This window comes from Phocoena sinus, chromosome 1 (assembly GCF_008692025.1).
Source record: "Phocoena sinus isolate mPhoSin1 chromosome 1, mPhoSin1.pri, whole genome shotgun sequence".
Classification (NCBI taxonomy): domain Eukaryota; kingdom Metazoa; phylum Chordata; class Mammalia; order Artiodactyla; family Phocoenidae; genus Phocoena; species Phocoena sinus.
This window is the reverse complement of record NC_045763.1, coordinates 81,956,025-82,199,316: the sequence shown is the minus strand read 5'-3', so window position 1 is coordinate 82,199,316 and position 243,292 is coordinate 81,956,025. Positions and strand designations below refer to the sequence as shown.

The window sequence follows — 243,292 nt, the reverse complement described above, 5'->3', positions numbered from 1 at the left end:
TGGGCCTGCAAGTTATATAGTCAGTCCTGCCCATTATACCAAAGAAACCCTATACTTTCTCACCTCACTACCATGCCATACTATTTACTTCCATCTGAAACAACCACCCTGATCTCTGCCTGCCAAAATTCTACTTACCTTTTAAATACTCACTTTATTTACATCACACTCAAAATGATAAATTACATGCAAATTAAGACCACAAGGAGATATCATTTTGTACACATGACAGCCTTCTTAATTAGGGTTCTGGGATATGAAGCTCTAATGCCCTAAGACAGGGGTCAGCAAGCTTTTTTGTAAAAGGCTGGAGAGTAAATATTTTAGACTTTGTGGGCCATACAGTCTCTGTTGCAGTGACTCAACTCTGCAATTGTAGTGTGAAAGCAGCTACAGATAATAAGTAAACAAATGAACATGGCTGTATTTCTTAAAACTTTATTTATGGACACTAAGATATAAATTTAATATAATGTTCATGTGTCACAAGTATTATTTTTCTTTGATTTTTTTCCAGTCACTTGAACCAGAACTATTCTTGGCTCCAAGTGTGGAGGGCCAGATTTGGCTCATGGGCCGTAGTTTGCCAAGCCCTCCCTAAGACATCCATGATATGACTTTACTTTTCTTCTGTACATCTAGAATGGTACTAGTCATCTACCAACTTTGGTAGAATTGAGAAAATAATCACTCAAACCATGTTCTACAGGTTTAATTCTCTCATAGAACTCCTGTTGAGAATGGCTGCATTAGAATGACAAAACTTAGAATTAAAAAAAAAAACTGGTAAGGATATGAAGCAACAAGGACTCTTATACATGGGTAGAGTGCAAATTGATATGACCATTTTGGAAGATGATTAGGCATTATTGGGGTAGATAATCTGTGAGGGGCCTTTAGCGTCTGCATGTTTTTGCTGGGTATGTAAATATAAGCCCCTGATTACTCTTTATCCGGGCCATTTTTCACTTGCAATAAACATTGAGGAATGAGGCAAGCAGGCTTGTTACTACTAATTAACAAGTGTTCTTCCCTTCAGTGTTTCTCTCTGTTAACACAACCAATTGAATGTACATTCACCTAGGTTTACTTATGTTATTCCCACACCCCTGCGGAATTTGGGGGCCAGAGGAACGAACAAGAACCTGAAACTTTGGTTACTGCTTTTGCCACAAAATTTTAAAAATCTTTTGTTTCTAATCCAGGCATCTTTTATCTTCTGCCAGCATTAATAAAACGGTAATAGGTTAGCTTGTTACGTTGCAAGTAGAGTAAAAAGACCTTTCACAGTTCTTGACAGGCATTATCTATTAAAGTTGAAAGTACACATAAATTATAACCCAGCAATTCCAATCCTAAATATATACTCAAAAGAAATGCATGCAATGTGTACTAGGAGACTTGTATAAGAATGTTCATAGAAGCATTTTTTTTTTACTTTATTCCTCATACTTTTGTTTACATTTTCTTTTTTTTAAATAAATTTATTTATCTTATTTATTTATTTTTGGCTTCGCTGGGTCTTTGTTGCTGTGCATGGGCTTTCTCTAGTTGCAGCGAGCAGGGCCTACTCCTTGTTGTGGTGCATGGGCTTCACATTGCAGTGTAATGCAATGTGCAGTGGAATGTGAAGTAGAATCTCAAGTTTTCTGTAAATCTAAAACTGTTCTAAAAAATAAAGTTTATTTTTAAAAAAATCCTACCTCTCCTTCAAGGCCCATTAGAAATTCTGCCTCCTGCAAGAAACTATCTCTGTCTCCCTCAAACTAAATGAGACCTCTCCTTCCTCAGAATCCACCTTACAACACCTGTTAAGTACTTCTCATATTTTGCCCCATAAAATTATTTATAAACGTAGTTCATTTCCCCTAGATCATAATCTCCTTAATGTCAACCAAATTTATAATCTCCATGTTACTTAATACAAAATTAGTTTAAAGCAAAATTTAGAAACCAACTAATCCAAGTGAAAGTAACTTTCAGTGATGGTGAGCTAATATTTCCTAAGGCAATTTTATTCTCCTTTTGAACAATTCTAATAATTAGAAAGTTCTCCCTGCTGGGTTGAAACCAGCTGCTCTATAATTTCCTCATTCATTGCATGAATGAATGAATGACAAGTTAATAGCTCTATGAGAGCAGAGACACCTGTTTTATCCAATACTGTACCTCCAACACCTGGCACAAAGTAGATACTCAAACTTTGTTTATGAATGAGTAAATGGCTGTCTGGGGGAACGACTGAAATTTTTATTTCCTCCCATACAACTTAATTTACTGTCTAGCTAATAACAATCCACCTGATAATACATCCACAAAACATACAAGCAAACGTCATTTTATTTTGCTTCCCTTTATTGTGATTTGCAGATATTGTGGTTTTTGTTTGTTTTGATTTTTTTTGACAAATTGAAGGTTTGTGGCAACCCTACCTTGTCAGACTATGATTAGCTTTTTTCTTTTTTATAAATATATTTTATTTATTTATTTTTGGCTGCCTTGGGTCTTCGTTACTGCACACGGGCTTTCGCTAGCTGCGGTGAGTGGGGACTACTCTTCGTTGTGGTGCATGGTCTTCTCATTGCGGTGGTTTATCTTGTTGTGGATCATGGGCTCTAGGCTCACGGGCTTCAGTAGTTGTGGCATGCGGGCTCGGTAGTTGTGGCACACAGGCTTAGTTGCTCCGCAGCATGTGGGAATTTTCCTGGACCAGGGCTCAAACCCGTGTCCCCTGCACTGGCAGGAGGATTCTTAACCACTGCGCCACCAGGGAAGCCCAGACTATGATTACCTTTTGAAAAACTACTTTAAAATGAAAGTACATACATTATTTTTTTAGATACAAAATGCTACTGCACACTTAACAGACTACAGTATAGTATGAAATAACTTTAATATGCACCAGGAAACAAAAAAACTTCATGTAACTCGCTTTATTGCTAAGGCCTGGAACCAAACCCTGCAATATCTCCAAGGCATACCTGTACAGTCATTTAAATCCTCACACCCCTCTATACAGGTTTAATAAACAATTTTAACTAATTTAGAGGTTAACTAATTTTATGCACTAATAAGTGAGAAAGGAATTGGGATCGCAGACCCCCAGAAGCGTACTATTAACGACTGAGAACGCGTCAGATAAACAGGGCTGAGGCAGCAAGGTTCCCTCAATCTCTCTGGGGAAACGCTCTTAGACTAGCAACCAAGCCCGACTCATCGCTGATTGTGAGCCACTCACCACACCTCCAGGTGGCACGTTCCCTCATCTGCAAATCAGGTTGGACCCAATGGCCTCTTAACGCCTTTGCCAGGTCCAAGGCCCTAATATTCTGGGCTTCCGTCATTACGGTTTTGTCTTTCCCAAGTTTTCAAATTTAAATAAATTTAACATTGCACAACAACCTCCTGTACATCGCTAACCCGCTCAGTCTCCTCCGTCATCAAGTGGAAGTCTGGCCTACAGTGGTTTTCACGGCCTCTTCGATTCTTTTTTTTTTTTTTTTTTTGCGGTACGCGGGCCTCTCGTGGCCTCTCCCGTTGCGGAGCACAGGCTCCGGACGCGCAGGCTCAGCAGCCATGGCTCACGGGCCCAGCTGCTCCGCGGCACGTGGGTTCCTCCCGGACCGGGTCACGAATCCTTGTACCCTGCATCGGCAGGCGGACTCTCAACCACTGCGCCACCAGGGAAGCCCCTCTTCGATTCTTTTTAGGACTTTCTCCCGCTCTCGGGAGTGGGAGGAGGGAAGAGGTTACGAACACCGCCCGAAGTCAAATATAAATTCGAGGGGTGGAAGACAGAGCTTCGGAAAAGGAGGCAGTTCTACAATCCTACATGAAAAACCCAAGAAAACCCCTTTCCTCACGATTCCCAAAGGAAGAAAAGGCTGGGGAGGATCCTTTCTCACCCGCCAAAGCCCTGAGGTAAAGATCTGATCTCGGCACGTGTGAGGAAAAACCACACTGGAAAAGAACCAAGAATGAAAAACGCGAAGAACCACGTTCTCAGCAGCCTCATCCCCAAGCCTGCAAACACACCTGATCAGCACGGCGTCCAGGACAGCTCCGCTGCTCCCACACTTCCAGAGCCTTCCGCGAGAAACTCCACGGGCGGAGCAGGAAGCCCAGGCGTGTTCTCTGCGCTCGGCTGCCTCAGCCCTCTCTGCTCGCAGGGCTTCTGCGCAGCCGCAGACCCCGTGAACCACGGCCCGGCGTGCCCCGCTCTTTAGAGCGTAAAATTTGCTCCAACCGGTAAGAGATTAAGAAAAACCGAGGGATTTTTCATGTTAGATTGAGTTGCCTGCAGTTGATTTTTCACAATTTTCTTAAATTTAGGCTCAATTCTTGTAGTACCACTGGGAACGTAAAATCAAGGTGACCTCTGGTTTATCCAAATTATGGTAAAAATACATTTTCATTAATGGCCGTAAATGTAACTTATAGAGGCCTTTGTATTTCCTCTTGGGACTCCATTTTTTTCAGACCTAACTGAAGCTCAGCAAGTTATTAGGCACTGGTGCTCACAATTGTAAAAATTCAAAAGTAAAGAAAAAGAAAAGCCACCATTTGCCTAGAGCCTAATGGCTAGAATGCAAAACTATTTGTGTCTTACTTTATAAAATATGGGGGGGAGTGCTCCAGGAAAAAGTCCTTTGGTGCACACTTGTAATGTGGATTAATTATTACGAGGTAGCCCTTTTGTAAGTGTGGAGTTTCCTATAACTGATATTATAATTCGGTGCCCTCTTTTGCTGCCTCTGGACCGTTTGTTAAGGCATGGCAAAACTTATTACAAGAGTCAGGACCTGGCTGGAGCCACACCTTCTGGGTTTGAGAGCTCAAGGAATTGAGTCAGCAGCTGGTGTGGGCTGGAGGACTCTCCTTGGAAGGTCCTCACGTTTCAGAGCAGGCTAATAGCAAAGAGGTAGGGGAGACATCCAAGATTAAGCATCGGAGGGTCTCCGTGGGCTGAGTGCAGGACAGCAGTTCCCTCTCCAACTGTGATACTACAAGGAGACTTGGCTGGGTTGAGAGCAGAGACTCCAGTTGTGGTAGGGAACCTGGCAAGTGCAAAGAAGGGTCCATTCTGGGGAGGGTACTGAAGTTCTGGGCAACTCACCAGAATAGGGAGGGAAAGGAAAACTAATCTTATTGAGAACCTACTCTGTACCAGGTACTATACCAGCTGCTTTACATACATGATTCTGTTAATATTCTCCATAGATGCTGTAAAATTTATGTTATTCTCATTTTAAAAATGAGAAAACTGGAGCTCATAGAGATTAAGTTATTGGGCCTGATGATATAGCTAGTGAGAAAAGGGCTGGGCTTCAAACCTAAGTTGTCTAGGCCACATCCCTACCTCTGCAGCTTTTTCTTAAAAGCCAGTTAGGCTTTTTAAAATTTCCACCATGCCGCAGAAATTGCTCTTGTCAAGGTCCTTGCTAAATTCAGCAGTTTCAATACTAATTTTACTTGGTCAATCAGTATCATTTGTTGCAGTTGATCACTTCCTCCTCTTGGAAAGACGTTCTCCTTTGGCTTTCCCACACCATGCTCTCATGGTTTTCCTCTAACCTCACAGGCTACTTTGCAACATCCGTTACTGTTTTTCCCTCAATTCCCAACCTCTTGGAAGCACCCCAAGTGCAATCCTTGGACCTCTTTTCTTATCTGGCTATATGGTTGACCCTTGAACTGCATGGGTCCATTTATACATGAACTTTTTTCAATAAATATACTGGAAATCTTTTTGGAGATTTGTGACAATTTGAAGAAACTCACAAACCGTTAGCCTAGAAATATTGAAAAAATTAAGAAAAAATTAGGCATGTCATGAATGCATAAAATATATGTAAATATTAGTCTATCTTTACATAGACATGAGTGATATTTAATGTAAAATTAATAGTGTTAGTTTTCTTACTGTTCTATAACTTTGCTTTCAGAGTTATATTACTGTACAGTATGCCTCTTTCTCATAGCTGGAGAAACTGCATATCAGCCTATTATCACAGTAAGTGTGTCTTTTTAAGTAACAATGTTTCCAGTATTGTATTATGAATATGACTGCAATAATGTATGCCATAAAAATTTTTTAATGATTCATTCATTAGTGTATAGGCTAGGTTACTGTGAAGCAATTGTATCAAAAACATTAGGCTACCATAGAACAATCATATTGCTGCTTCTTTACCAATGCATGAATTGTTATACTTGTAAATAAAAATTAATTTATTTTTCACATTATCTTTTCAGTTTTGATGTCTAGTGTTAGTAATACTACAACATCCACAGTGTTTTGTATCATGTAAGACAATATTGATGTAGGTACTGACAGGTGACTCATCTTGTAAACAGATGATGGAAACTTACTGTATCAATAAATACTGTACAGTACTGTAAATGTGTTTTCTCATGATTTTCTAAATAATATTTTCTCTAGCTTACTTTATTGTAAGAATACAATATATTATATAAAATATATGTTAATCGACTGTTCATGTTACTGGTAAGGCTTCCTGTCAACAGTAGGCTATTAGTAGTTAAGTTTTGGGGGAGTCAAAAGTTATGCACAGATTTTTTTTTCTTTACTATATTTTATATATATATATTTAATATCTTTATTGGAGATAAAGATATTTCTTTACAATGGTGTGTTAGTTTCTGCTTTATAACAAAGTGAATCAGCTACACATATACATATATCCCATTATCTCCTCCCTCTTGAGTCTCCCTATACACAGATTTTTGACTGTGCCTCTAACCCCTGCGTTGTTCAAGGGTCAACTGTATTCACTCTTGTGGTGATCTCATGAACTCATGGCTTTAGATGTAATCTGTATGCTGACAAATCCCAAATTTCTATCTCCAGACTTAACTTTTCTCCTGAACTCCAGATTGGTATATACAACTGCCTATTTAATATTTCCACTAACAGACATCTCAAATTTCACATGGCAAGACAACTTTTAATTTCCACCCTGCAAAGCTGTACCACCCAGAGTCTTCCCCATCTCTGTTAATAACTCACATTTTTCCTATTGTTAGATTTAAATACCTTGCCTCTCATTTACCCCATCTCACACATCAGGAAATCTTGTTGCCTGTACCTTCAAAATATATCCAGAGCCTGACCACTTCCCTTGTCTTAACCACTATCAACTCTCACCTGGATTATTGCATTAGCCTCTTAACAGGTCTCCTTGTTTATGTATGCCTTGCTCCCTAAAGTATTTTTCAACATAGCAACCAGGGTAATCCTCTTAAAACAGAAGATGGATTTTGTCTCCTCTCTGCTTAAAACCCTCTAATGGCTCTCAGCTTTCTCAGAATTAAAGCTAAAGTCCTTATGATGACCTACAAGGCCCTATGTGATCCAGTTTCCCTATTACCTAGCCAACCTTTTCTACTACTCTCTGTCACCTGCTTCTACTGTTCCAGCTACATTGGCCCCCTTCCTGCTTCTCATACCTGCCAGGCATGCTCCTGCCTCAAGGCTTTTGCATCAGCTTTTCTGTCTGAAGTGCTCTCCCCTGAGATATATTCATAACTCACTCTCTCTCCTCCTCAAATATTAGCTGTCATCTTTCCAGTAAAGCCCACCCACCCTGACTTCCTCATTTAAAATTGGAACCATTCTTGATCTCTCTTAGCCTGCTCTATGTCTTTTTAATAGCATTTGTCACCTTCTAACATACTATATAATGTGTGTACTTATTATGTTTATTGTTTATAGCTGTTCTCCTCTCACTGGGATGTAAACTCCACAAGAGCAGGAATTTTTGTCTCTTTTGTTCGCTGATGAATCTCTTTCACCTAGAACAATGTCTGGTACCTATTAAGCACTAACAAATATAGTCAAATACTGAAGTATCATTCACTCTCACTTATAAAGTTCCTTCAGGCTTATGTCTCAATGATAACATATCAGACTTCATTGAATGTTAGTAGCCATGAGATGAATAGTACCAATGGAGGCCTCTATTTTTATTAAAATTCTTACCCTTATTACTTTTAGGCTTGAACTAATTTATTTCAAGCTTTGGTCTTCTGGGTTAGGGCTAACTAATTTGTCTGAGAGATATTTGCTGGAAATAAAAGTTCAACAGTTAATCCTGATAATGAGTTTTTATTCAGGAGGCTTATGTATTACCACAATTCATCCATTTATGGAACAGATAAAGCTGTTTAAGTTGTGCTTTTAAGGGTTTCTACAAGATTCAGACCCAAATATATTGAAACTGAATACACAAATATATTTGGCAACTCTATAACAGCCCAGCTCCCTGATTCCCTACTCCCTACAATGCCTACAAAGAAATATGTTCAATTTACATTTCTGTTTAGTGTCAGAACATTCCTAATTCACCAGCTGTGAGAAAGTTACGATGAAAAATTAATTTAATAAATTATTGATTCCTGGATTGAAAATGTAAAATTCAACTTGAAAGCATAGAATCAATAAGAAATAGATATTTCATAAACCTTGCAATGCCATACTTCCACATTAGTTGCAGAGTGACAACCTGTTATGAGACTGCAAAAATATGTTTTTTGTGAGATGCCTCCGTTTCAGAAGCAACAACGAAGCCTTGAATCTACTTAGTGGCTTGAACACTTGGATAGATCTAAAATAATTAATGTATTTCAGTATTTTTTCCCTTTTAGTCAATTGCAAATGTTGAACAATCATTTTCCTTCGAGGCTCCACTGCACGTTCTTTATGTTATCTGCTTCATTCTTGATGTTCCAATCTTGATGTTGTAGCCCATCAAAAGGACACACGCACACACACACACACACACACACACACACACACACACAGAATTATAGAGGAAGTTGGATGAAAGAAAAGTGGCTGTTTTCAAATAGCCCTTCACCAGTTTTTTTGATATGAAAAACTGACACAGTACTATATTCTCAGACCCTGACCAGGTATAATTCTTATTTTTAAATCATTGGATTTAGACAATTTATTGTTTTGGAAACAACAGGATCAATTTAATTAAACCATCGGATGTTTTAAAAACATCCAAAGCTTTTCTGTTTCTAAATAGGTTTGAGTATGAATTTATATGACTTAGATAATAAAAGCAAACATTCAGTTCTCTACTTACGCACTGAGAAAAAATTTTGCACTCTCTCACCTCACTGGTCCTATTTGTCCTCTTTGACCTAAATCTCTCCTGGTTCTCAGCTGTCTCTCGTGGTAATCACTTGTGCTGCTGTTGGTCTAATGTGCTTATTGAGCACAGCTGTAATTCAGTGATGACTTCCTCAAGGTTTAGATATTTCGACAGATTATTTTTAGCCTCAGTCCAGTCATAACGTAAAAACAACTAAGATGAAAACTGAACACACCAGCAAACAAGTAAGTCTGACAACTTAAAAATCCATAAATTTATTTTATTTATTTATTTTTTATTGGGAATTTACCGGGAATTTAAAGTCTTGTTTTATAGTATTGTGGATTAGTGAATTTTTTCTATTTTTTTAAAATTTTCTCCAAATTTTTTGTCAGTGAGCCCATAGCTGATAATGAATATTAAAACAAACAAACAAAAACCAATGTAGAACAAAAATAAGTACCCACCCAAGGGCAACAACAACAAAAAATCAAGACTTAATTTGACTATAATCTGTAAGGTTAAAAGAATGGAAAGAGAATATAACTAAATTTGGTCAAATAAATAAATCATCCTTCTAGTAAATATGTATGTTTCATCTGAAAGAATGAAAGAAAATGCATATAATACCATCTTATTTTTTGTTTTTTTTTGTACAGCAGGTTCTTATTAGTCACCCATTTTATACACATCAGTGTATACATGTCAATCCAAATCTCCCAATTCATCACACCCCCACCCCCACCCCCCGCTCTTTCCCCCCTTGGTGTCCATACGTTTGTTCTCTACATCTGTATCTCTATTTCTGCCCTGCAAACCGGTTCATCTGTACCATTTTTCTAGGTTCCACATACATGCATTAATATGCGATATTTGTTTTTCTCTTTCTGACTTACTTCACTCTGTATGACAGTCTCAAGGTCAATCCACGTCTCTAGAAATGACCCAATTTCGTTCCTTTTTATGGCTGAGTAATATTCCATTGTATATATGTACCACATCTTCTTTATCCATTCGTCTGTCACTGGGCATGTAGGTTGCATCCATGACCTGTAGTAAATAGTGCTACAATGAACATTGGGGTGCATGTGTCTTTTTGAATTATGGGTATAATTTGAATTTCTCTGAGTATATGCCCAGTAGTGGGATTGCTGGGTCATATGGTAATTCTATTTTTAGTTTTTTAAGAAACATCCATACTGTTCTACATAGTGGCTGTATCAATTTATACTCCCACCAACAGTGCAAGAGGGTTCCCTTTTCTCCACACCCTCTCAAGCATTTGTTGTTTGTAGATTTTCTGATGATGCCCATTCTAACTGGTGTGAGGTGATACCTCATTGTAGTTTTGATTTGCATTTCTCTAATAATTAGTGATGTTGATCAGCTTTTCATGTGCTTCTTGGCCATCTGTATGTCTTCTTTGGAGAAATGCCTATTTAGGTCTTCTGCCCATTTTTGGATTGGGTTGTTTGTTTTTTTAATATTGAGCTGCATGAGTTGTTTATATATTTTGAAGATTAATCCATTGTCCACTGATTCGTTTGCAAATATTTTCTCCCATTCTCAGGGTTGTCTTTTCATCTTCTTTATGGTTTCCTTTGCTGTGGAAAAGCTTTTAAGTTTCATTAGGTCCCGTTTGTTTATTTTTGATTTTATTTCCATTACTCTAGGAGGTGGATCAAAAAAGATCTTGCTGTGATTTATGTCAAAGAGTGTTCTTCCTATGTTTTCCTCCAAGAGTTTTATAGTGTCCGGTCTTACATTTAGGTCTCTAATCCATTTTGAGTTTATTTTTATGTATGGTGTTAGGGAGTGTTCTAATTTCATTCTTTTACATGTAGCTGTCCAGTTTTCCCAGCACCACTTATTGAAGAGACTGTCTTTTCTCCATTGTATATCCTTGCCTCCTTTGTCATAGATTAGTTGACCATAGGTGCGTGGGTTTATCTCTGGGCTTTCTATCTTGTTCCATTGATCTATGTTTCTGTTTTTGTGCCAGTACCATATTTTCTTGATTACCGTAGCTTTGTAGTATAGTCTGAAGTCAGGGAGTCTGATTCCTGCAGCTCCGTTTTTTTCCCTCAGGACTGCTTTGGCTATTCGGGGTCTTTTGTGTCTCCATACAAATTTTAAGATTTTTTGTTCTAGTTCCGTAAAAAATGTCATTGGTCCACTGGAGACACGATTTGTAAGAGATGATGGATTGCAGGAACATGTACATAACACCGCAGACAAACACCAAAAGGGCACCGCCATTGTGTACCATGGGGACAGCTAACTCCTGGAAATTGGCTACAATGCCCATTCCAATGCATCCCACCAATCCTAGAACTAATGACACCAAGTTAAAAACAAGAGTGCTGAAATAGCTGGTTTGGTTTTGCTTCTCTACTATTTTATATCTTGTGTACATCGTGGCTGCACCAAGAAATGCAGAGAAGTTTATCATAAATCCAAAAATACCACTCTCTGGAGGTGTTGTTCCTGTATCACTGATGTAGGGGAGGAAGGGGTTGACGTGCCCAGAGAGCACGGCGACCACGTAGGAGATGATGAAGGCGGCGGATGACCAGGTCACCAGGAGGAAGGGGATGAAGGCCATTCCCCTCAGGAAGCACAGCATCGCACCGCCACCAGGAGGGCACTGTGCTCTGTGGGGCCGGAACGGGGGGCTGCTCTGCGCTGCTGGGAGGTGGGGGCTGTGCACGTGCCGACCTGCAGTGCGGCGGCCATGGCGCGCACAGCCACGGGCGGCCAGGCGGGAGGCTCTGCGACAGTGGGGCAGGCCCGGCCCTTGAGCTCTGTTCATTAATTTTGTATCCTGCAACTTTACCAAATTCATTGATTCGCTCTAGTAGTTTTCTGTTGGCATCTTTAGGACTCTCTATGTATAGTATCATGTCATCTGCAAACAGTGACAGTTTTACTTCTTTTCCAACTTGTATTCCTTTTAGTTCTTTTTCTTCTCTGATTGCCGTGGCTAGGACTTCCAAAACTGTGTTGAATAATAGTGGTGAGAGTGGACATCCTTGTCTTGTTCCCGATCTTAGAGGAAATGCCTTCAGTTTTTCTCCAATGAGAATGATGTTTGCTGTGGGCTTGTCATATATGGCCTTTATTATGTTGAGGAAGGTTCCCTCTATGCCCACTTTCTGGAGAGTTTTTATCATAAATGGGTGTTGAATTTTGTCAAAAGCTTTTTCTGCATCTATTGAGATGATCATATGGTTTTTCTTCTTCACTTTGTTAATATGGTGTATCACATTGATTGATTTGCGTATATTGAAGAATCCTTGCATCCCTGGGATAAATCCCACTTGATCATGGTGTATGATCCTTTTAATGTTTTGTTGTTGGATTCTGTTTGCTAGTATTTTGTTGAGGATTTTTGCTTCTATATTCATCAGTGATATTGGTCTGTCATTTTCTCTTTTCGTAGTGTCTTTGTCTGGTTTTGGTATCAGGGTGATGGTGGCCTTATAGAATGGGTTTGGGAGTGTTCCTTCCTCTGCAATTTTTTGGAAGAGTTTGAGAAGGACGGGTGTTAGCTCTTGTCTGAATGTTTGGTAGAATTCACCTGTGAAGCCATCTGGTCCTGGACTTTTGTTTGTTGGAAGATTTTTAATCACAGTTTCAATTTCATTACTTGTGATTGGTCTGTTCATCTTTTCTGTTTCTTCCTGGTTCAGTCTTCGAAGGTTATACCTTTCTAAGAATTTGTCCATTTCTTCCAGGTTGTCCATTTTATTGGCATAGAGTTGCTTGTAGTAGTCTCTTAGGATGCTTTGTATTTCTGTGGTGTCTGTTGTATCTTCTCCTTTTTCATTTCTAATTTTATTGATTTGAGTCCTCTCCCTCTTTTTCTTGATGAGTCTGGCTAATGGTTTATCAATTTTGTTTATCTTCTCAAAGAAGCAGCTTTTAGTTTTATTGATCTTTGCTATTGTTTTCTTTGTTTCTATTTCATTTATTTCTGCTCTGGTCTTCATGATTTCTTTCCTTCTGCTAACTTTGGGCGTTTTTTGTTATTCTTTCTCTAGTTCCTTTAGGTGTGAGGTTAGATTGTTTATTTGAGATTTTTATTGTTTCTTGAGGTAGGCTTGTATAGCTATAAACTTCCCTCTTAGAACTGCTTTTGCTGCATCCCATAGGTTTTGGATCATCGTGTTTTCATTGTCATTTGTCTCTAGGGATTTTTTCATTTCCTCTGATTTCTTCATTGATCTCTTGGTTATTTAGTAACGTATTGTTTAGCCTCCATATGTTTGTGTTTTTTACGTTTTTTCCCCTGTAATTCATTTCTAATCTCATAGCATTGTGGTCAGAAAAGATGCTTGATATGATTTCATTTTTCTTAAATTTACTGAGGCTTGATTTGTGACCCAAGATGTGATCTATCCTGGAGAATGTTCCGTGCGCACTTGAGAAGAATGTGTAATCTGCTGTTTTTGGATAGAATGTCCTATAAATATCAATTAAATCTATCTGGTCTATTGTGTCATTTAAAGCTTCTGTTTCCTTATTTTTATTTTGGATGATCTGTCCATTGGTGTAAGTGAGGTGTTAAATTCCTCCACTATTAATTGTGTTACTGTCAATTTCATCTTTTATAGCTGTTAGCACGTTGCCTTATGTATTGAGGTGCTCCTATGTTGGGTGCATATATATTTATAATTGTTATATCTCCTTCTTGGATTGATCCCTTGATCATTATGTAGTGTCTTTCCTTGTCTCTTGTAACATTCTTTATTTTAAAGTCTATTTTATCTGATATGAGTATTGCTATTCCAGCTTTCTTTTGATTTCCATTTGCATGGAATATCTTTTTCCATCCCTTCACTTTCAGTCTGTATGTGTCCCTAGGTGTGAAGTGGGTCTCTTGTAGACAGCATATAGATGGGTCTTGTTTTTGTATCCATTCAACAAGCCTGTGTCTTTTGGTTGGAGCATTTAATCCATTCATGTTTAAGGTAATTATCAATATGTATGTTCCTATGACCATTTTCTTAATTGTTTTGGGTTTTGTTTTTGTAGGTTCTTTTCTTCTCTTGTGTTTCCCACTTAGAGAAGTTCCTTTAGCATTTGTTGTAGAGCTGGTTTGGTGGTGCTGAATTCTCTTAGCTTTTGCTTGTCTGTAAAGCTTTTGATTTCTCCATCGAATCTGAATGAGATCCTTGCCGGGTAGAGTAATCTTGGTTGTAGGTTCTTCCGTTTCATCACTTTAAGTATATCATGCCACTCCCTCTGGCTTGTAGAGTTTCTGCTGCGAAATCAGCTGTTAACCTTATGGGAGTTCCCTTGTTTGTTATTTGTCGTTTTTCCCTTGCTGCTTTCAATAATTTTTCTTTGTCTTTAATTTTTGCCAATTTGGTTACTATGTGTCGCAGCGTGTTTCTCCTTGGGTTTATCCTGTATGGGACTTTCTGCACTTCCTGGACTTGGGTGGCTATTTCCTTTCCCATGTTAGGGAATTTTTCAGCTATAATCGCTTCAAATATTTTCTCTGGCCCTTCTCTCTCCCTTCTCCTTCTGGGACCCCTATAATGCGAATGTTGTTGCGTATAATGTTGTCCCAGAGGTCTCTTAGGCTGTCTTCATTTCTTTTCATTCTTTTTTCTTTATTCTATTCTGCAGCAGTGAATTCCACCATTCTGTCTTCCAGGTCACTTATCCGTTCTTCTGCCTCAGTTATTCTGCTATTGATTCCTTCTTGTGTGGTTTTCATTTCAGTTATTGTATTATTCATCTCTGTTTGTTTGTTCTTTAATTTTTATAGGTCTTTGTGAAACATTTCTTGCATCTTCTCAATCTTTGCCTCCATTCTTTTTCCGAGGTCCTGGATCATCTTCACTATCATTATTTTGAATTCTTTTTCTGGAAGGTTGCCTATCTCCATTTCATTTAGTTGTTCTTCTGGGGTTTTATCTTGCTCCTTCATCTGGTACATAGCCCTCTGCCTTTTCATCTTGTCCATCTTTCTGTGACTGTGGTTTTTGTTCCACATGCTGCAGGATTGTAGTTCTCCTTGCTTCTGCTGTCTGCCCTCTGGTGGATGAGGCTATGTAAGAGGCTTGTGCAAGTTTCCTGATGGGAGGGACTGGTAGTGGGTAGAGCTGACTGTTGCTCTGGTGGGCAAAGCTCAGTAAAACTTTAATCCACTTGACTGCTGATGGCTGGGGCTGGGTTCCCTCACCCTTGGTTGTTTGGCCTGAGGCAACCCAACACTCGTGCCTACCTGGGCTCTTTGGTGGGGCTAATGGCAGACTCTGGGATGGCTCATGCCAAGGAGTACTTCCCAGAACTTCTGCTGCCAGTGTCCTAGTCCCCGTGTTGAGCCACAGCTACCCCCTACCTCTGCAGGAGACCCTCCAACACTAGCAGGTAGGTCTGGTTCAGTCTCCCCTAGGGTCACTGCTCCTTCCCCTGGGTCCCGATGTGCACACTACTTTGTGTGTGCCATCCAAGAGTGGAGTCTCTGTTTCCCCCAGTCCTGTCGAAGTCCTGCAGTCATATCCCACTAGCCTTCAAAATCTGATTCTCTAGGAATTCCTCCTCCCGTTGCCGGACCCCCAGGTTGGGAAGCCTGACGTGGGGCTCAAACCTTCACTCCAATGGGTGGACTTCTGTGGTATAAGTGTTCTCCAGTCTGTGAGTCACCCACCCACCAGTTATGGGATTTGATTTTATTGTGATTGCACCCCTCCTACCATCTCATTGTGGCTTCTCCTTTGTCTTTGGATGTGGGGTATCTTTTTTGGTGAGTTCCAGTGTCTTCCTGTAGATGATTGTCCAGCAGCTTGTTGTGATTCTGGTGTTTTCACAAGTAAGGGAGTGAGAGCATGTCCTTCTACTCTGCCATCTTGGTTCAGGGCCTCCAAAAATCCCTAAATTTAGTATTGAGCTGGATAAAGAAATTCCTACCTAGGCTTCCTTTCAAGGTCTAGCCAAGTTTTATCATATAATTCAGACACTGTCTGAAAAAGGATATAAGGTACATAGTATCTATCTCTTTGCACTCTGCCTCAGATCAAGGGCCTACACCAACTAGAAATTTTGTGGTTATCACTTTACCTGGTAGGCACCACTTTTTGAGGCAGCCAGAATTGTATTAATCACCTTTCTCTCTTCCTCCCTTTACCTCCATTGCCTTGTCCTGTTGTTCTACATCCACAGAGATGAGCTCCAAAAAACAGCTGGGCAGGAAAAAGATAGTGGACTGCATGTTGAGAAATGTCCCAACCTAGTATAGCATTGTAGGTAGGGGCAGAGAGAGGATGAACCTAAGAGCAGTGCACACTGAGAATATTGTAGTTTTTCATGTGCTCCATCATTTCAGAGTAACGGATGATCAAACAGTGGGGTAGGAAAAGCCAGTAGAGCAAACAGTGGTAGGTGCATGCCTAGTAGACATGGAAATTGAAATAAGAAATGGCATACATACAAGTGGGTAGGGAATAGAACCAAGGGAAATGTACACATTTTGTCTGCTGATAAACACTAAGTCTAAGGACTCTTACTTATGAGTAGAGGAAAAAGTCGACATGGAGCCTATGACAGAATATTTCAGAGCAAGGGAAAGGAAATGGCATCATAAAGACTCAAAGGAAAAGCATGATCCAAAAGAAAACTTTAAGAGACTACTTGCATCCTTAGAGTCCAAAATCCATGCATGTTCTATAAACATGCATCCAGAGTATGAGAAGAAAGATCTAAGACAACAGGCTGAAGTGGAAAGTCAATAGAATGTTACGAATGAAGTAAATGAGGAATGGAATGATACAAAAATTATACAACCACAGAATTAAAATATCCACATTGGCAATGAAGAAAAACTTGATTCTGGAGGAATATTGAATACATAATGAGGTTTATTTGAGACACTCCAGGATAAAGAAAGGTCAGAGGTAGGTGATACAGCTAAAGGTGAGAAAAGGTAATAGGTATTCATGAAGAAGAAACCAAAACAAATGGGAGAAAAATCAAATGTTTGATGGGAAGAACACTTTCTTGATGAGAAAAAAGCCCATAGATGCAGACAGAAAGGAATAGCCATGTTTTTGGCAAAAATAAATGACAAAGACCTACGTTTATACATGGCCTGTCACTGTTTTTATTTTTTCAATAAATTTATTTATTTTATTTATTAATTTTTGGCTGTGTTGGGTCTTCCTTGCTGCATGCAGGCTTTCTCTAGTTGCATCGAGCAGGGGACACTCTTCCTTCGGTACACGGGCTTCTCACTGCTGTGGCTTCTCTTGTTGTGAAGCACGGGCTCTAGGCCTGCGGGCTTCAGTCGTTGTGCCTCAGGGGCTCCAGAGCACAGGTTCAGCAGTTGTGGCACACGGGCTTAGTTGCTCCGCGGCATGTGGGATCTTCCTGGCCCAGGGCTCAAACCCGTGTCCCCTGCATTGGCAGGCAGATTCTTAACCACTGCACCACCAGGGAATCCCCCCTGACACTGTTTTTAAATTACAGTGCTATAGAAGAAGTAGTTCAGACATCCATGAAGGAAATAAAAGATGTTGCCTAGAAAGAAAAAAAATCATGTTAGCCTTGCACTTCTCTGTTGCCACACCAAATTACAGGAGGTAATTACTACAAGCTATTTTTCTGTCAACTGAGAGATAAGAAGGACTGGCAGTAAGCACTAAACGAGTTAAATGAAGACATAAATCTAAAGAACTATAAATATGGCCACAGAAGATAAACACAAATGTAATGCACTCATTTATGCAAGTCTTCAGATCCTTTCCATTTCTTGTCCCCTATGGCTCAGCCTTCCCAGCCCAAGCAACCTTGTCAAAGGCTCTTGCCTTTCCTTCAATAATAAGTCTTGATTGCTCCAACTGCATTTTGTCTCCTGACACCACCAGCTGGCTCAACCTTCCCAGGCAGGTATTAAAGGCCAGCTTGGCATGGCCTCTGTCATACATGTTACAGTGGGAGCTGTATGGCTCAATGGAATCCACATAGGCTCTGGATTCTCCAGTAGCTGCCAGTGGGGCCCATGTCACAAACTAGAAGTGTGGGGGTAGTTAACTCCTATTGAGCATACTTTGAGCAATGGGAGGAAAGAGATAGGACTGAGCACATAAGTTGCTCACTCTTCTTCCTCCCAATTGTTCCAAAATCCAGAACTTCCCTTGGCTTCTCCAAAGATGTCCTGTGTGACCAAGAAACCAGCTGTTTCTCATGAAGCCGAGCACAACTTGCCACCTTCTGTTTACTTCCTTCATTGTTTTACTTTTTCCCTCACTGTTGCTCCCCTGGGACTGAACCCTCCAACAAAGCATTAGTTCCACAAGCTTTGCCTTAGGCTCTGTTTTGTGGGGAGCCGGGTTAAAACAGTCAAAATTACTCTAGAGAAGTTATGTAAAAATTATGAATGATAATCTGGATCCAAACATTCAAAATATCTCAATAACAGAAAGAAGTAAGAAAGGACATAACAGAGGAGAGTGATGGAGAGGTATGCTAATTCCTTATCTTAAATAGGGGAAACTCAAAAGATAGAATTACACATTTGATTCTTGTGGATTTGAGAAATATAAGTTAAAGAATGTTTTAGGGAAAATAGGGTTAACTGTTTGGAGAATTAAAAATGGAATACTGACTTTTCAAAAACTAGAGAAAAGTAAATAAAATCTGATTTATAGAGAAAAAAGATAAAAAACAAGAAAGAAGCACAAACCATAAAAATATAAAACAAAATTAATAAATGTAAATCTTATAAATGATGTTGAAGATATTTAAATAAAAATTAAAATGTACATTAGCAAAGACAAAACAGAATGGTAAAGGAGATGGTAACCACATTTGGGACGCTCTAAGCAAAAGGAGTGATGACTAACCTAATAAATCCAAGAAAGCTAAAGCCTAAGCCAGCAATGGGGAAAGTCAAAAAGTAACTCAGAACTCCCAAAGGCTTAGGAATTTGTTCCAGAGGTTCTGGTGTACCAGAGGTGTGACTAAAATTTAGAAGAATTGTCGAAAGTCTGTTTAAGAAGCACTCAGAACCCAACATGCCCTCCTCACGGCCAGGTGATTCCATGTCTCTCACCTCAGCAGAACTGGAGGTTCTTTCTCTGAAGAGGGAAACATGAGGGTCTCTGACTGGGGGACTGCAAGTGCAGTTGGAAGTGGAGTTTGCTGAAAATAGGAGGATAAGAGAACAGTTACACATGGAAAGTGAGACCCTCAACCATCTTTCCACAGTCACAGCCTAGAATATTTGTATCAAGGTCATTTCCTCCAGGCAAGCAATAGGAAGATTGCTCTATGAAGCACTGAACCAGGTCAGGTGAAAAGACCTCAAGATACTGACACTGGTGTTTTACAAAAATTAAGCCCCATCAGCTGACCCTGCAGAGAGGCCCACTGTCAGCAGCAAGTCCCACTCACTCACACAGAGTTTTCAAAAAAGCTTTTGAGTCCCTAAAGTATAAGCAAACAGCCCACAAATTCCTCTAATGTAAAAAATAGAGACTAAAACAAACACATAGAAAAAAAGCAAATTTGGAGAAATTCGCTGTTCAGAGAGTAAAACTTAAAAAAAATTATATCCTCAGATCAATAGGGGAGACACTGCATCAAAGGAACAAGAACAAAATACTATTAAGAAGAGAAATTTCAAAGAACAAAATAGAAAATAGAATAGCAATAATGAAAAATGGAAAGCTGAATGGAAAGATTGGGAGATAAAAATTGAGGAAATACCTCAAAAAGTAAAGAACAAAGACAAAGAGATTAGTATGAAGGAAAAGGTATTAATGGTCTCATGTCTAAATAATAGGAGTTCCAAAAATACAAACAGAGAAACTAGAGGGAGGAAGAAATTGTTAGCTAATTTAGGGAATTTTTCTAGAACTGAGGGATGTGAGTTTCCAAACTGAAAAGGCCTGCCAAATGCTTAGGACAATGGATGAAAATACACCCACATCGAGCACAGGTTCATACTATTTTACAACTCTGAGGACAAAGAGAGAAACCTAAAATTCTCCAGACTACTTATAAAGAATCAAGAACCAGAATAGCATCAGACTTCTTCTTCTTTTTTTTTTTTTTGCTGTATGTGGGCCTCTCACTGTTGTGGCCTCTCCCGTTGAGGAGCATAGGCTCCGGACGCGCAGGCTCAGCGGCCATGGCTCATGGGCCCAGCCACTCCACGGCATGTGGGATCTTCCCGGACTGGGGCACGAACCCGTGTCCCCTGCATCGGCAGGTGGACTCTCAACCACTGCGCCACCAGGGAAGCCCAGCATCAGACTTCTTAACAACAGCAACACTGGGAACAATATATTCAAAATTTGGAAGTAAAACTATGGTCAGAGTATCTGAATAGACATCTTCCCAAAGAAGACATACAGATGGGCAACAGGCACATGAAAAGATGCTCAACATCACTAACCATTAGAGAAATGAAAATTCAAACTTCAATGAGATCATCTCACATCTGTCAGAATGGCTGTTATCAAAGAGACAACAAATGACAACTGTTGGTGAGGATGTAGAGAAAAGTGAATCCTTGTGCACTGTTGGTGGGAATGTAAATTGGTGTAGCCACTGTGGAAAACAGTATGGAGATTCCTCAAAAAACTGAAAAAAGAACTACCATATGATACAACAATTCTACTCCTGGGTATTTATCTGAAGAAAATAAAAACACTAATTAGAAAAGATATATGCACCCCTATATTCATAGCAGCATTATTTACAATAGCCAAGACATAGAAGCAACCTAAGTGTCCATCATCAGATGAATGGGTAAAGAAGATGTGGTGTATACATACAATGGAATATTACTCAGCCATAAAAAAGAATGAAATGTTGCCTTTTGCAACAACATGGATGGACCCTTAATACCCCAGAGGGTATTATGCTTACTGAAATAAATCAGACAGGGAAAGACAAATAGCGTATGTTATCACTTATATGTGGAATCTAAAAAGTGAAACGAATGAATATAACAAAACTGAAACAGACTCATGTAGAGAACAAACTAGCAGTTACCAGTGGGGAGAGGTAAGGGGGGAGGGACAAGATAGGGGTAGGGGATTAAGAGGTATGAAATACTATGTATAAAATACATAAGCTACAAGGATATATTGTACAACATAGGGAATATAGCCAATATTTTATAATAACTTTAAAGGGAGTGTAATCTATAAAAATATTGGATCACTGTTGTACATCTGAAATTAATACAATATTGTAAATCAATGATACTTCAATTAAAAAAACTACAGTTATAACTTCAGAGGGAAGAAAAACTGAATGGAAGGAAAAGTAATCATGTTACTAACTTACTTAGCAGTAAGTAGTTTTTTCATGATTATAATAATGTAAACTCTAAATTCTGATACAACTAAAATTATTATACATCTATGTTGGGTAATGGGTGTGGGTAAATGAGAATCAAATTCTCATTTTTCAGAGTGAGATGACAATAGATAATATCTAAAACTGAAAAGTTAATTTGTGACAGATTATGTCACAGGGAGTTCATGTTATTTAGGGAAATAGAAGCAAACAAGAAATAGCTTAGAGACTTGAAAGTGGTTGCTGTAGGAAGTGGGATTTGGGTAGGTGGAGCCAGGTAGGGGACTGATGTTTGTTTTTTACTAAAGCTTGCAGAACTATTTCACTGTTTAAACTGTATGCATAACTCTGATGAAAATAATGGAAATGAATGGGTCCTTTTCCTAATTCTATGCTTTTAAACTTATTTGACTTGCTTCGTGTTCAAAAACATTTTTTTTTTTTTTTGCTGTACACGGGCCTCTCACCGTTGTGGCCTCTCCCGTTGTGGAGCACAGGCTCTGGACGCGCAGGCTCAGCGGCCATGGCTCACGGGCCCAGCCGCTCCGTGGCATGTGGGATCTTCCCGGACCGGGGTACGAACCCGTGTCCCCTGCATCAGCAGGCGGACTCTCAACCACTGCGCCACCAGGGAAGCCCCCAAAACATTTTAATGATCATATTAAAGGCTATCATCTATCTTTTAAAGACACAATGAGACCCATCTTTTATGTTTCACTTACAATGTCTACAATCATTACAAAAATTGTTAGGAAAAATAATTCCTATTATTTTCAGTATTTTTATTAAAAATTTATTATATGAGTAATTAATATATATATATTTAATATAAAAAACAGAAAGAATAGTAAATATAACATCAACAACAAATTCCAAAATCCAGAGCTAACTACTACCAATGTGTTAGGTATTTCTTTTTAGTAATGTATTCATATGTCATGCACCAATTAGGTTTGTGTTTGGCTGCAAGTAAGAGAAAATCCAAATCAACAATAGTCTGAAATACTAAGTTTAACATACAAAGTTCTCTTCCCTTATGTAATAGCAATCCTAAGATAGGTAGTCCAGGGTTGGTATAGTGGTTTCATGAGGTATTCAGGTACATAGGTTACCACTCTGCCATCTCTAGGGTGTGGCCCTCATCCTCATGGTACAAAAGAGGGCTGATAGAACACATTTGCGCATGCTGACTTCGGCCGCCCATATACTAAAATTGCAGTGATACAGAGAAGATTAGCATGGCCCCTGTGCAAGGATGACATGCAAATTCGTGAAGCGTTCCATATTAAAAAAAAAAAAAAAAAGAACACATTTGCGCTTCAGGCAGCTTGATATAGGAAAGAAGAGAAGAAATCACCATCCTCTATAGAGAAACTTTCAGGAAGTGTCACTCAACACTTTTATTTATACCTAGTCACATTGTTACAGCTAACTGCAAGAAGGGCAGGGAAATGTAGTTTTCATTCTGAGTAGCCAAGTGCCCTGCTATAAAATTTAGGATGCTGTTGAGAAGGAAAAGGAGAAAACCAGAATTTAGGGTGGGATATTAGCAGTTATACCAGTCAGAATGTCCAGAGAAACAGAACCAATAGGACATATATATTAAGAGATTTATTTTAAGGAATTGGTCCACAGGATTATGGGGGCTGGCAAGTCTGAAATTTGTAGGGCAGGCTGGAATTCAGGCAGAAATTGATGTTTCAATCTTGAGGCAGAATTTATTCTTCAGGGAGCCTCAGTTTGTGCTCTTAAGGCCTTAAACTGATTGGATGAGGTCCACTCACATTATCAAGGATAATCTCTACTTAATGTCAAGTGGTTGTAGAGGTTATATACACCTACAAAATACCTTCACAGCAACATCTAGATTAATGTTTGATTACATAACTGGGTACCAGAGCCCACCCAGACTGACACATAAGACTAAAGTGTTTATCATTAATATATTACATATACATACATATTAACATCTAACTCCTTCATTTTATTGTGAGCATACCCCAAATCATCAATTTTTTTTTTTAGTTAATTAAAAAAAATATTTATTTATTTTTGGCTGCATTGGGTCTTCATTGCTGCACATGGGCTTTCTCCAGTTGTGGTGAGTGGGGCTACTCTTCGTTCCGGTGTGCAGGCTTCTCATTACGGTGGCTTCTCCTCTTGCAGAGCACAGGCTCTAGGCGCGTGGGCTCAGTAGTTGTGGCTTGTGGGCTCCAGAGTGCAGGCTCAGTAGTTGGGGCGCATGGGCTTAGTTGCTCCGTGGCATGTGGGATCTTCCTAGACCAGGGCTCGAATACATGTTCCCTGGATTGGCAGGCAGATTCTTTTTCTTTTAATACACTTATTTATTTTATTTATTTATTTTTGGCTGTGTTGGGTCTTTGTTGCTGCACGTGGGCTTTCTCTAGTTGTGAGCAGGGTCTACTCTTCATTGTGGTGCATGGGCTTCTCACTGTGGTGGTTTCTCTTGTTGCAGAGCACGGGCTCTAGGCACTCCAGCTTCAGTAGTTGTGGCTTGCAGGCTCAGCAGTTGTGGCTCGTGGGCTCTAGAGCGCAGGCTCAGTAGTTGTGGCGCACGGGCTTATTTGCTCCGCGGCATGTGGGATCTTCCTGGACCAGGGCTCAAACCCGTGTCTCCTGCATTGGCAGGCAGATTCTTAATCACTGCACCACCAGGGACGTCCCCAAATATTCTTATCAAACATGATATTTAATAAAATAGCTTAATATCCCAATATATCAAAATAACTTATTCATTACTATGTTTTAGGACATTAAAATATTATATACATGTGCTTATTTTTAACCATTTCTGATTATTCATTACTTTTCTAAAAGTGAGATTACTGATTCAACAATTATGAAGATTTTTAAGACCCTTATTCCTATTGCCAAAATGCTTTCCAGTAAGTTTGCACTGATTTATACTTACACTAACATATATGAATGCAGTGCCAGTGTCACTGTACTCTAGACATTAGGTTTCATGATTTTATCTTTACAATTAAATAATGACCATATTTTGTTTCTTACCTCTTTACTAACTAGTATATAAAACATTATATCATTCACTGTATTTTTATTGACCATTTCTATTTCTTATTTTGTTAATTTTGTTTTTACTTTTTGCCTAGGTTTCTACTGGGCTGTTAGCATTCTTCTGATTGATATATGAGGTATTTATATATTAAGAATATAAATCATTGTTGTCTCTCTTGTAAACGATTCCTAATTTGCTCTTACTTTTTTCTTATTATAAAGTTTCTAGAATACAAATTACTTAAAGAAAGAAACTATATATACTTCAACTTTTCACTTAGGGTAAACAGTCAATCAAAATTAATAAATATACTATCATATTATTGGTGACTAAAATAAAGGGAACTGAAACATGAAGATTAGATTATTTTCATACACAAATGAAGCATCATTCCCACGGATGAGTCAGGTAACCAGTCATATCTTTCCAAAAAAAGTGCTTGAGAAAACTCAATATTTTTCCCCTAAGAATTCTTACCTATGTAATATTTTTCTTCATTTAGTAGTAGTATTACTAACTTTATTTTTTTTAACTTGCTTTTAAAAATCAATTAATTAATTAATTTATTTTTGGCTGTGTTGGGTCTTCGTTTCAGTGCGAGGGCTTTCTCTAGTTGCGGCAAGCAGGGGCCACTCTTCATTGCGGTGCACGGGCCTCTCACTATCGCGGCCTCTCTTGCTGCGGAGCACAGGCTCCAGACGCGCAGGCTCAGTAGTTGTGGCTCACAGGCCTAGTTGCTCCGCGGCATGTGGGATCCTCCCAGACCAGGGCTCGAACCCGTGTCCCCTGCATTGGCAGGCAGATTCTCAACCACTGCGCCACCAGGAAGCCCAGTATTACTAACTTTAGAGTCTCCTGACTGAATTGTGGTTTCTAAGATGTCAAGTCAACATTATGTTCAAATAAATTTTAAAATTATCAGTAAGATCATTTTAATGAATGAATTAAACAATGATCTTATAAGATGACTTATTTCCTGCTTCTAAAAAAATTTAAAAATGAAAAAGCAGCAAATAAGGATTTGTGATGGCAGTAATAGCTGTTTGACACTGACATGCTATAAATAAATCTGTGTGATAATATAAACTGACTCAGGCATTTGTGATGCACATGACAGCTCAAAATGATTTCATTTCCTCAGTAGTTTTTAGATTTTCTTATTTCATTGACTATGAAAAGTACAGTCAACCCACACACTGTTCTTGGATTGATTTTAATGTAACCTGCCCAGAATTTTAGGTTGATTTTCAAAATTAGAAGTGAAATTGAATTCTAAGCAAGGTAACTGACTTGACCAATAATTTAAACTTGTATAGTATAATAATACTTGGAATTGTTTCTCTACCTTAATATATTTCAATTGCTCAGTTGAATCTAATTGACTCCAATAATTTTTTATGTTGGCAAAGCATCTAATTAGTTTTCATTCATAGTTCCTAAGTAATTAAAATGTTTAGTGGATAGTCATTTATTTACTTATAATAGTCTCACTTATCAAATTTATTACTTATTAAATGTATTCATATTTTCAAAAACTCTTTTATGGTTCTTTTTCTATGCTGCTTTGAGTCTGGTTAGACATCTTTTGATTGTTTACCAGCCATCTGCATTTTAGTTTTTGTTAAAAAGAAAAAAATTTCCCCCCAGTTTATCTTTTGCCTCTTCATTCTGTTTATGATATCTGGGGCATATATTCATTCTAAAATTTAAATAACCAAATTAACAATCTTATATTTTATGTTTTGGAGTTCCATGTGTTTTTTCTGGGTTTCATGTGCTTTCTTCTTTTGTTGTTTTTTTTGGGGTACGCGGGCCTCTCACTATTGTGGCCTCTCCCGTTGCGGAGCACAGGCTCCGGACTCACAGGCTCAGTGGCCATGGCTCAAGGGCCCAGCCACTCCGCGGCATGTGGGATCTTCCCGGACCGGGGCACGAACCCGCGTCCCTTGCATCAGCAGGCAGACTCTCAACCACTGCGCCACCAGGGAAGCCCTCATGTGCTTTCTTACTGCAGGATTATATTAAAGTATCACACGTTTTCCTTTTTTATCTTTTTTCTTTTCATTGAAGTATAGTTGATGTACAATATTATATAAGTTACAGGTGTACAAAATACTGATTCACAATTTTTAAATGTTATACTCCATTTATAGTTATTATAGAATATTGGCTATATTCCCTGTGTTGTACAATATATCTTTGTAGCTTATTTTATACATAATAGTTTGTACCTCTTAATCCTTTCCCCCATCTGGCTCCTCCCCCACTAGTTTGTTTTCTATATCTGTGAGTCTGCTTCTTTTTTATGTTCACTAGTTTGTTGTATTTTTTAGATTCCACAAAAAAGTGATAATATACAGTATTTGTCTTTCTCTGTTTGACTTATTTCACTTAGTATAATGCCCTCTAAGTCCATCCATGTTGTTGCAAATGGCAAAGTTTCGTTCTTTTTTATGGCTGAATAATATTCCACTGTGTGTGTGTGTGTGTGTGTGTGTGTGTGTGTGTGTGTGTGTGTGTGTGTGTGTGCATGTATTTATATATATATACACACCGCATTTTATCCATTCATCTGTTGATGGACAATTAGGTTACTTCCATATCTTGGCAATTGTAAATAATCTCACCTTTTCTTATAGTACTTTTTGGCATCATTGTTTCAAGTTAAATTTTGGTATCTATGGAGATGATTTTTCTATATTTGACCTATTAATGTGGATATAGTATATGAATAGGTTTCCCAACCTTAAATTGTCTTACATTCCTTAAATAAATTGCCACATATTATTTTAATATATTTCTGGATCTTTTAGGAATTTTGCATTATTATAAGTGATATTATTCCATAATTTTCTCTTTTATGCTATCTTTAGTTAAATTTTGGTGATCATATTATGATGGCTTCTTAAATTGCATCTGGAAGCTTTCTTCTTTCTCCAGTATGCCAAAATGATAGATCTTGAATGCTTTCTCAGTTTCTTCCAAGGCTAAAAATCTGTGTAGATTTTCTGTCTTTTTTTGAGCCTGTTTTGGTAATTTATATATCTCTAGAAGTTATTCATTTCATCCAGGTTTTCTACTATATTTATATGTAGTTGCATAAAATACTACCTTATTAATTTCTGTTGTTTCTTCTGTCTAATATTGTGTACTTATGCTTTTCTCTCCATTAAGCTAATGTGTGGGTGGTTTTGTTTTTAAGAATTAGCCCTTAGATTTATCAGTTTTATTCTTTTTCTGACTTCTAATTAAGTTCCACTATTGCCTGTATTAATTCCTTTCTTCTACTTTCTTTGGATTCAATTTAATGTTATTTTTCTAACTTCTTGAGTTTGTGTTGTTCTCTATAATTTATCCAGATCAGAAGACTGTAGGAAAGTATTCTATTTACTTTCTTGACTTTAAAATTAGATTATGCATGTTTTGAGAGTTTGGATCATCTAAGTAAAAGGACAATTTTGTAAGAGTGTTAGACATCTTCTTCCTTAAGCATGTAATTGTTTAAGTGCAGGTATATTTCTATTTTAATTTTTTATCTAGCTCTCTTGCCTGACTGAAGTTGACCATAAATTGAATAAAAAGAGGTAAGCTTCAGAACATTTTATTTGAAAACCTTTTAGGGAAAAATACTGTATTTTTTGGTGTGGAAGTATTTTTTCCTAATATCTTCCTGATTTGGAAATGTATTATTTAATTGATTAGGATAATGTTATCATAAAATATAGAATCAGAATAGAATTGAAATTCTCAGATCAGAATTAAAATTCTTGTGATAATACTGGCTAAATTTGGAAGTAATTAAGAAACCATTGTGTGTAAGATGAATCACAAACACTGAAAGTAACTCATGCAATATTAACATGATAGAAACGTATACTTCTCATATCTAACTAGCTGGATTCAAAGTAGTCTTAATATAGGAATTTATAGTATAAATAATATACATATCACTGGAGAAGAGTATGTAGATAATTCCAATCCCAAAATAGCTCCTGCAATAAATCACTAAATTGAGACAAACCAAGTTCCCACCCCCCTACTCCCCCCCACAAAAAAAAACACGAAGAAACAAAACTAGCAGTACATGGAGTGGTGAGTGGAAAGATCATAGTTTGTTGGGTTTCTGAATTTTGAAAGACATATTATACACCTTGGTTGTCTCAACTGCATTTCAAATGTGACATGTCCAAATTGAAAATTATCTATTTTTCAACTACAAAGCATCAGCCTTCCATTTTTTACCTATTAGAATTCTGGGGTATGAAGAGGAATCACCTTTATCCCTTCTTCCAAGTCTTCATACTCAGTTGGTAACCACATCTTGTTCATTCTACCTCCTAATTTTCTCTCAAATCCATCTTCTTATTTCTATCTTCGCCATTTTTTCCTCAGTTTGGGTCTCTTTTTCTCCTTAATTATTCCAATGACCCCTTTACAGGTCTTCTTTCTGCCAGTCTCTTCTCTAAGATACTTTTCCACACTATGCAGCTAGAATAATCTTAATAAAACAGTCCTGGACTTCCCTAGTGGTCCAGTGGTTAAGACTACATGCTTCCAATGCAGTGGGTGCAGGTTTGATCCCTGCTCAGGTAATAAGATTCCACATGCCGCACAGCAAGGCCAAAAACAACCCAAAAACAACAAACAAAAAACAGTCCTATAATATGTTTACCTTTGATTTAATATATTTAAAATATTTAATATGTTTGCCTAAATGGCTTTCCCTGTCCTTGGCATGGCTTACAGGTTCTTCATGTCCTGGCCTTCCTATACTTTCCAGCTTTATCTTCCTCTACTGTTCCACATGCATTTAGTGCTTTAAACACCTGAAGTTCCTTGCAGTGCCCTGTATCAGTTAGTATTCTTTGTGCTTGATCCCACCTTCTCCTGCCTCTTCCTTGATGGCCCCTGATTCATTGATTATTCCCAACCTCTTATTTTCAAAGTGCTAAAGTTACTTTTATCTTAAAAACAACAGTAACTTCAAGCTACCACTGTCTCTTTTTCAGTCAGGCTCCTTAAAAGAACAAGTTCTACTTCTTTACTTCCTGTTCACCTTTCAACCCACTGTAGTCTAGTTTCTGTCCTTACTGCTACTCTAAAGAAAACACCAATTGACAAAAACTACCAATAAAGTCCTAATGTTCAAATCCAATGTACTAGTCTAAGTGTGAACTTTGACATTTCAAACAGCATTTGGCACTGTTTACCTAAAAACAAACATACCTAAAAACAAACATACTTACCTAAAAACAAACATACTTATTTTTCTGTGCCTTGTAGAAAACATGAAAAATATGAGTTAAAAGATAAAAATAATAATCACCACTTAACCATAACCACTATTAATACTTATTTCCTTCAAGTCTCTTTTTCTATGTACTTGTAACTATAGAAAATTGGATGTTATATTTATAAATTAATATTCTGGGTTTTTTTCTTATAAGTTTCTTCTCTTGACATGAAATAGACGTTTTGAAAACAATTTTAATCTTTTCATAATGTGTTATATAGATGTACCATAATTTAGCCTTTCTGCTGTTGACATTTAGCTAGTTTTCAGTTTTCACTTATATATCTAGCTCTCCGACAAACATTTTTGTAGACAAATCTTTGTCTCAGATTCTTCTTATTTCTCAATGGCAGGTCCCAAGAGGGGAAAGGACTAGTTTAAGGATATAAAGTTATAAACATTCTTGACATAGATTGCCTAATTACTTCCTGGAAAGGTAATTTACACTCCTACAGCAACATACAAGGATCCCAAACTTACCATTCTCTTGCTAAGGTTGAATTTTTTTTTACAAACTTTTAAAAATCCTTGCCACTTTGATAGGTTAAAGTAGAATCTCAGCCTTGATTTGCCCTTCTCTGATTAGTGGTGATTATACCATTCACCACTGTCTCCTCTTATCTTTGGCCTCCTAGTTCTCTTACTTCTGAATATTCCTTTTCAGTCTCCTTCTTCGGCTTTTCTTTTTCTGACTATTCCACAGTATTTTGTCCTCAGCCTCTTGAATGTCCCACAGGCCTCACAAACTCAGTGTGTCCTAAACTGAACTCATCCCCACTCCTGAGCTTGCTTCAATTTTTGGCTAATGACGTCATCCACAACCCAGGCCCTTCAGTCAGAATCCTGAGTCTTCTAAGATGACTCCCTCCTCTCACCCAAAATCAGTTTCTCCAATCCACATCTTAAATCTAATATGGCCACTCCTTCTATCTCCACAGCCATTGCCCTAGTTCAAGCCTTTATTATTTTAACACTCATCACTAGTCTACCTGCCTTGAACCCTGTTCTACTCAATTGTACATACTGCTTCCAGAGTGATGCAGATCTGATCATGCTCCTCTCTGTACTATATGTCCCTGTCCAACTTCATCTCTTGCCCTCCCCATCCATTCCCTTCTACTCTTCAGCCATATGGAACAAGAATTCCCCACTGCCTCTAAACTCTTTTTGTGCCGAATATGCCTCTTCCTGTGTCTTGTGAACACTTGCTAGTCCTAAAATAGTAAAGGAGCCTATCCAAGTATCATTCCATCATTTCTCTCTCCTGTGTACACTGATTACACTTCATACAGAGCTTTATTTTGACACAACTTAAAAAGTTTTAACAATCTCTCACTAAACTGAGATATTCAAGGACAGATACGATGCCATTCATCTTTTAATACCCAGAAATATCATGGGCCCTCAAATATGTGTGGAATAAATGTTATTTTTGATAGCAATTAAAAAATTCCTTTCTATCTTCTGCCACCATATCTCAATCTACCTAATGTCTGTTACCAAATCCTCTTCCATTCCCCATTTCTAAGGTTGACAAAACTATTGTAATTGCATCTTGAGATCTGAGTCCTTCTCCAAAACAGGCCATCTTCATTACTGCTGACAGTTATCTTTCTGAAACACCTGGTTGTGTTACCTAGTAACTTAAGAAACAAGTTTGATGACTACCCATTGTGAGCAGTAGGTGGTTATTTCCCCAAGAATGTGTAAACAGATTGTCCAGGGAGAGTTAAAAATAAATAAATGAATGCATAATGGAAAGAGACATGATGCCTACCAAATCCAGAGCTTTGACTATTTAAACATTTAAGCATAGTATTTTAATAACTTCCAGAATCCAACTCCAACTCAGCTTTTTAGCCTTATCTTCTACCACTCTTTGTCTGCATCCTCAACACACATCCTGGTCACCATTCCTTAAGGTGCTCCTATGTCTAGATTGCCCTATCAGCAAGCAAATTCCTACTCATCCTTGAAAGCCAGCATCAGCTATTACTTGATTGCTCCAAGAGATGGTACAAAGGGGCTTTAGACTCTTTCCATAATCTTCATCAGTCCTCCACCAAGAACTCAGATTTAAAAAAAAATATGATTTTTTTTTGTATGGATGGAGTTTTTGAGTCTTAGGTAAACTATGTATAAAAGCATGTTTTAAAAACGTTTGTATTTTTATTGATCTGTAACATACAATCTAAGGAAAAGCAAAGTACTTCCTATAAAAGTTCATCTTCAAGGCAAGTTGCCTGGCCTACACTTCCAACTAGATTGCAGCCACCAAGCCCCTTTATAGAAATTCTGAAGCTTTACTGAATATTACTTGCCCTTAAGAAGCTTTCTCTAATCTTTTCTTCCTGACAATCTGTTCATAGCTTTTCCCTCTGAGCTATTACAACTCTGACCACATACAATTGTTATCTTAACAAACAAGAGCATAATGTGTTATTTCTCTCTTAGTTTCTTCCACTAGGGTAGCTCATCCAGGGTAAGGATGCTACATCAGTCTTCTTATGTATAAAATAAAGATAAGACATATCTCATAGAACTGTTGTGAGAATTAGATGTTAATGCATATTTAAAGCACTCAGCACAGTGTCTAACATTTAATAAGTGTTAAATAAATTTTAATAGTTATTTTTCAGTATATGTTTGTTGAATGATAAAGAACTAGCCCAGAGTCCTGCAGGAAACAGACTGGTAGATGTGTTGTTCACAAAAGGGCATGATAAGAAAACACACGTCCTGAAATTACCTAAGAGGTCATACTTAAGGACTTAAGTCCTTCCCTACTATCTGTTTGCAAATGTGACATGAAAGAAATGAAGCTTCGATTATAAATTTGTGAACTTCTGAGGTAGTTTATTAAAAATAACAAAACAATTTCACATTTGGAGAAAAAGAAAACACACTGTCTTGGAAATCTGTGCTGTTTCTGACTCTATCATATATTATTTCTTTATGCTACAAACTATCTATGAATGAATTTGTTTTCAGATTTTATGATAAAAGTCAAATGAAGTGTGTTGTGTGGTAGAAATAACATCTAACTGAAATTAAGGAATACTGGATTCTAACTCACAAATCAGTGTGGGACCCTGGGCAATTTTAAAATTCCTCTGGGCTTCAGAGTCCTCCTTGGGAATTTGAAGGGATTAAACTAACCTCTAAATTCCCATCCAGCTTTAAGACACAAAGTTCTTATAATACTGTTTTTGACCTTTTTCTTATATGGTTTTCCCTCCTCATTAGAAACTGAACTCTTTTGGGTGGCAGGAATCAAACCTTATTTATCTTCACACTTCAGTGCCTAGAACAAATGTGTTTCTTGACTGAATGAATGAGTGTCCCTTGCAGAGCTTCTAGTTAAAAAAGGTATGGTATAACAGGTTAGTAGCTAATGTTAACATTATTATGTTATTATATAAGAATACCAAATGATTGTACATTAATATAATTGTTGATATTCAATATAGTTACAGGTTCTCTCTAATGTTGATCATTTGTTGAAAACTTTGTGAATTTATTATTTTTTTATTTTTATCTTTGGCCGCGCTGCACGGTTTACAGGATCTTAGTTCCCTGACCAGGGATTGAATCTGGGCCACAGCAGTGAAAGCGCTGAGTCTTAACCACTGGACCACCAGGGAATTGCCCGAAACTTTGTTAATTTAGAAAAGGAATTCTAAGCCAAAATATTTCCTTCTGATCTATTTTAGAGAAATTACGAGTTAGTTACAAAGCTTTGAGAGGTGCCAATTCTACTAAATCCCATCACCCTAAGGGTAACATCCAATATCAAGTAGGTAACCAAGTGTTCACTCCCCAGTAGAATTTTGTAAAAAAGACATTTATCTTTGCCTTTCTACCAAAATTACAGACTGAAAGACAATCTGATCAAGGAAATAAGGAACTAGAGCATATAGACAAATGGAAAAAGCAAACATACATGTATGTGCACACACATGCACACAATTTAACTCTATAACTCAATTGCCTCATGTACCCATTTTCAAGGTAATATTTAGTGCAGGATTACTGCAGATGCAGTTCAAAAATATCTGTACCATGGAATGAAAAATGGAGAGTGATTAACTATAAAGGAAGTCTATCTAGATAAAACAGATGGACAGTTTTCCCACTTTTTTTCAACAAGGGCAGATGCCTTTCTGCGGATATATCCCAAAAAGAGTTACAGGAAATTCCACTTCTCCTGTTTTAGCAAAAATGTCAGTGAAATTTGAGATGCATTTACTTGACAATTTCCTGGACCTGAATTGTTGGGAAAGCGAAGGTTTTTTCTAATTATTAAGCTATCAGCCTCAACCATACCAACCTGCGTTTGAATGTTACAAATTAACTCTACATAAATTGACACAAGCACAATAAGTTTTTTTATTGTTAAATTATGGTTACCATATGCAGAGCAAAAAGTAAAGGGACTGTTCTACTTGTGCATTCACATTTTAAATTATTGAATGATAAACAAGTAAATGAATGATCAGTTAGGAAAGGAAAACTAAAGCAAGGGTTTCCTTACAAGTCTTCTAATTTCTCTAATAATTATAGAAAACATGCTCAAGATTTTTAGAAAAACACTTTTTTCTACATGTGATATATTAATAAACAAACTATGTTTACTTCAGTAAATTGGAAAGACTTCCTCAATATTAAGGATAGTCTAATAGGCTAATGCAGTTATCATTTGGATATAATATAAGCATCAAAAAAATAAAGGGGTGGCATAGTTTAACATTTTCCAAAGTGTTAATACTCTTAATGCTGAGTTTCTAGTTCCAGAATTGTCCATCCCCCTTGGGGTGAACAATCCTCAGAGGAAAAACTAGCCATGGTGATGCTTGCTGAGGAATCATCGAATGGAGACGTTAGTTCACTCCATCTGTTTAAAGTGTCAACATGTGCTTTACCCTGAGGTTTTGAGCTGTCTCGTGCTAAAAGTAGTGTCTGATTGATTAGATACTGTGCTAAATTTAAGTCTTCAGGAATAGAATTTGTAATATTTAAGTTTGAATCCTCTTCAGAGAGCAGTTGCTTTAATAGCGTCCAATCTTGTTTTGCAAAGTGTTGCTCATCTTCAAAATCCATGTCCGTAACATGTGTTTCTGATTCCATTTTCTGCTCAAATGCTTCTGTTACATCCATCTCATATATTGGAGAGAGGGTTTTTGAAGGCCGATGGTCATACATGTAGTTTTGTGCCACTGTGTCACAATCATCTATGTCTCCTGAAATAATTCATAATACTAAACAATGTAAAAACTGCACATGTTGGTACCCCTCAGAGTTCTGTAGAACAATATTAACACAATATAACAGTTATTGTCCAAAAAAAAACAGAGAATGGGAAAAATAACATTTATACAAAATTGACAAGATTTCTGAGGCATTTCTTTTTCTACGTTTGAAAAAAAAAACTCAAAGGTAATGTTTAGCAGCAAAATCAACATAGGCAACTAACAATAATTCTCCAGTTTAATTTGAAAACTTGTGATACAGAAAACAGAAATTATTTAAACATAAACAGAACGCGCACATGTATCTAATTCACTATAATAGAAACTTAAAGAGAAAATAAGAGGCGGTTATTTGATGGTGACTTTTAAGGTAAGTCAGTTTCAAAGGGAGAATAAATACATTTTATCTAAAGACTTACTTTATCTAAAGACTTATATATTGCACATGCAAAGGAGGATGCAAGCAAGGACAAAAAAAAGTACAACTTTAAAGAGTTCTCTATTCTTGTGATTTTGCTGAACAGGGACTACTGATACGTATTTTTCTTAGTTCTGGTATACATTAGCTACTCAGTCAGCCACTATTGCATATTTTAAATGTGGGTCATGGTTCAAATTACTATAATAAGGAAGACAAACACACAAAACAATTAGACAGGAAACCATCTATACATATGAAATAAGCTTGGGATTGGGATTTTTTCATATATTATCATTGCTTCTAAATATAATCTCTTTTAGGAAATTTATCTTTTTACTTGAAAATTTTAGAATTATAGTGATCCTGAAAGTCTTAATCTCTGTAAAATGTATATAAATTTTAATAATTAATCTAGTTAAAATAGTTCAGTGCTTTTAGTTACATATTACTATACTTATTGCACAGCCCTCTTAGATATATATTAGCATAGTTCATAAATCATATCCAATGTATAATAAAATTTCTAATAGTCAATAATTCCTATGTTAAATTAGACATAAATAACTAAATAATAGCAAACTAAGTTTTTCCCTTTATTCTTTCATGTAAAATCTCTTAGTAGGTTAGCTCTAATAAACCACCCAAATTTTTACTAGATATGAATTTTTCACTAAGATTTTAAGTGAACAATAAAGAGTAACTAGCTATTTTCATTCTATTAAGAAATTTCAGTTTTCATTTAAAATTTGAATCTGTTGCTTAAGTAATTATTCTATCTAACTAAAATATAACATTCAGGGCTACCTACAACTTTAAAATTCTATAAACTCATTTTCTTATGGATTTAGCATTTCTATATCTGTACATTACCTGCAGATAAAGCAATATTAGCTTTCTTGGTAGCTGCAGAATGGCTCTCTTTCACTTGACCTTCTGGAGGCAGAACTTGACTCCAATAAGAGTCCAGAGATTTTGTAGAGCTGTTCTTTGGTATGTCAGAATTGGGGTCTCTTTGATGAAGTTCCAGATGACATGGTCTTTCTTGAGATTTTATATCACTATCTGAAAGTTTGCTGCGTGGCTGAAAGTCATTAACCACATTGCTTCCACTGTTTACTTTTTTATCTTCTGGAGGAAGCTGTCTGCCTCCTCTGGACAGGACATCTGTTGTGCTCTTTTTTTCTGTGGCTGAAGCACTCTGTTTATCTTTTCTTGAAGAGTCAATGCTACTAAGACCCAAGGGAGAGCTTTTGTTTTTATATACACTATTGGCTTTCTCTTGTCTACATTCTAAAATACTACCTTTACTTCCTTGTGAGTATCTGGAGTAGCAGACCCTTCCGTGAGGTTCATGAGAAACACCATCAAAAACATCAGAAGGTGAAGGCGAATCTACAGAAGGCTGAAAGGGAGCATGGACTTCCCCTTCATCAGATCCTAGTTCTTCACATTCATCTACCGAAAGTAAAACTGACCTTTTAAAATCTTTAGTTGCACGAAACTCGTGACTTTCATTTTCAGTTGCATCTTCAAAAGCTAAATTAATTATTCCCTGAAACTGCTGAAGAGCTGGGTTAGATGTAGAGAAATTTTCTGCAACATTTTCAGCTTCAGACCTTTCATCTTCTGTTTCATCTGCTGAGGAAGAAACCTGATCTACTTCCTGAGCAAACTGGATACTGCCTCGTGGAATATTTTCTTTTTCCCTAGGGTGAACTCTTGTAGATCGAGACCAAATTTCTGGCCTTTTCCTAGGAATCTCATCATCACTTGTCGAATTAACTTGGAAAAGATCATTACTACTTTGCTTTTTCATTTTCACTTCAATTCTTAAGTTACTATCATATATTTTTAATTCTTCAGGAGTACTGGTGTCACTGCTACTTCTTCCAAGAAAATCATGGCACAGCATAGTGCCACATTTAGAAATACCCCTGTCATTTGACCCATCATCATCCTGAGACCCTCCAGCATCATAGTCTTCAGATCTAGGCTTTATGTCATCAGAGGATGTTGTAGCACTGCCACTGTCAGACTCAGGACTCTCTCTCTGATGCAGAACACTGGTACTCAAATTCCAGTGACTCATGAATGGAGCTTCTGGAGTTTCATGGCTCTCTGGAGTTTCTGTTGTTTCCATGTCTTTAGGAGAATTTTTCCCTGGTATTTGTTCCAAAAAACACTTGGAGGAAGTATTTGAGTCTACTGTAGCATGTTTGTCTCCATTCATGGCAGAGTCATCAGAAAACTGATGGGGAATTGTCTGTTCTTCCACATGAATTCTAGATTTTCTGTCATCTTGACCAGAATTTAAGGTACCATTTGTCTGTTCAGGAACACAAGGTAAAACATCTTTCACACATTTAATGTTTAATTTTTTGTTTGTATCTTTTCTCCCTGCTTGCTTCTCCCTAGCTGACACTGAATGGACTTGCTCTACATTTGTTGAGTCTAGGTCACAAACTGAATTAGAGTTCAAAGAGTTTTCATTTGGATTTGAAATCATGGATTTTAGAGCAGTGGTGCTATAAAATTCTGGATCTACATTATCACTCTCATCAGAATGACAATGTATTTTAACTGTGTTGCATTGATCTGTTTTTTTGTGACCAGAAAAATTTGTTTCACTTTTATCTGAACAAATCTGTTTTGATTCCAGTTCATGTTTTATTAATTTATCTAGATTTGAAATATTTTGGCATTCTAACACCAACTTCTCTTTTTCTTGATTGTTTAATGGCTTTTGTGGGTCAAGTATGCGTGGTGACCGACATGCTTCTGTATCACTGATTTCGGCTGTGAGATTAATTAGAGGATCATGAGGCTTCTGTTCAGAAACATTGCCTTTGTTATTATTATCACATACATCACGAAGCACACTTTTCTGGACAACACTTTTTAAAGGTCTCAGAGAAGAAGGCTGAGTCTTCAATATAACCTGTCCAGGAAGTGTTTTCTGTTTTGAATCCTTATTATTCAAAGTTTCACCTTTCTTAGATTGATTTAGGTTTTTAGGCATTGCTACCATTTTTGCACTAATCTTAGGTGATGTTGTTTGTCCTTGCTTGACAATTTTTCTCTTAGGTGTTTGTTTATCTGTAGTTACACTGTGGTCCAATTTTGTCACATTTTCATCAGACTGCCTTGAAGACCCTGAAGATTTTACTGAATGTGGTGACTCTCCTTGGGATCCTAAGTAAAGAAAATTCAAAAATATACCTTCCAGTTTGTGAGTGAAATTCAATATTTGTTTTTAAATCCCTTTAGAAGAAATAAAATAGATAACAATGAAATGGTAACATAATGATCAAACGGACAATTACAAATTAGGCGTTAGTGATGTGATAAAATAAAAAAAATTTATTACAAATATAGAGGAAGTATTCCAGTATCTTAAGTAAAATTATTAAAATACGATCTCTCCTCCTCAAGTAAAGAGCATTGATCCTTATGCCAGAATTGGATTTGCATAAATATATGGGGGTAGAAAAATCTGATTTTCTTATGCCAAAAGAGCAGTAGGGGTCTTTCTTCCCTTTGAAGTTCTAGGGGGAAAAACAGACTGTTCCACATAGCTGAAAAGCAGAATCAAGCTAAAGCACAAAATAGAAATGTTGAAATTGTTGCCATTTTTTTCCTCAAACAGTAACAAAGGTAATTTATTTCTCATAGCCAGATCATTATTATTGTAGGTCATTAGGGTTAACAACTTAGATCTGCAGTTGAAACTAAAGCTGGTAACTGGAAAGAAAGAGGATTAATTTTGGGAATTCATTTGTTTATAATTGTTGAAATCCTAGAGATGATATTTTGAGCATTTAAATCTGTCAAACAGAATTATCAAATCTTTTTAAATGTTTAATTTTTAGCTGTCACTAGAACATGAATTACTTTTCTCTGGCTTACTTTTAAATTTACTTTCAGTATTAATTCATTACCTACCTCAAAATTGGTTTTAGCATTTTACAAACTGCTCTTACATATGTGAATGCTTAATGCATAAAGCAAATTAATTTTTAAAATCAGTTATTATATTAGCAAATTATGCAATCTGATCAGTATTCTTCTCTTTATTAGAATATGGAAAAACAACAGGCGTAGCACAGAGCCCAGAGGGAAAATTCTTCCTCCCTACGTATTACAGCTCTCTAGATTGTACCATTACTTTTTTTTTTTTTTTTTTTTTTTTAATTTTTCCGAACACGCAGGCTCAGCGGCCATGGCTCACGGGCCCAGCCGCTCTGCGGCATGTGGGATCTTCCCAGACCGGGGCACGAACCTGTGTCCCCTGCATTGGCAGGCGGACTCTCAACCACTGCGCCACCAGGGAAGCCCCCCATTACTTTTTAAAGAGCTCTTTAGTGTTGGTTTTGCAGATGGAATTCTTATATTTATCAATGAAACTTTGAAGAAGCACAGGTATAATACACAGAAGGACCAGAAATGCAGATAACCTAGTGACTCCCTTAATTATTTTTTTCACAAAAGAAAATAAAAACTAAACTCACACCCCAAAATACCAAAATACTTGTCTGAAAAGTGGAAGAATAAAATCTCATCTCTAAAATATGAAATGAATGTAAAATGAGTGAAACCACGTTATACTTTGCTTATTTGTTGCTAAAGTTCCAGAATCAGAGTTCTGCTTATTCAATTTAAACAAGGAAGTAATACCTGGGAGTATTTCAACTTTACCTTGAGTTTTAGCAAGATTAACTGTGGCATTCTTTGTCCTCTGCTGAGCTGTAGCACATCCATTGCCATTTCCTCTTTTCTTTAAAATTGCCTGTGGTACTGGATCACTGTATCCTTTGCTGGTGACCTTCTTTAGCACACTAAGAAAAATTATTTGCGTTCAGTATTACACTGAGATTCCAAAACATAATTTTTTAAAAGACCCATACATGAAATATATTTTTCACAATACTGTAAATCAACTATACTTCAATTAAAAAAAATTTTTTTTTCTCAAAGAAATAAAAAATATATCTCTTTTCTGAAAATAGAAAAAAACCATAGGTTCTTAAGTGTTTAAGTTTATAAAACTGTAGATCAACTATGGTAAAGCAATGCATAATAAGGTGCCACAAGTATAAATTATTCTTCTATCATTTTGTATCAGTCGTCATTTTATATAATAAATAAGAAAAGTTTTTAAATATCATTATGTAAATATACTAAATTTTCTAACAAAGGAAAGATATTTTAACAATATTTAGCTAGAAGTTAGTATATAATTAACTTCCAGAGAAAGCTGATGTCTAGGTAAAACAATGAATGCTTACCTGTTATTTATATTAGTTTCTTGTTCATGAATGCTTTTTTTATTGGAAGTTCCATTGGTAACTTTTGAAACAGGTCGAGATTTTACTGCTATAAATTAAGAAGAGTGAGCCATGAGATTGAGGAATAAATATGTAATAAGTATGTATAAATTCACTGGTCATACACTATATACAAAATTAAACGTTACGGTGAGAAAAACTGTTTTTTCTCAGTTTGCATGAATATATGTTACTAAAATCTTTTTGCATTTGAAACTAAATAAAAGTCGAAACATAGGTTCATTTTTTTCTAGGAACTTTAACTGTTCCTAAAAAGCTCCTAAATAGCTATTAAAAATTAGAGTGTTAAAACCCACCTACAGTGGAAGTTTTGATACTTTCTACACTGTTTTTCACAGTCTGTCCTGGAGAGTCACAAAGGGAAAATTTATGACCAGAAGCCTTCTCTTTTATTGACCCATTTTCTTTTGGTTCATCCAGACAGTCAGTGGAAGTCCGTAATTCCATACTTGAATTTGTAGATCTGCTGGAGGGCCCTGAAATCCTGAGGCATGGAGAGTCTTTGCCTGTCACTTTCTTCGAAGGCTTTGCTTTGGCATGCACGTTTAAGTTCCCAGTGAGTACCTTGGGTCTGGCACCTGTAATTTGACCTTCCTGATTTCTCACTCCTTTTCCATTTACTGAATTTTTCTGTCCATTTGCTGCTGCTGCTGCTGATCTTTCCACAACTTGTCTAGGTGACATGTTTGCTGACTTTGCATTATCACCGTTTTCTGTTTTGGGCTTTATTATAGGTTTGGGCTTTCCAGAAACATTTTTTCCCACAGTTTTTAATTCTTTTGTACTCTTGGATGCGGTTTTTGTACCATCCTTTTCCTTTAAATCATCATGCTTCAAAGTTTTATTTATAGAATTTCTATTAGTACTTGATGAATGTCCAGATGCTCCTAATCCATCAGATTTCATCTTTTGATTATTAGTAGAGGGATAACTCCAATACTCTTTCTTGTTACTTTCTCTCCAAGATTTGTTTTTTATAGCACCAGGGTCAGAAACTTGTCTCCTTTGCTACAAAGAAGAAAAAAATACTCTGTAACTTGACTGAAGTCTTGGACATAATACTTTATGTTTCAATAGCCAGTTTTTCAAAGAGGAAAAAGCAGCAAAATTCAGATTATGATTTAGGGCCACTTAAAACTTGAATGATCTGGGGTCATTTGAATGTGTCTTTGATCACATTACCTTAATCAAATCTGAAATAAAACATACAAAATTAACAGGAAATTCTACTTTAAAAGGCATACTATTTAACTTTATGAAGTTATGGTAGAGATGAATACTTAATGGTGTCAGGATGCCTTGGGTGAATGATAGCAATATCCAACATTTTTCGAGGGCCCACTCCCAGGTTCTGTGCTCAAATGCTTTTCATGTATCATCTCACTTAATCCTCACAACAATTCTATGAGACAGCTCCTGTTGTTATCTCCATTTCTTCAACAAGAAACTGGGGATTAAAGCAGGTATGTAATTTACCCAAGGCCACATGCTGATAAGGGATTGAACTAGGACTTGAGCTCAGGATTTACTGCTTTAAGCAGGTAATCATCTGTATGTTAATGATTTTCACCAAAAATTCTCTCTTCAATCCTATCCCAAATTCCAGAAATTTTATCACTAAATATTTAATCCTCTGGAAGCAAGGGGGGTGGGGTGGGGTGGGGTAGGGGTGGGGGAAGCCCCTGGGAAAGAACACATTACACCTGAAAAGTTTTCTTTTTTTCTTTTTTTGGCTGTGCAGCGTGGCATGTGAGATCTTATTCCCTGTCCAGGGATCGACCCCATGCCCCCTACATTGGAAGCACGGAGTGTTAACCACTGGACCACCAGGGAAGTCCCTGAAAAGTTTGGTTTCTGAGAAAAAAAAAAAACAAACCACAACATAGTAATACAGTATTGGTTGTCTGGAGAAAGGAAAAGGGGTTCTAAAAACAGGTGAAATAGATAAAAAAGGGAAAGTAGAAGGGCACTAAAGACAATGCACTTACTTTATAATTTTGCTTAGAACAACGTTGTATGGAAGGGAATAACAACATTTTAAAAACTGGTAGGAATTACAGAATAAAATTTTAAAAATATATTGCCATTTTTTATATAAATACTCCCTTTTGGAAGCTGTATGAGACAGCGTCTGTGTTGTCTTCATCTTTGTATCCCTTAGCACCATGCCCATCACATACTGGGTACTCAAGAACATGTGATGATGGCTATCAAATCTGAGCACATATTGATATACAGTTCAAGGTCTAGTTATTTCTAAATATGAAAGCTTCTAATTACAATTAAAATTTGTCTAAGATAAAAATAACATAAATATGTGTGTGTCTATATTCACACATACATATGTATATACATAAATAATAAATAACCTAGTTAAGTTTAGCAAAAGCAAGGTATAATAATAAAGGAATCATTAGATTCTTGTTCTAGCTTTGCTTTTAACTGAAGAATAGAAGATAGGATATTTAAGAAATCATTACTAATATCTCTGGGCCTCAGATTACTCATGTCTAGGGGTGGAGACTGGTCCCATTCAGTGCTGTGTACTAGGATTCTCTGTAATACTTATAAAGTTCAAATAGGCTAGGTCCAAATAGGCTAGATCAAATCGTAGCTCAAAAAAAATAACATTTCTCGGGCTTCCCTGGTGGTGCAGTGGTTGAGAGTCCGCCTGCCGATGCAGGGGACACGGGTTCGTGCCCTGGTCTGGGAAGATCCCACATGCCGCGGAGTGGCTAGGCCTGTGAGCCATGGCCGCTGAGCCTGTGCATCCGGAACCTGTGCTCCGCAACGGGAGAGGCCACAACAGTGAGAGGCCCACATACCGTAAAAACAAACACAAACAAAAAAAAATTTCTCTATTTTTAATACCTAAAACCAGGAAGACTCTGATGTTAGACCTCTTCCCACCCTTAAAACTAATCCTTCTTAATTCACTCTATCCTTGAATCTATCTACTTTAAAGCATCATGCTATGGGTGAGATCTGTGTAGTATATGGGGTGCTCTACCCCTTTAGAAATTTCACATTAACATAGTATATCATGGTGAGGATTCAACGTATATGCATTTTTAGGCAATCTATGACTTACATCTACAAAGTTTATGTATGTCTCTTATATACAACTGACCAGTTGGGAATGGTCACCACATGCTATTGACAAAGATAAAGAAAAAAGAGTAACACTCTAAAGCCCTCCTCTTGGGACTTCCCTGGTGGCACAGTGGTTAAGAATCTGCCTGCTAATGTAGAGGACATGGGTTTGATCCCTGATCCGGTAAGATCCCACATGGCGTGGAGCAACTAAGCCTGTGTACCACAGCTACTGAGCCTGTGCTCTAGAGCCCATAAGCCACAACTACTGAAGCCCGTGAGCCCTAGAGCCCACTAGCCATAACTACTGAGCCCATGTGCTGCAACTACTGAAGCGCGCGCACCTAGAGCCCATGCTCTGCAACAAGAGAAGCCAATGCAATGAGAAGCCCGCACACCACAACAAACAGTAGCCCCTGCTCACCGCAACTAGAGAAAGCCTGTGCGCAGCAACAAAGACCCAACGCAGCCAAAAATAAAAAATAAAATAAAAAAATAAAGCATTCCTCTTGGACACACTTTCAGGTCTAGTACTATTCCTTTTTGTTGGTATTATTTTGTTTTACTTTTTATTATGGAAAAATTTAAACATAATCAAAGAAGACAGAACAGTATCATGAATCCCCACATACCTACTACCCAGCTTTAACAACTATCACCTCTTGGCCAATTCTGTTTCATATATAACTACCACCATTTTATTTTGAAGCAAATCCCAGACATCGTATAATTTTAGTCTTAAGTATTTTGGTACCAGCACTCTTCTTAAGCGTTTCTATTTTATCAACTTTCTCCCACCTCTAAAAGATCTCATCTATTTTGGAAGACACACTTATTCATACCACACTTATTGAGGACTTACTACATACTAGACAATTGCACATAAATTATCTCACTTAATTTTCACAATAATCCCGGCTAGGTTTTATTACTCCATTCTACAGATAAGCAAACTAAGACTCACAGATGACAAAGATAATAAAGTCAAGATCTGAACTCTTACGATTTTAAGTCCAGCACTCATTTCAGTACAATGCTGCCTTTCTGAGGAAAACATATTAGCCTGTTTCCTTCCCATTGTGGTTAACAGTATAAACCCTTGGACAACCTGAAAGTCAGGAACTGAGGAAGGGAAATGAGATTTTGTTTTGCTGTAAGGCAAGGAAGGAGGAAAAGCCTGGTTGATAGCAGTTAGTAGATAGAACAGGGGAAAGAAAGGCAGGTAGGCTAAATCATGGTGGCCTTAAAACACACACACACATACACACAAAAAAACACATAAGGTGAGAGGGAACATAGTACATAGAAAAAGTGTTCTAAGGTGCCATTTCCTAACATATGTTCTGTGGAACTGTACAACATGCTTAAAAGGGGTCAAGAGGGAGTCTAGTGGTGTTCCATGGTTATAAAATTTGAGGAAATCTTGGGGAAAACAAAATTCAAAAGTGTTCTTTACTGTAGTGTTTCTCAGAGCTTTTAGGTGCTGATGTGCATCGTTAGTGTCTAAGAGGAGCTATGGTGTGTAGCAATTCTCAACCTTAGTTGACGCTAGATGTTCTTAGGTAGAACATATGATGGAGCTAGTATATTATGGAACACACTTAGGGAAATAGTCGTAGGAGGTTTACTAGCAAAAAGCTCCAGCGTCTCACAGTTTCTCACCCAAGACATTTAGAGCTTGACCTCTGCCTCAAGCCATCAGAGCTCTTGGTTGTGGCTTGGAGTTGTGTGAGTTCCTATCTACTGGCTGATAAGGAAGATTCCCAATTCCACTCTTGCAAGGGCGATGTATTCTTTGCATTCCAAACTGGAACTCTCAGTGTATGTCTCCATATCATTGTAATGTGTGTCTAGGTTAGTATAATTTTATGCTTCAAATGTATTATTAAGTGACCATTTTTAAGTTAGCTAGATTGGAACTCTAACCATCATTAATAACATTTTAGGGGAAGAAAAATGTATTTCATGTTATAATGAATATACCAAGTAACGTGTGTGTTGTGTGTGTGTGTGTGTGCACTAAAAAACAAATAACATAAAATTTACCATCTTAACCATTTTTAAGTGGGCAGTACAGTCAGGTTGACTATATGCGCCTTGTTGTGCAACAGATATCTAGAACGTTCTCATCTTGCAAAACTGAAACTCTATCCCCATTGAACAATTATTCCCCTTTTCCTTATCTCCCCAGCCCCTGGCAGCCACCACTCTACTTAGTTTTTAAGAGTTTGACCATTTTTAGTTAACTCATATAAGTACAACAAGTAACTTTTAAAGTGAACACAACTGTACTCTTGGTATTAACTGCCTTTTTCACACCAAAAATCTATTATGTGGATTAAAATCTTAGTATAGAGAAAACTGGGACAACTAAAATCTTCTTTTGTAAAAAGTAGGTTAATTAGAAAAACAGACATGGAACTAGATCTAGAATTCTAGACAATTTCTGATCTGGAATAGTTCCAACATGCTAGTTGCCAAAAAGGTTTTCAAGGAAATAAAAATGGTAGACAATATTTCACTTCCCATACCAGCTAGATATAAAAAATGCATATCATTTTAAAATTTATAAAATGTTCACTTGATTAAAAACGAGACTCAAAATTATTTCCATCCAGAAACAGCTTTAGTTAATGAAAGAATAGATTTTTAAAAATTATTCTGAAATATAAAATGATAAAATTTAAATTACTTGGTATCTTGTTTCATCTGGGCCTGTAAAATTGTAAAAGTTTACCTGAGAGCTGCTGAATATAGGCTTTTTGCCAAGTCTTCGGTCATCACCTTTGTCAAATGCAGCTGTAGGAAAAAAAAAGCAATTTAATTTTACAGGAAGCACTATTATTACCATAGAAGTAGAGGGAAAACAGTATATTAGCAGAAAAAGATTACATTTTGATGGAAATAACTTTTAAAAAGTTGAAACCAATCTAGTACACATAAATAATTCCCTATTTTAGAATTTTTCTTAAAGAACTTCATTTTGAATCTTATTTTCTTGTCCCTATGGATTTTGTTAGTAAAATTAATAAATTAGAAATGTACAGTCTCACAGAGAAGATTTATACATTTACAAAAACTTAGAATTTTCTCAAGCTTGAAATTTTAGAGATAACCTTTTTAGTTAGTTTTCCAAATTTCAAAAAATTACAGATTTTTTGAAATGTAATATTGAGATATTTTGAGATGTAATATTTTATGAACTATTCAATGGGAGGAAATTTCTATCCTAAAAAATATTAAAATACTCTTAAAATTTTTCTGGGGCTTCCCTGGTGGCGCAGTGGTTGAGAGTCCGCCTGCCGATGCAGGGGACACAGGTTCGTGCCCCGGTCCGGGAGGATCCCACATGCCGCGGAGCGGCTGGGCCCGTGAGCCATGGCCGCTGAGCCTGCGCATCCGGAGCCTGTGCTCCGCGGCGGGAGAGGCCACAGCAGTGAGAGGCCCGCGTACCGCAAAAAAAAAAAAAAAAAAAAAAATTTTCTGATTTTGCAGGTATGTCCTGAGGAAGGAGTAAAGAGAAAAAAGATAAGGTTTTGTTGAAAATAAAACGAGACAATCCTTAAACCTATATCATTCTTTTTAGAATTACACAAAATATTCATTTTATAGATTAGGTTTATATGGGAATTATTGGGGAACTCAGTTTATGTTCTTCAAATAAGAATTTAAATGACGTCAGGGAAATATATAGGAATAATGGTATGAGAGCCATAAATATAGTTTAGCTAATGTATTTGTTCCCTTTGAAGGTTATGTAGCTTTAAAATATATTTTGAAGAAATATATACATATATTTTCCAAAATTTATTTTATTTTTATTAAAACAGCTGATGAAAAATACATCAAATTATCTGTAACCCTACCATGCACCTTCTACTATTTCTATTCTATAGGAACTATGTTATAAGACAAAGCAGGATCCTAGAAATAGCATTATAAGGATTGCTTTGTGGTTAGCAAATGACTGCACAAAAATATACAGGTGGAAATTAATACAAGATTTCTCCCAAAGATCAGTAACTCAAACTAGAACGTAAGAAACGTTATAACAAAGACAACCTAGAATTACTCCTTTATCTGGGATTTCCCAATGCAATAATTATGCATAAGTCAGGACTCATTATAATTCAACATATTTAAGATTTTAAAAATTATTTTTACACTGATAGAATGTAATAGATTGAAAAGTTCTTTTTGACAATTAGTTGGATTACCAATAATATTTTGTTTTAGTTATGTGTATATATATGTATGTATTTACATGTATTTTATTTTATTTATTTATTTTTTTTGTGGTACGCGGGCCTCTCACTGTTGTGGCCTCTCCCGCTGCGGAGCACAGGCTCCGGACGCGCAGGCCCAGTGGCCATGGCTCACGGGCCCAGCTGCTCCGCGGCATGTGGGATCGATCCTCCCGGACCGGGGCACGAACCTGTGTCCCCTGCATCAGCAGGCGGACTCTCAACCACTGTGCCACCAGGGAAGCCCCTACATGTATTTTAAATTAGCACTTTGAAGAATTAAGATAAAGAACATTGTTCGGGACCCAACTTAACTATGATATCCTCTAAAAATGGAGAAGAGCAAAGTTTACTCCCAATCAGAAGAGAGTTGAATGACACCTACTCATGGAATGCTGATCTTAGTTTTTTACACTGTATAGTACAGATGAACTGTCATCTAAAAATCAGTACAGAAATAGTCACAAGGAAAATAATTCCAATTTCTAAAGACCTTCTCATGACTTTTGTTTCATGGATTTTGTTGTTTTATTATTTTGTTGGAATTTCTTTGAAAAGTGCTCTTGAGATCACATCTGGCTACACCATCGTGTTATGCTCTTAATGCAAGACAGAGCAAATCATATTTTGATTAAATCATTAAAGAATTTAACATATCCATGTACTATCAAGAATATATTATATCACATATGGTCTCCATGTTTTATAGGACAGAAATGTTGCTTCATAAAATACAGTCTCTTAATTTAAAATGTTTTTAAAAGTATACTTACTGAATCTGTCAATATTTTTCCTAAGGTACCTGCTTTAACCCAAAAATAGTCATGAAGCCATTTTTAGTTCCACACCCTCAATTTTTTATTTTAACATTTTTGAAACAAACACACATTCTGAGCAGTATAACTCTTTTGTTTAATGCTAATATTTCAAATGGTACCTATTAAATGTCAAAGAGCACTGTGCGGCTCCTGAGGGACACTCCGCAATAGCACACATCGTATCACTGAACCAATCGATCATGGAATAAAGCCATCTAATCTAGGCAAAACCACAAGAAAGAGTATCTTATGCAAAAGATGGGAAAGCTTTGTGGAAAAATATATTTTAAAAGGGAGAGAAAGTATGTTTGGTAATCTGTTCTATATGGGTTACATTTTCCTATACTTCTAAATCTATCTAAAAGAATGCTTTTAAGCAAATTTGGCTAGAATATAAAGTTGCTAAGATAAAGTAGAATTATATATGTATATATAAGGAAATGAGTTTCATTTTCTAAGGACAGAAAAAAAGCATGATTTATTAAAACTGCCTAAACATACCAGCACCAGTTTCAATTAGCAAGCAAACAGAAGCAAAGAAACGTTAATCCTATCACTTATTAGAATCCCTTTAAAATATCTCTTGTCACAATTATAAGAATAAAAAATCTCAAGGCTAATATACCTGCTTGGATTTTCTGTTGATCATCTGTGCTCATCAGCTTCCAGCTTTCTGTGTGACGAACAGCATAGAAAGACTGAACCAGGAAGATCCACAGCTTATCACGCAGAGCCTGGATCTTGCACGTAAAACCCTGTGTTCAAGCAACAAATCAGCAGCTGGTCAGAGCCACATTGTCATAGCAACCAGTCATTATTCCCTTCCAAATCTACTTACTCCTAAGCTAGATCAATGATGTCATCACTTAGATTTTTAAGATCGTCGGGTACAAGTTATTTATGAAGCCTTGCTCTTTAACAACAGAATTTTATAGTGAACATGAACCTTATCCTTTCAGCATTATCCTTTTAACCAAACACTGTTTTAAACCACCAATGGCCTTTACGTAAATACCTTCCACAGCCTTTTCAAATCAGCTATGACATTACAAGGTCAAATACTCTATGCAGTAATAATAAATATGATGAAATTTTTTATCATTCTTGTTGAACAAATAAAAAATGTCAATAATTTGCCATTAGCTTATTAATTACCATTGATTAACTGCATTTAAAAGTAAGATATATTTTAATTTTGCTTTTTCTCAGTCAATCCAATTTTAAATGATTTTTTTCTTAAGACAAAAATTAAGAACATATTATAAAATTAAAAGACACTGATGATTAAAACTGTAAAACATTCTTTAAAATTCTTTAAGTTTTATATTTAGGAAATTTAATGTAGTGACTGGGGAGAAATACTAAACTTATGCTGTACCAATTAATATTGCTAAGTACCAAACTATGTTTAGAATTAGCCAGCCAAACTTCCAAATTCTAAACTTTTATAATAAGTGTATTTGGAGGTAAATGAAATTTTTAAAACTTTGTATTATGAAAATTCCAAATATACACAGAAGTAGAGACTGTAACCAACCTCCAGGTATCAAACACTTAGTTTCAATGAACCATGCAACATTTAAAACGTGTATATATTTAAAAATCTTAAAACAGTTTAAATATTCTATCATTCGTGTATATATTTAAAAATCTTAAAACAGTTTATTCTATCATTTTAATGAACTTTATTACATCAAATACCATTTCCTTTGTACTGTCAGAGTTCAGTAACGTGTCCAGAGCTGTAAGAAGAGAGCAACTATTCTCCGTGGTAATGTTTTCTTCAATTGCTTTTAAAATTTTGTCCAGCAGATCAGATGTGCTACTCATTGCTTGTGACTATAGAACACAGAGATTGATATTTAATAGGAATATATGTAAATGTGTAAGAAATGTGAAAGTCTGGCATAACAGCAGACCATTCATCATAACTGGCTATATGAAGTCAATCAGAAATCTTATTTCCTCTGTTAATAATAATAATTATTATCATTATAATAATAAATATTATACTAATCCCTTTCCTCTGTTAAAAATATCGGCACACACACACAATTCTTAAAAGCCAAAACAGTCCTAAAACAGAGCCTAGAAATAAGTTATAAAAGTTCTTTATTAAGTAACTAAATTTAGAGAAAGTGGGTCCGAGTAAGACAGAGAATTTTGCATGAACCATATTTGTATTACTGACCAAAACAATATCTTTATGACTTCAATTTCTAAAATATGGCTTATGCCGATTGAGGGCTGGAGTTGCCAGAGTTACACTGTGCCTTGCCAGGGCACTCAACCTGTCCCCTCCTCCCTTCATTATCTTATGAGCCAAAAATCCTGTCCATCACTGCCCTAATTGCTATGCAAACATGCCATCTGCTATGGAATTTATTTAAGTCATACTAATTTAATCAAAGGCAACCTGAATTTGAAAACTTACATAATTATAATCAGAACACAAAGATGGGACTAAATATAGGATATAATTTTAGATGCAGTACCTGTAAGAGGAGAGCAAAATTTTCACTTTGAATGATCTTGGAGAAGTTTTCTATAATAAATGCAATACATTCTTCTTGAAGCTGAGATGCCATGGTCAGTGCTGCTTCTGTCCACTTCACTCTGGGTAAACTGATGATTAGCCTGTCACTTTCCATCAGAAGAAAAGCAGCATTCTTATCATTCTTATAATTTTGAAAATATTGGGGAAAAAAGTTAGATTACTGCTCGTAAAAATAACTTTCCAAGCAAATTAAATACTTTTGTTTTCTTTTGACACTGCCTGCAAAAACCAAAATTCCAGGTAGCTAATATCTTTGTCATTAGCTTTACATATTTATTAATTCATTCAAAATTATCCCAAAGGGCAAACTTTGAGCTGGAAACAAATCACCTTTAAAAGACAGCTAAAACAAACATGAGAGCAAAGTTATAACTACAAAGAAAAGCTTGACTTCCCTGAGATTTTTCACTACTGAATTAATTGTTGTGCTTATAGATATCATTCATAACTGCATGGCTACACTGACATAGCCTTAATTCTTTTCTGACTATAAAATACATGTTATTACAAATTTAGAAAGGCTAAAAATGACTTATAATCCCCAGTGACTTTTTCTTCCTTTCTAATTAGGTAAGACTCTTCTTTTTATATTATATTATTTATTTAATAATGATTCATTTTTATATCATAGGAAAAAATGTTCACGAATACTGATCTCTATAAAAAATGAAATGACAATTCACAAATACCATGTGCTCTAAGGAAAAGGAAAAAATGGCAACTTAAAATTACTATATTTTATTCATGTTTGATTTCTAATTCTTAAAATGATCCTTAGGAAATAATGATTTATTGAATAAATAGTTATCTGATCGATTGTAGTAGATTGAAAAAAATGGCCACAAATTCTGTGTAGCTCAATTCATCAAGAGGTGGACTCTATTTCCTCATCCCTTGAATCTAAACTGGCCTGTTCACTTGCTTGCACAAGCAGTGGTATTGTGCAAGTTTCAGAGCATAGGCCTCAAGTAGCCTTGCAGCCTCTATCTTTACCCTCTTGGTTCTGGGACCATGAAGCCATGAAGAAGCCTGGTAAGAAAGTATACAGGGAGTGGGAGGCCCAGCCTCCAACTTAGCCACCAGCTGAAAGCAGCTGCAGGACTGAGCTCAGGCAAGATAAGCAGAAGAATCACCCAGTAAATCCACAGAGAATAAATTTTAGTTTAAAGCAACTTAGTTTTGGGGTGGTTTGTTGCACAGCAATAAATAACTAGTAAATCTGGAAATGACAGTGCTTGATCCTCAAGCAGAGTCTTCCCTGATCTCTATACCTACTTCAGATTCCTTTTACACATGCCATCAGAGAGCCTGTCCCGTCTCTTTAGAGCACTTACTTCATTTGTAATTATTCAATCATGAAATAACTACTTGATTAATACCCATCTCTCTCACTAGGCTGTATGTTTACTGCATGTGAAACCATGTCTGTTTTGGCTCAGCGTTGTAACCACAGGTCCTAGTACAGAACTGAGTCACAGTAGACACAAACATCTGTTGATCTCTGAGCATCAACAGAGACTGAGAGTTTGTAAGCGAATTCATAAGCTAAATTAAGTTTAATCCTTGAACATCAAAACTTTAAAAATTTTACCCATTTACCAAGAATTCTTCTGAAAAGTATTCTATACTTCCCCTGCTTTATTTATTTGAGTAAAAAAATCATACTTTGCTATAATTTGAGTCTTTAAAAAGTTTTTTTTACATTTTTACTATAATTTACCATTATCCTTCCCTCCTCTGGTAACTTCCTGAGTAACTGTGCAGTTACTAAGAGTTTTAGGCAATAAGCCCAATTTGCTCTATTATAGGCATTGTTCTGGTATTAGAGACAAATGTAGAGTATTCAAATAAACTTGGCAGGTATCTACAAAGTGCTTACTATATACATAATGTTATGTGCTCTGACAGCAATATCTTTTTTTTTGGTATTATTAACTTTATTTAAGCTCAGGAAGAAAATCATAAAAGCAATAACTCAGTAGAATTGCCAATCAACCTGTCTCTCCTCAAACAGCAAATGGCCAGCTTACAAGCAATATCTTTTAAAAAATACAGATGTATAGCTGTCATAATTTAGCTTGAAATCTATTGGAAAACTAAAACATGGACATAATGATAACAGATGGTATGTGATCTTATTCCATACTGATCTGAATATATGATAACATTAAATGTTAAGAGTAGCTTAAGGTTCAAAGAAGGAAGAAAATGTAATATACTTCTAGATCAAACACATAAAATTTTATTTTTTTTTTAACATCTTTATTGGAGTATAATTGCTTTACAATGGTGTGTTAGTTTCTGTTGTATAACAAAGTGAATCAGCTATACGTATACATATATTCCCATATCTTCTCCTTCTTGCATCTCCCTCCCACCCTCCCTATCCCAACCCTCTAGGTGGACACAAAGCACCGAGCTGATCTCCCTGTGCTATGCGGCTGCTTCCCACTAGCTATTTTACATTTGGTAGTGTATATATGTCCATGCCACTCTCTCACTTTGTCCCAGCTTACCCTTCCCCCTCCTCGTGTCCTCAAGTCCATTCTCTATGTCTGCGTCTTTATTCCTGTTCTGCCTCTAGGTTCTTCAGAACCATTAAAATATTTTTCTTTTAGATTCCATATATAAAAACACATAAAATTCAATAGTTAACACATGGTTCAAATTTCAAAACTATATAAAAGGCATCACTAAGAAAAGTCACCCACTCCTTCCTGTCCCTGGCCACCTATTTTCCCTTGTCCCAATCAATATTATTTATTTTCTGTATTTTTCCAGAGTTATTTTATGTATATACAAACAAAAAAAGTAATTTTTCCCTTATTTTACTCAAATGGAGGCATTAATATGCACAGTACTCTCTACTTTACCTTTTATACTTAGCATATACCTTGAATATTTTTCTTATCACAATATAAAGAGCCTTATTATTGTTTTAATAGCTATGTAATAGCCCATAATATGGATATATCAGAAGTCAAACAACCAGTCCTCTACTTGTAGATGTTTATTTCTTTCCAGTTTTTGTTATTACAGTGTTGTAATGAATGACCTTGTAGATAACATTTCACACAGATGTGAATATATCTATAGGATAAAATCCTAGAAATGAAATTGCTGGGTCAATACTACTTGTCTTATCCTGGGTTCTGCCTAATAACTGAGCCTGAGAAATAGGCTTGTACACAAGTGATCCCAAGATGACCCAAGAGTGAAACAAGGAAGGAGGGAAAGCCAGTGGAAGGGTATGTTTTCCAGCTCCTTGCTACTCAAAGTGTGATCCACAGCAACCATTACCTAGAGCTTGTTAGAAGTGTAGAATCTCAGGCTCCGCCTCTGATTTACTGAATTAGAACCTACATTCAACCAAGATCCTGAAGTGTTTTTTGTTTTTGCCATACCACACGGCCTGCGGGATCTTAGTTCGCCAACCGGGGATTGAACCGTGTGCCCCCTGCAGTGGAAGCACTGAGTCCTAACCACTGGACCACCACCAGGGACTACCCAGTCCTGAAGTGTTGTGTATATACATTTAAGTTTGAGAAACAATGATATAGCATTTGCTATTGTAAACAACTGGGGATCAATCTTGTTGGGGGCCCTCTGAAGAGCCACAGAGAATACAATTTGAATTATTCACCCAAGGGATAGATCAGGGAAACATTTAATCACTGGTTAATCACTGACCAATCTCCCATTGGTCAAGGTTTGTCCCCTGGGATATTAATTCCCTTTCACTTACAGGTTTGAAGAGCTGTAGGTACCCTGGGTAGAACAGCAGTGAAGCCTCAGGACAGAAAGTGAGAAATACGTGTGATGTGGCTGAGGGAAAGTGCTGTCAGATTACACCTGTGTGCAGCTGGATGCTGCAGCAATGGTTGGAGTACATACATGGGTCAAGAGGATATGAGGTGGGGCAGCAGGAGGATACAAAAGATTGCCAACGTATATTCAACGGAGCACTGTATTCCAAACTCTAGTTTTCTCCCCTAGCAACCTAGAGAAATATATTCAGTGGCTTACAATCAGCATTAGAAGACAAAACAAGAAAGAAAAAAGAAAGAGATAGAAAAGAGAAAAACAGAAAATATCAGAACATCATATGGAATATGGTAAGTATTCTTTTTTGAAACTTGTTTCAGTTCCACATGTGTGAGTTAACTGGGTTATAACATAAAAAGAACTTGTGGGCTTCCCTGGTGGTGCAGTGGTTGGGAGTCCGCCTGCCGGTGCAGGGGACGTGGGTTCGTGCCCCGGGGCGGCTGGGCCTGTGGGCCGCGGCCACTGGGCCTGCGCCTGCGGAGCCTGTGCTCCACGGCGGGAGAGGCCACAGCGGTGAGAGGCCCGCATACCGCAAAAAAAAAAAAAAAAAAAAAAAAGAACTTGCTCTGGGTCAATCAAAAAAGTTTGAAAAACACAGCAAAAGCTGTGCTAATTTATACCCTTCCCAGGAATGAATAGGAGTACTTATTCCCTACATCCTTGTTAAAATAGTACAAATTTCCTTTTTTTCCCCCATACTAAAAGGTAGAAAACAGTCTGACATGGTAATTTTAATGTCCATTTCTCTTAAATAAATGAAGTTGAAGATTTGTTCATCAAATTAAGAGGCATCTGTATTTTCTAAGTGAACTATCTAGTCTTATCCTACATTTAGCTATTTTTTAAAAATCAACTTGTAGGAACTCTCTATATTAGAAAAATTAGAATAAGAGTATGATATGAACTGTCATTTGTTTTTTGACTTTGCTTATGGTAATTTTTACTATATACAAATTTTGCATTTTTATGTAACTAAATTCTTTTATGGCTTCTAAATTTTGTATCCCCACTCCACTGATCAGGTTATGAACTAATTCTCCCAGGACTTAACTGTAGTGTTTTAGGTTTCATTTTCTTTACTTGTAAATCTTTTTTTTTTTTTTTTTTCGGTACGCGGGCCTCTCACTGTTGTGGCCTCTCCTGCTGTGGAGCACAGGGTCCGGACGCGCAGGCTCAGCGGCCATGGCTCACGGGCCCAGCCACTCCACGGCACGTGGGATCCTCCCGGACCGGGCCACGAACCCGCGTCCCCTGCATTGGCAGGCGGACTCTCAACCACTGCCCCACCAGGGAAGCCCTACTTGTAAATCTTTGATCCATTTGGAATGTATACTGGCATACCAGGAAGTGATGTATAGATCCAACTTAATTTTTTTCCAGCAAGCTTCCTGTTGTTGTCCTAACACTATATACTGAATAAACACTATGACTCATACTATTTAATTCTTTTGATATTGTGTTAATTAAATAGGCCTTCAATTATCTTTTGGCCTTAGGACTAAAAGCATGATATATATACAACTTTAGTTTTACCCTAGTGACTATCCCCCACGCCTATTTTTGTTTTAATTTTCCTATATTTAAAAACTACTCATAATTTGTTTTTAAAAAAAGGCTTAAATAAAACTTTTTTTTTAAACATCTTTATTGGAGTATAATTGCTTTACATTATTGTGTTAGTTTCTGCTGTATAACAAAGTGAATCAGCTATACGTATACCTATATCCCCATATCCCCTCCCTCTTGCATCTCCTTCCTACCTTCCTTATCCCATCCCTCTATGTGGTCACAAAGCACCTAGCTGATCTCCCTGTGCTATGCGGCTGCTTCCCACTAGCTATCAATTTTACACTTGGTAGTGTATATATGTCCATGCCACTCTCTCACTTCGTCCCAGCTTACCCTTCCCCCTCCCCGTGTCCTTAAGTCCATTCTCTACGTCTGAGTCTTTATTCCTGTCCTGCTCTTAGGTTCTTCAGAACCATTTCTTATTTTTAGATTCCATATATATGTGTTAGCATACGGTATTTGTTTTTCTCTTTCTGACTTATTTCATTCTGTATGACAGATTCTAGGTCCATCCACCTCGCTACAAATAACTCAATTTCATTTCTTTTTATGGCTGAGTAATATTCCATTGTATATATGTGCCACATCTTCTTTATCCATTCATCTATTGATGGACACTTAGGTTGTTTCCATGTCCTGGCTATCGTAAATAGTGCTGCAGTGAACATTGTGGTACATGACTCTTTCTGAATTATGATTTTCTCAGGGTATATGCCCAGTAGTGGGATTGCTGGGTCATATGGTAGTTCTATTTTTAGTTTTTAAAGGAACCTCCATACTATTCTCCATAGTGGCTGTATCAATTTACATTCCCACCAACAGTGTAGGAGGGTTCCCTTTTCTCCACACCCTCTTCAGCATTTGTTGTTTGTAGATTTTTTGACGGTGGCCATTCTGACCCGTGTGAGGCGATACCTCATTGTAGTTTTGATTTGCATTTCTCTAATGATTAGTGATGTTGAGCATCCTTTCATGTGTTTGTTGGCAATCTGTATATCTTATTTAGAGAAATGTCTATTTAGGTCTTCTGCCCATTTCTAGATTGGGTTGTTTGTTTTTTTGATATTGAGCTGCATGAACTGCTTGTATATTTTTGGAGATTAATCCTTTGTCAGTTGCTTCATTTGCAAATATTTTCTCCCATTCTGAGGGTTGTATTTTGGAAGTTTTAGCCACAGCAATCAGAGAAGAAAAAGAAATAAAATGAATCCAAATTGGAAAAGAAGTAAAAGTGTCACTGTTTGCAGATGACATGATACTATACATAGAGAATCCTAAAGATGCTACCAGAAAACTACTAGAGCTAATCAATGAATTTGGTAAAGTAGTAGGATACAAAATTAATGCACAGAAATCTCTTGCATTCCTATACACTAATGATGAAAAATCTGAAAGAGAAATTAAGGAAACACTCCCATTTACCACTGCAACAAAAAGAATAAAATACCTAGGAATAAACCTACCTAAGGAGAAAAAACACCTGTATGCAGAAAACTATAAGACACTGATGAAACAAATTAAAGATGACACCAACAGATGGAGAGATATACCATGTTCTTGGATTGGAAGAATCAACATTGTGAAAATGACTATACTACCCAAGGCAATCTACAGATTCAATGCCATCCCTATCAAGCTACCAATGGCATTTTTCACAGAACTAGAATTAAAAAGTTCACAATTTGTATGGAAACACAAAAGACCCCGAATAGCCAAAGCAATCTTGAAAAAGAAAAATGGAGCTGGAGGAGCAGGCTCCCCGACTTCAGACTATACTACAAAGCTACAGTAATCAAGACAGTATGGTACTGGCACAAAAACAGAAATATAAATCAATGGAACAGGATAGAAAGCCCGGCAATAAACCCACACACATATGGTTACCTTATCTTTGATAAAGGAGGCAAGGATATACAATGGAGAAAAGACAGCCTCTTCAATAAATGGTTCTGGGAAAACTGGACAGCTACATATAAAAGGATGAAATTAGAACACTCCCTAATACCATACACAAAAATAAACTCAAAATGGATTAAAGACCTAAATGTAAGGCCAGACACTATAAAACTCTTAGAGGAAAACATAGGCAGAACAATCTATGACATAAATCACAGTAAGGTTCTTTTTGACCCACCTCCTAGAGAAATAGAAATAAAAACAAAAATAAACAAATGGGACCTAATGAAACTTAAATACTTTTGCACAGCAAAGGAAACCATAAACAAAACAAAACATTTTGAAACAGAAAAATTTAATCTTGTTTTGAAATAGTTCAATAATTAGAAGTCCTAACTTTTCTAACAACTTTCTCTCTTCTACTAACTCCTCTACCCTGCTCTCTCTTCCTCCCAAAAGCAACGGTTTGTACTTGGTAGGAGGGAGTAGCCTCTTCTTACTGAACTGCTGCATAGTGAGCAAGAAGGAGAAAAAGCTCAAAGTCCCTCATATTAAAATTTAAAAAAAAATTCTCCATATATAATCCAGTGCAGCACTTTCTTATCTCCCTTTTTATATGACAGTGTTAGGCATATTATTGATAGAGTAAAGTGCCTGCCATGAAACATGTAGTTTAACTGAATTAGAGCCAAAGAAGACTTAAGAAGATTGCTCAATCTTTCTTTCATTTGTTTTGGATAACATATTTCATAATTTAATTTAAAATTTTTTTAATATTCTATTTTTATTAATAAAGCAAAATATATTTTATTTCTATAGTAAAATATGAAAAATATATTAAATTAAGGTTTCCTAAAATTTGAATATCCACAAAGAAAGACAAAATTTCGAATTTTCATTATAATCACCACAATGCCAAAAGCCTTGTAAGTTTGGTTGTTCTGATGTTCATCTTTATATCTGTCTTGAAAGGAAAAACCAAGCATTCACAAAGCTTACAAGGAACTGATTAGAGCTATAAAATCAAAATAAAATATTGTAGGAGAGGGAGAGGCATAGTATGAAGAGCTTATTCCTCAGTTATACTCACTTACCACTTGTTAAAAAAAAATCAAACTTCTTGAGACAATCAGTTAAGATCCCTCCCAATCTGGCCTTAGCCTCTCCCCAAACTTATCTTCTCTCATTATTCCAGTTACAAGAGAATATTGGCACTGCCCAGACTCCAGGTCCCTGGTCACATTTAAAAGTCACTTTTTTATTTTGAAATTGTCCTCTATTTTCAGGTTCATCTCACATCACTTCTCTTATCCTTCCAATCAGAATCAATTGTTTTAACTTCTGTGATTCCACGTATAAACCTGAATTATAAATTATACTTATTCACTCCTTTATTTACCTGTCAATATATACTGAGTGCCTAATGTCTGCTAGGCCCTGCCCTAAGGCTGGTGCTGCAAAGGTAAATTAGACTGACATGGAACTTAATGCTAGTATTCATCATAGTCTAACTTGTATTTTGCATAGTTGTTTAAGTGCCGATCCTTCCATCAGTTTGCGAGTTCCTTGAAGTCAAGGCCCATACTTCCTAAAAATAATCTTTGCCCATGCTGAGCATCTATTATATGACCTTTAGAATGGCAGCAATTGCTTTTAAGACCTGGTTTTATAATTTACTGACAAAGTGAACTTGAATAAAGCATTTACCTCTCTGATTCTTTTTTCTTATATATAAAGTGGAAATAAGAGTACCTATGTTATACGTAATTTCAAAATATAAAAAGTATATTTTGAACCATAAAGGTCTTTTAAAAATCCACTAGATAATAATTCACTTCTATTGAACTGAATTATAGCTGGGCCATTTGCTTGCCTCATGAACAGAGTAACCATTCAATGACCAAAGAAACGAATGCAAAATAGTAAGCAACAAACCAACGAAGTCCTTCATTAGCATAAACACAGATTTAGATTTATTTTTTGCAGTGGTATATCACCAGCTGATGGCCTAAACTTATTTTCCCAGTTAGATTTAGATATTATTTTCTATGAAACCCAGTCTAAAATACTATTCATGGTTCAATCAGAGAAACGGGACCGCTAGGAGGTATTTATATACGTAAAGGAGTCTGTTAAAGGGATTTCACCTTATGCAATTATGGGAGCTGGTTAAGCACTCTTTGTATGTGATGATGTATTGTAGTATGAAGTCCACAGGGAAAGCAGTTGAGAGAGGATGATAGATGTAAAGTGTGAGGGGTAAGGACAAGCTGACACCCAAGAGCACAAGCTATAACCCACAAGGATGGGCTCATTTTAGGTCTCACTGCCTCCAACATGGATGAAATGAGTGCCCTTCAGGAGATGCTAGCACTCACCATCATGGAGCTAAACACATCCCTGGCCCAGGGGTAAGAGAAACCAAAGAGGATACAGGGCAAGGTGAAGCAGTGCAAAGAAGGAAATTCTGGGAAGCATAGTTCATCCTAATCAAGCTAACACATTGCAGAGACACTACAGTCCAACCCTTGTCAACTTGGCATGCATACACATTTCTTTAAATCATAGTTAATTCCTATGGAGACAAAGTAAAGTCATGCTAATGCCTAACATATACAACCATCCCCTATAAAACAAACATGCTAACCCTCTCCCTAAAATAGGATACAAAGTCTCTCTTCAAACTGATTCAAACTACCCCTTGGCATCCTGTAACTTAAATACAGAGGGTATAGTTAACGTGTCTTATACTAAATGGTAGGGGAATGAGACAGTGGGGAAAAAAAATAATTGGTTAATATACACATAAACATTCATATAAAAAGGGGAAATGAATATGTTTACCTCATAACTACTACAGTGCTAATTTCTATAACTGGTCACGTGGTCATACCTAGTATTTATAACTACCTTTTCCTGCAACCATTCCATGTTCCCTTTGTCCTCAGCAAGTACCTCTGCTGTTTATAGTTCTTTATCTGGTAAGGTGGCCCAAACTTTCATTCCTGAAGAATCTGGGCCAGTATCAGTGCTGCTTAAATTGAGTTTTTCCACTGATTTTAACCATAGGACATGGGAGTACTGCATTTCAGATATACTACTCCTTCCCCACATTATATAGCACCAACCCAATTTCTCCTTATAGTTAGTGGGAAGCAGCTGCATAGCACAGGGAGATCAGCTTGGTGCTTTGTGAACTCGTAGAGGGGTGGGATAGGGAGGGTGGGAGGGAGACGTAAAAGGGAGGAGATATGGGGATTATATATATACATATAGCTGATTCACTTTGTTGTACAGCAGAAACTAACATAGCATTGTAAAGCAATTATACTCCAATAAAGATGTTAAAAAAAATAGGCTCAATCTAATAATAATTCCTCTTCTCTGCCTGTTGATTTACAAAGTGGCCAGAAGGAGGTGGTCCCAACTTCCAGTTCAATGGAATCATTGTGTCCATAGGTGAAAACATTCTTCTCTTTGGAACTAAGACCTCTAGATCAGCAGATCCTAAAGTTATAGGGACAAGAAGCAAAAATTTTGCTAGTGGATCGGAGTAATTATACATGGAGCCACTCTCATTTCCACACCTTGATTTCTGTACCCATGAATCCTAGTTATGTTAAGAAATAGCACCACAAATCAAAAGCTGATTTAGAGCATATACAGCCTCCCGGAGGACACTGCCCCAATCCCACAAGTCACTGCCACGTGGCTGCACCGCAACCAAGTCTTCAAAAGGCCCTTCCTCCAGTCTATCAAGCCAGCTGCTTCAGGATGATAGGGAGCACAGTAGGACAGGTGAAATCAGTAAGCATGGGCCCAACTGCCATACTTCATTTGCTATAAAGTGAGTTCTTTAGTCAGAAGTGATGCTGGGTGGAATACTATGGTGGTGAAAAAGGCAGTAAGTCCACGGATAGTGGTTTTACTAGAAACACTGGAAGTAAGGAAGGCAAATCCATATCCAGAGCAAATGTTTATTACACTGCGAACAAAGCACTGCCTTTTCCATGATGAAGTGGTGCAATGTAATTAACCTGCCAGCAGGTAGATGGCTGGTCCTCTTGGAGAATGGTGCCACTGTTTCAGTGTTGCACCCAAATCCGCCTTAATGAGTGGAGGTCCCTGCTACTGAGCCAATGCATAACCGACCCTGGCACCATGCCCCTTTTGTTCATAAGCCAACGTATACTTTCTAGTGATTGTGGTTCTCTGACTGAATTCTAATGCATTTGGTACAGAGGAACAGAGTCCTAAAGACAGATTCTCTGAATTGGTTCTGGGTTATCTGGAATTGGTCCTTTCATCTTGCTTTTATAATATAATTCTACATTTGTATTTAAAACACCAAAAGTACCTATGTAAAATTTAATAAACTTTTTGATGACAAACACAAAGTATTCAGGTTATACTTACTAAAGACTGAATCAACATATTAAGACAACTTTTCTGAATCTCAGGAGGTACATTCGCAAAGCTTCTCTCAGACCAAAACCTTGCAAAATGCTTTACAATCCACCTGTTAAAAATCAAAGATACTCAAGTTAAAGAAATGAAAATATTTTTCATTATAATATTCAGTAACATTTTGGTTTTCAATAATATAAGTTTTATATATATTATGTTTTGACTAACCCTAACAGTTAATTTTGTGAGTGCTATAATGGACTTAACTAAGTTCCCTTTTCTGTAAACATTTATTTCAAATCCACTCTGGGTTATGTGCATGGATTTTAACATAAATAACCATGGTTCAGCTAAAATAATGTTGATTCCAAGCATCTTGAGTAATATCGACATCAATACTTCTCCTCAATTGTTGTAACTAGTTAAGCATTAAGCTATTTACATTGTGCCCAAGAAAATAGGCCAAGTCTAAAATTTCCCAGAAAATTAGGAAAATGGAAGAACAGAATCCCTAAATTAATAATATCAGCACTACTTCAGATCACTTACTTCATGCAGTCAGCAAAAAGACTTTCCACTCCAACTGAATGAGCAATAATCAGGCATTCTAATATAGATGCCAACCTTCTGGGAACAGGCTAAAATTGATAGAAAACACTACATTTATTCTTTTTCAACTTACAGAGGCTAAAAGTAATTGGTTCATAAAAATGATCTGATTTACGTACCTAAACTGCAGAATAAATATATGTAACTCAAAAGTCTTTTATTCTTTTAAAATCAGGTATCACTGATAAACTTTAGTTTTTATAGGATAGCATTTGAGTTCTTTTAGCTGCCAGAATGCACGGTTTATATTCTAATTTCTTTTAGTGTAAATATTTTCTAGAGTACAAGTGGTATAATAATTTCTAGCACATCACAGTGCAACACAACCATATGGTCTAATCTGCTTCCTAAAGTATAAATATAACTTTAAGTACATGTGCAATGGGAGGTCCTACATTGACCTCAAACAAAATGACAGAATTTAATTAGATCGTTGATTATATAAACATATTTTTTAAAAGCACATATACAGAAGTAATGAACTAAAACAATAAATAAATAAAACGTAGATAGAAGTAGTGAAGAACTCACTGCTCTTGGTGTTAAGCCTCAATATGTGCTACGTATTACCTGTGCCATGTATTTTCAGTTTTTTAGACTATGTTCCTAAGCACATCTATTGCCCTATTAGGGCGAATAGAGTTCAGCTTCTCTTTGTACACATTCATTAGTTGTGATTTGCGTTTATGCACTTAATAAAGACCAGCAATCAACCAATATGTATATATAGTCTCTAAATATGTATCTGAAGATACCTTGCACTCAGAGAACAGCAAAAGTTTCTTCAGAAATGCCTCCAGCATAGTCCTTCAAATAAGGTCAGTGATTTCCAATTTTTTTTTTTTTTTTTTTTTTTTGGGGTACGCGGGCCTCTCACTGTTGTGGCCTCTCCCATTGCGGAGCACAAGTTCCAGACGTGCAGGCTCAGCGGCCATGGCTCACGGGCCCAGCCACTCCGCGGCATGTGGGATCTTCCCGGACCGGGGCACAAACCCGTGTCCCCTGCATCGGCAGGTGGACTCTCAACCACTGCGCCACCAGGGAAGCCCTCCAATTTTTTTTTATAGATTTTTTTTTCCATTTCATTATTTATTTATTTATTTTTGGCTGCATTGGGTCTTCGTTGCTGTGCGCGGGCTTTCTCTAGTTGTGGCAAGTGGGGGCTACTCTTCATTGCGGTGCGTGGGCTTCTCATTACGGTGGCTTCTCTTGTTGTGGAGCACGGGCTCTAGGTGTGCAGGCTCAGTAGTTGTGGCTCACAGGCTCTAGAGCACAGGCTCAGTAGTTGTGGTGCACAGGCTTAGTTGCTCCACGGCACGTGGGATCTTCCTGGACCAGGGATCGAACCCATGTCCCCTGCATTGGCAGGCGAATTCTTAACCACTGCACCACCATGGAAGTCCCCCAACTTTTAAAATTACAAACTGCTATTAATTTGATTTCCTAATACCCTTCTCCTAAAGGTGTTACATACTACTTAGGAAATTAACTGTAAATACCTGTTTTTGCACATCAACAATTTAGTTATTCCCTTTGAGATAACTGAAGGTACTCTAAATTGTCCTAAAATCAGAAATGGCTATCACTATATAAATTATACAATAATTCTACTAAGTTAAATAATTTGGTTTTCTGACCCACTTCAGGTAAGATAAAAGTAGTATGAGGGAAGAGACTACTGGTATAGACATAATTGACAACCTAAAAGCATCCAGAAGCATAAAAAATTATAAAAGTAAGCACAAGAGTTAAGAAGTCTAGCAATCTAATTTTATTTAGGAATAACCAGCCCTCCACAACACAAAATCCACTACTTGATGTATAACTTAAGAATAATTTCCATACAAAATATTAAAATGCAAAATAATTTGCTGCTTAAAGTCAAAGGCTAGCAAACCAGCTTGTGGGCCAAACCTAGTCCACCACTGTTTTTGTGAATAAAGTTTTATTGGAACACTGCCATGCTGTTCCATTTACATATTGTCCATAGCTGTTTTTGGTCTATAACAGCAAAGCTGAGTAGTTGTGATGGAGACTGTATGGCCCACAAAGCCTAGAACATTAACTATCTAGCCTTTTATAGAAAAAGTTTACTGACCCCTGGCTTAAAGGGATAACTAGCTTTCTAAGAATTTTATTTATATGGAAATGCTGATTTCCTAAGTGTTTTTGTAATAGGATGACTTGATCTTTAGTCATCTTCAAAACCTGCTTGTAAAATCTGGGATGACATATATTTAAATTATAACCTAAGATATATTTTTAAATCAGTGGCAAAAAACATAATGTAAAACCCACTATAATCCTATAAATGAAGTTCTAAAATTTACTTTTAAAAGAGACAAGATTGTAAAGTTAATGAAATGACTGAAGCTAGCTTGCCAAGAGTTCTGGGGCCCGTTAACCACCATATTATATCACATCATATATTACTGTGGCATGTGCTATTATAGATTTACTATATTTAAGTCACTGCCAAGAAACTGCATAATTGAGATCTAGAAGTTAAAAATTATACATTCAAATATATATTTATCAAAATATATATTGTTAAAATATGTAAAGCAAACAATTTAAAGATCAGGTCAATAAAAACAAAAACTGCTCTCAAATATCTGTTAGCACAGTAGTACAGACTTCATTAAAATAAAGTAAAATAATTTTCAACAAAATGCCATATTGATAATTTAAAAGCATTTCATCTTCTGTTGTTTAAATGACAACAAATATGCCTTTTGTATTTTTAACATTAAGTGAAGTATTGAAAGTAAAATATAAGAAGCTGCATGTAACCTGTGTATACTCATGAACATACTAAAAAGTAGAGGCAATGGTCCAAAGACAATACATAAAAGAGATTATTTTTTAAATGTTTCATGCAATTGGTTTATTGACGAGTCTCAGTTTAAAGGAGATACTAACAAAACTTTCTTTCCCCAATTCGTGCTATCAACCATGCTGTGTCAAATTCCCTCTTTTCCCATACTTTAATGATCATAGGCAAATTCCAGTACCTTCTGGTTACTTTTGGTATTGAAATTTGGTATAGTACTATTTAAACACCTATCTCATACTTGATTTAAATCTTTCACTCCCCATCACTGACTACACTTTTAGTTGGGGAGATCTGGAATGGAGAGTAGAACATGGTCTCTTGCTCCTCCATTTTGTGGGTCTAACTCCTGTGGAAGAGGGTTATGGATGGCTATGGTCACCTTATGTAACTAACCAGTGACCAACATGGTAATAGGAAGATGTCCTTGACTACTCTAATCCAAATGTTGGTGGCCTTTGCTAATGTGGTGGCTTGTTAAGAGACAGACTGAATTTCACCCTAACCTCTCAGTGGTAAAGGTTCTTCTAGGGTTCATGATGTTTGATGCCTCCTTACATGGGACACTGTCATTTGACCCTGTATCAGTCTCTTCTAATCTTCATTGAACCACTAAGGTCCCTTTCCTTCCCTGCATACCATGCATAATTGGGGTGTGGAATGGACTCTCCATTATTTTTTTCTATCTATGACAATAACTATTGCCTCTAGTCACCAGGCTAGTACTGGCTTCTCTAGCAAGCCTCCTCCTCCCTTAAGAAATCTCCATATTCAAGTATATTCTCCCTGGTTCCTGAGACATATTCCAGGCTCTTCCAAGAAATCTCTTAGTACTTTCTTTTCTTCTTTGATGGAAGTTCCAGAGTGGATTGGTTATACAGATATGATAGATGTCCATCTCGGGTCTGAGAAGACATTATCTCCTCACTGCAGATACCCCTATCTTTAATCTTTATTTGGAATAGGCTCTTAACTTTCTCTTGGCTGGGAAGATGGGGGAAGATGAAAGAGAAGGAAAAGTCTTTCACCAGGATTCTTCACTTTCTGCAATGCTGAGGACACCACAGACTGTGCTCCTTCTTCTAGCTCCCTTACTTATAGAGGCTGGAATGAATGGTTGATTAAAGGTAGTTAAGGAGTTTAACTGTTTCTCAGTGAACCTTGAAGGGTTGGTAGGGGTGGTAGACCCAGTTCATGACTCTGTTTTAGCACATGGGGTGATTCCTCAGCTACAACTTATAGACAGATAGGAAAAGTCCATTCCAACACAAAAATCTAAATTTAAATGTGATTAAAATTATTAAAATTACATAATTACAATGCATATTGTTGGCTCAAGTAGCCAATAAGAGGGAACTATTGATGTAAAAAATTCTTTTAAGGGCTTCCCTGGTGGCGCAGTGGTTTAGAGTCTGCCTGCCGATGCAGGGGCCGGTGTGGGAAGATCCCACATGCCGCGGAGCAGCTAGGCCCGTGAGCCATGGCCGCTGAGCCTGCACGTCTGGAGTCTGTGCTCCGCAACGGGAGAAGCCACAACAGTGAGAGGCCCGCGTACAGCAAAAAAAAAAAAAAAAAAAAAAAAAAAAAAAAAAAATTCTTTTAAGATTTGTTTTTTGTTGATTATAAAAGTAATACATGACCATGGTAGAAAATTTAGAAAATGTAGAAAAGCATAAATAAGAAAATAAAAGATAGCAGAGAAAATTAGAACAATGGTGAATCTAAGAATAATGTACAAAATGGCTTTGAAATGCATAGTATAGCATCTCTCTTTAGACAATAAATTTACATTTGCATAAACTAAAATTAAAAAGTCAGTATTCATATAGCACCTGGGGGAGAGAAGTAGAAGAGAACTATATCATACCCCAAGTACATGCTATAAAGAGAAGTGGTAGGAAGGAGGAATGTCCTTTCAGGGAAAAGAACCAATGAAGCACTGTGTAGACCTTTGATAAACGGAGAAAGTAGTTCCCAAATTCCTTTCTCTTAGTTCCAAACCCTAACTGTGAGTCCCAACCATACACTCCACCTTTGAATTATATAGAATATTTCCATATCATTTCAGTAAACCCCCACCTCAACTTTATCTTACTTAAAATGATCTGAATTAATTTCTGTTTTCTGCAAGCACATCCTAGGAGTTATTTCTCAGTTAGGGTTCTCATTAGTTAAAATGACAATGCTAACAGAGTTAAGAAGCTAGTAGGGGGCTTCCCTGGTGGCGCAGTGGTTGAGAGTCCACCTGCCGATGCAAGGGACACGGTTCGTGCCCCGGTCCGGGAAGATCCCACGTGCCGCGGAGCGGCTGGGCCCGTGAGCCATGGCCGCTGAGCCTGCGCGTCCAGAGCCTGTCCTCCGCAACGGGAGAGGCCGTAACAGTGAGAGGCCCGCGTACAGCAAAGCTAGTAGGTAATAATGGTTGACTTTAAGCACTAGATAAAAGATTTCTAAGACTCAGTAATTACCTTCTGAAAGAAATTACAGTAATCTCTTCTTAAAATATAGATGGCTACTTCTTTTAATCCTTCTAGTCCATACATATCAGCCATATTGAGTATGTGCCTAAAGTAAAAATAGATGCACTGTCAATTCTTCAATTTAAAAACCAAGGCATAATACACAATAATTTTTTGATAATATATAGTTTAGAAAAAAGAATAATCTTAATTATTTTAATTCTAACTTTATACCCTACATAATAGATACTGTTTATAGATTATAAAAAGGACATAGGTCAAAAGTTGAAAGCCCTGTAACTTGATTTGATTTGTGGGGAATAACACGAAGTAAATTTGGAGATGTTTCAATCAAACTCCCCTCATATTCTCAGTCGTATGCAACAAAGCCCAGGAAACTGCTTCAAAGGCTGTAAAAGTTACAACTCTTCACAACAAATACGAATAATAAAAATTTAGGGGGAGGGCAACTAATTGATGCTTATCATATTGAAAATGCCTACAAATGACCATAAGATTGGAGATGGCATCCAATGATTCAGAGGGTTTCTGTTGCTTCTTTCAACTGGCAAGTATTTCTGAGTACCCACACATACTTTAGGTACTTAGGAAACCTACAAGCCTTGATACCATGATAAAATTTCTTATAGGTTTCCAGGGGCAAAACTTCAGTACTTAATCCCTTTGACTCATGATACCTTCTCCCCCAAATCATATTTATTCAGTTTATAACTAAAGGAACTAATGAATATTTAAAAGTAAACGAGCAGCCTTCATTTGTCTGATGTTAGAATAGCAATAAAAGGAGAGAACATTCAGAAAATTAGAAGAGCAAGATAGATTTCACTCTCCAGTAGGATTTCAGCAGCTTAGACGGCATTTCACCACAGAGTACTAAAGAATCATACGACTTTTTTTTTTTTTCTTTTCTTTTTTTGGCCACATCACCCGGCATGCAGGATCTTAGCTCCCTGACCAGGGATCGGACCCGCTCCCCCTGCAGTGGAAGCGTGGAACCTTAACCACTGGACTGCCAGGGAATTCCCGTTAATCTTTAGGATGCCTAAATTCTCAGATTAATTTTAGGGTTTTTTTCCTTTTCTTTTGACATCCTAAAATTAAAAAATAAAGTAGTAAAAAAATTATTCCAAATTTGATAAAAGTTCAGTTAATTTTATAAAAACCTGTCATCTATTTTCCAAAACAAATATTAAGTTTTTCTAACATAATTTAAGTGTAATAGACTTTTCTTAATCTTATTACTGTGAGTTGCTAGATCATCTTTTCTTCTAAATAAGGTGACTTACTATTTTTAGATATTCCCAAAATACACACAAGATAGGCAAAATAGACAATAAAATTGAAGCTTCTACTTCATTGACACTTTTAAACAAAGCTCAACAAAGCAGAAGCCACAAAATATTAATACTTTTATATTTAAAATCATTAAAAAATCATACATACCCAACATTAGCTTTGTCTGGAAAGTCCAAAGTTCCTCCATATATAAAATGTATCAAAACATTCATTTCTACATGGCTTATCCTGAAAAATAAAAGAAAACTATACTCAAATCCAGAAATAATTAAGATTTAACTGATAGCAATGATACATTCTATTTTCCCATAAACTTTTAACCAAGATAAAGTTCTAATCTCATTTTTATCTGAAGAATATATCCTTCGAATAACATCCATGAGGTATGCCATTAATTTAAAAATGAAGCATAACTGGAGCTATGGGTTTTTATATGCTATAAAATGTTATTAGTATATTATAAAATACCTGATTATTTTGGGGGCATCTTCCATGATAGACAAAGTTAGAAAGGGCTTTAGAGGTCATAGTTCAACCTCTGGCTCATTAAGAAATCCTTCTCAGCATCTTTGACAAATGGCCTCTGGTCTTGCTTAAAGCCTGGGATGGACAACTCTACTCACTAGAAAGAGTCTTGTTATGCTGTATAGATTTCTTAATTTGTAATACCTATCCAGTGGCTCTAGCTCTGCCAACATCCTCATTTTACAGATTTAAAAGTAAAGACGTGACTTAAGAAGTAGTCTGAAGTGATAATCTTTATGTCCCACTGACTACTAGATCTCAAACTCTAAATTCATGACTTCCTCTCCCAACACCCCAAATTCGGTCTTCTTTCTGTTTTTCTTATTTCGTTCATAGCACTGTTACAGGACTTCTTGCATCTTGTCCCACCCTCTATTCCTCTGTATCAAGGGAGGTTAATTATCTGGTTGGTAGACAACAACCACTGGCTGTTGATCAAGTGGAACTTGAGATGAGAGGTAATTTGATTCCTTTTCTCCTTTCTTCTCTGCTGAACCAGTGGTAAGAGGTGATGGGGAAGAAGTGCATCTGCTGTCCAGATTCAGACTTTCTCTCAGGTGGGCTGTCTTAGAGTAGACATAGCTAGCAAATCAACTTTGGCTCTTGCGTTAAAGCACATTTTACTGCTTTAACAGTTTTTATCAAAAATCAACGAAATGTTTTCTAACTTCGTCTGCTGAGTCTTTTGTCTCATTTTGAGCAGGAAGAAAGTATACTATTTATTGGGGCCCCCTCAAAATTCCAACAGATAGCAAAGATGGATAGCAGATGCCCCTCTTCCCCATCACCTCTTTTCACGGGTTCAGCAGAGAAGAAAGGAGAAAAGAAATCCAATTACTTCTCATCTAGAGTTCATCCTGACCAATGCCCAATGGTTGTTGGATAATTCACTTGCCTTGGTACCGAGGAATAGAAGGTGGGACAAGATGCAAGAAGTCCTGCAACAGTGCTATGAACAAAATAGGAATAACAAAAAGAAGACGGAACAATAACCTAAATGCCTAAGTCAGAGCTGGAGGTTCATCTTAATTCTCTCCCTCATTATATTCTGTCATTTTATACCTTCAAAATTTTCTTGAATTCAGCCTCTGCTGTCTAATTTCCCCTTTCATTGCCCTGGTTTAGCCTCTCAGTTTCTCTCCTCTCTACTATGATAATGTATCCTCTCGTGTGGGCTTCTTGCCTGAAATTATCTCCTTGCATCCCATTTCCCACATTGTTATTTGCTAAAATACATTTGCTAAAATGTAAATCTGATATAGCCCCTGACTTTAAAAACCCTTCAACAATTCTCCATAGCGCCTAGGAAAAAAGCCTACATTCTTTAGCTTGGTGTACAATGTTCTTTATCATCTGATCTCTAGTTCTCCCTCTCTAGCAGCTGTTCCAAGATAAGTAAACTGCCGTTTCTTATACCTGAACTACTTATAATTCTTTATATATCCATGCCTTAGCAGATACTGCTCACTCTGCTTAAAATTCTCTCCCTCTCTACTTATTTCATCTTTTAGACAGAAGACATGTGGCTCTTTACCTCTGATTGTTTCCTTAATGCTCCCAAGGGGGGGAAAAAAAGAAATCACTGAATGTTAAACATAAATAATAACTAACTTCAGTTGAGCATTTATTATGATTCAGTCAGGAGCTAATAAGCATTTTGAATGCCATTAGCTCATTTAATCATCATAACAACTCAATGGTAGATATTGTTATTAGTCTCATCTTACAGATGAAACAACTGAAATTAAGTAACTTGTCCATGGGGGCAGGTGCTGGAAAAAAAAGTAAATTGCCCAAGGTCAAATGACTAGTGATGCACTGGATCTTAAATCCAGGCAGATAGCACTGGAATTTTGGAATTTTCGAATTTAAATCCAGACTCCAAAGCCTGGGCTCTTAAGCAGTATAACACACACACACACACACACACACACACACACACACACACACACACACACACACCACACTTCCCTTATCACATTTATCAAACTGACTTGTAATATCTTTGTTTACGTATTTGTTTCTCCTTCTAAACTGAGTTCTGTGAGGGCAGGATTTGTGTCTTATTTACCCTTGCATCTCTAGTAGCAGCAGAATGTCAGCATTGATTCAATATCCCCAGGTTGAGAAGAATTTCCTTTCCCCACATAATACTGGAGCTCCGCAGTGGAAGCAGGGTGGGCACAGTGCTGATAAGACCTTCACAGTTTGTTAAGCATGGTATCTAATGTCTGCTAAAGGAACAAAAGGAGGAAGGCAAGAAGAAAAGAAATGGAGTCCTCAGGGTAGGACTCAGAAAGGTGTCTGCTTTGATTTTATGGCCTTAAATAATATATGCTCAATAAACGTTTAATGAATATTTAATGAATGGCTTATTAGGGTAGTTATAAGCATCTCCCAAACCTTCAGAAGGAATACTGAGTTGAAAACATATAAATATTTTTCAATTTACTTAATAAATATTTACTGCCCCCTACTGGTTTCTGCTGATTCAAAATTCCACATCTTTAATACTTAGAAAAAAGTCAAATCTCTAAATATTCTCATTTATATACGTTGATACAACAAGATTTGATCTCAGAATGATTATGCCATATCATCTATAGTTTGTAGCCTAAAACAGTAGCATAATTATTAGATTCCATGCACTTTTCCTCAAAATTTCGAGAGCCATTCTTATCAGTATTAATGAGGACTGACCATTTCTGTTGAAAGAATAGTTTCTTCTAAGACTTGACATATTTAAGCAAAGGATAATAATGACTAAGTAAAAATAAAAGGAGTTTTATTAAAATAAATAGCAAAAGCTAGACATTTGAGCTTATGTATCAATATATATGATAGCTATAAAAACAGCAAGAAACTGTTTTCCTGCTGTCTTGACAGATGTTTTACTAAACTGCATTCTCATTATTGTAAGTCATCTGTATTTTTACTAAAAGTGTTTATAAAGACATGATCAACTGACCTGGAAAAAAAAAAACCCCAACAAATTACTGCAATAGCCCACAGTTTAAATGGAAAGATTTAAAGCACTATTCCCATTTAAATGTAATCAGAATAAAATCCTGTAGGAGATGAAAATATAACATAAACCCAGAGTTAGAAAAAAGAAAAGCCTATGAGAGGACAGAGCTCTAGGATCATATACAACATGTGCCCAGTCTAAAACCTCTGTGCTTTATATGTGCTTCCTAGAGTTTCAGGCTCCTATATATGTGGGCTAAGGTAATGTAGGGTCTCATTCACTCATTCATTTGTTCATATACAGTCAATATTTATTGAATGACAGGCCCTATTCTAGACCTTGAGGATACAAGAAGCTTATGTTCTAGAGAGAGAACATGGACAATAAATATGTCAACAAATATACAAAGAAGATAATTTTAATAGTGAAAAGTGAAGACAATACAACAGAATAACATAGAAGAGAATAACTAGAGAGTTAGGCTGTAGCTACTTTAGGTGGGGTAGTTTGGGAAAAGCCTATGGGCCAGATCATACAGGTTCTTATAGATTATGGTAAAGATTTGGGTTTAATTCTGATTGTGATGAGAAGGCACTGAAGAATTTTAGTCAGAAAAGAAATATTATCTGACTTATATTTGAAAAGATCATCCTGAAGGTTCACAGCAAGCCCAGGAATCTCCCAAGGGAGACAAGAAAATCCAAATTTATGCTCTAAAGTCTCAAGCCACCACTGAAAGACCTCTTTTTATATAAAATGGAAACATGTGGGGTTTCTTTACAGAACTATTGGCTGTGGTTCAATTTCCAGTATAGGATGTGGAAAATTTCCCCCTTCCTCCACAAGGAGAACTTCCTTCCAACTATATCCTTCCCCCTCCAACTCTGGGACATGGATAATAGGATAATAGGATAATTATTATCAAGGATAATAGGACCCTACTATTCCTACTATAATTTATTGAAGGCTGTCCATCTTAAAAATATCATGTGCATTACATCGTTGAGCTACCAACTCATTAAAAACATTCGGTTCTTTTCTGTAAGGATTTCAGACAGGATTTCAATTCTAATCTACTGCAGAAGACATCCTACAGATATGCAACAGTGGCACAGTTCCAAAAGCGGTTGCTGACCAAGCACAGCAGGCATTGCTGTCCTGGTACTGTAAATGGCCCTCACTTGAAGGCTTTTCTCTCTAGAAAATGAGAACAATATAATTTAGGGAAAGAAGAAAAAGACAAATATTAATGAGCACTACATACTATGTACCAAGCACTATGCCAGGTTTTTTTCTTTCAACAACCTCAGGAAACTTAAGGAAGGTAAGCAATGTCCCTAAAGTCATGTAACAGTTTAGGACTGGATGTAGGACTTCCTATAAGGACACCAAAGTCCATGATCTTTCTACTATACCACACAATCCATGGAAACATCTACTACCCAGGATTACCATATAAGTTAATGTGAAAAGAGATTTTATTTTGTAGGTTACTTTGTTATAATATAAAAATTCCTAAAAGATGTGATTTTTAAAAAAAAAATAAAATCCCTAAATCCCCTTTAGCCTTCCTACAGCTTTATACACCATGATGCTAATAACATTTTAGGTGGTAATTTGAGACAGTCAATTTGATATATGATACAGGAGGGGAAAGCAAAACAGATTGTGTGATGATAATAATAATAAAGGATGTAGATAAAACCCAGAATCTGTCAGGAAATTCTCTTTTCATTTTAGCATTAGAAAACCTTGTTACATCAAGCAAAATAAAAGAGTCAAAAAGAAATGTATCCTCATTTCCAATGTGCTAGCATTAGAAGTGAATAAGCTGATTAGGAGTAAGTCTCCACTGCTGAAATAGCAGCTCTGGGTAAGATGATCCAGTAAGGAGTAGAGTCTTGCTAACAACAGAAGTGAAGGGAAAATACTGTAAGAGGAGTGAGCCTGATCATTGCTGGCACTGCTACAACGTACAGCCTACCTATTTGTAATGACAGTTTAATACAAATTTGGCTACTTCTACTTGGCTTTCCCTTGAACCACTAAAGTTGGTCAGTAGCAGTCAAGCCGTATTATAAGAGGAGATTTTTATCCATTACCTCCACTATAATGAAAGAAGGAAAATTATAGGTGGTGAGTACAGACCAATAGTTATGCCACTACTTCTTTCTTATCTATTGACCTCTTAATAAATAGACTTCTCCTTTAAAAGCCTGTGTGTTTTGAATGTTTAATCGGATCACTCGTGAGTGCTGATTAAAGATTGCCTTTGTTCCTATAGCTAAACTCAGAGGTCGTTTTGAGCAATATAGAATAAATAAAAGTAGAGCAGCTCCGGTTGAAGATGTGCCTCTTCCCAAATGGCCTTCCCCTCATATCCCAATCCCATGCCATGTATTCCCTAACATACCTACCAGGAACTTTAGGGTCCTATGGGAAAATCACTGATTTAAACAGTGGAGAAGATCAGTCTGAGATAGCTCAAGAACACACGCCAATGCGAAACTTTTAATTTCTTCAGTGACTGTTGTGGAATGGACTTTGAATTAAGAATCAACAAACATGTAACTTATATTCAGCATAAGCACTTATTTACCAAGTAACCCCTGGAAGACATTTAATTTATCTGATCTTGTTTTTACTCATCTGTAATATGTGAATATACCCTCTCTCTCAAAGACTGATTCTAAAAATTAAAGGGCACCATAAGTGTGGAAGAATCCTAGAAAATATATGATGTTATTGTAAGGTATTATCACTGCTGAGGACAGAATCTATTTGGAGAGAGGAGCAAAGGTATATGTTAATAGGTATCAGATAGTAAAAATTGTCACTAAACATATAAGCAACTAAGATTTCTTCTACGAAATCAGACAAGTGTTCTCTGTAAATTACTTTCCCCTGCTGTCAAGTAAGGTCCAATAATCATACACTTCTTTTGACCTTTATCTCACTACATAGAATCACATGATTTTTAATAAATGCCAAAAAAGTTGCATTCTGAGTCAAACTAGGTTATCTCTTCATTTAAATTTTTATTTAATTCAGTTCTAATGAGAGAAGATTGACAGTTTTAAAAAATGATATCTAAAACATCTGAAACACAGTCCCTGGACACGTTTCCAAAATTACACTAGAGTGATTATCCCTAGGATTGACACACTTAGAGAAATTCTGGCCTCTGCTAGCATTATCCCTCTTCCTATATTCAGCAGGTATTTTAAATTCACCATAAAGGAAGAGGCCTTCTTGGCAGGATATATATATCTTTCAGGTTGTTTTTCAACAGTGAATGATAAGGTTTCACCAACTGATTCAACTACACATTCCTTTTACCCATAGGCTAATAAACCCTTTGCTTGGAGTACAAAATCTTCCATAATCAGAAACTACCTGGTGATTGCCAGATTGTGATATGTGTATCGAAACTGTGATATGTAATATAATTAAAACACAACTCTCTAAAACCCTGGTAAGAAAGAAAGGAGGTTTAGGTTCTTCTGCATATGTGTTTCATTTCTATTAAATGAATGAAATATGAAAAAGTAAATAAAAACACATAACATATTCTTACAAATGTTTCAATTTTCCATATTTTATAGACTGAGAAATTAAAAATGAGAGGCATTTGGGGATCAATTTTAGTTAGTAAGGAAACCAGACAGCTGTAACCTAGAAGGCTCAAGATTATAGGCCAGTGTAAAAAATAGTGAGAATTTATCAATACTTTCCATGCATCCACTGTTATGGAATCACCACGACCACCATTCCACACCCAACCCTCTAGCCAAGGTTGACCCAGCCGAGGAAACATCAGCAGTGTGAATGATGCAGGGCTGACAGGCTCCCTCAGAACGCCCAGGCAGTCTTCCTACTGACAAAGCCCTCTCCCATATTGTACCCTCCAGATTCTCACAGTGATCATCTGTGACCAAAAAATATTCCATTTCACCATTTAAGGAAGTAGTTCATCTCTTAATAACTGTCTCAGCAGTTTAAACTGCCAACAACTGTGTAGATTCACCATTGCACTAGGTTAGTGAAATCCACACCTATCCAAATTATTCTTTAAGAAACTACCTATTACAGACTGAATATCTGTGTTCCCCCACCCACTCAAATTCATATATTGAAGCCCTAACTCCTGTGTACCTACATGGAGATGGGGCTTCTAAGGAAATAATTAAGGTTAAATGAGGTAATAAGGGTGGGGCCCTGCCCTGATGTGATAGGATTAGTGTCCTTATAAGAAGAACACCAGAGAGTGAGCTCTCTCCTTCCACCTTCCTTTTACCTCCCTGCCCCCCAGCCCCATGCACTTAAAAAGAACGTCACTGGAGCACACAGTGGAAAAGTGCCTATCTACAACCCAAGGACCCAAGGTAAGAGCTCTCACCAGACACCAACCTTGCTGGCATTTTGATCTTGCAGAACTGTGAGAAAACAAATCTTTGCTGTTTAAAGCACCCAGTTTGTGGTATCTTGTTATGGTAGTCTGAGAAGACTAACGCACTATCTCTATTACTAAATGTTCCCAACTACCTCTCATTTTCAGAAAGTGTACTTTGCTGAATTGTACCACATGAGAAACATTTCATTGAACATACAGGGAAATCAGATTCATGAAAAGTGCTTTGTATTAAAAGCATTATTTATAATCATTTGCAGTCAAGCTGCCTTGTAAAAATTCTGCTTACCCTTGAAGAGTAATGTACTCTTGGGAGCTTTCAGCCCAACAGCCACTCAGCATCGCAGCAAAATAACTAGATCTTGCACTTAAAATGGCTCTGAAGGGAAGAGGGGGAAAAAACACAGGCAAACATTTATGCACAATGCAAAATGTTATTTTTTATGAAACTCTTCATCTTTACCTCTTAAAACATGATAACAATCTATTTATCTTAACTGTATTCACTGGTAGATTTTAATAATACAAATTATAAGCCTATACTTATACCAAATAATTTTGATTCCTTGATTAAAACATTAATTCCAATGTCCTTTTCATCTTTTTATTTTTTTCTCTCTCTCTCTCTTTTTTTTTTTTTTGGCTGCGCCATGCACTTGAGGGATCTCAGTTCCCTGACCTGGGACTCAATCTGGGTCACAGCAGTGAAAGCCCAGAATCCTAACCACTAGGCTACCAGGGAACTCCCACTTAATTTTTTCTCTTGAAAGCTCTTAAATTTTAGTAACAATTTCCATGAGTAAGAGAGTAATAAATCATTTACAAATGGAGAAATAAAGACCAAACGATGTCACGTAACATGTTGAGGAAACATCAATAAGAGACTAGAACTCTAAAGGTCCTGAGCTCCAGTTCAAAACTCACCATAATTATGCTCAAGAATAGCTACTTAGCTATCTCTTAAGTTTGAGAAAATGACAGTAAAGATATTTTCTTTTGAATGTCCATTCTATCTTCCCAGATAGAATGCTAATTCATCCATTCTTTCACTCAACAAATACCTACTGACTTCTGTTCTGTGCTAGGCACTATTCTAGCCTAGGGAATATAACAGTAAATGAGATACAGAGAAAATGTGAATATTCTAGTGGAGGTTGGGAGGGAAAAGTAGAGGGGGAGAGGAATAAGAGAAAGACACTTCTGGCAATGGCTTACTAGGTTGTCACAGACAAACCCTCCTGCTGAATAGCTTGGAAATATATATATATAAAACATATATATATTACATATATATGTATTATTTTTTTTTAAAGAAAGAAAGAAAGAAATCATGATTTGAAGTGATCCAAGTATATTTTAGGTTACTTTTTCCATTGAGGCAACTGCCAAATATGAAAGCAAAAGCAATGGTTGAGAGGCTGAGAAGCTAAACATAGCTTCTGACAATCTTCACAGGCTTGGAGGCACACAAATTGGAATTTGGGATCCAGCAATGAGGAGAGACTGTGGTGGATGCCCCAGGATTCCAGCTGGACTCTGAAAGGTCTACACCTTAGGAAGAATGAACAGGAAATAGACAAGCCTTTATTAGAACTGAAGTCCAGCTTTTAATGAGCTCAATCCCTGACTGGATTAAAGTGATCTCCACCTAGCCTAAATGCTTTCCAGAAGCAAAAGGAAATCTTGTCTTCATTAAAATTACATCACCCAGACTATTAAATTATTTCTATAAATTTTCAATAAAATGTCCAAAGATAATCAGGCATAATAATGAATAACTAGAAAATGAAGGAAAAGAATTTCATTTACACTATTAGCAAACAAGGTCAAATACACAGGAACAAATATAACAAAAAAGTACAAGACCTCTACATTAAAAGCTATAAAACATTGCTGAGATAATTTACAAAGACCTAAGAGAGAGCTAAACTGTGCTCATGGATTTGAAGACCCAAAACTGTTAACATGTCCATTCTGCCTAAATTAATTTCTAGATTCAATGCAGTCTTGATCAAGCTTTTTTAGTGGTACTGGAACTGGAGGTTTGGAGGGGAAAAAATGAATGTTGACGGTTAACCTCACACCATAACACAAAAATTAACTCAAAATGGATCAAAACCTAAACAATAAAAGCTAATACTATAATATCGCTAGAAAAAACACAGGTGAAAATCTTTGCAACTCTGAGTAGGCAAAGATTTCTTGGGAACCAAAAAGCACGAACCAATTTTTCAAAAAAAACATAAAAAATTAAATTTTAACAAAATTTAAAACTTCAGTCCTTTTAAAGCCACTTTTAAGAAAATGGAACGATGAGCAAAATGTTGGGAAAAAATATTTGCAGAACATATATCTGCCAAACAACTGAATCCATAATATATAAAGAACTATACAACTCAATAGAAGAACATAAGCAATCCTACTAAAAAATGGACACACTCACACAAAAAATTATCAGATAAGAGCCAAATTGATTTCAATAGTTTTACTACAAAACTAATGTTTATGGCTCGTTATAAAGAATAACATCACATCAAGTTTTGAGCATTAGATTAAAATTAGAAAAAGCTATGGTCAGAACAGTACATGATTCATTTTAAGGGGGAAAAAAGGTACATGTCTGTTTCTCAATAGTTAATGTATATTAAAATTTGTAACAAATCACTCTCTTTAAGAGTGCTTTAAAAAAAATGGGTAAAAGATTTGAACAGAAACATCATAAGATATGCAAATGGCCAATAAGCACATAATATGATGCTCAAAATTGCTAGTGATCAGGGTAATGCAAATTAAAACCACAATGTGATACCACTACACACCTACTAGAGTGGCAAATATTTAAAAGACCGACAACATTAAGTGGTGAGGAAAATATGGAAAAACTGGAACTCTTCACAGCATGCAGGTGGGAGTGTCAAATGGTATAACTTCTTTGGAGAAATGTTTCTCAATTTCATAAAAAGTTAACATACACTTACCATATGACCGAGCAATTCTACTCGTAGGAATTTACCCAACAGAAATGAAAATATATAATCACACAAATACTTGCACAAAAATGTTAATACCAGCTTTATTAATAATAGCTAAACACTGAAAACAACAAATATGTCCAACAGGAGGATGGTTAAATAAACTGTGGTGTATGCATACAATGCAATATTACTCAGCAATAAAAACTGAATGAAACACTGATATACATAATACCCAAGGATGAAGCTCAAAAACATTATGCTGAGCAAACCAAGCTCAATAACATGTCTGAGTTCATTTATATGAAATTCTATGATAGGTAAAATAAACTATAATTTAGAAAATACAGCAATAAGAAAACAAACAGCCCAATTAAAAAATGGGCAAAAAATATGAACAGAAAACTCACCAAAGAAATACAGATGACAAATAAGCATGTGAAACTCAGCTTTTGCCTGGGGCTAGAGAGAGGGAAGGTACTAATGGTAAATGGGCACAAGGGATTTAGGTGATGAAACTTCTCTGTATCTTCATTGTGGTGGGAGTTACCCAGGTTTATACATCAGTCAAAACTCATTAAATTGGACTTTCAAATGTGTGTATTTGATTGTATATTAATTCTAATTCAATAAATTTAACTTTAAAAAAGGATGAAAATAAAACTTAATAAAGAAAAGTGGCCTTTTATTACAGGCCAAGATGACTTCCTCAGTGAATTCAAATAAATATTTTAAAAACATATAAAATCAATCTTACTCATACACATTAAAAAATGAATAAAATAGAAAGAAAATAAAAGAAATGCCTCCCAACTCATTTTATGAAGTCAACGTAAATTTAAGACCTCAACCTGACAAGGACATTATAAAAAATGGAAAGTTATAGGCCAACCTATCTCATAAATATACATTAAAAAAATCTTAAACAAAATATCAGCAAACTGAATCTAGCAATAAACAGAATATATAAAACATCACAACCAAGTTGAAATTATTCCAGGAATGCAGGATTGCTTTAACATTTCAAAATCAAGCAACATAATTTAGCACAGTAACAAAATAAAGGAACAACACAAAAAAGGATCATACACCATGATCAAGTTGTATTCATTCCAGGGTCACAAGGATAGTTCCACATACACAAATCAATCAATGTGATACACCACATCAACAAAAGAAAAGACATAAACCACATGATTATCTCAATAGATGCAGAAAAAGCATCTGATAAAATTCAACATCCATTCATGATAAAAAAAAACTCTTGCCAAAATGGGTATAGAGGGAACATACCTCAACATAATAAAAGTCATTTATGACAAACCCACAGGCAAAATAATACTAAAGGGTGAAAAGCTGAAAGCCTTCCTGCTAAATTCTGGAACAAGACAACGATGCCCAATTCTATTCAACATAGCAGTGGGAGCCCTAGTCACAGCAATCAGACAAGAAAAAGAAAGAAAAGGTATCCAAATCAGAAAGGGAAGAGGTAAACTTCTCATTATATGCAAATGAATGATACTCTATATAAGAAACTGTAAAGACTCCATACAAAAACTTTTAGAACTGATAAATGAATTCAGCAAGGTAGCAGGACACAAGATTAATATACAGAAGTCTGCTGCATTTCTTTACACTAACAATGAAATATCAGAATGGGAAAGTAAAAAAAATAAATAAATAAAATCCTGTTTAAAATCACACTAAAAAACAAAAACCCTAGGATTAAACCTAACCAAGAAGGTGAAAGTTTACACACTGAGAACTATAGAACATTGAAAAAGGAAATTGAAGAGGATTGAAGGAAATGGAAAGATATCCATGCTCTTGGATTGGAAAAATTAATATTGTTAAAATGGCCATATTACCCAAAGCAATCTACAGATTTAATGTGATCCCTATCAAATTACCCATGACATTTTTCACAAAGCTAGAACAAATAATCCTAAAATTTATATGGAACCACAAAAGACTCAGAATTGCCAAAGCAATCCTGAGGAAAAAGAACAAAGCTGGAGGCATAACCCTTCCAGACTTCAGACAATATTACAAAACTACAGTAATCAAAACAGCATGGAATTGGCACAAAAAGAAACATAGATCAATGGAACAGAATAGAGAGCCCAGGAATAAACCCACACCTATGGTCAATTAATCTATTACAAAGGAGGCAAGAATAAACAATGGAGAAAAGACAGTCTCTTCAGCAAGTGGTGTTGGGGAAGATGGACACCTGTATGTAAATCAATGAAGTTAGAACACTCCCTCACACCATACATAAAAATAAACTCAAAATGGCATAAAGACTTAAATATAAGACATGACACCATAAAACTCCTAGGAGAGAATATAGGAAAAACATTCTCTGACATAAATCATAGCAATGTTTTATTTGGTCAGTCTTCCCAGGCAAAAGAAATAAAAATAAACAAATGGGACCTAATCACACATCAGTTTTGCACAGCAAAGAAAACCATAAACAAAATGAAAAGACAAACTATGGACTGGGAAAAAATATTTGCAAATGATACAACTGACAGGGGTTTAATTTCCAACATATATAAACAGCTGATACAACTCAGTAACAAAAAAACAAACAACCCAATCAAAAAAAAGGGCGGAATACCTAAATAGACATTTCTCCAAAGAAGACATACAGAAGGCCAACAGGCACATGAAAAGATGCTCAACATTGCTAATTATCAGAGAAATGCAAATCAAAACTACAATGAGGTATCACCTCACACCTGTCAGAAATGGTTATCATCAAAAAGTCTACAAATAATAAATGCTAGAGAGGTTGTGGAGAAAAGAATACCCTTCTACACTGTTGGTGGGAATATAAATTGGTGCAGCTACTACAGAAAACAGTAGGGAGGTTCTTTAAAAAAGTAAAAATATGATCCAGCAATCTCACTCCTAGGCAAGTATCTGGAAAACAAAAGTGCTAATTCAAAAAGATACATGCACCCCAATGTTCATAGTGGCTCTATTTACAATAGCCAAGACATGGAAGCAACCTAAGTGTCCATCAACAGATAAACGGATAAAGAAGATGTGTTATCTATACACACACACACACACACACACACACACACACACACACTGGAATATTACTCAGCCATAAAAAAAGAATGAAATAATGCCATTTGCAGCAACATGGATGGACCTAGAGATTATCATACTCAGTGAAGTAAGCCAGACAAAGACAAATATTATATGAGACCACTTATATGTGGAATCTAAAAAGAGTACAAATGAACTCATTTACAAAACAGAAACAGACTCACAGACATAGAAAACAAACTTATGGTTACCAAAGGGGAAAGGAGGGGGAGGTAAGCTGGGAGTATGGGATTAAAAAAATAATAAAATAAAGGAGAAAAGCCATGTGATCATCAAAATAGATACAGAAAGCATTTGCAATTCTTATGACTTAAAAAATTTAGGAAATTTCAATCCAAGTCCCAGAAAGCTATTTTGTAAATATTGACAAAGTGATTCTCAAACTTATATGGAAAGGCAAAGAACCTAAAATAGCCAACACAATATTGAAAAAGAAGAACAGAGTTGGATGATTCACACTACTTGATTCCCAGAATTACTATACAGTTAAAGTACTCAAAACAGTATGCACTAGTGAAAGTAGAGACTCATTGATCAATGGAATAGAGAGGTCAGAAATAGACCTACACAAATACAATCAACTCAGTTTTGACAAAAGCACAATGGCAATTCAGTGGAGAAAGGATAATCTTCTTAACAGTGGTCCTGGAGCAACTGGACATCCACATGCAAAAAAAATAAATGTAGATACAAACCTTATACCTCACATAAAAATTAACTAATTACCTCAAAATGGATCATAGATATAAATATAAAACCATAAACTTCTAGAAGAAAACATAGGATCTTGGGTTTGATGATGAATTTAGATATAACATCGAACGTATGATCCAAAAAAGAAAAAACTGATAAGCTGGATTCTATTAAAATTTAAAAATTTTGCTCTATAAAAGGCACTGTTAAGAGAATGAAAATCAAGGCACCAACTGGGAGAAAGTATCTGCAAAGCACATATATAAAGGACTTTTATGCAAAATATCCAAAGAATTCTTAAAATTCAATAGTAAGACAACAAACAACCTAACTTGACAATAAAAAAAAGATCTGAACCAAAAACTCTCAATAATATACAGATGGCAAATAAGCATATGAAAAGATCTTCAACATCATTTGCCATTAGGTAAATAAAAAGTGAAACAACAATAAGATACCAGTACATACCTATCTGAAAGACTAAAATCCAAAAAACAAAAAATAATCAACTGCTGATGAGGATGAGGACCAGAAAGAACTCTCATTCATTGCTAGTGGAAATGCAAGTGATAGAGCCACTTTGAAAGACAGTTTCAGTAAGACCTGAAAACTTATGTCCACACAAAAATTTGTACACAAATGTTTACAGCAGCTTTATTCATAATCACCAAACTAAGGCAACCATAATGTCCTTCAATAGGTGAACAGATAAACAATGGTATATTCATTACAACTGAATACTACTCAGTGATGAAAAAAAAAAAAGAATTAGCTATAAAGTCACACAAAAACATGAATGAACTGTAAATGCATATTGCTAAATGAAAGAAATCAGTCCCAAAAGGCTACATGTTATATGGCTCTATTCAAATGACATTCTAGAAAAGGCAAAACTATGGAAATAGTAAAAAAAAAAAAAAAAAGCCAGAGGGTTGGGGAGGGGGAAAACCTGAAGAGACTGATCAAAGGGGATTTTTAGTTGAAACTGTCTGTATGATACTGTAATGGTAGATGAAGGACAATATCCATTTATAAAAACCCACAGAGGTTTCTCGTGCTTCAGCGCGGCCCGTGCTTTTCATATGTTGCCTCGGGGAGTGCTAGCCTCGTGAAGAAGCTCAGGGTAAAGGTGCAGCCACCAAAGCAGAAGTGAGAGTGACTTGACGCCGGGAGGAAGACCCCAAAGAGGCCGAGGCCACAGGAGGCCGGAGGCCAGAGGCTGTCACCCTTCCCGAAGGGCTTCGACTGGGCCCCTCAGTCCGCGCAACAGCTGAGCACTGCCCGCTTAATGGACCCCATCCTGCCTCATGTGGCTGACCCAGTCGTCCTGCTGCCAGAATGAGGTGAAGTCTGAAAACTGCTCAGCAAGACCAGGCATAGAACAGGCCTCTTCTCCTGTGGTTTCACTCACTAATGACCACCACCTTGATAATTCCATGTGGCTGACAGGGTCTTGGTGCTCCAGCCTGGTGTCAGGACTGAGCCTCTAAGGTGAGAGAGCCGAGTTCAGGACATTGGACCACCAGAGACCTCCCGGCCCCATGTAATATCAATCTGCGAGAGCTCTCCTAGAAATCTCCGTCTCAACCCTAAGACCCAGCTCCACCCAATGGCCAGCAAGCTACAGTGCTGGACACCCTATGCCAAACAACTAGCAAGGCAGGAACACACCCCACCCATTAGCAGAGAGGCTGCCTAAAATCATACTAAATTCACAGACATCCCAAAACACACCACCGGACATGGCCAATGAACCAACCTCACCCACTGGGGGCAGACACTAAAAACAACGGGAACTATGAATGTGCAGCCTGCGAAAAGGAGACCCCAAACACAATAAGTTAAGCAAAATGAGAAAACAGAGAAATATGCAGCAGATGAAGGAGCAAGGTAAAAACCCACCAGACCAAACAAATGAAGAGGAAATAGGCAGTCTACCTGAAAAAGAATTCAGACTAATGACAGTAAAATGATCCAAAATCTTGGAAATAGAATGGAGAAAATACAAGAAATGCTAAAAAAGGACCTAGAAGAACTAAACAGCAAACAAACAATGATGAACAACACAATAAATGAAATTAAAAATTCTCTAGAAGGAACCCATAGCAGAATAACTGCAGCAGAAGAATGGATAAGTGACCTGAAAGATAAAATAGTGGAAATAACTACCACAGAGCAGAATAAAGAAAAAAGAATGAAAAGAATTGAGGACAGTCTCAGAGACCTCTGGAACAACATTACATGCACCAACATTTGAATTATAGGTGTCCCAGATTAAGAAGAGAAAAAGAAAGGGACTGAGAAGATATTTGAAGAGATTATAGTTGAAAACTTCCCTAACATGGGAAAGGATAGAGTCAATCATGTCCAGGAAACGCAGACAGTCTTATACAGGATAAACCCAAGGAGAAACACGCCAAGACACATAATATTCAAACTATCAAAAATTAAATACAAAGAAAAAAATATTAAAAGCAGCAAGGGAAAAGCAACAAATAACATACAAGGGAATTCCTATAAGGTTAACAGCTGAGCTTTAAGCAGAAACACTGCAAGCCAGAAGGGAGTGGCAGGATATATTTAAAGTGATGAAAGGGAAAAACCTCCAACCAAGATTACTCTACCGAGCAAGGATCTCATTCAGATTCGATGGAGAACTTAAAAGCTTTACAGACAAGCAAAAGCTAAGAGAATTCAGCACGACCAAACCACCTTTACAACAAATGCTAAAGGAACTTCTCTAGGCAGGAAACACAATAGAAGGAAAAGACCTACAAAAACAAACCCAAAACAATTAAGAAAATGGTCATAGGAACATACATATTGATAATAACTTTGAATGTAAATGGATTAAATGCCACAACCAAAAGACACAGACTGGCTGAATAGATACAAAAACAAGAGCCGTATATATGCTGTCTACAAGAGACCCACTTCAGACCTAGGGACACATACAGACTGAAAGTGGAGGAATGGAAAAAGATATTCCATGCAAATGGAAATCAAAAGAAAGCTGGAGTAACAATTCTCATATCAGACAAAATAGACATTAAAATAAAGACTATTACAAGAGACAAAGAAGGACACTACATAATGATCAAGGGATTGATCCAAGAAGAAGATATAACAATTGTAAATATTTATGCACCCAACATAGGAGCACCTCAATACATAAGGCAAATGATAACAGCCATAAAGGGGGAAATCGACAGTAACACAATCATAGTAGGGGACTTTAACACCCCACTTTCACCAATGGACAGATCATCCAAAATGAAAATAAATAAGGAAACACAAGCTTTAAATGATACATTAAACAAGGTGGACTTGATATTTATAGGACGTTCCATCCAAAAACAACAGAATACACTTTCTTCTCAAGTGCTCATGGTACATTCTCCAGGATAGATCATATCTTGGGTCACAAATCAAGCCTTGGTAAATTTAAGAAAACTGAAATTGTATCAAGTATCTTTTCCGATCACAATGCTGTGATACTAGATATCAATTACAGGAAAAAAACTGTAAAAAATACAAACACATGGAGGCTAAACAATATGCTACTAAATAACCAAGAGATCAATGAAGAAATCAAAGAGGAAATCAAAAAATACCTAGAGACAAATGACAATGAAAACATGACGACCCAGAACCTATGGGATGCAGCAAAAGCAGTTCTAAAGAGGGAAGTTTATAGCCATACAATCCTACCTCAAGAAAGAAGAAAAATGTCAAAAAAAAACAACCTAACTTTACACCTAAAGCAATTAGAGAAAGAAGAACAAAAAAACCCCAAAGTTAGCAGAAGGAAAGAAATCATAAAGATCAGAAGAAAAATAAATGGAAAAGAAATGAAGGAAACAATAGCAAATATCAATAAGACTAAAAGCTGGTTCTTTACGAAGATAAACAAAATTGGTAAACCATCAGCCAGACTCATCAAGAAAAAAAGGGAGAAGACTCATATCAATAGAATTAGAAATGAAAAAGGAGAAGTAACAACTGACACTGCAGAAATACAAAAGATCATGAGAGATTACTACAAGCAACTATATGCCAATTAAATGGACAACCTGGAAGAAATGGACAAATTCTTAGAAAAGCACAACCTTCCAAGACTGACCCAGGAAGAAATAGAAAATATAAACAGACCAATCACAAGCACTGAAATTGAAACGGTGATTAAAAATCTTCCAACAAGCAAAAGCCCAGGACCAGATGGTTTCACAGGCGAATTCTATCAAACATTTAGAGAAGAGCTAAAACCTATCCTTCTCAAACTCTTATAAAATATAGCAGAGGGAGGAACACTCCCAAACTCATTCTATGAGGTCACCATCATCCTGATACCAAAACTAGACATGTCACAAAGGAAGAAAACTACAGGCCAATATCAGTGATGAACATAGATGCAAAAATCCTCAACAAAATACTAGCAAACAGAATCCAACAGCACATTAAAAGGATCATACACCATGATCAGGCAGGGTTTATTCCAGGAATGCAAGGATTCTTCAGTATATGCAAATCAATCAATGTGATACACCATATTAACAAAATGAAGGATAAAAACCATATGATAATCTCAATAGATGCACAAAAAGCTTTCAACAAAATTCAACACCCATTTATGATAAAAACCCTCCAGAAAGGCATAGAGGGAACTTACCCCAACATAATTAAGGCCATATATGACAAACCCACAGCCAACATCGTTCTCAATGGTGAAAAACTGAGACCATTTCCTCTAAGATCAGGAACAAGACAAGGTTGCCCACTCTCACCACTATTATTCAACACAGCTTGGAAGTTTTAGCCACAGCAATCAGAAAAGAAAAAGGGAATAAAGGAAAAATAAATAAGGAATCCAAATCGGAGAAGAAGCAGTAAAAAGCTGTTACTGTTTGCGGATGACATGATACTACACATAGAGAATCCTAAAAATGCTACCAGAAACTACTAGAGCTAATCAATGAATTTGGTAAAGCAGCAGGATAGAAAATTAATGCACAGCATTTCTTGCATTTTTGTTGTTGCACTAACAATGTAAAATCTGAAGGAGAAATTAAGGAAGACTCCCATTTACCACTGCAACAAAAAGAATAAAATACCTAGGAATAAATCTATCCAAGGAGACAGAAGACCTGTATGCAGAAAACTATAAGACAATGATGAAAGAAATTAAAGATGATACAAACAGATGGAGAGATATACCAGGTTCTTGGATTGGAAAAATCAACATTGTGAAAATGACTATACTACCCAAAGCAATCTACAGGTTCAGCGCAATCCTTGTCAAACTACCAATGGCATTTTTCACAGAACTAGAATAAAAAAGTTCACAATTTGTATGGAAACACAAAAGACCCCGAATAGCCAAAGCAATCTTGAGAACAAAAAAACAGAGCTGGAGGAATGAGGCTCCCTGACATCAGACTATACTACAAAGCTAAAGTAATCAAGACAGTATGGTACTGGCACAAAAACAGAAATAGATCAGTGGAACAGGAGAGAAAGCCCAGAGATAAACCCACATACATATGGTCACCTTATCTTTGATAATGGAGGCAAGAATATACAATGGAGAAAAGACAGCCTCTTCAACAAGTAGTGCTGGGAAAACTGGACAGCTACATGTAAAAGAATGAAGTTATAACACTTCCTAACACCACACACAAAAATAAACTCAAAATGGATTAAAGACCTACATGTAAGGCCAGACACTATAAAACTCTCAGAGGAAAACATAGGCAGAACACTCTATGACATAAATCACAGCAAGATCCTTTTTGACCCACCTCCTAGAGAAATGGAAATAAAAACAAATAAACAAATGGGACCTAATGAAACTTAAAAGCTTTTGCACAGCAAAGGAAACCATAAACAAGACGAAAAGACAACCCTCAGAATGGGAGAAAATATTTGCAAATGAAGCAACTGACAAAGAATTAATCTCCAAAATATACAAGCTGCTCATGCAGCTCAATATCAAAAAAACAAACAACCCAATCCAGAAATGGGCAGAAGACCTAAATAGACATTTCTCCCAAGAAGATATACAGATTGCCAACAAACACATGAAAGGATGCTCCACGTCAGTAATCATTAGAGAAATGCAAATCAAAATGACAATGAGGTATCACCTCACACCAGTCAGAATGGCCATCATCAAAAAATCTACAAACAGGGCTTCCCTGGTGGCGCAGTGGTTGACAGTCCGCCTGCCGATGCAGGGGACACGGGTTCGTGCCCCGGTCCGGGAAGATCCCACATGCCGCGGAGCAGCTGGGCCCATGAGCCATGGCCGCTGAGCGCGTCCGAAGCCTGTGCTCTGCAATGGGAGAGGCCACAACAGTGAGAGGTCCATGTACCGCAAAAAAAAAAAAAAAAATCTATAAACAGTAAATGCTGGAGAGGGTGTGGAGAAAAGGGAACCCTCTTACACTGTTGATGAGAATGCAAATTGATACAGCCACTAGGGAGAACAGTACGGAGGTTCCTTAAAAAAGTAAAAATAGAACTACCATGTGACCCAGAAATCCCACTACTGGACATATACCCTGAGAAAACCATAATTCAAAAAGAGTCATGTACCACAATGTTCACTGCAGCTCTATTTACAATAACCAGGATATGGAAGCAGCCTCAGTGTCCACTGACAGATGAATGGAGAAAGAATATGAGGCACGTATATATAATGGAATATTACTCAGCCATAAAAGGAAACAAAATTGAGTTATTTGTAGTGAGGTGGATGGACCTAGAGTCTGTCATACAGAGTGAATAAGTCAGAAAGGAAAAACAAATACTGTATGCTAACACACATATATGGAATCTAAAAAAAAAATGGTTCTGATGAACCTAGGGGCAGGACAGGAATAAAGATGCAGAGGCAGAGAATGGACCTGAGGACACAGGGAAGGGGAAGGGCAAGCTGGGACGAAGTGAGAGAGTAGCACTGACATATATACACTACCAAACGTAAAATAGATAGCTAGTAGGAAGCAGCTGCATAGTACAGGGAGATCAGCTCGGTGCTTTGTGATCGCCTAGAGGGCTGGGATAGGGAGGGTGGGAGGGAAATGAAAGAGGGAGGAGATATGGGGATATATGTATACATATAGGTGATTCACTTTGTTATATAGCAGAAACTAACACAACATTGTAAAGCGATTATACTCCAATAAAGATGTTTTTAAAAAACCCCACAGAACTTTATAGTACAAGTGAAACTTAATGTATGCTAATTAAAACAAGAACACTTAGGAGGAGGTCAGGAGATCCCAGGATGCAGACTGTGACAGAATTACCTAACTGTATTACAAATGTATGAAATAACCTCATTGAAGCGAGTGGGAGATGAAGGTACTGGCCTAAATAACTTTGGAAATGAGTATAGACTGTACGAATAAAGGCAAAGGAACTGTGTAGTACAAGCAGTGTACTCTAGTTCGGGAGTCCACAACCTTTCTGGCACCAGGGACTAGTTTCGTGGAAGGCAATTTTTCCACGGACTGGGGGTGGGGAGGGGATGGTTTGGGGATGCTTCAAGCACGTTACATTTATTGTGCACTTTACTTCTACTATTACATTGTAATATAAAATGAAATAATTATACAACTCACCATAATGCAGAATCACTGGGAGCCCTGAGCTTGTTTTCGTGCAACTGGATGGTCCCATCTGGGGGTGATGGGAGACAGTGACACCCAAAGTGTGTTGCTTATGTCCAGTCTACTCTGTAAGATGCAGCTTAATTGTCACTTACCACTCACTGATAGGGTTTTGATAAGAGTCTGCAAGCAATTGATTATGGTCTCTGTGCAGTCAAACCTCTCTGCTAATGATAACCTGTATTTGCAGCTGCTCCCCAGTGCTGGCATCACTGCCTCAGCTGCACCTCAGATCATCAGGCATTAGATTCTCATAAGGTGTGTGCAGCCTAGATCCCTCGCATGCGCAGTTCACAGTAGGGTTCGTGCTCCTATGAGAATCTAATGCCGCTGCTGATCTGACAGGGGGCGGAACTCAGGCAGTAATGTGAGTGATGGGGAGTGGCTGTAAATACAGATGAAGCTTCGCTCGCTCACTCGCCCGCCGCTCACCTCCTGCTGTGTGGCCCAGTTCCTAATGGGCCATGGACCAATAACAGTCTGTGGCCCAGGGGTTGGGGACCCCTGCTCTAGTTGGTAAAGTTGTTTCCCATGCAGGTATGGATTAACAATTTTGAAACCACTATACATGAATACTGGAATTGAATGATTAAGTATTAGATGTTGGATGATGAAAGCCAGTTTCTCACTGCTATACTGGAAGATTACAGACAAGCAAGGAGGTAAGAGTAGGATGATCAATGTGTTAGTGTGATCAGTGTTGGAGATCTCATGATGAATTCATTTTTAGCTTAATACAAATAAAGATGGATTCATACAGAAATATTTATAGATATGTGCATATCTGAAGATTAATATATACACATATATTTCTTTGCTCTGTCAGCTGAGAGGATCTAAAAGAACTAGCAACAAGCACACCCAGTGTCCAAACAGTAGTTTCTAATACCATTAGAATAAAAGGAATCAGGGTTCATTAGAGAAATATTTGATTCTAGGACAGATGAGTCTAGAGTATCTTTTAGTGTCAGTAAGGAAATGCTACACACATATACACACACACACACACACACACACACACACACACACACTGATGGAGGGGGTTGTATGTCAAGAACCAATTGAAGGAGCTCCCATAACTAAAACTGGAACAATTTCAGTAAAAAATAAATAGGCCAAAATGCAAGATAAACCAAATTACAAACCAAAGTACCAAAATGAGCTGAAGTACAAAATAAATATCCATGAGTACATGCTGACATACAGAAATGTTTGAATAAATAAAGAGGGGAGAAAAGACAAATTTCTTGTATAGAAGAATGTCAAATAATTTAGGTAGATACTATCCCCTCAAGAAGGTGGACCATAACTCCCCATCCTTTAAGTGTAGGCTATACACGGTGACTTACTTCTAGAGAGTACAGTATAGAAATGGGAGATGGGGGAGAGGGGAGTAACTTTACAGTGAAGAAACCAGACAAAAACTAGTGTAGCCAAGTGATCAAGGTTAACATAAACAGTGATAAGTCATGCTGATTACAGGTACCCTTGAAATGATGTAATAAGAATGGCAGTTTATCTTTGTGAACTTCCTCCCCAAAATTCATAACTCATTTAATCATGTGAAAAACATTAAGTAAACTACAACTGAGGGACATTCTACAAAATACTTGCCCAGGACTCCTCAAACTGTCAAGGTCATCAAAGACAAGGAAAGTCTGAGAAACTATCACAGCCAAGAGAAGCCTAAGGAACCATGACCACTACATGTAATGTGGTATCCTGGATGGGATCCTAGAATAGAAAAAAGACATTAGTCAAAAACTAATGAATTCTGAATAAACTATGGACTTCAGTGAATAACAATGTCTCAATATTGGTTCTCTCATTGTAACAAACGCACTATACTAAGATGCACACATAAGATGTTGATAATAAGGGAACTGGGTGTGGGGGCACATGGGAATTCTCTGTACTCAGTTTTTCTGTAAATTTAAAAGTGTTCTAAAATTAAAGTATATTAAGAAAAAATTAGGGTTTCTGCTTCCACCTATGAAAGATAACAAGTATGGGACTTGCCTCACCTCCATTAACAAGTAGGAAAGTGAATAAAATATGACACTGAAAAAAAAGGCGGTACAGAACTCTGATCCTTAAGAGAAAGAAAACAAATGAGGCAAGTCCTACAATCATAATACTTTTTCTTCCCAGAAACAATTAGATCATGGCACAGGGAAGGTAAACAGAAGCAGAGCCTAGTTGTCTTGCTGAGTTGAGAAGACAAATATGGGAGCTCGGGAAAATGAGTCAGCTGGAATTTACGGGGCACAGTACAATAAAAGAGGAACGTAAGAAAAAGAGCTCCAAAAATTAGAGGAGGGATCCCGTTGAGCCTTCATCTGAACACAATCTGAGCACACATAGGGTAAAACTTCATGAAGCCCAGCAAAGAATAAAGGTCAGGGAGCTATAAGCCTGTTCATACAGGGCAGGCAGATCAAGTTCCTTCTGGCAAGGACTGAATACTGCTCCTAGGTCCCAGAAGGGTCACACCTCAGTAGAAGAGCTATCCACCCTTCAGAGTAAAGGCTACTCTAGAGCCACTCTAAGTTTAAAAGCAAATCTCAAAAAGATGAAGGTGATCCACAATAACTTAATTGCCTGCTGAAACAAACTTCAACACTTTTAAAAGAGAGACGACAAAATTCAAACACTCAACAGCATACTATTCATAATGTTCCAAATCTAATAAAAAATGATCAGGTATGTGAAGAAGTAGCAAACTATGAACTATAATCAGGAGAAAAATCAGTCAATAGAAATAGACCCAGAAATGAAAGAAATGATGGAGTTAGCAGAAAAAGCAATTAAAAATGCTATTATAAAGGGAGATCAGCTCGGTGCTTTGTGACCGTCTGGAGGGGTGGGATAGGGAGGGTGGGAGGGAGGGAGACGCAAGCGGGAAGAGATATGGGAACATATGTATATGTATAACTGATTCATTTTATTGTGAAGCAGAAACTAACACACCATTGTAAAGCAATTATACTCCAATAAAAAAAAAATAAATAAATAAATAAAACAGGAAAAAAAATGCTATTATAGGGGGCTTCCCTGGTGGCACAGTGGTTGGGAGTCTGCCTGCTGATGCACGGGACACGGGTTCATGCCCTGGTCCGGGAAGATCCCACATGCCGTGGAGCGGCTGGGCCCATGAGCCATGGCCGCTGAGTCTGCGCTCCGTAACAGGAGAGGCCACAACAGTGAGAGGCCCATGTACCGCAAAAAAAAAAAAAAAAAATGCTATTATAGGGACTTCACTGGTGGCACTGTGGTTAAGAATCTGCCTGCCAATGCAGGGGACACAGGTTTGAGCCCTGGTCTGGAAGATACCACATGCCGTGGAGCAAATAAGCCTGTGCACCACAACTACTGAGCCTGCGCTCTATAGCCTGCAAGCCACAACTACTGAGCTCATGTGCCACAACTACAGAAGCCTATGTGCCTAGAGCCAGTGCTCTGCCACAAGAGAAGCCACTGCAATGAGGAGCCTGTGCTCTGCAAGGAAGAGTAGCCCCTGCTCCTGCAACTAGAGAAAGCCCATGTGCAGCAATGAAGACCCAACACAGCCCAAGATAAATAAATAAAAAGTAAATAAATAAAATAAGATCTTATTATAGATACACTCAAGGATTTTTAAATAAGTAACATAATGAAGAGATCTTTTTAAAAACCTGACAAAACTTTTAGAGATGAAATATGCAATATCTGAAATGAAAAAAAATTCATGAATGGACTAAAAAGATTAGATACTGAAGAAGAAAAGATCGGTGTACCTGTGTATATAGCAATACAAATTAACCAAATAAGACACAGGGAGAAAAAATAAACTGGTTATAAAAAAAGGAGCTTAAGTGAGCTTGGGACTAACATAACATAATTCAAGTCCCATGTGGAAAGGAGAAAAAGAAGAGGATGGTAAGAAAACTTGAAAAAAATAACCGTTGTAGAATTTCCAAATTTCATAAAAACTACAAACTCACAGGTCCAGGAAGCTCAATAAATCATAAGCAGAATAAACAAAAGCACAAGATATAACCAAATTGCTAAAAACTAATTATAGAGAAAAAAACTGTAAAGCAGCCAAAGAAAAAGGTACATCAAATACTGACATGCAAAGCTAGACATGATCACAGGCTTCTTGTTAGAGACAACACAGCCAAAAAAACAATGAAATTACATGATTAAAGCACTGAAAGAAATACAAATCACAAATTTATAATTTTGTATTCAGCAAAAATATCTTTCAAAAATGGAGGCTAAATGAAGACTTTTCTAGACAAACAAAAGCTGAGAAAAGTCACTGCCAGTTGAACTCTATTACAAGAAATTTAAAGAAAGTTCTTTAGGCTGAAGGAAAATTATAACAGAAATCTGGACCTACACAAAAGATTGAAAGTGTCAGAACTGGTAATATAACTAAAGTATAACTTTTTCCCTCATTTTTAAAATTACTTAAAAGATAATTGTTTACAAAATTAATTACAATTTATAGTGGGGTTTTGAGTATATATAGAAGTGAAAGGTATGGCAGCAATAACACAAGGGACAGAAGGGGGAAAATGTCCTAACATCATACATAAAGGTGTATAATATTAATTGAAGGTAAATGGTAGTAACAATGCATATTGCAAATCCTAAAGTAACTACTAAAAAAACAAAAACAACACACACACACAATATAGCCAATATGCCAATAGTGGAAATAAACTGCATTAAAATTTTTTTTTTCTCGGGCTTCCCTGGTGGCACAGTGGTTGAGAGTCCGCCTGCCGATGCAGGGGACACGGGTTTGTGCCCTGGTCTGGGAGGATCCCACATGCCGCGGAGCGGCTGGGCCCGTGAGCCATGGCTGCTGAGCCTGCGTGTCCGGAGCCTGTGCTCCGCAACGGGAGAGGCCACAACAGTGAGAGGTCCGCGTACCGCAAAAAAAAAAAAAAAATTTTTTTTCTCAATTAATACAAAGAAAAGAAGAAAAGAGGAAAAAGAAAACAAAGAAAAAATGAAAACAAATAGTAAATAGTAGCCTTAAATTCCAACACATTAATACCTATATTACCATAAATAATCTAGATCCTCCAATTAAAAGGCAAGATTATGAGACCAGATAATAAAAGAGCAAGACATAACTATAGCTGTCTACAAAAAATTAATTTTAAACCCATTTAAAATACAAAGACACAGAGAGGCTAAAGGTAAAAGGATTAAAAAACATATACCATCTAAATGCTAATCATAAGAAAGCTGGAGTGGGATGCTAACTAGACTTATTGTGATGATCAGTTCATTATGTTAAACACCTGAAACTAATACAATGCTATATATCAATTATACCTCAATTTTTAAAAAAGAAAGCAAGCTGGCGTGGCCCTATTAACATCAGACAAAAGACTTCAAAACAGGAATATTACTTGGGGTAAAGACTAATATTTCATAATGAAAAAGGGGTCAATTCATCAAGAGGAAATAACAATCCTAAATGTGTGTGTACCAAATAACAAACCTTCAAAATATATGAAGCAAAACTGATAGAACTGAAGGGGGAAGTTGATAAATTTACCATTATATTAGAGACATCAACATTCTTCTCAGTAATTAACAGAACAAGTAGACAAAAAGTCAGTTAAGGATATGGAAGACTTGAACTAAACATGCTAAACAGCATGTTTAAGCAGCATGCTAGCCGTTCCCATCTAAATAAGACAAAAAGCATCTGAGGCTTAAACAATTACCCTGCCCTTAAGACAGAAACTTAGGAAACATTCCCATTTAATTCAGATACAAGCCTCAGTTTAAAAAATTATGCTGTAGATAGCATGGTGTATTAAAAATCTTCACCAGATTTTTCATTTTCCAACACATCAAAATTTTTTTATCTTTTTGACTAAATTTAATCTCAACTGACAAGGCTGCTTCTGACTCTGTAGAGATGCCCTAATTTCCCCCTTGCTCTTGCTTCAGAGTACATTGCTATTCAATACTTCCTGATTTTAGCTGAACTGGATTCACTACTCCAGGCAGAATAATGGCCTGGATTACTCAGAGAAACTCTAAATAAAGAATTTCTCACTAGGACTATTTTTTTAAGTACTCTTTCTCCAAGAATATATTTTTTTCCTTTTAGTTCAACATAACTGAATAAAGGTTAAACCCAGAGCAGTGAATGCAAACTTTCTGGTGCTGTCACCATTACCCATTACACTTTGCAAATGTTTTAGAGAACATAAACTTTAAAAATGGTAAGTTAGCTTTCACTTGAGACATCCATTTTGACATACATTGACTACAGCTTTCATAGGATTAACCTTTCCTAAGTTAAAAAATGATTTGTGAAGTGTAATGGATGCCCTGTTATCCACTTTGTTGTTTGGTTAATCTAAAAATTAGGAGAGAATTTTTCAAATGATTTGTCTATATCATAATCATCTTATTCTAACTTAAAAAATAAATATGTATTCATTCACAAATCTTTGACCATATAAGGCCAATCTTTATTTTTTTATTGTGGGTTTGCTGATTGGAGCCTCCTATTTCTTGCAAAAACTATATATACCCACATACCCTGTCTATGATTTTTAGTTCAAACTTATCTGAAGTGAAGAAATCTTAAAATTTTATGAAGCAATCTGAAGTATAGAATAATTTAAGACTTTTATAATTTTCCCTCAAACTTTTATATTGTTTCATCTAAACTGAACTCAACAGCAGTTTTGCTTTATTTTTTAATTTATCTTTTGGTCATGCCATGTGGCATGCGGCATCCCGGCTGCCCGACCAGGGATCGAGCCTGTGCCCCTGCATTGGACGTGTGGAGTCTTAACCACTGGACTGCCAGGGAAGTCCCTGAATTCAACAGCAATTTTAAAAGTGCCTCTCCCGAGATGAGTCTGGGGAGAATGGATACATGTATATGTATGGCTGAGTTGCTTTGCTGTGCACCTGAAACTATCGCAACATTGTTTATCGGCTAGACTCCAATATAAACTAAAAAGTTAAATAAAATGCTCAAAAAAAGTGCCCCTCCCTTATTAATCTTTCTAAAACATTCACTTTAGTTTTCATTGTAACAACAAATTCTTTTCATACATCATGTATCATTGGTTTATATGATATGTCATTAAGTCATGCTATCAAAACAAGAAATTCAAATGGCATCAAACAGGTTTGGGAATAACCCCAAGTGACTCAGGAGACACAAGCTCAATAAAAGGAATGGAAATGTTATAGGTATACTAGGGAATGACATCCTAGCCTTGAGAGTTCTGCCTAACATGTCAGCATGCTCTACAGAGAACAGCTGAAGAGTACATTTAGTCACGTTCAGTAAAGGAGTTTCTACTCTAGGTGACTTGTTTCCTTTTAGGCGCTCAGTACCTTTGGCTTTGGTTCCCCATTGCAACCTCCCTCAAAGGCCCATGGTACCAAAGAATCTCACCTCTTTTCTCTCTATTGTTCCCACATCTAATTTATTATTTTAAACCTTTTAAGTGGACAGGGTTGACCATTTATCATTAATAAAGTAATTAGTATTAAGACGTTCATAACCCACTTTATTGTATGGGAATCTGGAATTTTATTACAATTACTTCATAAAGCTTCTTGGCAATCCTAGTAAGATAGGGAACAGCAAAGTTTTTCTGCAAAGGGCCAGATAGTAAACATCAATATAAATATATTAGGCTTTTCAGGTCCCTGTTGCATATTCTTGTTTTTTTGTTGTAGTTGTTGTTTTATACAAAAAGAAGCCACTGACCGGCTTTGGGTTGGGTCATAGTTTGCCAACCTCCACTCTAAGATAAGGTAGAAAAAGCAACAATATGCCTCCCTCCCAGATATCTAATATATACTTATAGAAACTAATATTTACTGAATGCTTCCGATGTGCCACAGAACCATGCTAAGTGCTTTATGTACATTATCGGATTCAATCCTCACAGCCATCCTATGCTACAATTACTATCATTATTTCTTTTACAGATAAAGAATTTGAGACTTGGAGAGATTAAGTAACTTCTCAATAATTATTAAATGGTACAATCAGAATCTAAACCCAGAAAGACTGACTTCTGAATTACTAAACTGTATACTTCTGAAAAAGTTTTCAGCTGATGGACTCAAGAATATATAGCTAATTAGTCATGTGGCACAGACTAGGACATTGATCTCCTGACTCAGTGCTGATTTACTAAATATTCAGAGAAATCTACATTTTAAAGGGAGATTTGACAGCATTTTAACCCCATGAATGAATGTCTGATGTTACAATATCAGGCGCTGAAAAAAAAAAGGTATTCTGGAAGGGATATAGGATCTTAAGTGCTACAAAGCTAAAATTAGGAATCACTGCCCTGCTTTTTCAATAAAGCAGCAAAAAAGAATCTTTTTTTTTTTTTTGCGGTACGCGGGCCTCTCCCGTTGCGGAGCACAGGCTCCGGACGTGCAGGCTCAGTGGCCATGGCTCACGGGCCCAGCTGCTCCGCGGCATGTGAGATCCTCCCAGACCGGGCACAAACCCGTGTCCCCTGCATCGGCAGGCGGGCTCTCAACCACTGCGCCACCAGAGAAGCCCAAGAGAATCTTAATTATGGAATACTGAAGTGCAACAAATAAATTAGTTTAAAAATATAGCAGATTCAATTTCACTCAGAAAACATTAGAATAATAATTAACACTATGAAATGGGAGATCAGCAGTGGAGTGGATAAGGTAGGTACTTAGAGGTAGGCTAAAGATGACAGGAGGAAATAAAAATAGAGAGAAATGCCTAATATACAGATGGTATTCATCTGGTGATTGACAGCAATTCAGGAAAGAACGTAATGTTACAGAGATCCACAACAGGATTGTAGTACTCCAGGACGCAATACTCAGAAAAGTAGTAACATAATTAACAAATGGGATCCATGAACTCTAATGGGTCCTTTTATTATAACCTCTCTTCCGCCAAATAAAAAGAGCTCTCTTTGTTTCTCCTTTGAGAAGAAGTATTGGAGATAAGCAAGGACAAAGATGTGGGAAGGGTGGAGAAGTTATGCTTTGGAGAGGGAAAGGCCTGTGTAGAGACAGAACAGTGTAGTAAATGTGACTTTCCTGGAGGTCCACTGCTATCCCTTTCCTCCTTGGATTGGGGGGAAATGCAAGTGATTCAAATCACCTTTCTCTCCTTGTCGCACGTAAGTAAAGGACATACAGACTGTTGCTACCATCTACACAAAATCTCGTATCAAAGGCCTATTACCTGGATGATGATAGCAAACACTTATATGGTACTTACAATGCTAGGCACTGTTCAAAGTACTTAAATGCTTTTAGTAATTTAATACTCATAATAACCCTATAAGATGAGTATTATTATAATCTCCATCATTGATGAGGATGCTGAAACACAGAATGGTTAAATGACTTCTCCAAATTCATACAGCTAAAGATGGTAGAGCTGGAATTCAAACCCAGGCAGACAGGCTCCATATGTAGTTCACATACTCTTAACTACTCAGTTATAAATGATTTCTTTGGCTTAGTTGTAGCACCACAAGCAAGTGATTGTCATCAGATTGTCCTGCAGCACATAAAGGGCTCCAGGTATTGGGCTGCAGATCAAGGGAAAGGCTGGACAGAGCAACTAGCAACTGGAGACATAATCTTGGAAGAACTGGGATACCAGGGATGTTTTTGAAGAAGGAGCTTGAGCATAAGAGAAAGACAGTGACTCAATAAAAGAAACTATCTCTTTACCATACCAGTTTGGACATTAAACTAGCAAACTAAACTGTTCTAAAATTTGAGACCTAAATTGAATGTAATTCTGCCCATAAATCCAGGTCTTTGTGAGTACTTGCATTGATCATTAAATATATGAGTACATATAATTAAAGCAGTCATTTTACAAACGGATTTTTAGCCATACCACTAGGATAAATGCTGACATTGATTATCTAGAACAAGAAATAATTCAGAAAGTTCTGTTGCTGGGCTTTAGATTATATTACATGATACAAGCATACATTGGAGATATTGAGGGTTCAGTTCCAGACCACCACAATAAAGCAAGTCACACTAATCTTTTGGTTTCCTAGTGCATATAAAAGTCACATTTACATTATACTGTAGTCTAACAAGTGTGCAACAGCATTATGTATATACCTTAATTTAAAAATATTTTATTGCTAAAAAATGTTACCCATCATCTGAACCTTCAGTGAGTTGTAGTAGTAACATCAAAGATCACTGACCACAGAACACCATAACAATTATTATAATAATGAAAAAGTCTGCAATATTGTGAGAACTACTAAACTCACAGACACAGAGACATGAAGTGAGCCAATGCTTTTGGGAAAAAAATGGTGCTGACAGACTTGCTCAATGCAGAATTGCCACAAACTTACAATTTGTAAAAAACGCAATTATCTGTGAAGTGCCATAAAGGAAAACGAGGTATGCCTGTGTTTTCTGAACTACTGACATAATATTCTTTGAACTGAATAATAAAGTAAATATGTACAAACAAAGAGATGTTTAAGTTTGGAATAGGAAGGTAATCTTGGGATTTAGAATTTGCCATTTTAACTCACATAAGGGCACTAACAACAAAGCAAGAAAACTTAAGCCAGATCTTCCTGAAACACATTCTCAGGAAATTGCCCTTCTAGTTAACATAAATTTATTTTTTATTGCTAGGTGAACAAAATAAGCCAGAAATATGGGCAAGAGCTGTCCTAAAATACAAACCTAATATTCTAGATCCAGCTCTTAAACAGTCCACTGTCAGGCAGTACACAGGGAAAAGCCAAATACAGACACTGTTTGAGGACATACTGCAAATCATCACTGCGTCCTGCTTTCCCTGTATGACAACAATAGCCTTAGGGCTCCATAGGTAGAATTTTGCTAGGATGCCCATATGGTTTCGAGAAAAATCTGGCACAAAATAAAATCAAAGTAAATTAATTCTAAAAATAAAATTGTGCTGTCCCCCTACCCCAACCAAAAAGAAAGGCGTGCGTGTGCACACACACACCACTTGGGAATTTGTATATCCCCAAATATGAGAAATACATATCCATGATATGGAAAATATATGAATAAATCTGTATCACACTCTGTATTTTACTATACATAATGCAGATTTCATAAAAAATAGGAAAATGTGTATATATATTTACAAAACATATGTTCCCAGAAAGAAAAGTTCAAATTCTGAATGGTAGTCTAATGGAAACTGGCAATCCTAGAGTTTAGCAATGTACTACAGTCAGTTAACTGGCAAAACCAGTATGATTTCTGAGAGTACAAACATCACTACTATTTGGCTTGGTGGACTTCTGTAATCTAAACTCACTGCTAATTTCATTAAGGGCTGTGTACCCTTGAACCTACAAGACTGCTTCTTGCATCTGCAAAAATAGTCTGGTTCTTCCTCTTCTGCAGCACCAGAATAACTTAACATTCTATTTTGAAACACAAAGAGATAGGGAGGAGAACTCTGGGTTCCTCAGCTTTCTGGTTCCAATTCTAGTCTGTTATGAGGCCAGCTGTACCTCTTTCCCTTGAGTTCCAAGAAAAAAACCTGTATTTTTATTAACATCTTTTCTTTCTTTAAGCAGATTTTAGTTACTTACCAAAAAAAGAGTCTAACCAAAACAGGCAGCAGGCTTTAATTTAAACTCTAAAAGCCTGGAATGTCTAAGCAACCCAACTCTACAGCAGAAAAATGATTTTTAAAAAGTACACTGAAATATTAAACCTCCTAATCCATGCTATTCAGGAGAATCGGCTATTTTGAATCAAAGACTTTGAGCCAGAATGAATTCAGAGAAAATACATGTCATTCATGTAGAAATAATCATTTTCAATAGCATAATGCCTGTGAAATTAAAAATTGCATTTAATTACATTTTCTGTGACAGTGGCTTTCAAACCTATTTTAGGCAACAGTATATTTTCTTCTAATAAAATCTTCGGTTCATGCCCAATGCACAGCACAGATCTTCTCTAGCTGAGCATGTGCACGTGTCTGGGTAGGGTCACCTGTGCATGTGTGAATGTGCAGATAGAAAATCCTGCCTAATGTCCAAACTCCTCCCCTGTCAGAGACCTCCTGAGGCATCACCATGGAACCCCTGTACCCTGTGTGAATCAGCTTGAAAACCACCGTGCTAGAAAAAGACAGCTACCCTTTTACACTTTACTGTCACAACCAAGACACCAAATTAATCACATGCCTATTTACCTGTGAGCTTTAAAACTTTTTCCATCAACATAAATATCAATATCTGGGCAACACTGTTTCACATAAAGCTTCAATAAATCTTCTCCTAATTCAGATGCAGGTTCCAAGTCATAAATATCTTTAAAAGAGAAAAACAAGACGAAAAAAATAGTTTCTTTAATAGTATATATATTCCAACATTTTGTATTCTAATACTAGCAAAATGTTTTTCCACAGTTATCTCAATTAGCTACTGAAAGAGAGTAACAGTGACTGAAACATTTAAGTGGTAAATTCAAAGTAAAATGAAACTTTAAAATCATCTATCCTTTCTGCTCTGAAATATATATTTCTATTTAAATATAGATACAGATTTAAACATAGGTAATACTGTTACAAAATTATATACCAAAACTGAAGCCACTTCATGAACATCTGACTTAGAAAGTTAGAAAATTTTCCAATTTGATATTCTTTTTCACCACTTAATTTTTTCCTGTTCCTGTTCATGGATTTATGGCTAGGATAATCTGTGAACCAACAGAATTTCAACTAAAATCAATGGGATTTATAGGACACTTACTATGAGTTTAGTACTATACATAGTATGGAGAGGTATAGAAAATAAATACTTTAAGAACTACCTCTACTTCAAAAGATTCACACTTTAGGCAGTGGGAAGTGAAATACAAAACATGTACATATATAAAAAAAGAAAAACACTAAATTGTATACTATAGCTTTGTCAGTTCAGAAATTTTTGTTAGTACACTTGGTGAGGATGGATCACCAGGAACATATTCCCACTAACCAATTTACAAATGTATACATTTATAAACCAGAATGCCAATACTGACTCTACTATCAAAAGAAATCCAGAATCCAACCACTACTCAGTATCTCCACTGCTACCACTGTAAACAGATAAGTTAGGGGGTCCCTGGAGAAAGAGAACCATGAATGGCTTTCTTGACATAAGAGAACCCATTTTGGCCTAAGCCATTTTGTGATCTAGGCCTAGCTGCAATGCTTGCCCTTGAACAGGTCTCAGTAATTAATGATCTTAAGGGAGGGGATGCAGAGACAAGGGCCGAGCAGCCAAGAAACAATGGTGCAGCCTTGGAGCAGGAACAATATCTTTTGAGCCCCTTATAGAACTAAAACTCCCAATAAATGGAAGATGAAGCAATCCTCATTCCAGAGAGAAGGTCATGGTTTGATAGCCTAGAGAACCAGAGAAGCTTATATGGAGACCACCTGAAGTCAGATTAAAGGAGTGCAGGCCCTGCACACACCCTAATCTTATGAGCAACCTCACCCTTGAACCGTTGCTATAAAACTCTCATCAAATCTTCCCAGGTTGGGACACACAGTTTTTGAGGGGCAGGAGCCCGCTGTGTCCCCCTTTGCCTGGCAAAGCAATAAAGCTATTCTTTTCTACTTCACCTAAAACTCTGTCTCCAAGATTTGATTCGGCACTGGTGCACAGAGGCCAAGTTTTTGGCATCACCATCCCAGTTCAAAACAATATGGTTCTCGCCATTTTTTTTAGAGTAAAAGCCAAAGTCTTACAATGGCTTATCAAGCCCCACGTCTGGCTCCTCACTACCTCTTTAATCTCATTGTCTACTGTTTTGCTTATTTCCATACTGAACTCTCTCTCATTCCTCCAAATGGCAAGTTATGTTCCCATGTTAGGATATTTCTACTGCCATTTCTTTTGCCTTGAACACTCATCTCCCAGATATCCACTTGGCTAACTTCCTTACTGGATTCAAATCTTTCTTTAAACATCACCTTTTAATCAAGGCTGACTCTGACCACCCATTTAAAATTGCAACTCCCATCACTAGCACTCCCAATCCTCCTTCCTCTGTCCTATTTTTTCTATGGCATGTCACCTTCTAACTTCTTTACTACATTATTGTCTATCTCCACCCCCACCGTACCTTCTCTAACTGGAATCTAAGCTCCAAAAGAGCTGGAAGTCCACTTTAGTCACTGAAGTATCCCTTAGACCTAGAATAGTCCTAACACATAGATCCTCAATAAATATTTGTTGAATAAATTAATGTATCAAATACTACATAAAAAGATTTTTGAAGAAAAAACATAAAACTCCAACCAGAATAAAGCAGGGGAAGGAGGCAGATCCTACCACTTGCAGATATTCCTATAGAAGACTTAAAGCACATAAATTAGTGGGAGATGTTGAAGGAATAGTCTTCATTTCAATGATTCAAAGATCAGAGTATAATTTTTGACCCAAAGGGAAAATCTAGAAACTTTTCAAAAGAAAACCAAGCTAATTTGATAGATGATGACCTATCTCAACTCCCAATTATGTACTCAAATAGCCTCCTGAACTTGATACATCACAGTGGGGTATAATAAAAATATATATTTGGTCTTTCTCCCCCATTCCTGGCACAGAGCTTAAAACTCTTGAAATTTCCTAAATTATAGGAATGTCTTACTTGAGTTTATACTAATAAGGTGATTCAGGGTAGTGTTCCTAAATAGCTTCAGGATGGGGGCTGGTCACCAGAAAGGACAAATATGTGATTAAAGAGTGGGAACTATCAGTGTTCCCCCCCATATCCAGGGAGGGAAAGGGGGCTATAGATTGAATTATAAAAATTCTTGAATAAGATTCAGGGAGCTACTGGGTTGGTGAACACACTGACTTGTTGGAAATATAACAGGGAAGAACCAAATCTGACTACATATTGGATGTTTCTTTGACTTTAACCCTTGCTTCCCACTGCCTTTGTTCACTAAAAGGATACTGTCTATACATAATGGCCTGCCTCAGGGAACCCTGCCCCTCTGCCTGAATGTTAAACCAAAGTGCCTTTGTTCAGGGAAACATCCGGACCCTGTCCACCGGGTGGATGGCTGCAAGAAAGAAGAAATTAACACATCCCCTCCCTGAGGCTGGCCATCCCAGGGGATATTTGCAAAACTTATGGCCTTTTTACTTTACTTCCTCATCTCCTCCCCGTCTCTGTGCTATAAAAGAAACTGGCATCCAAACCCCGATAAGATGGTTATTTTGAGACTTTAGTATGCCATCTTCCCGGTCTGCCAGCTTTCCAAATAAAGTCATATTCCTTGCCTCAACACCTCGTCTCTGATTTATTGGCCTGTCATGCGGCGAGCCGAGTGAGCTTGGACTTGGTAACAGAAAGATGGCACACCCTGAGAGGGCATGGAATTTATTCTGTACACTGTCCTTGCCCACCCCACCCCATACCTCACCCTATGCATCTTTTCCATTTCGCTGTTCCTAAATTATATCTTTTATGATAAACACATAAACATAAGAGAAATGTCTTCCTGAGTTCTGTGAGTCATTCTGGCAAATTATTGAACCTTGGAGGAGGATGGTCATGGGAACTCCTGAATTTGTAGTCACTGGGCACAAGCCTGGGTAGTAAAAAGTGCCAGAATATGTCACCCCAAAACATGCTACTTTGGCATGAGGATTATTTTGAGCTAAAGGTACTTGAGAAGGAGCAGATGCAGGAAAAGCTATTTACATCCCCCTAACTACCTAAAAATAAAAGTACAAATTTTCCCTTTTGTAAAGGAAATTTCCATTTGTAAAGATATCTCCTTACTATTCTCATCACTTGACTCTTATTTGAGTAACAAGACAATCCTTATTCACCATACATTTTCTCCCCTCATCTTCCCATAACTTGCCTCCATCACCTGGTAGCCCAAAAGTCCTTTCTTTCATTTAGCCTAAAATGATATACAAGCCTCAATCATCCGGCCACCTTCTTGAATCTCCTTTCTTTGTGAAACTCCCGGTACAAAAGAAAGTAATGAAAAACATTTTTCCCCCTTGTGTTAATCTGTCTTACTTCAGTTAAATTCGTAGGCCAGTCACAGAACCTAAGAGGGTAGAAGGAACTCTTTTCTCCCCTACAGTAGCCTAAGCACTCCACTTGTGTTGAAGTGGGGGTAATATTGTAGGACTAAGTCCTTAACCTGTGGGGTCTGTGCTAACTCTGGATAGTTAACTGTCAGAATTGAACTGTTGCATGCCCATTTGGTGCTAGGAGAATTGGTTGGTATGTGGAAAAAACCACACACATTTGGTGTCAGAAGTGGTACCCAGAAAAACAAAAACAAAAACACAATCACAGAAACCCAAAACTGTTCCACAACCTGAAGTCATCATTCCACTCTACCTTAAATTTGCTCTGTTCATACTCCTTAAGCCTGCAAAATAGTACCACCTAAACTCCTTAAAATAGCTTATGAGTAAGGTGACCACATCTTTTGGTTTGCCTGGGGCAGTCCAATTAATGCCTCTTGCCCCAGAATAATTATCAACAGCAATAATAATTTTTCATCTTTCACTCTCAAAAGAATCCTAGTTTGGCATAGACTATAAAGTCATCCTTCATAGAAGGCTTTCATTATCTGGCTTTTGCTTATATATCCAGGTTCATCCCTTACTTTGACCATTCCTGTCCCCTACTCTACCCTACACCCACAACAAACCATTTCTGGTTTTCCAAATTTGCTATGTGCCTGGTTCTCTTTGCCTCCAGCCATGTTGTTTCCTTTGCCTGGAACACTTCTCCCCTAAACTCTTTATGCCTGGTTAACTTCTGCTTTTTCCTTCAGGATTCAATTCAGATATCACTCCCTCCATGTAGCTTTCCCTGAAGGCCTAAGCCTAGGTTACATGTGCCCTATCTGTGTCCTTATCACACTTGGTACGTAACTTACCTGACTGTACCTCCTACTAAACTGCAAAATAGGAACACTATCTGTTTTGTTCACTATCAAATCTTCAAAACTAGCACAAAGTTGATACTCAATGTAATGATTAGAATAGCATTTCAGGAATAAACAGCAAGTGCAAAAGAACAGAAGTGGCAAAATATACTTCCTTAGGAGGAAATGCCAAGTAAGTCAGTAAGAATAGAGCTCAGGGGGTATGAGGGGTTGTGAAGACAGGAGGCAGCAGTGTTCGAGGCAGGAGTCAGTTCCCAACATCTCCTTGCACCACGGGAAAGAAGCTGGGATTTATATTAAGGCTGTGTGAGACTACTGCAGGATTTTAATAAGGGAAGTGCCATGACCACACTTGCAATTGATGGCCGTTGTTCTGTACAGTAGAGATGGAGGGTGGCACAACGAGAGGCCTGGTGACCAGCTGGGGTTCAAATTCTCAAGGAAAATAGCAAATTCCTGAAATAAAGAAATGGCAGGAGGATAAAGAAGAGAAGTATTTAAGAATATTTAGGAGACAAATCAACAGACATGATCATGAATCGAATGAAGGGTAAAAAGTAACTGAGGAGAAAGATGGTAATATAATTCACACTGATACAGTATTTAAGAAAAGAGCAGGTTGAGAAAGCGGATGATTAGGTCAGTTTGACACAAGTTAAATTTTGAGATATTTAAGGTATATTTAGACAGATATGTCTAGTCAATGGTTAGATACAAAGTTAAAAAAAAAAAAAACTGGAGAATACCAATTATTTAAGGGGCAGAAAGAGGAAGTTCCAGTGAAGGAGACTGAGGAGTGACCAAGAGGGAAGGAAAGGAAAAAGTCTCATATGCCCAAATTGTTCCCTAATATGTCAATTGTGTTGGATCAAACTCATGTTTTGAAAACAAGTGTTATAGTAGAATTGGATGTATTTGAAAGTATCTGTTAACTAAAGAGTTTTATTACTGGTGTTTAGTGCAACAACAGTAAAAACAAACTGATTTAAGCTTAGTTAGATTTCTTTTATGTATGTTCACCGTATCTCATTATGGTGAATGAATGAATACATGCATGTATGCCTGTTCTAGGCTTGAGGTAGATCTATTCATATTTTTTAATTATCTCATTTAGTCTCAGTCCTAAGAAGTAAGTGGTTACAGACTGATTTTACAGATGAGGACTCTAAGACTCAGAGAGTGTAAGGGACTTTCCCAAGGCCACATAGTTAGAGCAGTTGGCAGAGCTGGTATTTGATACCCATTTTTCCTGCCTATAGTCTAGAGCTCTGCATGGTCCCACAGCAGCCTATTAAAGTGGCCAAACAAGTTTTGAGTATAAGTGAGTAGAGCTCATTTACCCCTCAACCCCTTGCCTTCATCTACTTTCTCCATCACTCCATGGAAACCTCCGTGTTGACTGGTTTACAAGACACTTGCTTGTCCACATCTTACACTTGCTTGTCCACATCTTATTAACTCCTTTGCAGTATTGCATACTGTCAATGCCACCCTCCTTGAAACTTCCTTTGTCTTCTCTGACACTGTGCTCTTGATTTTTCCCTCTTAGGTGCAAGCTAATCCATGAGAAACACTAGGTCAATGCAAAGAACTGCACCAAGCTGAACTCAGCCCTGTAAGAATACACAAAACATACACAAACACCTAAAACATATACCAGATACCTCAGTTCACCCACACCTACCCATTTCTGGTGTTACAAACTTCTTTCTGATTTCAGATAGCAACTTCTGGGAGACCATTTTCTACGAATATTTTTGTGCTTCTGTATGGTCTGGCCTTTCTGAGCAGAGCACTGACAAATTTGGATAAAGGATGGTTAAACAACAAACATGTCTTAGAAGTCAGAGATAATGTGATGCTCCAGAAAGATTCAGACTACCCTCCCCTCAAAACCATTTCCTTATACTCTAGGGTACGGAAGCTACCTTATCCTAACCAGAGAAGATTTATTTACCTTCCAAAGTAAAGGTGTCTCTCTCTCTGCAGAGGAGGATGGGCAGATCTGCCAGCAGCCTATAAAAGTCTCATAATGTTGGTGTTCCCCTCCTATGGTGCAATCCCACTGCACGTGCAGGACAGGTAACATCAGGTCCTCACCACGTAGCCTCGTGGGGACTGAGGGTTGGGAAGTGGTGCTGAGATGCTCTGTAAGTAACAGTCTGTTCTCTGATCCAGGGGTCTCGAGTTTCCTGTTAGAATATCTACTATATATATATCTATATCCTTGACAACCTCATTCCACCAATTCACAATAATTCACAAGCTGCAACGCTTCTGACACCCACTTATACAAACAAACTAGAGGTGTTTTTCAAGGTCAAATGCCACATTTATTGTAGTACTTACGCATTTCTGAACCATTTACCATGGGTAAAACTATGCTAACCATTTTTATTAGGTTCCTATCTTTTAAAAATGTGCCACGACAAAAGTTTCAGTGATTTTGTGTCATGAGAAAATGTATTGGTGATTTTTGTGTTGCATGGTGTTTTTTAAGGAATGCATATATTGTGTTATAACAGAATTGATTCTATAGTCTGCTAAAGCTTTTATTGGTGTAGATTAGAATAAGGATGACAATATATGGAGGCTTAAAAGGAGAATTATGAATTATGAGTGTATTTTTTAATAATAACCCCATCTCTAATTACTTAGGAAAACTGGGAGTTGACCATATTATTATTTCCATTTACCCATAATTTACTTTCATTTATTTTTATTATATTGACTTTCATTTACTTTTATTTCATTTACTTATAAAAAGTGATCAGTAGAGCTGACTTGTGAAGTACATTTTTCTCTAATTGTATCAGAATATAATTACTTTCATGGCTATAAAATTTTATAAAAATCCATAAAAAATACCTCACCAGTGGAAATTAAATTGTCCTCTTTGTTGTTATCTTCTGGAATGTCCTCTTTATTGTTATCTTCTGGAATTTCATGCTTCATAAAAGAATGATCAGATGACCTTTTACCTACAGATGACCTTCCATCATTGTCAGTACACTTTCCAACACTAAAGTCACATTTCTTTTGTGGTGCTCCACTCTCCACTATCTTTTTCCTGAGAATTTCCTCTTCATAGTTTTTTATGTTTCTGTTTGATGAGTATACAATCCTAAAAGACAAAATGTAAAATAAACGTCAGTGATTCTTAAAAGCTAGTTTTCCAGCATGCTGCTTTCATAGATAACGGCTATATAGTTTTAAAACCTTTCTAATCTGGACTAACTAGAGGAAAGATCAATCTAAAATAACAGAAAGTTTGAAAAGTAATCTATAAAAATTTTAAATGTTAAAAAGGGATATATAATGCCAACAAATTATATAACCTAAATGAAAGGGACAATTCCTAGGAAGGATACACACTAACCAAACTTGATTTAAGAAGAAACAGGGTATCTGAATAGACAAATAACAAGTAAAGAGATTGAATTAGTAATCAAAAACTTCTCACAAAGAAAAATGCAGGACCAGGTGGCTTCACTGTTGAACTCTACCAAATTTAAAGAAGAATTAATGCCAATCCTTCACAAACTTTTCCAAAAGATATAAGACGGAACACTTCCCAATTCATTATGTGAAGCCAGTATTATCCTGACACAAAAGCAGACAAAGACATCACAAGAAGAGAAAACTACAGACCAACATTCCTTACTAATATAGAGAAAAAAAATCTTCAACAAAATCATAGCAAAGTGAATCCAGCAACCTGTAAAAAGAATTATACATCATGACCAACTGGGCTTTATTTCAGGAATTCAAGGGCAGTTAAACAGATGAAAATCAATATTATATACCATATGCTATAGCCTGAATGTTTGTGTCCCCTAAAATCATATGTTGAAAGCCAATTCCCAATGTGATGATATTAGTAGGTGGGGTCTTTGGCAGATGATTAGGTGGAGTCCTCATGAATGGGATTAGTGCCCTTATTAAAAGCAGCTCCAAAGAGATCCCTCACCTTCTTCCACCATGTGAGGGAACAATGAGAAGTCAGCAGTCTGCAACCTAAAATAGGGCCTTCTCCAGAACCCTACCATGCTGGCACTCTGATCTTGGATTTCCAGCATCCAGAACTATGAGAAATAGATTACTGTGGTTTATAAGTCACCCAGTCTGCAGTGTCTTGTTATAGCAGCCCAAATGGACTAAGACACCATATCAATAGGACAAAAACTACATGATCATCTTAGTTGATGCAAAAAAAAAAAAAAAAGCATTTGACAAAATCCAACACCCTATCATAATAAAACACTCAGCAAACCAACAATACAGTAGAGGGAAACATCCTCAACCTGATAAAGAAGATCTATGAAAAACTCACAGCTAACATCAGACTTAACGGTAAAAGACTGAAAGCTTTCTTCCTAAGATCAGTAAGGATGTCTGTCTGCTCTTACCACTTCTATTCAACATTTAACTGGAGATTCTAGCCAGGGCAATTAAGCAAGAAAAAGAAATAAGCTGGATTGGAAAGGAATAAGTAAAGCTATCTTCATTTACAAATGGCAAACGTGTATAGAAAATCCTTGGAAATTCACCCAAAAACTATTTGTTAAACAAGTTCTGCAAGGTTGCAAAGTACAAGATCCATATGCAAAAATCACTAGCAATGAACAATCCAAAATGAAATTAGAAAATAATTCAATTTACAACAGCATCAAGAAAATAAAATACTTAGGAATGTATTTCACAAAAAGTGTAAGACATATCCTGAAAGCTACAAAACAATGCTGAAAGCAATTAAATAAATGGAAACACATTCCAGATGATTTAATATTGTAAAAATGGCAATACTCTCTGAATTAATCTGCAGATTCAGTGCAACAGCTATCAAAATTGAGCTAGTTTTCTGCAGAAATTGACAAGCCAACCCTCAAAGTCAAATAGAAATGCCAGAATAGCCAAAACAATCCTTACACAGAACCAAGTTGTAAGATTCACACTTTCTGAATTCTAAGCTTCCTACAAAGTTATAGCCATCAATACTGTGTGGTACTGGTATAACGATAGACATATAGATCAGTGGAATAGAACTGAGTGTCTAGAACATAGATTTATAGGCTACTGATTTTCAACAGGGGTGTTGTGATATTGTGATTTATAATATGAACTATATATTTGGTCTTTGTCCACTATTCCCAGCACGTAGCTTCTAAAACCCTTCTAATTTCCTATGTAAAAACCACAGAACATCTTTTATTATAGTACTTAAGTTTTGTTCCCAGGTCCTGAAATAGCTCCAGAAGGATAAAGGTGAAATGAATGTCTTTTGTTATTCATAGCAAGCCCCTTTCAACCACACCAGAGTTTACATTAGTGAAGTTGGTGACTTTTTGAAAGCTCCTAAAAATAGGGGCTGGTTGCCTGGAGAACCAACCAAGTGCTTTGAAGGTTGGAACTTTCAGCTCTCCCCTCCACCTCTGGAGAGGGGAGAGGTTGAATTAATCACCAACAGTCAATGATTTAAACAATCATGCCTATGTAATGAAGCCTGCATGAAAACCCTAAAGGATGGGTTTCAGTGAGCCTCTGGGTTGGTGGACACATGGAGGTGCTGGGAGAGTAGTGAACCCAGAGAGGGCTTGGAAGCTCCTTCCCACATCCCTTGCCCTGTGCATCACTTCTATCTGGCTGTTCCTGAATTTTTTCCTTTTATAATAAACCAGTAATATGGTAAGTAAAAAGTTTTCCTAAGTCCTGTGAGCTGCTCTAGCAGATTAATTGAACCTGAGGAAGGGGTCATAGGAATCTACATTTATAGCCAGTTGATCAGAAGCACAGGAAACAACCTGAGGCACAGGTAACAATCTCCAGGTAAATAGTGTCAGAACTGAGTTAAATCTGTAGGACACCCAGCTGGCATCTGGAGAACCTCAGAATTGCTTGGTGTGGGGAAAAACTCCTGCGAATTTGGTGACCACAAATGTTAGAAGTAAAGTACTCAATGAACAGAGTATTAAGAGTAAAGGAGACACACAGGAGGGTGTTTTTCCTTTACAGGTATTCAGACAATCCAATGGGAAAAGAAAAGTCTCTTCAAAAACCAGTGCTGGGGGGGCTTCTCTGGTGGCGCAGTGGTTGAGAGTCCGCCTGCCGATGCGGGGGACACGGGTTCGTGCCTCGGTCTGGGAGGATCCCACGTGCTGCGGAGCGGCTAAGTCCGTGAGCCATGGCCGCCGGGCCTGCACGTCCGGAGCCTGTGCTCCGCAACGGGAGAGGCCACAGCAGTGAGAGGCCCGCGTACTGCAAAAAAACAAACAAAAAAAAGAGTGCTGGGGGGCTTCCCTGGTGGCACAGTGCTTGAGAGTCCACCTGCCGATGCAGGGGACATGGGTTTGTGCCCCGGTCCGGGAAGATGCCACATGCCGCGGAGCGGCTGGGCCCGTGAGCCATGGCTGCTGAGCCTGCGCGTCCGGAGCCTGTGCTCCGCAACGGGAGAGGCCGTAACAGTGAGAGGCCCGCGTACCGCAAAAAACAAAACAACAAAAACAAAACAAAACAGTGCTGGGCCTCTCACCTTCTGAGACGGCCCACACTCTTGTCTGTGGAGTGTGTTCCTCCCAGGGCCACTCTCGCCTTTTGAGACAGACCACATTCTGTATATGGAATGTATCTGTGTATCTCTCTAAATAAATCCACTTCTTACCCATCTAAAAAAAAAAAAAAATGGTACTGGGACAACTAGATATCCAAATGTGAAAGAACAATGTTGGACCCTAGCCTCACACTATATACAGAAATTAACTCAAAATAGGTCAAAGCTCTAAATGTAAGAACTAAAAAGGTAGACACAGGATAAGTAATTGTGACCTCGGATTAGGCAATGGTTTCTTAGATATGACACTAAAAGCACAAGTTATAGAAGAAAAAATAAAATGGAAGTCATAGAGATTAAAAACTTTTGTGTTTTCAAGGATACCATCAAGAAAGTTAAAAGATGACCCACAAAATGGGAGAAATGTTTGCAAATCATATATCTGATAAGAGACTCATATCTAGAATACATAAAGAATTTCCAGAGGCTTCCCTGGTGGCGCAGTGGTTGAGAATCTGCCTGCCAATGCAGGGGACACGGGTTCGAGCCCTGGTTTGGAAAGATCCCACATGCCGCAGAGCAACTAAGTCGGTGCGCCACAACTACTGAGCCTGCGCGTCTGTAGCCTGTGCTCCGCAACGAGAGGCCGCAACAGTGAGAGGGCCACGCACCGCGTTGAAGAGTGGCCCCCGCTTGCTGCAACTAGAGAAAGCCCTCGCACAGAAACGAAGACCCAACACACCCAAAAGTAAATAAATAAATTTATTTAAAAAAAAAAAAATTTACAAAACTCAATAGTGTAAAGACAAATAACCCTATTTCAAACTGGGTAAAGAATGCGAACAGATAGTTCTCCGAAGAAGATATACAAACAACCAATATGCACATGAAAAGATATTCGACATCACTGTCCATCAGAAGAATGCAAATCAAAACCACAATGAGTTACTGCTTCACACCCACTAGGGTACCTATAATCAAAAAGACATAATAACAAGTGTTGTCAAGAACACAGAGAAACTGGAATCCTCATACATGCTGGTAGGAATGTAAAATGGTGTAGCCAGTTTGGAAGAGTCTGGCAGTTCCTCAAAACGTTTAACATATGACCCAGCAATTCGACTCCTAGGTACATAACACAAGAGAATTGAAAGCATATGTTCACACAAAAACTTGTACATGAATGTTTGTAGTAGAATTATTTATAACTGCCAGAAGGTCAGAACAACTGAAATGTATATCAACTGATGAATGCATAAACACAATTTATATCCATATGTACAGAAAAGAGTTAACACAGGTGGGACTGCTATCTTTTGAAAGACTTGATTGTAAGAGCTGTCCGTGGCTGGTATCTGGGAACATTATTTCAACAGTGTTCCTAGCATTCTCTAAATGACAAGGGTGGCTCAGCTGTTGTTAGCTTGTGCATTGTTTATACAAATAATATGCTTTAAGGTGAACACATGCTTTCCTTCTAGGAGTCTGGAATACGGGTACACATCAGGCAGGAGACCAACTCCCGGTAAAAACTCTGGGCATTGAACCTGTAATGAGCCCCCCTGGTTGGCAACATTACAGAGTTGCTGTCATAACTCATTGTAGGAAAATTAAACAAGGCCTGTGTGGCTCCACTGGGAGAGGACCCTTGGAAGCTTGTGTCCTGTTTCCCGTGGATTTCACCCCCATGTACCTTTTCCCTTTGTTTCCTTTGTAATAAATCAGAGGCTAGAGTATAACTATATGCTGAGTCTTATGAGTCCTCCTAGTGAATCATCAAACCTGGGAATGGTCTTGGCAACCCTTGATCCATCACACAATGAAATATTCAGCCATAAAAAGGAACGAAGTATTGATAAACAACACAACATGGATGAACCTTGAAAACATCACACCCAGTTTAAAAACCCACACATAAAAGGCCATATACTATAAAAATCCATTTACATGAAATGCCCAGAATAGGCAAAACCATAATGATAGAAAGCAGATTATTGGTTGCCAGGAAGTGGGGGGAGGAGAGAGTGGAAAGTGACTGCTAATGGGTATGGCAATTGCAATTACCAAGAATTAAGTTATTAGAGAAACTGACAATAGTCGATTTCTTTGAGGAATGAAGAGGACTGACCTGGAGGGGTCTATGGATGACTGACCAGTGGTACAGATTGGTAAGATGAGATTCAAAGATAGGGGGTTTAGGAAGAAGGGAGGGAGAAAGGTCTAGAGGCAGTAATGAAGTTCACAAGTGTTTTAAAATGTACCTGGGGGGAGTTCCCTGGTGGCCTACTGGTTAGGATTCTGGGCTTTCACTGCTGTGGCCTAGGTTCAATCCCTGGTTGGGGTACTAAGATCCTGCAAGCCATGTGGCAACAACAAAAAAGCTACCTGGGAATTTAGGTTTATTCAGGTATGGTGAGGCCAACTGATCAGGAGATGATTACCAGTGAATAGATAGTTTACAACTTACAGTTCACAAGAGGAACGGGGAATACCATGCCAGGTAGGGCCACATGGGGATGCAACAGGGTCTATTTAGAGACAAAACAGGGAGGGCAAAGCATAGGCAAAAGTGGTTTTTGTGGGAAGGAATGGGTGGCAAGGTAAGCAGCTGAGCAAGTTTAGGATTAAATAGTTTGGGGGAGAGGGGGCTCTGGGCTATAAAGGTGGTCTTTAGTTGTCTGGTACCTGGCTCTGGGATGATTAGGGAAGAAGAGTGTTGCCTTCTAGAGTATAAGAAACAGACAGAAGAGGTGGGTGTAGGAATGGATTCAGGATTACTTGGTTTGCATATCAAAGGCATGCTCAGGGAATTAGTTAACTCTGGAAGGGGCAGTCTCTCCCCAGTTAGTGAGGCCCCAGATGACAAGTTACATATATATATAGTTAATATTACAAGACACCTATTCCACCCACTTCAGCCCTACTAGTGTAAGGGATGTGGGAGAGAAAATAGCTACCACCTGAGAAAGCTGTAGGGGAAGCGGAATCTTTTATACTGTGCTGCTGTTCTACGTGTTTACTTGATTGACATTTTATACTAGCATTTCCCAGTTATTGATGTTAAATTGAAAATTTAAAGGTCTTCCCTTTTTTCCTTCCTTTACACACACATGTGCACACACACACACACAAACATGCACACACAACTATAATGTGGTAAGTCTTAGGAAATCAAAGATTTTTATTGAATTTTAATCATGATGTCATAAAGCAGGAACTACTTTCCAGTGCCAATCATTTGAGCCATATCTGAAGACACGGTACATAAAAAATTTCTTCGAAGACTGTACTTACTACGCTAACTTAAGTGCATAGCAAAGGACCCTACAATAAGTAGCAATATGGCAGAATACTTCAGAATCTTTATTGGTTATTTAAAGAGAAGGATGGGTGTTGAAGATACTTATAAGGACTGCATTTCATACAATAAAAATTTTAAAATCTATGTTATCAGAATTTTTACTAAAAAATGTTATCTCAATACTCCACATTATAATCCTCTCCTTATGCTTTATATTAACACAGAGAAATTTCAATACAATTTGCCTTTTAAAAAAGGGGGAGGTATATCACAAGCACTTTCTATATGCAAGACACTGATGAGATACCACTGGGAATGCTCACATCGATGAGATGATCTAATCTCAAGGAGCTTACATAACCACAGACATATTTCACTAACCTAACACAAAACAGAATGTGATTGAGTGCTTAAAACAGAGGATTGTGAAGTGCTAGGAAGCACAAAGCCGTTTACTCCAACGTCCTTGTTCTAAATATGAGAAAATTAAGGCTCAAAGAAATCATAAAACAAGGTAATGCACAGCCAGAAGGCATATCTCTGTCTTGTTGCCAAGTCCAGTGCTTCCTCCACTCTACCATACTGTCTCTCATTCAATCTTTTTTTCTAATACTTTTAAAGACAACAAATAAAGGATAACATTAATGTAATTCCTCTTTCTCTAATATATAAAAATTTGACTTTTCCCAAGCATCTTTTTCTAAACATACACTCAATAGCTGGAGAAATGTATAATATCAACGGGCTACTACTATGAATAATACTTATAATGTATTCAGTATTTACTATATCTCAGGTCACTGTGCTAAGTGCTTCATAAGCATCTAATTTAACCCTCACAACAATGCTATGAGGTATGTCCATTTTTCAGGTGAGGAAACTAATGTAAGTGATCAGTCCAAGTTCACTCAGTTAGAAATGGTAGACCTGGCTTGACCACAGAGCCTACTTGACAACAAAGCCACTATACCACCTACTAGAAAAACAAAAGTGTGTATTTTAAAATTGATGGTTGGAACTCAGTGATGAACCTATTATGATCTATACTGGAAAATGATAATGATTTTCTAAATTGCACTTAAAGTATTTGTTTAAATTATAGTATGTCATACTGTTCTTACAAACAGAGGAAGCCAAGGTTACCCACTTTTCTGTTTATGCTTATTGGAGCTTCATATAAGAAACTCTGAAATAATAAAAACAGATCATTCAAGCAACTGTCAGAGCATAAAATGAAGAAAAATACACCAAAGCACACACATATACTTAAAGTTTAATTATCCAAAAAGAATTTTCAACATTAAAGTCAACATGATTTTGATTATAGGCAAAAAGTATGTCAGCAAATAACTAAAAGACTAGCATCTAAAAAATACCTAGGATTCAGGACATAAAAACACAAAAATCCAACTCTGATTTCTCATAAAAGTTAAAATGATAATTGGCACTGGCATTAAGGACAGACATACAGACCGATGGAAAAGAATTTAGAGACCGGAAATAAACCCTAATGTTTATGTGTGTATTAGTCAGCTTGGGCTGCCACAACAAAAATCATAGACTGGTGGCTTAAACAACAGAATTTTATTTCTTACAGTTCTGGAGGCTGGACGTCAAGATCAGATGCCATCATGGTGGGGTTCTGGTGAGAACTCTCTTCGTGGCTTGCAGTCAGTCACCTTCTCACTGTACCCTCACATGGCAGAGAAAGAGAGAGAACGAGCTCTCTGGTGTCTCTTCTTATAAGGGCACTATTCCTATCATGAGGTCCCATCTAAAGCTAATTTACTTCCCAAAGGCACAATCTTCAAAGAGCATCACATTAGGAAGTAACGCTTCAACATACGAATTTTCAAGGGAAACAATTCAGTCCATAGCAATGGGCAACTGATTTTCAACAAGGCTGTACAGACAATCCAATGGAGAAGGAATAGTCTCTCCAAAAATAGTACTGGGACAACTAGATATTCACACACAAAAGAATAAAGTTGGTCCCCTTCCTTACATTATACAACAAAACTAACTCAAAACGGATCACAGACCTAAACGTAAGAGTTAAAAGCATAAACCCAAAAAATTCACAGAAGAAAGTATAAGAATAACTCTGTGACCCTAGAATAGGCAATGGTTTCTTATCTACAATAGCAGGAGTACAAGTGACAAAAGAAAATTAGATAAACTAGGCTACATTAAAAAATCTAAAACTTTTGTGTTATAAATGACACCATCAAGAAAGTGAAGACAACCCACTGATTGGGAGAAAACGTTTGCAGATCATATGTGTGATAAGAGCCTAATATCCAGAATACATAAAGATCTCCTATAACTCAATGATATAAAGACAAATAATCCAATTGAAAAATGGACAAAGGATGTGAATAGACAGTTCTCTAAAGCAGATATATTTCTCCTCTCTCAGGATCAATCTCAAGCAGAAATTAGCCTCTCCTAATACTAAGCCTCAAAGACTCTAATACTAATACTTAGCCTCTACTAACACTAATTACTAAGATAATATGGAATTTAAGTTAGAAGGTTATAAAATAGATATGAAAATACATAAAATAAAAACACACACATATGTTTAAAAAATAAGCAATTACATACTAGATTTAAATATAAGAGAAAAAAAGATGAAGAAAGCACTTACTGTAAAAATATTCTAAATTCTGAAGCTTCAAAGTTCTCCACAGCAACAGGTTCATGATTTGTTAAGTTATTTGTATGTCCAACAGTATGAAAACAGAAATCAGGAACCCTTGCTAAAAGGACTGCTTTGTGTGCTTTGAACAAAGTACAACCTATTGAGAAAGTAACATCTGTATGGACTTCTTCTCTTAGAAGCCTATAAGGAATAAAAAGGAACCATAGTTTAATTAGTTAATTAATTAAACTAATTAATTATACACAGTTAATATATAATATGCCCGTTTTTATAAAATAAGCTTTAAAAATAACACATAGGGCTTCCCTGGTGGCGCAGTGGTTGAGAGTCCGCCTGCCGATGCAGGGGACACGGGTTCGTGCCCCGGTCCGGGAAGATCCCACATGCCGCGGAGCGGCTGGGCCTGTGAGCCATGGCCGCTGAGCCTGCGCGTCCGGAGCCTGTGCTCCGCAACGGGAGAGGCCACAACAGTGAGAGGCCTGCGTACCGAAAAAAATTTTTTAAAAAACACATAAACTAAAAATACAGAGATAACAAAATAAAGTTAGTATGAAAATGAGTTTATTCTCAGTTCATCCAAAGAACATTGTCTAACATTGGTTTAGAAGGCAATTTTCTAAAATTTATAATGAAAACAAAGGTAATTACACTAAAAGAGTAAGACTAATTTTTCAAAAAATATCTTTTCCTTTTAATTCCTTCTACCAATAAAATTTATCTTCTGCTACTTATGTTGATTTTCCTTTATAATGTATGTACTTTAGATTTATTTTGGAAAGAGAACACAAAGTAATGTGATTGTTGACTATTGAATCAATTTTTTAAAATCTTACTAAAACTAAAGCCAAAAAAGTAAACAGTCAACACCACCAGCAAACCACACGCAATAATAGACAATCCAGTCTAGAAACTGGTACGCTGTACTTTGACTACTGTTAAATACCAAGTCTGAAATGCAGGCTTGGCTATCAAGAATGTGACATTTAAGCCCTTTTCCATTGCCCACCCCACAAAATATAGAACTATGCTCTAATCTATTATTAAAACGATGGACTCGAGGAAAGCCCATTCAAATCCCTTTACTAATGTTAGGACATAGTTATGGTAAAGCTCACATGTAAGGTGATATAAGAACAGAAATCAGCATCATAATAGAAACTGTCACAATGTTTTTTTCTGTGTGGTAACTATATATTTCTGCTCTGTAAATGTTAAATAGTATTTCATATAGTATAACATTATCATCAGCAAGTTACGTATTCTCAGAGGACTTCTGTATTGCAGGATATAACTGGCAATCACACTAGTACACTACAGGAGGTCCAAGTATGGATAAAGATATCCATTACAGGGAAAGCTTAGAATGTTGCCACTGACACTCACTCCCCCAAGACCCAGTTAATAGCTCCTTCCTCTGATCCCTCCGTACATACCTCTATCACAGCACTTCTGTCACTGTATCATTATTTTTATAATAATAAAATTATATTATTTTAATATAACTAAAATATATTATATTCAGACAATGAACTCTCCAAAGGCAAAAACTGTACCTTCATTAGACAGCAAGAGCTCAATATCTGCTTTTTTAGATTTGGCTGTATTTTACCCTAAACAAAACAAATGCTTCAGAGCACAAAGCTTTCAGAACCTTGGAAACAATGAGCGAATAGATGCATTTTAGTCAATATTTTAATCAATAAATGATTTCATAAGCGATTGTTAAAGTTATACAAGAATGTATTGGTCTCCCAAACATTAATAAAAACTCAAATTGTACAAATAAATACACCATTTATTCCTCCTTCCCACCCACCTTCTACCCATACCCCACTTCTCCCCAAGTGAATAAACAAGCATTGCAGCTGGTAGCCATACAACTGTCACTAGGGAATCTGCCTTGTTCATAATAGATGCTCATGAGTATTCGTCAAATAAAAAAAAAGTTAATGTTTTTAAAAATGTTAATGTGAAAATATAGTGCTTTTTATTTTATAAAACTACATGTATCAGTTATAAGCATATCTTGTTATCTGTTACAAGTATCAATATCTGACTCGGACCTGCTTAAACATTAAGGAGGGTTTTATTGGCTTATCTCATAATAAACGCTAGAGGAAGGATAGGCTGGAGCAAAGGCTCAGTGGTGTCAAGGCCCAGCTTCTTTCCATCTTATATCTCTGTCACCTACTGTATTCACCTATCTAAAGCATTTTAGACTGCTGATTAAACCCAATTCTCACTAAAAATTTACTGAGCATGTACCATGTATGAAGCACTGGGGACATAAAGGGGACTAAAGCATTGTATCTGCACTCAAGGAGTTTGTAGAAGAGTATGGCTGGGTGAGTATATGAGATTTTTTAGTTGTTAAAAAAAAAAAAACACTTTTTCTTGTAACAGGAACTTGGGACTTCAGGATCCTATCCTTTCATTGCTGCTAGGATGAGGATAAATTGTTCACCTACTATACTTATGACCTCATTTTCTTTATATAAATTAGATGTATTATCTTCTTTAAATTCATGACACTTCAAGGCTCACAATACAGCCAGAATAGAGCCACTGAAGAGGAGTTCCTCATCCTTAGAGATTCATCCTAGAAACAGAACAACTTCACTCTCATTTTTTTTTAATGTTGTACATCAATTCCCCCAGTGGTGGAGACAAGGCAGAATCTCTCATAGACAGGCCCAAATTAAAAGGAAATTTTTTTGCTTTATAAAGTTCAGTTTATAACTGGTGGAGCCTTAAGTGTGGGCAACAGTAAGCACTTTTTAAATGTAAAATGCTGCACAACTGTTATTAATAGTAATTATGTTTACAACTAGTTCAATAGTTCTCAAAGTGTGACCCAGGCCAGCAGCATCACCTGGGACCTTGCTAGAAATGCAAAAATCTCACGCCCCATCCCGGGCCAACTGTATCAGAATTAAGGTCTGGGTCTCAGTAAATCTAAGCTCTCCAGGTGATTCTGATGTACACTAAAGTTCAAGAATCAATGTTTTGGTGGAAATGGAAACTAGCTAGGGAATATTTCTAAGCTTCATTTTCTTTTATAAACTGAGATGACGTTCCTGGATTCACTATAGCCTGAGTTAAGCTTCACAACAACTCTCCATTTGCTAGAGTCCTCATGGGAACTGGGAATTGCTGGGAGTTGCTGAGGGCTGTAGAGTATTCTAGGAGAGGGGAAGCCAGGTTGCGATCAGGAAGTATTTCTACGAAAGCATTTCTGCTAAATCGTTTAAAGAGCGCTCAGAAGAAAGAGACCTCCAATGCTCCAGGATTCTGATCCATTTTTACTCATTCTAAATACTCAAAAAAAAATTTTTAAATAAATATAAAAATATATATATATAAAATAAATATAAAAATATATATCTAATTGTATCATTTTTCTTAGAATTGTTTGAGCTTATAAAAAGTTGTGTAAGTTTCAGGACCACGAAACCTGTATCCACCCCGACATTAGCGAGTCTTTCAAGACTTAAGCCTACCCGTGTTACAGTATTTTGGCATAAACTGGTGCTGCACAGAACTATGATGGTGCTCTGGATTGGTTATAAGGGCGAAAGAACGGAGACAAGTGAGCGTCCTGCAGTGGCCTGAGGTGAGGAGGACAAAGCAGGGAGGGATGGAGAAACCGAGGAGCCACAGTTTCTGGTACGGAGGTGGGAGCCTTAAGAACTGAAGCAGCCTGAGTTCCCGCCTCCTCCTACCTGAGCAGATCCTGGCTGAGCTGCTCCGACACCATCGCCTTCAGCCGGCGCCGCTCACTGGGCCCCTTCCTTTGCAAGCCCTTACTGCAAACTCCAGGGGACTCCAGAAGTACCATGGGGGCCACGCTATCCTCCCCACGGCGGGCCATGTTCCACAAAGGTACGGCGGCGCCCCGCAGGCTCGGTACAGGGTCTCACTTCCCCGCCTCTGGAAGAAACGGGCGTTTCATACCGAAAGCTCTGCTCCTACCCGAATCCGCCCCCTAAAGGAAAATGCTGATACCTCTTGTCTGTTTGTTGACGGTCCCTTATAACTGCCGAACCTCAGTCCCGGAGAATCTCGGAGACCCGGCCAGCGCCGGCACGTGACCCGGGAGGGTGTGCGCAAGCGTAGTAGCTCTGTTTAACTCCGCCAGCAGGCGCTCCGCGCAGCACCGCCGAGGGAGCCAACTGTTATGCGGAGCTAACCAGGTCTGCGCTTTATCCCTGTCCCTCTGCTTTCCAGTTGGTGCGAACCAGTCATTTAAATAAATGTTTTATCGAGAACTGAGTTCAAATCAGCCAGTGCAGCCTTTCAGCACTTTGTCTTCCTGGGGTGTCGGCGCTTTTTTTAGCAGGAAAGACAAGTTCACTAGACCTTTACTGCGGCGAGTCACACTCCTTCACTTACTGCTTTGGGCAAGAAAAATTGGGGGTATGAGGGGCGCGGGAAGAACTTCGTAAAATCAGCAGGAGTTAACAACACTCCAGAGCCCCCTGCAAAGGGTATGGTATAATGTCTAGAAGACCCCTTCCCCTTCTAATCCAGGGAGTGGCTCACATAACTGCTCTTGGACTTAAGCAGAGAAATGTCAGTTATATTCCCCCATTTTGCATATAAAGCTATAAAAGTTATGAGGTGGAAGAAAGGAAATAATGTTGTAGGGCTAGAGTCTTTAATTGAGCAAGGAATTGGGTGGATTGATGAACTATAGAATTTTGAAAATTTGGTGTGGAGAAAAGAGCTGGAGCGAAATTACTTAAAAAGTCTTTTGTTTTTTTATTTGATTACTTCTTCCAAAGGAAGAAGATTCAATCCTTCTGCATCATTCAGAAGCTCTGCACAAGGTAAAAAGTACATACTAATTGCTTGGAAAATATATGAATATTGTACCAGAAGATTGGCCAAGTAGTAGCCATTTCTCCAAATAATGACTTTCTCAATTGTTCAGACACCTTAGTTATGAATATACTGGATAATTGATTTTTAATCATTCCTATAGAAAAGAGGAGTGTCAAAGATAATATGATAGTTAATATTTATTGAGTGCTTTTTAGGCGAGAAAGCTGCTCTACCTGCTTTCTATGTATTAACTCAATTAATCCTCACAACCACCATTTAGGTTGGTAATGCTATGAGCCCAATTACAGATGAGGAAGTTGAGGCATGAGAGGCTAGATAACTTGGTCAAGGTCACACAGCCAGTAAGTGGTGATCTAGGTATTAAAACCCAGACAGTTCAGTACAAGATTCTTTCCCTCCAAAGTCCTGTAATACTTCTACCATGCCCCTTTATCAGCTGATGAAGCAAAAATTAGGCTACTCTCTGATTGGGAATGGATGACAGATGGTTTCTGGTCCATGTAAATTTTTTTTTTTTTTTTTTTTGTGGGCCCTCTGGTGTGAGGTCACTCCCGCCTGGTTCCCACCCCCTTTGTGATGTGGTCCCTCTGGTGTGAGGTGGTTCCTGCTGGGTGCCTCATCCCCTTGGTGATGTGGGCCCTCTGGTGTGAGGTCACATCTGCTGGGTTCCTCACCTTTTTATGATGTGGGCCCTTTGGTGTGAGGTGGTTGGTCCATGTAAATTTAATTCTCTTAAATTACCTTAGGCAGCTTTGTGAAGTAATTAAAGTACCCTCTTAAAAAACAAAACAAAAAAAAATAGTTTTAGGGCTTCCCTGGTGGTGCAGTGGTTGGGAGTCCTCCTGCCGATGCAGGGGATGCGGGTTCGCGCCCCGGTCCGGGAGGATCCCACATGCCGCGGAGCGGCTGGGCCCGTGAGCCATGGCCGCTGGGCCTGCGCGTCCGGAGCCTGTGCTCCACAGCGGGAGAGGCCACAGTGGTGAGAGGCCCGCGTACTGCAAAAAAAAAAAAAGTTTTAATGATGCTTCACATTCCACCATTAGAGATTTTTTACTTAAAACATTATTTCTATTTTAATTAATTTATATCTGTAATCATTTACACCTTAATGTGAGTGAAATTATCAAAAAATTTTTCCTCAAAGGCTTTATGATCAGGAACACTAGAAAGTCCTGGGAAGCTAGCAACAGGAGCTCTGAAGGTAAACACTGCTAAATCCACAATTTTATTTAGGGTTGGCCTTAACTGTGATCCTTATGTGTGAAATATAAGTTTAGGTAAAATTGCCTTGGAAGGCAAAAAACTCATCTAAGTACTACAATTTCATGAAAAAAAGTGATTCTCTTAGATGTATTTTTTCTTTCTTTAAAAATGTTTTCAAATGAAGCATTTCAAACATACAAAGAAACAGAGAGGTACAGTGAACCCCGATATACCCATTACCAAAATTCAACAATTATCAAGATTTGGGCATATATGTTGTAGCAGTTTTTCTTTCTTTCCTCATCTTTTCTTCCTTTCTTTTTTCCTTCCTTCTTTCCTTCCTCCCTTCCTCCCTCCCTCCCTCCTTTCTATCCTTTCTATCTTTCTTTCTTCCTTTCTCTTCCTTCCTTCCTTCCTTCCTTTCTTTCTTTCTTTCCTTCTAAAAATTTTAAAAGTAGAGCACCAGACACCATTTCATTTTCTCCTATATACTTCAGTTTGCATCACTAAAAACTGTACATTTTCTTACATAACATTACAAAACCATTAATGGTATTCCTTATAAATCGACAATAATTCCATTTACTATGTAGCCTATTGTAAAATTTTCCCAACTGTCCTAAAAATTATGTTTTACAGTTGGTTTGTTTGAATCGGTTTTCAAACAAGATACAAGGTTACCTTTGGTTCTTACATCTCCTGAGTTTCTTCTAATCTCCTGGATTTTCCCTCATGACACTGACATTGTGGCAGAAGCCTGAGCAATTTGAGCTGTAGAGTATGCCACATTTTAAATTTGACTGCTTCTTTGTAGCATCACGCACTGTGCTCATCTATCCCATATATTTTCTGTAAATGGAAGCTGTTTTTAGAGGCTTGATTATATTCAGTTTCAATTTTTTAGCAAAAAAAACTTTTTTTTTTTTTTTTTTTTGGGGTACGCGGGCCTCTCTCTGTTGTGGCCTCTCCCATTGCGGAGCACAGGCTCTGGACGAGCAAGGCTCAGCAGCCATGGCTCACGGGCCCAGCTGCTCTGCGGCATACGGGATCTTCCCGGACTGGGGCATGAACCCGTGTCCCCTGCATCAGCAGGCGGACTCCCAACCACTCCCCACCAGGGAACCCCGTGAAAAAAAACTTTTATAAGTGGTATATTAGTTTTCTATTGCTGCTTTAACAAATTACCACAAACTTAGTGGCTTAAAAACAACACACTTTTTTTACTTTCAATTCTATAAGTTGGAAGTCCCACATAGATCTCACTGGGCTAAAATTCCACTTTGGGCCGGGCTGCATCCCCTTCCGAAGGCTTGAGGGGAGAGCTTCCTTGCCTTTTCCAGCTTCTCAAGGCTGCCCATATTCCTCAGTTCTCGTCTCTGCTTCTCCAACTTCAAAGTTAACAGGTTGAATCCTCCTCACATTGCATCATTCTGAACTCTTCTTCTCCTTCCTTCTTCCCTCTTTTAAGAACTGTTGTGATTACTGGGGACCAAATGGATAATCCAGGATAATCTCCTTTTTTTTTAAGGTCAGCTAATTAACAACCTTAATTCCATCTGCAACCTTAATTCCCCTGCCATGTAACCTAACATATTCACAGATTCTGGAATTAGGACATAGACATCTTTGGGGGCAGGGGGAGTAGGCATTATTCTGCCTCCCACAAGCAGTAATTCATTTTGAATCCTGTCAGAAGGCACATAATCTTTGGTTATCCCCATTTTAATGTTGTTAAAATGTATCATTAATTTTCATCTGATAGTTTTGTCTGTTGATAACTCTTACTTTAATCAATTAACTAGGGATTACAAAATGATTTTATAATTCTATCATTCTTTCTACATTTATTTGCTAGAAATTTGCTGGAAATCTTCTGTAAAGAAGAATTTTCCCTCATCAATGAGAAATACTGGATATCCAGAAATACATTTCACACTGCAAAGGCAGGATAAATGCTTAATTCTCTTATTTAAATTATCCTTTTATCAAAGGCCCACTCATATTATGGAAGGTAATCTGCTTTACTCAAAGTCTACTCATTTAAATGTTAATCTCATCTAAAAAATACCTTCACATCTAGAATAATGACTGACCAAATATCTGGGTACCATGCCCTAGCCAAGTTGGCATAAGTTTAGAAAATACTCTTCTCCTCTTGTGTATCTCCTTTACTCTCACATCACTGTCACACTCACAGTATTTCTGACACCAAATGTGGGGGGGGGTTTACACACACCTAGCAATTCTGTGACACCAGATGGATGTCAGGCCATTTAACTCAATTCTGACACTATCTATGTGGAGACAGCATCCGATCCAACAGGTTTAAGGCTCAGTCCCACAAGACTGCTCCTCCTTCAGTTGCCAATTGCAACGCCAGGTTGTTACTATGGTTCTAACCAATCATCTAGAAATATAAGGTTCCCGCAGTCCTATACTTGGGTTCAATTAATTTGCTAGAGCAGCTCACAGAACTCAGGGGAACTGACTTACTTACTGTTTGCCTGTTTATTATAAAAGGATACGATAAATGATGCAAGTAAACATCCAGTTGAGAGAGGAAAAGTATTGGGTGGGCCAAAAAGGTTTGTTCATTTTTTCCTGTTAGATGGCTCTAGTAGCACTTAGTTGTCTTTATCATTTGAAACAATTTTGTTGGATTGTATGTGACAGCTGTCATATCAGCGTGCATTTAAAAAAAAACCTATCAAAATTGGTGAATTTTTGTGTAGCCATTTTAATATTGAAGATAGAAGAAAAAAAGCAACATATTTTCAGCATATTATGCTTTATTATTTCAAGAAAGGTAAAAATGCAACTGAAACACACAAAAAAATTGTGCAGTGTATGGAGAAGGTGCTGTGACTGACTGAACACATCAAAAGTGGTTTGTGGGGACTTCCCTGGTGGCACAGTGGTTAACAATCCACCTGCCAATGCAGGGGACACGGGTATGAGCCCTGGTCTGGGAGGATCCCACATGCCACGGAGCAGCTAACCCGGTGCACCACAACTACTGAGCCCGCGCTCTAGAACCCACGAGCCACAACTCCTGAGCCCACATGCCACAAGTACTGAAGCTCACGTGCCTAGAGCCCGTGCTCCGAAACAAGAGAAGCTACTGCAATGAGAAGCCCACTCACCGCGATGAAGAGTAGCTCCCGCTCAACACAACTAGAGAAAGCCTACGCACAGCAATGAAGAACCAACGCAGCCAAAAATAAATAAATTAATTAATTAATTAAAAAAAAATAGTGGTTTGCAAAGTTTCGTGCTGGAGATTTCTCGCTGGATGATGCTCCATGGTCAGATAGACCAGTTGAAGTTGACAGTGATCAAATCGAGACATTAATTGAAAACAATCATTATACCACGCGGGAGGTAGCCAACATACTCAAAATATCCAGATCAAGCACTGAGAATCATTTGCACCACCTTGGTTATGTTCATCGCTTTGATGTTTGGTTTCCACATAAGTTAAGCAAATAAACCCTTCTTGACCGTATTTCCACGTGTGATTCTCTACTGAAACATAACAAAAACGTTCCGTTTTTAAAACAAATTGTGACGGGTGATGAAAAGTGGATACTGTACAATAATGTGGAAAGGAAGAGATCGTGGGGCAAGTGAAATGAACCACCACCAACCACACTAAAGACTGGTCTTCATCCAAAGAAGGTGATGTATATATGGTGGGATTGAAAGGGAGTCCTCTATTATGAGCTTCTTCTGGAAAACCAAACGATTAATTCCAACAAGTACTGCTCCCAGTTAGACCAACTGAAAGCAGCACTCGACAAAAACATCCAGAATTAGTCAACAGAAAATGCATAATCCATCAGGATAACCAAGACCGCATGTTTCTCTGATGATCAGGCAAAAACTGTTACAGCTTGGCTGGGAAGTTCCGATCCATCTGCCGTATTCACCAGACATAGCACCTTCAGATTTCCATTTATTTCGGGCTTTACAAAATTCTCTTAATGGAAAAAATTTCAATTCCCTGGAAGACTGTAAAAGGCACCTGGAACAGTTCTTTACTCAAAAAGATAAAAAGTTTTGGGAAGATGGAATTATGAAGTTGCCAGAAAACTGGCAGAAGGTTGAATATGTTGTTCAATAAAGTTCTTGGTAAAAATGAAAATTGTGTCTTTTATTTTTACTTAAAAACCGAAGGTACTTTTTGGCCAACCCAATATGTAGGAAGGGGCATGGAGTTTCCATGCCCTCTCCAGGTGTGCCACTCTCCCAGAACCTCCATGTGTTCACCAACCCAGAAGCTCTCCAAAATCCATAGTTTGAAGATTTTTATGGAGGCTTCATCCTATAAGCCTGACTGATCATTAACTCTATTTCCAGCCCCTCTAACCCTCTAGAGAATGGAAGGGTGAAGATTCCAAACTTCTAATCATGAGTTGATTTCTCGTGACCAGCCCCAATCCAGGAGCCCACCAAGAGTCATCTCATTAGAACAAAAGATGCTCCTATCACCCAGGAAATCCCTAGGGATTTAGAAACTTAGGAACGGGGATCAAAGACCAAATATTAGAACTAAGGATGATCCTAATACTCTTATCACTTAGAAAATTACAAGGGTTTTAGGAACTCTGTGCCAGGAACTGGGGCAAAGGCCAATATACATTTTCTATTATTTCACAACATATACAAGGAACCATCACAGTGTCAAAGTATGCATATTTAAATAACAAAAACGTAAAGAAACACAAGAAGTGAAACTATAAAAGTCAGGAAAGCAGTTTAAATTTGGGAGGAAGAAAGAGGTTGTAATTATGATTGGGGGCATAGAGGAACTTAGAGGGTGGCTGGAGAAGTTTTAATGTCTTGAGCTGAGTTAGTTGCAACAGTGTTTATCTTAAAACAGATTATATTCATAATATATAATATGTAATGATTATTATTAGCTACAGATTTGTTTGGTATAGTTTTTAACTGTAAGCATTTTACAATAAAAAGGTTATTTTAAGTGTTACCTGTTACAGATAGAGAACTAATGGTTACCATAGGGGAGAGGGAAGGGGGTTGCAGTTAGGGGTAGGGGATTAAGAGGTACACTATTATGTATAAAATAAGCTACAAGGATATACTGTACAACACAGGGAACATAGCCAATATTTTATAATAACTATAAATGGAGTATAACCTTTAAAAATTGTGAATCACTATATTGTACACTTGTAACTTATATAATATTGTACATCAACTATACTTCAATAAAAAAGTGTTATATATCAAAGAGGGTTTAAATAAAGCAGTGTTTAACATTTTGAGGTTAAAAGGTAGAATATAATGAAGTAATGACCCTGACATTTTGTATAGCTCACTATCTAATTAGAGATAATTTCAAACTTCAGTGAATATTTGAGTAATAGTACCCTTGTTTGAGTAAAGATACATTTTGGTAACTATTTTGAAGTGAAAATCTCTTAGTTAAATGAATAATTTCCATTACCTTTAAAAAATCATTGTATTTGAATTACATATGCATGCATTATTATCATGGGGCTATCAAGCCGGGGGGTTGTTACAGAATGAATTATTTGTGTCCTCCCAAAATTCATATGTGGAAACCTAATCCCCAGTGTGATGGTATTTGGAGGTGGGGCCTTTAGGAGATGACCAGGTCTCAAGGGTGGAGTCCTCATAAAAGGGATTAGTACCCTTATAAATTAGACCCCAGGGAATTCCCTGGTGGTCCAGTGGTTAGGACTCTGCACTTTCACTGCTAAGGGTGCAGGTTCGATCCCTGGTTGGGGAACTAAGATTCCACAAGCAGCACTGAGCGGCCAAAAAAATAAATAAATAAATAAATAGAGACCCCAGAGAACTCCCTCTGCCCCTTCTGCAAGGTAAGCCCACAGTGAGAAAACATCTATGAATTAGGAAGCAGGGTCTCACCAGACACTGAATCTGCCAGTGCATTGATCTTAGACCTTGCAGCCTCCAGAACTGTGAGAAATAAGTTTTGGTTGTTTAAGCCACCCAATCTATGGTATTTTTGTTATAGCAGCCTGAATGGACTAAAACAATGGGGATTATGAAATATCACTTATCCATCTCCTTTTTTCAGATCAGAACTGCATGGAAATTATTTCAAAATAATATTTGATTTTTTTCTCTCCCTTTCCTTAAGCTTTTTCCATCTGCTCACCTTTCTCCCACTCTTATCTCTTCTTCCTTTCTACTCTTTCAATATACCAGGAAGCTAACTAATGACCCTTAAGCTTTAGGGGCCCCACTTGTACAAGCCCTTGCAAAGGTCTAGTAGGGTCCCTAGGAATGTGTCTACTTGGGTATGTTTTTGTAAGGTCTACATAAGTAAGAGATTTTGACTACAAGTGATCAAGACTCTTCCCCCTTAGTCATATATCCCCTCATATCTGGTGGCGTCGAGTGGCTGTAGGCATTTTGAGGATTCAGTCACAATGAAGCTGAGTTGGGGATACAGTAGTTTGGGTTAGCAAGGCATATTTATTGGTTCAAAATCACTTCCACATCTAGATAAGTTGTTGCTCCCTGTCCTGGTGTAGGAATAGCTTCTAGGAATACTTCACTGATTCATCCTACAAGGTGACATGAAGGGGTAGGGCTCAAGGTCACATCACTATGTGAAGATTTCTGACAGCAAATGATGCTGGAAGTACATGGATAGTGAAGGAGGTACACAACAGTAAGCAGAAGTTTCATGGGTGCCTAGTCAGAACAAAAGAAATGTTCTCAGTAATGCAAAACATTCGACTATAAACACAAACTTTTCCTTTTTGTGAGAGTCATACATAACAGAATTTATCAGAATTCCTGTATTTATAACCTATGTTTATTATATTAGCTTTCTTTTCTCATTTCTTTTCTCATGATTTCCCATTCTAAATAATCACTTTTATACCTTAAAAATAAATAAATAAAGGGCAGCTATGCCATATATAAGTGTTTCAGTGGTATTCCCAATACTATATCTTCCTGATGTTTATTTTTATTTTGTCTTGTACAATAAGAACATTTGGGCTACTTTGAGAAAGAGCAAGGAAGCATTTATGCAGCAGATCCTTTTTGGAGAGAAGAATAAGGGTAACAAAGTATTTATTTATTGCTAGTAGAGCTCTTTTTTTGTTTTTGCGGTACGCAGGCCTCTCACTGTTGTGGCTTCTCCTGTTGCGGAGCACAGGCTCCGGACGTGCAGGCTCAGCGGCCATGGCTCACGGGCCCAGCTGCTCCGCGGTATGTGGGATCTTCCCGGACCAGGGCACGAACCCGTGTCCCCTGCATCGGCAGGCAGACTCTCAACCACTGCACCACCAGGGAAACCCTAGTAGAGCTCTTAATGAGGTATTTTCTCTGTAAAAATGAGGGAGAGGTGGTGGGCTGTAATATTTCTCTGACCTTAATTTAGCAAAAAGAAGGCCCTTTATTTTACTTCTTTATTTTTCTTACTTTAAGCAGAATAAAGGCACTAACTAGAACCATGCTGGGTGAACAAAGTTATAAGCAGATATTTTTCTACTTTTAGGCCACATTGAAACAAACATACTATCTGAAGAAGAAAATTAGGTACTATAAAATCAAATTGAAATATATATTCCTTAAGCACATTTTAAATATCATAATTAAGTGCCCAGGCCACTTAGAGTAAAAACTATGTGTCTTTCCTCAAAGGATAATTTTTATTTCAAACATAGTTTCAACTTGGATGTTAACTTTCACCATTTTCAGGGCTGACTTTAACATCTGAATACAACCATCAAACCTGTACTTGCTGTGGTAATGAATATATATAGGCTGCCTGGAGGTCTAAGTATGAACTAAATAACTTGGCATATCCTGGATGCTTCAGGGCAAAGTTCTTAAAGGTCCTGTATGAAATGTACTCTGAGTTCTGTCCAGCTATCTCCCGAAAGAGTCTGGAAACATCAAGATTTGGCACTCCAAAAGCTGCCCGAAGTATAGCAGCTAACTCCTGTTCGGTTATGAAACCATCACTATCAAGGTCAAAAAGCTTAAATGACATGTGCAGAATCTTTTCAGTGTTGGCAGGATTGCATAGGACAGTCAGACCTATCACATACTCTCTGAAGTCTATGCTGCCATCATTATTCCTGTCAAAGAGGGCAAAAAGTTGTCTCAAGGGCTCTGAAATTGGGAGTTTCACATAATTCGCCAACTCTGTAATTCCTATCTTCCCTCCTTTTGAGGCAGCTGCAATTGTAGCACATTCATCCAAACACTGATGAATATTATCCCAATCTAACTTTAATTTCTGGCTAATTTTTGTAAATTCAACCAAACCGCCTTCCATGGGTAGTCGAAGGTTACCTGCAGAAATCATCAGTCTGCCATCTTCATAAGTGTGATCTGTCACAGGCACCCCAAGAGCATTGGCCATGACGATCCTCACTGTATTGGCAAAAAGGACGGGGTCTTTTTTTTCTCGGTCATTTGGGATATAAACGGGCATAAACTCAACTTCTACCCTGGTGAAGAGTTGACTCAGGGTCAATATACAGGTCTGGAAGCCTGTAAACCCCTGCCAGGTCCAGGTCACGGTGTCCAGGGTGTTTGGCTACCTGAGCAGCACTGGCTGCACAGGAACACCTGGAGAGAAGGCCCCTAGTTTAAAGTGACCAGACAGCTGCGGTTGGTACACACTCCTTCCAGGAAAATCAGGATCTGTGGCCACTTCCTATCAGATGTCACTGGCCTCAGGATTTCCTCCCGGGTATTCTTCCTCGAATTGGGGTCATCTCAGGTCACAGGCACCGGCTGCGTTGACAGTAAGAATTTCCCAGCTACGGGGATACGCACATTTTGACTCGCAGAGACCACCGAGGGGAACCCTGCTATGACACAGGCGACTGCGTCAAAGAAACTGGAGTGCGGTGCTGCAACGAAGATGCGGGCCTCGTCTCGGGTTGCCTTTATCCCTTTCACTTTAACCAGGAACCCTGCTGGAAAAAAAGTCACCTGAAACAAGAACTTGAGAGTTGGCTGCACCAGTCTTCTTCTCCAACTCCTGGCGGGCTTGGTTGGTCGAGCACGACGACTTACGGTGGAAAGCGCAGCCACCGGCCAGAGGAAGATGAAGAGGACGGCGATGTAGGACACGCGCACCGGCACCAGCACAGCCCCCATGAGGACGATGTAGGCCCAGCGCCACGCGCTGATGTGCGTCTGCTGCGTGAAGGGGTTGTCCACGGCCGGTGGGTACAGGGACTTGCTTGTGTCTTGGCTGAGGGTGGATTCCAACACCGCAGCCTCGGAGTCCGAGGTGGGCTGTGCCATGAAACCCACTGTTCCTTAGTCTCAGGACGCCTGTAGCTTGGATCTGGGGGCGGCCCCCGGAGTATACCCCTGCCGCATATTTAAGTGCTCTTTCTGTTCGCACATAATTAGAACTCTTTGAGGCAACTGTGGGTTAATAGACAATGATATATTACCTTTAAAGTAAGAAAAATCAAAAATGATAAGTGATGTAACAAGAGAATTAGAATCATATCAACAGCACAACCTTTTTTGCTTTTTGTAAATGGCCTCCTTTTGACATATATGCTTAATAAATTATTTTCACATAATTTCTGAAATTTACATTAAGCATATTTATATACCTACTAAGGATGAATTAAATAGATGAATATTTATTAATCACAATTTTTTAATTTAAATGCCATTACCAGTCAAGTTTACTTACAGTGAGATGCTTTGACAGTTGCTAAGTCAAATTCATTTACTCTTCCTACAAATGGATCTCTTTATGCTAAGAGGTCTAACTGATGGCAACTTTGAGCCTTTATATCTGTTACAAGTACTCTTCTACATCCACAGAAAATTAGAATACATCCATTATCATAGGCCAGGATTAGCCGTGGCACGTTTTGATGTGTATTGTTAATATTAGTCCAGATGAACTGGTCAGCATTCCAAACAGACATAAGTAACAACAACAAGAAACCTTAAAATCACCTTTGTCAGAAACACGTTTTCATTAAAATAAGTCAGGATTACTTCATTGTGTCACCACACACGGTCAATAAAGTCTTGTTCCTTCCTTTGTTGCTGCCCTTTGAAAACGATCAAGAGGGAAGCATAATTAAAGTTGGTGTGAACCAGGCTCTCTGCTAAACCTTGTAGCATTTGCTGTATCAGATATTCCTGTTTGCTAATTTAAATTCCTCCAGAATTAAAAGTCAAATTTTAAGTTTCTGAAAGATGTTTCTAATTATTGGAACACAACAGGTTACCCATAAAACAGAAAGAGCAGTGTGGATACCAAAGCCGGTTAAACAGAATGTGATCTAAGTGGAAAGATTATGGGCTTTACAACCAGCTGGATCTAGGTCAGATCCTGGTTCCAACCCTTGTACTGTGGGCACTGGCCCATCTCATTTTCACATCTGTAAAGTGGTGATACTCCCTACCTTGAGATGTTATGAGGCACAAGTACAATGTACATAGAAAACTGGGCTTTTATTGGTAAATACACGTTGCTAGGATACAATGATGAGAATTCTTAGGGACATTCCACTTTCTTCTGTCACTGTCAGAACTATGCTTAGTGAGGGAAACATTCCTTTCACTGCTTAGTTTTATTTGGGAACACAGTTGTAGTCTTTAAGGAGCCATGATTTGGCAGTGTTACTGGTTGTCTCCCATGCCAGATGAGAGCAACCCAAGAGAATGAGTAGTAATCCCTTGAGTTGGTCTCATCCTCTGTTCTGTAATTCTTCCTGCCTGTTTTTTTTTTTTTTTTTTTTTGGCCACGCTGTGCAGCTTGTGGGATCTTAGTTCCCTGACCAGGGATTGAACCTGGGCCCAGCAGTGAAAGGGCTGTGTCCTAACCACTGGACTGCCGGGGAGTTCCCTTCCCACTCTAATCTGTAAGGCTCATTAATACTTTTGAACCCTTGTTTGATTTAACTGCATTCTGTATATGGTTCTTAAGGGAAAGATCAACATTACCATGTCATCTTTCTTTCATATTTCCCGCACAGTGCCTAGCAGTGTATCAAATCTATTATTTATTCATTTAGCAAATATTTGAGTTCCCACAATGAGTCAGGCTCTTATTCTAGATGCTGGATATATGTCAGTTAATAAAGCAAAAATCTCTGCCCTGTGGAGCTTAGATTCTAGTGCACATAGGAAGTACAGTATTCAATCCTTGTTGCATTAAATGGGGCAAAAGCACATTTTGATCTTTTTTCTAAATCTCTCACCAATTTAGCTGAAGAATTAAGGCAAGTAATTTAATGGATGTGCTTCCCTACAATGTTTAATATATATATATATATATATATATATATATATATATATATATATATATAATCTTCATATCCTCTTTTGTTACTCTTCCCAGTGTAAGTAGTATTTATGGCCTATTTTAAGATGCACATTCATCTTGTCATATCTGCCTTCAAACTAATAAATATACTATAAATCCAAGAGATTTGATAATAGAATTTTTTAACGGTTAAAAAATAGTAAAAAGAACTTTGGAACAATAAAATAAAAATTTATACCATTGCAGTTTTGCCTTTTAATATGGCACAGCTAATCTTTAATATACATTTGTAAAAGGCACCATATATTAACAGGGTAAATAACACGAAAAACCAAAACTGAGCCACTTTCTCCAACTTCCTTTTTGTACAAGTGTGTACATTTTAAGGCAGATGCTTTTCTGTGCAAAATACAACAAGAAAAAAACCAACATTATGTTACAAGCTCACACGTTCTCAGATTTTTCTTGATGTCATTTGTCAGGATATTTATTTATGATAAAGCATATTAAAACAATTTTTCCTAATGAAGCTTAAAGAAGTTGATGAACAATTTTAAAAAATTATTTAGAGATTTCATTACAGACTCGTCACAGAAAAAGCCAGTCTTTTCTCCTTGTTTCTTCTTTTAGAAATGTCCATATCAATTTGTTCACTATGTCAGGTTGCTCTTGCTGGAGCCCGTGACTGGCCTCTGACAAAATAGTTAGCCTGAAATAGTTCTTAACGTAAATCTTCGTGCCTTCAGCCATCTCAGCCTCCATAAATGCGTCTTTCTCTCCCCACAGTAGTAGTGTTGGAGTGATCACCATGTGATGCTTGAGAGGCAGGCAGCTATAAAAACAAAACACGTGGGCTTGAGACTCACTGTAAACATTAAAATAACATTCCCCCAAAATGTTTCTTTAGGCCACAGATTTTTAAGGAGGGCAATATCACCACCAAAGGGATGAAAATTTGTTTTTGGGAGAGTGAAAAAAAATTATGCTTTTTATATGTAAACCATGAGTATACACACAGTACATAAACAGATATTAAAATTTCATGGGGTGGGGGGCAATTAGGAAAAAAAAAATGCCTAAAAAGGCTCTGAAGGGAGGTGATGACAAACAAAATGGTTGAGAAACACTGCATTAGGCAATCAATCTGTACAATAAAAAAATTAATGGTCTATTTAAGAAAGGGCCAGATAAAAGTTGTAATTGGATCAGCCGTGCAAAACTTACAATGCAGGCTATAAATTAAATATGAAATTCATCACTATGAAGAATAATTTGCTTCCAAAAGATAACAGATTTCTGAATAGTGTGATGAAAGGGAGCTTTAAACAGTGTTACTATTTAAACGTATTTCAATTATTTGTTGGATAATCTAATGCATTTTATGTGAAAATTGGAACTGAAAAGTCAGAAAATATATACGGAATGAGCCTTAATACTACATGATACTATATTTATTTCGCAAGAAGTTTCTTTTCAAAATATAAAGTTTTTATTGTGTACTTTTTAAATACAGAAAAGTATAAAGAAGAAAATCATGCATAATTCAATCATTAAAAAATGGTCATTTTCTATGCATATCGTTGAAACCATAAGTACAATGCAGTAAATATACACAGTTTATACACAGTATACACATGCAAATTTCATATTAAATTATAATAACTTTCTTGTTTCATATAGTTTTTCAAAAATAATTGTAAAACATACTATTTTATGGCATAATAACCCATAAATGACTGTTCCTGTATAACTGAATATTTAGATTATAGCATCACTTAAAAGAAGGGGATGTTTGTTTGGTTTTTTGGGGGTTTTTTTGCGGTACACGGGCCTCTCACTGTTGTGGCCTCTCCCGTTGCGGAGCACAGGCTCCGGACGCGCAGGCTCAGTGGCCGTGGCTCACGGGCCCAGCCGCTCCGCGGCATGTGGGATCTTCCCGGACCGGGGCACGAACCCGTGTGCCCTGCATCGGCAGGTGGACTCTCAACCACTGCGCCACCAGGGAAGCCTGGGGATGTTTTAAGTGATGCTGCAATTAGCATTTTGTGCCCAAATCTTCGTTGGCATTTCAGATAACTTCTTTGGGCTAGAGCCCTGGAAGTGGAATTCCTGAGCTGAAGAGGATACATATTTTTAAAGCTTTTGACAACTTCTGCTAAGCTGTTTTTCAGAAAGGCGGGATGGTATTAATTACACCCCTGTTCACTAAGAATAAGAAGGAACATATAACTAGACACTCTCCAGCACTGAATTACATTTTTGCTAGTTACAAAAAAGCTTGACTTGTGGCTACTTGGGGTTGATAAGATGCTGCTGGAATATGAAGGATATCACATATGTCCACCAAGGTCTTAACTTTTGATTCCCATGCAAGTGGCCATCATTTGATTCTAATGCTCCTAAAAATTAAGTTCTTGGTGAATGGGTAAACTGATATAAAAATATATCTATACTTAATTATTGATACATGGATTGCTATACAAACTTGCAAGTCACTTAAATTCTGGTGCTCATAAAGTGTTCCAAAACAAAACATTTTCTAATAGTTACCTGCATATTTAACAACATGTGAGCATGTAATAGTTGAATCAGTAAGGAAAGGGGACTATTAGTCCCTATTAAAAGTACTATTAGTGAAAAAGTAAAGAGGAATATAAATTCTTCACCAGATCGAATTGAGGGTAAAAGGGAGGAGTTTTCAGAAAATTAAAAGAAGAGCATATTCTCTGGTCCTGAGGTTTCAAATTGTTAAATATCACATGAAACGTAAGTTACAGATAAAACAAAGTATGTACAGATAGGTGACTGTAGTTAATACTGTATTATATATTTGAAAGTTGCTAAGAGAGTAGATCTTAAAAGTTCTCATCCCAAGAAAAAAAATTATAACTATGTATGGTGACAGATGATTAACTAGACTTACTGTGGTGATTATTTTGCAATACATACAATATCAAATCATTATGTTGTACACCTGAAACCAATATAATGCTATATGTCAATTATACTACAGTATAAATAAATAAAACAAAGAAAAACATTAAATATTTTAAGAGAGTAGGTTTTAGTATACTCAGCTAAATAACTTAATGGAAAATACTTGAGAAAATAATTCTCATTAAAAATAATCAGTAAATATAGTTCTGAAGAACCTAAGGGCAGGACAAGAATAAAGACACAGATATAGAGAATGGACTTGAGGACACGGGGAGGGGGAAGGGTAAGCTGGGACGAAGTGAGAGAGTGGCATGGACATATGTACACTACCAAATGTAAAATAGATAGCTAGTGGGAAGCAGCCACATAGCACAGGGAGATCAGCTCCGTGCTTTGTGACCACCTAGAGGGGTGGGATATGGAGGGTGGGAGGGAGACACAAGAGGGAGGAGATATGGGGATATATGTATATGTATAGCTGATTCACTTTGTTATATAGCAGAAACTAACACACCATTGTAATGCCATTATACTCCAATAAAGATGTTAACAAAAATCAAATATTGGCTCTGTATGGAATGAATATTTTGTTTAGTTAAAAAGAACAAATTATACTGACCTGAAGATATTTCGGTAATGGTTAATTGGACCATTTAATGCTCCAGGTTGAGAAAAAACATAAATATAAGCTTCAAGATCTTCTGCTGTTAATCGACATCCTTTTCTTCCAATGCCAGTGCTGTGACTAGTAAACAGATGTTTCAAAGCCTGATAAGTGAGAAGTGAATAATTAAAACTTTTCAGTTACCTAATAGTAACTAAATATTTGGCTTTTGAAAGAGAATGATGGTCAGTGTGTAGTGATAGCTCCCAGTTTCTGCTCTAGCCAGGTTGGAGACCTCATTGTTTACAAGCACATTTTATATATTTCTGCTTTCCTGGCTTTATTTTTGATATTATTCCCTTTTAATCCCCCATGGACACTTCACCCTTATGAAAAGTATCCTGTCTTCTTGGTGTCTCTTCACATTCTAGAAGGTTGAGCTCAAGTACTATCCCGCTCTAAAGCCTGATATTCCAGTTAACAGTTTATCTATTTACTGACAACCAATCCACACACCTCCCCCTAAATTGTTTGAACTTCTTTTGATCACAACCTAGAGTAACAAACACATTTTACATCATGATCCAGTTCATATCTCTACATATATATTTCTGAAACAAAAGTTTAAAGAAATAGGCCTTACACTTATTACAGCATGTAATGATATTTTCAATTCTGTTTTACTTTATTTTTAAAAACTCAAATTGCAAGCCACTTTACTGAATTGCAAAACTTATTTCACGACTCACTAATGGGTCTCCACCTACAATTTGAAAAATACTGCTCTATACCAGCATTTCTTGAAGTGTGTCTCTAAACCACCTGAATCAGAATTATTGGGATTCTTGTTTAAAATTAGATCCCTCAACCCCAAAACACCCTTGCAAAAATATGAAAAGACATGTGCAGGAGGTGATTCATTGAAACATTATTTGTAATAGAAAAAGAATGGAGGACTTCCCTGGCAGTCCAGTGGTTGAGACTCTGTGCTTCCACTGCAGGGGGCACAGGTTCGATACCTGGTTGGGGAACTAGGATCCCTCATGCCCCGTGGTGCAGCACAGCCAAAAAAATTTTTTTAATTAAGAAAAAAAAAAGAATGGAAACAAATGTCTATGGGGGGTTGGATGAATAAACTATGGTATAGATACATGATGGTGAATTATGTGTTCTTAGTACTCTAAGAGAAGATGGAGATAATCTCTATGCTGATGATGGAGTCATCTGCAGGGTATATGGTTAAGTGGAAAAAAAGCAAGGGTAGAAATAGTGTTTATAGTATGTTATCTTTTGTGTGAGAAGGAAAAGATAAATATATATGTATTTGCTTATATTTTTAAAAAGAAACAATAAAAAGAGGAAACAAAACTAACCAAAATGGTTTTCGATGGGAGACAGAAGAAATAGATGGAGACAGAGAAACAGAGGAAACAGAGACAAGTGAACTTCTCTGAATGTACCTTGTTTTAGAGTTTTGACTTAGAACCATATAATGTTTTATATAAAGTCATAGAAGTTAAGTGAAAACCCTGTCGTCTTAAATTTGCTTTGGAAATGTGAATAAGAACTCATAATTTTTGTTTTTGTTAAGAACTCATAATTTTTTTCTAAAAAATATGTATGTCTACATTCTGTCCAATGGAAAGATCTAGAAGCAATGAAAACTCAGTAACAATGATCACCTTGACACCCAAACTATGGTCTCTAAATACCATTTCCTACTAATAGGAGCCAGAGTTCCTTCAATAAATGACTGATTCCAGATCTGGAACAGGAAAAAAATGATGAACTTAGGACATTAAGGAAGCAAGCTATCCCTGACTAAAGGGCTCCTGTGTCAAGAGGACATAGGAGCCAACCTGAAGGAGTTCACACTTGCAACAATTTGGGCATCAAAGAGAATAATGACTGTAATCAATTGATAAATATCAAATATATTTTTAAAAATCATGAGCTCATAATGATATGAAAAAAAAACCCTCATTGGTTATCAATGGAGGTTTCTAGGGCACCAATTCATTACTCTGGAAGTTGTTTACAAAGGGAAATAATGAAGCATTTGTCCTGCCATTCTTGTGGGAACTGTATTTCAGAATAACCAAATATAGATGTGGAAATTCTTCTTTATACATGAATTCCAGTTAATAAAAGCAGAAAGAATAATATTGGGTTGGCCAAAAAGTTCGTTCAGTTTTTTCCATAAGATGGCTCTAGTAGCACTTAGTTGTCTTTAACTTTATTCGAAACAATTTTGTTGTATTGTGACTGCTGTCATACTAGCATGCATTAAAAAAAAAAAAACTTATCAAAACTGGTGAATTCTTGTGTAGCTATTTTAATATTGAAGATGAAGAAAAAAAGCAACATTTCCGGCATATTATGTTTTATTATTCCAAGAAAGGTAAAAACGCAACTGAAACTCAAAAAAAGATTTGTGTAGTGTATGGAGAAGGTGCTGTGACTGAGCGAATGTGGCAAAAGTGGTTTGAGAAGTTTCTTGCTGGAGATTTCTCGCTGGACGATGCTCCATGGTCGGGTAGACCAGTTGAAGTTGATAGTGATCAAATCGAGAAATTAATTGAGAGCAATAAACGTTATACCACGCAGGAGATAGCCGACATACTCTAAATATCTAAATCAAGCGTTGAAAATCATCTGCACCACCTTGGTTATGTGAATCGCTGTGATGTTTGGGTTCCACATAAGTTAGGCGAAAAAAAACCTTCTTGATCGTATTGCTGCATGCGATTCTCTACAGAAACGTAACAAAAATGTTCCGTTTTTAAAACAAATTGTGACGGGCGATGAAAAGTGGATACTGTACAGTAATGTGGAATGGAAGAGACCAAAGGCTGGTCTTCATCCAAAGAAGGTGATGTTGTGTATATGGTGGGATTGAACGGGAATCCTCTATTATGAGCTCCTTCTGGAAGACCAAATGATCAATTCCAACAAGTACTGCTCCCAATTAGACCAACTGAAAGTGGCACTCAATAAAAAGCATCCGGAATTACTCAACAGAAAACACATAATCTTCCATCAGGATAACCAAGGCCGTATGTTTCTTTGATGACCAGGCAAAAACTGTTACAGCTTGGCTGGGAAGTTCTGATTCATCCGCCACATTCACCAGACACTGCACCTTCAGATTTCCATTTATTTCGGTCTTTACAAAGTTCTCTTAATGGAAAAAATTTCAATACCCCGGAAGACTGTAAAAGGCACCCGGAACAGTTCTTTGCTCAAAAGGATAAAAAGTTTTGGGAAGATGGAATTTAGAAGTTGCCTGAAAAATGGCAGAAGGTAGGGGAACCAAAGGGTTCAATAAAGCTCTTGGTGAAAATGAAAAACGTGTCTTTTATTTTTACTTTAAAACTGAAGGAGCTTTTTAGCCATCCCAATAGAACTAAAAAATCACTGTTTTCTAAAGAAATAATGAACCTAGGCAGTGACGATCAAGATATGCCAAAATTATTTGGTGAAAGGTTGGTTGTTAGGCAATTTGGATAGGCTGACAATTTGTGAGCCCACTGGTTAGTGTTAGCATTACTAAAACTGGGACAACTAGGCATTATGTGCTTCCCTGATGTGATGCATTAGGAAATACACAGAACCACCTATAAAATATTCGTGTCAAATTAAACTTCAGTCTAATCAAGCCTCTAGATCAGTAGCACCTATGAAGTAGGAAAGACAAGGCTTAGCAGAACTAGTTAAATAACACCATGATGAAGCAATCAGTTGAATCCAAAATGTGGACCATTCCTCGGGGCAAATGAACAAATTTCTTCTTAAAAAAGTGATGGTAAAAAACAAAAGGAAAGAACCGTTAAAGATTTTAAAAGGCATAACAAATAAATACAATATGTAGACCTTGTTTGGTTCCTGATTCAAACAAAGTGCATAAAGACAGTTGAGACAATTAAGAGAATTTGAATGGGCATTAAATGATTTTAACAAGTTGTTCATTTTGTTAGCTTTGATAATGGCATTGGAGTTATGTTCTTTTTTTAAAAATAGTCCTTATTGTCAGAGGTACATGCAGAAGTATTTCCAGGTAAAATAATATTATGTCTTTTTTTAACCTCCCTAAATATTTAACATCATGCTGGACAAACAAGAAACAACTAATTAACTTCGAAGAAATAGATACTACATATGATTCCTGGTGCCAGTGTATATGGTACACCAATACCTGCAGGCTTAATTTTGTTTGGGGGTTTTGTTTACTCCCAAGGGCTTCCACTTCTGCTGTTGTCAAATTCTCTTACCTGGCATTCATATTCTTTCATCTCCCCATGGAATGTTCTCTAGAAAGAAGTATGCCTGTAGGGGAACTGGCTCTCAGAAAAAATTGAGTTAACAGCCAGGCACTCAAACATACGAATAGAGACTGTAAAAATAAGTAAGCCTATCGATGAAGCCTTAGAAACATTTATTAAGTTTTAGCATTTGTCTGTTTTTCTTTTCCCTTTTTTTTTTTTTTTGGCAGCACTGAAAGGCTTTTGGGATCTTAGTTCCCCAACCAGGGATTGAACCCGTACCCCCTGCAGTGGAAGGGTGGAGTCCTAACCACCTGAACCACCAGGGAATTCCCTGTTTTTCTTTCTTAAAGATGGATTTTAATTGAAAATGTTTCTCATTAACATTATTTGTTTGACTTATTTTTTTGCATAGGAGGAAATGCCTAACAGTGCATAACACATAACAGATGTACAATAAATGATTATTTAAAATAAATCAGAACAACATAAGCAGAACCGGTTTTCTTGGGGGTTTTTTTTTGTTTGTTTTTAGTGTTTCAGTCTATGTTTTATTTTTGACCTCCTAATTTTGTCATCCTCTTGGGCACCAGTCTTTCTTTTTTTAATTGAGGTATAATTGACATATAACATTATATTGGTTTCAAGTGTACAACATACTGATTCAATATTTGTATACACTGCAAAATGATCACAGACAATAAGTCTGTAACATCCATCACCATGTTTGACTTACCTTGAAATCATTTATGGAAAACATAAATTCTGGGAACCATGGTATTTGGAAGAAATAATAATAGCTGGATTTGAACAGCTGGGCAGGGTGTCGTAAAATATATTCTGAAATTAAAATATCGTGTTAGATCTTATCCAAGAGGTATGAATTGCTTACTATTGAAATAACTTCTTTTTAAAGCAATTTCACCTTTGAGATGATCCCATAAAAGAATCTACAAATAAGGCTTCTGTATATTTCTCTTTGGAACAATTTCTATGTTCTTATATTTCATTTTGGATATTTTTGGTATTTTAAATACTTAAAGCACTTTAAATAAAAGGAAAGTTCTACTTTATGAAATGTTGACTCAGAAAGGAACAGGAAACCCAAAACAACACTCCCTTTTCTCCAAGGTCATTATCAGTGACCAAACACTTTCCTAAGGATACATGGGGAAGTAATTTTCCCTTGTTGAAAAGATTTTCCTTACAGGCTGATTTGAATATCTTATTCATTTGGCCTCAACAGAAACTAAAGCCTTTCCTTTAAATTCATTCATGTATTGAGAAAATTCATCCATTCAATGAATCTTTGAATATCTACTGTGTGTGAGGGGATTTAGCATTGAAAAAGAGAAAAGAGGTTCCCATTCGTAAGGAACATACATAATAAATAAGTAATGAATACTTAAAAGATCATTTTAGTTAGCAAAAATACCATAAAGAAAATAAAACAAGGTAATCTGATTGAAAGTAATGGTTGGGTGGTGTGGAGGGACCATCCTTTAGTAAAGGTGGTGGAACAGGTTTCTCCGGGGATGTGGGATGAGCCTTGAACACAAAGATCTAGGAAGAGCATCAAGAACAGAAAGTAGGTACTGGGCTTGGCACATTCAAGAAGCAGAAAGAAGGCCAGTGTGGCTGATGTGTAGTGAATGAGGAGGGGGAGATGGTATGAGATGAGTTTTAGAAAAAAACGCAGAAACCCAGTCAGGTAAGGCCAGAATGATAAAGATTTTAAGTGTTTTGGGAAGACACAAGTTTTAAACTAGGGAGTAATGTGATCATACATATTAAATGTACATATTTGTTGTGTATTGTGTACTATACTTTTATTTTCCTTGCTATAGAGGTGATTTTTTTTTTCTTATTTCTAACTGTGTAACTGTACTAAACATGGTTGGAGTTTTTAGAATTATGATTCTCAGGTAAGTGGAGCACTGTTGTGCTATACTTTTTGTAAAGTCATCATCGAATAAGATTTATTCAGCTCTGCATTAAGAGATATCAATACAGTTAAGGGAAAATACAGTCATATTACTTGAAGACTTCATATTGACCTGACTAGGGTTGAACCTCTTACTGATAAGATAGTTCCAGAAATATCCAAGTATTTTCTTACTGAAATGACCAATTACAGTTTGTCCATATAGCAGCACCAACAAAATAACATTTCCTCTAGGGTCCTGATCAATTGAACAAGCATGTAGCACAACTGCTATTGACTAATGCAACTGAGAGAAATATGATGGACCTCAGTTTGATATTTGATTCCTAAGCAGCCATGCTATTACCTCAGCTGAGATAGGACAATTGAATATGTATCTGAAATTTAACTTTTATACTTATACAGTATTTATTGTAGTCATGTTCCCTTTCTCCCTCACCTACTTTAATTTTGAGGAAGAAATAAAAATATGTTTTTCTGAATTTTTTGTTCCCTGGAGGGCTACTGTGGGTCATGACAGTACTGAACCTCAGAAAATTTGACAAGGGTAGTCAAAGAGGACAAAATTATAATTTTTGTCAAAACCAAATAAAAGCGTGCCTAGCCATTGTTCACAGGTTTTTTTGTTTGTTTATTTGTTTTTAATCACTCTTAAGATTAAGGGTTCTCTTTATAGCAGAGGTTCTCAAAACATAGTCCGTGTGGACCCCTGGGGATCCTTAAGACCCTTTTAAAGGATACAGATGGTCAAATCATTTCAAAACAATACAATTAGCTTTTCTCATTTTGCCGACATTTGCACAGATGGTACAAAGGCAATAGTAGATAAAGCCATTGCTGCCTGAGCACCAATCAAGGCGGTGACACTAAACAATACCAGCAGTCATTGTATTCTTCACCACCACACACTTGCTGTAAACAAACAAGTACATAGATACATAAAATTAAGTGGCGGTTTCATTTAAGAATGTCTTTGATGAAATAGCAAAAATTATTAATTTTATTAAATTTATACCTTTTTGTATACGTCTTTTTAACATTGTGATGAAATAGAAAATAAGGCAGTTCTGTTGAACACCCAAATACAATGATGGTCTCGAGGAAAAGCACTTCTGCAATTGTCTGATAAGTTGAATTAGCTGCATTTTTAATGGAACACCATTTTTACTTGAGAGAACGACTATCATCAGTCAGATTGGGTATTTAACAGATAGTCTTTTGAAAATGAACAAAGTGAGCCTGTCACTTGAGGGAAAACAATCAACAGTGTTTGTTGTCAATGATGAAGTTCAAGATGTCAAATGAAAATTAGAATTTTGGAAACTTGTGTCTGCTACTGTGAGCTTGACAGCTTTGCAAAGGCTTTTTTGATGAAACTGGGGTGATATTAATGAACATGATTTGATAGCATATAATGAAATGTGTCAACTTATGGAAGATCTGCATAACCCAATGAACCAATATCTTCCAATGTGTGATGATTGCAAAATCATGCATAGGTAGAAAAAATCCATTCAAAGTGCTAGAGAGACCAATGGATTTTAATGTGACAGAGTCCAAAAAGTTCATTAATATGACATCAGATTCCACATTGTTACTAACCTTTAAGAAATAACTAATTTTTGAGTTTGGTGTAGTATTAAAGGAGAACGTATGCAGTTATTTGAAAAGACTATTAAAATTCTCCTCCTTTTTCTAATTACAAATCTGTGTGAGGCCAGATTTCTTCATATACTTCAATTCAAGCATTTGCAACAGATTGAATATAGAAGCAGATATGAGAATCCAGCTGTCTTCTATTAAGCCAAAAGTTAAAGAGCTTTGCAAAAATGTAAAACAATGACACTCCTCTCACTAAAATTTTGTTTTGGAAGATGTAGTTGGTTTTCAGTAAAATGTTTCTGCTAATATGTACTGGATTAATTATTTTTAAAAAATGAATTAATACATAAACATTTTTTAAATTCTCATTTTTAATTTCCAATACAGTGAATGTTTATGGATATAACCCATATAAACAAATGCTCAATGGGGTCTTTAATAATTTTTAAGAGTATAAAGGAGACCAAAAATTTGAGAACTGCTGCTTTAAAGAATGCTGCCATTCCTGACAGCCAAAGGAGTCAGGCAAGAGGAAAATTTATTTCTAGGCTGTCAAGATTCATTACTGTCAAAGTAATGTTACTTCATTTTCCCTTTAACTCTTTAACTCTCCCTAAGTTAGCGGTAAAATGTTTTCCAAAAAGAAATAAAATTATGCAAGCAAATATAAAGCAACACTTCCTGTGACTCTTCAGGAATATTTAAAGCTGAGATGGCTGACATTGTCATGTGATAATATCATATTTTAGTCATTTAATTAAAAAATATTATGTTAATCAACTTTTGCTGTTTTTAATCCGTGTCAGTGACAATAGTGAGTTGTCACGCTATCAAAGATGTCTTAAAGGAAATTTAAACTCACCTGTAAATACATTTGGATGAGGGAAGTTAATAACAATAAGCTTCATCACCATTTCAGGATAACAGATGGCAATTAGCCAAGCAATCATGCCTCCCCAGTCATGGCCAATAAGAACACATTTGCTATACCCTGTAATTGAGAAATGAATGTTGGCATCATTGAAAAGAAACAGGTGGGTACATCATTACCGCACATAAAATAGGTATGTTTCTAAAACTAATCTTTCTACTCTCCTACCCTAATTATGCACTTTGTGCAGACATTGAGTTTGGTGTTTCCAAAACCCTGTATGTCTGAATCACCTAGGGTAGCTTTTTAGAAAATTTAGATGCCCAGGATCCATTATAGGCCTCAGAATCTCTCTTGGGAATTTATACTTTAAAAAAAAATTGGAAATAGTTCAGCTCTGGTCACATAAACCTGAGTTTGGAAAACCATGGTAAAGACTACACATAATTAGGTCATAAGCAAGATTACATTATTGATTTAACTGGAAAATTTCATGATGACAAATTTAGGCCAAGTTTGACTGAATTACCACAAAATGTGAAAGAAATATGGCTGTCGGAAATCAGTGTCTCTGAGTCTATTTTACTGTAATCACAGTAAATTACAACACTGCATTGACACCCCCAGACCTCATCCATTTTTTCCCTCTAAGAATATTGACCTGATCTACGTTCTCATTAGATTGTTGTAGAAAAGGGTCTTTAATTTGATTTCATGGGTTTCTCACTATACTGGCTCTGTTAACATATCGATGGTAGCAGCTGGATTTTAGTCAAAAGGGATATAGTGTATTAGATTATTGTTAAAAAATATTTACTCCTCCCCTCTCCCCACTGCCATAGAGGTAGTATACTTCACTGCTCCCCCCCTTTTATTAATAAATTTATTTATTTATTATTCATTTTTGGCTGTGTTGGGTCTTCGTTGCTGTGCGCGGGCTTTCTCTAGTTGCAGTGAGCAGAGATTACTCTTTGTTGCGGTGCGTGGGCTTCTCATTGCGGTGGCTTCTCTTGTTGCGGAGCACGGGCTCTAGGCACTCAGGTTTCAGTAGTTGTGGCACGTGGGCTCAGTAGTTGTGGCACTCAGGCTCAGTAGTTGTGGCTCATGGGCTCTAGAGCACAGGTTCAGTAGTTGTGGTGCATGGGCTTAGTTGCTCTGCAGCATGTGGGATCTTCCTGGGTCAGGGCTTGAACCCATGTCCCCTGCATTGGCAGGTGGATTCTTAACCACTGTGCCACCAGGGAAGTCCCCCTTTCTGGCCATGCCGAAAGACAAGCGGGATCTTAGTTCCCCAACCAGGGATCAAACTGTGCCCCCTGCAGTGGAAGTGCAGAGCCTTAACCACTGGACCACCAGGGAAGTTCCTTCACCACCCCTTTGATGTTAGACTTGGCACTGTGATTTGCTTTGGTTTCGTGGTGGGTGTATGACTTGATTTGGGGCTCAGCCATATGACTTGCTTTGACCAATGAGCTGCGACCAGAAACTTGAAATATGCTTTTGCAGCTGGGCTCATCCTCTTGCCACTTCAACCATAGCCAGAAGAGCTTCCCACAGATAGCTACTCCGCTTTAGCTGGGGCTCCAGCCCCATTCACAGTGAGAAGCCAATCCCAGCTGGACCTGTAGCCTGAGGCAAAGACCCAGAGGGGTCCAGCCTACAGTTGACCTGAAGGTCCAAGAGCACAGGAATGAATGCCTATGGCTGTATGCCACTGAGTTTGGGGTGGTCTGTTACACAATATTATTGTGGCACTAGCTGATCAATACAAGAAAGATAATGCAAGTGTTTCTGCATCTTACAACATGTTTAAATAAATATTTAGGTGTTGGTTCTGAAGAAGTAAATTTTCTGAGAACAAGAATCAAATTTCTAATAGTTAGCTCTGAAAATAATAGATAGTATGCATTAAGTCAATTTTTTAAAAACAAATTTTGAGAGTCACTTTTGGCTGGTAGACAGAATAGTTATTCTGGTTGTGTTATTTTAAGTTACCTCTATAAATATTTTGAGCTGTATGAACCAAGGTGACAGGATCTAGGGAACAGCTCAGGTAGATGGAAGAAATGAGGTAATCAGTTTACAATTTGTTGAATGTTAGTCCCTTAAAAAGAATTAACACTGTTTTTTAAAACCTACCTAAAGAGTCTAAAATATCCTTTATATCTGTAATTAGACAGTCCAATTTATAATTTTCTCGATGAATGGGAGCATCTGTTTCTCCATAGCCTCTCAAGTCCAACGCTACAACTCTATATTCACTTTTAAATTCCCTTAGTTGGTGACGCCAAGAATACCTGCAGGAAATAAGAAACGTTAAAAATACCGCAGCAACTAATACAAAGAATAACATTACAGATTTTCTAAGTGGAAAGCTGTAAGAAACCCCTCGTTTTTGAGAAAGGTTATATAGCTGTGTGTGGGCAGGAAAGAAAAGAACTGTTTGAAAAATAAGCACTGACGTTCTTTATTAAAATCATATTATTTTTTTAAAACAGGTCCAGTGAAGTGTAACAAAGGGCCAGGGTTTATAGAAACTACAAAATATCAGATACTAAAACCTTAAGAAATGTATTTAAGAAGTCAATTTTCTAAGCTTTTCTTAAATAATGCTCACTACTATCACTGAGTCTGTACCTATAAATGCTTCCGCATACTGCACCATTTGATTCTCTCAAAAAATTTGTGAGATGAAAATATATTTTCCTAGAAGGGAGGTTTTACTCACCTTAGTCCACTGTCAAATAGGACTCAATGTTTTTAGTAATAACAATGGGTTACTCATGGATGAAAATGTCTGACGATTTAAAAAAATATTTTCATGGAAAGAATCCAATAAAACAACTACTTAAGATAAACCTCTGGGCTTCCCTGGTGGCGCAGTGGTTAAGAATCCACCTGCCAATGCAGGGGGCACAGGTTTGATCCCTGGCCTGGGAAGATCCCACATGCCACGGAGCAACTAAACCCAGGCGCCACAACTACTGAGCCTGCGCTCTAGAGCCCATGCTCCACAACAAGAGAAGCCACAACAATGAGAAGCCCATGCACCGCAATGAAGAGTGCCCCCCCCCCACGCTCGCCACAACTAGAGAAAGACTGCACATAGCAACGAAGACCCAACACAGCCAAAAATAAAAACAAACAAAAAAGATAAACCTCCACTTGCTGAAACAAAATCTTGGGGGGAAGATCCTGAACCATCAGCATAAGCTAGTGTGATATTTAAAATATTTAACAACCAAAATGGCACAGGAACTGACTAATTAGAATGGCCATAGTGACAGCCAAGTCCTATAAGTTTCTGCTGGGCCAGGTGTTCCCCCTGAGCTTGATAATAAAACTGCAGAATTAATTGAAATACAGAGATCCATGAGATTATCTTCTAATAAGCAAAATCATTATGGATAACAAACAGAAAAAGAGACATGGATTTTTCAAAGCGACTGACTATGTTATGGAGCTCAAAATATGCATTTATCAAAAAGCATCTGCATGCACATCTGTCCATGAAAACACAGTGCAAAATTATCTGACACAAACCAAATGGGAGATTGTTGTCTGGAAAGATTTTTGGAGCACAATAGGAAAGTGAACAGAGTGATCTGAGATTATAAACCAATAGTGCAAGGGGACTGCAGTGTGAAGCGACACAAAGCCATGAGAACAACGAAGCAAATCAACCACCTTACATCAGCAGGTAGATTATCAAGAAGGATGTCAGATACATATTTGGAATTATGAATGGATAGAGTCTTCGATCTATTACTAGGATACCTATAATTTGTAAAAATCTGCAAAAGCATTGCCAATTAATATGGATTTGAAAGTGTCAACAAAAAGTGTCTTTCTTAGCAAGGCCATAGCAATATTGATAATCTTGTCTCTGGTTTGTAATAAACAAATGAAGCAGTTCCATTCCTTAAAGATACTCATCTGCCAGTACATATGATTTTATTATTTTCTCATAGCCTTACTTAACATTGTGAATTGATATTTTTATGTCTTCATAACTGAAGCCCAACTCTTCACTCTTTATAATCCCTCATACTCAATCAATAAAGTTCAGTAGATTTAACCTCTTAACTATTTATTTAATCACTTTTCCTGTCCATCCCTGCTATCATTACCTTCATTCAGGCCTCCATTAACACAGCAGCCTATCGATTGGTCTGTGTCCATTTCATTCCCCTTGGCTCTGTCTTCTACAAACCAGAGTGGTTTAGCAAAACCACAAACTCTCTCAGGCCATTTCCCAGCTTAACAGCTTTTCTTAACTCTCTGTTACTCATAATGTGAAGCCCAAGCATGTTATTCTGGCAGACAAAACCTCCAAGATTTGACTTGCCCGATCTTCCAGCCTGACTACTTTATACTCTGTCATTTGCTATATAATAAAAAGAACTAACATCTATATCAGTTTTACTACATGCCAGGCACAATTCTAAGTGCTTCACACATAGGGATGTTGATCTTCAAGGCAGTACTATGAAGTAGGTACTATTATTATCCCCATTTTACAGATGAAGACACAGAGGCACAGACTGGTTCCTGGATGTGCTGAAGGTCACAGATTTAGCAAACAGCAGAGCCAGGATTCAAACCCAGGTGGTCTGGCCTGAGAGCCCATGCTATGCTGCCTCTGCGGCACTTATCTACTTGCAGTGAATAAACATGGGTTTTGTCTTTATGACTTTGTTTATATAATCTCCTTGTCTGAAACATCATCCCTCCCCATCATTCCCTTACTCCCCACAATCCCTGTCCTTCACCCCTCATTGAACTCCTCATGCTGGGCACCTCCTCTTCCAGGAGACTTCCCAGTCTCCCTCCTTCACAGGTGGGTTGGTTGGCCCCTTCCATACTCTCCCACTTGTCTGTACACTCTTCAGTGCACTGGGAAGAGTGTACAGACAAGTGTACTAGACACTAGTCTGTTGGTGCCTGGCACTTCCATTTGATGGTGAGCTCCCTGAATTATCTGGTAGACATGTAGGTGCTCAATAGAGATTTGTTGACTGAGTAAAACAATGAACAAATGAAAGCACTGAATTATGATAGTGCTAGAAATACCAGTTGTTCCATAAAACTCTGTCTCAGTTCAAACCTTGAGACGACCTTGAACTAAAGTTCCCAGATTCCTGTTGGGGAATTTATACTCAATTTCTATTAAAATGTGCATTGTTTTTAATATCTTAAATACTTGTGTCTTCACTTAGAATTCATTTAATTAGAGATTTCAAGGTAGAAATTTGACTCAAAAAAATGTGTACAATCCTGTAACATTTTACATTTAATGTATTAGAGATTATGCAAACATAATACCCGCACGTCATTACCTTATTAATAATTTAAATTGCCTTCCAAATAAATTCAGCTATTGCTATTGTCAATGAGTGGAGCCAAACAATATCTTAAACATTTCTAAGAATGTTTAAGGATTGCAACTGCTATCTTAATAAAGTACAAAATAAATTTTAAATGCAATCTTCCTAGAGTTCATAAATAAATCATATTTGATTTACACATTAACTGTAAACTGAAGAAGAAATCACCCCAGCGATAGACTGATGGGTATGTCATTCACATGAATAAAACAAAACAACCCCCTTGATAGAGGAATGAAACATACTGCAAAATCAGTAACTCCTGACAATATTATAAATAAACAAATCTAGCTATTTTCATCCACATTGGGTTTTCCCCCCTCTGGTAGCTTTAGGTAATAGCAGAGGACACTTCAAAAAAAGCAACCTCTTTCTTAGTTATTATTCTAACATAAGGAGGACCCCTGGTTTACCAGGCTAGCCTCTTTGAAATGTAGAATACCCTCTTCCCCTTCACAAGAGAAAAAGTTGCAGTCATCAGATTCTGCTCAGCTGTATGGATGACGAGCCCTCACTTGAGTAATGACGAATGCGTCCCATACAGCTGGTGTATTGCCAGAGATTGCCTGCATCAGCTCAGAATATTTTTAAAAGCAATGCAAATTGAGGTGGAGATAGAGGGGGAGAAAAACCATCTTTGACAAACAGCCTTATTTTGGGCTAATTTAGCTAAAGTTCTCATAGATGTGTATATTGTTTGATGTTTCCTTTATATTTTAAGAAAGAAGACAGAATTTTATTGTTTCTGTGTAACATCTAATAGTATACATTAAATGTCACCAATTCTCAACAATTATTCTTAGTTAACGATGATAAATGCAAATAATACATTACATTTGTATAGTACTTCTCTGTTTAAAAAGCACTTTTACACACATTGCCAATTTATGATTATTTTGTTTTCACTGTACCAAATAATCTGGCCTACCTGATCTACAACGAAGCTTATAAATTCATATGTATTTAGGCAAAACTTGATTGATAGAGGAATAATATTTATATTTATAATGTAAATTGAAATCGGTTTGAAGTGCCAGATAAAGTTTTTTGGCTCTTAAAAAGGGGAGAAGTGCAAGAGAAGGGGTTTTTGGAAAAAGAAAAGGGGAAGTTCAAGAGAGAGAGACTTGAAGTGGCTTAATCAAAACAGCTTTCTCCTAAATTCTGATTCAAATTGACTTTTTCCTGAATGGAGCACATGAATGGAATTGACTAGATTGTATAATGGGGAATAGTGGTAATTTGGAAGGAAAGACAGAGTAAGTGTCAACATAGAGGTCTTGGTTTAGGGTAGGACACACTCAAATAGAAGTTTTTGATTAACAGCAATCTCCATGTGGTTGCCCTAGGAATCTCCCTGAACAGCCAGGTAGCTTTCAGATTAATGGCTAGCAAAGTTCAGTGAATTCAATATGGTCTATTTGAGTAACTCAGTTTTCAGGGTTTGCTGTTATTGTTGTTTTAAATTATAGCAAGCCTCTTGCTGGAGTAACAAATAGTACATTTGGTGAACAGAAGGGGACTCATTCCCATGATCTGCGTATATTTCCTAATATATGCTCTTCAAAGTAAAAATATCTCTAGGAGTTTTTTCAAAACTAAACCATTCCTCTCAATAACCCTTTTGGACAAAGCCAAGACTTGATTTTGCTGGAGAAAATGGGTCTGATGTCCAGTGACTGGTGTTGGGCCCCCTCCTAGGCTGTCCTATCCACTGAAGATTCTAGGACATGGACAAGAATCACCAGACATTTCTGTTTTGCAAAAGGGGTCTCATGAAGAGTAAATAAAGGGACAATGCTGTGAAAAATGTGCAAAAGTATCATTTCTTAAAATATGACACAGAGCATCTACTGTCCTATATTAAATGGGTATCACTGCTATTTTCTGGGGCTCCTCAGAACAATTACCAAGTAGCTGAAGTGGTTGCAGGTTCATCTGTATCTTCCACATATAAAGAAGTGACGTTCCAGGAGGAAAAAGAGGACGGACAAGTATCGGGGTTGGTATGAGGTACAGAAAGTGAAGAGCCTTTAAATCTTTTCTTTCTAAAAAGTTAAGTCTCCCCACTCAGATCATGAATTTTATATAGAATGATGATTTAAAATGTTTAAAGTAAGGTATACTTACATTGTTGGTTAACTTTTGAATTTTTCTATAAGGTGTGAAATTTGAAAGGTAAAAATCCATGTATGTTATCAGATCATTATCATTCCTATATACCAAGGATATATTAGAGCAGAGGTCAGCTCTGAAGTTTAAGAATGTATACCTTACTTTCTGGCACTACCAATTGCAGAAGGGTAGCTGTGACACTCAGAAGAGTGCCAGGCACATAGTAAATGCTCAGGAAGTATTAACTATCATCAGCAGAATCAGGAACTTATTTTTTAAAGGTCTGGGACGATGCTCTGTCCCCAGATTTCTCTTACTTTCTTTCACTCTTAACCTGCAGTTCCACCATTACATATTCCTCACCTACTTCAGAGTTTTAAAGATTTTGTGTCATCCATAGCCGTGATTTAAAAAGGCTCTAGCTCTGAAAGAGGTATTACCTTAATACACTTTAGTAATACTTTATGAGTGAAAGGGACTTTATTAATAAATGCATTGAGGATGCTAGTGGTGGCACATGGATCTCCACACTGAGTGAATGGGAATGAAGGAAGAAAATGAACATTTATTGAGTATTCACTGGGGCCATGGGAACGGCCTTTCACATATTTTGACTCCCTTTATCCCCACAACTCTGCAAGATTCTTGTAGATTGTGCAGGGTCCTGCAGCAATTAAGTGGCTGAGCCAGAATTCACTGCCCATGTTACTTTACGCAGATCTGACTAACGCTGCAGACTAACATTTTACTTGTGAGCCAGTCAGGTCATAGACTTTTTGCTCTGGGAAAATGATTAGCTAGATGGGTTTTTGCCATTCTCCATTCTTTTCTTCGATGCCTAATACTTCCTAGTGCGCTAGCAATCTCAATGCATTTATTAATAAAGCCCCTTTCATTTGAAAAGTATTAACTAAAGTGTATTAAGGTAATGTCTCTTTTACAGCTAGATGTATTTTAAATTAGGACTTTGGATGACCCAAAAATCTTTAAAACTCTAAAGGAAGTGAGGAATATGTAATGGTGGAATTCTAGGTGTTAAGAGCGAAAGTAAGGGAGACATTTAGGGACAGGGCATTGTCCCAGAACTTTAAAAACATACCATATATTCTACATTTGAGTCAGTTCAGAGAATATGATTTTTTTTGGTCCATTTAGCCATCTCAAGATCATAGCCTTGAGCTATCAAAAATATGATTTTCTTTTTACCACCTTGATATGTACCATCTTTTAAAAAGATATTCATTTTTTTTAAAGTTTAATCATGTGATGTTTCATCTGTACTTACTTGGCTCTATGGGGTTCAAAGGAGAACAGAACATTTTCTTCTAGGTAACTAGCAACTGTGTATTTTTGGCTATAGGTTTTCTTCTCAACGTGAAATATTCCAATCCTTAATTTGTCCTGCATTCATCTGAGCCTGTTACTATGTGCATAGGTAAGAGTTCCTTTTCAGATTCCATGAGCCCCTTTCTCCCTCTGCCTTTCCCTCACCCCAAGTCTCACCAAAAGCTGCCAGGTAACAGGCACTCTAATTCTTTGGTTTCTTGCAAATCTCCTTTTCTATCCAATGTTGTATTTTGTCCGCAGTAGGTACTATAAAAACTGTTTTGTAACTGACTATTCAGAAATTTGAAACACTAAATGATACTTCTTTTAATTATCAAAAAAAAATTTAGGATGATAATATGCACGTTTCTTTAAAACAGGAGGAACACCATTCCTGTGATTGAGGAACATTTAGGAATAATAACTCTAGACCAGTACTTGATCATAGCATGGGGTCTATTAAAAGTCATTATAAGAAAATGACTCTATGATAAGCCGAGTCTTTAGTGCGAAAGAAGAAGTTAGTTGGTAAGTTTACCAGAATTCTGGAAATCCATGAAGCAGCAGCATAAGTGGTTTGCCTCTTTCTCCAGCGGCAACATAATGAAATCTTAACCCCGAATCCTGCAGTACGAAATAGAGGGCATGAAATTTCAGCGATGTTTTGTGTTGACTGTAAAAAGTAGTACATTTAGTATTTCCATGCCGTTAAAAAAAATTCACTTGCATTATTTTTAATATAAAGAAATAAAATAAGTATATTAATTTTCAAAAAGAAAAAAATAACCGTGATTTATTAACAGGGTAAATTGAATGATTCACTTTTGTCAACATTCCCTTCTCCTTCTATTTACAAGGTCAATTTATATATTATGAGCTTCTGAAACAGTCACAATTTTCTTACTGATGTGTCACATTTCATCGCACTCAAATTCTGCAGAACATGTAAATAATTCTGATCTGCATTTATATTCCTGCCATATTTACCTCCTACTCATGTACTTTTCTCAGCTTGCCCATCAAGAGCTGTGCCATCAGTTACATAATTCACACCACCTTTCCTTATTTTTAGTTCTCTCCTTCCCACGTTAGTATTTTCTGTTGAGGTTGCACGTACAGTTCCCCTGGCTGCCTGCTCCTCATGTCACATCAGTGTATTTCTTTTTTTTTTTAATTAATTTATTTAATTTTGGGTGTGTTGGGTCTTCGTTGCTGTGCACTGGCTTCTCATTGTGGTGGCTTCTCTTGTTTCGGAGCATGGGCTCTAGGCGCACAGGCTTCAGTAGTTGCGGCATGCAGGCTCAGTAGTTGTGGCGCACGGGCTTAGCTGCTCCGTGGTTGTGGGATCTTCCTGGACCAGGGATGGAACCCGTGTGCCCTGCAATGGCAGGCGGATTCTCAACCACTGCGCCACCACGGAAGCCCCCATATCAGTGTATTTCTAACAGCCGAATGATCTGAGTGCTCAAGCCTTCACTCTGCATATGGGAGACAAAACTGCCCAAGGAAAACAAAAATCATGGTAATGAGACAGGAATACAGCAAATACAAAGCAAACAGAAAAGAGGAAAGTGGAGGAAAAAGCAAGAAAGAAAAACAAAAACTCAGAAGGAAGTGAGGAAAGAAACCAAGACCCAAAACCCAGAGACTGGGTTTTTTATCAGATAACCCAAGCAATTGGGTTTCCAGATGTCAAAAAAATCTTAAAGGTCATATAGTTCAACCCTATCATTTTTGCAGAGTTAGAAACTGAGGTCCAAAGATGTTAGCACAGGTCGTAAAGGTGGTTGGGGGCAGGGCTATGACTAGAACCTCCATCTTGTCCTGCCACCCAGGACAATGCTCTTTCCCCTCCTTGGTTCTATGTCTCTGGGGAAACTCTTTAGGTGGCCAGAGTCAGAAAAAGTGCATTATGAGGAATTCCAGATGATTCTTAAACTGCTTTTCCCCTTCAGGTAGGATGAAGATAACAACTCTGACTTTGCCTGCAACTGCTTTTCCTTTTTTAAAATATTTATTTATTTATTTTTGGCTGCGTTAGGTCTTTATTGCTGCGCACGGGCTTTCTCTGGTTTCGGTGAGCAGGGGCTACTCTTCTGTGCAGTGTGTGGGCTTTCTCTGGTTGCGGTGTGCGGGCTTCCCATTGTGGTGGCTTCTCTTGTTGCGGAGCACGGGCTCTAGGTGCAGGGGCTTCAGTAGTTGTGGCTCAGGGGTTCTAGAGCGCAAGCTCAGTAGTTGTGGCACACGGGCTTAGTTGCTCTGTGGCATGTGGGACCTTTCTGGACCAGGGCTTGAACCCGTGTCCCCTGCATTGGCAGGCAGATTCTTAACCACTGCACTACCAGGGAAGCCCTGCCCTCCACTGCTGAATGCCTTCCCAGAAGTTCAATAACTTCTTTTATTGGTGGTGAGTCTTGGAAGCTGAAAGGTTGTGGGCACTTGATTGGATTTAGTGAATAAATACTTCATTTCACTTACTATGTGCAAGGCACTGTTCTAAGTTTTTTGGTTTCGTTCATTTGTTTTTACACATATTAACTCATTTAAATTCTCATATCAACTCCAGGCTGAATAAGTGTAAGAAAGACATGCCCCTTGGTTTTCTGAACTTCAGCTGCTGGGCAATCTAGTTCCTAATAGGAATCCCAGACCTGGTGACAAAAATATCCTTTCACGTAGGCTATTTTTGAAAGGCCTGCGAGTCAGACTGCAGGGTGCATTTCAAGAAGCCATCTCCCTTCACCACCTGGAGCCTCAGGAAATAGAATATCCGAGGGCTGTAAGAAAGCTTGGGACAAGCACGGACAATTAGAGTCTGCATGCATAGTTGACATTTACTTTTTGTGCCATTCCTTTCGTCTCCGGCACCATAAGTCTGCTTCCTTCCCCACAAACGTACACAATTTATTTATTGTTTCATGTTGCTTAGGTCATCTGTGAATGCTCCATTCTGCTGATCTGAATAAACTCCTGATTTCCAATGACTTATTCTATTTACTCTTTCAATCTCTAAAATTTGGACGAGGACAGCCTCCTGAGACAGTAGGGCGCCACCAGTAACAATTCCCTACAGTTTATCTGAGCTCTAAAGGGCAAAGAGGTGACAGACGACAGCTTCCCCTTACAGGAGGAGAGGGAGAATTATTCTGGGTTGTTGTGGTGGAGGAGGAGGGGACAGTAATATAATAGGACCCAGATTATTAGAGAAATTCCACATAACCTTCTCTCTCTGTCTGTCTTACACACACACACACACACACACACACACGCACGCACGCAACAAACAGGGACCGTAAAGACACACAATCCCGACCTTCTCCCGCGACACCTTGCCCCTCTTGCATCCCCTTGGCACCTTCCCCGTCCCCGCCGCATGCCCTGCGAGCCCCGAGAACACTAGGGGACGCTGGGCCTGGAGTCATGCAAGGATCAGCCCGGCGCCCTCTGCTCTCACAGTCGTCACGTTCCCTCGCGATAGCGCCGGGCCCGCGCCGGCCTTCACCTTGATCCGCACGTAGCAGTGGGTACCCAAAGAGGGGTCGTTCAAGCACGCTGGAGGGTGTTCCCGGGCGACCCTCCGGAAGGTCTGCGTGGGTCCCTTGCCGATGCTCCACAAAAGTTTGAGCAGGTAGACGGAAGCGCAGAGCCCGCAGTAGCAGTAGACCAGGGACCAGAAGAGCAGGGACCGGATCGTGACCATCAGGCGGGGGAGGCAATCCCGCAGCCTCGCCATCGGGCGGCGGCAACGGCGGGGTCCGCTGCACTTCCGAGGCGCGGAGAGCAGCGGCGCGCACTCCGGCTAGGAGCGAGACTGCAAGCGCGGCGGCGCGTCAGCCCCTCCAGCCGGTCCGCGGTAGCCGGCTCCGCGCGCGCCTCCCCGCGGGCCTCCGGGCGTCCGTGCCTGGCGCGGGTCCGGTGTCACAGCCCCGGGCTCCCGCACTCACGGTGAGCTCTTGCGGCCACTGTGCCCAGCGCCGTAGCGCCGCGTCGCAGACCCACCACGCTGCGACGTCCGCCCCGGACTAGGTAGGCAAGGGTGGAGACCCGGCCTTCCTCCGCAGAGTAAAGTCCCATTTCAGAATTGGTAAAATGTGGGGAAAATGAGGGTGAGACTTTCCCAAATCATCCTAGGTACTGTGGACGGAAGAGCCACTCATTTTGACCAGTGTTCAAGTCCTCCCATTGTCCTCAATTAGGCCTTTTTCTGGATCATGGAATTATGGGGCGCGTGGAGGAGGAGCAGTAAACGATTTTCATACTACCTGACAGACATTATTTCTTTATTCATTCCAAACAATCATCTGAAGGTGTTGATATTCTCCAACTAGATTCAGAATCGTTATCTGTCCAGCCAGGTGTTTGGTTCTAAAGTCAAGCCTCTGGAAATCCGTGGTCTTTTTTCTGTTCCTCTGAGTTTTTCCTTTGCAAGAATACTGTAGAAATAGAATCATGTAGTATGCAACCTCTTGTTGCTGGCTTCTGTCGCTTAGCATAATGCATCTGAGATTCAACTACACTGTTACATATATTGTTTCTTTTTTATTGCTCATAAGTGTTTTGTTGGATGGATGTACCATAATTGTATATGGAACAGTCCCCAGTTGAGGGACATTTCAGTTTTTTCCCCAGTTTTTGGTGGTTATGAATAAAGTGACTCGCGAAGTTTTTGGTTCGAACTTAAGTTTCCATTTCACTTGGGTCAACACTTAGAAGTGGGATTGCTGGGTCAGGTCGTTAAGTGTGCATTTAGCTTTATAAGAAACTGCCAAACTGGTTTCCAAAGTGGCTGCCATTTTAATTCACACTAGCAATGTGTGAGAATTATGGTTAGGTCATATTCTTGAAAGCACTTAGCATTGTCACAAAAAAAAAAATCCCGATTTTAGCCATTCTAAGAGTTGTGTAGTGTGGTATCTCATTGAAATTTAAATTTGCATTTCTCTAATGATAATAGTGTTGGGCATCTTTATGTACTTGTGTGACACTTGAATATATTCCTCTTTGACAAAGCAGCTGTCCAAATCTTATAGATTTAAAAAAAATTGGGTTGCTTATTTTCTTACTATTGAGTTTGAAAGTTCTTTATATATTTTGGGTATGAATCCTTTATCACACATCATGTGGTTTGCAAATATTTTCCCTGTCTGTCTTTTCATTTTTAGGGACTCCTGAAGAGCAGAATTCCTTAATTTTGATGTTATCCAATTTATCACTTTTCTTTTATACATGGTACTTTTGGTCTTGCATGTAAGAAATCTTTACCTAACTTCAGGTCAACAAGGGTCATTTTCCCCGTATGTTTTCTTCTAGAAGTTCTATAATTTCATGTTTTATATTTAGGTCTTCAAGTTAATTTTGCATAAGATGCAAAGTATGGGTTGACATTTATGTTTTCCATGTGGATATTCAATTATTTTGGTATCATTTGTTGAAAAGAATATTCTTCCTCTATTGAACTGCCTTTGCACCTTCATTGAAAGTCGCTTGACATGTGAGACTATTTTTGGACCCTCTAGTCTGTTTCATTGATCTATACGTCTATATTTTCTCCAATACACACTTTTTTTTTTCCTCCGGCTGCACTGTGCAGCATGCGGATCTTAGTTCCCCAACATGCGCCCCCTGCATTGGGAGTGTGGAGTCTTTTTTTTTTTAAGGTTTTTTTTTTTTTTTTTGGCTGCATTGGGTCTTCCTTGCTGCACGGGGGCTTTCTCTAGTTGCTGCGAGCAGGGGCTACTGTTTGTAGCGGTGCATGTGCTTCTCATTGCGGTGGCTTCTCTTGTTGGGGAGCACAGGCTCCAGGTGCGCCAGCTTCAGTAGTTGCGGTGCACAGGCTTAGCTGCTCAGCGGCATGTGGGATCTTCCTGGACCAGTGATCGAACCCGTGTCCCCTACATTGGCAGGCGGATTCTCAACCACTGAGCCGCGCCACAGGGAAGTCTGAGTGTGGAGTCTTAACCACTGTACCAGCAGGGAAGTTCTAATACACACTTGTCATGACTGTTGAAAGTATAGTCAGTCTAGAACTCAGGTGGTATGAATCCTTCAAATTTTTTCTTTATCAAAATTGTTTTGGCTATTCTAGCTAATTTTCCGTACAGATTTTAGTATTAGCTTGTCAATTTTGGCAAAAAATGTTGATTGGAATGAATTGAATCTATTAATCAATTTTGAGAGAACTGATATTTTAACAATATTGAGTTGTTCAATCCATGAACATATCTATCCATTTATTTAGATCTTCTCTGATTTATGTTTTTCATAGTTTTAAACATATGGATGTTGCATGGATTTTGTAAGATTTATACCTATTTCTTTAAAGAATATTATTGTAAATGCTATTTTTCAGTTTCCAGTTGCTTGCTGATTCTAGTGCTTACATGATTTTTTTTGTTTTATGTCTCAAATCCTGAGACCTTGCTAAACTCACTTTTTAGTGCTGGTAGCTTTTTGAAAAATTCTTTGGGATTTTCTGTGTAGACCATCGTGTTATCTGTGAATAGAGGCAGTTTTATTTCTTCCTTTCCAATATGTTTGCCCTTTATTTCTTTTTCTTCCCTTATTGCACTGACTAGGACCTCCAGTACAACACTGAGTAGGAGTTAGAATGGGCATCTTTACCTTGCTCCCAATCATAGGGGGAAATCATTTAGTCTTTTACTGTTAAGCATAATATTAGCTGAAGATTCTTTTCTTCTGAGCCACGCAGCTTGCAGGATCTTAGTTCCCTGACCAGGGATTGAGCCTGCGTGCTTGGCAATGAAAGTAGGGAGTCCTAACCACTGGACCACCAGGGAATTCCCTGAAGATTTTTTTAGATGTCATTTATCATATTGAGGAAGTTCCTTTTTATTTCTAGTTTCTGAGAGTTCTTTTGTTTTTCACAAATGGGGGTTGAATTTTCTAAAAGGGCTTTCTGCTTCTCTTGAGATAATCACAGTTTTTTCCTTTTTAACCTACTGATATGGTTAATTACATATAAATTTTCTGAATGTTGAACCAGCCTTTCATTCCCAGAATAAACCCCAATTGATCATGAAGTAGTATATTTTTAATATATTGCTGAAATCAATTTGCTAATGTTTGGTTGATGATCTTTGCATTTATATTTGTTCTTCTTATATATTATGGAAGAATTTATATAGAATTGGTATAATTTGTTTCTTAAATGTTAGGTAGAATTCTCCAAAAAAGCCATGTATGCCTGGGTTTATTTTTGTTTTTGCTTTTGTTTGTTTTTTTTTAATGGTTCTAAAATACAATTCAATTTACTTAATATTTGTAGGATTATTCAGGTGATCTGTTTCCTCTTTGGCAGTTTGTATTTTTTAAGAATTTTATCCATTTCATATAAGTTGTTGAATCTATGGCCCTAGCATTTTTCATAACATGCCCTTATTATCTCTTGAATGTCTGTGGATCTGTAATATTCTCCCTTTCACACTTGACATTTGTAATTTGTGTCTTCTCTTTTTTCTTGGTAGGTCTGTCTAGAGGGCTTATCAATTTTATTGTCTTTTTAAAGAAAGAAACAGCTTTTTTGGTTTTATTGGTTTTTTTCTCTATTTTTTATTTTGTTTTAATGAAACTTAATTTCATTTAAGTTTAAATGATATCTGTTCTTTATTATGTCCTGTCTTCTGCTTGATTTAGACTTAATTTTCTTTTTCTAGTTTCTTAAGGTAGAAGCTTAAATGACTGATTTGAGATCTTCCTTCTGTTTTAATATAAACACTGAGTGCTAAAAATTTTCCTCTAAATATTACCACTTCATGGCATCCCACAAATTTTAATGTGTTGCATTTTCATTTTCATACAATTCAAAATATTTTCTAATTTTTATTGTGATTTCCTCTTTTATCATGGGTTATTTAGAAATGCTTAATTTCCAAATATTTTGCAGATATATTTTTATTATTAATTTCTACTTTAAATCTGGTATGGAATCTTATAAACTACCTATTCTTTTAAATTTGTCTAGGTTTGCTTTATGTTCCTAAATATGGTCTATTTGGTGAACATTCCAGCTGCATTTGAAAAATGTATTCTGCTGTTGTTAGCTAGAGTGTGGCATTAATGTCAATTAGGTAAAGATAGTTAGCAATGTTGTTCAGGACTATTAGATCTTTACTTTCTGCTGACTCATTCTATCAAGTGCTGAAAGAAGAATGGTGAAATCTGTCTGTAATGGTGGATTTGCCTATTTATCTTTTTAGATCTATCAATGCTACTGTTTTTGCTTTAGCCAGTTATCTTTTTTTTTTCTTTTTCCCTTTGGCTGCACTGCGTGGCTTGTGGGATCTTAGTTACCCGACCAGGGATTGAACCCAGGCCCTTGGCATTGAGAGCGCAGAGTCCTAATCACTGGACTGCCAGGGAATTCCCCTTTAGCCAGTTACCTTTTGGAGCATTTATAAATAATAAAAAATGAGTTTTATAATTACCTCCATTTATGCCATATTTAGTGTTCTTTATTCATTGTATAGATACAAGTTTCTCACTGGAATCACATCCCTTCTACCAGAAGAACTTCCTTTAACATTTCTTGTAATACAGGTCTGCTGGAAATAAATACTTTGTTTTGTGTTTGTTTGAAGAAGTATTTATTTCTCTTTCAATTTTGAAAATGTTTCCAGTGGATATAGAATTCTAGGTTGACAAGATTTTCATTTTAGAACTTTAAAGATGCCATTCCACTGTCTTATGACTTTTACAGTTTCCGATGAGAAGTTTGCCATATTCTTTTCTTTGTTCCTCTGTATTTATTGTGTCATGTTTGACTTTGGTTTCAGCAGTGTAAATGTGATATATCTAAGTGTGTGGGATTTTTAATTTTTTTTGTATTTATCTTGCTTACCATTTTCTGAGCTTCTTGAATTTGTGGTTTTGGATCTGTCACTATGTTAGATAATAGAAAATATATATTGGTCTCTGCCCTGCTTCCTGACAGATAGATCCTGAAACCCTTGTAATTTTCTAAGTGATAAGAGAACTAGGAGCATCTGTTATTCTAATATTTGGTCTGTGACCCATATCTGATACAGGGCTCTTAAAACCCTTGTAAATTCCTGGTGATAAGAGCCCCAGGAGGATCTTTTGTTCTAATGAGTTCACTCTGGGTGAGCTCCTGAATGGCTCCAGATGGGAGCTGGTCACCAGAAAGACCAAGACATGTTTAGAAGCTTGGAATCTTCAGCTCCACCTCCCTCCTCCAGAGGGGAGAGGGGCTGGAAATGGAGCTAATAATTGATCATGCCTCTGTGATGAAACCTCTAAAAAATCCCAATAGTATGGGGTTTGGGGAGCTTCCAGGTTGGTGAACATATCCACATACAGGAGGGTGACACACTCCCAACTCCACACGGACAGACGCTCCTGTGCTTGGGACCTTGCCAGACCTCATGCGCTATGTTATCTCTTCATCTGGCTCTTCATCTGTATTCTTTACTACATCCTTTAATACACCGATAAACATAAGTGTGTCCTTCAGTTCTGTAAGCTGCTCTAGCAAATAATTGAATCTAAGGGGGAAAATGTCATGGGAACCTCTGATTTGTCTAAGTCAGACAGAAGTTGTGGGTAATCTGGGGATCTACTACTTGTGATTGGTGTCTGAAAGGTGCGTCAGTCTTGTGGGACTGAGCCCTTAACGTGTGGGATCTGATACTTTCTCCAGGTAGATACTTTTAGAATTGAGTTAAATTGTAGGACACCTAGATGATGTCACAGAGAATTGTTTGGTTGGGGGAAATCCCCCACACATTTGGTGACCAGAAGTGAAGCGTTCTGTGTGAATAATAAAGGAAACACACAGGAGGAAGAACTGAGGGTTTTTCCCTACTCAGGAGAAGGAAAAACTGGAGTTTTTTTTTTTCTCCAATACAAATTAATTTTGGAGAATTCTTAGCTGGTGTCCCTTCAAATATTTCTCCAGTCCCATTCTCTCTCTCTTCTCTTTCTGAGATTCCAATTAGACATATGTTAGATTATAATGCTGCCTTACAGCTTTTGGATGTTCTGTTCTGTTGGTCCCACCACACCCCACTTTTTGTGTGGGTAATTTCTTTTGATCTATACTTAGTTTCACTGATTCTTTCCTTGGCTGTGTTGATTCTATTGACGAGGCCATCAAAGTCATTCTTGATTTGTTACCATGTTTTTCATTTTCTAGCACTTCCATTTTATTTTTTCCTATAGTTACTATCTCTCTGTTGAAATTATCCATCTGATCACACATTGTCCATTTTTCCTTTCCAGCTTTTAATACATTAATCATAGTAATTAAAAATTCTCTGATAGTTGCAACTGTGTGTCATCTTTAAGTCCATTTTTGTTGATTGCTTTGTCTCTTGACAGTGTGATTTCTTTTTCCTTGCTCCTTTGTATGCCTCATAGTTTTTTCTTGAAAGACATTTTGTGTAAGACAATAGAGACAAAAATATATACTTTTTTTTTTTTTTCAGAATACTGAGCAGAGTTCCCTGTGCTATACTGTAGGTCTTTGTTGGTTATCTATTTTATTTATTTATTTATTTATTTTGAAGATGTTGGGGGTAGGAGTTTAGTAATTTATTTATTTATTTTTGCTGTGTTGGGTCTTTGTTTCTGTGCGAAGGCTTTCTCTAGTTGTGTCAAGCAGGGGTCGCTCTTCATTGTGGTGCACGGGCCTCTGACTATCGCGGCCTCTCTTGTTGCGGAGCACAGGCTCCAGACGCACAGGCTCAGTAGTTGTGGTTCACGGGCCTAGTTGCTCCGCGGCATGTGGGATCCTCCCAGACCAGGGCTCAAACCCGTGTTCCCTGCATTGGCAGGCAGATTCTCAACCACTGCACCACCAGGAAAGCCCAAAAGTATATACGTTTTATGCCTGGAAATTGATACATTTTTTCTTTGCTAGGCCTTTAGTCTGGAGGTTGAGTCAACCTAGTCAGAAGTTGAGCTGGATTTGGATTTTATTGTTGCTATGGTTATCCTCTGTACACCACAGATTCTCAAATTTCTCTGGTGTGGATCTGGTGTGAATCATGAGGGTGGATCCTGGTTTGCCAGTGAATTTTTCTCAATAGTTGCTACATGCTCATCTTTAAGGCATTCTTTATGCTTAGTGTTAGTTACAGTCTCTTTCCATGCTCTTGCACCTCTGACTGCAGTAGACTGCTTTTACTTGTCATTGACTGCATTTTACCCTGGTGGTAAGAAGGGCAGGGCAGAGAGGAGCATTCTCTGCTGTCCTAATTCAGCCTCATCAGCAGGCAGTGTGTCTTTGGATATCAGAGTGGGACCTTCTCAATGATCCTTCCCTGCCCCCAGTGACACGGTATCTCTAATGGTCTGGACCCACAATGTATTTCCTACCCCTCTCCCAGGATTAGAAGTTCTATTTCTATTTCCTTCACCCAGTTGCAGTGGGTCTTCATTTATGCCCTAAAGTTGATAGTTTGCTGTTCTTCCTCCGGAAGCTTAAGGCTTATATTTTTTAGGGAAGATGGGGGAGAAGGATCTGGAGGGCCTTTGTGCTTTTCCTGTATCTGCTGCTCTTCTCTTCTAGGCCTGCATCAAGAGGATGGCTTTCTCAGAACGCTCATCCTGCCCCACCCTCACCCCCAAATCTTTCTTTTAAGTACTGATGAGGTCTGTGGAGAAGAGCCAGAAAGTGATGGCAGATTTCTCTTGTGCTCCCGATGGTTCTATATTCTCAAGCTAGCCCACACCAGCCTTTAGCAATTTGTTAGAACTTTTAGGTAATTTTTTATTGTTGTTGTTGCCAGATTATATAGCATTTGGTGGTACCGACCTCAGGTAAGCCAGTGCTTATGTCATGTCTCTCCTTTGATGCATTTGTGTTTCCTTAGATTTTGGGTTACCCTGCAATGTCAGCCCTCAGATTAATTTGTGAATTTAAAGATTTTCTGGCTTTTTAATTCATTGTAATGATGGGAGAAATGCTTTTTCCAGTTTTCTAGATCCTAAGTGGAAGCCCGATTCCCTAATTTAAAAAAATTGGATATAATTGACTTATAACACTGTATTGGTTTTAAGTGTACAACATAATGATTTGATATCTGTATATATTGTGAAATGATTACCACTATAAGTTTAGTACTTAGACGCGCAGGCCCTGCGGCCATGGCTCACGGGCCCAGCCACTCCGCGGCATGTGGGATCCTCCCGGACCGGGGCACGAACCCGTGCCCCTGCATCGGCAGGCGGACTCTCAACCACTGCGCCACCAGGGAAGCCCTGAGTATTACCTTTTTAAAATTGACATTTCAAGTGACACAATCACGAAGTTATAAGAGAAATAATAGAACCTGTGTATACTTTATCCAGTGTACTTTACGCTTTCTAATTGTATCATATATGTGGCTTTGTGTACCCACCACCAAAATCAAGAATACGGAACAGTTCCATTACCACAAGTATCCCTCATGTTGCCCTGTAATAACCATACTTACACCTCATTCCTAACCTTTGGTGACTGCTAATCTATCCTTTGTTTCCAAAATTTTGTCATTTCAAAAATGTTATATAAGTGAAATCATATAGTATATGATCTTTGGGGATTTTTTCCTACTCAGCATAATAATTCCCTATAAATTCAAGTTATTGTATATATCAATAGTTCATTCCTCTTTACTGCTGAGTAGTATTCCACAGTATGTATATATTACAAATTGTTTAACCATTTACCTATTATATGACATCTGGATGTTTTTGACTGTTATGAAAAAAGCTGCTAGGAACATTAGTGTACACATTTTTGTGTGATCATAAGTTATCATTTATCTTAGATAAATGCCCAAGAGTACAATTGCTGTGTCACATGGCTTTGCATGTTTTGTTTGTAAGAAACTGCAAACTGGTTTCTAGAGTGGCTCTACCATTATATTCCCACCAGCAATATCTGAGTGACCCAGTTTTTCTCCATCCTTGCCAGCGTTTTGTGTCGTCATTATTCTTTTATTTATTTATTTATTTATTTATTTATTTATTTATTTATTTATTTGCGGTACGCGGGCCTCTCACTGTTGTGGCCTCTCCCGTTGCAGAGCACAGGCTCCGGACACACAGGCTCAGCGGCCATGGCTCACGGGCCCAGCCGCTCCATGGCATGTGGGATCTTCCCGGACCGGGGCACGAACCCGTGTCCCCTGCATAGGCAGGCGGACTCTCAACCACTGTGCCACCAGGGAAGCCCCCTATTCTTTTATTTTAACCTTTCTGATAGATATACAGTGACATCTCATTGCAGTTCAAATTTACATGTCACTGATGGCTAATGATGGTGAACATGCTTTCATGTGTATATGAAAAGAGGTATCCTCTCTTTGAGGAAATTTTGTTCATGTCTTTTGCCCATTTCTTAATATTTTTACAATTGTTTTGAGAGTTCTTTATTGTATATGATATTTCTTTGTCAGGTATGTGGTTTGCAAATACTTGTTCCTAATCTGTAGTTTATCTTTTCATAGAACAAAAGTTTTAATTTGAAAAGATCCAATTTATCAATTTCTCATTTATGGATCATGCTTTTGGTATCAAGTCTAAAATCTTTTTGCTTAACACACAGAGCCTAAAGATTTTTCTTGTTTTTTTTCCTAAAATTTTATGGTTTTACATTTTACATTTAAGTCCAAGATGCATTTTTGAGTTAATTTTTGTATAAGATGTGAGACTTAGGTTGAGATTGTCTGGTTTTTTTTTTTTTTTGCTATGGATATCCAGTTGCCCCAGTACCATTTGTTGTAAAGACTATCCTTCCAGGACTTCCCTGGTGGCACAGTGGTTAAGAATCCGCCTGCCAATGCAGGGGACACGGGTTCAGTCTCTGGTCCAGGAAGATCCCACAGGCCACGGAGCAACTAAGCCCGTGCACCACAACTACTGAGCCTGTGCTCTAGAGCCCACAAGCCACAACTACTGAGCCCATGTGCCATAACTATTGAAGCCCGTGTGCCTAGGGCCTGTGCTCCACAAGAGAAGCCACAATGAGAAGCGCACACACACCACAACAAACAGTAGCCCCTGCTCGCCACAACTAGAGAAAGCCCTTGCACAGCAACGAAGACCCAACACAGTCAAAAATAAACTTAAAAAAACCCCACAAAGACTATCCTTCCATCCTTCCTCCACTGAATTGCACTTTTGTCAAAAATCAATTGAGCATATTTTTATGGTTCTGCTTCTGGGTTCCCTATTCTGTTCTAGTCCACTGATCTCTGGGTCTACCTCTTCACTAATACATTTCTTGATTACTGTAGTTTTTTAAAATTTTATTTTATTTTGGCTGTACAGGGACTTAGTTGTGGCACACAGGATCTTTGTTGCTGCATGTGGGTTTCTTAGTTGCAGCATGCGGACTCTTAGCTGCAGCATGCATACGGAATCTAGTTCCCCCACCAGGGATCGAAACTGGGCCCGCTGCTTTGGGAGCTCGGAGTCTTACCCACTGGACCACCAGGGAAGTCCTCACTATAGCTTTTTAGTAAGCCTTAATGTCACACAGAATGATTCCTCATGCTATTCTTTTTTGTCAATATTATTTAAGTATTCTAGTGCTTTTCCCATTCCACATACATTTTAGAATAAGCTTGTTTAGGTCTATGAAAAACTGCTGGGGTTTTGATAGGATGTGATTTTGAAGAGAACTGACATCTTTACTATGTTGTCTTCCAATTAATGAACACAGTGTGCCTCTTCATTTATTTAGGTCTTTCTATTTTGATTTGTTCCATAAGCATTTTGTACTTTTCAGCATACAGATCCTGTACACGTTTTGTTAAGTGTATACCTAAATATTCCATATTCTTTCGAGTGATTATAAACGTTACTGTTTTTGTTTTCACATGCTCATTAGCCTGCAGAGAACAGATTTTTGTATGTTGATTTTGTATCCTGTGACCCTACTTAAATCACTTATTAGCTGTAGTTTTTTTTAGATTTCTTGGATTTTCTGTGTAGAAAATCATGTGCAAAAATTCAGCAGCTGTTCCTTAAAGCAAGATTAATTTAGAAACTGTTTAAACATTATAGTTACCCCCCAAAAATAGCCTATGGTGAAATCCTGCAGCCATTTTAAAATTGGAAATATAAATGACTCCTATTGCTTCTATTATTTAACATTTTGGGAAATTATAGCTAAAGAAATAAAAATACACCAAAAAGTTTTATTCATTTCCAATTTGTATAACTTGGGTTTTTTTTTGCATAACTCAAATAAATCACACTTGGAGTAGAATTATTTTCATACATTATGGGATTTGGTCTGCTAGTATTTTGTTGAAGATTGTTGTGTCTAAGTTCATTAGAGATAATGGTCTGCAGCTTTTTTGTTTTTTTTTTTGGTACTGTCTTTGATTGTAGTATTGGTATTACTGGCCTTATGAGTTGGGAAGTATTCCCTGTTCCTGTTGATAAAATGTGTCCTGTTGACAAAAATTACAGAATAGGCCAATTTCTGGAAGAGGCATTTTCTAGAATAGATTTTTTTCTTCCAAGAGATTGTTTAACACTGGTATTAATCCTTCTTTAAATGTTTGGTATAATTTTTCAGTGAAATCATATGGGCTTGGAGATTTTTTTCAGAAGCCATTAAATTATGAATTAAAAAATTTTAATGGTACAGGGCTATTTAGATTATTTCACATTGAGTTTTGATGGTTTATGTTTTTTGAGGAATTGGTCCATTTCTTCAAATTTATGAATGTAAAGTTATTTGTAGTATTTCCCTTTTATCTTTTTTTTTTTTGCGGTACGTGGGCCTCTCACTGTTGTGGCCTCTCCCACTGCGGAGCACAGGCTCCGGACACGCAGGCTCAGCGGCCATGGCTCACGCGCCCAGCCGCTCCGCGGCATGTGGGATCTTCCCGGACCGGGGCACAAATCCGCGTCCCCCGCATTGGCAGGCGGACTCTCAACCACTGTGCCACCAGGGGAGCCCCTCTTTTATCTTTTCAATGATTATAGGATCTGTAGTGATTTGTGTCTTTTTCTTTTTGTTATTCTTGCTAGAGGTGTATGTCTTTCTCTAACCAGTTTCATTGGTGCCAAGCAGGCAGATTAATAAAGACTGGAGTTTTGCCAAGTGAATTCAACAAAGAAAGGAACAGTGGAGTTGACAGTGTATGCAAGGGAGCGATTATAAATGATAATGTACTACAGACTCTGGATGAGGAGAGATGTGAGGGTGTGAGGGGAGAGGTACTGTGAAAAGGCACTAGGGTTAAAGGATCGTAGGTCCTAGTGAGGTCTAATGATTGCTGGAGTCAGGGCCTTTCCAGATTAAGCTAGAAAAAGACAGGAGTAAATAGTGAGAGACTAGGATGCTTGAAACTGAGATTAAGGAAGAGTTATAGTTGTTGGCAATGACAAAGGAGTCGCTAAAGTTGATTAGATATTAAGGTCATTAGCAGAGAAGTCAAGGGACTGAGAAGCATCAATTAGAGAGTGACAGTGAAACAGAGACTAAAATCTCTGGGGAACGAGGAGGAGTGAACCAGGGATGCTAAATGACTATGGGTGGTATAGTCTGATGATCATGAAAAACTTAAAGCTGGGATATTTAAGGAAGGAGAGAAAGGTCTGCAAGAAGCACTCCCAAGATAAGAAAACCATTAGTGGAAAAACAAGTACTAAATGACAGCCTGTAGGAGAGAGCCAGGGTTCAGTTAGAGGAGTGATTCCCAAACTTTGGTGTATATTAGAATCACCCGGAGGGTCAACTATAGGTTGCTGGGCCTATTTTGATTTAGTAAGTCTGAAGTCTGAGAATCTGCGTGTTCCCAGATGATGCTGATGCAGCTGGTCCATGGACCACACTTCCAGAACAACTCAAGAACAAAAAGGAAAAAAAAGCAAAAAGGTTGATTATATAGAGAATGTTGTTAACACAAGTAAACTCCATGCAAGAAGTTAAGAGAAGCCAATTTTGTACTAAAAAATAATGCATAACATAGGAAGGATCAGTCATACATCAATAATTTCTCTGCAGAACTGCCTTCAATCAACCTACCAAAATTTTGTTGAGTATCTGCAATGTGCCAGGCCCCTTACAGACTGAGTGAAGGTTCAAGCGTGAAACTGGTTAAACTAAACACTGATCACCATAACACAGCTCTCTATAAGGACTGCTGCAAATGTTTATAGGAAAACCTCAAGTAAGCCATTTAATGTAAAAGGATATGTTAATGAAGCTGAACTTTCTTTTTAGATATAGACAAAGATCATTCATTGAGCAGTTTTATTAGTTATCGAAAGGCAGTTGTTGAAAGATTTAATGTGTATGTGACAGAACTAAATTCTTATTTACTATTTTTATTCTCTTCAAAATGGAAAATTTCCCACAGATCATAAAATCATTACACAATCAATATTTAAATGAACCAGAAAATACTGAAAAGTCTACAGAAAATGGAAAAAACCAAAAAGCAAAAAAAAAATCCTGTAATCCCATCACCTAGAGGTAACCACTATGCATTTCTGAAGTATCTAAGACTATATATATAAATAAAGATTAGAATATATATCTATATGATCTTTTAGGAAAAACAATGCATGCTGTTTAATATATGCATACTAATTTCTTGGTTAAAAATATAGTTTAATAGGTATAGGTATGATTTTCACTTTAATTCTGGCTATGTTTCATGAAGGTATCATCACCATTTTAGCTACTAGTTAATCATGTTTTTAAAATGGTCAATAGTTTAAAGATATTTCAAAAAATTATCATATTGATTATAAAAATAAATGAAGCCAAGAAAACTTTCTTTTTGTACAATACACATACACTTTGAATTTTCACTTTAGATGATACTGGAATAGTGCCTGAATGTTACACTTCAAGAGTCCAAAATTTTAAAATACATGAAGCTGATATACATGACTTATACATAATTCCAACTTGAGAATGATGAAACAAAAATATTTTACAGACTTAAATACTTAGTGAAGTAAAACTTTAGATTTCCATTGCTATCACATATGCATATTAAGAAATGTATAGATTCTTATAAAAACTTGCATACATAATTAATATCTACTGCTATTTTGCCTCAAATTCAACATCTTTCAAACCGTAGGTAATATAAATTTTGAATATAGAACCAATAGAGAATCTTATGTAACCTGACACTCAAAGAAACCAAGTATGGTTTGTTAGAGGTTCTAAATATTTTTGAAGGCAGACAAATATTTGTTTTAAAAGTTAAAAACTCATGGTGATCATTTTGTAATGTACAGATGTATTGAATCACTATGTTGTACACCTGGAAATAACAGTGTTGTAGGTTAATTATACTTCAATTTTAAAAAATAAATAAAATACTGAAACATCTGCATTACAAAAGGGCCCATCACTCCATAAAATAAGGTTTGAACTCCATTAAATGACAACTCCCTCTAAAAAGCAAAATTAGAAACTCAACAAGAACTATATTTTTGATACCCTTGTATAGTCTTCATATTTTAAACAGGAAGACACCATCTCTTTAGGATTTTCATTGATTAGACAGGGCCTATAATATATAGTAGACTATTTGTAAAATGAATAACATTTGGGAATTTATTCAATTTTTAGGGATCCAGAACTGTAAAATTTCCTGTAAATTATGTCATTAAAAAAATGAACATATAGCTATTAAAAAACGTTAAGTGAAAATTGTTTAATCATCTTAGAGCAGTCAAAATACAGTATAAGACTGGTATCTTGGTGTCTGAAAGCAATCATTTTACCATTTGCATTTTAATCTTTTGTATTATTCATTTAAGTTGATGGTTAATTAAAAAACCTAGTTTTAATCAAAGTTGTTTTCAAACATTGTCATAATGTCACTTTGAAGAGTCATATCAATGGTACCAGCCATCTGCAGAAAAGAAGAGAAAACGTAAATGTTACTTAAAAAGTTTATACCTTCATTATGTTACATCTATATGAAAAAATGGTAATGCAACATTTGGAACATACAAAATGAATGCAATTTATTTAACATAATGAGTTTATACATAACTTTTAATATCTGTTCAAATACTATCTGATTTTTGTTAAAATACTGTTCATGTAATAAATAAAAATAAGTTTAAAACTTACAAGAACACAAAGAACAAGTTTAACCTATCTCTCCAATAAAGTTCTCAGTGTTAATATATAAACATGAACTGAGATTACGTGGTTTCATGTATCTCTCCAGCCAACACAGTGCTAGACACATAAAATTATTTTCTGAATGAACCAGTATCTTACCTATGTGGGAGAACTATACTATGTATAAAGCCAAGGGCTTTCCATGATTTTGCCAATTACTGTGTAACCTAAGGCAAATGATCTAACCAAGTTTATTTATTTTTTTTTTTTTTTAATATTTATTTATTTATTTATGGCTGTGTTGGGTCTTCGTTTCTGTGTGAGGGCTTTCTCCAGTTGTGGCAAGCGGGGGCCATTCTTCATCGCGGTGCGCGGGCCTCTCACTATTGCGGCCTCTCTTGTTGCGGAGCACAGGCTCCAGACGCGCAGGCTCAGTAGCTGTGGCTCACGGGCCCAGTTGCTCCGCGGCATGTGGGATCTTCCCAGACCGGGCTCGAACCCGTGTCCCCTGCATTGGCAGGCAGATTCTCAACCACTGCGCCACCAGGGAAGCCCCAAGTTTATTTTATATACAGATATTTACGAAGAGCAACCAGATTGCATGTATAACACTCAGTACAATGTTGTTTATTAAATGCTAAAAAGCTAAATAAAATAAGCTAAAGTATAGGAAAAGCTAATTAAGACAAAAGAAACAAATGTTTCTTACTATACTCTGAAGCCTTCTCTAAAAGTCCTTGTGATACAAGTTAGATAGTATTTGCCACATCTGAAATGATACCAACTAGGAAAGTTCAAAAAATGTTTTGTTTTGTTTTTTGAAATCAGTGAAGAGTAGCAGCCCAGAATAGTAGGTGAAAGCACCAGTTTGCAACCAGTTGGTTGACTTCCTGGATGGGAATCAGTGTTCTCTGGCTATGTGGAAGAAGACTTGGAATTATGACTTAGCTACCAAAAGGATATTAAGAAGCTATGTGTGACTCTTAAAAACTATGAAAATTTCTTTAGACATGCCTTAAGACAAAAGGGTAAATTCTTAGATCTTAGCGCAGGCTATTTTCCTAATGCCAGCTCTTAGCATACCAAATATCTAGCCCAAATAGTTTCTTTAAAGTTCTATTTTAACCCTCCATGAAAGTTGGATATACTGTCCTAGTTTAAATATCACTGATACTCCTAGAAGTATCCAAACATACTGCAAAATTCCAAAAATATGTAATGAAACTTGTTTTGTTTAAAAGTACTTTGGGAAATTTGGAGTCAAGATGGCAGAGTAAAAAGACACAGAGTTCATGTCTCCCCACAACTAGGGCACATACCAGACACTGGTGGGGGACCTTGACACCCAAGGGGATGGGAGGAACCCCTGAGTGACCGGGTAGGACATGGAGGGGAGCGAGTGGGGAGGAGTGGAGACTGGATGGGACTGGCGCTCCTGAGGGGTGGCTGGGAGAGGGGAGGTGTTCCCACGCCTGGAGGGACCCTCAGGAGTTTGGAGGATCAGACTGTACTACAAAGCTACAGTAATCAAGATAATATGGTACTGGCACAAAAACAGAAATATAGATCAATGGTACAGGATAGAAAGCAGAGATAAACCTATGTACATATGGTCACTGAATTTATGACAAAGCAGGCAAGAACATACAATGGAGAAAAGACAGCCTCTTCAATAAGTGGTGCTGGGAAAACTGGACAGCTACATGTAAAAGAATGAAATTAGAACACTCCCTAACACCATACACAAAAATAAACTCCAAATGGATTAAAGACCTAAATGTAAGACTGGACACTATAAAACTCTTAGAGGAAAACACAGGAAGAACACTCTTTGACATAAACCACAGCAAGATCTTTTTTGACCAACCTCCTACAGTAATGAAAATAAAAAAACAAAAATAAACAAATGGGACCTAATTAAACTTAAAAGCTTTTGCACAGCAAAGGAAACCATAAACAAGATGAAAAGACAACACTCAGAATGGGAGAAAATATTTGCAAATGAAACAACAGACAAAGGATTAATCTCCAAAATACAGAAACAGCTCATGGAGCTCAATATCAAAAAAACAAACAACCCAATCAACAAATGGGCAGAAAACCTAAATCGATAACTCTCTAAGGAGGACATACAGATGGCCAAGGGGCACATGAAAGGATGCTCAATGTCACTAATTATTAGAGAAATGCAAATCAAAACTACAATGAGGTATCACCTCACGCCAGTCAGAATGGCCATCATCAAAAGATCTACAAACAATAAATGCTGGAGAGGGTGTGGAGAAAAGGGAACCCTCTTACACTGTTGGTAGGAAAGTAAATTGATACAGTCACTGTGGAGAACAGTATGGAGGTTCCTTAAAAAACCAAAAATAGAACTACCATATGACACATCAATCCCACTACTGGTCATATACCTTGAGAAAACCATAATTCAAAAGGTTTTGACACATGTACCTCAATGTTCATTGCAGCACTATTTACAATAGCCAGGACATGGAAGCAGCCTAAATGTCCAACAACAGATTAATGGATAAAGAAGATGTGGTACATATATACAATGGAATATTGGTCAGCTGTAAAAAAGAATGAAATTGGATCATTTGTAGAGATGTGGACGGACCTAGAGACTGTCATACAGAGTGAAGTAAGCCAGAAAGAGAAAAACAAATATTGTCTATTAATGCATATATGTGGAATCTAGAAAAATGGTACAGGTGAACCTACTTGAGGACAGGAATAGAGACACAGACACAGAGACTGGATTTGTGGACATGGGGCTGGGGGGGGAGGGGGGGAGGGGGGACTAACTGGGAGATTAGGATTGACATATATACACTACCATGCGTAAAATAGCTAGTGGGAACCTGCTATAAAGCACAGGAAGCTCAGCTCGGTGCTCTGTGACTTCCTAGATGGGTGGGATGGGGGGGGATGGGAGGGAGGGCCAAGAGGGAGGGGATATAGGTATACATATAGCTCATTCACTTCATTGTACAGCAGAAACTAACAATATTGTAAAGCAATTGTACTCCAATAAAAAAAATTTTTTAAATAAAAAGTAAAAGTACTTTGGGAGCTCCCTGGTGGTCAGTGGTTAAGACTCTATGTTCCCAATGCAGGGGGCCCAGGTTCGATCCCTGGTGGGGGAACTAAGATCCCACATACTGCAACTAAGACTGCGAGCTGCAACTACTGAGCCCACATGCCGCAAAAAAGAGCCCGTGTGCCGCAACAAAGACCCAGTGCTGCAACGAAGACCCGGCAAGCCAAAAATGCATAAATGAATCAATTTAAAAAATAAACTAACTTAAAAAAAATGAATAAATAAAAGTACTTTATTTTAGATTCTCTTCCATTTTGACTAAATCTGAACTAGTGGAATACTTATTGATATCTAACTGGTTATTGCCTATACCAATTAACCTTAGATACCACAATTTAAATATTAAGGCTCTCTGCAGCTGACACCATAACCTGGATATGGTCCTAATATACACTTCAGCCATTCAAATTTAAGATCAAAAATTGGGTCAAAGGAACTGGCAATAAGCTCTGGTAGGGAGCTTATGCTAGACGTCAAGTTTTTGCAGCTGTTTACAATATGGATCTGTCAAGTAGCAGCAGCATAAGAGTTTGGGTTGTCAAGAATGATAGTAGGTAGCTCCAAAGTCAGGTTTTCAAATGTCAAGCTGCTAGAGATGGCATTTTTAGTCACATTTCAGTGGGTTCCAGAAAAATGCTTGGGGCTTAGAAGTTATATCAGGTTACCTAGTTGGGTTGTTAGATGGCAGGTAGGTTGCTGAGATATCACTTGTGGGTGACTGAAGTCAGGCCCTTGTGAGTACCAAAAGGAAAAACTCCTAGGTCACTAGAGAAATACTTCTATTAAAGTACTAATTAAACTTTAATAAAGAACTCCTAAAAAACAAACAAAAAAATAAAACAATATAAAAAATCTGCTGTTTAAATTAATTAAAATTAAATGAAAAATTTAGTTCCTTAGTTGCATTAGCCACATTTCAAGTGCTCAATGCCATATGTGACTAGCAGCTATTATATTTAATTGTATAAAGCACATTCCTGTAATTGTAGAAAGTTCTATAAGACCATATTGCTCTAAAGTAAACTCCACCATATGTTACAACACTGCTAAATGCAATTTGTTTCTGCCTTCATACTATAGATAAGAGGCTGACAAAACTTTTTTATATTATTTCCTAGGAAATTTACTTGTATCATAATCAATATCACAGCCAAAGCCAGTGGATTTTTTCTTCTGGAACTAATGTTTCTGTATGTCCTATGAATTCACATGAGTTTTCCAGGATTACAAAAATATCCAGCACCCAATAAGGTAGAATTTACATCTGGCATCAATGGTTACCAGGTAAGCAAAGAAGCAGAAAAACACTATCTGTAAAGGAGATCAATCAATCAATCGAAACCAACCTGGAAGTGACATAAATGTCAGAATTAGCAGAGAACCCATTAAACAGTTATGATAACCGTATTCCATTTGTTCAAAAGTTTAATAGAGATACTAAAAACATTAAAAAGACCCCAATCATCTTCTAGATATGACAACTATAATGTCTGAGATGGGACAACTTCAAGTGGCCTAATACAAAAGTAATTGGAGTCACTAAAAGGATAAAAAGGAGGGGCTTCCCTGGTGGTGCAGTGGTTGAGAATCTGCCTGCCAATGCAGGGGACACGGGTTCGAGCCCTGGTCTGGGAAGATCCCACATGCTGTGGAGCAACTGGGCCCGTGAGCCACAATTACTGAGCCTGAGTGTCTGGAGCCTGTGCTACTCAACAAGAGAGGCTGCGATAGTGAGAGGGCCGCACACCACGATGAAGAGTGGCCCCCGCTTGCCACAACTAGAGAAAGCCCTCGCACAGAAACGAAGACCCAACACAGCCATAAACAAATTTAAAAAAAGGAGAAAAGGGGGAAACAGAAAAAATATGAAGAAATAATGCCCCAAATTTTTCCAAGCTTGATCAAAACTATAAACACATCGCTCCAGTAAGTTCAACAAAGCACAAGAAACATGAAGAAAACAATTAATGAAAACCCAGTGATTAACTTGGAAGCAACCAAGATGTCTGTCAATGGATAAACTGTGGTACATTTATACAATGGGATATTACTCAGCACTAAAAAGATATGAGCTAGCAACCTACAAAGACATAGAGGAAACTTAAATGCATATAACTAAGTTAAAGAAGCCAATCTGAAAAAGGTATATATACTGTATGATTCCAACTATACAACATTCTGGAAGTGGCTAAACTATGGTAGTAAAAAGATCAGTGGTTGGCAGGGGTTCAGGAGGGAGGGGTGAACAGGAGGAGCACAGCGGACTTTCAGGAAAGGGAGAGTATTCTGATGGTACCATAATGGTTGGTGTATGTTATTATACATTTGTCAAAACCCATAAGAAGCACAACACAAAGAGTGAACCCTGATGTGAACTATGGACTTTCCTTGATAAAATAAGATTGATAATGGTGTGGCAATGTTGGTTCACAGATCGTGTAACAAATGTACTGCACTAAAGCGGGATGTTAATGGTGGGGGAGATTGTGAATTGGTGCGGCAAAAGGGAGAATATGTGGGAACGCTTTATACTTTCAATTTTGCTGTGAATCTAAAACACTTTAAAAATAAAGTCTATTAATGAAAAACAAAGGCCAAATAAAGATACTTTCATGTACACAACAGCTGAAAGATTTCATCACCAGCTGACCCACACCACAAGAAATGTTAGAAGGATGTCCTTTTAGGGAAAAGGAAAATTATACCATTTGGAAATCTGGATCTAGACAAATCAATAAAGAGCACTAGAAATGGTAACTACGTAGGTAAATACAAGGTTTTTTTTAAAAATGTCATTTAAAACTTTTAGAGACAATTTGACTGCTTAGACAATGGCCTAATGGCTAGGAGGGGGCGAATGGAAGTACACTATTGCAAGGCTATTACACTAAATGTGAAGTGGTGTGATATAACTTAAGAGAAGACTGTGACAAGCTTAAGTATATATTGTAAGCGCTAAAGCAACCACTAAAGTAACAAAACAAAGAGTTATTGATAATAAGCCAATAAAGGAAATAAAATGGAATCATAAAAAATACGATTAATCTAAAAGAATGCAGGGGAAAAAAAATAACAAGAACAGAGGACACACATCAAAAAATAGCAAGATGGGGCTTCCTTGGTGGTACAGTGATTGAGAGTCCGCCTGCCGATGCAGGGGACACGGGTTCATGCCCCGGTCCGGGGAGATTCCACATGCCGCAGAGCAGCTGGGCCCGTGAGCCATGGCCGCTGAGCCTGCGTGTCCGGAGCCTGTGATCCACAACAGTGAGAGGCCCGCGTACCGCAAAAAAAAAAAAAAAAAAAAAAGCAAGATGATGGACTCAAACGTAACCATATCAATAATCATATTGAATGTAATGGTTAAACACTCCTATAAAAGACAGAGATTGGGGCTTCCCTGGTGGCGCAGTGGTTGGGAGTCCGTCTGCCGATGCGGGGGACGCGGGTTCGTGCCCCGGTCCGGGAGGATCCCGCGTGCCGCGGAGCGGCTGGGCCCGTGGGCCGTGGCCGCTGGGCCTGCGCGTCCGGGGCCTGTGCTCCGCAATGGGAGAGGCCACAACTGAGAGGCCCGCGTAATGCAAAAAAAAAAACAAAACAAACAAACAAAAAAAAAAGACAGAGATTGGATTTTTTTTTTTTACGTCAAGACTACACTACATATTGCCTGTAAGAAAATAAATTTAAAGCACAGATAAGTTAAACGTAAAAGGATGGAAAAAATTTTTGCGCCATGCCAACACTAGTCATAAAAAAGGTGAAGTGGTTATATTTCACAGGAAATAATATTACCAGGAGTAAAAAAGATCATTTTGTAATGGAAAGGGGGTCAATTAATCATGAGGATGTAACAATTCTAAATGTCTATGCACCTAATAACAGCTTCAAAATAACATGAAATAAAATTGATAGAATTACAAGGGTAAAAAGACAAACCTATAATTATACCATTGTAGGTGCCAATGTCCTTTCTCAGTATTTGATAGTGCAAACAGGCAGAAAATCAGCAAGAATTTAGTGGACTTGAAAAACATTACCAACCAACTTGCCCTGTTTAATAAATACTCTACCCAGCAGCAGCAGAATACACATTCTTCTCAAGTGCACACAGAATATTTACCAAGGTAGATCATAATCTGGGCCATAAAACAAGTCTTAGTGAATTCAGAAGAATTCAAGACATTGTATGTTCTCTGACCACAATGGAGTTCAATTAGAAATCACTAATTTTCTATTATTTTCACTAGCCAGAAAATTTCCAAATATTTGGAAACTAAATAACACACTTCTAAATAGTCCACAGATAAAAGAATAATCCACCGCAATAAAAAAAAGGAATTAATTCTACTTTTTAAAACATCAGTTTTTAAATATTAAGGACTCCTTAAACACAAGTCTTTTTTTTTTTTTTTGGTTTCCAGTTTTGTTAAGATATAATTGACATATAACTTCTTCATCTAGTGTTCAACTAAATAAACACTGACTAGGGACAGATGGCATATTTTTTAGCTGCAATTCATAGGCAGTTTATGGATTTTTCAACAGTAATAACAGGAAGTGATTTTACCTCTGTGCCAGGCATTTTCAGATGTGCTTAATACATGTAAATTCATTTCACCTTTTACCTTTATTATCCATACTTTACAAATAAGGAAATTGAGGCACAGGGAGGTTAAATAAATAGCCCAGGCTCCAACATCTAGTTAATGGAAGAACCAGGATTTGAACTCAAAGTCTAGTAGCCTCCAGGATTGATATTCTATTATTACACTATGCTTGTGTCTTTTGACTATGAAATTTTAATTTTACTCTCTGATTTTAGAACCTGATCCTCACCAAAGAGGTAACTGTCACTGAAGAACCACCCAGAATACATCTTTGAACATGTAAAGACACTGCTCTGTTAAATCTTTCCTTTGTTCATTAGATTTAATAAACTAAAATTCACTTACTGCTTCTCTTCTCCTCCGCTCTTGCTCTTTCTCCCTTGCTAAATTACGGTCTTTGAGAAGCCAGAGTTTGCCTCCATCTTGAGCTTCCAGTGACTGCTGATGTTCTTTCTGCTCTTCTCCAAGACACTTGTTTTGCATTTTATTTGGAAAAGATTCTAGAGTGAAGCCATGGTCCCTTAAAGAAACAGTGAAGTTCAAAGTAGGTTTCAAGCTCCTTAAAAGTTTTATTATGAAGATACGTTGTTAAATGACAAATATAAAGCAATGTTCTAGGTACCCTTTTTTGTATGTTATGACATTATTTTTAGTATTTTTGATGTCAAATTTTACATCGGGCAATCTATGTTAATGAAGAGAAGGTTTTAGAAAACTATGACCAAGGTTTACCATCATCTTCTTACACATAGAATGGAAATATTATGACATTTCCGGAAAATAATGACATCTTTATAATTTAGCAATATTGGTATCTTTAATAGCTTCTTCAATCACTTGATTATTTGTATCCCCTTCAAAATAGATACTACTACTTACCAATTTTTAAAAAATCAATAAAAATTTACTTTTTCTAAATATAATTTGCTATTTACTAAATAGCTGAATTATAGACACTTACAAAAACGAAATTTATTTTAAATACATGTCTGTATCTCTCAAAGCCTCCATTAATCCAGTAAATAACAGACCTTTGATTTCCTTGAAATACTTTTGGTTCCTTTGTATTCTGTTCCAGATGTTTCTGTATTAGTTCCTGTGTTCGAGCTCTCACTTCCTTTTCTATCGCTGCTTTTCTAAATTGGTTGAAGAGCTCATCTGATGATTTCACTACCCCTGATGTTTTGACTGGTTTGCCTAAACTTTTCCAAGAATCTGCATTCTTGATCTTTATATCCTAAAACAAATATTTGATTCAGTATATGTCTACAGATGTCAACTAAATTTTGGAAGAAAAGCAATATATTTTGATATAGTAATAGATCAAAAATAAAGATTCCAAAGGCTTCATAACTTTACTAAACTTAAGTTAAAGGTTACTAAAATAGAAAAAATAGGATAACAGATTAACTAAATTCAACTATTCATCTAAGATCAAATTAAAATAGCGTGCTTGACAATTACTTCAATTTAATATGAAACATATATGTTAAGGGTATGACAATCTGTTAAGAATATAAAAATCCCCATGTCACTGTAATCAAGATATTTATGAACAACAAGGTCCTACTGTATAGCACAGAGAACTATATTCAATATCCTATGATGAACCATAATGGAAAAGAATTAAAAAAAAAAAATATATATATATATGTATAACCAAATCCCTTTGCTGTGTGGAGTAATTAACACTGTAAATCAACCACACCTCAATAAAAAAAATTAAGTTACAAAACTTAAAAAAAAAGACATTTATGATCTTATGAGAAAAATAAAGCAAATATACAAGTGATTAATCGGAGGGAAAGTAAGACGATGCCAGAAGAACAGCACAGTGTTTGTTGAGAACCCTCTGACATAGCTATGTTTTCCTTTCTTCGGTATGAAGAAAAAAATTAACTGATTGTGATCACTGTTCTTAACTGTGATATGCCAAGGTCTAGATCAGTGCTGCCCAATAGAAATATATATAGTTTAAAATCTTCTAGTACCACAATTTTTTTAAACTAAAACTTTTAATAATATATTTTATTTCACCAAATATACCCAAAGCATTATTATTTCAACATGCAGTCAATATAAAAGACTGAAGATAATTTTATTTATTTATTTATTTACTTACTTACTTACTTATGGCCGTGCTGTGCGGCTTGTGGGATCTTAGTTCCCCGGCCAGGGATTGAACCCAGGCCCTTGACAGTGAAAGCCTGGAGTCCTAACCACTGGACCACCAGGGAATTCCCTATATTTTTGTAATGTCTTCTAAATTGGTGTTTTACATTTATAGCACATCTCAATTCAAATGCTTAACTTTGATTAGAAATCATTGATCTGTAATTAGACTTCATAAAACTTACAGTTGAAAAAGTAGATATGCATAATCAAACTGTTCCAAACATCCTTACACTCTCCAATAACTGAACTGAGTATAAGTTTTTAAATTTAAGTTAATTGTAAGTTCTAAAACTAAGTTTCTCAGTTGCACTAGACATTTCAAGGGCTCAATAACTATATGTGGCTAGTGGCTACCATACTGGACACTGGATATTACATATCTAGATGGCCCTTCTAATAGTTGTCATATTCTCCAGGATAGTTAATGTTATACCACAAAACAAGTCTTATAAATTTAAGAAGACTGAAATCATATCAAGTGTCTTTCCTTACCACAATGATATGAAACTAGAAATCAATTACAAGAAGAAAATTGGTAAGTTCATAAATATGGAGTTTAAACAACATGCTGCTGAACAACCAATGCATCAAAGAAGAAGTCAAAAGAAGTTAAAAAAAATACCTTGAGACAAATGAAAATGGAAATACAACATACCAAAAGGTATGGGATACAGCAAAAGCAGTCCTAAGAGGGAAGTTCATAGTGATAAATGCCTACATCAAAAACCAAGAACTATCTCATGTAAACCTAATTTACACCTCAAGGAACTAGAAGAAGAACAAATGAAGCCCAGAATTAGAAGAAGGAAGGAAACAATAAAGATCAGAGTAGAAATAAATGAAATAGAGACTATAAAAAGACCACAGAAAAGATCAATGAAAATAAGAACTGGTGTTCTGAAAAGATAAGCAAAACAGACGAACCTTCAGCTAGACTCACCAAGAAAAAAAAAGAGGACTCAAATCAATATCAGAAATGAAAGAGAAGGGACTTCCCTGGTGGCGCAGTGGTTAAGAATCCACCTGCCGATGCAGGGGACATGGGTTCGAGCCCTGGTCTGGGAAGATCCCACATGCCATGGAACAACTAAGCCGGTGCACCACAACTACTGAGCCTGTGCTCTAGAGCCCACAAGCTGCAACTACTGAGCCTGCGTGCCACAACTACTGAAGCCTGTGTGCCTAGAGCCCATGCTCCGCAACAAGAGAAGCCACCACAATAAGAAGCCCACGTACCGCAACGAAGAGTAGCCCCTGCTCACCACTACTAGAGAAAGCCTGCAAGCAATGAAGACCCAACTCAGCCAAAATCAATCAATCAATCAAAGAAAAAAAGCAAAAAAAAAAAAAAAAAAAAGAAATGAAAGAGGAGATATTACAACTGATACCACAGAAATATAAAGGATTGTAAGAAACTACTATCAACAATTATATGGCAACAAACTGGACAGCCTAGAAGAAACTGATAAATTACTAAAAACATACAACTTACCGAAAGTGAGTCATGGAGAAATTGAAAATGTGGACAAATCAATTACTAGTAAGGAGACTGAATCAGTAATCAAAAAATTTCCAAAAAGTCTAGGACTAGATGGCTTCACTGGTAAATTCTACCAAACATTTAAAGAACTAATACCAATCCTTCTCAAACTCTTCCAAAAACAGAAGAGGAGGGAACATTTCCAAACTTATTTAACTAGGCCAGCATTACCCTGATACCAAAATGAGATAAGGACATCACAAGAAAAGAAAATTACACACTAATATCCTTGATGAACACAGGTGCAAGAATCCCCGACAACATATTAGCAAACCAAATTCAACAATACAGTAAAAGTATGATACACTATGATCAAGTTGGTTTTATTCCAGGGATGCAAGGATAGTTTAACACCTGCAAGTCAAACAACATGATACACCACATTAACAAAATGAAGGATAAAAATATGATCTTAATAGATGCAGAAAAAGCATTTGACAGAATTCAACAGCCATTTATGATAAAAACTCTCAGCAAAGTAGGTATAGAGGGACTATATCCTAGCATATAAAGGCTATATATGACAAGCCCACATCTCATATCATACTCAGTGATGAAAGGCTGAAAGCTCTTCCTCTGAGATCAGGAATAAGACAAGGATGCTCACTCTCACCATTTCTAGTCAACATAGTACTGGAAGTCCCAGCCAGAGCAATCAGGCAAGATAAAGAAATAAAAGCACTCAAATCAGAAAGAAGTAAAACTGTCACTATTTGCAGATGACATGATATTATATATAGAAATCCCTAAAGACTCCATCAAAAACATTAGAATATAGAAATTCAGTAAAGTTGCGGGATACAAAAACAATATGCAAAAATCCACTGTGATTCTATACACTAACAAACTATCAGAAAGACAAATTAAGGAAAAAAATCACATTTACAATTGCATCAAAAAGAATAAAATACCTAGGAATAAACTTAACCAAGGTGAAAGACCTGTACACTGAAAACTATAACAGTGATGAAAGTAATGGGAGAAGATACAGAGAAATGGAAAGATATTCCATGTTCATGTACTGAAAGAATTACTATTGTTAAAACATCCATATTACCCAAAGCAATCTACAGATTCAATGCAATCCCTATCAGAATTCTAATGACATTTTTCACAGAAACAGAACAAACAATCCTAGAATATGTATGGAACCACAAAAGACCCTAACTAGTCAAAGCAATTCCAAGAAAGAACAACAAAGCTGGAGGTATCATGCTCTCTGATTTCAAGCTATATTACAAACTTACAGTAATCAAAACAGTATGGTACTGGCATAAAAACAGACACATAGCACAATGGAAGAGAATAGAGAGCCCAGAAATAAACAAATGCACTTATGGTCAATTAATTTACAATAAAGGAGTGAAGGACTCATTTCATACTTGGGCACGTGTTCTGGTGAGTGAGTAGTCCCTGTGCTGCTGCAGAAGAAGATGGGGAAAGAGGAAATTAAAAGAGCAGTGAAGGAAAATAGTGTGAATAGGCTAGCCTTCATATAGTTTGGCTTGGCCTCAGAGTCTTGTGGGAGAGAGCCAGTAGCCTCATTATTATTTCATTGGAAAATGTAACTTTCTGTTACATTTAAAATAAAGGAAAATGACCTACAAAAACAAACAAACGAAAAGGAGTGAAGGATGTAAAATGGGTAATGGACAGTGTCTTTAACAAATGGTATTGGGAAAACTGACCAACCACATGCAAAATAATTAAACTAGAGTATTATCTCATACCATATGTAAAAATCAACTCAAAATGGATTAAAGACTTGAATATAAGACCTAAAACCATAACTATAACTCCTAGAAGAAAACATAGGTGGTAAGCTCCTTGACATCCATCTTGGTGATAATTTTTTGGATCTGACACCAAAAGCAAAGGCAACAAAAGCAAAACTGAACAAGTGGAACTACACCAAACTAAAAAACCTTCTGCTTAGCAAAGGCAACCAACAACAAAATGAAAAGGCAACCTACTGAATGGCAGGAAATATTTGAAAATCATATGTCTGATAAGAGATATATATAAAGAACTTAGAAAACTAACTCAACAGCAGGAAAACAAACAAACTGAAAAAAAATGGGCAGAGGACCTGAATAGGCATTTTTCCAAAGAGAACAAGAACAAACATATGGGCAACAAGTCCATGAAAAGGTACTCAGCATCACTAATCATAAGGGAATATTAATTATAAGGGAAGTGCAAATCAAAACCACAATGAGATATCACCCTCACACCTATAAGAATGGCAATTATCAACTGTTGGCGAGGACATGGAGAAAAGGAAATCCTTGTACAGTGTTGGTGGAGATTTAAATTGGTATGGCCATTATGGAAAACAGCATAGAGATACCCGAAAAAAAAAAATCCTACTTCTGAATATATAGCCAAAGGAAATGAAATCAGGATCTTGAAGAATATCTGCACTCCCACGTTCATTGCAGCATTATTCATAATAGCCAGGATTTGGAAGTAACACCACGTGTCCATCAATGGATAAACAGAAAAAGGAAATGTGGCATATATACATGATGGAATATTATTCAGCCACAAAAAAACCAAGGAAATCGTGGATGGAACTTGAGGGCATTTATTATGCTAAGTGAAATAAGTAGACAGAGAAAGACAAATACCATATGATCTCACATATGTGGAATCTAAAAAAACCCCAAGAAACACCACTCCCCCCAAAAACCCCCAAATTTATAGATACAGAGAACAAAGTGATGGCTGCCAGAGGAGGGGGAGTGGGGAGTGGGCGTAATGAGTGAAGAAGGTCAAAAGGTACAACCTTCTAGCTGTAAAATAAGTAAGTCCTGGGGATGCAATGTACAGCATGGTGACTATAGTCAATAATACTCCATTGTACATTTGAAATGTGCTTAGAGTAGATCTTAAAAGTTCTCATCACAAGAAAAAAATTTTTAACTATGTTGGGAGAGGGAGAGAATAGACTTCCTGTGGTGACCATTTCTCAATATATTAAGTTGTATACCTGAAACTAATAATATTATATATCAGTTATACCTCAATTTAAAAAAAAAGAGTTAGCCTACTTATCTGGGGTAAGGAAAGATGACAATGCAATACCTGAACATCCTCTGTTTAAATTTTTTTTGATAAATGTCTCCTTAATAATTATGCTTGATTCCTCTTTTCATATTATTTCCATGAAATATTAGGGAGAAATTTGTCCAGGGTCCCAGGTAAACCAAAAGAAAATTTATGACAAGACTTTTCCATAAGCCTTTTTAATTTCCATCCTGAAGTAATCTCACCCCTACTGTACACACAAGACCTTCACCATAGGTCACCCAGTTGTGTTTATGAAGTCTTTCCTGTATGCTGCCAATAAAACCTGTTTTCGTTCTTACCCATGGAATGGGCTAAATACTAGTTCCAGACTTCATTTTTCTACTGAGTTAGTTAAAGAATCTTGCCTTCAGGTAGAGATTTGAAACAGAACAGGTAATACCTGGTAGTATACTTAATAGGAAATAAAGGGAGGATGAAACCCTGGTCTCTGGCTTGATCCTGGAAATGTCTATCTAATTGCAATAAAATTTTGGCAGGTCCTAAAACAAGAAAGTTCATAATTGGGTTTGGAGTACAGTACAGTTTTTCAGACATCACAGAGAAGAATAAGAAGACTTTTGACAGACAGAGATGAGGATGGAAAGCATTCCTCACTAAAGAAAGAAAATCATAATTAAAGATATTACTAGATATATCCGGGGAGAAGTGAAAAGTTCAATTTCAGTGAATTACAAGGCTTATAGTTAAGACTGAAAGGCTAGATCGGAGTCATAAGGTAAAGGTGTTTAATCTTCACTCTGGAGTCAAAGTTAGAAACTACTGAAGGTTTCATACATATTAGTAATATGATCAGAGCAATACATCAGGAGGAACAGTGTAAGAATGTTAAAAGCAGAATGGATTAGAACAAGGAAGGTTTCAAGTTAGTCTGACCAGTTATAAATATTACAAAGAGCTCAGACTGAAAGCAATGAGGTCTGTTCTCTGAGGCAGAAGTGGAAAAGGAAACATGTTGAAAGTAAAACGCAAAGAATTTAGCAATTCCTTGGCTGTACGGGACTGAGAAATCAAAAATGATTAAAACTCACAGGATGTCAGGTCTAGAACTATATATTTGAGTCATCTGCAGAGAGACTGTAACTGAAATCACCACAGTGGATGTTCAACCAGAGAGAGAAGTAGTAGAAGACCCTGGACTCCTTACCCTATCAAGACTTTGGGAGGGATGCAGCACTTTTAGACATCATTGGTTCCTCTGATAGGACAAATTACAGGAATAAGGGAACAGCTGGATTCTAGGTAAAATTAAGGTACTGCTTCACAACTGGGGTGATTCTCCTTTGCCCAGGGAAGACCTATGGCAATGTCAGCAAAGTTTTTTGTTGTCACGTAGTGGTAAGGGAAGGGGTGTTGCTAGCATCTAGTAGATAGAGGTTAGGGTTCCTGTTAAGCATCCTACAATGTACAGGCCTACTCCCAACAAAAACTTATCCAGCCCAAAATGTCAATAGTGCTATAGTTGAGAAAGCCTGGTTTAAAATGTAAACAGGTAGTGGAGAAATAAGACAAAAGGAATAATAGAGACTATAGAGATGGCAGGAGAGCTCCACAAAAATCTGTTAAATGAAAGAAAATGAAGAAGAGAGATAGAGAAGTCTTGGCAAGAAGGGATACCCTTTCTTGAGGCAGAGGTAAGTAAGAGACGAACAGCAAAGCTAGAGCTCTGAGTAAAACAACAGAGGTTGGGACCTTGTAGAAATGTTTTATTTTAGTATCAGCTCTTCTTTGGGCAAGATGCTTGAACTGTCTGGGCCACAGTTTGTTCATAAAGACTAATTCTCAAAGATCTGTTCTAGCACCAAAATTCTGTAGCCTTTTTTTTTTTTTTTCAGTAAGTGGTAATAACACTCCTGACAGTGAGTGAGCAACGGTAGGAAATAATGTCAAGGATGGAAACAGTTTAAAATCAAGGGAAAAAAAAAAAAAGAATGGAAACGGTTTGTTGTGAAGAGAACAAGCCACACAATCCCATTCCTCCTCAAGCTTTCAACATTTTAGTTCTTACTATATGCTAGACATCAACAGAGAGTAGACTTATGTCACTTTTACCTTTAACACAAACTTCAATGGTATGACATATACTTGATGTTTTGCTGCTTATTTTTGCTGTAATCTCTTTGCCCTTTTGAAAATTTTCTTACTGTTTTCAAAATTTATTTTGGGTCAGTCAAAATTACAGTTTTGTTAAATGAGAAACAAAGATTTTAGTACACAGTAAACCAAATATTTGAGAAACTCTGCTGCTTTATTCTTTGCATCCTAAAGGGGACAGATGACACTTCCAATGTTTAAACAAAAAACAATAACAGTAAAAAATTTATGCTGGATATCAGGAGAGGCACTTTTTTAAAAAAATTTATTGTTTTTTTATTTTCCCCCTTGGCCACACTGCTTGCAGGATCTTAGCTCCCTGACTGGGGATTGAACCCGCACCCTCGGCAATGAAAGCAAGGAGTCCTAACCACTGGACCAGCAGGGAATTCCCAGGAAAGGTACTCTTTAAATGGTTCTTATCAATAACAAAACACCCATATTAAACACAGGTCACCTTTGATGATAATAATTATTAGCAGAGCAGTCTGTAAGAAAGTCAAAGATTCTAAGAATAAGAAAAAACAAGGCCAAAGCAATATGCTCCTCATGGTGAAATGTCAGATATTCCTAAGTGTGCCCAAGCAGTAAGATTTGTCCTCTGAAGTACTTACAAGGAAAAAAGAAAGGAAAGAATGGAAGGAAGGGAGGGAGAGAAAAAAGAGGGGATACGTGAATATCTCATTCATAGTCCATTTCTGACAGTTACTAGATTCAAATGTCTAGAATAGTACCTGGTGTATCTAATGTATCCCAAACATCTAGAATACTTGTTGAAAGACTGATCAATGTGTGGTTTGAGATTAAGTGCACCAAAGACTCCATGAGGAAATCACCTACAACAGATTCTAAAAGATAGTTTTATAACATGTTTTAAAATCAGGATAGCTGGCAAATACCAGCATTATAGAATTTACAATTAAACACAAATATGGGGACTGAAGGTAGAGGGTGGGAAAGAGTGTTGCTCACAGGTTAACTTTTTTTTTTAATAAGTAGGCAAAAATTAGGCTTAGAGATCCAAAATTCATTCAAATTAGGGCTTAAAATACCTCCATGCCATTTCTATATTCAATTTTAAATCCCTTCAATATTTGTGAGAAAAAATAACTTTACTCTTACCTTTTGCACTGGAACTTGACATTCTGATTCTAATACCACTGTGTCATTATCACCAGAAGGATGCATCACAGTTAGGCCATTCAAGCGTTGTTCAGGATTATCTGATGCACACATTTTTAGAATAGTATAGTCAACTTATTTCATCTTGATTCTCCAGAATTTGACATTTCCACCACCACCCGCCCCCCCCGCCAGGTCAGAAACTATGAAAATAAAATAACTAGTTTTTTTATGCTTAATTTTGGAGTATTCTTAGTTGGAGAATTGTAATACTGTAAAATAAACATTTTCACTTGAAATTTTACCTCCTTTATTTCTTCTCTTTTTCTTCTTCTTTTTTTTTTTTTTTTTTTGTCAGCATAAAGTATAGCTGACATTGTGGCTCACCTACCAAGACCTATTTTAGCTTTCCCCATGGTATAGCAGTCTTTCAGCTTGTAAACTGACCTCAGCTCCAGAGATGGGTCTTCATTGGCCAAGCTAATTATGGTAATCCTACCCCCCACACCAGTGAATCATTTAGAACAGAGGAGGCCTAAGCCACCTTAGGGCTTCTAAGGAAAGATGCTTCCTGGTAGCCAAATTGAGAACAAAGAAAATACAAAGAATTGAAGAACGAAGATACCAGACACCTAAACTGCCCAGTGGAGAATAGGAGTAAGAAATGCAAAATGTTGTTTGACTCTGAGGTGAAGAGAACAAACCACACAATCCTGCTGACTGTAAAGCTTTCATACAAATATTTCATTTATTACAGGTGAAAATAATTTCAGAAATAGAGCTTGAGCCTTTGTCAAACATGTCTAAATGACTGACCTACTTCTGGACTACAATATGTATGATAACAAAATTCCTTGTGTAAGCCAGTCTGGAGCTGAATTTTCTACATTTGTGACCAAAAGCATAATGGTGTATGAAATGTAATTAGGTCATTTCTGTTTCAGGTCTCTCCAGCTCTTGTCTATAGGTACTAACTAGTAGCAAAAGGACAGAGGAGAAAAATGAAAACTTGAGTTGCTATCTTTTTGTTAATTGGCTCAAGCTCATAAAATCCTGGCCACTTAGAGTTATAGGAACTTACATTTAAGCTTCTATCACCCATCAATTCCTTTGATTCTCTGGCTAAATCACACTAGTTGAATGTGAGGCTTGAAGAAGGGAGGGACACTAAAGGATAGGAGTGAGCACAGGAGGGTGAGACAAAACAGTCAGTGGACGGATGAATGAAGGAACAAAGTCTAAATTTGTGTGTTCCTATGTGGCCCAATGCACCTATTTTCTCAGTTCAACAGGTAATGGAAAAATAGGGAGAAAAAGTCTAAGTACAGAACTACATCCCCTCTCTGCCTGGGATCAGATATTATTTAAGAAGTAGAAAGAGTATACATGTCAAGAGAAGTATATTCTAAACGGCTCAGTTTGTTGACTCTAAGTTAGTAAATGGTGACAGTGCCATTATCAAGAACTAAAGAGGAAAGATTTAAATGTAGGAATTAAAAGGGGGAAATTCAGTTTTGACATGCTGCATTTGACATGCCTATGTGCTGTTTAAGGTATTCAGTAGAGTTGTATAAACATGCCTGGGGCTTGGATGCTTGAGTTGTAAAAATGAGACTAGAAATCATAAGACTCCAAGAAGATCATCCAGGAAGGATGTATAGATTGCTGCCTTCCAACCTTTTACATGCCATAGTAAGTAGAAAATGATCAATGTATGGCATACCTGGGTAAATGGGAGGTCTGCTCCAAGCCTATTGCTATGAGAGTTGAGGGGGAGGTCCTAGCTCAGTAAGCCTATGCGTTGGAATATGGCTAGAAAAGCCTGGAGTAAAGTAAAAAGAGGCTTAAGGATGTAACTCAGAGTATTATCAACATTAAAGGTAGGCAGATAAAGTAGGTGTCTGTAAAGAACGTTCAGAGATGGGATGATCAAGAGAAGAGTGTCACAGAAGCCAAGGGAAGTGTGTCAAGGGACCGACTCTCTGAAAAACATTTTCATATGGATGCCCTCTGGCACCTCAAAACACTACAAAACTCATCTTTCCTCAGACATCTGTTCTTCATCTGTGTTCCAGGTCTGTCAACCTGGACCAGTATCCAGCCACTATCCTCTGAGCCACCAAAGCTTATACACCCCTTTGTTATTAAAACCCAGCATATATTCATCTTTTGCAGACCTGCTCACTCCACTCTTGTGATTTCTTTCAACTATACCTTTTTCTTTCTTTCCATCACTTAGTTTTTTTGTACTACTGCAACAGCCCAGTTGGTCTTTTCCTCCTCTGGTCTCTGTTCCCCATCTCTCCGACTGACCTACACAATACTGGCAGAGTAATTACACTGAAGCACACTCTGTTCAAAAAATCTTCATTGGCTCCCCACTGACTATACTATTATAATTAAGTCCAAAAGTCTCTAGGTATTGAGGTTCTTTATGATCTGATCCTGATCTACCTTCCCAAATTTATTTCCCTGTATTCCTATTTATTCAAGCAAAGCTTTAATCACATTGAATTACTGGTCACCTAAATACACTCATTCATGTTGTTCCCTCTATCCAAAATGCCTTTTGATCCTACTATACATCAATACACATCTTTCAAAGAGGTCAGGTAATTCTGCCTTCCTCATCTCCTTAAATTTCATTTTGGGTTCTTTTAGGGCACATTATTTTTACTTTATTTTAATTAAAAAAAATTTATATACACATACACACACACACACATATCCACAGACATATTCATTTATTTGGTGTCTTAGTTGCGGCAGGTGGACTCCTTAGTTGTGGCATGTGAACTCTTAGTTGCGGCATGCATGTGGGATCTAGTTCCCTGACCAGGGATCGAACCCGGGCCTCCTGCATTGGGAGCGCAGAGTCTTATCCACTGCGCCACCAGGGAAGTCCCTATTTTTACTTTATATACCAGTTGTTTACTTCTCCTACTAGATGGCAAACTCCTTGATTTACCTTCTCATTTGCCATGTTAATTCACATTGATGTGACAGCATAAATTTTTAAAAAAAAAATTTCTTAATACAACTGAGTAAAGATATTTTAAAGAGCTCTGGAAGGATCAATTATAAAGTTTAGTAATCCTTCATGACTAAAAACTTCAACTTATTTTAAGGAAAAAAAATTAGACATCTTCCAGTTCATGTGGAGATGATGGCAGAAGTTTTGAAGAAAACTGATAATACTTAAAACTTCAACTTCTTAAATATTTATGTACTCTAACATACATTTATGTACTCTATGTAACTCTAATTTAGTACTCTAATTTATTTCCACCAAGATTACATTCCAGAAAAGTAAAATTCTATATACATTTTATAGCTTATATATATTTGCAGTTTCCCTTGGGCATAGTGCCACCTACAGTTGGCAAATGCAAACCACTTTGGTTCTGAAAAACCTGCTTAAGTGCAGTAGAACAGCCATTCGGCATCATCCAAACTTCCCCTTTACACAGTACTGTTACTCACAATCACGTATAAACAGAAATTGAAGGAATACAAGAAACGGATCCCGACCGAAGATTTAGATATTTAAAGCCTGACTCTTCATAGATAGGACGTTTTCTTAAAATAGGAACAAAAGACCATCTTGACTGCATTATTTCCATTATTTTTCAATGTCTTTATTCTTCTTCAAAGCTATCCTTATCATTCTCCTAGGAACTTACTATAATGAAAACAGCAACTTTTCCCCACTCTGGTTCTTTGCGATTGACCTCCACACTCGATCAAATCTCGCCGATTTCAAAATTCAAAACAAAACAACCTCTCTCCCAGTCTTAAAAAAACAAAAAAACTATCTTCCTGTTAAAGCCACAGCTATCTTCCCATCCTCTTCAATAAAATTCTTGAAAGACTGGTTTACATTCAGATTCCATTACTTCTCAATTTACAAGAATCTGCTTCCATCTCAATCACAATAGCCATAAAAGAAGCTTTTGTAAAAGCAAAAAAATCTCACATTGCCAATTTTAATCTTCTCTCCTCATTCCTCATGGTACTTTAAGGCTTTATATATAGTAGGACATGATACTCGTGATGATGATTTCCTCGAAAAACGTATCTCCTGGGCTTCTATTATTCCATTTTTCCTTTTCCTCTTAGCTTTGATTACCTCTTCTTTTAACTTATTAATTTTTTCTACTTTTACTGAGAGGGAGTTTGGTTACCCAGAATTTTGTCCTTGACCTTTCTCCTCCTGCTCTGTACATTTTCCTTCATTCTCATGGCTTCAAGTAGCTTCTACATATTGGTAATTCCTAACTGTAGTTCTTGTTACACCCTATTAGTTCCAGAAACCTATTTCTAGTTATAGATTTCCAATTAGATATTCTGCAGCATCTTAAACATGTCCAAAATGAACAATGTCTCTTATTTTCAAGCCAACTGTTGGATAATACTCTGGTAAGACACTTATTCTAATAAAGCTTAGTAATTCTGCCACAAAAATATCTAATTTAGCCACACCCTTTCTGTATGTACTGCCTTAGTTTTGGTCCTCATAATTTCTTTCCTAGACTATAGCACCCAGCTTCCTTACTTGGTCCCAATTATATCAGAGCATCTTCATCTTAGTCCATCCCTTATACAGCAAGCAGCAATCTCTTCCTAATGTAGAATCTGATTTTGTTATGCTCTTGTTTGAAGCTACTTTCTGTGTGCAAAATAAAAGATCCAAATGTAGCACTGGTATTTAAGGTAATTTATGACCTAGAACAACTACATCTTCAGTTATTCTCCTGAATACTTGAAAATATTTTTCCAGAAAAGAATGGCTTTAAATATTTCATCCTTTGGATCTTTGTTTATACTTCTTCCTGGGATGCCCCTCAGTGTTGCCTCAGATATTTTCTCTCTTGATCTCCACTCCTTCTCCAGAGTCAAGAGCTATAACTTGAGTTAAATGCAAAACGGAATACTCAAACACAGAATAGTAGGGAGCTTTTACTGGAAGCAATAAAGGAGGATCAAAACTTCTGTGTTCCTCCTAATCTGTGCTTCAGTAAAACAGCTTAGAAATTTCTTCTGTTTTGGAGAAACCCCTGCCATTGGAAGGCCAGGGAGCAGTCTAGACAGAAGGAGACATGGATATGGAATATTCACATCTGCTTCTGTCTAGGCCTGAATACATTTGTGTCTCAAAGTTCAGGCACTCCATAAGCTGGGCTCATCACTATCAGAGAAGTATGCTCCTGTGCCACACATCCCCAGGAGGACCAGGCTGAGAAAGGTAATATGTTCACGTCTGATAAGACTAACAGATAAGACATTTATAAAGTCAAATGAACCTAACAATACAAAAATTTCCAGTTTTAGAAGACGTTTTTAGTAAATAGGAACCACCACTAAGCAAGTATTTCTAGCCCAAGTTTCTTTAACTGTAAACTGTTTTTAATGTTTATAACTTCATTTCTCTACCTATAGAATCTCTATCTTTTCCCTATTCTAATCTACCTTTCCAACCCACACAGACATCATGGAAATCAGAGCAACATTTCGCAAGTCTGCTCAGAGCTTGCTATGAGCTATGGCAGTGACAGGTTTTTATGCATGGCTCACATGCCAATGTATATAATCTGTATGAAAGTAAGTTGTGTGTGAACTGCACATACAATTTTCTTTCATTCAAATGTAATGAGTACCTTGGGGTATAAAGCAATATGCTTCAGGGATTATTTCTAACCTGGAATTTACTAGTTATGATTTTCAGTATTCCAGATACATAACATTTAAGATAATCTTGGCATTTTCATTTAGAAGTCAGTTGTTCAATCACAGTCATTTACTTCTTAATTTCTTACCTGAAAGAGGCAGAATTTGTAAAGGTGAAATGTTTTCCACACTCTGTAAACGTTCTGATTCTTGATAATTAAATACTAACTGGTAGGGATTTGGTGGTGTTCCACCTGAACATGTAGTCTGATGAACCAGACTAGTTTTCCCAGAGGTTGTATATTGCACAGATGATTGTATCCGCTAAGACAAAGTTAAACAAAACTATCTTTCAGAGCTTAACCACACAAGAAGTATAACTAAGAAAACAGAAACACAAGAGGATAGAATATAATTTAATACTGTCTTTGAATATGATATTAAATTAAGTCACACAAATTTATAAGGTATAAATATCACTATCTTACAAATGAGAAAACTAAGGTTTAGAACGATTAAATAACTTGGCCATTATATAGCTTATAAGCAGAGTCAAAGTCTGTGATCTTAGTTGCTAGTACACATAGACTTAATACATATGTTATTAAACAGTGTTGCTTATTTTCAAATGCTTCCCTGTGATCTACTGAAAATAAAAACTGAGCTTTTATACCAAATCTAGAGACTAATCCACTTTCTTTACCCCCTTTTCCTTAGTGAATTATAGATCTAAAAGGAGGGGGTGTTTAAAAAAAGAATAACATGATGGTTGAGCCATAGACTATCAACAAATTCTGATTCCAAACTGTTAACTACTTATTAAGAAAAAGTGTATTATAATAGCTAATATTTAGTTAATACTTACGATGTGCAAGGCACCAGGGTAAGCCTTTTATATAGTTCTTAATTTCTCACACTAATTCTATGAGTTTGGTATAATTATTATCCCCATTTACAGTTTACAATAGGACTTAGATATAAGGAAGGTAACTTAACCTAAAACCTCACATCTATTCAGTGGCAAGCTAAGTTACAGTACCAAAGCCCAGGTACCTTGTCTACTAAGCTCTGAGTTATAGATAGTACAGAGATGAATAAGACAATCTTCCTTCTCCATCTAATAACGGCGTTAGAGTGAGTGAGCCGATAAGGCAAGTGTATGAATACCTATGCTAGTTTGAATAAAACAAAGGGCATAGAAATGTTTATCCCAACAATAATACAGACCCAAGCCCAAAGCTTAAAGGCAAATGCTGAGATTTAAATCAGCAAAACAACACTTTCTGAAACACACAAATATGTGCATTTATTCATGATCCTATAAATATATTTCCTCTTTTGTCTTAAATGAGCATTTTCTTCTTCAGTGAGTGACACTGAAAAAACCTTGGTCACAAACAGATCATAAACATAGCATTCTGTGTGCTATGTACTGAGAATTATTCCAAAGTTTGTTCATAACTTGACATAATTTTCTGATTCCACTAATACCTATGGCAGACAGATCATCTGGATCTTCCTTCCACTCAAAAACCTTTGAGAGCTCACGCCTACCTAACAAATTAAATATTAACACTTTATCTAGGTGTGCAAAGCCCTCCCTATTATATCTCCAAAGCCAACTAATCCCATACAAACACTCTCTGCTACCATATTTCCCTGAACACACCTCCTGTGCTTCCCCCCCCCCACCCTCTTACTGCTACTACCTCTGTTTAAAAAAGTAAGTCCCTAATCAGCATGTCAATATACTAACCATTTCTTCCCTTTCCCTGTAATTTAAAACCCATTTTAAGCATTCCCTCCTTCAGGCAGTATATATATATATTCCTCCTTTATTTTCTCAATATATTATGAATATAGATGATTATAGCACTAATCATACAATCTCTTAACTATATGATTATCTCTCTTCTCACAACTAAGAGATCCTTCAAGACAGTATTATTTATGTTGTATTTCCCCTAACCTAGAGTTAGATGTTGTTAAGTAAGTTTATGATTTAATAAAAGGTATACACCTGTAATTCTATATTTGGGATGGGTACAAAGGATTAAAAGTTTTATGAGGATTAGTAGTAAAAGATAAAATTACTTTTATTCTTTTTAAAGCACGTCAACTACTAATCAAACATAGATGTGCTAAAAATGAATAGTTGGTAATTGGTACGCACATGGGGACACCAAGACCTTCTCTCTGTATTTAGACTCTCAAGACTAAGCTGAAATTTCTATAATTTGTTCAACTTACCTGTCTGACTAAATCATAAAAAAGTCACATCTTGTTAGAAAAATGTAACCAAATCATTTCACTATTCAATCTTCTTTACAAAGAAATCTTTGAACATTTAGTTGACAAATTAAAATGAGTGACAACTCTTCATGTAAATAAAATCAACAATTTTAAAGAAAGCTACTACTATACCAGTGAGCTATAACCTACATAATTTTAAAATTCTAAGGTAAAAATGAAGAATTAACTTACCTTTACTTTCTCTTTAGAAGAAGAATCATTCTGTTCTACTCCAGTAAATTTAGGAAACATTTCTGCAAACGTATATAAATATTTTAATATTTGCCAACTTAAAAAATTACTATCATCTAAATGACAGATTTTTTCACATTAGAATGAAAGTGATGATTTTAAGAAAATGGTCAACTTCTTAACTCAAGAAATTCTTTTATTTACAAATTTTTTTGCCCTCTTGGAATCAGTCAAAATTTCTAAAGGGATACTTGCTTTGAAAAGGGATATTTTCTTTTCCACATAATGGAATAAATATCCCCTCACAAATTTCAATTTAGATTATTAGGCAAAAAGAACAATGTGTTACTTCAGAGTAAAGAGCTTGAATAAGTGACAGTTTAAAAAGAAACAAGTTACAACAGAGATAAGGGTTTAAACAAGCAGTACCAATTATACTAAAATCATCTTTAACCAAGTAGCCATTAAGAGGCTTAATTAAAATAATTGAGAATTTACAAGAGAAGGGTATGTCATTATCTGAGAGGGTACAGTCTTTTATTAAAAGTGAAGCTATTTGATTATACATGATAAAGTCTGCTCTGCTTGCTAAGCATTATAATAAAGATCCCATCTAATTAATACTCCGTTTACTTCCGAGCTATCTGGCAGCCTCAACTACATAGAAACAAATGGGTTTTATAGTACCTCCTTTACCTTTAGAAATGCCTTTACAGCTGACACTGGCAGTAGAGTAGATGTAAAAAGAGATCTCTCTGACATGGTGCTCATAGGTTCCTCTTTCATGATCCTACAATTGATTCTGGTGCTATCCTCCCCAGTAAGAAGCCTAAGTCAGTGTGGTAAAGCACCAAACTGGTAGTTAATGCCTTGATTCACCTCTCCAGCCAGCTTTCATGAGCCTCCTGAGCATTATTTGCCTCAGGCTTCAGGGCACCAAGGCTGGTCAACACCAGGTCTTATTCAAACTTAAAACATTCTAATTTTAATAATTACCTTCTGCCTCCTGAAATGCCATCAGTTTCCGCTGGATGTGTTACTGTTCTTTCCTAAAATGTCTGATGCTGGACACTGTTAAAATTGCTAAGTGCCACTCAATGACGTGCTTTAATTTAAAGAATTCAAGTATTTAAAATGACATGGACCATCTTAATGTCACTCCACTAAGTATTATTTTAAGTGTTGGGGGTTAGGTGGAAAGGGGAAGGGAAGAAGACAGACTGCAAAGATTGAGGGTATAGATCCAGGTAGCTTTCACATTTAGGGGAAAAGTTATGATTTCAGCTTTGATCAACAACAAAAAAAACAGACTTCATTAATACGATCACATAATATATGTACATCTATACATGTCTTTTTTTTAAACATCTTTATTGGAGTATAATTGCTTTACAATGGTGTGTTAGTTTCTGCTTTACAACAAAATGAATCAGTTATATATATACATATGTTCCCATATCTCTTCCCTCTTGCGTCTCCCTCCCTCCCACCCTCCCTATCCCACCCCTCCAGGCGGTCACAAAGCACCGAGCTGATCTGCCTGTGCTATGTGGCTGCTTCCCACCAGCTATCTACCTTACGTTTGGTAGTGTATATATGTCCATGCCTCTCTCTTGCTTTGTCACAGCTTACCCTTCCCCCACCCCATATTCTCAAGTCCATTCTCTAGTAGGTCTGTGTCTTTATTCCCGTCTTACCCCTAGATTCTTCATGACATTTTTTTTTCTTAAATTCATATATATGTGTTAGCATACGGTATTTGTCTCTCTCTTTCTGACTTACTTCACTCTGTATGACAGACTCTAGGTCTATCCACCTCATTACAAATAGCTCAATTTCGTTTCTTTTTATGGCTGAGTAATATTCCATTGTATATATGTGCCACATCTTCTTTATCCATTCATCCGATGATGGACACTTAGGTTGTTTCCATCTCCTGGCTATTGTAAATAGAGCTGCAATGAACATTTTGGTACATGACTCTTTTTGAATTATGGTTTTCTCAGGGTATATGCCCAGTAGTGGGATTGCTGGGTCATATGGTAGCTCTATTTGTAGTTTTTTAAGGAACCTCCATACTGTTCTCCACAGTGGCTGAACCAATTCACATTCCCACCAGCAGTGCAAGAATGTTCCCTTTTCTCCACACCCTCTCCAGCATTTATTGTTTCTAGATTTTTTGATGATGGCCATTCTAACCAGTGTGAGATGACATCTCATTGTAGTTTTGATTTGCATTTCTCTAATGATTAGTGATACACATCTGTCTTAATTATCCAAATATGCACCTAAAATTATTCAATGATATAAACTCTTAACTACAGTAAAAATACAACATACCACATTAGTGTTCTGACGAAAAATTCAACGGCATTATCTTAGTTCTCTGACATAAAACTAAAGCTCAGGACTATTATAAAAACTAGCACCTCAAAATCTAAAAAACACTAGCAAAAGGCATCAAAGATTTTTGATTAAAAAAAAAATCAAAAACACCAAATACAGTATGCCTCAAAAAAGTCTTACAGACTATAGATAGATGAATAATGATAGCCTAAAACTCAGTATTCTGCTTCTCATTCTACTCTTATGTAGCTGACTTTCCAGGAACATAGTAAAATAAAACTGCATATTTCTGTTTATTTATGAGTTCCTGGCCTTTGGAATTAAAAGGCAAACATACACATTTTCACTATCAAGCTTAAGACCACATTTCAATAAATGAAGAAGCCCTACCAGGTCTTACAAACATTAATAAAACTGAGCACTATAGTGACAACATACACGCTTGTCAACTAACTTCACCAGGGATCTGTGATAATATGTATACCTACCTTGTGAGGATCCAATTGGATAAAATATGTTAACTACTAAACAAATGAATATTTTGCACATTATATAATGTGTTTTATTTTCACAGCTCCCCAAAAACCTCAATATAAAACTTTGATTGGAAAACTTTCCTTTCAAACTAAGCAAAAATTTTAATCACAGAATCAAGAAAAAGAGAGAGATCTGGCATCAAATATTTGATTGAAAGGTTTGCTAATAACCATCACCTATCAAAGCACTGAGATCAATGTTCCAGAGACACCAAATATTATCAGCAAGCCAGTACTGACTAAAAAATTTGATAAATTGAATATGAATATAATACCATACATAATGTAAAACCAGAATGTAATGTCATTACAGCAGAAAAAATTACTGAAGATTTTTAGATTAGAAAAACAAATCACACTTCTGTTGTATAGGACAGGGTATAGAAAAGTGATTGGAAGTTATTACCTTATTTTATAGGAAAGAAAGTATGTCCAGAGATGTTGAATGATTTGCCCTATTGATAAAAATCAAGTACTTTGAATGAAAGAAATCTGCTCCCTTTAAAGAATGTTTTGGTATTTTGATTTAAGTGTGTGGTGCTTATGTAATATAGAAGAACAAACCGATTATAAGCTGCCTCTTCCTTTTACCAAAGTAATTTTAACTAGAGTTTAGAAAGTGGAAACAAACAAAAAAACACCTAGACTGATGATTCTCAAACACTGCAGCACATTAGTCACATGGGATACATTGTTTTGTTTTTGTTGGGTTTTTTTGGCAACGCCACATGAGATCATAGTTCCCGGACCAGGGATCGAATGTGGGCCTCCTGCATTGGAAGTGTGGAGTCTTAACCACTGGACTGCCAGGTAAGTGCACACATGGGATACTTTGAACACTACATTTACCTGGCCCCACCCTCCATTCAATTCAGATTTGGACACTATTTTTTAAAGTTTTACAGGTGATTCTAATGTACTGCCAAGGTTGAGAAACACTATTCTAGACAGCCTGTTTATTCAGTAAGACCCAGTTTGAACAGAAAAATTTTAAATGCACATGACAAAGTTTATCCCTATTTCTAAGACTCGTGGCTCAAGTACAGACCTCAATATATGCAAGTGTTTAATCAAGCCTGAGTCCTTGAATTTATCCTTCTGGGGCTTTAAAAACACTCTAATTGATGAGAAACTAATGAAAGTTTAAAATATTTAAATGATGAGTACTAATCATTTCTCTTAAACTTTCTAGCTTGAATGATGAAAAGTACTCCAAACTGTCATTTCATACTTCCTACATTTACTAAACCATTCTCCCCCTTAAAAGGTAAAATAAAATCTAAACTTGGACAAAGTTTGTCCTTTTTCCCTTGCATGAAAAAAAAAATGCATCATTGTCACTTCTACAAAAGATGTGGGTTGTAGTACTAAAGAGAAATGGTTATTTTACTCCTACTTTTAAGTCACCATAATTAAGAAAGTTAAAAAAAAAAAAGAACAATTGGTACTTAAAGAATTTCATAAATTTCACTTTCAGAACATTACACTGAAGCCAATAAAAGCAAAAAGTCCAAAATATGATATGAAGTGACAAATTCACTTTGTCTTAACCAGGTAAAGAATTGATGCCATAACCATTCAATTTCTTTGTGTATAACTGTTGCAAGAATTGAAATGATAATCATTCCTGAAAAATATTCTATTCCACACTAATCAAGTATCTGAGCTAACATTTAGACAGTTCCTGAAGTTATTTCCTACAAGGATAGAATCAAAAAAGCACTATTACCTATGAGCTGCTCCATTTGATGGTTTCTCAGTAATAGTATTAAATCTGTTAATAATATTCCTCCCTATTATATCACTCAAGATAGCCAACCTTGTTGAGCATTAGAAAACTCTCAATTGCTTGTGTGTACATTCTAGCGCAGCCTAGTTAACATAGGATATATGTATCTGGAATTCATTTTATTGTCAAGCCTCATTTATATCTTTGATCTGGCATTTAATGATATTTTGGGTTATGAAAAACAGTTTAGAAAGGTTTTATATTTATACCAATGTTTAATCATTGTTCTTTTTTTTAGATAGGATTTTATTTTATTTATTTATCTATCTATTTATTTATTTGGCTGCGCCTCACGGCTTGTGGGATTTTAGTTCCCCAACCAGGGGTCGAACCCAGGCCCTTGGCAGTGAAAGCGCAGAGGCCTAACCACTGGACTGCCAGGGAATTCCCAATCATTGTTCTTGATTTCTTGGCACATGACAATTTGCATATGCCAATGTAACTCAAGAAGATAATTTAAACGGCAAAATCGAATCACATTGAAATTTGCAATTAAGTACTGCTTCTAGACCACAGATTTCTTGCTTATAGTTTTCAAAGATTTGGGATTTCATTACAAGTCTATCTTGGAACTGATTTAGTATCTTGTTTGAAATTATAACTAAAGAAATTTTAAAATAAATCTTTCCTTGGAACTTACTCCCCTGCCATTTAATTAATCCCATTTAATGAAGCAGAATTACTCCATATTTTTCAAACATGCATAAAATAAGGTTTAAGATTACATAGAACATAATAATGAATGTGTAAACAGCTCTAACACTATTTATAACATTTAAGGGTTTTTCACAGATGTCACCCTTAAAACATTTCAGCATACCTAAACAGAATAATATTGCAGTAAAGAGAGAAACTCATAATACAAGAAAACTACAGAAGAACCTTAAGAGTCAATACTATTAAAGAATTTCGAAAAGTTAATTTAGAGAGCTGTCCTTGATAACAGAAATTATGAAAGATTGTGACAAAAAAATAAATAACTAAATAAAAGATTGTGACTTTGTTAAGAAAACTGCATACAGTCTCAAGTTGCTAAAAAATCCAGGAAGACAGGTATTAAAAAATAGATTAAGAAAAATTACTAAAGATCAATATCCTTCTATCAGAAAAGAATTTCTCACAGAAGCTTTCAGAAAAGATTCCACTATTAAAATTTTGGGGAAATGAAATTATATGCATATGTCCTATTTTAAATAATCAAAACTCTTATTTAATCAGAGTTCTGATAATCAAGATATTCCTATTTTAAGTTTCAGCTCTTGACAAATTGTAATAAATTTTTTTTTTTTTTTTTGCGGTATGCAGGCCTCTCACTGTTGTAGCCTCTCCCGTTGCGGAGCAACAGGCTCCGGACGCGCAGGCTCAGCGGCCATGGCTCACGGGCACAGCCGCTCCGCGGCATGTGGGATCTTCCCGGACCGGGCCACGAACCTGTGTCCCCTGCATCGGCAGGCGGACTCTCAACCACTGCGCCACCAGGGAAGCCCGTAATAAATTTTAAAGTTACAAAATCTTATTTACATTTTCAATTAATTTTTACTTATGTAACAAAGTTTTTGCTAATATATCTAATTTTCACAAATTATATTTTCTCCACAGCCCCATTTCCCCTCACCCTGAAACTTAGACTTGGGATTTGTCATCTGCTTCTTGATAACGTCATGTGCATTATTAAGAATGGTAGATGCTTTGCTTATTCTTACAATAGGTATAGCTATTGATATAGTCTGAATTAATTATTTTTTACAATTTGCAGTCCTTTTACTTATAGTTTTTGTTGTTCTCAGGAAAGTTAAAAAAATGCTGTTAGCTTACACACTAGAAACCAAGAGCCTTACAGTATTTTAATGGGTACAACTGAAGTTAACAGGAGAAAAGGTCCCATTGCTTCATTTACTAATTTATTTTATTAAGCAAAGAGATAACTGTTCTTTCCCCGTTAAGGTAAGCATTGCATTTGCAACTTACAACCTACATATACAGTGTTTTTCCAATGAAGTATGTAGTTGGTTCATAAAACAATGAAAATTTCAAAGATAAATGATAACTCATACTATCCTATCATATTAGTAGACAAACTGACCTTAGTGTCACAAACCTATACATTATCCATAAAGTAGATTGAAATATAAAAATTCGCTACCTTGATTTTAACAGTGTTTTTAAAAACATCCCCAGTTACTTGGAAAAGATGACATCAAACAAGAATAAAATAAAATAAAATAGTCATAAAATAAAAATTAAATAGTGTTTTAAAATCAGAATTCTGAGGCTGAGTTATTCTGCTAGAAAGTTAGGAAAACATAATATATATTATACTATTTTAAGAACACAATAGATGAAAAACATTCTTTCCTTCAAGCAACATATTGGAAGATTCTATCAGAAACTGATAATTCAAATTAAAATTAAGGTACTTCACTGAAGCACTCTGAAGTACTTTTCTGCTAATACTCAAGGTATTTATTGATCAGTAGTCAATATATAATTAGATAATTTAATAAGAGTTTTATTCTACAAATAAAAGACAAAGTGCTCTAACTTATTAGGCCATAAATTCTTTATTAGATGAAATTACAAATGCTAGTCACAATTTAAAATACTAAATGCAAGTTAGAGTTTTTTCAGTACTTTTTTATGCTTAAAAAGTCAACTATAAGAAAATAATGTATAATCTGAGTCCTAAATTAATTTAAAAATTTTCTAGTGTGACAAATTTCAACAAAAGTAAAAATTGTTTATTCTAACAAAAATGTTTACGACTATATACTTCAGAAATGTAAAAACAAAATGCAGACATCAGCATCACAAATTAAAGAGAACCAAAAGTGAAACAATGTACTGCAACGGAGCAGACCCTTACTATCGGACTGAAATAGGAGGGATATTCTTACAAACGGTAAGAATTCCTAATGTGACAATATTCTGTGTGGGATGTTTTAAAGAGAGCTGAATTTCATGACAAACAAGAAATGTCTCATTTAAAATAAAGCAAAATCTTAGGCCCCCAAGTGCCCTGTATTTGAATGTGCCTTTCGGTGAACAATGATGGAATGCCTCTGACAAGTCTGAAACCTGGGGCAGGGATTAGCTGTCAACTACACAACCATCAGTGAAAGAGTACAAAGGAAACACGAATGCCTTAAGCTTGATATAGTTGATGATAAACTATATAAGGTAACATGGTACTTTAGCATAACTGAGAATCTGAATTTAAAGTACATTTTTCTATAAATGGACAATAATCAACAGTGAAGAAAACACTGAAGTTAAAAAAATCTGCTTTACACGTTTTCTGGGATGACTGGTTTCTTAATTCAAAATTCAATTCAGAATATATTGTCACAACAAAGCAAACTTTGCAACATTAGAGTGATTTGATATATCAGAGAATAAAGTGAAAGATGTCCTCAAATAATCTTTTATTAAAAAGTGAAAATCAGCATTTTATTCTGTGCTGTTTTTTGGTATTAGGACCTGATATTATATATCAGACTATCCCACCTTTAGTAAATTATTTTCAACATTACAAGCCTGTAAGTCACATACGTATAATATGAAGTTTCACTTTACACAGTATCTCTTTTAAGGAAAATAGTTCAGATTGTCAACATGCAATTAAATAATAAGTGTGGCATCCAAACCATAGATTCTGGGTAAGTAACGAACATTTCTTCAAATGATAAGTCTCAATATTACAAGAAAAATATTTTCCCACAAGCAGAGGTATACTTAAGGGGACAGCTAACCTGATTCGGAATCACTGCTGTCTGAAGAACTTGAATCACTGCTACTACTTTCAGACTCTGATGAGCTACTGCTGCTGCTTTCACTCAGTCGGGAACCACTTCCAATGTCCTTGGATGATTGAGTTTTCTCAGCTACAGAATACGAAAAGACATTAAAAATGGCAGACATTAGGCACTTCCCTGCTGGTGCAGTGGTTAGGAATCCACCTGCCAGTGCAGGGGACACGGGTTTGAGCCCTGGTCCAGGAAGATCCCACATGCTGTGAAGCACCTAAGCCCACGTGCCACAACTACTGAGCCTGTGCTCTAGAGCCGGCGAGTCACAACTACTGATGCCCGCGAGCCACAGCTACTGAGCCCGTGTGCCACAATTTCTGAAGCCCATGTGCCTAGAGCCCATGCTCCACAACAAGAGAAGCCACTGCAATGAGAAGCGAACGCACCACAACGAAGAGTAGCCCCCACTCGCCGCAACTAGAGAAAGCCTGTGTGCAGCAACAAAGACCCAATGCAGCCAAAAATAAATAAATAAATAAATAAATAAATAAATAAATAAATAAATGTATTTTTTTTTAAATGCCAGACATTAAATAGTTACAGGAACATTTTAAAAACCGGTACCTACGTTTTGTTTGATGTTTTCTAGAATTTAACTGATTACTGACATCCTGTAACTGCTTTTCCAATTCTTGTTTTTTCTGTGAATAAAGTTCTTCTTTGGACTTCATTATTCTCTTACCTGTGTGATTTAGGAGGAAAAAAAAAGAGTGAGTACAACCAAAAACTAACACAAATACCAGACTGATTTCTACTAATATAAAGAAATACATACCATGAGGTTTTACTGGTCTTTTTCTCAGACATGCAGCAACATATTTTTCCAGTTCTCTCAGTGTTGATGCTGTCAGTGCTTCAAAGTCTATATCTATCTCATTAGGGCTGGAATTTCTCAGTGAAGGCTCTCTGCACAGTATTATATGAACGACATGCCCAAGTTTATCTCCAGGGAGTTTGTTTATATCCAAGCTTAACTGTCTTTTCTCATCATAGTTCATAGGTTTAGCATTATCTTTATGTTCAGATTTCACAGCGAAGACCTGTTGTTTCCCCTTCTTTGGCTGACTGTAACAAAAGTTAAATGTAATCAAATGTATTTTAGATAATGTTATTTTAATAAGGCATCATTAAAGATACTTACTTGCACTTTTCCTTTAATTTTATTTGCTTAAACTTTTTCCTTGGATTTTCATCTCTGTTATCAATCTTTTCTTTTTTCTTTTCCCTTTTAGACTTCTCATTCTTTCTCTTTCGCTTATTGAAAGGTACTTGGGACAGAACCGGTAGCTGTTGATGAACAGCTTTAAGCTGAAAAAGGAAAAATTCTTTAAACATTCATGGCTCTAAATAATTAAAGACAGTAGAAAAAAATGAAGGCACTCAAAACTCAACATTATCCTTTGTGAAATTCATTTCCTTCAGGTTGATATTTCATTTCACAAATTCATTATTTTGAAAGGCGTATGTTAAATTTCAAAGACTACCATGTACTCAACCCATAAACTTAAATAGTCATCTAAAAACAGACTAAGAATCATTAATTTTTCCAGGCAGTCTTAAGTCTTAAATCATTGATTTTTCAGGATTGAGCTCAAAGCAGGTTAACATTTTATCACAAAAGGTAACAAATATTAAATAAAGATCTCATCCATAAACTATCCAGGTTATGTCATATAAATTGTTTCAATGAGAATTGTGGTTAGGCATTTATTGTGATTAGGAATTGTGATTAGGAATATAAATAACAGAATTTTAAGATGTATATATTTTTGAGTGGGAAAAGACTATTAAACATTAAAAACGTGCCCATAAGTAAATAAAGTCACAGTTAATACGTGCTCTAAATATAACAGCTTTTAATCTACAAATAGGATTTTATAATAGATCAGCAGCAGCAGCAGCTCATAGAAAGAATATAAAAACTTTGTAACAATATAAACAACTACCTGCTCCTGAAGCTTTTCAAGACTCTGAGCTTGTTCATCTTCAGAATCACTAGAAGAGTTATCTGCAGAGGAAGCTTCACTACTCCTTTCTCTACCAAGGGTTTCTGTGGTATCTGTTTTGATGTAACATACAGGCATACTCTCAACAGGTTCATCTGGGATCTTTGCAAAATGCATTTCGAAAACATCCTACAATGGAAAATCAGACTCTTAAGGTCTTCTGCGTTTCTGATTTAATGCAGCAATAACATCTTTTAAGAAAAGGTACATTACAGTGTCATTTTTTTTTTTTTCTGTCTGTACCTCACGGCTTGCCAGATCCCAGTTACCCGACCAGGACTGAACTTGGCCCCTCGGCAGTGAAAGCACAGAGTCCTAACTACTGGACTGCCAGGGAATTCCCTCAGTGTCTTTTTTTTTTTTTTTGCAGTACGCGGGCCTCTCACTATCGTGGCCTCTCCCATTGTGGAGCACAGGCTCCGGACGCACAGGCTCAGCGGCCATGGCTCACGGGCCCAGTCGCTCTGTGGCATGTGGGATCTTCCTGGACCGGGGCACGAACCTGTGTCCCCTGCATCGGCAGGTGGACTCTCAACCACTGCGCCACCAGGGAAGCCCCTCAGTGTCATATTTTGATGAGAATTCTATTTTTCCTTGTGGTACTCATTTCACAATATATACATATATCATAATGTATACCTTAAACTAATACAATGTCAATTATATCCCTATAAAACTGGAGTAAAAAAAGATTTACCAGAAATATAATAAGACTCATGCTTCCCTGCCTACCAACCTTAGCAACTTTTCTCCATTTTTCCAGTTAAGACAGACCTCTCAGATTATATAGGGGAAGTCCTTTTAAGATCTCCTGCCCTGTGGCTGGTGCATCATTCTACTACCTCCCAATGGCTTAGCCTCAAAAGTCCTTGAGCCTTCCCTTCAGTGGGACACTGACTGCAGTCAACCCTCTCTCAGATACATACTGTCCTCTCTTCACTACTATTTCCCCACTACCTTCTATATGTAGGGCAGCTTCATTAACAGATTTACTACGAATGGATGCTATGCCTCAGAAAACAAACCACCCCCACAATTTTAAGAGTATAAATTATGCTTTACTACTTGGCGGGGGTGGGGGTGTATTCTTTATCTCTTGAGTTATGGTTCTAAAATTTTTAAACTATGTTCAGAGGAAACTCACTTTCAGAGCACAAGTAAAAACTCACCTGAAGCATTCTTGCCATTGTAACTACTTCATGATCTGGAGGACTGTATTGGTAGCAATTCATGAACATTAATCTAACATCTGCAGCAAATTCATACGCATGTTTATATTCTTGGTTATCCATTTTTGCCTAAATTAAGGAAAATTACAGGATTCATCAACAATATAGTTCAATAATTGTTTGAGCACCTATGTTAAGTGTTTATATTATGAAATAATTCAAACATACAGAGGAATAATAGATAATACCAAAACCAGATACCCACCATCCAGATTTGACAAACATTAAAATTCTGCTATGCTTGTTTTGTATTTTTAGACTTTGAAAAAATCCAGTGAATTTTGACAAGTAGAGACAAAGGAGGGTGTTTCAAGTAAAGAAGAGAACAGGAACAAAACCACAAAAGCAGGAAAAAAACAGTGTTTCCAGATAATCTTGGATAGACCAGTTTGATTGTGGGAAAACAATGAATAAATAAACTCCTTAAATGAGCCTTGAACATCTAAATGAAAGGTTTATACTGTATTAAAATTCTCCTGGGAATGAAAAGACATTAAAAATTGAACAGAAGAGAAATATCAGGATGGGTTACATTTTTAGGTAGCTGCATATAAAGTGGATAGAAGTGAGGATACAGAGTAGCCAGGTAGGCAGCCACTATAAAAAGAAAAATGAGCAGTCAAGAAAATCCTATAGACTGCTGGGCAAAACAAGTGTATATTAACAGACAATCCATGAATAAATACAAAAGGCCCAAAACAAATACAGCATGCCAGACATCATTTGTAATTAAAGAAACACAAAACTAAAACAAGAAACATAATTTTCTACCACTCAGATCACTGGCAACTGGGAATGATTTTGGAGAACTAAATTAAATAAAGTCACTATCTTCTTATCCCTGGAATTCTATAATAGCCTCCTAAATAACCCAGTCTCCACATTGCTGCTACAGAAGTTACTGTAGGAATCAAATATGAGGACATAATCCTCATGTTTAATGCCAGCTCTCGGCCTCTACAATGAGGGTCTTTCATGTTCAAGCCCCAGTTTCCATCCAGTCTCATTTTCCCCTACTCACTGCTTCATATTGTGTCTCATGTTGGCTTAAATATTGTATTCTGGATGCTTTTATGATCTGAGGGCCTTCCAACTTGCTCCCCCTGCCTGGAATGTCCTATAACTCAGGGGTCCCCAACCCCCAGTCCTGTTAGGAATAGGGCCACACAGCAGGAGGTGAATGGCGGGTGAGCAAGCGAAGCTTCATCTGCTCCTCCTCGTCGCTTGCATTATCACCTGAACCATCCCCCCACCGACCCGTCCGTGGAAAAATTGTCTTCCACGAAACCAGTCCCTGGTGCCAAAAAGGTTGGGGACTGATGCTATAACTTACTAAGTCTTACTTATCCTTTAAGACTCAGCTCAGGTTTACCTATTTCAGGTATTGTTTCATGACCTCTCATGTAAGTATTAGGGGAAAGTAGAAAAGCATATTTTGAAGAGATAATGCTTAAAATTTTTTTAGAACTTCAAACATGAGCTTCAGATTGGAAGTGCTAATTTCCAATCAAGATGAATACAATTAAATGCACAACCAGCGAGAGGAAAGACAGACTGCCTACAAAGGGATGACAAGTAGACTGACAGCAGACTTCCTAGCAGCAACAATAAATGCCAAAGGATATTGTCCTAGTGCTGAGGGAAAATAACTGGTCGTTCTAGAATTCTATAGTCAGTTAAAGAACCATTCAAGAATAAAGACAAAATACAGACACTTTCAGAGATAAGGCTATTAAGAGTTTACTACCTATAAATGCTCATGGAAGAACCACTGAAGTTGGCACTTCAGCAAAAAGAAAACAAACTAAGAGGGGAAAGAGTAAGAAGCAAGAAATGAGGGTGAGCACAAAAATCAGTAACATGTTAATAAACAATGTTGATGATGAAATAATAAAACAAAACTGTGTTTAAAAGAACCAAACTTCTAGACAATAGTAAAGAACAAGGAGTACAATGAGTAGTCATTCAGGAGGAACACTGAGATAATGCATCATTTTGAAAATGCTACAGTTCTACTCTTTTAGTAGTTTCCCTTAAAATGAATACACATAATTAAATTTTTCCAATAATTTAAAGCTTCCAAATCAGCAATAAAGAAAACTTACCAATCTGGCAGAAGACCAAAAAATGCAAGAGGATTAGAAACCACATAAATGCCTTGCCAAAAGAACCTCTTTTGTGTTATAATTATGCAAATTAAAAATACTTTTAATATATAACAAGAAAATATCTACAAAGTAAAAATTCAGGGTAGAGTTGTATTACATACTGTACCTCAAACATTGTGGTAAATAACCATGAATGTGTTTGAACTGAAGAAAATAAAAACATAACACTTTAAAATGTTCCCATGATTTACTTCAGGTGGTATGACTACTGGTGATTTTTTCTTTTATCCTTTTCTGAATTTTAAATTTATGATGACAAGATTACTTTTATAATCAAGAAAAGAAGTTCCTCCTATTAACACAACATTTACCTTGATGGTTCCAAGATCCATTGGATTTTTCACAATATCATTGTAGTTATGCAGTCCCAAAGCATTAATGTCAACAGGATTATAAAAGGGCCATGCATATGACAAGTGTTTCTTTGCAAGCATTTCTTTAAGAATCTCATTACAGTGCCTTAATTGTTCGGTTACTTGAACATTCTTTACAACTTTATATTGTTGCTGAGAATCCGTCAAAACATTCATCAGCACATTTTCTTTTATAGGTGGCATTTTCGCTGATTTTTTTTCTGTAAGTGTTGGGGAAGATTCACCACTGGCTTTAACTACTGAAGCTGTAGGAATTGTTGTATCTGCTTTCCTCTTCATACCCTTTGTAACCTAAAACAAAACAATTTAAAAACAAAAAGAAAACTATATATAAGGTGACATTCAGAGCAACAGTTTCACACTTTGATCATTACCCTTATCAGTTAAAAAATGGAAATGATATTTAGCACCAAGTCTTCCGTGTATTAAGTATTGGTAAAGGTTAATTTTTCTTTCATAGGTAAGATGAATAGTTCAGATATTTCCTTCCCACATCCCAAAGAACTGTCTGGTACAAACTTTTGAGACCAATGAAAGATGGGGGGAAAAATTCATGGTTATATCAAAAAGTTTCTGAATACCTGAAACCAGCTAGGGTATACAATTTTAAAAAAGAAAATTATCAACCCACCAAGTTGTGAGCCAATAAAAGTTATATCACCCAAAAAAGAAAAAAAAAAGTAGTTAGACAACTGATATTAATACTACAAAGATACTAAATCAGTTCAAATTCTACCTAAGGAATCTCTAAAATTTGGTTTGCCTCCCAGGTCTCTTTAACAAAATGTACACAGACAAAAAGACTGACTGCTGTATGCTGAAGATCAATTTTCTTATCAACTTATAAAAAGGTATAAACTAACACACCATCGTAAAGCAATTATACTCCAATAAAGATGTTTTTAAAAAAAGGTACAGACATCACATCAAACTTACACTGAAACATTTTAATGCTACAGTAAACTTACTTGGGTGCCTGTTTGTGAGGCAGAGTTCAGTGGAGCACTTTGTGCCATGTTTGAAGGAGAAATAGATGTTTCGGGAAATACAGAGGGAATTGCTTGCTGCTTAATTATTTTTTCCAGTGCTTTGAGGGATTGTTTTTCTTTAACAGAAACTGCTGCATTCTGTTGAGTATCTAGTAAAGTGTGAACCACAGTCAGTATCTGAGTAAAACAAACTATTTTTCTTTTAGCATTCTACTTTAATACATTTAGTTCAGCTTTTAAAAATATAAACACAGTTTACACTCACATTCCCCTTTGAAACCCTCCCACACATACTTGCTGACAGTTAGACTGATTTAGATATAATACTGGAGACTTCAAAACCTGTTATATTAATGGTAGGTTTATCAATTTAATTCAAAAAGGTGCCTGGCTTAAACTCAGACTAACAGAGCTCTGTGATTTTAGCTTCAGATTGCTGTAAACCCAAGCAAAAATTTCAGACACCCTGGTGATAACTATATGGTACTACGTGAGGTCTTCAGAATGCTCTGCATAAATATCCTAGGACATTTGTTTCAGATAGTCCATCACTGGCTAACACAGAACAACAGGTGTGAACATAATTCTCTTATCAAAGGAACATTTGTGCGTGTTCTTTTGCCCTATATGTTCCCAAACAGTGCTAGGACTGGAGACATTTGGATCACATCACCTTGAAATCTATTACAGTCAGCACTCAGTATCCATAGGTTCCACATCTGTGGATTCAACCAACCTTGGATACAACACTCAGAGGCAACCCACGGATACGGGTGACCACTGTACTATGCCATTTTATGTAAAGAACTTGAGCATCCGAAGATTTTGGTATCCACGGATGGGTCCTGGAGCCAGTCCCTTGTGGATTCTGAAGGATGACTGTATTTCAAAAGCCCATCCTTCCATCTAGGCAACTCTATTCTTCTAATTGCCCAGGCCAAAAACTTTGGAGTCATCTGTGACTCCACCCTCTCTCAAACCCAATTTCCAATCCATTAGCAAACTTTTTTGCTCTATCTTCTTATCCAGAATCCAACTATTATTATAGGTGGTAATAACCCTGAATTACTGCAGTAGCATCCTACAAGGCCTTCTTTCCTTCTGCTTTTTTTTTTTTTTTTTTTTTTTTTTTGGTACACAGGCCTCTCACTGTTGTGGCCTCTCCCGTTGCGGAGCACAGGCTCCAGACGCGCAGGCTCAGCGGCCATGGCTCACAGGCCCAGCCGCTCCGCGGCATGTGGGATCTTCCCGGACCGGGGCACGAACCCGTGTCCCCTGCATCGGCAGGCAGACTCTCAACCACTGCACCACCAGGGAAGCCACCCCCCTTCTGCTTTTTACATCCTATAGTCTATTCTCAAAACAGCAAGCAAAGGGATCTTTTAAAATTCAAATAAGATCATGACACTTCTGCTCAATGTCCAGTGGCTTCTAATCTTCTCTCCAAGTAAAAGCCAAAGTCCTCACAATGGCTTGTAAGGAACCATGTGACCTCTCTACTTTTTCCCCCTACCTCTGTGCTCCTTCCAACCTCACTTTCTATCACCCTTCCCCTCACTTATTTCACTCCAGACTACTGGCCTGCTGTCCTCAAGTTTGGTAACCATAAGCAGACTATTTGCTCTGCCTGGCAGGAGACAGCCTCATGGCTCACTTCAACACTCCCTTCAGGATTTACTCAAATGTCACCTTCTCAAGCCACCCTATATAAAGCAACCCTCTCTATTCCACTACTCTTTAGTTCTCTTATTTTTTCCATGTCATTATCATATTTGACATACAACATACAGTATCCCTGACTCTCCAAATTCTATAAATCTGGGAGTTAATAGAACACAGATGGATTTTATGAAAATATCTAATACCAAGCCCTGAAAAATACCTCAATATTTAGAGATTGAGTAGAAGAGGATAAGGCCAAGAAGACTACAGAATGGGAAGTAAACCCTCACAACTAGTGTGCACCAAGAAATAACGGCATTTCAAGAGACAGCAGCCTTCTAAAGCAACTGATAGGGATCAAGTAAAATGAGAACAGAAAAATATTACTTAAATTTAGCAACATAAAGACTACTGACAAGACTTTCTAGTGATGTAGTAAGGCTAGAACCTATACTGAAGTGAGTTCATGAGTATGTAAGAGGAAAGCAAAAAACAGGACAGTGGCTGGAAGGATATAGAGAAAAGATGAGTTTTAAAGATGAGATACTAGAGCATGTTTATAAAACTAACCTGATAGAGAATGAAAGATTAATGACGCATGAAACAAAGGGGATAACCAAAGGAATAAAATCCTTAAGAAGGTAAGGAGGGAAGCAAGATCCAGGTCATAAATGAAGGCAATGGCCCAAAGTGATGGAAGGGAAAAGGCCTTTGCCCTAGCTGAGCCCTCTGCCTGGAATGTTCTTTGTTCAAATCTTAACTTCTCAATGAGGCCTACTTTGAACCTATCACGTATGTCTCTCTTTCACTACTAGAATGTAAACTCCAAGATGGCAAAAGTTTTTGTTTTGTTCATTGATATATCCCAAGAATACAGAACAGTGTTCTGGTACATAAAAGGTACCCAAATATTTGTTCAATCAGTAAATCAACACCAATTCAATTCAAAGTACTACTTAAAAAATTTTTTTTCTTTGCCATAAAGTATCAACATGTAACCACATTATTTAGACTAGCTACTGTCACATGGCAGTTTCCCTACCACTGTGCATGAAAAATGACATGACTTAGGCAGTAGAAAGCTCCTACTAAAAGTTACTTGGAAACCTAGACCTTCACACCAAAGCCCAATCCTACCTATCTGTCAAGGCCAAACTCAAGTTCTATCACCTCTAAAGCCCTTCCCAGCTTTTCCAGTGCAAGTCAATTTCTCACTCTTGAACCATAGCACACACCATGTGTAATTTCACCTGACACTTATTGTAATGCATTGCCGTTTTATTTCTAACTTAAATGTAAATTTAAACTGAGAGTTAGGGTGGTTATACTTTTTTGTAGTCCCAAAGTACGTGCCTTATAGGGACAAACATCCAAGTAGGTACTGACAGAAAAACAGAGTCAAAGAACTTTTGTCTAAGGGAAACCTATGCTTTTAGCAATAACCTGAGCACCTGAAATAAGTAGCTACAACTTAACCATCAAGAAACTGTTAAAGTGTTGTTTTAAAGGAAAAAATTCTAAAGGTAAGTAATTTTCACCTTGCTAGAGATAATATTTTAAGTCAGCAATAATTATCATCTTGTTTTAACAATTTAAGTAACATACTGATCTATGTGTTTTTTGCCTCACAAGGGCTTATTTTAAACCTCTTGTGGAAACCTATGCTTATATGGTCAGACTTACGATCAATCTTCTCCAAAAATAATAAAATAAAAACTTTATTAAACAGTGAGTATCTCACAGGATGGATGGAAAGCAAGCTATAAGTCATGACCCATCCTAAAGATCTATTAACAACCAGCAAAAAAGTACATCATACTATCAATAAAACAACCTCAACCATCACCTGAATTGGTACAAGTCTCATATGTCCCAGCCACTTAACATATACTTTACAAAAATTCACAATCATGAAAGCTAAATATTTTCCAGATATTATAGATGAGGAAACTAACATGGAATGATTAAGGAACTTAACCAAGGTTTACAGCTTCAGTGACCCAAAGATAAACCAACATTTGACCTATGACAATCTTGATTAACCTCTACAATAAATCCATCTGAATACTTAAGATTAATTTTATAACTTCATATTTAAATATTAGGATTATTAGCTGTAAAACATCTCCCCCTAAAGTTCTGAGTTAAGATCTAGAAAAAGAGCATCTTCAGACCCACCAGCAACACTTCATTCTTAGCTATGGGATCTTCTGACACAGAGAAATGCTGGCAATTTTGGCCCTCTTAATTAGTATAGCACAGATACATGATCTACTAAAATAGTAATAGTAACTGTGAATTACTTGGTGCCTACTAAGTGAATGGCACTATTCTATAGGAAACTTTACTCCAAGGCCATAATCTATACAGTCCTCCCAATCTTGTATGATAGCCATCCTTGTGCTCAAGGTTTAGCAGATTGTTTAAAGGGACATTTCAGATGTAAAAGGACTTCTAGATGTCTACCTCCTTTCAGGTATTTATTATTTATTTATTTATTTTTATTTATTAATTTTTTTGGCCATGCCGCATGGCTTGCAGGATTAGTTCCCCGACCAGAGATCGAACCCGGGCCCTTGGCAGTGAGAGTGCCAAGTCTTAACCACTGGACTGCCAGGGAATTCCCAGGGATTTATTATTTAATTATAGTCATTATAGATATACACACATTCAAATATATATGGAAAAAAGAAAGAGAACATAAACCTTTTCTTGCTTACCTTTCTTTATTCTTTCCTTACCACCCACAACTTGCTCTTCTTGTGGCATCTGAGATAATTTCTGTCTGAACAGATTTTCTAGAGCTTGTGCCATAAGAACGATGTCATCTCCAGGCTAGAAAATATATAAAATGTAACATAAGTTTACACAGTATGGTCACTGTATCAAATTTCTATAATTCAGGCTACCTTAGTGAAGGCAGTGCCATAGTACTCTTAGACAGTATTTACTAAACAGTATTTATCACTTCTAAATTAAGTATAGCAGCTCACTTTTAAAATTCTAACATCCTACCCCTATAACTTCTAAAAAGGACTGAGGATGCCATTCGGAGCACTAAGGGTTAAAATCCAACCAATCCTACTAATACAAAAAGGTATTAGAAATTAGAATTTCTACCTTACAAATAGGATAAAGTAAAACTTGTTCATGGCTGTGAAAAGCACCTCATGGTTTGACTTGACGTGATTCAATTTTCAATTAACTAAGCAATAAAGTGACACTGTAGAGCTAAGTTTTTAAATCTTAACTATCTGCTTAGAAGTCTTTATCTTGCTTTACTTGACTACTGAGAAAAAACTAAATTACAAAGCAAAGCCTAAAGCAGACACCTATTTCTAAGATAGGTAGTTCAGGAAAATTACTGAATTTTGTTTTAAAATATTAAATGTAAGAGGACTCTTTACAATTATTAAATTAAAATGAATTTGCCAATGGTACTTTCAGAATACCATTAGCTCTGATTTTTAAAAAATTCATAGTAGCTAATAGTCTTAAATCTATTATACATAAGGTGGCACTGATGATCACCTTGGAAACTAAACCAACATTTCTATTACATTTCAGTGTCACTAGTGATTTTGAATAAATGGAAAATAAGTTTTAAAAATTTTAGATAGCATAGAACAGCTTGAAAAGGATGCAGTACTTAGGGAAACAGGAATCCTATATGGAGGAAAATTGAATACACAAATCCAATTTTATGGATGAAGACAAAAGTGAAGATTAAGTTCAAAATGTCCACATATATTATCATACAGTCTAACACATTAACACAAATGCAAAACTACTACTGAGATATAACACAATGTGTCTGATCTTTAAGTTAACTTGTATGAAGTTTAGAAGTATGTAATTTGGCCTTCCCTGATGGTGCAGTGGTTAAGAATCCGCCTGCCAATGCAGGGGACACGGGTTCGAACCCTGGTCTGGGAAGATCTCTCATGCCACAGAGCAACCTAAGCCCATGCGCCACAACTACTGAGCCTGCGCTCTAGAGCCCGTGCTCCGCAACAAGAGAAGCCACGGCAATGAGAAGCCCGCGCGCCCTGCTCACCGCAACTAGAGAAAGCCCACGTCCAGCAACAAAGACCCAACTCAGCCAAAAAGAAAGAAATAAATAAATTTATTGAAAGAAAAAATAAGTATGTCATTTGTTTGGCTTCTTAGATTATAACTAGAGATCCATGCCATAAAAATTTAACCAAGATTAGTGTATAATAAGATTTATCATTCATATTTTAACTAAAAAAGCAGAAGTGTAGTAGAGAACATTTTGAGATAATTTATTCACAGAAACCAGCAATCATTAGTATTTTATTTTTTAAAACATAATAAGCCATTATAGCTATTCAGACAAAAATATAGCAAAAAATATGGCAAAATGAAATATTGATACATGAAAATTAGGAAATAAAGTAAAAAACATTATCTTTAAAAATATGGAATGTACCCCAAATCAAGACTTGAAATTTGAAATCAGCACACTTATTTATACATATCTCTTTGCTCTGTATGTAAGAGAAAAGAATTAGCAAGTATAGCATAAGGCTTACAGACCTTGTTGTATAAATAACAATTTGAAAACATTGTATTGAAGTCTTCTATACATTCCGAAGCTTTCACATAATATTTATGTTCCAAGCGTTTCCGGATTGTATTTAAATCCATTGGGTTTTTTATTATGGTATAATAATCCTATGGTGTAAGAAGAAATTCTAAATGTTAGTACTAAGAATGAATTCACTACAATTGGTACACAAAGAAATTTAAGAAGCTATACACCTGTAACTAGAGAGAGCACTGATTAAAAGCGATAATATAGAAACCAAAACCTTTTGCGATGAGAAACAAAGTTGATTACCATGGCATTTTTCTTCAGAGAGAAGGAAAAAAAAAGCCAATAAAGAAAGAATAACGAAATAATATAAGAGTAGAACCATCCTGGAAAATAACAAGGGCATGAAGAAAAAGAAACTAGAATTTATGGAGTCTGATAAATCCAGAGTGCAATCCCAGCTCTACAGTTTACTAGTTATATTACAAATTACTTAACCATTCTGTTATCAGATGGCTAAAATTCTTAATATAAGACCTAAAGTTGAATTCTGTATGTGAGACACCTAAGTCTGTCAGGACGTGTCAAGAGTGACTTCTTGGAGAAGGGAACACTTATGACAACCTTACACCAAAAGGTCAAGGGACATATGCTATAAACAAGAAAGCATATGTTGATACTTAAAATTTACCACAACTTGCTAAAAGAGAATTTCAATGCTCAGAAAAATGAGTTTTTTGTTTTAGGAAAAAATACTCGTTGGGATATTCTTTAGTGGTGCTGAATAATTTATTTATTAAGTTAAATATATTTCATAATATTTCTATCAGAGGATATTTACAGGGTTTTACTTGTTTTAAACTAACATAATTATAAGATACACTCACAGGCAACTTTAGTTTGACAGCATCCACAGGCCGCTGAAAAGGCCAGGAGAAACTATGCTTCCACAAAGCCTTCAGGACAACTTTTTGTAGATACTGCAGTTGATTCGTCAATCGCCCATTTTTCTTAGTATTTATATACGCTGGTGGTGGAGGGTTAACAATAGCTGTTTGTCGACTTGGCAGAGACATTCTCAACTGCTTCAAGTCCTTATATTCTAATGTTGTCTATAGGTATATGCCCTAAAAAACAAACAAAAAAAGAAACCAGAAAACAAACAACAAAAAAACTGAGTTATTTTCAAAGCACCTTTAAAATGGTTTTTATAGGAACAGAAAAGTTTTCTTCAAGAGTAGCAGATTTCATATTTTAAAGCATATCATGACTAAGGCAGCAAAAAAAAAAAAAAAGAAAAAAGAAAAGCCAAATGATAAATTTATTTGTAAACAAATACGAACCTTTTTCTATGTAAGTACTAAAAGTTGTTTCATTATGTATGCCTCCATTTTGGATGATTTAAGTTATTCCAATCTTTTACAGTAATTTCTTTCGTCTTTCTTAGATACAAATTGAGGTCTCAGCAGGAAAAGTCTATAAATTCTTGGTAAAAATGAAATAACAGGGAATGTTAAAGAGATGGTTAAAGAATAACTATCTGAGTACATAGTTATTCTACAATTATTAATCAGTGAAGGGAGAAAGGCAAAGGAATTTTTCTGGCTAATGTAAATAATGTGATTTAAAAGCGAATTATTAGGAAGAAAAATGACAAGTGTTAATATGCTACTCTTTAGTGAATATTTCTATACCTAAAATAAAATACTTTAAAGCTTCACGAGTATTTCAGAAAGATGGTATCTAACATTCCTAGGCAACATTATTACTTTAAGGATAACAGAGCAAAGGTACTACCAAGTGTATCAGCAAAGTATGACTATTAAATAAATTGTCCATTTTTCAGTGTTAACATTTAGCCAATTTACCTTTTTTTTCATTAAAGCAGTGTTAGTTTTCAGCTCCTGCTGCATATTAATCACTTGTGGATCCTTCGTTTAAAATTGTGGCAAACTACATACAGCATAAAATTTACTATCTTAACTATTTTAAGTGTACAGTTCAGCAGTGTTAAGTATATTCATATTTTTGAGCAACTAACCTCCCAAACTTGTTCATCGCACAAAACCAGAACTCTATACTATACCTATTAAACAACTCCTCATTCTCCCGTCTCCCCAGCCCCTGGCAACCACCAATCCATTTTCTGTTTCTATGAATGTGACTACTCCAGGAATCTCACATAAGTAGAATCATACTGTATTTGTCTTTTTGTGACTGGCTTATCTATTTTAGCACAATGTCCTCAAGGTTCATCCATATTGTAGCATATGTAAGAATTTCCTTCATTTTAAGGTTTAATAATATTCCATTATACGTATACACATTCTGTCTCCCCATTCATTCATTGACAGACATTTGAGTAGCTTCCACCTCTTGGATATTGTGAATGGTGCTGCTATAAAAACATGGATGTAGGGGCTTCCCTGGTGGCGCAGTGGTTGAGAATCTGCCTGCTAATGCAGGGGACACGGGTTTGAGCCCTGGTCTGGGAGGATCCCACATGCCGCGGAGCAACTGGGCCCGTGAGCCACAACTACTGAGTCTGCGCGTCTGGAGCCTGTGCTCCACAATAAGAGAGGCTGCGATGGTGAAAGGCCCGCACACCGCGATGAAGAGTGGCCCCCGCTTGCCACAACTAGAGAAAGCCCTCGCACAGAAACGAAGACCCAACACAGCAAAAATAAATAAATAAATGTAAAAAAAAAAAAACCATGGATGGATAAATATCTCTTCAAGACCCTGCTTTTAATACTTAGAGATATATCCCCAGGGTGCAGAAGTGGAACTGCTAGATCATATGGTAATTTTATTTTTAATTTTTGAGGAATCCCATACTGTTTTCCACAGCAGCAACACTGTTTTACATTCCCACCATCTACAGGGTTCCAGTTTCTCCACATCCTCACACCACCTGTTACTTTGTTTGTTTAATAGTAGCCAATGTAATGGGTGTGAGGTGTTGTGGATCATTTAAAAAATATCAATGCCCTTCTGAGATGGCCCATCTCCCAAGGTCCTCTTGCCTTTTGAGACGGACCACACTCTGTCTATGGAATGTGTATCTCTCTAAATAAATCCACTTCTTACCTATCAAAAAACCCCCAAAAAACAAAGAAACAAAAAAACAATGCCTAGGTCTAAACCTCTGGAGATACAGCTTGAGAATCAGTTTTGTTTCTTTTTTAAGTTCCCTGGACATCCTGATATGCAGTCAGGTTTCAAACCACTACATTAAAATGAATTAACTTGGAGATGACTTATAATTTTATCTCATCATTTCACTTTTCTCCTCATCTTATACAAATATGAACTAGAACTCAATAAAAAGTCATTGAGAAAAAAAAATTCATTGAGGGGGCTTCCCTGGTGGTGCAGTGGTTAAGAATCCGCCTGCAAATCCAGGGGACACGGGTTCAAGCCCTGGTCCAGGAAGATCCCACACTGCAACGAAGAGTAGCCTCCACTTACCACAACTAGAGAAAGCCCGCGCACAGCAATTAAGACCCAACACAGCCAAAATAAACAAATAAATAAACAGATAAATAAATAAAATTTTAAAAGTCATTGAGAAGAAAGAAGGTGCTATTCTAGTGTTGCAACTGCAACTGGCTCTTATCCTGGCTTTGCAATTATTTAAAGCTAGCCTACCTTTTGAATATCCCAATCACTACACCCTCCCTTCTCCACAGAGATAACCACTACGATGACTTCTATCTCCATACATTAAATTGTGACTGTTTCTGAACTTTTACATAAATATAGTATTATTTACTATGTATTATACTGTGCCTAGCTTTCTTTCACCAATATTTTTTTGAGATTTATCCATGTTTTTGCCTATGTTGTTTGTTCAATTTCACTTTCATTACTGTATTCTATTCTATATACTGTACAATTATACTGTAATCTATTGTAAAATTATACCAAAATTTATCCATTCCTGTTGAGACTTTTGGGTTGTTTCCAGTTTTTGACTATGACAAATAATACTATGAAATACTTTAGTGTGTACGTACATGCATTATGCTGGGTATAAACCCAGAAGTAAAATTGTTGGGACATAGGTTATGCATATGTTCAGCTTTAATAGACACCACCAGTTTTCCAAAATGTACCAACTTATATACACAACAGCAGTCTAAGAATTCCAGTTATTCCATATCCTTGTCAATATTTGGTAATTATCAGCTTCTTCCATTTTAGCTATTCTGGTGGGCGTACGATGGGATCTCATTGTGATTTTATTTTGTATTTCTCTGATGAGTCCTCCTCCAAAATAAATCTCAAATTCTCACTACTTCCACCACTATGACCCTAGCCCCAGTCATTATCACCTCTAACAAAGACTAATGCCATCGCCTCCAAACTGATCTGAAACCTCCCAAGGTCTGGTTCATTGTTCTGTTCCTTCCACCTCCACTCCTCCTCTCCCAGCTCAATCACTTCACACCAGCCATCCTCTTCTTTGAGTTCTTTGCATCAAGCCAGTTCTGGTCTCTGGGCCTTTACACTCTGCTTGAAATGCTCTTATTTCAGACTGATTCAAAATCATCAGCTCCTGAGGGAGACTTTTTCTTCACAAACTCATTTTAAATAGGCATACTTACCCCTCCTCCCCAATTCCAATCCATCAGCCATTTCTCTGCTTCACCAACATATTTTTGCCTACTTGCTTACTGTCTGTCTCCCAACCCACCCTCCCACCAACTCCCAGAATGTAAACTCTATGCTGGCCATGGACCTTGTTTGTATTGATCCAATGCATAGGACAGAGCCTACATATGCTGAATTTAAGTGTTCAGGTTCAATTTTATGTTAGAAATAAAGCAGATGTGACTTGTTTATACAGGGAGAAGTAGGGAGAGAAATCAAGGATGATTTACTCTTAAGTTAGTTCCTACTGCTCAGGAATCCGCCTTCAAAATATATATATATATGAATGAATGAATATACATCAATTATAAAATGCTTTTTCCAAACCTGTTCCACTCCTCAAAACCTCAGGCCCACTATACCCATTTGCAGAGGATCTCATCTTAGTTTACATGAGAAACTTTTAAAAATTAATTTCTTAGCTTCTCTTATTTCCTACTCTATTACCTCTTATTTAATAAGTGCCTCACCTCTTTTCCATAAGGACCTTCTTTCCCTTTTTCCAGAAACCTATTATTTCATTAATAATTCCTTTATCTCCATTATTGTATGTTTCTTTTTTATTAGGTTTATGAAGCCTTTCCTCTATTTAAAGATTATGCAACACATAGTTCTGTTTCCTGCTTTGTCTTAAGGCTTCATTTTCTATATTTGTTTACATTATTAGCTTCTGCTGATATCTCTGCCTACAGACATGTTCTAATCAGAGTCTTAAAATTTTTTTTCTTAAAAACACCTTTCCATACGAAAATCTGCACGCAGACGTTTATAGCAGCTTTGTTCCTAATTGCCAAAACCTGGAAGCAACAAAGATGTTCTTCAGTAGGAGAATGGATAAACTGTGACGCAATAGCCAGACAATGGAATATTACTTAGTGCTACAAAGAAATGATTTATACAGCCACAAAAACACATAAAGGAATACTAAATGCATAATAAGTGAAAGAAGCTAATCTGAAAAGGCTACATACTGTATGATTCCAACTATATGACATTCTGGAAGAGTCAAAACTATGGAGACAGTAAAAAGATCAGTGGTTGCCAGGAGCTGGGAGAAAAGATGGAGCACGAGGATTTTTAGGGCAGTGAAAATACTGCCATTATACATTTGCCCAAACCCTTAGGAAGTACAACACCAAGAGTGAACCCTAATGCAAACAACAGACTAAGTGATAAAGCTGTGTCATTGTAGGTTCATCTGTTGTAACGAATGTACCCTTCTGTTGGGGGATGCTGGTAACAAGGGAGATTATGCATGTTTTGGGGCAGGAGATATACAGGAAATCTCTGTACCTTTCAATTTTGCTGTAAACCTAAAACTGCTCTTAAAACAAACAAACAAACAAACAAAACTTGGGTGCAAAAAATCTTGTAAAGGTCAAATACATCCATCTGATTTCTCCAACTCTCTTCTGAAACTGCTCTACCAAAGACCACTAATACCTTGAAATACTCCAAATCCCTCACTGGTGTTCCTAAGTTATCTTCCCAGACTCCTCTGTAGTATTTGAAATGGTTAGCAACACTTTTAAATTGTTTTCCTCTGCATCCCATACATCCTTAGCTACTCATACCACTTCATCATATGACCGTTATATTTCAACCACACTAGTCCACATTTTCTTGCTTCTGGTACTTTGATCAGATATCTGCACCAAATTAGTCAAATCCAATACTGAAGTTTTTGTAGTATTTAGGAAAATAATACTAACTAGAAAGAACTTAAAATAGCATATATTGGGTTAAAAGCCTATATATATATATATATATATATATATATATATATATCTCCTGATAAGACAAAATACAATCTATATAGCATCTATAAAGGCTTTTTGCCAAAAATGTGTAACAAGCTTCTAGATTTAACTTTTCTGTAACAGAAAATTCAAGGGCTACAGCTGCATTGTCCAATGTGACAGCCTCTAGCCACATGTAATTCTGTTTATTTATTTATTTTGGCCAAACCACACAGCATGTGGGATCTCACTTCTATGACCAGGGATCGAACCCACACCCCCTGCACTGGAAGCATGGAGTCTTAACCACTGGACTGCCAGGGGAAGTCCCCAGCCACATGTAACTCTAAATTTAAATTAACCAAAATTACCTAAGTTAAAAACTCTGCAGCATTTTAAGTGCTTAATGGCCACATATGCCTACTGGCTACTGTACGGCACAGTGCAGCTATAGACCACTGCCATCACTGCAGAAAAGTTTTTTGACGTGCTAGAACAAATGAAACGAAAATCATAAGGAAAGAGACAAATGTAGAATATAGAATATTTTATAAGACAAATGGCCCATCTTTTATAAAAAGCAAGATTGTTAAAGAAAATGAGGAACTGCTCTGAATTAAGACATAATAACTGGGGACCTCCCTGGTAGTCCAGTGGTTAAGAATCCGCCTTCCAATGCACGGGACGCGGGTTCGACAGCTGGTCGGGGAACTGAGATCCCACATGTCACGGGGCAACTAAGCCCACACGCTCTAGTGTCCGTGCCCTCTGGAGCCCACATGCCACAACTAGAGAGAAGCCTGCACGCCGCAATGAACAGACCACTCGCCACTACAAAAGATCCCGCATGCCGCAGCTAAGATCCTGTGTGCCGCAACTAAGACCCGATGCAGCTAAATAAATAAATATTAAAAAAAAAGACATAACAACTGAACTCAACTTACCATCCTATATCAAATCTTGGTTTGAGATCAACTATTTAAGACATTTTTGGGGACAACTAGGGAAACTGAGGGAATTTTGATAGGTGTGAGAACGGTACGGTAATTATGTAAGGAAAAAAAAGTTGAAATACATGCTCAAAAAATTTGGTGTGAATAGCCACATCTGTGAAATATGTTTAAATGGTTTTGGGGAAAAACCTATATAAACAAGCAAACATGGCAAAATGTTGACAATTGTTGGTAGTTATACAGGTGTCCTTTGTACTACTTTATCCATTATTCTACATGTCAGAAATTTTTAATAATAAACTTAAAGTGCACTGCGATTGAAGGTAGCAGATGGACTGACCATGGACAAGAGCTCTGATAATTATCATTGGGCAAAAGAATAGCTAATATTTGGTAATCTGATGATGATCTCAGAAGTGCTCTGCATTAGCTACAGGCCCTGGTTTCTTTGAGGTGAAATTCTGTCCAGCAATAGAGCGCTAGGAATTATCCCCTTTATAAAATATTCTTTGTAATTATCCCAGTCTTACTGTTCAAATTATTTTAATCTTTTCTTTCTTATTTAAAATTTTTTAAAAAGGAGCTATGTGGCTTTAAAAGATATTTGGCAAATTTCTGTTAGATAGCTGCCAATTTCACTATTTTATTTTACATTCTCTAAAGACTTTTATTATTTTTAGCTTTTACTCTTAATTATTAATTAAGAATAAACAAAAAATGCCAGCATCATGGTCCAGCAACATACCCTCTAAAAGATTCACCTTAATTGACATAATGGTAGGTCACAAGTAGTAAGGTGTTAGAAGTAATTTGTCATTTAAATAGATTGGTTACTTCAAGATTTTCTCTAAAATTACCTCACTCCAACATACTGAACTACTGGGAACTATGCATAATCCGTGGCCTATACTGCTTATGTGAAAATCCACTGTTGTTTCTAATGGTTATGATGAGCTGTCATTTTATTGTTATTTCTGCTTTCAAAACATTTTTTACCCATGGATATATTTCTAAAAAGAAAGATAGCATGGGCAGATGAAATCTAATGTCACTAAGAATTGAATGTTATGTAACAACCACCAGTTACAACTGCTCAAAAACAATGTATCATAAATGATTATTAAAAGTTCTGAAAAAAAAAAAAAAAAGTTCTGGTTTAGGGACTTCCCTGGTGGCACAGTGGTTAAGAATCCGCCTGCCAATGCAGGGGACACAGGTTTGAGCCCTGGTCCGGAAAGATCCCACATGCTGCAGAGCAGCTAAGCCTGTGCGCCACAGCTACTGAGCCTGTGCTCTGGAGCCGGTGAGCCACAACTACTGAAGCCCACATGCCTAGAGCCGGTGCTCCGCAACAAGAGAAGCCACTGCGATAAGAAGCCCACACACTGCAACGAAGACCCAACGTGGCCAAAAATAAATTAATTAATTAAAAAAAATTCTGGTTTACTTTGATAAATATAATCACATAATAATGTAGCATCACCTTGTCAATTATTCTACGGTTCCATGGGCAAGTTGCCTGAAAATCAGATCCCTTTTGTCCACACAATAGCTCATTATAAAATAATCTTGGGAATTCTGGAGAAATTCTTAAAGATAATATATCATTTATGGATTTCAAAAAATAAACAAGTTTATTTGAATTTTAACATCTACATGGTTTGAATGGTATACAACAAAGTTTCCTTTCCCATTCTTGTCCCCCAGCCAACCAGATCCCCCTCCTTACTCTTAGCAATTTCTTGAGTATCCTTTTAGAAACTGGTTCTTTACACTTAATTCATCTTAGAAAATGTCCCAGAGCAGCCCCCTCCCTCCTTAATGCCTGCGTAGTATGTAATCTTATGGATGTGGACATATGGATATTATAAGCAATGTTGCAATGAATATCTACTCATTAATAAGTAAATATATTGTTGCATATGTATGCCAAAACCTATTGGATATATTTCTTCCTTTCTTCCTTTTCTTCTTTTGGCCTGGCCTACTGGATTTATTTCTATTGGCAATTTCTGGGCCAATGCAGTTAAATTTTGCTAGATGTTTAATTGTTCTCTATAGGTTATTCCAACTTATAGAGTGAAATTTTAAACTTCTAAGAAAAAGAGAGCCTTTGGGATTGTTGTGAATGTTTCAGTCATCCCTGACAAATACATATAGGCCAAAGATTTCCTGAAATGCACACACAAGCTAAAAAATGTTTCCAAAATGTTACAAGAAACATATAAGTTATTTTGCTGTGTGGTGGCACTTCTGGTTGGGTTCATAGATCTTACACATGCAGGGAAGCAGTACAGCATAAAAAGCTTGGATTCTTTAAGAGTTCTCATCACAAGAAAAAATTTTTTTTTCTATTGCTTTAATTTTATACCTATATGAGATGATGGACATTTACTAAATGTATTGTGATAATCACTTCATGATATATGTAAATCAAATCATTATGCTGTACACCTTAAACGTATACAGTTCTGTAAGTCAATTATATCTCAATAAAACTGGAAGAAAAAAGAGAACAATTAAAATAAACCCACTGTCTAAGAATCTATTGGTCTCGTCTGATTTTCTAATTTAGTTTGGTTTCGTATACTTAACATTTCCTGAAAGTTACCTTTTTTCCCCTGTTTTAAATTACTTTTTCTTAAAAGCCTCTGGTGTTATATCTCTCAAAGCATTCTCTTTTTTTCTATTTGGGTTTTGTGTATTTATTAGGTTTGTAAAAGTCTGCTTATTAGTTTCTTTTCAAATACTCCTATCTCCTGTATATCCTGAATAAAAGTGGTGATAGTGAGGTGGAAAAAAAAGTTTGGATTCTGAATATCAGATCCCTCTAGGGCTCAGAAAGATCAAAAGCAATCTGCCCTGTGATGAGCTCAAATACTGACTACAAATCCTGCACCATCAAATTAGCCATCTCCAGTTCAAGGGAGAAAATGGTTTCTTTGAAATAAAATCAGGCTTTATTTAAGGTCAAACAGGTAATTTGTAGAAAATGTATATTCTTCACAATGGTTCAATCTTCTCATCTGCTCCTCCCTCAATCTTCTTGTCCGAACTCTTTTCCCAGATACTCTAGATAACACCCCTGCTGAAGGTCCTTGCTCTCTTCTGCCTGTATCTTCAATACTTCTATACTAGCTTACCCTCCATATAAACTTTCTCAAGTCTCCTTAAAAATTCCTCTCTTGATCCTATTCTATCCTTGTAGTCTCAATCTTCTCTCTTCTGTATCTCACACCAGAGCATCCTAAAAAATGACACTGTCTTTACTCCCCACATCACACATGCCTTTTTCCTGCCATTCCTCTAAAACTCCCTTTACACTAAGGTTAATACTTACGATATTTACTTGTTAAATCCAATGGATTCTTTTTGAATCTTATACCTTACTTGACCTCTCAGCTATATCTGTCACTAGACTATTGTGACTCTCTTGAAACTCTTTTCTGGTTTCCAGGATACCACTTTCCCCAGATTCTGTTTGTTCACTTACTAAATATTTACAAAGCACCTACAATGGTGGCAAGAACTGAGCTAGGAATTGGGGGATACAATAATCTCTTTACAGAGACTTATAAAATAGGCAATTCCAACAGCATACATATAATTATAGCTGTGACAGAGGTTAAGAGGGTGCTAAGGGAACAAATAGGTGGGTCAGATTAGAATTCCAGAGGAATCCATAATCTCATCTTCTGCTAACCCATTAATATTCTCCACAGTTTTTCCTTTGTCTTCTTTACTACTTTTCTGCAGATCTCAGCCACTCCAAGGCATCAAATACCTCTAAACAACTGACTCTTGAATATAAATTTACATATTCTGAATACTTATGGTGTTCCTAATTTCCATCTCCCAAACCACTCCTTTTGTTCAATCACTTGCTATCTCCCACCTGAATTCATGCAATGGTGATGCTGTGATTTTTGTTCAGCAACTTAAGATCATACTGCTCAACCTATAGCCCTTCATGACATACCAATAAACAAACCCTCTTATGGCCCCTTGCCTATCTCACTAGACTCATCTCTTCCTACTCTCCCAACACGGTGCCAGCCATGTTCAAAAATCTGCCAGTTTTCCACTGTCCCACCTACTCTTGTGTTCTCACGTCTATGCTTTTGGGAAATTTCCCCTCCTCACCAGAGCTCCCCTCACTCTTTAGACAAACTTCTATTTCATCTCAAGACCCAGCTCAGTTATTGCCTACCCAGAACCCTCCCTTGCTCCCTTCCAACCACCCGGGCCCTTCCCACAGGTCCCAAAGCACCCTGTACATACCTCATTTTAATTCTTAACACAATTCAGCGCCTTGAGGCCTACCCTAACTCCAGATTCTGCAACACCCAACAGAGGGTTTAATATGTTCCAAGGGCTTAATGTTAGTTGAACAAATAAATGAATCAAGGATGGGAAATTTCCTGTCCCAAATGATCACGCCCAGAATAAACACAACAAAAAAAGTCAGCTACAGCTAAAGCTCCGTGCTCTCCTTCATTCCCGAAACTACAGTACAAGCAGCAATCCATCAATCCAAGACCTAAGAGAACTACAAAGGCCATGAGTGTTTTTCAAATGGGGAGGTGGTTGGACCGCCATTCCTTGGACCAACCTTCCTCTTCTCACCCCTTCCTTGGAAAAAGAAAAATCACCACCACCACCACCAAGCGTAAGAGAAAAGCCAAAAAAATTTTAGAGGGTCCACTGGGGCAATGAGCTTGCAGCTGGTAAGGCCAAAGAAAAGCAACCGACAGCTCACCTGGGCTAAAGGCACACGCCGAGATGGCCTCTCTAACGGCCTCTGCTGTCGCACAATGTTGATGGGGGAGGGGAGGAGAGGAAAAAACGGTTATTCCCCACCCAGGGTGACAGCGACGGCTCGGATCCCAGAGTAGTGCTTCCCGCAAGGGGCTCCCTTACCCCTTGTGGAAAGGACCTTCTCTGACTGTCTCCTTCAGCTTTCACGAGATGAAGCGCTGCAGGGAAGCACCTTTCCACCATCCGTCGCCGCCAACTCTCGCCCCAATGGCGGCCGCTAGGGGGCAGCAACTGGCGCCTTTATTGGCGATCCTCTGGGGGCAACCTGCCCATTGGCTGGAGTGTGTCACGTGGCCCGGCCTGGAGTTCGACTGCCTGAAAGGTGCTTGAGGTCTGAGCTCTGCGGCCCCAGGCTTGAGCGTGGATCGCAGATCGTTCACTCACCACGTGCACGTTTGCTGTGTGCTTTCTGAATGCCAGGCCCCGTACAGGGAGCTGAGGATTTAGGAGTAGGAGCGCCGCCCTGAAGGCTTTTACCGTCAAAACAAGTCAGTGGATTAGCCCCCCTGTCGTTTAGGGGATTCGTGAGTTTTGCCTTGCGGTGTTGTCATGTTTTTCATACTTTCCTCCCACCCTCCCTAAAGCTCCGTTCTCTTGAACGTAGTGAGTACTCAGCATGTGGTAGCAGCTGAGGTTGGAGCCAACATGGTTCATTGGGTTTAAAATAGCACTTAAGATCTGTTTCACAACAGCTGAGTAAGGAGACTGAGTTTGGATTTTGAGAGTCTTGACCACTACCTCATCATTATTTGTGGATGTGAATTAGAAAAACGTATTCAGCACAGTAGTTGTCTTTTGGACCCAACTGCAAACAATGTTTCTAAATTCGTTAATATTCATGCCTAGATGGAAGGGTGGAAGAGGGAGGGGAGGACAAAAACAGATGACAAACTGCTTGAGAAACCCGTCAAAAACCAATCAACCTCCAGTTTCCTGAAGCGCAAATCTGAGGGTCATTAACAGCTTGGCATGGCTTGATTCAGTCGCTTTTATGTGATAGAAAAGGTCCTCAGGACTAAGTGTTCACAAGAAAGCCACACACTACTAGAGGTCAACATAAATAACTAGCTGCAGGCATTTTTACACTAGAGAGACTCTTCTTACTCAAAAAGCTGAAAATGCTTTTCTTTAGTGAAAGAAAGGACTAAAGGTCTTTGTTTCCAAGTAACCCAATGGCCAAGAATTGTGTGGAAGAGTTAATACCATAGTGTTTACTTTATTTAGATTTAATATTTGTGTTCTTGTGTTTGTTGTATAAAATCTCATTATGCAGGGAAAAGGTAAGGCTTAGGGTGTAACCTAGGTACAGACCTCTGGTGTGACCATCACACCATGAAAGAGCTAAGGGTTAGAGGGGTGGGATAGGGAGGGTGGGAGGGAGATGCAAGAGGGAGGAGATATGGGGTATATGTATATGTATACCTGATTCAGTTTGTTATAAAGCAGAAAACTAGCACACCATTGTAAAGCAGTTATACTCCAATAAAGATGTTTAAAAAAAAAAAAAGAGCCAAGGGAGGTCAAAGGAAATAAAACCCAGGAATGACAGTGCAAATCTTGCTCACTGTCAACTTTTTGGCTCTCCTCCTGAGAACCAGTGGAAGGGATAAAGGCACACTCCACCGAGAAGCCTGAGTAATCTTTTTAAAAAAGCTAAATCTCATCATGTTAACACTCTTAAAACCATTCAATTATTTTCCATTATTTTAAAGATAAAGATCAAAACTCTTAGGATGAACTACAGGGTCTTATGTGATTTATCTATCTTCAGCGGCAACCACCCCTCCAGCAATACTCCCATCTCCAGCCACTTACCTTTCAGCTCTTCCCAGTACCCTGTTTCCTCTCTCTCTCTGCTTCTGTACTGGGCTCTTCTCTCTTCTTCTTCCATCCCACACTCAGGTGTCAACCTAAAGTCATTTCCTCAAGGAGGCCTCCACTAGATTAGGTCTTCCTGTTACACTCATTACACTCTCATTACAACTTAATTACATAGCACTTATTACTAAATTGTACTTATATAGCCGGGGTTATATTTCATGTCTTATTTTCCCCACTAGGCAGTAAGCACCATGAGTGCAAGGTATCAAAAGCCTCTAAAGTGTATTATCATTGAGTATATTATCCTTTGATCCTGCTGGGTTTTAAGAACTGTGACAAAATCACATTTGAATTAAGGGTGGGGATAGGTGGGGAAAGGAAGTGTGACAAAACCAGATTTGAGTTTTCGAAAAACTTAAAATCGTTGCAAAATTGAAAAGATATGGAGAATGGATTTATTTGGGAGTAGACTCCCCAGGATTTGGTGTTAGATGGGATGTAAAGATGACTTGGGGTTTCTGGCTTGAAGAAGGCACCATTTACGGGGAAGTGGATTGTAGGAGGGGAAAGCAAGTTTGATGGAGCGGGGAGAGCATTAGTTCAGTTTTTTTTTGGGGGGGCAGTTTATTTTTCCTTCTGTTCTGTTCTTAGTGGCATTTCTATCATTTAGCAGATTTACTTTCAAGAGTTCTCCTTAACTTTATCTTCCCATTCATTCTACTGATTTTTATTAATTTTATTTTTTTAATACAGCAGGTTCTTATTAGTTATCTATTTTATACAAATTAGTGTCAATCCCAATCTCCCAATTCATCACACACCCCCACCCCCCACTTTCCCCCTTGGTGTCCATATGTTTGTTCTCTACGTCTGTGTCTCTATTTCTGCCTGGCAAACTGGTTCATCTGTACCATTTTTCTAGATTCCACATATATCTATGATATTTGTTTTTCTCTTTCTGACTTACTTCATTCTCTTTGACAGTCTCTAGATCCATCCATGTCTCTACAAATGACCCAATTTCGTTCCTTTTTATGGCTGAGTAATATTCCATTGTATATATGTACCACATCTTCTTTATCCATTCGTCTATCGATGGGCATTTAGGTTGCTTCCGTTACCGGGCTATTGTAAATAGTGCTACAATGAACATTGGGGTGCATGTGTCTTTTTTAATTATGGTTTTCTCTGGGTATATGCCCAGTAGTGGGATTGCTGGGTCATATGGTAATTCTATTTTTAGTTTTTTAAGGAACCTCCATACTGTTCTCCATAGTGGCTGTATCAATTTACATTCCCACCAACAGTGCAAGAGGGTTCCCTTTTCTCCACACCCTCTTGAGCATTTATTGTTTGTAGGTTTTCTGTTGATGCCCATTCTAACCAGTGTGAGGTGATACCTCATTGTAGTTTCAGTTTGCGTTTCCCTAATAATTAGTGATGTTGAGCAGCTTTTCATTTGCCTCTTGGCCATCTGTGTGTCTTCTTTGGAGAAATGTCTTTTAAGGTCTTGTGTCCATTTTTTTGATTGGGCTGTTTGTTTTTTAAATATTGAGCTGCAGGAGCTGTTTATATATTTTGGAGACTAATCCTTTGTCTGTTGATTTGTTTCCAAATATTTTCTCCCATTCTGAGGGTTATCTTTTTGTCTTGTTTATAGTTTCCTTTGCTGTGCAAAAGCTTTTAAGTTTCATTAGGTCCCATTAGTTTATTTTTGTTTTTATTTCCATTACTCTAGGAGGTGGGTCAAAAAAGGTCTTGCTGTGATTTATGTCAAAGAGTGTTCTTCCTATGTTTCCTCTAAGAGTTTTATAGTGGCCTGTCTTACATTTAGGTCTTTAATCCATTTTGAGTTTATTTTTGTGTATGGTGTTTAGGAGTGTTCTAATTTCATTCTTTTACATATAGTTGTCCAGTTTTCTCAGCACCACTTATTGAAGAGAATGTCTTTTCTCCATTGTATATCCTTGCCTCCTTTGTCATAGATTAATTGATCATAGGTGCGTGGGTTTATCTCTGGGCTTTCTATCCTGTTCCATTGATCTATATTTCTGCGTATAAAAATATACAGGTCTTTCTGTAAAAGACCATATTGTCTTTTTTTTTTTTTTGCTCATCACAGAGTTTATTATTAATCCATGGTGGTTTCAGTTTGCCCATTCCATACTATATTATTTCTTAATCCAATGGTTCATCTGATTTGCATATACTGTCTTCAGTT

General features: G+C 37.2%; 4 protein-coding genes and 1 non-coding gene across 5 annotated transcripts; 1 reads left to right on the top strand and 4 right to left on the bottom strand.

Annotated features, from left to right (window-relative positions):
• The first annotated feature begins 22,631 nt into the window (after positions 1–22,631).
• Positions 22,632–22,736, top strand: LOC116745204. The gene has a single exon (XR_004347320.1). It is a non-coding gene; the product is annotated as a U6 spliceosomal RNA (small nuclear RNA).
• An 11,410-nt stretch (positions 22,737–34,146) lies between these two features.
• BTBD8 (BTB domain containing 8) lies at positions 34,147–126,359 on the bottom strand. The gene is made up of 19 exons (XM_032614335.1): positions 126,277–126,359; positions 125,994–126,201; positions 122,257–122,451; positions 112,632–112,882; positions 105,022–105,139; positions 78,615–78,704; positions 70,569–70,649; positions 69,114–69,210; positions 63,753–63,841; positions 63,213–63,315; positions 51,445–51,627; positions 50,651–50,788; positions 49,575–49,704; positions 46,625–46,686; positions 41,091–41,802; positions 40,735–40,822; positions 40,145–40,284; positions 36,320–38,641; positions 34,147–35,019 (listed from the first exon to the last, which is right to left on the bottom strand). Exons 2-19 carry the CDS (start codon positions 126,140–126,142, stop codon positions 34,550–34,552), a joined length of 5,418 nt encoding a protein of 1,805 aa, XP_032470226.1. The 5' UTR covers positions 126,143–126,201; positions 126,277–126,359; the 3' UTR covers positions 34,147–34,549.
• Positions 126,360–136,075: 9,716 nt separating this feature from the next.
• On the bottom strand, positions 136,076–137,613 carry LOC116760076 (lysophosphatidylcholine acyltransferase 2B-like). The gene is given in 2 exon segments (XM_032644386.1): positions 136,076–136,953; positions 136,956–137,613. Coding segments are annotated over 2 exon segments (1,536 nt in total).
• A 2,161-nt stretch (positions 137,614–139,774) lies between these two features.
• On the bottom strand, positions 139,775–164,495 carry EPHX4 (epoxide hydrolase 4). Its single transcript, XM_032649430.1, has 7 exons — positions 164,158–164,495; positions 161,194–161,279; positions 153,970–154,127; positions 151,822–151,950; positions 148,149–148,252; positions 143,166–143,314; positions 139,775–140,441 (listed from the first exon to the last, which is right to left on the bottom strand). The coding sequence occupies exons 1-7, from the start codon at positions 164,386–164,388 to the stop codon at positions 140,198–140,200; spliced, it is 1,101 nt and encodes a 366-aa protein (XP_032505321.1). The 5' UTR covers positions 164,389–164,495; the 3' UTR covers positions 139,775–140,197.
• Positions 164,496–179,449: 14,954 nt separating this feature from the next.
• Positions 179,450–228,166, bottom strand: BRDT (bromodomain testis associated). Its single transcript, XM_032641909.1, has 17 exons — positions 227,972–228,166; positions 227,087–227,224; positions 225,247–225,361; positions 220,844–221,013; positions 219,813–220,166; positions 217,274–217,402; positions 216,045–216,233; positions 215,240–215,406; positions 214,874–215,163; positions 214,667–214,780; positions 214,042–214,173; positions 205,628–205,683; positions 203,287–203,461; positions 197,471–197,571; positions 188,481–188,686; positions 187,795–187,969; positions 179,450–179,518 (listed from the first exon to the last, which is right to left on the bottom strand). The coding sequence occupies exons 1-17, from the start codon at positions 228,158–228,160 to the stop codon at positions 179,450–179,452; spliced, it is 2,769 nt and encodes a 922-aa protein (XP_032497800.1). The 5' UTR covers positions 228,161–228,166.
• Between the last annotated feature and the right edge of the window lie 15,126 nt (positions 228,167–243,292).

Excerpts from the sequence above, each read along its gene's own strand:
- BTBD8 (XM_032614335.1), bottom strand. The coding sequence starts at position 126,142 with ATGGCCCGCCGTGGGGAGGATAGCGTGGCCCCCATGGTACTTCTGGAG. Across the intron at positions 50,789-51,444 it reads ATTTTGCTCTCCTCTTACAG|TCACAAGCAATGAGTAGCAC; the intron begins GTACTGCATCTA and ends TGTGTTCTATAG. Across the intron at positions 40,823-41,090 it reads TATCAAAACTTCCACTGTAG|CAGTAAAATCTCGACCTGTT; the intron begins GTGGGTTTTAAC and ends CTTAATTTATAG.
- EPHX4 (XM_032649430.1), bottom strand. The coding sequence starts at position 164,388 with ATGGCGAGGCTGCGGGATTGCCTCCCCCGCCTGATGGTCACGATCCGG. Across the intron at positions 143,315-148,148 it reads TTTCCATAAATGATTTCAAG|GCTTTGAAACATCTGTTTAC; the intron begins GTAAGTCAAACA and ends CTCACTTATCAG. Across the intron at positions 140,442-143,165 it reads CATTACCGAAATATCTTCAG|CTGCCTGCCTCTCAAGCATC; the intron begins GTCAGTATAATT and ends TTGTTTTTATAG.
- BRDT (XM_032641909.1), bottom strand. The coding sequence starts at position 228,160 with ATGTCTCTGCCAAGTCGACAAACAGCTATTGTTAACCCTCCACCACCA. Across the intron at positions 220,167-220,843 it reads CCTCACAAACAGGCACCCAA|GTTACAAAGGGTATGAAGAG; the intron begins GTAAGTTTACTG and ends GTTTTGTTTTAG. Across the intron at positions 205,684-214,041 it reads CAGCAGTGATTCCGAATCAG|AAATGTTTCCTAAATTTACT; the intron begins GTTAGCTGTCCC and ends ATACGTTTGCAG.